Raw genomic sequence first — 288,358 nt, forward strand, 5'->3', positions numbered from 1 at the left:
GTATTATATAATTTTTTGGAATTGCTCGATTGTTCCATGTATAAATATAGACATTAATTGCAGTTCAAACGCAGACAGTAGATGAACATTATAAATTACTCCTAGAGGATAACAGTGTAATCGATCAGGAAGCAATGGATGTAACATCAAAATGATTTTCCAGATTGGTACAATGAAAAATTATATAAAGAGTACGAATCTATATTATTTAAAATATTAAACTTTTCTAACATATTAGTAATAATAATCATTAAATTAATTCATGAAATAAATAAGAAAAAAGCTTCTACATATATTAAACATTAAGAGACACATTAAATTCAAAAAAGATTAAAAATTATTTACGAAAATATGAAGTTGAAAGACATATTTAATTTTAGTGATAACTTTTATAACATATTTATATTTAGGAATATTTAGTATTAAATTATATGAATAAATATTGATGACATAAAAATTTTTAAAATTTGAGAATATTTGTGATGTATTATTCAAGTGTTTATAGAAACTATGTAAATCAAATTTTTATTTCAAATTATAGAATAATTTTTTATCTATTTTATATTTTTAAAAACTAATGGTTGATTTTAGAGCTCAAAACTATTATATACGAAACATGGCATCAATAATAACAGCATCTTTAATAGGATTGATTACAGGAATTTCAGTGACACAATAAGGAAGGTATTAAAATTTGGATATATATTTGAATTTAAGAATATATGTATAAATATGTTAAAAATAATCACAAATAATTATTTTTGTATAATAATAAATTATTTATTTTTACTTTTTGTTTTGATTAAATCATAATTTTTGCATAAAAATGAGATTATATTGTATAAAATAGGGTTAGTTAACAAAATAACGTTATATTATGTAAAATAAAATTAAGTTAACAAAATAAGATTATATTACAAAAAATGCTGCAATTTTAGAATTAATGATTTAATAAAATTTATCATTATAAATAACAAAATATTATTTACCATAGAATTTTTGGTTCTTTAATAGGTATTTTCGTGTACAAAACAAACTGATTCGACTTGTTCAGCTTTTAAAAGATATGGCAAAACTTTATTACACATGCACAACATATACACATGTGATCCAAAGGATACAAATTCCAAGTAAGTTAATTTCTTCAAAAATTTGTTTTTTTATTCATATTTCTATTTATATTGTTTGTGATAAGTATTAAAATATGTTAGGCGTATCAAAGAGAAATGTAGTTGCAGGATCCTGAAGAAGGATGCTATAAAATACATGTTATAATTATTTGCATAAAAATAACTGCGTTTCACTATCACAAAGCTTAATTTTCTAATATTTTACTGAGTAAAGGAAAAGTTTATCTAAACAAACTATGACAAGTTTGTTGTGACTTATTCTTCTGTACGTAATGTAATCATATTTTTATTTATGATATAAATTATGGGCATCCAGATATATAAAAACGTGTCTATAACATATTCTAGCAAAAACTGTTTTAAACAATTTTACCAAAAGCACGAAGTGCTGTGGTCTGTTCAAAATTTTGGACAAAATCGAATAAATTCATATTTTTTGTCAGAATTTACCAGAAATTATCCGATTTTAACACACACTTTTCTAGTAAAACGATTGTCCACGTTTTTCCAAATTCGGATAAATTTCGAGAAAATTTGAGAAATCTTTTATCCGGATTTTATTCGATAAATGCATACAAACTGTTCCAAATATCAAAATAATTTCGATAAATTTTTGAACAAATTTTGGCAAATTTTTTTATCAGAATTATTGTTGATATGTTGTTATCAATAATAACACCTGTTATCAAAATTGTATTAGCAACTGTCCACATTTGTTGGCAAATCGATGCCTTTACGATATGATAACTTATCAGCAATTTGCCGACAACTTTAAAATCATCAAGAAAATTTATGTTGTTGCCATTATGTTGCCATTATAATTTATAGGCACACTAATGCTGTCATAATGCACACGAAATAATTTTGATGCGTGTCATTAACTTATTAAAGCATGTGACTGAACCATCAAAGATGACTAGAAAATACAAATTTAAAATAGAAACGGAGCGTGAAAAACCATTATTAACATAAAAAGGTTGCAGAAAAAAATTGCAAAAATTAATTTGTTTTATAATTTATTTATAACAATTAGTTACATAATTGATTTTTGGAACGCACTTTTTATATCAATAATGATTTTTTACGCTTCCGTCCTATTCTCTATTGTTATTTTTTTACTACTTTTTGGGATTTAATATATAATAATAAATGACTAAAACATTGAGCTATAATTGCCAACTTTGATTTGCATCCAAAATATCACCAAAATGCAAAATATAATAAAAAATACCTTAAGTAGTTCTCATTTGGCAACTCTTTCTTATATACATTATTGTATGCGTATTTAAAATTGATATATTCAAAATCATTGAAGACAAATGTAGTAAGTTCCTAGCATTATGAGCAATCACAGATTTTCGTGAATTTGCTCACACACGTTTAGTTAGCTTGATCAGTAATCAGCAAACAATGTTTTTCAAAATATTTTGCAAAAAACTTAAGACACGTTTTTAAAAACATTTATAAAAGTAATAAGTTAAGTTACTTTTATCACTAAAAAAGTTTCCTTTGTTATTAGAATTTATATTTTAATATTAAGAAAAACATTTTTTAATGTTAAAAAACGTTTATTTCTATGTTAAAAAATTTTTTAATGTTTGAGGAACATTTTAAAAGCAATTTTAAACACATTAAAAATAATTGGTTAAGTACAGCTTTTCATAAAAAGAAAAAATATTTAAACTTAATCTAAAATGCTTTGTTTTTTGCCTCTTTGCACAATGGTTTATCGAAATTGATCAGATAAAAGTTAAGCAAACTTTAAAAGAAACAAAAAACATGTAACAAGAAATAGATTATTGATAAAATAGCACAATGAGACAAGAAGTTAATACACAAAAAGCAAAAAAAAATAACAGAAAATAAATTTTTCAACAAAAAAAAATTTTCAATTCTATAAAGTAAATTTGAAAAAAAGTTTGATTCTGTAATATCCGTAATTTTATCACTTTAGGATCCTTTTAAGAGTTTATAAAATTATTATATTATGAAAATTTCACAAAGATTACATAAATTTAAATGCAGAATTATGTATTTACAAAAAACTTTTTACCGCGCACTAAAAATTTTTTTGCAAATTTGGTTTCTAAATTACAATTTTTACATATTAGAATTTCTTATGCAAGAAGATGTACATTTGCACAAATTTTTAAAATTTATCAGGTGGTACAAATCAATGAACACAATTCGTTGGTACCACAAAGTAATATCCAAAAAATCAAAGAATGTTAGTATTGGAGAAATTTCTCAAAGAGATATGGTTAGGGGAAAGTAGGGTTATTGTACGCACTGGGTAATTGTACGCTTCGTGGTTTGGCACCTTCCCGATGAATAGAAATTATATCACGCCGATATTTGTAGGCTGAAGGCATTTTTTAAATATATAACCATACGTTATATCATTTAAAAACGTAGTTAATTGAAAAAATAAGAAAAAGTAAAATCATGATTTTTCTTGCGATTTTGGCGTTCAGAAAATAAGGCAATAAGTCCGTATTTTTACTTTAGTCATTTAATTTTGTTATACCTAACAAAAGTACGTTTTTTCCTGCGTTCTTTGAGCTATTGTTTATTAAATTTAATTAGTCATCAAGTAATTGTTTTTTTATCAAATCAAGTTCGCCGTCGACAATTTTACGCATCCATCTTGAAAGGCGTGAGACCACGTGAGATCAACTATAGTGCCACTAGTACAGTGTAGTGCAGTGTAGTGTAGTTAAAAGAATGGGCTATAACCTCATTTTTCCTCCGCGTCCATTTATCCAACCGCACGTACAATTACCCAAAGCCCGAGAAATTTTTTCGTTTAACCACTTGCTTCTTTTTGCTGAATATAGCATTACCAAATAAAAAATTGTTCAATATGACAATACATAATGATAAAAAAATGTTTAAAGTTTCTATTTCTGTACTCGTATCGATTTCAACTTTAAAAATCACTTCACTGCGATAAATTTCCCTTAGGTGCGTGCAATTTACCTACTTTCCCCTATTATTCAATATGGTCTTGTGGCATTCATCTACATAACGCCTAAATCTTTGGACTGTGAAATACACTGGAAGAAGAAGAGGCATTTAATCATTTCTGGCGTGTAAATGGATACATGCTAGGAATCTTTGACAGGTAATATATAAAATAATATTTGAAAATAATTTTTATTAAGCTGGTTCAGCGTCAAAGTCTAATACATTCTATTATACAATTTCTATTAATCCTTTATTGCTTTCAAATGATCTAAACGCTCTCAATAAATATCAAATTACAGTTATATGTGATTTAAAATAATCCCAAGTAAAGACGTGTTTCTCACTTAATTTTAAGATTATTTTTCTTTTACGAAAACTTTATTCAAAACTTTTTGAATTATAAAACAAAGGGTACAAAGTTCTTTAAACAATCACCTGTCACTAATAATAATCTGTCACTAAATGTAGTTTGCGATTAGCCAGTTTTAAACTGTTATATCTCAAAAACTACTCTTTGAAATAAAAATTTACAAATAACAATTTTACTTAATTTTTCGCGAACTTTGCCACATTATTTAAATTTGCAAGTTTCGGAACATTCTGTACTCATATAAAATTACATGTTTAATTTTATTATTTATTTCTTCTTACCTACAGATTTAATTTATGTCGCAAAAACGCGAAAGAAACCACTAAATTATGTCAAAAAATTAAAAATCTACTTGGGACTTATTTGAGTAAAGCGTCACATCGGGGTATCGCCATAAAATGTCAATTGCATTTGACGCATCTTGGTATATTAATATGGCCATGGATAAAGACGCTATTATGGCATTCTGCTATGAATTACATGATCTCCCATGTAGGTATTCAATTTTGTTTTCATTATAATGTTAGGTATACAAATTAATTCAATTTTATTACATTTTGTTGTTTCATAATTGCATTTTAAAATCAATTATTTTTCCTACCTTTTACGGTTTAAAACTGTAAAATTCTACCTTTTTAAAACACTATTATACATCTTAATGCAAACAAAATAATTTGACATGCTACAAACACTGTAGACATCCGAAAAGCATTTAAGACACTAAATTTTTCTCGTATTTCTTTAAAAAAAATTTTATTAAAAGCATAAAAATAATTTATTCTGTTCTGAATAAAGATGTTGATGACATAAAATTGTAAAAAATGATATCAAAAATTTCAAAGTGAATAATTTATTTTACGACACAGCATTTGATCACATTTTTCAAAGTAAAGGTGAAAAGGTACGGCTTTTGCTTATATATATAATAAGTATAATTAATAAGTTGAACGAACTTACCTAAGTGAAGTTCGACTGTAATTATGCTGTCTCGTCCGGATGGATAACTCATGTAGTGCGCTCCCCTGCGCAAGCATTAACAGGCGATTTTAAAAGACTGAGAAAGCGCGCGCGTGTCGCGCCACCGCCGCGCGCTCGGGTCCCCGCCGCGCGTGTGCTTCATATTTTTAAAGCTACAAATCTGAAAGAGGGGTTGGGAGGGGAGGGAGTTATCCATCCGGACGAGACAGCATAATTACAGTCGAACTTCACTTAGGTAAGTTCGTTCAACTTATTAATTATGCAACGTCTCGTCCGGATGGATAACTCATGTAGATATTTAAAGCCTCAGATTTGTCTAGTTAAGGTTTAATGATATAGAAAGAGTGTGTTATAATTTGAACTTCTTTAGGCTTACAATATTTTTAATAAAATTTCTTATGTAGGATTAAGAATAGATGCTTGAAAAGCCGGTTCGCTAATTATCGGACGCTTATAGAAGCGCGCAAAGACTTCGGAGGAACTGCTCCAGCCAGCAGTCCTACGGATTTCCTGTAAGCTAATGCCTTTGCTGGCCGCTCGAGAGGTCGAAGCATGGCGAGTTGAGTAGGCCGAGAAAATGGAAGTATCTATGCCCGCAGCTGCTAGTTCGGTCTTAATCCACCGACCCAGGGACTGAGAAGTGACTGGTTTATGCGGTGGGCGAGTAGAGATAAAAAGAGAATCTACTTCTCCCCGTCTGAGACTCTGCGTGCGGTCCAGATAAGATTTAACTATGGAAAAAAGGCATAGCTCCGGTTTGTCCAGAAAGGGTTTAAAAACAAGCAAGGGTTGATATTTTCCGACTCCGGAAGTTTTTATCCTTGCTGGGTCTTAATAACCAAAGAATCCGCAAAGGAGATATTCGAAATTTGTATTGCTGCCAATGTCTGCAACCTTTGAGCAGTTGTGAGTGCGAGCAAGGTTGCAAGCTTTCTTGAGAGTAATTCCAGTGAGAGATTGTCGTGGGGATATAGAGAGGCCAAGCGGGTAACTACCGGGGCCGTATCCCAGATAAAGTCGTAGCGTGGACGTTGCGGCTTTAGTGCCGCAATCCCCTTGAAGAATTTCCTTACAAGCGGGTGAGAACCTATCTCGTTCATCGAAATTAAGGAAACGGCCGAACGAACCGTATTTAGGCTGGAGTAGGATCGACTACTGGCAGCTGATATTGATAAGAATTCTAGGACTGCCGAAGGCGATGGACAGAAGCAGTCAATTTGATTTTGCTTGCAATAAAGCCACCAAAGTTTAATCGGCTTGGAGTATTGAGTCTTCGTGGCTTGCGTGATGGACGCAAGTGTTACCTCCATTGCCGATGTCGGTGTACCTTTGGCTATGAAGGCCTGGCGGATAATCTCGCAGCTGCCAGGGTAATCCTGTCCCAAGCCGGATGAATCTCTCTGAAAGGAGATGTTAACATATTAATGTTCGGCTCGAGATAGACTGGTTGATCGATAATAAGACGGATAAACAGTGGGAACCAAGGTTGAGCGGGCCACCAGGGAACCACTATGACTCCTTCCGCTCTGTCCGAAATGATCTTTCGAAGAACTCGCAGAATTAAAGCGAAAGGGGGAAATGCAAAGAAGCGAAACTCACTCCAATTTAGTGAGAATGCATCCACTGTAAAGGCTAGCGGGTCTGGAAACCAGGACACAAATCGTGGGCATTTCGCATTTATTGATGAAGCGAATAAATCGATGTCGAAAGGACCTAGAGAGGACTCGATCTTATCGAAAGAATCTCGGCTCAAGGACCATTCCGTCTCTTCTGAGACAACGCGTGATTCCGCATCTGCTTCAAAATTCTGGGCCGATGGAATATACGAGGCATAAATATATAGATTGCGCTCTGCGCACCATTCCCAAATTTTGCGAGCAAGCTCTGATAGATGGGGAAACTTAATTGACCCCATTCGATTTATGTATGAAAGAGCGGTGGAGTTATCTAGTCTTATTAGAAGATTACAATTTCTTAGGTGAGATGCGAAACATCTCAAAGCGTGAAAGACGGCAAGGAGTTCTAAGAAATTGATGTGATTTTGTCTGTCCTCTGCAGACCAAAACCCATGGGTGCGAGATTCACCCGAAACGGCTCCCCAGCCCGTTAGGGAGGCGTCTGTAAAAATTTCTAAGCTGAAGTGACCTGAGCGAATGAAGTTACACTGGGAAGGGTCTTCGAAAATTGCTTGCCACCACCATAGATCTTCTTTAATTGATTCCGGCAGGATCATACGGGCCTCAAAATTTTCCTCTGCAGCTGCAAGGGCTAAAAATTTTGCTCTCTCCAATCTCTTGGTATGTAGAATTCCATATTGCACCGCTGGACAGACTGAAATCAGAGATCCAATGTAGCTAGCAAAACGACGAATCCTGCAAGAGTTAATATTTAAAAAATAAAGAGTTAATTGTAAAAGATTGTTTCTTTTGTCCAACGGTATAGAAATGGAGAGCTGCTCTGAATTGAATATGAGGCCTAAAAACCGACAGGATTTCGATGGAGAAAGAACACTTTTCTGTTTGTTAATTAAAAATCCCAAAGAAGCTAGAAGATCTATGGTTGCAGAAATATTTTGTATACATGCCGCGTGAGACGGTGCAAGAAGAAGAAAGTCGTCCAGATAGACGACTGACAGGAAGCCCTTCTCTCTCAAGGATGATATTACAGGCTTTAAAATTTTTGTAAAAATATAAGGAGCCGAAGCGAGGCCAAAAGGCAGAACCCTGAATTGGAAAAGTTGACCCTGAAATTTAAATCGGAGAAATTTCCTATGCTCCGGACAGACCGGTACAAGATGGTAGGCATCCTGCAGATCGACCGAGGCGAGGAAGTCACCTGGAGAAAGAAGACGAATGACTGTCTTCCAATTCTCCATTTTGAAATGTGGAGCAATAATAAATTTATTCAAGCCCTTTAAATTAAGGATAAACCTCCACCCTCCGGAAGGTTTCCTGACTACAAAAAAGGATGACAGAAATTGGCCTTTACAGCCTGATACTGGCTCTATCGCACCTTTGCTACAGAGCCTAGCGATTTCCTGACGGCATATTGAGACTTCTGTCTCTGAAAGGTGGATTGACAGCTCGGATGCCTGGAGAGGGGGATGGTGCCTAAAAGGCAGCTTGTAACCGCAGATTCCTTGCAAGATTACTGGATCGGTCGTAATTTCCATCCATTTTGAAATGAAAGAGCTTAGTCTGCCAGCAATGTTTACCTGGCTGTCAACTAACGCCTCCTCGACCTCGATCTCTGATAGACCGACGATCGGCGACTGCTGCTCGACGCCCCTGTTCTCCTTGTCGCCGACGGTTTCGTTTTCGAAGCAGGGGCTCGGGAGTTTCCCGACGTGGATGGAGCCGTCTGTGCCGGTAATTTAATTGGTTGCTGCACCCTCTTGGAGATCGTCAAGGATGTGCTAACAATATCCCTGGCCGATTTCTCCATTGATGTTGCCTTTTTTATTTCTTCACCAAAGGAAGAGCCAAACAGAAAGTTGTCCGCAGGAATGGCGTCTGCAGTGGACTTGGCCAAGGTATTAAAGGCCGGTTTTATCAGGGCTCTTCGTGACAAAGAGAGGCGATAGAAAAGATCCGCCAAGAGCTGAGCGCCGTCAGCGATTTTACTAATTGCCATTCGAACGTCCGGGTTGAGAAATTGCTGTATTTCTGGTCTGAGGAGGTCAGATATTGCTTCTCCTAAGGCGAACAGGGCGGTACCTACCTGATTTTGATTTAAACAGCTGTACTCGTCCCTTTTAACTATGACATTGTTTTTTAATGCCGATTTACACTCAAGGTTGAGTTTGGGAGCCCTGAGGAAAGCGAAATCTTCGGGGGGAGAATACTTTTTGAGTAAGACCTCCCGCTGACTCGTAGGCAAACCCTTACGGGTAAGGTCAGTCCATTTCTGGCTAACCATATTGTTCCAAGGTCGAAGGTCCGTTGCCTCTGAATCGGGTCCGAACAGATCCTTGGAAAGATCCACCGAAACCTCGTCAGGCCCCGTGGAAGCCGGGGCCGCAGCGTTTGCCGGAGGAGGCGAAGAAGGTGATTCTTCCGTTGACGGGTTAATCACCGTTGCTGCAAAACCGAGGGGGTATTCCGATTAGTCGGAAAAGGTTGTGTCAACTCCTCTGTCCGGTATACGGAACTGGGATGTCATACACACCTGAGACGTGTGGATCTTTCAACCTCTCTCGAACTATCGAGATGGATTCCGGATCATTATCGCTTTCATCCTTCAAGCTGACCCTTGAAGTTTCCTCGTCGCTTACCTCCCGAACCTCCTGGGACGTCTGTTCCGACTGCGAAAATGACAAAGAGGAAGAGCCGCGGGGGACCCTAACCTCACTCCTGGATAAAATCTCGATAAGATGCGATAACTTATCTTCCAATCCTGCAAAACGGTCTCTAGACTCGGACCTCTTTCTCTTCCTTGATTTACGATCGGATTTACCCATCTGGCTAGAGTAAATTATTCTTAACAAGGATCAAAAACTAAACGCACTGTTAACGCTGTGCACAACAGGAAAACAATGAAGCACACGCGCGGCGGGGACCCGAGCGCGCGGCGGTGGCGCGACACGCGCGCGCTTTCTCAGTCTTTTAAAATCGCCTGTTAATGCTTGCGCAGGGGAGCGCACTACATGAGTTATCCATCCGGACGAGACGTTGCATAATTAGCTTTATGAATAGGTGCTACAAACAAATTTTCTTTCTAAATTTCAAAACACAATTTAGATATAAATACTGTATCTGTCATTTAGATTGGTTAAGTACCAAACATATACGACATTACAATATTTGCTAATTATTTATCTACATTAATTGACTTTTGCAATCAAAAATTGTGGCTGTACTTGCTTAATATGATTATACCATGAAATTACAGGATTTTATAAATTAAATCAAATTTTAATGCAATATGACACGCTAAGATGCTGACAATTCTTGTGTGCTATTTTTAAATAAAAAGATATTTTGATGACAACACTATAAATCACGTTAACAAATTTGTAAAATTGTCCAAAAGTTATGCTTTTTTTGGTAGTTAATAAACAACCGTCAAGAAAAAAAAATAGTTTCCAAACAAATTAGTTAAAATAATTTACAATGTTATTTTATCAAAATAGCTTTTTATTTAAAAATAGCACGCAAGAGAAGTCTCAGCGTTTCAGCGTATCATTTCTCGCTACTAATGTCAGGATTCCTAAACTTCAATTCTACTTATAATATTTCAAGATATGCATATCTGACCATGGTTAAATGTAAAGTATTTTTGGTCGCATTTGTTTAATATAATTATACCTAAACAGATCTGACAATATCTATGATTGATTTTTAGCGATACTGCAGTCATCTGGACTGTTTCGCTAAAATCCAATGAGAGATATTGTCAGATCTGAACAGATAGATCTGGGTTATTCCCGAAAATATAGAATCACAAATATTGTCAGATATGAACAGATATGTCAGATCTGGGATATTCCAAAGAAATTGAATTGCAGATATTGTCAGATCTGAAAAAATATGATCCGATTGAAGCCGTCAAAGAGTATGATATATGCCATATATAATTATATATCAACAGATATGATAAGCCACATCTCAGTATATCTAATCAGATATAATTTGATCCGGTCAGATCTAATTCTTTTTTATCGGATTTGTATCTCGAATCGGCGTTTCTCGACAAGTGATCGGCTATCTCGTTGCTTTTACCTGGTATGTGCACGATTTGCAGATCGAACTCTTGCAGAAATTCGAACTAACGCGTTATGCGCGTGTTGCTTCTGACGCACGTGCTCAAGAATTGTAGAGCTTTGTGGTCGGTGAGCACTTTCACTTGCAATCCGAGCAGTAACGTGTGTCACTTTCTCAGCGCTCATACCAGAGCTAATGCTTCCAGCTCTGTGATGGTGTAGTTTATCTCGGCTCCTTTCAAAGATCTGCTCGTCTATGCAATCGTGTATTTCTTGTCGCTGCTCTCTTTGTATTGAAAGAGTCTCGCGCCCAATCCTGATCTGGCTGCGTCTGTTTGTACGCCAAATTTGTAATCTTTTTTTTATTAGAAATAACGCTGGTGATTCATTAAACGCTGTCTTTATGTTCGTGAACGCCTTTTGATGTTCGGTCGTCCACGTGAATTTTACATTTTTCTTTAACAGCTGTTCCAGCGGTTTGGTCAGTCTCGATAGGTTTTTAACAAAACGTCTGTCCCAGTTTACTAAGGCCTAAAAACGCTTGAATATCGCGCTTGTTTCGCGATAATCATTCTTAATGATTTTCTAATCATTCCCGGATAGTGGGGAAATCCAGGTTCAAATCCTGGTGAAGATAATATTTTTCGCAATAATTTCTTTACAGTTTTTTTAGGATTAGGAAGAATACTAGAAATGCGTACAAGCATCAAATAAATAATTAAATTGATTAGCAATTAAATTTTATTATTAACATTCAAATTTTGCTTTAAAGCTACGTTTTAAATCTGGCAAAATTTTGACACGCAGTTTAGGAGAATGTCTTATAATTGTTTATAAATTCACTTGGGAAAAAAAATTATTGAACTTTAAGAATTGGTTTTGACTGGTAATGTCATATATTCATTATTCTAATTTGTTATTACAATTCCAGGCCTTATTAGGATTTGTATCGTATTGTTTTTTTGTATTATTATTGTTTATTTGTAAATATGTGAAATAAATATTTTTACAATATATATGGATCTCTCTCGTATTTGTTTAGCAAACTTTAATTACGAGATTCTTAACCGCATAAAAAACTGCATGAAACGAATATTCCGTATAAATAAGACAGTATATATGTAAGTCTAATAAATGCTTGCAAAATGTACATTCTAGGATAATAATGCATAATTAGTGGTTAAATATTTATTGTTTAATAATGTAAAAAAGATAGATAAGTTGGTAAATATGTAAAATATATGCAAGCTATCTGAAACTATAATCGTACATCTCATTTAAAAACGAAAGAAGTAGTAATTTGGAATAAAATTTTACACAAAAATTGTTAGAAATCAAGTAATGCATTACGCAATTGACCTTGGATAACGTTGAAGTCATGTCAAAATTTGGCTAATTTTTTAAATAGAAAATCTCACTTTTTATTAGATATTTTTACTGCCGTCTAGTTAACGTCAAGACATTTAAAATAATGATTACAAACCTATTTTAGTTGAGATCTTTCAGAATTATAAAACTTTAATATTTAAGTATCGCCGACGTTGGTATTATTTGAGATGTATGTACCATGTGAAGAATAGTCAAATATTTTCTTTTGTATTATGTATGTAAATCTGATCGTTTTCCCTATGGTATAATGCATCATAAGTACGCACAAAACCAAAATCTTACCAATGAGTACTATCTAGAGATCATCTGTTGCTTTCGTGATGCTGTGAGACGCAAACTAACGGACCTACAGACAACGAGAAATTGACAGCTTCATCACGAGAACACACATCAGTCAATTCTTTTGATTCAGATTTTCTTGACCAAACATAACTTTTCTCTGTCAGGTTCGCGAGATTTTTATAATGCGGAATGTATCTCTCGCATTATAGAGGTTCCTACTGTACCTATATTATTTATTCTTATACGAAAATGTATATATTAATACATTTCCAATTCAAGTCACTTATTGCAAAAACAAATAATACATTCTCAAGCAGTAAGGCGTAAGAAGTAAGAAAATCAATAGTTTAGATTTGTTTCCACCTATATTGTGCCTTAAGTTTTAAATGATTGACTGATTCGCCTACTAAGAATAAGTTATACTGTTTAAAGTTTTTTATGTGCTATACTTTATAAGAAGATCTTGTAGTAGAAATACAAGCTACTACCACTTCGAAAACATAAAACATTCTCATAAACAACTTTTAATACAACAAATGTATGCGTTATCGGCTTATCACACTTCATATCACTATGTATATAAAAACTTTTTAGAATTATTGTAAATAAAATATTAAGGATTAAAATGGTTTTAAAATCTTTCTGAAAAATTTCTGCAAGAATTGATGTGGTATAGAAGATTATCGGGAATACCAATTTAATGTTTATCGTTTACAGGAAGTATGGAAATATAATGAGAACCGTATTTTAATAAATCTTGGTTTATTTAATATTGTTCAAAAAGTTATCATTAACAATTAGTATTAAAGAAAAGTTTAAATTCAATATAATTTTACTCTGCTAAAAATGTATTAATTTATACATTTTATAATATATTCTTTCATCCCCAAAAAAAATTAAAAATATTTACATTAAATATCTGCTGTAACACAATGTTTCTGTGCGTCGTTGATTTCCCTCCATTTAATATTACTTCGTGCAACTACAATAAAAAACAAACTTTTTATATCTGCATATTATACTAAAAAGTACAGCATACACAGCCGTAAAGTAAAAATGTTAAATTATACAATTCCTTACCTGATGTTTCATGCTTTAAGTATATATGATAAAGAATAAAATACGTTAATGCAGAAAACGCTGCAAATGCTGCAAATATTCTAAAAGTCATTATTCCGCCAAATTTTCTGTACATGATGCCACTAAACAAACTGCCAACTGAGAACCCTAGAAATGTTATAACATTTTATACAACAAAAATTAATGAATAATTTTAAATGTAACGTGTGTAAATATATGTGAAATATATTATTTTTTTGCTAAAAAATGCACATTTATATTTTCAACTTTATTTGTTAATAATTTCTTTATGAACAATAAGCGCCGACTAAAATTTATTGAATGTCACAGAGTCATGATCTTAACTATCTTAACAACATATATCAAGATTAAGGTCATCAGAATTGACTCCTCTAAAGTGAATAATTACTAAATTTTTTTTTAAGACAATTTTTTAGATCAAGAGAAAATGCGATTTCAAAAATTCTACTTTTTCTTTTAAATAGAAATTTTAACCAAAATAACAACAAAATTTGAACTTGTGTTTATGGATACCCTTTATCACAAATTTTTTGTAAAGGTTAAATCTAAAACTTAGATTTAAAGCAAAGAAAAAAAATATTAATGAAAATTCACATTTTTCGCAATATCTCGAAATTGTGTGGGTCTCTTTAGAAGAAACTTGAAATTTTCTTTTATCTAGGTAAATATTTTGTCCTTAAAATTGGTGTATCATTGGTCAGATCAGAAACATTGGTCAGCTCAAACATCTCACATAGTTTTTCTTAAATTATTTGTACTTGTTTTCTTAATAAAATAGTGATGAATATAATTGCATTAGAAACTTTACCGACACCGTCATTCATGCTTTGAACCAGTCCTTGAACAGTAGTTAATGTACCGCTTGGTGCTACTACGCTCGCGTACGATACTATTGCTGCTACACATAACGCATATGATGGTCCGTGCATGAAAAATTCTATTGGAAGTACCCACCACGGCGTTGGCGCTAAACTTATTAATACCATCCGGAATGCGTAGCATATAAAGCAAAATGTGAAGGTAAAACTGTATCCAAACTTTTTCAATATTTTGCCTGGATAAGAAAGAATTCTAATATTATATTTGTTATAGGAAGATCTTATAGATATCACGAGATATGTCTAAAAAAAACTAACAATAAGTTTGATGCAAAATAAATTGAGGAAGAATAATTAAAGAGAAATTAGGTATACAAGAGGATATAAAAGGAAAGATGTGTGTAAAAAGGTATAGATGTAGAAAAGAGTAATAAATTAGATTTTGAGATCTAAAAAGTAGAGACGATAGAAATTACAATAGCAAAAAAAATGAGATGAAAAACCAGATAAAATAAAGATAATTATGAGAAGTACAGGCAGCGGAAATAAGGTAGATAATTATGGCAAAGTATAAAACGGATAAGAACTGATGGAAATGCACCTTAAAGTAGAGACTTTAAAATAAAGAAAACTTTTAAATACAATAATTTTTAACGAAGTTATGATTATTAAAAGTTGTGCAAAATTTTGGTATAAATGAGTGTTACGATTGTTACAATAATTTTGTTGCCTAGTGTATATATAAGTGAATAATAAAATGTTCTAAGTTTCGTATAAAAAATCTAGGAAATTTTCTAAAAAAATTTAATATACAGAAAAATTTTGAAAAATTTTGAAATGTACAAATAAAGGTCAAAAATTAAGAAAAATTTTATAAATCCTGATGTAAATTTTTCTTTTTTTTATGTATCTTTTAAAATAGAAATAGAAAAAAAAGATGACAAAATGATTAAGAGCAATAGAAAAAAAAAGGAAAAACAATAGGATTCAAATCAACTAGAAAGACAAAAGAAAGGAGTACTTAAAAGAAGAAGAACGGAAATAGTATTGCAAAAAGTAAATAAAAAACAGAAAAGCTTATATAACAGAATTTTTATAAAAAATTTTCTTAAGACGTATAGATGTCGTTTGAATGTCCCACGGATATTTCTAAAACGTCTATGCAGTTAGGTTAAATGAAAAGACGAAGAAAAAGAAAGAGAAGGAAACGGAAAAAAATGTGTAAAGAAATAAAAGTACAGGAAGATGCAAACCCAGTGGAAAATACAATAAAAAGTCAAAACGATATCGAAACAATATCGTAAGATCATCAAAAAGAAATTGAAATCTAATAACGATTTAAGATTCAAATGGGTTAATTTCAAAAAAATTTTAACGTCGGAAACAGTTAGATTTTAAACATTTTGTTATATCAAAAACAGCTAAATTTTGGACAACTTTTGATATTGAAACCAGTATAAACGTCAAAATCTGTACAAGATAAGTGACAGACAGAAAAAGAGAGAGAGAGAGAGAGAGAGAGAGAGAGAGAGAGATGTGTGTGTGTGTGTGTGTGTGTGTGTGTGTGTGTGTGTGTGTGTGTGTGTGTGTGTGTGCGCGCGCGCGCGCGCGTGTGCGCGCGCGTGTGCGTGAGTGCGTGTGCGCGCGCCAGAAAGAAAGATAGCTTGGTACCGCACCGCTTTCTCATGCTACCATACCGCACCAAGACTCGCGGTCCAAGGCAAGCGACCGCTTGTCTCTCCACGCGCTCTTATTCGTCTGACTTTAATATTTTATTACTCAAAAATTATTGCAAATATTGCAAAATAGTATTAAACTTTTTAATTTATCTCAATCCCTTGTACCTTATCGTGATAATCTGTATACATTGGTCTGGGACACTCTGTATACATATATACTTTTATATAATATCTTTTTATAATGTATAATATATGTATTTTACTAAATATTATATACATATATAATTATGTATAATTATATATAATTGTACTAGTATATAAAAATTTTTCTTGGGTTCGAATTAAGAAACAATTACCAGATAAGAAGAAGAACGTTACTTCGCCACCAAGATTTTGCGCTGCTATAATTAAACCTTCTATCGATTTAATTTTATTTATATAACTTGTCTCAAGAGCGAGATCTTCCAGATACCTATAAAATTAATTTTTTTTATATAAAAGAAAACAGAATATATTTCGAACAGAGATAAGAGTTTACCAAAACAAAAAGTTGCGCATGACACTATTCAGGAAGCCGGTGAATGTTGAGATACATAGAAATATAATGATAGATTTTAATTTTAAAAGTGCAAACACATCTTTCAGTATGGTTTTTGATCCTGGTTCATATGACAGCTGTAACGAAAACTTATAATGAGATATAAGAAGATATAATTTATTTTATCCTTTATTTTATAATGCATAAAGCACATTTACCTCTAGTTTCATACAACAGATGAAATCAGTACAAGCAAATATGAGCACAATAATTATCGACGGTGTATAAGTTTTGTATAATCCTCCGTGTGACCACAAGTCCATCATGTATCCAGCTAAAAATGCACTAACGCCGTAACCAATTGCACCCCATAATCGTTGTCTACCATATTTCGTCTGATTACCTAGTCCTGAAAAAATAAATGTTGTTAAATCAAAATTTTTACGTAATATTATAGAAAAATATAAAGAATTATTTATTACAAAAATTTCTAGTTTATACGGTTAAATTTTGTTGTTTTAAAAACTAATTTCAAAATTTATACTTATTAAAACTACAAACCTAGCATGGCAAAACAAACTGCATCACTTATGCTCGAGAAAGTGAAACATGAAACGGTGCCAAGCGACATAAAGAGGACAAAAATCCAAAAAATGATAGATGTATATAAACATTTATCCTCTTTGAAATTATCACAAATAACGTTACAATTATAATTATTTGTTATATTTCTTTGACACGATAATGTATCATTGATATTTAATAGGCATGTAGTATCTGGTGAGATAATTGCTTTTTTTTGATCTGCATGAAAAGATAATTGCATGGAAAAATTCGTGTCTTTGCATACCCAATGACAAGTAACATCTTTTGTACCATTACACGATTTAATTGCCAAAGAATGCTAAAGAAAGAATAAAATAATAATAAAATTAAAGACAGTTTTTATTATAAATTTAATAATTTTATATTAAAAACATAATTTGTTTTATATACTTTTTGAAAGGAAAATTTTGAAGTTATCTGTATATGTATAAATTATATATATATATATATATATATATATATATATATAATGTATATAACCCCTAACACAGAATATTTTATGAATATTTTATGTAACATCAAATATTCCTTTCAGAATATTTTCAAAAAATCATAAATACATATAATTTATTTAAAGAATATTCTATAAATATAACCAATTAAAACATGTTAAAGTTAATAAGATTATGTTGTTTACATATTCCATAAATGTTTATAGTATATTCAAATGTGCTGATGATGTAGATGACATTTGGAAAGTGCAATAAGAAATCATGCACTTGTTACTTAATTTTTTTACCGTGACTTTTTTATTAATAGCACAGGCTTTAATGGTCAGCGAGATACGTTGAAATACAAATAATTAAATTTGTTGTTTAACAGTCGATAAACAAGAAAAATAAAATAATATCTCTGATATTTCTGAACACAGGTCTAATTGTCATTCAGATTGCCTCCTGGTTACCTCCAAATTAAGTAAGCGTAACGTATAAATTCTTATTTGGAGATAGTTAAAAAGTTCCTGGCCCTTCTAAAATCATTCGACAATCCTCTCGATATAGTGGAAGAACTATGAAGAATTTAAACTTATCTATAATTGATAGTCCAGTTCATACTCACAGAGCACGAGAAACTTATCAAATTTTTTTGAATCTTTATTTGAACTTAAAAGAACTCACACTGACAATGAGCTCCCATAGAGCTCCTACGTCCGCTTTTGAAAGTTCTCTGGGGGAGTTAGATTAAAGCTGCCTATAAACTTAAATGAAAATTCCAGGGAGCGGATGTAGGAGCTCTCTGGACGCTTTATTTATAAATTTCAGGAAGCTTAAAAACCAATTTTTTTAGCATCCTGCTTCAAAGTAATTCCGGAAAACTACCATATAATCTTCCCAGAAGCTCCTACGTCCGCTTTTAAGAGCTCCCAGGAAAACTTTATTTAAGTTCTCAGAGAGCTTAATTTAAACTCGTAGAAGTAGCTCTTTTCTCAAAAATTTCCAAAAAATGCGGCCATTCATTCAAGTCGTAACCGGACCAAACGTTACTTGACTTCTGCGACTTCTGCAAACTAATCCCTAATGATAATCTGTGGACATTTTGTATTAATACACATAGATCACTGATAGATCAAGTCAATATATGATATCAAAAAGATAAAACATAAATAATTAAAACATTTTATTTATATAAACCTATACAAAATTAGTTTTTTTTTACCGATTTGTACAAGTGTGGAATAGTATTTGGAATAACTTTTTAATTATTTGTTTAAATAATGTATTTCAAACGTTTGCCGTGTGAAGACAAAATAGGAGGTTTTGACCAGGATCTCGTAAAAAAATTTGAAATCTCTTTCTTTGACTAATATGGTTGATCAATTTTATTAGTCAACTAGAATTCAAACGGCACGGCAGGTAAGTTTTGTTGAGATCTGTAGGATCATCACTGTGTGTGAATGCAACTTTTTTATCAATAATCTTATATCAAAAAAATCGGACATATCACATTTGAACAGTTTCGTCCGCGTATGATACTTGCATATATTCTGTCTAAAGTTAGAATACTATATTATAGTGCTGTGGAAAAGGTATCACTAATATAAAGTAGGGGAGAGTAGGGTAAATTGGACCTAGTTGCAGTTTTTGTTCTCTATAAGACGCAAATTAAGTCCGATTATAAAAGTGAAGGTGTCATCGAAAAGATAATTTAATTTCCTTCATTTTTGCTTCAAATTATTTTGACGTATCTCTCATCTGTGTCGAACTATAACGGGAAAATATAAAAACGCTTTTTTCTGTTAAATTTGGAACTATCAGTAGTTTCAAATCGGACCACTCCCTGGTCCAAATCGGACACTCTCATTTTTATCAACTAGTAAATAGAATTTGAAAAGATTATAATGTATTTTTGTTTAGTATTGAATAAAAACGAGCAATTTGACAGTAAAAAATAAAAATTTTATTAAAATAATTAAATTAGTAACAGTTTGTATAGTTAAACGTTTTCCGGTCATGTTATGACAATGTTATTATACAATTAGAGTTAAAATCAATAAAATTCAATTATTCCGAGTCTGATGATTCATAATATTTTACTAATTTAACATTTTTAGGACAAGATTTGATCGGCCAAGTACTATGATCAGGTTGCAATTTCGATTTAAAAGTTCGATTTAAACACTAGTCCTTTCAAACTTTGGAACAATTTTTACAATAAACCGCAAAAGAGATTACAAAATGATTGATATTTTTGAATTCTACACTCTTTAATTATTTTAAATCAATTATCTTTTAAATTTTTAACACCTTTTAAATAATGATTTACAAGAATTTTCTTTTTTTTTTAATTTTCGCACGATGGCTAAAAATACATATTTGCGTCTATTCTATAAATGTTATGACAAAGAACTGTCAAACTGCTGTTTGCCGGTTAAGCAGATTACGGTTAAGCAGATTTGCATGCCATTTATAATGTAAAGTTCTCATAAGACACATGTTTGGTGTCTTATGAGAACTTTACATTATAAATAGCATGCAAATTTGCTTAACCGTATTCATTTAAATTAAAAAGATCCGATTTAGAATACGTTCCGATTTATCCCACTCTTCTGTACTACTCTTCAACTTTCATTAAAAACATTTTTTATATCCCTTATATTAGTTTTGACAATATTCGCTTCGAAAGATAAAAGTCGATTTTACTGAATGGAGTGTTTCATCCCTAAAAAGTATAAGAAAGCACGTAAAATAATACGTGTATCTCTTATTCGACTCTAGCTAAACTAAAACGTATTAAAAGCTCTTCAAAATCAAATAAAGACGCTTCATTTGGTTTCATTGTCAATTTAGTACGTTCTACCTCTATGCAAGAATTGTAGCAATAATTATCATATACTTGGTATATTTGCATAAATATTTCTACAATAAGAATTTAATTTAATTCTAGAAAATTCTATAAATAAATATTCTTTTTTAATTGTATTAAAACTGCGTTCAAAGAGTGCGCTATCAACATTATTACATCATTCTTTATCAATCATTAGACACAAAATAAAGATAAAACGCAATAATACTTATAACACACTCCGTGATATACAGACATAGTATTTTTATTATTCTTGGAATATGACAAAGAATATCCTTTAATTATTTTTGAAATATTTTAATTGATCTTATTTTCATATATTCTATTGTATATTCATAAAATATTTTTTTAAAGTATTGTACAATATGCTAATTTTGTCTTTAGACAAATATTTTTAGAATGTTCATAGAATGGAATTTGTATTATCTCAGATGTATTTTAAATTATGTTCAATCGTGGTGTAAAATAAAAAGTGAATCATTGCGTATTATACCAGAGGTTTCCGTGGAATCGTAGGATCTCGATCAATAAGAAATTGATCTCTTTTTCCACGCAAACTATTGCAAAACACAAGACATAATTAATACTCTATTGGTCATATTGAATTTCTCAAAATGGGGTTAAAACTTGATTGGCTGACAGATACCCTACCCAAGTAGCATATAAAACTATAAAGTCTGCGATAACGTTATCGCAGCTTATATCGCAGCATTTTCGCTACGTCAACATTCAGACATCTCTACTTTATATGCTATTTAGATACTTTCAATCTAATACGCAATCAAAATGGTTCAACTTTCTTCTTAAACCATGCATAAAAAATAATACATTTATTTTAAATCTTGTGTAATTTACTTTAGAAATTTTTAACTCTTAGAAATTCTTAAATTGCATGCTCAAATTTATATAAATTTTAATCAATTTTTTTTAACAAATAAAAAAATTTTTTTAATGTATTAAAAAATTAGACAATTATAAATTATGCAAAAATAAAAACTTACATATTCCATATCGCAATATGGTAAAGTTACGCAAGATACATTATGAAAGTGATATTCTGACACTGAACCCAACAACGGCAACAAAAGGAATACCATAGTGAGGGAGCTTATTCCTACGAATAATAATGACATAAAAATTAATTTTCTCCATGCTTGAAAATAATCTATAATGAATCCTAATACTGGTTTCGATATTAAATACAATATAGGCAGAATCGCGGTAATACTGCCAATAATTACTGATGAAATACCACGTTGTTTTACGTAAACATGTAAATATGGGAAAAAAGGGCCGACACCTAAAATAAGAAAAAATTATTGTAATTTAATAATGCATTAGTCGATATCCTAAATTGTTAAAAATTTATTTTCAATATTTTTTTAAATTACTGTATTATGTATTTCTTAATTTAAATATATATGTATGATATAGATTTTTCCATCGTGACGCCCACGCAAGTGGATACGCGCCTGACGACGCGCCCGTCCGGCCGCCTCCACACGCACTCGAGTGTGTCAGGCAAGTGCCACGGAGTTTATTTAACAGTTTCATGGATTAATTATTTAAAGAAAATTTGAATTTTTATAACTATATTTATATTAAAATTATGCTAACATTTCCTTGAAATTGTGCTAAAATCTTGTTTACTTACTCCCATAGAGAAGGAAATAATGCGTCTTTATAAGTAAGTGCGAATAATTTATTTTCATGATTTATATTGAAATAAAGACAAATAATGATTCCAAACAATTGAACAAATTCTGTCTTATCACTTAACAGTTTCTCGTTTATACAGTAACGTATTAAAACATTATTCTGCAACAAATTAAAAGTAGAAATAAAATGTAAATATAAAGTTTAAAGCAATTTGCATAAAGAGTACAGCATAATGAAGAGAGAATGATTTTGGGCCCTACGCGTAATCAATCATTATACAGGACAAAATATCCACCCAGATAAAAAAACATTTTTTTAAGTAAATAAATCTTTCAAAACTCTACAACATTTTATCTGATTTTTTTCTAAAATGTTCAGTTTTTGAGATATTTTGCCGTTCCGGTACTTTTTCTCCACTCTGTATAACGAAATATTCACACATTAACAGAGAAATAGTAGCTAGACATATATGTTGTATACATATATGTACATACATGTTGTATGTACAATAGTTATACTAAAAGTCATATAATAATAGGTCTTTGTGAACAATCGTGAACATTAATTCTCCTCAGACTAACAGAAATTGTTTAAAACCCGGAAAATTTTCACATTTTGCCAATTCTGTCTCAAATTTAGAAATGCACAAAAAAATTTTTCTAAAAAAACATTTTGAATTAAATAATTGTACAAATCATATTTCTAAATGTCAAAAGATATCAGAATTTTTTTCAGACTTTTTAGAGGTAAAACACACTTTGAAAATATTTACCAGTTACCCAATTGATCTGCCGAGAATGAATAATTCATAAATCCTTTAAGGTTTATAAAATGATTTCATTGTTGTGTTGTTTAGATACTGATTCTGTATGTCAAAACTATGTACGTTGTATCGATGTAATTATTTGCCGCGGCTATTGCTACTGTATGAAAAATTCAGAATAAGGTTTTAAAAACTTCCAAAAATACATTACAATTATAAATACTAAACATTGTATAATAAGTATGTGTTAATTTTATGTTACTTATATGTTAATTATTGTAATCATACATAATACATTGCGCTTTGTAATTTATATATATAGATAATAATGATAATAATAACTTTATTAAGCGCAATGGTTTACAAATTACTAGGAATACGTATATAGTTGTACAATTATACAAATAATAGAGAATCCCAATTGCACACAATAGAAGCGGCCGGGGCATCAGCTAAGCTGCTAATTAAAGCCTCATCTAAATATTTATAGCAAAATTTATTATTACGAAGAAGACATAGATGAAGAACTAGATAGAAGAAATAACGTGCATACAATAATAATATATAAAACATATAAGTGAATAAAGCAAATATTCAATGTGAGGAAATGATCTCAGCATAAATTAAAAACTAAATATAATTTAGAGTAAAGCAAAGCATACAATAGTCTCATTTCTTCTTTTGTATGGTACTTTTTGTGATTCAGTTTTAAGCAATCTTTTTATGCAGCATCAAAAAATATTATACTTTTCTACGATATTTATTGAAATTATATCAATGATCTAAAAGTTCTCTTTTTTGTTGTATTTATTACATTGATTGACTGGGCAGATATGGACCTCAAGAGATCCATCACTAATTTTCTACAATTGCGTTCCAAGATATTCACTAATGTTTACGTAATTATAATTGATAAATTTAATAATTTTTTTATATACATTTTATAAATTATTTTATCATTTCATTGTTTTATTTATAAATATTATTTGTAAATTTTTTATAAGGCATATATCCGATCTATGAATAACGTGAAATTCTTATAGCGTAGAATCTATCCCTCGCGTTATAAAGGTTCCTGCTTATCATTTATTCTAATATGTGTGTACATTAATATTTGTAATATATATATTAATACATTTCCAGTCACTGTGCTACTATCTATGTAATACCTTGAGATTTTGACTATTATACCTTAAGTTCTGATTGATTATCTGATCCACTAACAAAACAAGAACATCCTGAGAATATTTCAAGAATAACAGTAGATTACTGATATTCATAGAATATTTGATATACGTACTATGATATGAAAATCAAAATTCTCACAAACAACTTTTAATATGACAAATGTATTTGGAGTTATTGGCTTATCACATTTTACACCACCGTATATATATATATATATATATATATATATATATATATATATATATATATATATATATATATATGTATATATACATATATACATATATATATACATATATATATACTATATGTATATGTATATATACATATATACATATATACATATATACATATATGTATATATATATATAAACTTTTTTAGAATTATTACAAATAAAATATTAAGAATTGAAATAGTTTTAAAATTTTTCTGAAAAATTTCTATCAGAATAGATGTTGTATGGAAAATTATTGACAATATTAATTTAACATTTATTGTTTACAGAAGTATCAAAGTATAATAAAACTTTAAGTATTTTAATAAAACTTAGTTTATATAAAATTGTTTAAAAAGTTACTGTTAAAAATTATTAATAATGAAAGCTCTAAATGCAATATACTTTTACTGTACTAAAAGTGTATTAATTTAATAATGTTATAATATTTTTTTCTTATTCCAAGAAAGATTAAAAAATATATACATTAAGTATTTGCTATAATACAATGTTTCTGTGCTTCGTGAGGCTCTCTCCATTTAATATTACTTCTCACATCTACAATAAAAACCAAACCTTTTATGCTTATACAATAAACTGGAAAGTACAACATACACAGACGTAATAATACACAGACGGAATAATTTGATTCGATATCGAAATCAAATCAAATTATTAATTCTGAGTCAATGACTTATCAAAAAGTATGACATAAGTTAATCGAAATCGATGAGTATTTTAATTAATTTTCAATACATTTTTTCGATATTGATTTGATATCGATTTGATGAATTTATCGTTGAATTGGTCAATGACTATATTTAACTTAGATAATACAGTCATTAAACTTATTACTCCCATAACATTTTCTGCAATTGCAAATATTAGCAACAGCTTATATTAATTAAAAAATTGCAAATAAGAAGCATACTTTATTTTTGACAATTTCATTAGCATACTTTTATCAACAACTTCAGTCGTCCAAATATGTGACAAAGTGACGAATAATAATAGAATCGAACCTTAGAACATATAATACTAGAAGGTGCATTGTACTGTTTTACATGTACTGAAAATGAGTCCAACATCTGTGCGAGAGAGAAAGCTATAGAGTCCCATTTGTTCATATTGCACAAGCGTCAGTATCATCCGTGATTATAGTTTGAAGTTTGAAGAAAATGTCATACTTATGTTTAGCTGAAGTATAGAGAATTAGAAGAACTCGTTATTATATGTATTTTTAGTAACGACAATATCAAAGCATGCACATTACAGATAAATGGGATTCTATAGCTTTCTGTCTCGTACAGATGTTGAACTCATGTTTCGTGTCTGTATTCTCTTTCTATGTACTTATGTATATTCTAAGAATCGAACATAATAATATATTGATGGCAGATTGATAACAAATGCCAAGCAGTTTTGCCATTGCAAATAGACAGCAAACATCTCGTAAAAATGCAACAATATTTGATGATCAAAATACGTGGAAGATTGGCAATCTACAACAAGCACATCTATCAAATGTAATAATAACAAATTGACGACTTAAAAGATCTGTCTTTATTAATGTCGTTTACTCACGAACAGTGCCGGTAGATAGGCACGGCGGAGTTTAATTTTCGTAAGTAAAAAAATTGCACACAATGAAATAGAATGTGCAACAACATAAGACTTTTACTTACATATTCTAATGAATAACTTTAATGGCAAATATTCAAAGACAAAAATAAATAAGACGCATTTTTGATAGTTTTAATTCTATGAAAGTTAACAAGAACTTGATACTGATCTTTTTAACTTCTGTACACAGACCAAATGGTTTGCATTTGACATAATTCTGATCGACGTATCTGATAGATCTAATCTGCATTTGATACGAAGCTGTAGACGCTTTGCAATAAATAGATCTGCTCAGAATCTATTGCAAGACTGTTGTCACATTGCTATCTACTCTGGTTTTCGTCAATTTGACTGCATAATATCTTCAGATTTTGGTTCACATTAGAGACCATATAAAGAACACGATAGAGACTGGTGTGAGCATTATTGTTCCATTAACATTTGTTTCCCATTTGACAATATTTTATAATCGAAATGTTTGCTAATAAATCTATTATCGCGCCACCTTCTTATTCGATTCTCAATAACACATTTATAATTTCAGATAAAAAAACGTCTTTAACAATACATCTCTTTTTTAAGTTTAGAATGCAAATTTTTGATTAACAAAGTAATATTTATTATCTTTTAAAAGTTTATGTCACTGACTAATTAAGAATAACATAAGATATACTTTTATATTTTTCTAATTTATATAACCTACATCACTTTAACAAATTAGGATTAAGTATATGGCTAATGAGAGTACCGCGCGGTTATTATTGCGCAAAATAGGTTTATCAGTCTACTTTACACAATAATAACCGCGCGGTACTTTCATTAGCCGTATACTTAATTCTAATTTGTTAAATCTCGAGAGTCTTTTACTTAATTGTTTATGTATTACTTTATTTTAAAATATAAAATAAAAATTGAGATATTAATTTTTACAGTTAAATAACAGTTAAATAACAAAAATTAAATAACAAAAAAACACTCGAATGTACATTATACATTCGCGCGATAATGTGCTCAAGTTTAAAAACAATGAGAAAATATGTGTAATTAAATGCTAAAATGTATCTTGAAAAAATTTTGTTGTGCTCAAAAGTAAAAATGCCTTGTTAGCTATTGTGCTTTGGCGCCAAACAATGATGAGCTATTAAACAAATAATTCTATAAGCAATTGTTAAAATTCATCATCTATAAATAACGAAGATAATAGCAGTAGGCGTATATAAAGTTCATTATAGTCATAATATCGCATTCTCCTCTAATTTTATTACATTGGACGAGTATTTATGAATTTTAGATTTTTCCTACGAATTAATAAAGCGCATCTATGCGTAGATATAAATTGAAATTGATGATGATAATAAAATTTTATCTCGCTACAGAGCTAATTGTGACACATGAGACACATCTGAATAACTATTCCAATTTCATCGCTTTTATCAGATTTATAATCAATTCTCGTTACACGCAGTAACATCTATCCATCTGTCGATCTATAAACAAACCGTTATTTTAGCATTACTAATGAATAATATGACTCATTTGCACGTGCACATGAACCACACATTCTGATAAAACATTGAAGTAAATTATCGAGTTGAAAAGATACACTAGAAAAGATAAAGCGAATAAATTATAGTTCTGTTAGCCATTAACGAATTGATTACAAAGCACGAAGAGATACTTCTTCTGTTTCTATATAAAAAATTCTTCTCTATAATATACAATCTTTCTTTTACGAGTGAGATAATCAATATTAGCAAGTATTTGAAATTAATCATGTATAATGGTAAATCAATTTACCATCTCGTACTCATAAATTTAGTTGTCATGTGCACTTTGACAACGCGAGAGAAACGTGCTGCATGCATTGTTCTAATCGCTAACAATAAGTGAAAAATCTTCTTAAAGAAATGTGTAGAACTCATACATATTATATGTCTAAAGAATAGACATTACATTAAAAACTAAAAGTTCTAAGGAAGAATCTAGTCCCAAAAACCAAAGGACAAATATTTACGTAATAAAAAAAAAAAAATGCGATTTTAACACGATTTGGAAAACTCTTCAGTAACATTTTTTATTTTATAAAAGAGTTCTTCAGAACATTTCTCCTGCTAAAACCGCAAGCATTCTATCTTGCGGTTTCTCTCTCTCTTTCTTCCTCTCTTCTTCTCTCTCTCTTCTCAACATGATCCAGCGCTTTCGTAATGCTCCACGCATCGCGCCCGCGTATTACGCAGAAGTCTCTCGTTGTCTTCATCTTTTTCTCTCTCTCTCTCCCTGCTTCTCTCGCTCGCTCGTCTGTCCCTCTTTCTCTCTCTCTCTCTCTTTCTCTCCCACCAGATTTAATGATTCCAACTCCCAGCATACTTGGACTTTCCGTCGAATCGGCACCGGGTATCATCATTCTCGCGTAATACTGCTGGACAGTCGGAAGCTTCGATCGACCGTCATCCGAGTCGTTTGCAGATTCGCGGGCTTTCATGTTCTATACTCACGATCGCGTGTCAGACGGTATATTTTCAACCGCAAGTTCTCGCGGTCTTCTCACGGGCGTATTCTTAGCAGAACACACGTCTCTCGCGTTTGCCTGCCTACGGATCGCCGCGAATAAACAAGAAGACGAGCGGAGAAGCCACGACGAAGCATGGCGAGAATCTCAGTATAAAGTCACACGATGGGAGAGCTGAGAGGATCCAACGCGAGTCTTCAATTCGGAGTAATAGACGAATCCGAGGCATTTAAATCTGAGAATTTTCGGAGCAGTTCAAGCGATCGACGATATTTGAGAATTCATCGAGGAATATATTTCGAAGTTTAGATCGACGTGAGTGTTCAAAGACGGTAAATATTATAGCTTCATGTTAAAGCGAAGCTAAATCCAGTTTTTCATTGTAATCGGTCGCGGCGGATCATATGTGTGTGGATTCGGTGATACACGAGTGGTTCCACAAGCAGGCATTCCTTGCGTCGGCAAAAAGTCTCAAGGACGAAAAGCGAAAGTGTGAGATCCACCGATTATATTTCGGCACCGGCGGAACGCGCGCTCTAAACACGAGCGACCGCATTGACGATCCTACTCGATCTACCCTGCGAAAATTATATAAAATACGTACGTCGTTGGAAAATCGATTCCTTCTCGGGTAAAAGTAATCTCGACAATCAATTAAACTTCTATATAACAAAGAAAAGTACATTCTTTGCACCGTACGTTGTTTATTTATTTTACGAAAACGTGTCTCGATCGTATTTGCTGTCCTTAAGAATAATTACGTTTGAAAATGGTTTTGAAACGTATTTGTCCCGGTCAGATAGCGCGTAGGGATGTGTATTTAGATATGAACGTTATTATTATTCTGGACGTCCTTTCTAGATACACTTCAGTGACGTATTAGAAGATTTTTCAACTTTGAAAATAAAGTTACGACTTCCGACCACGTAAAGCCACGTTAAATTAAGCGGATAATAATTGGTAATTATATGTGACGTTTGGAAAACAGGCTCCGATCGAGCGTGTTGATCCAACAAATTATAACTCGGTGATAACTGTATCACAACACGATTACTGTGCGGTTGTACATACATAACTTCGTACAATAACAGTGACTGTATTAAATAAATCATGCAAGTGCAACGACGTTAACTCGGAAAATCTCTTTTCCGCAAATTCTGTTAAACGGAAGATTCTATTCAAGAGGATGACAACGAGTCGAAGATCGATCATGGATCTTCGTATCTCCCGTTGGCTTATTCTTTTCATCGTCACTGCTTTCGTAAACAGCTATGAATACATTAGTGCTGATAGCAAGTGTAAGTAAGACGAAAATCATGACAATCTTGCAAAATTATTTATTCTATTGTCACAACAAGCTCTGGAAATATATTGAGCAAAATATTATTTTCATAATATATTATTTTTATGGAATATTGCTTTGAAATAAAATAATCTTTCACGATAACCCAATATAAATAAATATTAATAATAAGAAAATTTACATCAAGTTTACGGAGGAAAAGATAGTTCACCATTTCTCGGTTAAATTAATAAAATGTATAATTTTATTAATTGTAACACGCGAGTTTTGTCGCAAAAGGAAATTGAAAGATACGTGCATGCGTGCGCGTGTGTGTGTGTTTTACAATTAACCATTATAGTTTTACTAATCTTGCGTGCTTCTTGCCAATCAACACTTTAAAATATTTTTCTCAAATTCACAGACAGCCTTTCTAGTCATACAGCAAAATTACTTTTTAGCCAATATTATTATAATTAAAAATAATAATCAAGCAATAATACATTTTTTAGAATGTTAATGTTTAATTTTAAACGTGTGAAAATAATACGTAATTAATTAATATAATTAATTAATATAAAATGCGTATGTTTGAAAATATCCAAGTACTTCTATATCTATTTCAGAAGAGCTAAAACTGAAATTGTGATGTTTTAGGGACATTGTGCTTAGTCGACAGTGTACATACTACGCAAAGAATCCTTTCACTTTGCCCGAAATTAGCTAAGAGTCCAATAGAATGTGTAATAGAAACTGATAGGCAAGTATTATACATAATGGAATTTTTAAATAATAGCCGTTTAATCTTTCCAAGAAATTTTAACGCTTAGAAGCTTCCATTTTTTCTCGAAAAAGCCACATCTCCGTTCTTCCTTTCTACCAACAGATCTATTTTGTAACTTTTGAGTTTCATTATCATTAATAACATCGTAGCACAAATATAATATATGATACAAAAAGTGCGCAATGATAAAGAATGTTGTTAAAAGTTACAGAATAGGCTTGCATGAGTTTATTACGCTCGTTGCCAAGTATGCTTGTTTCCAAGCAAATTATAAGGTTTAATAATAATAATTTACGTGTTATATAATGTAAATTCTTCAAAAAGCAGTTCTCCATTCCCAAAAGATCCGGTAAAGATATGGTTTTTTTAGGAAGACCAATTTGATCGCGAATCGATCAATTTTTCTAAATGGTGATTGCATTAAAAAATACATTTCTTAAAAAGAAGTAAATCTGATTTATAGATTTGGCTGTTTGCGTCGAGTAGCCAATGGTGATGTTGATATCACCGTACTGGAACCAGAAGAACTCGTAGCGATAAGAAACTACAAACTATACAGTGTACTAGTCACGAACGAATTAAGACTCTTCCAAGACGGTAATCAAGATAAAAGTTGCGCAAGAGGAACATATAAAGTGTCTCAACCTTGTCGGATTAAATTTTAACGACTGATTTTAGACAAATTTAAATCATAATTAATTAAAGAATCTCTCTATTTATTTAAAAATTAATTATTATTCAATTACCAAAATTATTCTCATTTTTTTTTTCATTTAATCAGAACTAATTTGATATCAAAAAATTTCCACGTTAAAATTATAGTTATCTCCAATGGGATTTTTTTCAGATGATCATCGTTTTGAAGTAGTAGCCATAGCGTATAAGAATGTACGACGGATATGGGACGTTAAAGGCAAGCGATTGTGTCATCCCGGGCTAGACACTATCGACGATTGGACTAAAATTTTCTCGACGGTTGGTGAGCTTTTTCTTTGTACCAATCAAACTCATTAAAATCGTGCTTACCCGTTGATCTCTTGTATTACAGTACTTCGAAAACCTGATAATTAAAAAAGAGTGCGACGCAAACATGACGCTGTTCGAGAACAGAATGCATGCTCTGTCAAACTACTTTGAAACAGCTTGCATCGCTGGTCCCTGGTCGGCAGACACAGTATTTGATCATCAATTAAGTATGTATTAAATACATACTTAAGTATGTACTAAATACAAAGGATATATGCATTTTATATGCGTACATATACTTTCTAAATCTTGTAGAGTAAAAAATTACTCTCGAAAATAGCACAAACTCAAATTCATTCTATAGAAGTGAATTTTTATTATCAAAATTACTTGAAAAATGTTTACTCTTCTAAAGTAACTTTACGAAATTTAGAGAGTATCCAGTTGACACAATTACAGCTATTGAGGAAAGACGACGTGGGATATATCTAGGGTAGAATGATATCTTGTATAATTTGCATTAAATTCTAAGAACCACGGTTAAAATTATTTTGTTACAGTCTATTTAGACATTGTAGGACGGTTATTGGTCATTAATGTTCATTGTGTTTTATAAAAGCTGAATTTCAGTTTTGCAGGTAGTAGAAATTTTTACAGATGTATATTCTACACAATTTTTTGAGAAATATATTACATATTAATTTTCTAATTTTAACCTACTTAAATGCCTTCAATATGAATTCAAATAATATTATTGAATTTAATATATGTCATAATGTCTGTATGAATTCGGCAAATAAGTCATGTTATATGTGGACTGTGATTGTGGAGTAGTGTCGTCCGCCATATGCATCTCTCTTGCGACTTTACAATCTCATTGTAAATGTCGTATAATGTTTACTAGAAACAGAGAAATTATTTTAAAAAGTTTCAAGTTTTATTTAAAAATTGTTTAAAGTAAAAAGACACTTATAAAAAAATTTTTTTAATAAATTTTATTTTATGAAATATAAAATCTTGTTTTGTGGTACTTATTTGTACAATGAAAAAATCTACAAAGAATCATTAATTTATGTTTTTTTAATAAATAAAAGTACCTTTTATGACATTCTTATCTTATAAGTCAAAGTGGTAAAAGTTAAAATTAAATTAATAAATCTGTTAATTATTGTCATTTATTCTTGTCGAGATCTAATAGAGGACTTGAGTAGTGTGTTAAACGCTGTATCGCTGAACAGTAATGTATTACATATGTCAAGGCTAATATATGAAAATATTATGATTTTTGTTTTATAGTATAAGTATATGAAAATAAGAATCATCAAGCAGCTCTGTGTTTGTATTTGAATTTACGCTGTTTTTGATCTTTTACATCTATCATCTCTGAGATAATTCTTTTATAGTAATTGGATTCTGAATTTAGAATCTTAACGTTTTCCTAATCAAAATCATGTCCAAATTTTGACATATGTTCCGTAATGACCGAATGTTTACTGAGATCTAATTTTATATTGTTCTTGTGCTCCTTGATTCTCTTGATTTTAATTGTCTCTTAGTTTTTAATTGTTGTTAATATTACACGATCTCCCTATTTATATATTTCATAAACGCAACCGTTTTTCCCTCTTCAGTAAATTGTAAATTACATTCGTTCTGCATATCCAATCAACTTTTATCTACAGGGTGATTGGTAGAACTTTGTAGCTAATAAAATGACGTTTGTTAAAATTATGACGCGTTAATATTGAGTTATTGTCAAAAAACAAGATAGCATTCCACAACCCCCTTCTTTCCTCTATATCTATTTAAAAATAAAACTTTAAATAACAAATATTTTGTGATATTTATTTGTATCTATTGCTTTCTTTTACATAATATAAATATGCAAATGCTACGTACTAACAAGTACGCTTCAATATACAGTTAGAATTTTAACTATTGGAACTATATAAACGTTATACAAAGAAGTATTTAGTTATATAAATATACCATTATCGTAACTTTTTAGAAAGGGCAAAATTATAATATATAATTACAACAATGCTACAACTTTCACGTTACATATATAAAATGTAATACCGAAACTTATAGTTATCATATAATAAACAAGTGACTGTGTCGACTGGTTATGATTTATATTGCATAAAAATTTATATTTCTTTGTGTAGCACAAACAGGTGTCATCGTGCTAGAAATCGAAAATTTTTATTGTTGTTTGCAGAATCAAAATATAGAAATCTTTGTACATCTTGCGAAAAACCGGCAAGCTGTTACAATACTGATAAATACTATGGACGAGAAGGCGCCCTAATGTGTCTTACTGATGGCATGGGTGACGTTGCCTGGGTCAGATTAAGAGATGCTCGTGTACATTTTAAGGTAATATTCAAGTTAGCTTTTAAGGTAATTGTCAAGTTAGCTTATGATCAATTCAATCGCGATGTCCTTGAAACAACGAACAAACGCAAGAAAAATCGATCTCGTTTTAAGTCGATCGCAAAGATTATAATTGAAACGGAGCGATTTCAAAGCGATTTATATGCTAATTCGTTTACCCTCCAGTCAGAAATAATTCTCCGTAAAATGTTTCGTTGTCAAAAATTTTCGAAATTTCTGTTGATTTAATACAATCTCGATTAATTTTCGTTGGAAATAAATTCTTAAATCAATCTTTCAAAACAGTGTTGAAAAAATATTGATAAAATTATATACCGCATATACCTAAATGTTTGCTGTACATATTTGCTGATATTCAAAGAGAACACATTATAAATGCAACAATGTGACTGTTTATATATGTAATCAGTTGATAAAATTTCAAGAACAAATGGTAAGTAATACATAAATCATATTCTCAGAAACGAATAATTCGTCATTCTACCTTGATACATGATGAAACCATAACAATGAAACCAAAACATATAATGATTTTTATTCGTTATTGCACTAAAAAAATTACAAAAGGTATAAGTAAATGTGTTATTCAAATAACTTATTTTTACATCGCATAAGTAAATATTATTTATTCGTAGTAAATATTACTTCTTGAAAGCAATCCAGCAAATAAAAATAAATCGAAATGGATAGAAATAAATTTATTTCGATATTTCCAAATTTGCGTTTCAAATTTCTTGAATCTATTTGAATCCAAAGATAATATAATAGAAACATTCAAATTCAGAATGATGAATAGCGCATTTCGTATTTAATCTATTTGAATCTAGAAACTTTAAAACGCGAAAGAGAGAGAGAGAGAGAGAGAGAGAGAGAGAGAGAGAGAACTCGAATAAATTAAAATAAATTGCAATTTTCAATTTATTTCAATTTATTTCCGTTGGCTGGAAAATATTACTGGTCTAATATAAAATAGTTATTTGAATAATATTTACAAATTTACTTGATCACGAAATTTCTTCCCTCAGTGTTCTATATTCTTCAAGATAAAACGTTTTTTAATTGTGTTATATTTTGTTAATAACAAAGTATTCCCAATATAAATTGCCACCTAAGAGTACGTGGCACTACCGACACATGAATGCGATGAATCTGTATTTCTCTTAAATAAAAATTATGCAAAATAAATTAAAAAGCTTAGCATCATGAGATTCACAAACGTTTTTCGTTTTTCACAAACTTTTATCTCGACAAGAGTTTGTTTTGAAACAAGAAGATTTCATTTTATGAAAGAAAATTTCTTGAAATCGAGTCTCCAAAATTAGGTTCTAAAATGAAAATAAATGAAATAATGTTTTAACAATACAATTTCGTTCACAGTATGTGTGGCATATATTATTTGACACATGTATGTGCCGTCATGTTGTTATTAACACGTTAACAAAACTGTTAGTAAAGGTGTGTTAATTGCGGATGATATACCGATGATGACAAGTTGTCTTCCAAATTGCCGCTAATGTGCCGTTAATCGCGGATGACAAATTGACAACACGAATTGTCGTCAGGTTGCTCGTTAGGTCTTAAATCATTTTTTTGCGAGTAGCAAATTAATTGATGCTGTCAATTTATCGTTATTGATAAAATTAGAATTCACTTGAATGCAACACAACAAACAACTGTCTCATCTCTCGATTCCGAGTTTGTGGATTAGTTGCTGCAATGATTGTTGTCAAAATGACAACACTCATAACAGTTTACTATCTGGTATACACCATCCAGATAGTACAACACATATATAGCTTATCCAAGGGACGTCTTGGGCATATCCTTAGGATATCCGACGTCCTTTGGATAGTCTCATATGGACATCTTTAGGACATCCCTGTGCTGTATTGGTAGAAATATTGAAAATTATATCAAACTCTCATTATACTCTCTATGTATGCAACAATTGTTACTCGAAAATGTTAAATGTTTCGACGCAAGTTTCGAATCAACAACTTTTGATTGTAACGACATCGAAACAACATCGTTCCGAGGAATTATTTCTGACTGGACTATGATTTGATCCAGGCCCAAATGATTGACACACAGGATTACAAGTTTCTATGCCCGGATGGCACCACAGAACCACTCAACTTCAAAGAACCCTGTATCTGGATATCGAAACCGTGGCCAGTTATCGTAGCTAGACCGTAAGCGCTTTACGTCACTCTTCCACGAAATTGAATCGTAATATTGGATTGTATAGAATTAAAAGATTGAAAAAGTCTTCTTTCTTGCAGATCGAATGCCGAGAATATCGCTCGTATGATGAACTCAATGATGAACAGGACATATAATTGGGAATCGAACGCTTTGCAGCTAATGGAGAACTATTACATCACCTCAACTGATGTGAAAGAGCTGCAAACGCCCGACGATTACTTACGTCGATGTAATGTATATACAACACATATATTTATCTTTCATTTCTTACGACGAGGCACTGTAATAAGTAATCTGCTATTAAAGTTATGTATTTTACGCTAAATACTGAACAACTATAATAGTTGACAGTTTTCGCAAACTTTTCTCACATTGAATACGCCCAGCAAACACCGAGTTACATGTAATAAAAATATTAGTAATTTCCCACTCAACAAAGTAACTGTTATATAATGAAAATATATTTCTACTAACATTACTACTAACTAAAATTACTACTAACATTTGTATTATGTGTAACTTGATGTTTGCTGGGCGTTGTTATAACAACAATGTAATATGTTGCAAAGGTAACTTCTCAAGTTACATGAATACTTTAATACATATACAGAATGTTTATTAATGGTTGTCCCCACGTTTTACCATAAGAGCACGCATTTGATATTTTTAATATAATAATATGTTAGAAATACATATCCGTCAGTAAATCATGCTCCTATGGTAAAAAGTGAATACAACCATTAATGAACATCCTGTATGCAATTTATCAATATTTATTATTAGTAAAATTTTGGTAACAATTTTATTATTAATTTAACGGTTGTTAACTAAAATTTAGTGAAATTTGATGGAATAAAACTAGAAGTTAGAAAATATAGAGAAAAGTTTTTTTTACAAAGAAAGTATCTAGAAATATTTAAGAAAATGATATGATATTCTTTAAATCTCGTAAATAAGATGTTACTCTAAAAGAATGAAAATTGAACTTGTGCAATTTGTCGAGTGATTTGCCACGTTAATAAGAGTCAAAATTCATTTCTACAGAATAAAAATTTACTTCTACAAAGTGAAAATTAAATTTGTTCAATTTTTGAGTAATTTAATTCCATGAGATTTAGACAACAGATAATAGATAATAAATCTCATATTCTAACAACAATTAAATATTACGGTTAAAGATCCAAATTTTCTAAGCGCCAATGTTCGAACGGGTTGTCAGCCATCAAGAGATGTACGTTGGTGTTTGGTATCCAATATCGAGAAGCGTAAATGCGGCTGGCTAAGAGACGCTTCCATCGTCTATGGCGTGGAACCGTTGATCTCCTGCCTCCAAGAAGATAGCAGAGAAGCATGCGTGAAGTCTGTACAGAACGAAAACGTAGATATCTTCTTGGCGCGGCCCGAAGAGATTCTCAAGGACAGAATGTAAGTGAGCCAGAGCATAGACGGCGCAAATAAAAATTGAGTCTAGCTTCTCAATATTTCCGAAATCATTTCTTTCGCAGGAGAGGTTTGAAGCCTATTATTCACGCGATGGCAAACAACCAGGAATTAAACAGGATTGCTGCGATCGTCAGGAGAAATTCCAAATTCCGAGTGATAAAGGATCTCAAAGGTGCCAAGGCGGCCTTCACGGGCTACAGAAGCGTCGGTGCGATTATATAATTGGGATATAATTTCGTATTTCGCAGTTTCAGTTGCCACGAATTGCTTTTAATCCAATTCGCCGTTGGTCTCTTGGTCCCAGGTTGGAACGCTTTTATAACGTTAATGAGGAACGAGTCGGACGAAAATTGGGACTGCTCGGACGCGCAAGCTGTATCAAAATTCTTCAAAGATAGCTGTGTACTCGGTTGGAACAACAAGGATAATGACAGCGAGCTCCCGGCCAATTTATATTCGTTATGCAAGGAAGGTAAGACATGAAGGACACATGTACAATCGCGATTAAGTGTGCGGGAGTTCTGTTTACAATAAGCTATAATTATAAAGATATGGATATGTGATGCATGATACACAAGCACGTGGAAGACTGTTTAAATTCTCGCAACGAGCTAAAAACAATGTGTGCAGGAGAGATATACAACATGATAATAATCGCGAGAAAAATACGAGTGAATAATCAAAACTTTGATCTCGTTGCAGGTGCGGAGCATGAGAGCGACGATTTCAGCGCTTTCAAGTACTTGGCCTCCGGAGTCGTCGATGTTGCCTTCGTCAATTTAAAAGTCATAGAAAATAAAACAGAACCCGGTGAGTTGTACAGATTGTTCCAACCGTATTCTCTGTATTACATCTCTGTGTATCTAATACCTTCTGTCACAGGTGATTTTTATTACGAAAAGATTGATACTAAAAATATAAATCGGTTGCCGAAGTACAGAGTATTAGGCCCAACTTTGGCGGAAGCTATCAAAAGAATTCCATACTTGCTCGCTTGGACGCCCCTCGGCTCGGTATATAATTCTTTCCACTTTGCGTGATTTAACTAATGCGTATTGCAAATACGTATTGTAAATATGCATTTTTTATTTTGACAGATAATGGCACACGAAAATATCACGGATCTGAGACGCCAGGAAATTTATACGATGTTGCTCGAAATGGACAAGATATTTGGAAGAAAGTTCAACGGACAAGCGCCCACATTCTTGTTATATGGACCCTATGAGGAAAATCACGGTGTTATCTTTCCTGTAAGTTGAACGCAGAGCAGTTTTATTGCAAAAAGATTTGTGTAACTCTTCGTACAGCATGTAATATTGCAATATAACAACAATATAACAATATTGCTGTAATATTACAATATTGCTGTAATATTACTGCAATATTGTAATATTGTCGCAATATTGTTGCAATATTACGCTGTGCGGGTCAGTCTAAAAAATTTAGCCAGACAAAGTCAAATTGAAGACATGATTGTAAAAAAATGTTTCAAATTAATTTGATAAAATTCATTCTGTGTACATATTATAGAAAGAAAAAGAGAGTCAGATTATTGCTTTAAATATATCAAAAATATAAATAAATTGCGGTACTGAAGGTATTTTGGCCAGAACTGTCGTCGATTGAGTTCGCTGCAGTTCTGATCTTGACTCGGTAGTAGTTCTTTAATTGGCGAGTCGTTTTGTCTAATTTGAATTTTCGCACACACAGTCCGACGGTCGTTCGAGGATATCGATTTTCTCCGAGAACTTCTCATTCCTCGCGCATCCATAGTACACGTAGCCCTTGTCGCAATAAGCCCAAGGAAAGTGCGGGCATTTGAAGGCTACCGACGGTATTCCTTTATCGGTCAACGCGATCGCGCCCACGTCGGACTCCGGCGGAAATGTTACTCCAGGAGTTTTTTTTTCAAAATCCTTCAACACCGCGGCGATCGCTTCGTCGATCAAAGTCTTTCGCCGCAGTCGCCGTAAGATCTGCAGAGCTGGCGCGTGCTTGTAGATAGTCTTATCGAAACCCGAGACAGACACGGAACCGCATTGATCAGCATAAATACCGCAACCGATCACCGTGCCAGTTGCGCTCACGATTCCATGCAGCTTTCCTGATTCACCAGCCGTTGAAGTTCCGCTAGCAAGACGTTTCTTCCGGTCGTACGCCACTGCACCGACCGCGCCGATCTAATGCAATTTTCTTTAATAATCTTATAAATATTCATGCGGCAATCATAATATAAAAACTTTAATTACGTGAAACATTCAGAGCAAGAATATATTAAGTCCATAAGTAAAGTAAAACATCAAACAGAACAGAAAATCTCCATGATATCAAAATGATGTCAAAATAGTCCCAAAATAATGATTAAAAATTACTTTTCGATAAATCATGGTTCATTTCTTTTTGACGTTATTATAGCTTGTTGTTCTATTTGGAATAAGAGAATAAAGCTAAAAGTTCAAACTTTTTACATTTAAAAGACACTTCTATGGCAAAAATTTTTTGCTAATGTCTCATAATATATATTTTAAACAATTTTTTGTTTTTTAAGTTTATAAAGGTTTCTATAAAAAGATATATTAAATTTTGATATACATACTAATTTCTCATTCTATAATTTTTAAAAAAAATTTACAAAATCTGAAAAATATGAATATTGAACAAAAAAAAGTCTACATATATGTATATTTGTTCTAGAAATTTTTATGTATATGAATCCTTCGATATATTCTGAATTTCTCATTCTATAAATTCTGAAGAATAAAATCTTATAAAATGTGAAAAATACAAAAAAATATAAAAAAATCTATATCTTTTTTAGAAAAGATTTTACATACATTTATGTAAATTTTGATATATTCTAAGATTGTTCATATTATAATTTCTGAAGAAAACTTTAAAATTCTGAAAAATATTCCAATTTGTATAGAAAATTTGAGAAATTTTCTAAAAAAGTTATAAAACTTATATATAAAATCTGAAAAAACTTTTTTTATATAAAAAATTCTAAAAAAAAAGGGTTTATCAGGTGTATTCTTTCTCTATACCTCTTCATTTCTTTTCCAAATTATAAATTTAGATCAAATAAAAATATAGATTAAATTTGTAACATGTAAGATTTTACATTAAATACGGATTTACATTTAAAATCTGAATTTAAGAAATCTTGAAAACAAAAGAGCCTCCAAAATTTGGAATTTATTATATTTTTGCTTGAATATTTCACATATATATTAATTTATTATCACGACGAATTCATCAACCTGTATAAAATCAGGTTCGATTTCCAAAGACTCGTCTAATCCGGCAACCTCATCGACAGCGCCTTCTTCCTTAAATCCGTGTCTTTCAATCACACATTCAGGTATGCATTCCTTTTTACCAGATGGTTTGTCCCCATCTTGTAGAAGCTCTTGCGTCTTTCTCGAATCTTGCGCTTCTTACGTTTATCAGTATCGCGATTAGTATCTTTTTAAAATAACTCGTTATACCCATTTATCCTTTACCATTATTTTCTTCTTCATGCAACGATGTCTTCGAGTCGGATGTAACGATTAGCTGGCCGGGTGACAAAGTAGGAATGCCCGATTCCAAGGCGAATTTTTGCGCCCCAGCTTCGACTATCATCAACACGTGTTCCGTTTGTTGTAGGACCATTTTGGCTGTAAGAGTGTCAAGCATTCTTGAGCTTTGAGTAGGTCGTTAGATAAATATCTGATTTTTGTGGTACTACTTAAAAAAACAGACCTAATGTAATAGGATGTGCTATATTACGAACGGCACCCACACAACCCGCGCGAAGATCGTTCGTCATTATTGCAGCGTCCATCACGACTTCCCCGTTGGCGTCCAAGGATCCTCCGTACGCACAATTGAAATACTTCTTGCTTTCCATGTGACAAATCGCACGCTCGACCGCGTCCAGCGAACAACATCCTTTAATTAGGTCACGATACGCCATTATTGCGGCATTCTTCACCTGCACCGTTCGTTAAGCATCAACATTCTCATTGTTAAACAATATTTTCATCATTCTGACGATAAATCACTTTTCTTCTCATTTTTTCTGGACGATGTATTCTTAAAAGGGCTTTATTGTTTTGAGGAAGAGAAGGCTATTTTTAGATGATTCTTTTTTTTTAAACTATGCTGACAATTTATTTTAAATTTTGTAAACATATCAAGTTTTTATTTATAATTAAAAATGTCTGCATATAAAAATAATGAAAATTATAATAGTTATAAAATTTCGTGCTCGAGAGTGTATTGCTTTACGCCTTTTACAGCTTCCATAAAATCTAGACAATCTGCCAATGAAATCTAGGCACAAAAAATAAATAAGATTAAACTGCAAGTATTTGATTATTGCAACTTACTTTTATTAAAACTTTTTTATTTTATTTCTACTGTAAAACTGTTTAATTTTTGTAGCGTCTTTGTAAATGCAATTTTTACACGCCTAAAAATTATTGAAAACATTTTTTATAATCCTATATATTTTCAACCAAACGTCTAGATTGATAATTATTCATTTTTTTTGTCTCTGATTACTACGTGTCTACATTTTTTATAGGAGCTTTAAGATAATGCACGCTCGGACACATATTTTTATAATTATTAAAATATTTTTTTTATTTACAAAAATTTCTAATTATAGATCAAATATGTATGATTAAACTAAATATTGTTAGATTTATAAAACTCGTTTAAGTTCTCCACTTTAAATTAAAAAATTTTGATTACAGATTGATAATTAAGCATTAGCTTTTAAGTAAAACGTGAATTAGATGTTAATTAAAAAAAAAAGAGCACAAAAGGATTACAGAATCTAAAAAGCGCCAATGATACTAGAGTAATAGACAACTACATTTCTTGCGCTCTGCAAAATTATTTTTTTCTTTATCACATTATTTAATGTAACGAATAATTTAACCTCGTTGAGCATAAATTTCCGTGCATATAGGGGAATTCTTCCGGCACCTCCATGAACAACAACAACCGGCTCTACCCGCTTTTTCTTCTTCTTTCTAGTCCGCGTCTCGGCACTAACTCTGACCAAAATCTCCCTGATCCAGGAGCAATAATCACACATCATAGTAGAAACGCATATTTCAGCATTTTCCGATTTTTTGTTGCTTTTAAACATTTTCCTTTACAAAAATCTCTTGAAGAATCTATTAAACCAGTACCGTCAGCCAAGTACCGACAAATTTTGCTCCAATTGGAACTACGCAAAAGTATATTTTTTAACGCATACTTATGTCATTTGTGTACAAAAAATTGTTACGATGCTATTTTATTTTCGACAATGAAATATGCAACGTAAACATATAATAAGCATTATAAAACTTGTATGTAAACACAATTGCTTCTTTGAGTACGATAATAAATAGAAGTTTCGTTGTCGCGCAGGATGGTACGCGCTATTTAGAGTTACACGGCCATCAAACATTGAAAGGACGCAATTATGACCAAATCGTGGAAGAGTTTATGAAGCAAGAAGTTTGCAGCAGTGCCGCTAGTGCATGGATTACTCAATTACCAGAGACCCTTTTCGTATACATGCTTGTAATCGTCGTTCTGAATCAATTATTGAATTGTTAAGAGAAGAACAGACTATATGCTCTCTATAAAAATAAAATACCATGTAACATAGAGTTCATTATTGATAATGCAATAATTTTGCATGAAAACAAATTCTTTTTTTTTTTCTTAGGTAGAGTTTCACTTTCACAAAAATCAAATTTGGAAAATACAAAATTAATAATAATTAAGTTTACATAATTTTCAGTGCTGTGATGTCATATATCAAAAGATAGTTCAACAGCAATTATCATGATATATGAATATAAAAATTCTAGTAACGAATATTTTCAATTTGACAACTTATATATTTTGAGCATTTGTCTAAGTTATCATGAATAATAACTTACACAAATATTTTAAAATATTGGTATAAAATATATTCACATATATTATATATTTTTATATATATTTTTGTATACATATATGTGTGTATATATATGCACGGTATTATACATATATATATGCGTACATAATATATATTTTATATAAATATATGTGTATATATGTACATATAATATACATATCCATATGTCCACATTATTTATATATGTATATATACATACTTATTATTTACCTCTCATACGTATGTATCTTGTTCAACACTTCAATAATTTTTCTCTATTTCTTTAAATAAACGTTTATTTCTTTTAATTGTTACATTGTAAATGATTATGTAGAAAGATAATTAAAAATTATCCAAAATCGATGACAGAAACAATTGTTTAATAATAGATCTCAAAAACGAAATTATTATTGAAGTTGTTAAACAATTATCAAACAGTGAAACGTATTGATGTTAAATGATTACTAAAGTTATTAAACAAAAAAGTTTTCTATGAAAAATTTTCTACATTTATTTTTAAGATAAAATCATATATTATCTCAGTTGTATCATCACTAATGAACTGCCTACATCTAAAGCGCGATATCAAATCAGCTAGGCTATGTATAAAACTTTATGTATAATATATAATGTTTGAGTGTGTTTGTATATAATCTTTTCATTTATCCTTATTTATATGATATGTTTTATACGATACTATATAAATGTATGTATAAATATGTTATGAATACACACTATTTTTATCTACATCTTTGGTACTTATTATCCTTGGACGGAATATCGTGATATATTAAGATATAGAAAGATACGAATAAGTGCACAAAAATCTCATTCATTGTATATATGACGCGTAAAATATATAAAATTATAACAATTACAATGTACTCTATTGTACACTGGAAAAATTCAATATTATTCAAAGTTATCAAAGATAATTATCGCTACATGTTATTTTGCAAAAATCTTATAAATTTTGGGATAACATAAAATCATATATCCCTTATCAATTATTACTTTCTATGACTATTATTATATCTCGATATCTATTGCAATGTAATTGCAAGTGCATGTATACACTGGAAGTATAAAATCTGTGACTCTTTCTATATCCAATTCTTTAAAATAACAATCCTAGAAAAACTATTAGTGCCTATACAATTTTCTTTTAACAACATCTATTTTCATTTAGGATACCAAAACGTATCGCGAAAATATGTCCAGCTCTTGCAAAAATTCCTCTTTCTTCGAATAGTAAAAATCTTTTTTCAGTTTATGTACTTCCACATAACCAGATTCCGTGCCAACAGCCTAAAAATATACAAATAAATTTTTTTTAATTTATAACATATAAAAATCTCTTTCAAGCCTTAAGACCATATTTAACTTTTTGAACTCACCAGGTATTGATTCGTCATATCTTGATCCGTTATGCAAGGTGATAGCTGTATGCTACTTATCTTTCCCCACTTTCTCATAGATAATGTATACGTAGGAATGATATCACTTTTACTTAAATCCCACACGTGAATTCTATTAAATTTATAATTTTTATAATTATTGAACAATTACATTAAACGCATTATCTTATTTCTTCACTTAATTTTATTTATTTCATAAAATGTTCTTACCGGGATTTGTTATCCAGAGTATATACAGTTAACGGTTTTGTTTTCGACCATTGCAAAGCTTTAATCTCGTCCGTATATTGTTCATTTTTCAGTTGCACAATTGGTCTCTCCATATTTAAATAGTGAAGTCGAATCGTTCCGTCATCGCAGCCGACCTGATAGATAAAAATCAAATTAATAAGAATAATATAAAATCTTGAAGCTAAACCGCAAAAGAAATCTTACCCAAAAAAAGGATTGACCGAAAGGACAAACATCGATGCAAGTTGATGTACCGCATTCACCTACAATATTTAATTGAAATAAATCTGTTATCATGATGCACATTCAATGCATACATCAAAGTAGACTATTTCCACTCACTTAAATTAGCTGGTTTGTATGTTAGTGGATTAGTTCTGTTACCGATATAAGTAGTATGCAAGACATCAGTACTGTTAGTCGCGATATAAATATTATTAGTATTTGCACTATCCACATGCATATCAACAAACGTATTCATTCTAAAAAAAAATCATAAAATTAGAGAAGGGAGGGGACGAATCTTCAGACATATGTACCGAGTTTCAAACATAAAAAAATAAATTTTAAATCTATTGTATTTACATTTCAGTGTCTTTTTTCCTTAAAAACGTTTTCTGATTCTTTACAAGTCTTATGTCACCCCAATGAGAGAGCCCCAAGTCGTCGATATTTATACCCATGTTATGTACAATACTCCATATTATGAAGCAACCATCCTCATCTAAACTACATATCTGTCAAATACATTAAAAAATTAAAGCATGTGGATAAAATTACATTTTAACAGGTCAACATCAGTATCGTGATAATAACAACCTGGATAGGGACAAACTTATTACTCCTCTCTTTAGCGGAAGTAGTTTCGATCTTAGACAGCACGCGTATTGCGACAACTTGCGACGTATGTGCGTCTAGCTCCACCGTTGTCGTGTAAGTAGGCGTTCTAATCACCCAATCTAATTCGTTAGCTTTATCCGTAATTCTCTGATGCCACATCTCGTCCTCCTTTAGATCCCAGAGACTTAACGATCTAGTTCAATATTTCATTTTTAGATCAATGCGAAACTTAAGAAAGTTTTAAAGAAGACTCAAGTTGCATACCCATCCTCAAGTCCGGCGAATACCATGTTGCAATTCGTTAAGTGAAAGCAACAAGCAGTAATAGGACATTGTGAGTAAAATAATTTCTTCGGCATCGAGGGTTCACAAATATTCCAAACGCATCCGATGCAACAGTCAGTAATATAATCTTGTTTACTTATGGTTTCTATTTCCTGTTTAATATCACAAATTATGATGTTTTCATTCGACTTACATTAATGGGGTACTCAAATTTTGTAAAAGAATTCTCTATAAATTCTCAGATTTTTCAGAAATTTTAATCAAAATTCCAAATAAAATTGGAGACTTTTTTAACAGAACTTCATATTAATATAAAAAATTAGACAAATTATTAGATAAATTTAATACAAGAAAAAAAGCTTGCTATAGTTTGGAGTTTCAATATTTTTAAATAATATAACTTTAAAATCTAATATATTATTTTATCATTAGAAAAAAGTAACAAAAATAAAAAAAATTGTTACTTTCTAATTGTAACGATAACAGGTTACTTCTTAAAATCAATAATGAGTAACGAGAATAAGTTACTTTTTTTAAAGTGACATGACCAACTCTGATAAGAAATATGATTATTATTATGAATTTTATATATACATACACAAACACACATAATTTAGATAAATTTTATGTATAAATTAAATATATAATGTATATTATGGAAATATTAAGAAGTTAACATCAAATTATTAGTTATAATATGCATGGCTGTGTACGACATATTTATTACCAATCGATTGTTATTTTGTCAAATAAAAATCAATTTTGCTTATCAAAAAACAATTTTGCCAGAAAAAGAATTTAAAAATAAAATTCCAAAATGTTCTTTGAATATAGTAAAATTGAATATAAAAATTCATAATTTTCAAGACAACAAAATCTTCTAAAAATTCCAGGTTTTCCTAGTTATAAACATCCTGATTAAAAATAGTATAGCAGCCACATACCTCTTCCACAGGAGCATGTATAGTAAGTAGAACTTTGTTCAAAACGTTCGAATAATGTATAATCTTAACCGCTCTGCTAGCTAAGAACGTTACTGTATGTACAGAAAGCTCCACAAAACCGTCGCTGAACGATATTTCATCTACATCATTTTGAAAAACGGTGCCACCGTGTTCCCTCTCTTCTAACAATGACAATACAACCGTGCCCGCGCGATTAAGAAAGTCGTTTAACCGCAATATATCGTACGACGGCCGTGACGAAAAATTTATATCGTCTATTTCATCCAAATCACTTCCGACGCCAATTTGTTCCTGCAAATTTTTAAAAAATTCAGAATCATATCAATGTTTCCTATCGACGTTTCCAAGACTGAAATGTAGCTTCATAAAAATAGCTCGTTACCATTATTTAGAAAAAAGATAATAATTTATTACTTTTTTGTAATGTTAAAAAGATATTGTATTTTAAAATTACATTATTTAATAATCTCTATAAAAGTCTCTATAAAACAAACTTTACATAAAACTTATCTAATAATTCAATTCTTTATCTTTATTCTTAATTAATATCTTTATTTTTAGTATACTTATCTTTATAAGAATTTAAATTGTAATTTACAAACGCAAATTTTATCAACAGTTTTTATTGCTTTTAAACATTAATATCATTATTAATAATATATTTCAATAATCAATGCCAATACAGAAAATCTACAGTTTACGTTATATGTAGACTTTCAATACTGGCAATGTTTAAAATATATTATAAAATGTAAAAATGAATAAAATATATAATTGCATTTAATGCCCAAAACTTTCGATCTGTCATGCAAATTACTGTATATATTTTCATACTGAAAAGATGTACGAGTCAATTGAATTAATATAAAAATAATGAAGAATTAAATTATAAAAATAATGGTAACAGCATTACAAGTAACGTGTTACTTTGCAAACTGAATATTCTATAATCGACAGTATAAACTATTACCATTTTAAATAAGTTTATATCTTGTTTATCACGCAATTCTTTTCTGCAAGTTATAGGAAATTGCGTCCACTTGTTCCTATAGGACACCTCGTCCGTTTGTATTTCGATGTCTATATTATCATCACCGGTTTGGGTAAATACCTGTGGAACACGATATATGTATAGTAAACAATCGATCACGTTATAATTTACTACATTACGTACTTGTTGTGTATTTAATTTTCCGTAATTTCTTATAAATTCATCGTAGGGTATAGGATTGCATTCTAATAATGACCATTCCATAAAGTCCAACTTTATCATTTCCAACAATTCTTCGCCTCTGCTTCGAGGTTTTCGTAAGTTCTGCAAAGGCAATGTATTAATTTAGATATATAATAATATATTTAACATTATGATACATTCTTAGACAAGTATAAATTACCTCTTCACGTTGATTTTCTTTTGGTTTACGAAAATTAATTAACGGTACTTGTGACAGTGGTGGAGATCTAGTAAAGTCTCCCGAGCGGCTATCTTCGAAGCCCTCATCGGTAGACGACGGCAGAGATTTATTTTCTGCCGGTCTATCGTCGCTGCTTCAAATAAATGTAAACACGTTAAATTATCTATATATTTTATTTTATTCTTTTTAAAACAAAACAACTTTAAAAAGCAAAGCATGAAAAATAGAGAAGCGTAACAATCACATATGACAAGAAACATGCAAGTAACAATAAGTGTGCACAAGTAAAGAAGTAAATCCATTTATTCGTCTTGATATTTGATCTTAGTTATCACAAACCTAAACGTTTTGCCAACCGGCTCTCTTAATTCGGGTAACGGCGGTGTGTTGGTTTGCGTTAAAAGCATAGATTCTATTCGTGCCGCCCGTTTTCTCGCTTCTGCGAGATCGTAATGTCCCGAATCAAGCATACGTTCCTCTTCAACCTTCACCTGTTCCGTGTTTCTCTGCGGTTCAAGAAAACCGTTATTGTAAAATGATATGTCTTAATGTATGAATAAGCATTAAATGAGTAATAATACCTTCTCCCGAGCGTGTAATTCAATAGGTTCTAAATGGGAACTGCTTCCACTGCTATCTGATTTTTCACTAATTGGAGTATCGCTATCAGTGCATTCTTGAAAGTCCGATTCGTAATCCTGAAAAATAACACAAAGTATATAATTGTACACATACCTTTATTTAAAGATTGGTAAAATGGATCGATTTTGGTTTTCAGAGTGGCAAATTAAAATGGTATGTTTTTTTCGTAGTTTTTGAGTTGCAAAATCTAATTCTGATCTTCAAAAAATGTTAATTTGTCAGAAAAGTATCTAAATTAGCATATAAAGCTATTAAACATGTAGTATTGTACATTATTATTGTTGAACTATATAACTGTATTAATTCCTGTTTTGCTGCTAGTAAATAATAATGCTTTCATCTCTAATTCATGTTGTGCTTGATAAAAAAAATTAAAAAAAACGATTAACATCTTAAAAAAAAAAAACGTGGACATTATTGATGGCAACTATTTCAAATCCTGACTGCGGCACTTGAAAGCATTATTGTTCATTATGTCTTCCAAGAACTTGCTTCTAGAGTATTTTGTATTTTAATATACTATAACATTTCACTGCTGAAAACTGGAAGATTCGTGCAAAAATGTTTTTAAGTAAGATCCGTTTTAATCAAATAAGGTCTTCTTTATTTATATCGTATATCGGTCAATATTCATTTAATATTGTTGATACTTATCAGTATAAATTGATTATCAATTTAATAATGTAATATTATTTTGATTCGATGTAAAAGTGTTTCAAGATCGCGAAAGTAATGGTACATAGTTCGAAAAACTAAAAATATGTATAAGATCACATACAAAATAGTTGAGCACCAGAGTTAGGCATTATTCGTTATTTTTAAAATAATTTTTTATTTAAATGATTTAAATAAAATTTTATTCGTTATTTGCACATTATTTTCCTAATAAAAACAAAACCGATAGAAAACGACAGAAAGTGCCAGAAACCTGATTCAAAACGATAGAATTCTAGAATTGTTTTTAATCAGGTTTTTAGCACTATCGTTTTCTATCAATTTTTTTTTATCGGGATTATTATTCGCATTATTCATTATTCATATTATTGACTATTATTTAATATTCGCGTTATTCATTATTCGAACATATATTATTTATTATTCGCAGCATTATTCATTATTCATATTATTGTCTATTATTTATTATTTACGTTATTCGTTATTCGCATTATTCTTTATTCGCATTATTTTTATTTATATTATTTTTTATTCGTATTATTCTTTTTTTTTATCATTATCTACATAATAAATTTCTTTTCTCATTGTTATTATTATATTCACTTATAAAATAGCCTCTTATTTTATATTTTATAACTTAATTGCTGATTTTCACACTTTCCTAACAAATTGAACTTTTTTAAAGAATCAAATCAGCAACTCGGAAACTACAAAAAAAAAAACATACTTGCCACTCCAAGGGTCAAAATCGGACCGTCCGATTTATCCATCGTCCTTTCCCTTCTTTTTATTTCTTACTTCAAAATCGTCTTCATAATCATAATTTGTCTCATCCAAGTCCGCTTGTGTATCAGTACGACTGTTCGTTACTATGTTCTTCTTTTGTTCTGTTTTCTCCGCAATGTCTGGTTTCTTTACGGCGCTGTGCAACATCCTTATCTCGCTTGGACTCAGCGTCCTGGATTTCCTACGTTCGCTAGATGATATACGTGGTTTATTTCGATCAGGTGCGGGATAATCTTGTAATTTCTCTTTATCCTTCGATGATCGATGCGCAATCTTCTCATTAGATTTAGTATTACGCTTACTCGTAGTCGATTGTGGTACATATATTGTACTCTGACCTCTCTTCTCTGAATATCCCACTTGTTCTCTAGATTTCCTCTTCTTGACTGTACTGTCGTCGCTTGATTTAATAGCATTTTCAAGTCTTTTGGAGATTGTACTCTTCGTTAACGAATGACTAGACGAAGCATTAAGACTAGATTTTGACGTTGAAGATACTTGCTTAACAGTCTTAACTTGAGAAGATCCGACAGATGGCTTAATAATATTTCTAGTTGAATGTGTTCTCGTTGAAATATTCTGTAATGATTTGGATCCTCTGTCACTGTCTCCTTTGTGTTCAACAGGTTGAGACTTCCTTGGAAAATTAGAATCTGATTTTTTTGAATCTGCTGTTTCTACTTTGCCTTCACTGCTGGATTTTTTTGGTTTTGACCGCACTCGTGTATTGATTTCATCTTTTGAGCCAGTTTTTTTAGTTGCTCCCTAAAAAGAAATAAATTGTTATTGCTACAATAAAATTTACATACACTTGATAGTATTAAATTAAAATAAATAATGTTTTCTTTAACTGAGAAAATATAGTTTTAGAAAATATCATAGTGTTGTAAATAACATCATATATTTAACATAATAATTTAATTGTATTGTGCTAATAATAGATACACAAAATTTAACCAAAATATTATATAGCAATAACTAAATAGTTAATAAATTAACAAAAATTAAATAAAAATTAAATAAAATTGTTTGACACTGTTTAAAAAACTTTTTTTATTTCAAACATTGTTATATAGGCTATATTGCTTCCACATTCCTACAGCGTGAAACAAATTATTGTACAAGCAATGAGTTTCTAAAGCCAATTTTTACGTCATCGAAGTTCAAAAATAAAAACAACACAAAACTGTGTCACACTTTCCATAAGTAACAAAGAATGCGTATAAAATCATTTTATATTAATGACAATGAGTTATAGGAAATCAATACTCTCTCTCCTTCTCTCTCGTGCATTATTATCATAACATTCTTTACGTAGATGTAGAATGTAAAAAGATGTCAATAGTTTCGAGGTTGACACAAGTCATAAGTGAAGTAGAGCCTTGACCGTGTCAAATGTCAAATTCACGCGGTCAATTAATATACGAATCGAAAAGGAATGAAATTTGCAGGCTTATATCTTTGCGATAAAGAATGCAATACGCGATACGTTAATCTGACTAATATGTTAATAAAAATTATCGAGACACTTACTTTATTGGACATTATGTCGCTAATTGATCAGCGTTGACAGCTACAGACGATCCTAAGGCAACCATGATGTAAACTAAAGCGACTGCAATGCTTACAGAGGATCGGATTTTTCTTGCAACGACGAGCGGAAGTGCGCTTCGTTTTGCCGACATACGGTAATAATAGTTTGTACCGGCCGTAACTAATACATTTTATTGCTGTGCGTAAAAATTCTCGTTTAACCGACTGATAAAATATAAACTGAGAAAAGCAGGATTGTGTCGTACATTTCAAAATTACATTTATATGGATTATTTTTACGTATTATGTACATAATTCAATTCATTAATCGCTGATTTTTATTAAATCTTATATTTGCCCATACAGCACACTAATATTGTATTAACATCTCAGCAATATTCTCAATAATGATCTATTCACTCGTGTTCAGCAAGAGCTGGCACATCTTCAAGAATAAGCAGAAGAATAAGGCATTCATCTAAGAGTTGAGCCTCAGAAATCCCTAATGGAAGGACTCGATTGATTTTTGCGTTACTAGAACTAGTTTCAGGTTTTTCAACTTATAAGGTTGAAGAAATCCAAAATATTTAGCTGTCTCAAACTTTAAAGTAGATTTTAATAATAGATGTTCAAGCTGCTTTGTAATGCTGTTGAATATTATCGAGATTTCAAATAAATAGTAAAAAAAAAGAGAAAAAGTAATCAAATTTTAAAAAAGGACCACATGCAAAAAAAGGGACAAAAAGTGAAGAAAGAACTCGCTAACATCGCTGTGATTAATATAGTTTATTTAAATTTTAATAATTTGCAATTTTTTGAACTCTGATAAATTACTTCAACCAACTCCGATTTAATTGAAGTTGATTCAAGGCCCTAATGTTCTTAATTTCAAATTATTATTATAATCATTGATTTTCGATAGTTTTACAAAAATATTTCTTTATAAACATCTAAAGTTCTTTGTTAAACTTCTTTTAGAATTTTAAAAGTAATGACCCTAAAAATTAGTTGGATATTTGAGAATGTTATTACTTGCAGCCACTTGACTACGTGGGAATTCCAGACGAAAGAACCAACTCTGGCTATGTGTTCGTTTATTGCGCGCATTCTCTTCATTAGATTGCAATCCCACAATTCTCTATTGCTTATTATAGTACCTACTACTAAATGCGGGTATTCCTGAATCCATATGACGGAGCACATGTACGTGTTGCTTCCAATCGTTCGCTTTCAATTAGAATAACTATTCTATAGTACCAGTATTCCCATTCCACAAATAAACGTTAGCGCTTAATGCCACGACCAAAAGATATTACTGTTCGACGAATCTACTAAATTTAGATTTATAAAAAACCATATTTTTATTGCCATCTTCTTCTGTCTCTTTCTGCAGATAACAAATGCAAAAACAGAGGCCGCTTACAACAATCGTCAATGATCTCAGGCGCATTCAGTATTTTATCAAAAGTTTGCAATATGTATCGTGTGGAAATTCTGACGCTAGCCAGTGTTTTGGCTTAACTGTTAAGGACCTTCAGGGCCGAATTAGCTCTCAAGCCTAATTTAGGCTATTGTCTAGAGGCGGCAAATTTAGAAAGACGGCATTTTGTAAAACAGTTTTTTTTTTAAACTTATCTTATAGTGGCTGACGCAATCAACTAAAATTTTTTACATAAAATAATATAAGAAGAAAGCAGAATTTACACAATATAAAATTTGATTAATTTAAGTTACACTTGAGGCTTGAATAAGAACAGCAAAGATTTAATAGAGATGTCTAGGGGCGACATGAGTCTTAATCCGCCCTTGAGAATCTTCGGAGGATTCTGAAATCCCTCCAGTGGCACTGATATATAATCTGACAAGACAAAACTCGCGTATTGTTTATATCGCTATTATGAAGATTTTCTCCTACGATACGTTGCATCTCTCGCTTCGATCATAAAACTTGCTTTATCAACTTCGTCCCTATCTTGTTCCGCATTCTGTTGATAAATAATCTAATGTAAAACAAAAATAATGTAAAATATATACCTAAAATGAGAAAAGCTCTGAAGAGATAAATCAAATAATAAATAAATGCCGTAAAAGCCAACACAGAATGTTCGTGTAATAATTAGTTCATGTAATTGACAACAATTATTACAAACGTTTCAATCCTCTGGTTAAATAATGTATATACATACTAAGAATTTATAATCTGGTAATATTTTTAAAAGTCACCAATACTTGCTTACCTTGAAGTAGCTCAATTCAAAGTGAGTTGTTGCTCTAAATGGAATAAATCTATTGCCACCACACTGAGTGGCTTGACCTGTCATACAGGGTAATTGAAATTTTGTTTCTTTCAACATATAAATATCACCAACATAATAAATATTAGATATCTTACTTGGAGACTTCTTGGGCAGCTTTCGTTTCTTTTTGTTGGGATTTTTCCAGTAAAACTGCTACTGCTTGTAAGGGAAGTAATTTTCTTTGATAAATTCAAACTGAGATTAGAGGTGAAACATGAGATACACGTGAGACGATACTTATTATAAACAAAGCCGATGTTTGCATCTGATAAATTTACTCGATACGTGTAATTGATTTATCGATAAATTGACGGAGCAACAATAAATTGATGAACGCATTTAAAAAAACGGGTATTCTTGACGGAAATTTCTTTTACCATCGTAGGACCGCTCATTTGATTGCGTCGTCCATGCGGATTAGATCGTCGAGCTCCTTCATAAATTTTAGATTTGACATGACAGGTGAGTGAATAGTGCGTGCCCTCGAATGCACAACTAACTTCTAAAAATTTTTAAATGAGTCGAGACCGACTCGAACCGAACAATTAACGCGGCCGGGGGCTCTATTCTTGAAAACATGCAAAAAACTTTTGTATACGAAAGTTATTCGCATGTTTTCAAGAATGGGGCTTCGAATCGTCATGACGAAACCAGCGCCAAGAACAGCATTGCGTTGGTCCAGCTTTCGCAAATGCTCGATGATACGCGTTGATCAACGTGGATTCTCTCGTGACTGCTCGTAACTCGTGACATAACACTGTTGGCGCAATCAGTTTTCCTCTACAGTCAGTTTTTAATAATTTGATTATAACATTAGTAGCAAAATTAATTTTTGCAATGTATTTTTTACGTCAATAATATTTTTTTTTGCGTTCCGGTTTTATTTACAATTGTTATTTTTAGGCCATGGGTAGAAACAAGTTTTAATTATTTATATAGTTTATTATCTTTTTGCATAAAATATAAATGATTTAAAAAAGAGTCACATATGTTTTTTTAGTAATTTTTTTTTTTTTTTTTTTTGTAGAATTGATTGGTTCCTTCAGTTTCCCTCTACAATCAATTTTTAATAATTTGTTTGTAACAATTAGTTTCAAAATTAATTTTTGAAAAATGCTTTTTATATCAGTAATGTTTTTTTATGTCTGGCCCTATTTCCAATTATTATTTTTTAGCTATGATTTTTGCTGATCTAGCCATGGGCTTTAATCCGAATTAAATATATACATATCTTTACGTCGATTTGTATACGACAATTTTAATGTACATATATGCATACACCAGTGCTCACTGCGTTCAACCAAATTTGTTATAAGTTGACCAATCACTGAATGAATAAATGCTTTGTTCGGAATTATCAGTATCTAAGTTATATTTAAACAATTGTTATAATTTTATAAATTTTTTTCACTTAAATATTTATTTCTATTATAAATTCAATAATAATAAATACAATAATAAATACTTATTAATAATAAATAAATAATTTCAATGTTTCAAATTTCATTATTATTTATCTTTTAAAAAACAGTAATAGCTCTCTTTTCCTTTTCTTTCCTTTTTGTTGAAAAGAAAGAAAAGTTATGTGTCTCACCTCCACCTTTTAATCTGGAGAACCTCCTTAAGACAGTTTTAAACATAATAAGAATCGACTATGAATACCGGCCTAAGATAAAACAAAATACTATTTCACAATTAAACCATTAACCTAAATTTTGGTCTTTCTTCTACAGTTTTTACGAATCGACTAATTCCTTAATTTTATAACGAGCACACGTATCCTGTCGCTTAATTGTCATGACCGCAGATCGGAGACTGTATCGTCCAAGAAGCGTGCGCCGACATCGCGCTGCGTTCGATCATGCATACAGGTCAAGCTGCACACGCCAATCTTCTTAACATGAAAATATTAGATTGATCAAAAAGTTTATTCGTTTCTTTCCTACGAGACTTAATTGCACTAAACAACCGATCATGTCGACAATTATGCTACGGCATTAAGCAACTATGAAACAAAATGACGCATAGAGTTACAAGGCAAAAAATAGCTTCGTTATAATTTATATTATTCCCAATTAGGTCAGCTGTCCCGGCGCGACACAGCAAAGAGCATTTTCCCCAGCGAGACGTTGAAAAATCGACTGTGTTCGATTTGGTGTACAAATATCTGGGCAAATGCGCCGAGAAGGAGATGAAGTGGAAGCAGCGAAACTGCGCGTGCAACAAATTCAATAAACGACACGCGAGAAAGAAAGACATTCACGGACGTGACGTAGCTACAATTCGTACAAATCTCGACGAAAGAATCTTTGGTGATAATAAGGAGAGACCTCGATTACGCGCGGATAAAAATATACTTTCTAATAGAGTGTCTAGAAGTTCGTCGAGAGAATGTATCGCCGATTACGCGAGAGCCGTCCGCGATGGTACATATAACAAATTCGTTTAAATGTTCAGAGATCGAATATAGCTCGATCAAAGAGCCATAAATTCGTAGAATCAAATCTTTGAAAGTTTTCAGAACAAAAAAAAAGAAAAGATAAATATAGAAACAAAATGACGAATGAAAACACGAATTGATTGTATCAGTAGCGCGTTTAATTTACCTATAGGCTTTTAGAGCTCTAGGGCTCTAGAGAGAGGGGCTTTTTATAAAATAATATTTTGTTTTTTTAATTATTTGTCCTTGTCCTTAATAAATTGTAGAAATTAAGTGTAAAATATTTTATTAGTGTTTATTTATTGGAGAGAAAGCTAGATTGGGATAAAAATGACAAGCTTTAGCTTTATAGCAAACTTTATAAACGAGGTATTCTGATTGTTATAAAGTTTATTGATTCCTTCTGTTCAGGACGAAAACGTGCGAAATTTTGTGTGCAAGAACTGCAAAAAGCGCTTATATACGGTTTGCAATCCGGATTGTTGATCCCGATCGACCGACGGAAGAATGTGCTACGCGTTTCGCAAAAGTTGGGAACGTTTCTGTCAAGAAAAAACGATGAAAATTCGTTGAATACCACGTCTAACGATTCTGAATATTCTACGTAAGATCGACAGACTTGATCATAACAAATTCAATCGTCGAAAAAATAATGTGACACAGTTTGTGATTTTTGCAATGTTATTTTTTTTAATTTTATACTTAAATATTTAAATAAAAATAATTACATATTATAATCAAAATATACGTGATAAAATCGGTAAAAAAAATTATATTTTTATTTCTGTCGATTTTAATTTAAAATTTAACACAAGCGTATTTTACTTATGAGGGGCAACAAATTATTATTAAAATAACAACGCAAAATTCTTATAAATTGGACAAAAAAATTTACATAAAACTTTTCATTTTTAATTCTAACATCTTTAAGAAACTAGGAAAGTCGAATCTTAGAGTTGCGAATTAATTTTATTTCCATGTCGTAACTTATGACAGTTGTCATGCTAAGAGAGTAATAAGATTTATTTTCTCAAGCTCTTAAAATTGTATTTATACAACGCTCTTGAATTCTGATGCGCATTATTGCCTTCTTCGTCCGCGTCGTTCGCATTCTTGACGACATCGCCGGATCCACCTTCTTAGCTCTCGTTCACGTGCCGCAGGTCTTCTATGGGGAACTCGGGCCCTCAATTCTTCGTACACACTATCTTCCTCATCGCCTTCGTCCTCTTCTTGTACCCTTTCCCCTTCGTCTTCTACATCCTGTTCTTCCATCTGTTCCCCTTCGTCTTCTTCAACCTCTTCAACGACGTCGCGACGACGACCATTCCGTTGATTCCTGATGACGCGAGGACGATCACCAGGACAAATCCTCGCATGTTCATCACGGGTAACAGCTTCGATGTCACAAGTGCAGTCTACATCCTCTTCCGTCGTGGTCTCATCGTCTTTCTCATCCGCGAGTTGTACTCCTCGATCTTCCACTCGAGCTTTCTTCGCATTTCTATCTGGAGCTAATGAAGGAGTCCTCAAGAATTCTCTGGAAGGCCCGGGAATCGGTTCCTCGTGATCGTTACGTTGTTTCATCCCGATGTCGCGACGGTCCGCGTTGTCTCTTTCGTCGGCTGATATACCAGTTGAATGAAAAACGGGTTCCAAATCCTCAGGGAGATCGACAGTAGAAGTTCTCAGAAGCTCGGCACGCGACTCTCTTGAATCTTGACGAGGATATCTCCTAGAAAATCGCGCGCCATTTCTTCGATCATCGAAGCTTTTCCGTCTTCTCGACGCGTCGTCTGTCATGCGACCAGTGCAATCCAAGGAACAACCATTCCGTTTCGTCGATTTGACAACGGGGCCGACCAAGTGGTATTCGTTGCTCAATAATTCCATGACAAATCTATTTAAAACGCCGTGCATGTTATTAATTGATAATAAACAACAAAAAGTCTTTAAAAAAAAAATTAAGTAGAAAAAAAAAAACTCTTCAGATAACAATGAACAACGAAAGAAAGAATTATAAATATTTTTTTTTTTATTTTTAATTTTATTAGTCGATACTGGAATATTAAACCAGAATGTCACGAGTGCACACCATAAAGTAACAGTAAACAATTCCTTCGTTATGGAGTTTTAATAGATATCCAATTTTTATTGTTCACTTACAGGTAAAGTTGCCCATTAGGAGATACCTTTTTTTAAAGGCTTACAATTTATATTAAATTTATACCATTAACTCCTATTTTTATATTCAAATTATTGTAAGTATATTTAAGTTTTATCGCCAAAAGTTAGCAACCGATAATAGTTACAGTGATAGTTGTTGTATATGACATTTTTTACTAAAATCGCCGATTTCACTAATTCAAAAAAAGAGTTTCTAATATGAAACACAAAGATTTTTTTATATAAGATGGGTGTTATAGACTTGGACCTTGCTAGGTTCAAATTAGGCTTCAGACTCACAATTTAGTTGACCAATAGCTTTTTTAATAGTCAAAAACTTTTAATAACATTTTTCTCCAAAATCTATTCTCTTCGAGATATTTTAAATTTTAAAGTCTCAGTGTTAATGCTGATAGTCACACTTTCAAGTCTCATAATTCAAAAGTCCTCAATGAAAAACTTTATTATAGCATTTTGGAAAGCTCTCAAAGTCAGAACAAACGGCAATAATAAACGGGGATTTTTGAGTGTCTCATATTATGAATTCCACGTTTTGCGGTTTTACAATCACCAGTCTAATATTTATAATTAAGCAAATCTTCACATACTATATTTTTTTATTAATTCGACTTTACTCTATCACTGCATGCAGATTTTATTATTAAATATTTGTTTCTTTTATTATAAACAAAGTTTAAAGACTCATCTCAATAAATTTTGATAACATCCAATTTCAAAAAAAATTTTTTAACGACTGCACGGATGATGTAATAATGAATTTTCTTTTAAGTTGATTTCATTCCAGAAGAGTAATAAGTTTATGATGGTATCAACCACAGACATTTATTAATGTAACGGAAACCTCGGTACCTCATACTAGGAATATCCCATAATAGGCTTTACCCTGCTGAGGATAGTTCAGAAAACTACCAAAACTTCTAAAATAAAGTCTGCATATTAAACAAAAATAATTTGCACACTTATTACTGCGTTTTACTCTCATCAGCCCGATGACTAATTTAATCATTATATTTATATTAAACTCTCTAGAATAACAATCTTACAAATACTTCCATATATCGTTCCGGAGTGTGTTAAAATGTAACGATATGTATTGTGTCGTTAAAAAAAAACATTAAAAATAACAAAATTGGAAAAAATAAAAATTAATACATGAGAATTATACGAGTACACACAAGTGATTTTGCTTGTAAGAGACGCGTTTCATCCGATCTGTCTGACCTTCGGCGAAGCGACGTCGGGAACTAACCCTTGAGAACAGACCTGTCTCAGCGCGGTCCGCACCTGAGCATAAAGGTCGCCGTCGTAGCGATAATGCAAACGAATATAATCGGCGATCTCCTCAGCGGTGGATGTGGACGATTGGTCTACGTCGCGCTGCAACGAGCGCATCGCCTCCATCACACGCAGCGAGAACCTCGATGAATTCTCCACGCCGCATCTGCATTGCCGAGGTGTCTATAGTAAAAAAAGATAAAAAATTTTTTATCTCTTGAGTTTTGAGTCTTCTTCATTATATTACCGAACACAATAGATTGTCACGATGCGATTCAATTTATCATGGCAAAACATTGTGCTATTTAAATTATTAAGCTATTTCATGAATAATATTTTTAAATAATGAATCATTATATATGACAGTGTGATGTCACTTACTCCCCCATAGGACAACTTTTTATAATTTACAATTATGTGGGTACATTTATAAAAATATGTAGAAATATTGAATATTTATAAAATATTTTGATAACTGTTTGCGCAACTAATTTCAAAATAGTATTTCTGTACGGTGAAACTATAACGATATGACAAATCATCTTAATAGTATATTTACAAAATTATATTTAGAAAGAAACTGTTTAATAATTGAAAAAATATTTTAACTGTATTATGTATGAAATATTTAAAAATATAATTAATTATTTTTCAAAAATGCATTATAATTCTTAAACTATAATGTGGAAATATTGCAGCATAAAATATTACATAAATATTACACAGGATGGTATGTATTAAATAAAGAATCAAACTGTTTTAAAAATAATTATAAAATATTTATACCTCATAAGTTTGCAAACTTGGATTTATGTAATTTTTGACAAATATTATTTAGAAATTTTATTTCGATAAAACAGCTGTATTGAGACATATCAACTTAACGCAGTTATTGCAAAATTTTTGTCAATTATTGTTATTATTACAACATTTGCACAATGTATTACCTATTTATCGAGGTAATAATATTAAAAAATAGAAATTTAGCAAACTTTATTATATAAATTTATTAAAGTCTTAAAATTGAATTCATTAACGCTTTAAAAAGAATTAGTTAAAATAATTAAGTGAATAAAATAATACTCTTTACACGTGGCTTACTTCTTTAGAAGAATTATTTAATTCATCGCAATCTCCTGGACAAATTTCAGATGCCGCACCGAAATCATTTTCCTGGTCTTCATCAAGAATCTCTTCGACTATGGCATTAATCTTTTCTTCCGTATGTTTAGTCATTTCCTGATTAATTTAATTTATTTGAAAGGTTAGTAAAAAATGTCATTAAAAATTGAAACATGCGTATAAGTCTGAAAATTGTTCTGAGCAATCTAAACAAACGTTCTGAACTTTTTATAGATGCATTTCGTTTCATGCATGATGCGCATAATAGCATAATGCATCGTATATCTTTTTGTTTAATATTAGTTGAACAACAAGAATAAATAATGCATTGCACGCATTATGAAAAGTTTCAGAAAAAAATATATTTTTTTTAGATCCTTAGCGAATAAATATTCGCGCAAATATCTTAAAATACTCTCTAAATTGGAATCAATATATTATTCAGTGGAAGACAGTGATTATTGTATATAGTCTGATTTTACTGCTATTATAACTATTGCGTCTATTGCAATCAGTGATATGTGTACTGTCTTTCAATGAATACACTGATTTTGTCAGTGAGTATACCTAGTCCCTTCTGACTTGTAATCTCTAAAAGACAGTAAATACTTCAATAGTCATTGATGATAGTTGTACAGCACTGCAAATAAATAAGATTTTACTGACTTTAATTTAGAAAATGATATTCTTACAATTGGTTTAAAACAATTGTAATTACTTTTTAGGTATTTTTTTATAATTTGAACCGTTTATGTCCATTTCCATCAATGCAGAATAACTTTGATCTCGTTTTAACTAACTTTTTATCATTTTCTAAGAGTTAGAAAAAGATAAAAAGTAGGTTAAACAAAGATCAAAGATTAATCTACATTAGAATAGGTATTAATAATTTGAACCAAGGGAGAGAGAGAGAGAGAGAGAGAGAGAGAGAGAGAGAGAGAGAAAGAGTAGATTAGAGGTAAGAAACTTCTAAAAATTTTTATTCACGTATAAACAGTTTGCAAAATTTTTAACGATTTTTTCTCAAAGCATTTTTCAAAATTGTTGACATAATAACTTATTTATAGTTTTTAATTTAATTCATTCAATTCATTCAAAATTTTTAGGAAATACTAATAAAATATTTTTTTGCCTAACTATGATTCAGTAAAAATTCCAATTTTTTGACTATTCTGGTAAGAAAATCTCCAAAAAAGATTAAAAAATTCAAATTTTTTCGAAATTTTTGCCATTTTTACAAAAATCAATTTTTTAACTTGCTTCTAGTTTAAACAAGAACTACGTTTGTACAAGTATTTTTTTTAATTTTTAACAATTTCTACATTTTTAATTATGATAACAGTGATGTAATTTTTTTTTTTTTATACGCCCAAATAGATTTAATTGCAAATAATTACCAATTAAAAGTATCTTTTATGATATTGAAAAAAATTGTAAAAAATAATTAGATATCAAAGAATAAATTAATATACAACGTATTAAAAGAGTTTACAACTTTCATATTTCTTCCAAAAAGAATTTGTAAAAATGGATACAAAAGCAAGAATATTTTTTTTAAGAACGCTTTTATTCTCGATATACGATTATACGAACACAGTTATATAATAGATTAAAACCTACTATACATAATACAATATAATATATGTATAATGTATGATACACTTTATGTATTTAATAATGTTACAACGTATAAATCGCGCGTGCTGAAATTAAAGATTTCGATCGAAGCCGACGCGATGACTCCGTGCGCGATGTGCGTCGTGCATTAATTTTGAAACGGATTTCAAAGCAGCGAGTTGTTCCTTGTTTGTTGAGAACTCGCGATCCCGGTACCGATTTGCAATAGAAATAACGCCACGCGAAGGTGCTATGGTCAAGGGGCGTAAATAAGTGTGTACAGAGAAAAAAGTAGGAGTGGCGTCCCGGCATGTGTGGCCGGAACAAGTGCATACGTAAAATATTAATAGAGCGGATAGTCGACGAACGTGACTCCGCTGCACGCGGAAGTATTACTTTTGCACATCTTGTCGGTGTATGTACGCGATATTACCTCTCTGTTTCCTCAACTACTAGATATTCACTAGTGGCGTAACTTCAAGATTTGAACCAGGGGGCATGACCTTTTAAAGACCCTTTCATTAAAAAGAGTAATTGTAATACATTTTCCTTAGTAATTAAATTAGGTTTAAGCGCTTTAAATATTATAAAATAAAAATCTAATTATGTACCTATATCTAAATAAAAATCCAATTATGTACCTATATCTTTTTTAAATAAGAGACAATACAGAAAGTAGTATTAGTACTTTTAAGTCTAGTGGGTTTTAACCCAATTCCAGTCGGGTTTTAATGACGCCATATGCTGATGTCAAGGCAAATGGGTATTGGACAATGTAATTAAAAATAAAATTAAGTTTCAAAGACCCCCAAGTACCCTTGAGCCCGGGGCCGTTACCCCCTCCGCCCTTTTGGTAGTTACGCCCCTGGTATTCACATTGTGTACAAATCACCGATATGAAATCGCCGTTCCGCAAACAGTATAGACGCAACAGACGCTGGCCAACACGATAGATCCGATAATAATAAAATTATACGTGCCATCACTGTTTGTTCATAACGTCGCAATTTCCCTTTCTTCTTGGTAAAAAGATTTATAAAAGCTTCCATTCGTTCCTCGTTGATCCGCATATGTCGACGCACTATTGTCTAGACTCAACGGAAGGGTCCCAGATGCGCACAGACCCAATTGGATACCACCAATTATAGCGGCCGATGCCTAGAGTATTTCCGTTGGTTGGGTTAGATTAGATTACGTGATTGGTGGTGTCCGATTGGGTCCGTGCGCATCTGGGACCCTCCCGACTCAACCTTAGGGAAAACCAGAAGATAAAAATCAAGAGTAAAAAAAATTCCTTACAATAATAACGTTTCATTACAAGGAGATAACTATTAAAATGTTGTCCCACAGATTACATGATTTCATCTGATTACACAATAATTTTTTGTGATTGGATATGTAATTATCAGATTTCTTGTGATTAAAAATTACTTTATTTGACTAGAAACACCATTACTGATTGCAAATTTCTTTCAAATAAAATTAAATTGAGAGGTAACCACATTCAAAAAACAGATATGCACCTGACTGCTGACTTTAAGGTTTTATTGGAATTCATTATGGTCGGTAACAAATTTTTTTAAAACAAACGTCATAAAAATTTTTAATAACATTCTTCTAAAGACAGCATGGTATGGTCTCTAATAACTGTTTTTAACCAAAAATTGATTTATAAGACCTAAAAGCTTGCACTGATTTCATAATAAATTTCATGATTAATGATTACACAGAAATCCAAAATAATTTCTGCTGATTACATATGATTTCATTATGATTTCTGGTGATTTCATCCGACTGTATGAATGATTACACTGATTTACTAATTGCAAAATAATTATATGTGGATTTTGTAAAAATTTCATAATAATTTTAAGGGCACTGTCCCACGATTACATTAAATAGTTATCCCATTATTTTATTATCATGAATTGACGCTATTACAGATAATAATATCTTTTATAATTTCTTAATTTCGTAGATTTCACGTCTGTTAAATTCAATTAAATTAATAAATATAAAAAACATGCTTATAAGAGAACATGGCACTAAATATTTGTATGCAATTGTTATAGAACTTTGATTTAATCAACTAGTTGAGAAGGCCGTTTTCTTAAAAATGCTAGAACGCATGATACAAATAAGCGAAAATATTTCGACTCACATTTCAAATCTTCTTCAGTGCAAAACTTCTATAAAATTGTATTAAATTGCAATAAAATATCGTCAAAAACTGCCATGTTTAATTATGCACATGGAAAGATACAGATCAGAAAATAAATTATGTTGAACCATTAGAAAATTTATATGCGACGTTTAAACTGTTGCTAAAATGTCAAAACTTTTTGCAGCACTATCATCATCCTTGAACGTTTTACATAATTATTTTGATAGTGCAACATTACTTTTCTGATCTATATCTAGCTAAATTTTTAAATACTACAAAATTGTTCTTTCCGTGCAGTAAATTTTTGTAATCGATTAATAAGTAAACATAATCAAATGTGTCCGTCATTACAAGATCTATTACCTATAATTTTTTGAGCGACAGATCGTTTTAAACGAGATTGGGATAATTAATATTCTTTTTGAACTAAACTAAGTTAAACATAATGGTTTTTAAAATTAACTTAATGTTAACTACAAGTTACTTTAAGATTAAATTTTAACTTAAATTAAAATTTAATTTTAAAAATCATTGTTTACACTAAATTAAAAAAACCTAATTTTTTAGAGTTTTTGGAGTTACTCAAAATAATCATAATACGAATTATTTCAAATAAATTCAATATTTTATTTATAAATCAAGTATATGTGAAGTAACAAAAAAATATTGTTTTATATGTAAAAATATATCTTTTTTACACAGTTTTTTCTTTTATATATATTTTAGCTAACAAAGAAAAATACGAAAGTGTCGTCTTTGATCTTAACAAGCTTTTAATATATTGTAGTATTGCTTAAAATAAGGGACACGTATGTTTTTATACGTGCTCTTATTCACTTTTAGTTGAATGGCTTTTAAAGAGTATTTTATAACAGTAACGAAAAAACTTTTCTTTTTGTAATTTTGTTTTAAATTTTCAAAAAAGAATTTATTTTCTTTAAAGAGGTATTTTATTCCCTAAATATAAAAACGAGCAAGTATAAAAAAATACGTGTTCTTATTTTGATCCATATTACAACATATTAAAGGCTCGTCAAAATCGGAGGATGATACTTCTGTACCTTTTTTTATAAATAAAAAAATTAATAAGTTAAAATATTTTAAAATTAACTAGTTAAAGTAATAATTATAGTCATAATTATTAAGTCTTAGATAACACAATAAATAGAATAAAGAACAAAAAATAAGAGGGGATAATCACTCAGAAAATAAATGTACACTAAACTATAGACTTCAATAGATTTCATCGAGACTTTTGTTGGAATTCAATAGAATTCATTGCGATTGTTCAGAAATGTCCCTAAAAAAAGGTCATCAAAAAGCCCTCTTTAATAACTGATTAACTGATTTCAAGCAAAAATTCGTTATAAAAGCCAAAATTTTATATAGTATAATATATGGAATTCATCAAATTATACTGGATTTCATCGGACTACGCCGGACTTCATCGATCTTCGAGAAATTCAGCGGACTTCATGGAATTCAACGGACTTCCAGCGGGTTGTACACCGGAATTCAAGAGTGGTTACCCTCTCCGAAACAATTTAATATGTTGAATAAAGAAACTTTTTCTATTCGTTCCTTATTTAACATATTGAACTGTTCCTTATTCTTTCTCTGGGACTTTATGGTAGAAAAAATAATACAAAAGGAAATAATTTTCTGTTTCCGACCTATCTAGAGAAAATAAACTCGTGTTAATTCCTACGATTGTGGTTCAGTTGTAATACAATTTTTATTATAAAATTCATCATACATTTAATAATACTTTTGTAGGGCAAAAAAATTTACAAATTACATCTTTCGATTTCTCTATAACAGCTGCAATAACAGTTGCAATAACAGCTATCAATGCCTCGGGAAACAGCTCACGGTAAAAATAAGATTACGTGGGCGGAGCGCAAGAGAAGTTAGGAGAAGAGGTATAAGACTCGCGGCGAATCGGGCTCGAGCAGGCACCACGCTCCACTTTTTTTCCTCGTTCGGCCGACGCGACGGAGAGACGCGGCGGTGGTGTGAGCAATTCCGCTTGTTGTTTCGCGCCATTTCCGATAAGAACGACGTAGCCCGGGCCCGGGGCTTGCCAAGAATTACTTGGACGAACGCGCGGGAGGATAAGAATACCGGTGCCGGCGCGGTAAGCCGCAATTTACCGACGGCCTGGGAACCGAAGGGCTGCAGATGGTCTGGCGTGCTCCAACGGGGGCAAATAGTCTAAATGATTAAATCCCTCGGCATCACTCTTGTAGGCGTAGCCGTTGCTTGAAGCGCGTGGTCCGCTCGAGTAATCAAATGATCTCTCTACCGTTCATCAGCCACCCCTTTTCCGTCGCGATCTATCGATTCGCACTTGATTACATCGCGGACGTTCTCGTCTGGAAAATTATTCTTTTCTCAACACGGCACAGGATCCAGCTTTTGTCTAAATTACGGACTCGATGACTCGTTTCTTTCTTCTGGATAATAAAAGGTACCATACCTGCCATGCTGAATCCAGGCATTGAAGTCTTGCGCGAATCCTCGTTAATTCAACAATTGTTAAATATTGGCTTGAGCCAATATTTTGATTAAAATTGCGGCCGATAATTTATTTCGTTGAAAAAAGAAAAACAAAAGAGACTTTAGAGTATTTTTTATTCATCGTAATTAATCCTTTAATACTGAGGTAAAAATCATGACACCTTCATTGAGATTAGTCCCTTCATTGAGAGGGATATTAATTAAAAAAGAAACTGGAATAAAAATAATACAGAAGTTTTATAAATCTAGGTTGGTCCCACGGACCAATTTCGGTACTTGAGAGTTCATTTTCTGTGTACTCTTAATTATTTATTTGGCCATAGTTATGCGAGAAACGTCCCACCCACATAAACTCCGTTTCGAGAAAAATACGAATAATATTTGTGATTGAAAAATGTTTTTTTTTTTATTAATTTTTAGGTACACACACATATTAGGCTTGGATCTTTTTGTTTAATGTAAAAAAATGTAAGGACTGCCCACTGATTACTATAATTCAGAAATTATAATTTTGTGTGGGTTGAACATTTCTTGCATACTTATAACCATTTCATAATCTTCTATAAAACTAAATATTTAAAGTAATTACAAGAGTAATTACAGACTTATAAAACTAAATACTTGTGAGATAAACAGGCGATCTTTTCACTAAAACCAAACTTTAATCGGTCCAATAACATTTGAAGAATTAAACATCGAATAATAAGAGAGTTAATCGCCATACCGCACTGTGGATACTTTGATGAATTTTCCCGCGGAAACCCCTGCTAATTAGTTAAGTCCTGATAACGATTCTGCGGTTCTGAGTGGGCGCGGAGCGAGCGCGAGATTATAAATACCCGCCCCGGAGCCGCAAAAGTAAGAAAAGTTTAATCAGGACTTGGAAGAAGAGGAGGTGGCGGCTAAAGAGGGAAAGAAGGAGGGAAGGGGAGCGCGTCCTCGTGACGACTTGATGAGATAACTTTGCCCAAGTTGTGAAACAACGGGCGTCACGATACACGTGACTTCGTGCGAGGGTGAAAGGAGAATCCGTGCTCCCCGCAGGTGCAGAGAGAGGGTCTACGGCGGAACGAGACTAAGGGGCTAGACACGCGACCACCTTGGATACCCTGTCCTGTTTCTGAGGTGTACATACGACAACGATTGTATATGGCGTTCACGCTACGTGAGAAGCGGCTTCTTCCCGTTTCGTGCGAGAAAACGGAGCGCATTTTTGCGTGCGAAAATGCCTGTAAACCCTTCAGCGCTGGTACGGGGTGCTAACAACAGTCAACGTGATATTTCGCGTAAAGTTTCGGCAATATTATCGCGAAAGTATTTGACACAAAATATCAATAGAAGCATTAAAATAAGTAGGACGACCCATTTTTATTTATAAGCATATACACAGAAAGAACGATTTACACTAAAGAATGCTGAAGCATCTAAAAATTTAGCTTAATACAGATTTGACAATAATTTTGTTGGATCATCAAAATAATTATAAAGAGCATTCAAAAATTATAAAGAACATGCTGCAAAAAATTTGACATTCTGGCAATCAGAATAAATGAGTAGTAGCTAGTCAAAGAATTAATATTTAAATGACAGTGTTAAAAAGTTAACAATTTTTAATTTAATTAGCTTTTAATTTTTTTGGAGTCATTTTTAAAAAATACAAAATGTACCTATGTAAAAGTAAACAATTGTAAATGAAAAACAAAACCTTCTCACATATATGTATAATAAAATTGTATAATAAAACAATAATTCTTTGTTTCATATAAATTTACAAAGAAAATATAAAATTTATTTGATAATCTAAATTGTAATTATTTTGTTATTTATGATAATATTTTTTAAAAATTACGATATTTTAACATAAATAATGTTTCTCAAAATTAACTTTACTAACAAGAAGTTACTTTTGATAAAATGTGCAGTGATGTTAGAGAATCATATAAAACATCTATAAAATTATTTTTTTAATTGAACTTAAAAGCCAATTAAACAGATTCCCATGTGCGTATCAATACACAAATATATATTATTTACTCTAGTTCTTAGCTCTTATCAAAGCGTGGTGACTACTTCAACGCATTTTTGTTGTGTGCGCTTTTCACAATTTACACAGATACGAGACCTACAGTTTAAATACCGATTCCGAACAGCCTAATTTAGAAGGATTTTCATGGCAAGATGCTCTCGATATGCCATTGCCTATATATCGAGAAGTAGTAAACGAATAACATCAAATGTTTCTAATTCTAATCAGTGGGATTTGACCTCGGAACTTTGGAACAGAGAACGTACGCACGCCTCTCTGCGTCACGATCACTGTAAGATAAGAATTATTTTCATATCTGTATCTAGCTAAATTTTTTGATACTTTAACAAAATCATTCTTTCCGTGTATAGCCTTTCAATTTGAAAAATTACACGGAATATTAGAGAAGAAAAAGAGGTCTTGAGATATTTGCGAGATGATGAGATATCTCCCATGATATCTCGTAGAGTTTACATTGAATTCTAGGAGAACTGTTAAAAATATTACATTACAGTCTATTAATTTAGACATTGCAGGATAGTTACTGGTCATTAGTATTCACTGTTTTTATAAAAACCAGTTTTCAATTTTAATTTGTACAGATGTATATTCTTTACTGTTATAACATACTTCTCAAGATTATTAGCTATTAATTGAAGGGCAGGGGATATAGTTATAAAATGTTGGTGAGAAAGAACAATACGGTTGGGAAAACGAATACGGCAAGGAAACAGAGAGGTATTATAATAGGAATGGGTGGGGAATAGAAGCTAGGGAGGTAAAAGATATTAGAGAAGAAGACGATTTAGAAGCAGAATTAATAAAAAGAAAGAGGGAGGTGCAGAGACAATGGGAGGGTGAAAAGATAGCTAAAGCAAGATATATAATAAGAGGTACAGGGAAATAGATGTAAAAGGTAGGATTTCTAAGTATTTAGAGGTAAGGAATATTGCAAATATAAGTAGGGAAAGTAGGAGCAATGATAAAATTAAGGTGCGGAAACTTAGAGCAAGCGAACAAATATTGAATAGACGAGAGACAATGGGCGTAAATATTCTGTGATAAAACTATAGAGGAAATATACAATGAAGAGAGAGAGATTCAAGAAAATTTAGGTAAAGAAAAAGTAATTCAGAAACAAATCAGAAATTATGGAAAGAAAGGAAAACAAAATTTTAAAAAAAGACGTGAAGGAGAGGAAGTAATAGAGAGGGGGGGAGGGAGGGGGGAGAGAAAGATAGATGTGGACAGTAGGGGTAAATAAAAAAAAACGTAGAGTTGGTATGGAAATAGGCTAGAAAAAATAAATTGAATAGGAAATAAAAAAAAGTAAATAAAAAATGATAGAGAATGAGATTATAATGTAGTATTATGTATTATATGGTAGTATGTATGGTAATTAATGTATTATATTATAAAAACAAAGGCTATGAAAAGCTGTGAGAAGTAAAACAGATTTTATAGACATAAGTAAGTAAGTAGAATGTAAATGTAAAGGTAAAAGTAAAATAAAAATGTAAATATGAGAAATAGTAGAAAGGTTAAAGGTGAATGTAGAGATAAATGTAAAAAAGAAAGGAAACGAAAGAAAATGTAAACGTAAGGGAGGGTATAGGTAAGGCAGGCGTAGAGCATAAGAGTAGACTAGGATGTGGATGAATGAGTGATTAAGGAAATTATTATAAACCAAGTCCTCTTCTCGGCTTCAAGCAATGTAAGCTTGAAGAGAAATAAATTTTATATATATATATATATATAAATTTTATATATATATATATATATATAAGTTATTAATTTTTTTAACTTTGTAGCTTAAAGGCCTTGAATGTGACTTTAAAATAATATAAGTGAATTCAGTTTGTGAAGTGCATTACGTGCATTTGAATTACAATCGTTTAAAGTCGTTTGTACAACTTTACGATCACATTGTAGACATTGCATAATACAAAGCACAACAAATAAATTATTTTTAGAGCCAAAAAAATTGTTTTTGAAAAATAAATGTTGTGCAAGTAAAAATATATATTATAAAATCTGTTTTACGACACTTGTTAACACGTAAAATCTACAAAAGACCATTAATTTGTTTTTTTGAAATAAAAGTGCCTCTTATGACATTAATTTTATGACATTAGTCGTAAACACAATCTTTTTTCTCTCTTTAGTAAATTATAATTAAATTACGCTCGTTCTATATACCCGACGAACTTTTACCTAAACGATGATTGGTAGAACTCTATAACTAACAAATTTGTGTCCATAAAAATTATGTCTCGTTAATGTTTACTTTTAAGTTATTTTAAGAAAATGATATTCCAGCACATCTCTCTTCTCTACATCTTGAAAGTCTATCAAACTGTAATATTAATGTCCCTTTAAAGAAGAGTGTGCATACTTGAGTGCGGCAAACGACCTACGCGAAATGAAAAATCGCGCGAATCCTCAATACATGTACAAAGGATACGTCTACACCTACACGTATGTCGTGAGCCCCCCCGGGGAACGTCGATTAGACCGATTACCGCCGGGGTCGTAGAGGGGGTGGGTTCGGGGGTACGTCCGCCAGTTCGCCGGCTCGTGACGTGATGTCACGTTACCTGATGGTCGTCGACAGGTGTTCAGATTCGCACGATCAGGTCCGATCGCGAGCAAGAACTATATAGACGCGGAAGCGCGGCCCGTTATCGGTATAAATCCAGCCACATAATGGTAACGAGCACATCCGAACAGACGGGCGACAAGAAACTCACTCATAACGTTAATGCTTCCGATCGATCTGTCTCCATAAGGGTTGGTTTTTATAAAAAGAGCTTTATCAAAAAAGAAAAAAAAAAGAATTACGCCTTTCGGTCTGTCCTCGAAGAGATCAGACTTCTCTAAAGAGAGAAAGCTGGAAAGATCTCGGAGTGTCTCCCGAAAAATAAATACAGAGAAGAGAAACCTAAATTCTTCAAATTGTGGTAAAACGGATAAATCATATCTCGCGCGAGGCACGAAAGATTTTAGAGGACGTACGAACGGAAGCGACGCGCAGCGTAACTCGTACATACGTGCGTTTAATTTCTCTCATAGCGCATACGCTGAACTCGCATGGACAGAGGGACACACGATTGTTTCGAAAGCACCTGTAATTGCGACGCCGTGGGATCACAACCACGTGGCCCCGATCCCTCGCCCTTCCCTCCCTCCGTGTCCAACCGAGGCCCATCCGCGCTCCCTCCCGCAGTAAATTAGATATTACGATACTAAATGACGTTATTTAACCCGGCCGTGCGTGCCCTGTCGGGAGTTGAATTTATGCAGGGTCTATGACATTGTTGCGCGCAGGTGTACGATGAAGTCGCTCATCGCGAGCCTCACTGTTGCGATTAGCACGGTTCCCGTTTGATGGAGTATAACCAGTTCACAGAGTACGGATAGAAAAAATGCGATTTGCCGATATACGCGAGAGCCTAAAACACGTCTACGAGAAAGCTAGAAAAAGAAGAAAAGGGGAAGAGAAGCTACCTTGATTTTCCGCTATCTTGAGACGTCTCTTTTAGGATTTTATCAACGTTATCTAGATAAATGCAATAGAGCTGGTATATAACACACATGCAAACGATCGCGAAGGTCAAAGGACGCGGAATACGATCGCGAGGAAGTAAAATAATCGATCTCTTGACCGTTAATCGCGGACTAGAGGATAATTACAGGACAGGCGAGTTGCAACATTAATGAGAACGATAATATGAGAAGAGGGTGGGGAGAGGGGGGAGGGACAAGGGATCTAGTACAGCACGCGCCGCCAACTAATTTACTTCATAATAATTACCGGCGGCGCATTAAACATTCGTACGTAGGTAACGTGAAAGTGTCAGGTGCTGACTGTCCCAGAGGCAACATTAGAAGGCAAACGTAGCTACGTACGTATAGGTTAGCTATGTGGTGGGTCTATTGCGAGGCGCGCGTGTATAACGTATAATGCACGCCTTTCCGCCTCTCACATGTGTAAGACTCGCACCTGCACCGCCGCCCGAGGTCTCCCAGAAGGACGAGGGAAGAAGATCGTAATTTCTCTGAAAATAGAGCGGCCGAAGAATCGCGTTAACTCGCCCTCCTGCCCACCCCCTCTACCCCTTGTGAGAAAGTTTCCGTACCAATTCGATCAAACTTACCGCGAGATCAAACTTACTTTCGACCTCGCGCGATCTCTCGTGATTTTTCCTCATATTTTCGGGAATCCGGAGTTACGATCCGAAATGATTCAGAAGACTTTTTTCCACCACTCACGACATCGTTTTTCCATTAATACAAAGTGCAGTTTTAATTCTTAGAATTCTAAGCTCATCGTCGATTAACGCGTGCAGTATTTTATTTTAGTATTTTTTTTCCTTTTCTCTTTTTCTATTTCTACTTTTACTTTGCCGCTATCGTACGCTTTTTTCTCTCTCGTCTTAAAAAATTTATTACTAAAGATAATTTTTTTCTTCTCCTTCTCTTTTCATATTAAATGCGATTAAGTATGCGTGCGATGAAAAATAAATGACGAATGACTTTAAAAATTATGCATGTCATAAGAATTACAGATCGAGGCCGTGTAAGATGTGTACGTGCGATAAGGCGCCGGCGATCAGTCATCACGAGACCGCGACGTGTACCGTCGAGCGATGAACCACACGAATCGCAGATAATAGAAGCATAATGATTGGGAGATCAAAATCTCTCCGGTTACCTGAAATTGCGGTACTGGTCGTTATTCTTTCGCGACAATAAATATTTTATGTCGCGCTACAGCGTACCTTCATTGCCGGCTAAATTTGTAGTGTTTAGAATCAATTTTGAACACGGTTCTACATTTGAAATCAAGCACAGTACAGTTCCTCGATACACAAACCAAACGATTTCTTTAGAAACTTAATAAATTTTATTGTATCCAAACAAATGTATTTGAAATGGTTCAAACAAACCAATGTTCGAATCAATAAGTACGACTAATAATAATATTATTTTCGTCAAATGTTAAATGTTGTTTGAATAAAATAATATTTTCATTCAAACAAATGTTTTGTATAAACATGTGTTGTTTCAATGAAACTTTTAGTCAAATAATTAAGAATACTAAAATTCAATGAACTCTTTTTCTCTATAATATGTAGTTTCTCTGAATTCGATTAGTCTGAAAAAAATTAAACATTTTTTTTCGCTCACATGACTTTATAACATAATTATGAAATAGGGGAGAGTGGGCTAAATCGAACCGTGTTCTAAATAGGACCCTTTTAATTTGAACGAATACGGTTAAGCAGATTTGCGTGCCATTTATAATGTAAATGTCCTTTTAAGACACCAAACATGTGACAGCAGTTTGACAGTTCTTTGTCATATTAATATTCATGAAAAGATGAGAATATGTATTTTCAACCATTATGCAAAAATTAAAAAAAAAATAAATTATTATTTAAAAGGTATAGAGATTCTGAAAGATAATTGATTTAAGATAATTAAAGAGTGTAGAATTCAAAAATATCAAGTGTTTTGAAATCACCTTTGCGGTTTATTGTAAACTTTGTTTCAAAGTTCGAAAGGACTCATATCGAAATGAACCAAATCGAACTTTTACATTGGAATTGCAACTTGATCATAACACTAATGATCGACCGACAAAATCGGCTTCTAGAAATATTAAATTAGTAAAATATTATGAGTCATTAGACTCGAACTAATTGAATTTTGATTTATTAATTTTAACTTTAATTATATAATAACGATATTATAATCGAGGAAACATCTAATTATATAAACTATCACAAATTTTTTGCTTTTTAATAAAATTTTTATTTTTGACTCCCAAATTGCTCGTTTTTACTCAATATTAAAAAAATAACTTTAAAATCTTCTAAAATTCTATTTAAAAGTTGATAAAAATAAAAGTGTCCGATTTGGAACCACTGGAAAAATTATTTTTACATTTTCCATTATAATTTTCAACACAAGTGAGAAATACGTCAAAGTAATCTGAAACAAAAATAAAGGGAATTAAATTATCTTTCCAACGGCACCTTCGATCTTTCGATCGGACTTTATTTTTGCCTTATAAAGAACAAAAGCTACAAATACTCCGATTTACCTCACTCTCCCCCATATATTAATTATAAATAATTAATAATATTATAAATAAATATAAAATATATATTATAAGCTTCTCTGAAGTTTAAATTTCAAATTTGAGTAGATTCTGCTTAAAATGAGACTTTACTTATTACAGACTCGAACAATTCTCAATACAATGTTTTCCAGAGATCGATAACGACGCGACACCGAAATAAATAGTAACGCATTAATATCCATTAGTATTGAAGAACACGAGAACATTATATAGAGCTCTTGTCGCGGGTTATCTGCGCGCGTCCTTTCGCACATCGTACTCTCACCTGACCTATTATGTGCTGCGGATTACAGATTAGCCTCGCGATACAGTGATAAAGCGGCGAAGGGAAAGGGAAAATGGTGGCACACTGCAATTCGTCAGAAAGATCCGCGCCCGCGTTTCGCCTTGACCAATGACCGACGATCACATCGACGGCGGCAACGAATCAACCGACGGCAAAACAATGCGCATGCACTCGGAGGCGGGGCGTTCGATCGTCTTCGACGAATCGAGTGGTCTCCATACGTGCTTCGTGACCGCGATGCTGCAACACGTGACGTGACACGACGCGTTATTGCACCTGATGAGGCGAGTGTCCAATGGACAAGACAAACTGTTAGTTCGAACGTCGCAGGGAGCTCGTTACGGAAGATCGAGACACTCTCGCGAGAAAGCCCAATTCTTTGCGGAAGTGTAACGACTTTGATTAATTCGTTCTTAATATTGTTTCAATCAAGACGCAATGAGTGATTCATGAATGTCGCTGCGCGGAAGATATAAGCAAAATATCCAGTTTCAGATCGCATTGGTGAGATTCTTCAATCTTCAATTATGTATACGAAATACATATGAATAGTGAAAAAAGTTTGATCGTCGTACAAATCGTGCAAGCCCGAGAAAGTTTGTATCAAAGTGAAATTTGTCAATGATGTATAAAATGTCAAATTTAAATTCTTCTATTTCAACATTGTTTAACATCTTTATATGTCTTAATAATTTCGCAAGTAAAATACACGTATAAGTAGTGAAATATATTATAAAATAGAAAGACAAGTAGATGTTGCCGAGAAGAGAATCCTTCGCCGTGATCGAGCATGCTTCACTGATCGGAATCTTTCGATTTCACGAAAGATGTAACTGTTGTCGGCAACTGCGGCACAAATTATGCCTGAAGCTATTAAGGTGACTGATTTTAAAATACTGTTCACTTATGCATCTGCAATTTAGATCGTAACGCTTTGTACTTCTCTTGACAATTAAGAGCACACCGTTCAAGAATCGGAGAGATGTGTGAAATCCATCTTGACTTCGTACGCTGAAAGAGATACTTTTCGAGAAATGAGTTCGCATTCTCATGCGAGGACGTTGTGCACTGGAAACGCAGTCTCTGGTGCATTCTCGGCATTGCATCTTCTGCGGAGTTACAGCCTTTTCGCTCCGAACTCAGGTGCGTAAATTGTACGTGAAATTGTTTTACGAAAGAAAACGAGAAAAGAAAAATGACCCGAAAATTGTCATACATTTTTCATCGTAAGTTTTTCAATTTTGTTGTTCTGGAATACTTTGAAATTAAACGTTTTGTATTTTTCTTCTTGTTGTATCACTATAAAAAAAGTATTTAACATACTGAGTGCGATATTTTCTTTGTTTACATCGCGATAGTAATACTTATAAATTGGAAAATCCTCAATATTATTTTCTTCTGTTCTATTTCTGCAACATCCTACATAATGCTTCGCAACACTTGCGAGCGTCATTTCTTCTTATTTAATATTTGATAAACAACAAGGATGAAATGATTCTAAGAGCGTTAAGTGGAATGCACTCATAGATAAACTTTTATCTCTAATCGCGTATAAATGTCTTTTACATCAACTTGCTTTACAAAAATAATAGAAATAAATAGAATTTAACAATTTCTTATATAACTATTATACGTATTAAATTTTAGATTTTCATATGTAACATACTTTTTTTAATATAAGAAAGTTGTAATTTGGTTAATTTCAAATAAGATTATTTTAACTGCAAAAAGTTATTTTTAAAATATGTTCCAGGGAGAAATAATAATAAAATCGACGTCGCTTCGATATACAAAAAAATACATTCTTATATAAAAAATAATAATTTTTTGATATTTCATAAACTTAATTTATAAATAAAACTATGACAAATTTAAGGCTCTAAAAATATTAAAAGCAAGCCGATAAGAACCAACACTCGTTATTAATATGTTATAATTCTTTAATAACTTTTAACAAATATTAAACGTTTCGACCCATGGGTCATTTTCAGTAATTAACAGAATTCGAAATTAAATAGAGAAAGAAATTAAGCGCAGGATAATTGCAGTCAAAAAGTTGCTTTGCCAAGGTGTTAAAAAATTTTTTTTGTCAAGATGTTAAAACAAATAAAATATTAAATTTATCTGATAATTTATATTATAATAATTTTATTTACAATTTAAAAAGCCAGCAAATTATATATAATTATGTAAATATATAGATGCTAAATAATACCAAAATAGCTCATTTTTTCATTATACAACCGCCTGTATTAACATAAATTTTAAAGATTCAATTTAGGTAGAATATAAAAGTCGAATACTTCGTACGAAGGTCGAAACGTTCGATTTAAATAATGTTTTGTTATTGTATGCAGAAGATTATATATTGATACTAATTATGATTAGAAAGGTAAATAAAAAATAATTTTTATCAATTATGTCTATATAGCTAGGCTTGTATCTTTATCTTATATTGTTTTTATATTTAAAAACCTGAGTACGTAATATTAATAACTTTAGAAAAATATAATTTAGTGTAATATAATTTTCAAACATTACAATTTTAATTTACATAAATAACTTTAAAAATAACTTTTGTTTTAAGTTAATTTAATCTTAACGCAACTTTTAATTAAATTGGTTTTTTGTTCTTGCAACATTTAATGTAACTAAAATTATAATTTTTATAAGCTATTAACTTTAACTTAATTTAGTTTTAAAAAATATAAACTGACCCAATCCTACTTTTATATTTACGCTTCATATTTTATATTCAATATTTTATATTAAATACTTTAAATATATTATATCTTTTGTTGTTCACTGACTATGTTATGCATAAGTGAGCAAGTTGACCGATATCCCGATTGATGTTCAACATTTTGCAAGCCACTCACAATTCCTCCAGTAGCCGTGATCGTCTAGTGGTTAGGACCCTACGTTGTGGCCGTAGTAACCCAGGTTCGAATCCTGGTCACGGCAATGTGGAAAACATTGTCACGGTGGAGGTTATTTTTTAAATAAATTTTATTTTTTTATTGATATCTATAATTATTAAAATAATATATGTTAATAAAAAACTTGTTTTTTATATTAAACTTTAGCGATTTGTCGAAATAATACACCCAGAAAAAAAGTTATGTTTAATTTGATGAAATAGTTTCTGTAACTTTGTTTTTTTTTTAAGTTGAAATAAACATATCTTTAAAGAAAATAAAAATTTATTTTATTTTAAGAAATTATTAGCCTTTCTTAAAGTAAATAAATTATTTGTTTAAATTATTTAAACAAATAATTTTTTAATTCAAAGAAAGTATGGAAAGAAATATAAGAAATAATTTAGTTGTTCTGGTTTTAAAAATATAGCTTTTTCATTTTAAGAAAAAAAAGATTTGCGTTGCATAATCAAATTTTCTTTAATTCTATTTCTTTAATTCTAATAAAAAAAAATAAAAAAAAAATTTCATCATCAAATCAAAGAAACTTTTCTTTAACTGTACAGCAATGCACAAATTTCTTTGTTTCAAATAAATATTTTTTGACCCAAAAAAACTTTTCTTTGAGTGTAAATTCAGGTTCGAGAAAAGTTTATTCATGAAATGTATGTAAAATGTGAAATATAATTAAATAATGATTATTTTTATAATTTAAAATATCCATTATAAAACCCATACTATTCGTACTATATTATAGGCAGTAACATTATTTATTATTTGACTTATTTGCATACTCGTTAAGAAAGATGTCGAAAAACGAATCGTTTACCTCGTTAAGTTCATTTGATTTTTGCAATCGCGCATTCTCATTACGGACGACCGTCTTATTCGTAGTATTCCCATTATGTCGACGTTTTCTTCCCTAAAATTGTAACTACTGCTCGAATAGAGTTAACATCCGAACGAGTTTTACGACTCGACTTAACAGCCGCGGCAATTCGCGCGGAAAACGCTAACTTTTGCACAGTTTCGCACGAACCACGACGAGTCGTTGCATTATCATCACGACATTTCGGACCCCGATATTTCATCGTCGGTAGCATGCACGTAGCCGCGCGATTAGCCGGACGAGGTAAAAGTTTCAGTTCCGCTTCGGCGGAGAAGTATTCAAGTGTCAAATAAATCTTGCATCGATCAAGTGAGCGAACAAACTGCGTTTCACATGCAGCTAATTAATCTTGGAGAAAGAGGGTGGAAAGGAGCGTGTGTTTGTTACAGTTTATCACCTATATAAGAACCAATTTGTATAAAAAGTTATAAATATTAAACAAGCGGTTAATGAGTCATTACATTTATACAAAAAAAGGTATAATATTATTACGAGAAAAAATATAACAGTATATGTTATTGCAATAATAAAATAAATTTTACATAATAAAAATCTTTTATTGACAAAATGTCATTTCTGTCTTGATTTTGTCTACATATATTTTACATTAACAATATGTACTATACATTACTTGTATACGTATGGGAAAAAAAAATAATTGTACCCCTGGTGGGACTCGAACCCACAATCCCCGGTTTAGGAGACCGATGCCTTATCCATTAGGCCACAGGGGCAGTCGATGGAACCGTCTCTAAACCATATAAACCCGTCCGCACATCGATTTAATTCTTTTTTTTTTATTTTACGATACTACACGAAATAAGATGCAAATGATCGAATGCACGATTCATTTGAGATAAATTGATAAAAAATTACCGTTTTTATTAGCAGATCTATGCAGGTACGAGGCATACCCGTCTAGAGACTACAACTTCGTCGAGCCAGATATTTTATCGAGTTCCGTACCGGCGGATTCCCCATCCTCGCCGTTAACACCCTCGTCGGTATCGGCGACGTTCTCGCTCCCGGGAACTCTGCTTCAGCCGCCCTTTCTAGCAGCGATGCCACCCCTGATGCAATCCCTGAGTATGCCGCAATCCTTCTCTACTTCCTCCACAGGTAAGCTTATAATTTAATCTTCGTTTCGGCGTTCACTCCTCGCTTTATACAATCTTCCAACTTCCGATACGTTCATTCAGAGTTGGATATGTTGATAATCTTTTCTTAATTAAATTAATTTAAAGTTAATGGCTTATAAAATTAATTTAGTTATGTTAAAAGTTGCATGATCAAAAGACTAACTCAAAAGTTGTGTTAAAACAAAATTAAATTAAATTTAAAATTAATTTTATTTATATTAGAATGTAACTTTTTTTAAGTTTTAAGAGTACTCCAGATAACAAAAATTTACAATATGGGTTGCATCAAATAAAAATATTTTGTCTATAAATTATAAGTTTATATGCATGAAATATAATGCATGAAATAATTTATATATTGAAATAACAAAGAAGTATTTTGTAAGAATGTATTTTTTTTATAATTTCTTTTTTCTTCTAGACTCTAGACAAATAAATTTTTAACTCGAGAAAAAAATTAATAAGTTGAAGTTCATGTGTTTGAAAAAAAAAATTAGTTGAAAATTATTTCATTTAAAATCAACAAAATAAAAAGTTATTAATTTTGTAACTTTATTATTTAACTTTTGACTTGTTAACTGATTACTATCCAACTCTACATTTATTTTCACGAAAGTATAATTCATACATAAGGAATTGATTAAGAACGTGAAGCAAGTGCCTCGGTAGCGCAGTAGGCAGCGCGTAAGTCTCATAATCTTAAGGTCGTGAGTTCGATCCTCACCCGGGGCAAATTTTTTTTTTCTTCATAAATCATGTCAAATATTAAATTATGTCTCGTGATAATACACAATAATATATTGTATCACCGATGATCGAAACAGGTGCTATGAACCGTCACTTCGTCACTACAAATGGCATAACCGCTCTCCACAGAAGACCCAGAAGCGAGAAGAAACCGATTCCGGACGAACAGAAGGACGAGAAATATTACGAGAGACGTAAACGGAACAACCAGGCGGCAAAGAAATCGCGAGATGCCCGCAAAATCAGGGAGGACCACGTAAGGACGCGATTATAACCAAATTATGATTAAAGGAATATTCTTCTTTTTTATAACATTTTTATAATTTTCTCATTTCAGGTTTTTTTGAAAAAAAAATATAAAAGCTTATAAATTTGTAACTTGGAACATTTAGTCTTTGATATTAAAATGTTTTTTAACAATTTTTTCAATTATTAAAAAAAATATTTGTGTTAATTATTTGCAAATCTGAGCATATAAACAAAAAATATTGTCTTACTATTACTATAATTTAAAACACAAAAAATTCTTAATCTATGTAAATGTAGTTCTCGTCCAAATTACAACCAAGACAAAAAATTAATTTTTGCAAAAATAGCAGTCTTGAAGAAAATTTAATTTTGTCACTTTTTCGATTTTTTTCTTACTGGAAAAATCAAAAAGTTGGAATTTTTATTTCATTCTATAATTCAGACGAAACAAAAACATGTGAATACCTCCTAAAAATTTTGAATCAAACTGATTAAAACTATATAGATAAGTTATCACCAAACAACTTTGAAGAATGTTAAATTATTTAAAGAAAAACGTGTTAAGAATTTTGCAAACAATTTATACGTTAATAAAACTTCTGCAAATTTTGAATCTACTTTTTCTCTCAAGGCTCAAATTATTAGAAAAATACCTAAAAAATATAATCGATTTTCAGAAATATTATCTAAAAGCAAGATTATTCCTTATAACCTAATCGACGATTCATTCAATCCATGCAACTCTAGGATTTTAAAAACACAAATATAATTAACTGTTAATTCATTAACAAAATACTGACAAATTAATCGTCGATTACCTTATTTTCAAGTTTAATTCGATACAGCGAAAGACAGATTGAATTCAATACTGGCGAATTAATTTCATATTTTTATTTCGCGTATCTATTTACAGATCGCGTTAAGGGCAACAATGCTGGAGCATGAGAACGCGATCTTAAAGGCACAGATAGTGACCCTTCGGGAGGAGGCACAATCGTTGCGTCATATGTTGATCAAGCAACACACCCCAGCGATACAATCGATTGAACGATCGCTCTCGTCGATAACACCCGTGACGCTCTCTCCTCCGCACACCACCGCGAATCTAGATTGAATTAATTCCTGGAGGTTCCTCCGTAAAAAGCGTGTATGAGTTAAGCGTTCAAAAACGAGAAACTTTAATCCACGCAATTTTATACAGATACGTTTACATATAATAAAAATACAATTTCGTAAAGTACGACAATTCGGAAAATACCTCGAATTGTCCAGTACTTATAGAGATGTGCGAATCAAATATTTGTGAGATCACACCGAATCGAATTGAATCTTTGATAACATATATTCGAAATTGAATTGAATCAAATCTGAACATTTTTCACGACTTATCGAATCAAATGAATAAAATTTTTCCGAAATTACATTATATGTTTATTTATAACATAATAAAATATCGTTCAGTTCTTTTTTGTTAGACAATAAAATTGCAAAAATTTTTAAAAATAATTATTAAAAAATGTTAAGTAAAAATTTATAATATACTTATACGTACAGATAATAAATGTGAAGGTATTATACTGATAAATGAGCATTCAATATATATCATACAAATTATAATATTATTATCAAAGTGATAGTATCTTTAGTGCACTTCATTACGGAAATATAATAGAACAATATTTTTTAATTTGTTCTAAATTCTACAAAATCATGATATACATGAAATGTTGAGACAATTTTACGAACACAATTGTCTATCGTGTACATACAATTTTTTAACAGTTTACAAGATTTAAAAACGGTAGAAAAGTTTTGGAGACAATCAATCATGAAAATAATCATGATACCTAAGATCTCGCGGAAAATATAAATAAAATAATTAAAATAAACAATCGGTTTGAATTCGAACCATAAATAATTCGAAATTTTTGAACTATTCGAATTTGAACTTTTCAAAGTCGAAAACAAATCAAATCCGTGATTCGATTCAAATTCGAACTATTAGCACATCTCTAACAAGTATTTTTCCAAATAGTAACGTATATCTAAAAAATCGTCTAAAGATCATCTTAAATGCGTTTTTTAGACATGCGTGTTGTCTGGATCTCTCTGCGTTACGCAAATGAAATACCGATTTTCGTCAATCAATAGCGGAGGAGATTAGGATAAAATCCGAAAAGACTTTTGAAGATTTTATTATTAATTAAGTAGTGCAGCGTAGCAAACTACTTTATAATTTTATAAATATTCATCTAACTGTTCGCTTGTTTTGTTCGTCCGTCCGTTTAAAAAATTGTACAAAAGTAACATTTTTCAAACTTTATTTTCACTAATAGACATTCAAGGACTGTGACTCAATCGAGACAAAAAATAAGTCAAATCAATTGACTAAAAAAGAATTAAAGTTCGTCAATAAAATTTATGTTAACAAAATTTATCAATTACAGTAGCTTATTGCTGCACTACTTACATCCGTTGCAAATGGTTTATTTATTGTTGGCATTATATTATCAATCATTTTAAGTGTAATTATATATAATTGTTGTTTGAACGCTAATAAAAAAAAGATGATTCAAAATATATAAGCAGCAAGTTGTATATTTTTATATGAAATCACACCGAAAGTCATCAATAGATCTATTCTATTATTCTTTCTAACTGACGAACTTCTTACATAGTTCATTTTTTTCTCTTTTTCTCTCCAATAGAAAAAGGTAAACGGTGCAAGCTTTGACTAGTTATATGTATAGTCAAAGGGTGCAAGAAGTTCAGTTAAAAATAGCAAGTCAAATATCGAGTGGGACTTGATTGTCTACGTCACCAATTAACTAATTTAATATAAAATTTTTTGATTGGTTGTTCCAATGAAAAAACATCATCTAAACATCAATCACTGTAAATGGTTGTGATCAATCGCAACATGTTCAAACGGGACTATATCTCGCGAACGGCAATTGACAATAAAATCAATGTCACGTTTCGTAATTTAAAAAAAATTAATTTACGAGACATCTAGCGGCATAATATAACATTAAATTTATACTAACCAACAATCGATATGTATTTAAAAAGTAAAAAAACTTCAATATCATTTTATATATTTATATTTGAAACAAAATATATATGTATTTAAGAATAGATATAGACAGATGAAAAATCTAGATAAAATAATTTAAACAAAAAATATGTGTGATACGCGTACATTTTTGTACACGCTGTTAGTGAAAAGTTTTCAAAGTGTCTAATTTAATTACAATATTCTATAATTAATTCTAATTCTTTGTAATAAAATAATTTTTTGTTTCTGTAGAGAAATTACTAACTCAATGAATAAATAATAACGTAGCGCGGCAGTGATATATACTTATATACATATAATATATAGAGTATCCCGAAATTTACGAATCAAATTATAGCACAAAAATTATCAAAAAATTAAATTATTTGCAATTTTTTATCTCAAATAATAGTTTTTAAAATATAAAGTTCAAATAATCATGTCCGAGAATTGCATGAACGGTATATATTAGTGACACGACAGACAATTGTCTAAATAGAGTTCGTGATTGGTCAGCTTTAAGTCCTCATATCTCGAAAAATTACTGCTTAAAATAAAAATTCACAAATAACTATTTTACTTAAACAATTCAAATCGAGATCCACAATCGGTTATAGAAAGATCTTAGTGCTGAAATAATGTTTCTTGTATGACCTTTAAAAATTTTTTCTAATTCTCCAAATAGTGTACCGTTACTTTCAGTTTTAAACACAGCTCCTAAATTAAAACAGAAAAGTATCTAATGTCACTGAATTAAATCAATTTAATAATACTGATGCTAACTAACATCTATAAGATCACTCCCTCTCCCTCTTTGGAATTAAAGAAATTGTTATTTTAATTTTTCGAAAACTTTATTTTGCTATAATATTTTGATTCGCAAATTTCGGAGCACCTTGTATATATACTCATTCTCTATTCTCTTTTTGCCATGTGTGTGTGTGTGTGTGTGTATGTGTGTGTATAGGGATAAAATTTATATACAATTAAAAAGAATAGACTGTCGTCTCACACGCCTAGTTTGATTTACAGTATAAAAAGTACTTTAATTACAATAAGAAACATTGCGACGTACATTTGTTGAATTATATATATGTATATATATATATATATATAAACCTTCTCGGTGTGTCCTATACTAATATAGACTACTTATACGAATACATGCTACTCCTACAAGGAGAATGTAGATACAGAGACACATAAAGGTGATACACAGACGCTCTAAGTGGATAAAAACGCGCAACTATGTTTATTAAAGAAAAAAAAGAAAAGAAGAGAACAATATGTACGTCCATCTGTCTATCGTCACGCACAGTTACGTGCATTTGCGTCAAGTTCTCTGATCCCTCGCCGGTGCGAGAAGATGCAAAGCTGCAAATGCAGCATATATCCTCTCGTATCAATTATTTTAACGAAATTATCGTTTAACTTTACAACCGTATTTATCCTTAAAGTACCGACGAGATCAAATATCGTTCAATTTTACAAATATTGTTCACCTCGTCCAAGACGACGTTTCAAAACGACGTCTCGCGAGAGAAACTTCATCGTTTCGTCACAAAAGAAACTTATATCCCTAATTACATTTAGCGATATACATATACAATAATCGTTATACGATCAATTCTATCGTCTTTCAGAGTTTTTTTTCACTCTAATACATTAACATTTAAATATTTATCTACGAAGGCATTACATACTTGTCTTTCTGTAAAAACCCGGAATCGATGACGACGACAATATTAGCAAAAACGCGAATCATTTGTAATGTGATCGCGTTCTAAACCGCATGTCGAATCATCGAAAATGGCAGTAATCACGTGCCAGGGCACGCGGATGGTATATAATGCAGAATTATTCAAATTATTATACAAATCAATTGGCCGCCATTACAGCGGTCGCTGTCGCCGCTGACGATGACGACGTTGACGAAGATGACGACGAGGACGATGATGATTTTTTCTTCAACACGATGTCCTTGATATTTAGGTTGACCTTCTCCTTATGCAACGGCGGCACCGATTGTAGGCAGAATCGCTTGAAGGCCTCCAGTTCGCGTTCATCATCGTCCATCTCCTCGTCATTTACGAGGTCTATATCTTTGGGCGTGAATACCTCTGTAAAAGACACGCTCTGAATACTGGATACACTGATAGCCTGCCTGCGAACGCGGCAATGATTGGCAAAATCTGCTGTGCATTACTTCTTTTTCTTTTGTCTACTGTGTGGGTATGGGTAGAAGTATAAAAAAACGAAAAAGAGCAGGACGACTACGCTAACGTATGTTTAACGACTCAGATATGATCTGGACAATCGTCGAAGCACCCGCCATCACTGTAAATCCAATGGATGGAAAAAACCATGGTAAATTCTGTTTTTACTGTCCCGGATTTAATAAACTGACAAAAATTATAGAAATAAACTATGTAACACTCACTATATATACACTTTATACAAAAAAATATTTTTTACTTTAATTCGCCTAAATCATACTGATCACTATGGTTTAAAAAAAATTAAGCCAATCAATAATAATAATAATAATAATAATAATAATGAAACCTTAAAATAATAAAATGTTTTGTATTCTAATTAATTTGTAAAATACTTTTTTAACAAAAACTTTGGAGATATAATTGTTACTAAATTTTATGTTAATTTTAATGAGAAAAATATAATAATAGAATTAAAAATATATCTATATAGATGTATTTCGCATTTACTATTCAACATTTTATAATAAAGAAAACGTATTTATTTGCTACGTCAATTCTTAATCTCTTACAGATTTTATTTTGGATAAAACATAATTTAGAAAAGTCTATCGATTTACAGCATTTTTCTATTATGTGCTATTTATTATTTTTAATTTTAAAAAAGATCAATTTTTACCGAAAAATATCGATTTTCATCACTGATGGATTCTATAAAAAAAAAATTAAAATTTTCCAACTTTGCCTGCCATGCATTTGCAGAGGGACAATCCACACAAACAACTGTGCTCTGTTACAGATCGTTAATTTTTCATTACAAGTACAATTATTAATGTTCTTTCTTTCCTAACTTTTCTCGCCGTTAAAATTACAAAAATCACTGTTCAATTTTTTTTTTCCCTTCAAAAAAATTGGTTTAGCAATTTGTCTTTAGTTTCCCTAAATTTATTGCGAGGCAGTGAAATAATATGTCGAAAGGTAAACAAAAAGAAGACGAAATTAAGATAACGAATATAACTACCCATACTCATGCAGCATTTCGGGAAATGTCTACTCCAACAAAGGGGAAAAGAGAGTATAACATTGAAAAAAAGTAACTTGCTCTTTTATTTAATGTTATCAGTAGATTTAAAAACATCGTATACTATAGTATCACATTCCTGTTTCATTCATCACAATGAACCGATATTGTCATATTGTCCCCTGTATTGTCATGGTCAATATAAATCTAGTCGAGCAATTTCTTCATTCATTTTCATCAGTCACGTTTAAAACAGAAAAAGATGTAACGAAAATGTCCGTTGTATACATACACATGACTATGTTATATATCACATACACACTATACAACATATACATATAATATTTTTTTATATATTTTATATCTAATATATAAATAAATATTATACATAAATATATAAATAAAAATTTTATAACATATATGCATAAATATATATAAAATATATTATAAATTTATATAATTTAAAATTATATTTATTATATTTATGTACAATATATTATATATATGTATATATATATATATATATATATATATATATATATATATATATGTATGTATATATATATATGTTTGAAATTTATATATGGGTCATTCCACGTTATATCGACCACTCCTTAACTAAAATAATGTTTAACTAAATAAAAGTAGAATATTAAAATTTAAATTAAAGTTTCCAGTTTTTTATGCTGTTTAAAAAATATCAAGTAAAGATCTTGATTTCATTGGTCAAATAAAAAAAGTTGATTTCTTTTTCATTATTTCGTTATTCAAATCTGCATCATTTTTTGCAAAAGAAGTTCAATAGTCATTTTCAATATAATTTTGATTGATCAAAATTATTTTTGACCATAATTGTATTCTTTCTGCAAATAGACGTTTAGTTTTTATTCATTTCTGAAAGATAAAAATAGTGTTTTTATTGCAAATACATTATCAATACAAATTAAAATAAAAATTACAAAAAGAAAAAAATAATACAAACTTTCAGAAATAATTCATAGTTTTAACTCTATATAAACGCAGAAAAAGCTTTTTCATAACAAATTAATATTAAAAATTGATATTAACAAATAATTGTACGATAATTGGTTAATTTTATAACGCAGAAATACCATATTAAAAAAAAGTTTCCTTAAAAAATAATAAAATTATGTTTATCTTTCAGAATTGGACATCAATAAAAACTAAACATCTAGTTGCAAAAATAATACTATTATGATTAAAAGCCGTAATTTTGATCATTTTGACTGTTTCGTGTAATCCAAATATTGTCGATTAATTTTTAATTCAAATTTAAATTTAGCATACAAAATTACATTAAAAATGGCTATGTACTTTATTTGCAAGAAATAGCACAGATTTGAATAAAAAAATAACAAAGAAAAAAATAAATTTTTCTTATTTGACCGACGAAATCAAAATTATTACTTGATATTTTTTAAAATCGTCAAACGACATAGAAAACTATAAACTTTAATTTAAATTTTGAAACCCTATAGATTACATTTAATTAAATAAAATTTTAGTCAAATGAGTAATTGATCTAATAGAATGATATACATTTTGTTCTATCATATTTATATAGTAAAAACTAATCGGTACGATGTATATATGTACTAGTTCGCGAATAACTTTTTGGCATAATACCGATATAATATAATTCAATGGTGTCAAGTCCATTAGGATGTAATATAAAGTATCTACATTTTTAAAAAAAGTAAATAACAATAACTTGAATAAATTCAGAACTTTAATTATTTACAGTCTAAAGCCCATTTTACACAATTTATAATTTGTCACAAATTTTAAAACAGAATTCTATTTATAATTTCATAACAAAAATCATGTTTCTTTGATAGTTGAGTTATTAAGTAAAACATGTAAATATAAATATAACATAGAAAATTCTTTAATAATATCAATTTCAATAATATCCACAAGTATAGCAATATCTGCTCGTAGACATAAACTTCGTAAATATAAAAGAAATATCATTTCGTTATAAACTTCCGACCATTTCACATCTGTATATGATAATTTACCGTCACAAAAATTTGCAATAGTGTAAATTTGTTCGATATTTGATTGTTGGATATTGATTCGCATCACAAAACTTCTTTAGTCTGAAGTTGATGTAATTGACGACTGCATCATTCATTTTGATAAAAAAAATAGAGAAAAAGATTCTCTGAGATGAGAAACTATTAAGACGTTTAACTGTCAAGCACAGATTCTATGGATATTATTAATATGTATGTTAATCGAATCTGTTTATGTTTATTACTTTATGATTTTTGCATTTAATTTTTTATTATCCGTCAATAATTTAATTTTATTATATGTTTACAACTATAGAAGACTTAACTATAAGTTGAAACTTGTTTCGCTTGATTGTGCTATATTTGTGATATTTCTAGATATTTCTGATTAAATATTTTTAATTAACATCCACTAATTTGTTGCTCATTCTTGGCCTGCCTTGATCGATTAGTTTCTATATAAAAGAAATATTTGGTGTACAAATTTTGATGTAAGTTATGATATGTCAAAAGACAACAAAGTATACTTCATATGCTACATAACGAACTTTTAATCGAAAATCTAACAGCGCAAATCAAAACTTTATAAGATTAAATGAAAGACAATTTGAAGATGTATTTAGCATTTTAGTTGAAAAAAAATCTTTTTTATTGATAGATTTTATTGTACATAAGTAAGAATATTCATGTTTAGTTAATAAACAACAGTTACTTTCAAAATCAAGATTGTCACGTCAAATATGACAGTAGACTAAATTATAGTTTGTGTTACAATTCACGGATATGTCATTCATCTTATTTGTTTTCTGTATAAAATTATAAATAAAATTCTATCGCAAATTATAGATTGTGTAAAATAGGCTTAATTGAATAATCCGACACAATTACAAATTTCTAATTGCAGTTTTATCAAAGATGTACGCGGTATACAGTCGTTGATGAAACTATTTTCGACATTCTGTCCCTGATTTAAGATAATCTTGTATTGTGTAGATCTTCCCCCTCTCATTCCATCATCATGCGCTCCTTTGTCCTTCTATATTTGTGCAATGTCTTATCGAGATGGCACTGCCTTGCGTTCAGCATTCAAAAATAAAGAAATGCATTGAAAAATAAAACAAAGACCGACACAAATCCGTGCCTATATATAAATCCAGAGATAATCGACTACTCTTTACAAAAAAGAACAAAGCAATTCAGATTATTTATATATATATATATATATATATATATATATATATATATATATATATATATATAAAAGAGTCTCGCGTCTCGTGTGGAGCTGGAAAAAAAATAAAGGAAAGATGAAGATCACTGATCGTTTGCATCTCTTCCTTTTAAAAGAAAGATCTCTCTCAAAAAATTCAAAAGTCAACTCTCAAAAGCATTTTTCTCTCTTTACCATTCTCTCTTTCGTTCTTTCATTCATGAATACTCGATATCTCAAAAATCTTTTGACCTAGCAGACAATGCAGCTTTCCAACGCGATGCAGTGCCCTCTCCTGACAGCACGGAGCGAAAGAAAAAAAATCGTCTTTAGTGCGAGAAACCTAAGTGTCCGAGAAAGATACGTATGGATAGTTTCCTTCATAAAAGAAAGAAACGAGATCCGCTGCGAGCGTGAGAAACAACCCGAAGAGGATGCGTGCCTGTGTAATGTATTTTATAACGTGTGTTAAAGAAAACAAACGAAATGAAAGAAGCAGATTTACATGTTAAAGTCTGATTATTGTTGTTTCTCACCAACGAGGTCCAAGTCATCTCCGCACTGCCCCGTGCCGCTTCCGCGTTTTTTCTTTTTCTTGCTCTTCCCGCTACCGCCACCACCACCACCACCGCTGCCGCCACCGTTGGCCGCTGTTATCGAAGTGGTGTTTATCGCCTCCTTCACTGAGGCACACTTGGCTGATGCTTGTCGCCCATCATCCATGCTCGTTGCCTCGGGTCTCACCTTCGTCAGGGTGACGCTGGTACCCTTGAGATTGATGCCGTTCTCCGGTATCGGTTGGCCGTTCGTCATCTGGCTGATCTGGATATTGGCAAGCTCGGACAAGGACGACGCGCAATCAGGCTGCGCGCTCAATCGGCTGCGCAATTCCGCCAGGCTCGACGATATGACACCGTTCGCGTGTTTCACGCTCAGCTGACCGCAATCAGTCGTCGTCACTCTGCCCGTCGATGACGACGACAGATCGCCCTTGACTATGTAATCCGGCTTAGGTGGTGACGTCAAGCCCGCATTGATCGCCTGCTGCAAAGCTGGACTTCGGATCGTCACCATGCCGTTCTCCGACACTTTAATGATCGCAGCTTGCTGCGTCGGCGGCACTTTCATCGGTCCGAACGATGGGTTCCTTATAGTCACCATATTCGTCCCAGGATTGTGCAGTATTCTCGCCGGCTCGTCCATCATATGATCGTTCACAAATGCGTCGCTGTTCTGCACTGGCGGCATTGCCGCTGTATTGCCCGAATTGGCTGAATTCTTATTTTTCTTTTTCTTCTTTTTACCGGTAGCGGTACTTTGAGGCTGAGAATCCTTCGATGAATCTGTTAAAGAACAAATTAAAAATTATTCACATAAACTTTCACTAATAAAAATAACAAACATTATCCAAACAATGGCTAAAAGGCAAATATGTTATGTTGGAAAAAACATATAAAAATTTATTTATGAAAACAACTACAAATTTAGTTTATAAAGTTGAAAATGACTGTTTATGAAGTTTAAACATTTCATCAACTTTTCATTGAATAGAAAAACATATTATTTTTTTTAAGACTTTAATATATGTAGATGTCATAAGATCAAATAAAAAAATACTACATTTTTTACACAATAGAATATTACGGAGTGTTTACTCAAATTTTATAAAAGAATTCCCGAATTTTCCAAGAATTTTAATCAAAATTCCCGAAATAAGATTATAGAATTTTTTAATGCTTTTTTTAAGCTTTGTGAAATAAGTTTATTTTATAATACGGTGGACCGAGACAAATATCGAATCATCAAGTTTTGAGACAGTTATCATTAGTTTTTTTATTTCATCGTGCTAGTTGCTTTCGCGCTTTCCCTCTGGAATGCGTTCAGATTCCCTTCCAAATGTCTTTCAAGTATCATTTTATCCTTATCTAACATTTAATAAACAATAAAGATAAAATGATACTTGGGGAACACTCGGGGCGGGAGAATGGTCTCGCCCCTCTGCAACGGAAATAATAGACAACAATTCTGTATTACGTGTGATTCAATGTCAGTCAATGATACAAGCGCAGTAATCGTAAGTTCACGAAGAAATTTTGTCTCTCATAAAATCACGATCTCAATTTTGTGAGTTTATAATGAAAAGATTTAATAAACTTTTTCAAAGAATTTATACATTTATTTTTATTTCTTTTAGATTTTATGGAGTTTAAACTGATGATCCGTATCGCCCCCAATGTTACAATCTTTACATTTTTGGCTGAAGTTTTATTAATAATAATACATACATATGGTATTTCTTATTGCAAAAAAATCGAGAAAAGAAAATTATCCAATGTATTATTTTATTAAATATATAATTAATATATAATTAAATAAAACTCAAGCCAAACATGTAAAAATTAAGAATTTATAGTAAAACTTATAAAAATATTAAATTTAGTATTCTTATTACTTTTTTATGTATGAAGAAAAATTGATCCAATTCTATTCCCTAGCCTATGCTCTTTTTAATGTTACACAATCATGCACAAAGAAAAATTACTGAAGTTTTGAATATTAAATTTGAGAAAATACTACAAAAAATAATATAAATTAAATAGCATATAACAATTTGTTTGCAATACATCTAGCTCATCCAGAATTATATAAATATATTAGAAAATATAAGAAGTATATAATTCAAAAATTTTATATTTATTAAACCCATAACATCAATTTAAAATTATGTATTATCTTTTATTGTCATTAATTTTTTTATAAACTCACGAGTCACACGAGAATGGATATAAATGTGTATGCCATATTTATTGCTAATCAACGTTTTAATAATAAAAAAAAATAATTTGTAAAATAATATGTAAAATTTAAAAATAAAAGTAAAATTTCTAAAATTTTTCTGAGTATCAACAAAACCTTATGAAAATTCATGATTTTCAAAGGTAAAAAAGAGAAAGAAAAATCCCCTGAAAATTCCAAGGTTTTCTAGTAATAAACACCTTGAATATTAGTTACATAAGCCAATCCTTCCCATACTTTAGTTTATCTATACTAATTACAGCCTACCTTTTTCATTAGCTTTTGGTAGCAGATCTTGCTTGAGCTTGCCCGTATCCACCACTATAACATTTCCACCTGCTTGCGGACTCGCGTAGCTGGACTGAACGCCGCTCATCGGCGCGGCGATAATGGTAGTTTGCTTGGGCGGATTTACTGGTTTCGGCAAAGGAGCCGTTTTGATTGGAAGCGGTTTTGGCGGCGCGTCGACCTTTGTGATCGTGATGCCCGGTGGTAACTTGAGATTTTCGATGTTAATCTTAGAGTTCGGTCCGATGTCTTTAAACTGACTACTTAGCGATGGCGAACTAACTCGTTCGGAACACGTATTTTGGACTTCCGCAGGCGCACGTTGCTTACTTATGGTAGTTTGATTCGTTTTATTTACATTATTACTTTTTTGAGAATCGCTCTTATTCGATACGTTCTTATTATTCGCATTATTATTATTTTTATTGCTTTTACTGGTGTTCGATTGCAAATTTTTATCATGTTGCTGTTGTTGCTTCTTTGCCTTCTTGCTAATTGCAGATTCACTTATAATATGATTTTGCTGCTGCTGCTGTTTTTGCGACACCGGTGTCTGGGGAGGAGTACTCGCTTTATTTTGCTTTTTGTTGGTCGCATTTTGTTGATTTTTATTCTTGTTCACTACATTTTGTTGCTGCAACACGTTCTCTTTATTCTCCGTATTTCTCTTGTCTTTCTTCGATTTAGAATTTTTGCCTTCGTTGACATTCTGTTGTTGAATTTTTTTCTCTTCTGTCTGTTTACCACTTTTCGACTTTTCGTTATTTGCTTGTTGCTTCAAGTTCTTACCGTCGTTGACTTTAGTCTGAGTCTGCTGCTTTGAATTATTCGATTGCTGTAATTTATTTCCTTGTTGCAAGGAATTATTATTGTTAATCGCTTTAACTTTTTTCTTTTTTCCGTTGTTACTTTGGTTTTGTTCTTGCTCTGACTTATGGGAAGGTTCCTTGGTCTGTCCATTCACTAACGTAAATAGAACCTTATCCTCAGCCGGAGTTTGGCCTTTCAAAGTAATTGTAACCGTAGGTTCAGCACTGTTCGAATTTATCTCCCTTCTAATAGTAACTATTTGCGGTTGAGATTCTGTATGTACTGTATTTTCAGTTTCTTTTGCCTTTGCTTCTTCCAGTTTCTTCATTTCCTTCTTCAATTTTTTTCGCTCCTTTTTCGTCAACTTCTTATCAAGTAAATCGACATCAGATAACTTATTCGCATTATTATTCGTACTGTTTTTCGTAGACATAATATTATTAATACTTGCTGATGGCTTGCTGCCTTTATTGCTCTCAACTTTATCGTTTTTCGCGTTACTCTTATTATTCCCTTGGCTAGAATTCGTATTTCGTACTTCACACTTTTCCGTGCTATTAATACTCTTATTTTTTGCGTTTGAATTCGTCGTCTTCGTCTTGTTACTCAAGTTAGTAATACTATTATTACCGCAGTTATTACTACTATTGCTAGAAACTTCTTGCTTATCCTTTTTTCTATTATTTAACTGTTTTACTGTAGATAAAGATACTGATGGCGACGTTGGCAAAATGGAAACTTCCGGTAAATTACATTGAGGCAATAATCTTTGAGGTATGGGCTTTTGAGGATCGACAACAGTGATCGTTACCTCCGGAGTCTTTTTTTGTAATTCTATCAACTTTTGTCTTTCCGCTTCTTGTCTGTCCTTCTTTAATTTTTCTTCGAGCTGCCAAAAACATAAAAATTAACATAAAATATATATAATTAAATACAAAATTTGGTACAAGCATAATTTATATTTAAACAAACCTTTCGTTGCTTCTGCCTCGCTTTCTTTTCGGCCTTTTTATTATCTTTTTTCCCAGTGTGATTACCTTCAATAAATTCCAACAATTCCTCTAAATCCCGCTGATCTCGTTGATCATACTGCACCGTGGATGCCGTCGAAAGTGGAGTATTTGATCTGAGAATTGAATTTGCCACAGCTTTGGATTCGGAATTGGTGTTAGAAATTGACGATTCTGATGGACTTTTCTGCGGACTACAGCCAGGTACGACGGTTTTGCATTTCTTCGCTTTTTTCTTCGTCAAAAGTTGCCGTAACCGTTCCCGCATTTCCTTATAGTTCCGACTCACTGGCGCGACTGACGGCTAAAAATAAAGCATTCATTAATCCTCGCTGCTTCTTCAAATCAAATAAATGTCTTCAAACAATTTCTTTAAAGATCCAACTTACCATCCCATGGCCAAAGACCTCACAGTAGCAACAGTCACAGTGTCTCATGTTGGCATCTCTTTGTGCAGAACTACTGGTGGAGCACGAGTCCCCCTGACTACTCCCTGAATCTGAACAGTCTCCATCTCCTGAACTCACTAAATAAATTAAGTTAAAAAATATATAACGTAATATACACATAATATAATAGATACAACTTGGACGGATATATATGTATATATATTATATATATATATATATATATATATATATATATATATATATATATATATATATATATATGTTTACTAACAATCGTTACACGACATTCTCTTGATATGTTCGACGTTGGCTTGCTTGTGGCACGCATGCGGTGTATGATTAAGTGGACGAAGTCTGGGGTGAGAACACGAACCTGTGTTTTTCGTCAGATCTGGTAGCGGTCCGTGAGCGTGCGAATGAGTGTTACCTATGGTCGCGTGAAAAAAAGATGTATGTGTGTGTGAACATGCGTACGTAATAAATGTGACGAAGACGCAGAAAGAGATTAATCGATGTGATGACGACACAACCTAAGAACGACTCACTACTTACACCTACCCTGATGCATGCTGTGATTGTGAGTTTGCGTTGTAGAATGCCTCGTTTGAGTTTGGGCGGATTGCGTGGAACCAATCTTTACGGCGGGTTTCTGGCTCGGTTCTGAATTAACCTTTACAGAAGTAGGTGATGTCGCTTTTGGACGACCAATCGCTACGACCGTTTCAGGTATGGCTGTTTTTAAAGACACATTATATTTAAAAAACAAAAAAGTTTTAATTGATTAACTAAACTAAATAATAAGTAATAATCTAATAAAAACGTTTTACATCGCTTACATTTAGGGAGGCAAGGACATATATCCCATTTGCGTCTCGAATTCAGCAGACAAGGACAAGGTGGACTTTCTAGAATTTCTTTCTTTCTTTCTGCTATTTCTTGCGCGTGTTGATAAACACATAGACAAGGATCCGATTCGGATGTCTTTGAACCGGTATATTTGTGCGAAGCGTCACGCATGCCCAATTCTTTTTTCTTTTTGTTCTCATCGTCTGAATGATCTAGTTTCTTTTTAACTTGCGTTGTTGTACAACTTGTAGATATTTCTGAAAACATTTATCTATTTTTTATTTCTCTGAAACTTCTTTCATTATTTTTTTTTTTTTTGTTTTGCTCTTACCTGGAAAGCCATTACTGAAGGATGAAAATAAATTTGCCTCATCCTTCTCGATATTTTCATCCTTATATTGCGTATCCTACAGAAAAAGTATATTGTTTATCAGTGTAAATTAGGAAAGTCTTATACAAAATATAATAAAAAATACATAATCATTATTTATTTTGTCTAAAAGTTTATAATCTCGAACTGGCATTAAAAACACACATTAAATAAAGTATTTTTAAAATCAAGAGAGAATTAGTATACATAACAAAATCTTAGCGCTGAAATAATATTTCTTGAGTGGTTTTATGTACAATTCTAATTCTTTCGAAATATGAACCATTACTTTTAGTTCCAAACACAGCTCTTAAATCAGAAAAGTATTGTTAATTTAATTCTGTAATATTACGCAATATTTTCTGATTTAAGAGCTATATTTGAAATTGAAAATAATGGCACAATTTAAAAAAATTAGAAATTGTATGTAAAATCACACAAGAAATATTATTTCAGCACTAAGATCCTGCTATAACTTTATATTGGCCCTTTTTATTTTCATTATATATCATAGTCTTAGTTCTAATATTAATTTATTTTTACTTTGTTTTATTTTAATATATTTGGAAAAGAAATATTAAAGAATTAAAAAAAACAAAAAATGAAACAACAATCGTTAATGAACTGTCAAGATTTGAAATCTATTTACCATATGGCCTACCCCAGTTTCATTACATGTAGAACATTCGCATTCTTTTCCATTCTCAAGTCCATTCTCTGTGTCACCAGAGTCATCATTGTGAGTCCTAAAATAAATCAGAATCATTAACATACCAAAAAATAAATAAATAAAAATAAAAATATACAATTTTCTTCAGGTCTACATACCTCACTGATCTGATAGCGTATTGCGCCAACTGACATGTGGCACGTGTGTAATCGTAGCAGTTAGAATCACCTTGTCCAGCGGTATCTACTTCAGTGGCAGTCAATGCACCGGCTATGTCAGCTAATTTTTGATGCTGTGCTTTATTCCAATCATCTAACAATATTTGAACTATCTCTATGCTTGATGGCATAGCTATAGAATCTGAACTAAAATCCAATGATGGACTTAAAGGGGGACTATCGCTTCCAGATGTATGCGCAATGAGCGATGAAAACTGTCCGTGAATCTCTTGCATTTCACTGAAATATTGTTTGTGCAATAGAAAAAATTACGGAAAAAGAATTTATCAAAATTTTATATACAGAATGTATATAAAATATACATTCCGGCATATAGAGTATATTAAACACGATTTTTTATGCTTAAAAAAACTTTTTTTTTAGCAAAATAACATCCAATAAGTAATTAGAGAAAAACAGATTAAAATTAATAAATAAACGCTCTTGTTTATGTGACGCACGTCCCACTCGCTTGTCTCTTAGGCCTTGATCTTTTACCGTATTATTCAAAATAGAAAAGTTAAATCAAATAAGCAAAAAGAGATATAAAAATAGTATTAAAAGTGAGAATATCTCCTTTAATGATACAATTTAACTATCATATGCAATTGTGAAACGTTCAGAATAACACTCACAATGTATATTATTATTACATTTGTCTTTATCTTCAGATAGTGCTGCAGAGAGAATCAGAAAATTCTTTTATTAATTCAAGTAAAGAATAAAAGCAATATTTATTTTGTAAACTTTTCATCAATAACGAATGAAATTAAGACCGATAAACGACACAAATCAGCAAAGAAAAATGCTAATGAGCTAGATCTTGATACTTAATATTTTTGTGTAAATTTTACGATTTCTCATGCAATTTCCACATCGATTATTTGTCAATTTTGAAACACAGTTCTAAATTAGAGCTGGAATACGTAATAGAAAAATAGAATGTAAAAGCTCACAAAATGTAGAGAGATTCAGATTCCTGCCCTGAGATGACATTTTTATAATTCTTTAGTGTTTTAAGATAATTGTTAGCATCATAAAATTATTAAATTGCCTGTCAATTTAATTCATATGTATTCTTACTTCAGTTTAGAATTGCGTTTCAAAACTAACAAGCAATCAGCGCGCAGAATGCATAAAATGGAAATTGTAAAAATTCACCTAAAAATATTGTTAAGATTAATTGTTAAGATCTGTCTCAATTAAAAAATGGTATTCTTCGATTTTGTGTTAAAATTTTATATTTTGAGCAATTCAATGTAGAAAAAGATCAAAGAATCAAGTACAAGCAAGATGCGCGTGCCGATCCAAAGCGCCACACAGACGAGAACGCTTATTCGATAATCTGTTCTCTTACAAAAATTATTTAGATGCGCAATTTTACTGAAGAAAAAAATTGTTTCTTTTAGCATAAAGGATCATGTCTACTAATCCATATATAAGAATTTTGAGACATTTTGTACATGTCTTACCTTCCAATATCAGATGTTTTGTTCAACATATTGCGCTCCATAAATTTACGTGTTGCTGTGAACAATTTCCAAGCTTCTCTAATTTGTCTAAGTCTCGTCATGCGAACAGCTTGTTCTGCACTAAAATTATACGTCGTTTATACAATCCTATTTTTCTGTTTTTACAATTCCGTCGAGTTATTAAAAACAACTTGAACAGCATATCCTTCAACTTACTTATATTTATCCATCCATGGCTCAGTTTCGGGCCATAAATTACCGATCCTCGTCATTTCATCATCAAAAGATAAATATCTATGAACAAGAGCTTGGTATTTGGAGTCCTTCAACGGTAGAAGTTTCCTCAGCTACAAATGTGCAAGCATGCACGTTTAGATTTACCAAATCGCCAACGTTGTTGAATATTTCTTCAGTGAAATATAAATTTGATTTTACCTGACCAATAAATGTAGGTAAATTGTTCTGCACTAAAGCGTCATTATATACATAAATCTGATATAACTTCTTAATAAAGCAGTCCCACGTCAAATTGAAGTTGAGGCACTTTTTTAACGGTTTTACTAATTCAGAAATTAGTATCGCCGTCGATACAAGAGCATCATAGTCATTCAAGAGACCTATATTGTAAAAAACTCAGATAAATTTTATATCTATCATACAAAGTGTACTGAAAATTTTGATTCAAAATATCACAAGTTCTCAAAAAAATTAAGTAAAATAGTTATTTGTAGATTTTTATTTTAAGCAATAATTTTTTAGATATAATGACTTAAAACTGGCTAATTACAAACTATGTTTAGATAACCAAATGTTTGTGAATAGCACAAGCAATAGTATTAATGACCAGATGGCAGACAACCTGTGAGTAACCATCTTTAAGCTATTATCTCAAAAATTACTACTTGAAATAAAAATCAATACAAATCACTATTTTACTAATTTTTCAAGAATTTTCTTGTTATAGTATTTTAAGTCATAAATTTCAGAACACCCTGTATAATAAAAACATTTCAAATTTTCTAAAAAAATTTATGAAAAGTACTGACCAGTGAGAAAAATTTCAGCTAAATTCACACTATGATCATGTAGAAGAGCAAACAAACGGATTTTTACTTCTATCACAAACTCTTGCGCTTGGCTCACTAATCTCATGAAAAGTTGATGGGAATCTCTTTTACATAATCTATAACAAAAAACATTATTGCAACAGTTTAACAATGCCACCAAAAATTTCAATATATATAAACTTCTTACTGAGTAACAGTATTGTGCATATCAGTAGTAAATTTGCCACGATGAGATTGCGAAGAATCAAATATATGAGTAGCTTCTAGAGCAACGTTAAAGTCAGTACGTATGTACTGCCGTAATTCCATCCATAGATTTTGGAAATTCATAGCCTTTTGCAGTTCCTCTCTGAACATGTCTCTGCACATACACAAGAAACTTCCAATTAATATCACATATTCTTGCTCCTTTCTACTTCTTGAAATTCTAATTGTTTAGCTTTATTGTTTAACTTTACCGTTTAGCTTTGTGATCAGCTGTGTTATCACAAGAACACGATTCCTTTCCAAGACGTGACTGACCATCCAGAGCTGCTGCAGAAGAGTACAATTTGGCAAGCACATCGGTGCTTACTAGAGACAACTTGCGACGATCTTCATCAGCCGCCCTTGCGCCTCTGATAAACGCGTCTATCACACTCTGATCAGTCGTCCCACACTATAAATAAAGTATTTTACATAATATTTATTTTTACAACAAAATTTGTATCTACAGCAGAATTTGTAAGTGAAGTAGTGCAAGAGCTAACCATAGACGAATCTTTTATTTATCAATTTTATCAATCACATTATGTACAAATTGCAGTTTTTACAAAGTTGCAATTAAAAAATTTACCTCATTTAATTTTTAAAATTAATTGAAATTCTTATTAATAAGTTAAATATTGAAAAAATCCTATTAGAAATTCTTAAACAAAAAATGATTAGATTTGGCCTATACATGCCTGTTCATGTCACTGCAGAAATATACATCAAGAATATATCGTCATTCGTAGCTCATTATGTTTGAAAAGCATACTATCGGTGCTATTGCATCCTTCTATCCTTATTGTTTATTAAACGTAAAATAAAAATATATTGTTTTGACAATACAACAATAATATACTTCTGTTATGTAAACAAGACAGATTTCTATATTATCCCAAGTTTTATTTTGTCTGTTTCTGGAGTCATTTAAATTTTTTTAAAACAGTATATAACTGATACACGATTCGCCCTGCTACAACTCCAATTCCAAAATAAGTGACACAAGAAAAACTGCTATGGCATAACAAACATCTATGCATTGGTACAGTATTAAATTATAATATATGGAATTATAATAATATTAATACCATTCTTGAAAAGAAAAAAATATCGCAATCGACTGAGTCTACGATGAAGCTTCAATAAGGTTAACGATGGAACCACTTTTTGCAGATTTCGAACTGTGGCAAAAATGAATCTTCAAACTATACAAGGATCTCATTAAAATTGAAATTATTTGGCCACATCGAAGATAGTCGAGCGAAACAGGCAGAGACGACGTACCCCGGTAGGATCAGAATCCGCGAATGCGGGGAATACATTCTCGTAGTCGCTCGGTGCATCCGTGTCCCGGTGTGTCCACGTTGCGGACTCGTTGTGATTGGCGACGGCGACGACGTCGTTGCAGTGTCGTTTCATCGCCGTCGCCGGACCGCAGTCGTCGCCCATCGCTTCGGCTACGCCACTTTCCCCAGTGATGATGGTGGCGACGGTGGTGGTGGCGGTGGTGGCGGCGACGGCGGTGCTCTTCTCGCATCGACCGTCCTCGCCGTCGCTGCCGCTCATGACAGCGTCGCTACACGCCCGTCTCGGTGGCACACGCGTCACGATGCACCGTACTCTAGACAACTGCCACGGAATCGACGCGCAAACTGTATCACGGCCTTTATCCGGAACCGCGTAAACACCGCAGCTCGCACATTCGGCTCAACACTCGCAACCCCTTTCTCAATATGGCGTCTCGCGTGCGACCGTCCTGTCCGCGCAATCGCGGCATCGACCACGGTTTAATATAGTGGCGCGACACCGCGGCGAGGTTTAAAGCCGCGAGTTTTGTTATCCTTCTTGCTATTATTGCCCGTCGGTAAGACAAGTCGCCCGTTGTTCTGCAATTTTCTGCGTCTCATATGTATATGATGTAAATGAAAAAATCTGAGGAAAAATTCAGAATGCCGTCACATGGAGCGGAATAGCGGAACGCGGAACGAAAGCGGAACCAATCACATGCGTTCCGCGTTAAGGGCCTCGCACATGAAATGCATAACAGAGCATAAGCATAGCATAAAGGGCCTCGCACATGAAATGCATAACAGAGCATAAGCGTAGCATAAGGCCTCTGGACCAATGGGAATCTTATGTAAATCAATATGGCGACTTTATGTTGGATGCTTATTGGTGCATTGGTCTTATGTTGTGCTTATGTTATGTTATGCATTTCATGTGCGAGGCCCTTAAGGGTGCCGTCACATGGAGCGTAACTTGCGTAGCGTAATTTGCGTATTCTAGTAACTTACTAAAATATGTTACGCCATTTAAAAGTCTTCTTTCACATGAAGCGTATTTGGCGGATTTTTAAGAAATGCGTATCTAATGCAACCAATTGCTGATTAGGGTTTCTCTTGTACTCTCTAACAGAAATGCTAAACAAATTTACAATTGGTTTTTGTAATTTACGCGTCTCGGAAAATACGTCTCAGGGTGCCGTCACATGGGGCGTAACTTGCGTAAACGTAACTTGCGCCGACCAATGATATCGTTTTAGGGTGCCGTCACATGGGACGTAATTTGCGTAAGCGTAACTTGCGCCGACCAATGATATCGTTTTACTGGAACATCAGCTTCCGCCTAGTTACTTTACGCTTTTTACGTTATTATCGTTACGTCGAATCCAATTTTCTGCGTAAGAAACGCTGTGTACATGTAATAATACATGCATTGGTAACACATGTATTACTTAAATAAACAGAACAAAATTGAAAGATGGATAATAAAATCAGGGTAAATTAAGAAACAGTTTTATATCAAATTTATTATTTATAATAGCTATTCTGTAATAACATTCTGTCATATCGGTCATATCCAACCTTCTTGCGATATGTTGAAACAAAATTTTAAGGTTATAAGTTGTACATTAATAGATATGTCCGTGTTGCTTGAATTTCTTGCATGTAAAATGTTTTCTTTTTCTTAAATGCCTAACATATATTTATTTTGTTTTAAATAGATAAATTTTTGAAAATTACAAGTAACAGGAATGTATGCCCGCACAGGTTAGATTCGTACATAGATGATTCACACATACTAGTGTGCAGAGTATCAATTCCACATGAAGCGTACTTTCCGAGACGCGTAAATTACAAAAACCAATCGTAAATTTGTTTAGCATTTCTGTTAGAGAGAAACCCTAATCAGCAATTGATTGCATTAGATACGCATTTCTTGAAATTCCGCGAAATACGCTTCATGTGAAAGAAGGCTTTAGAAGTTACTAGAATCGCAAATTACGCTATGCAAGTTACGCTCCATGTGACGGCACCCTAAGACCTCTGGACCAATGGGAACCAATGTAAATCAATATCGCGACTTTATGCTGGATGCTCATTGGTCCATCGGTCTTATGTTGTACTTGGGAGGGTTCCGATAGCGCACATCCCGATAGCCCACCAACCAATCATCTTGACTTATCTAATCCAACCTACGGAAAATCTCTAGGCATCTGCCATTGCGAGTGATTTGTGTGCTATCGGGATGTGCGCTATCAGGGGGTCGATTGTGGCTGTGTTCCGATATAACTGCCAGTACTGGCAGTGGTGAAAAATCCGTTCCGTTATTGGTACGCAGCGCACTGCGACAGCATCTAGTAACATCAATGACGTCATGAATGGTAGCCATATTGCCACTGTGACTACTGCAGCTTCCAAGGTGAGGTAGCTACAGTGCAATATGGCTACTATGCTGTTCCGAAATATGATGCTATAGCAGTGCTGGCAGTAATGCAGTAATATTGGAACAGTTGTGACAGTGTACTGTCATGACGTCACATTTACTGCACTGCCAGTAAAAACGGAACACAGCCTGTGTATCATGTAACTAGAGTGAAAATGACAAAAGTAAACAAATTTACTAGAGTATTTATAATTTTATTGGTCAATACCTAGTGAATTTGCTCACTTTTGTAATTTTCACTCTAGTTACATGATACACAATCGACCCCCAGGACTCGTCGGTTGTATACCCAAGGACCTTGATTCTGTCCATGGGGAAATTTTCCAAACTGAGAAGTTACCACTTTCTACATACTTGCAGTTCATGATTAATGAACCAACTAGAGCTTATTGGTTGTTACGTTAATCATGAACTGTAAGTATGTAGAAAGATAGCGACTTCTCAGTTTAAAAAATTTCCCCATGGACAGAATCAAAGTCCTTGGATGTACTTATGTTATGCATTTCATGTGCTTGGCCATTAAAGGCGTGCGCGCGGGGGGGTGAGATGGGTGGGGGTGGGAAAGGGGTAGACCTCCCTTCGTGTGAAAAGTTGCAAACTCATGTGGAGAAAGCAATACATCTGTAGACCTCGTTTCAAGATTTCTATTTGTAAGTAAAATGTGTTTATTAATTAAATTAATTAATTTTATAAAATAAATTGTTTTCATGCCTTATTAAAAAAATCTACATTGCACAAAAACTAATAACTTTTTTTAATCTAACATAATGTTCTAGCAAATACAAGCAAGTGTAGTAAATGTGGTATGATTATAATTATTAATTATTATCGTGATATAATTATTAATAAGCATTTCAAATTTTGTGCATATTTCTATCACAGCGCATGCTCAGTTCGTTACATTACGCTGAGATGACTGATATTCTAACCTGTACAATCGCTAACTTTAACGATTGATGTCTCGGTTTGTGTGTCCGAGCAACACTTTTTTCTGCCAAATTCGTTAGTTTCATGTGAAAACGCGTCAAATGGGCCTAATTTCATCAAAATCGGTGAAGAAGACCGTCTCCTTCAGTATTACCGAATAAAATAATAAAAAATTTTTATTAAACGATTCTGTTTGAATTAATTACTGCAATTAAATGAATTAAAATTAAAGTTGCCCTCTGAGTTACGACAGAAAAACGTAGCACAAATTAAGGATTGGTTTATAAGAGCCGTTATTGTAAGAAATTCTCCAATCATAGCCGATTATTCTTCTGTAAATCAATTATGATTGGCCAATTTCTTACAGTTACGGCTAGTAAAAACCAACTTTAAGCAAATTAACTAATCACAATGGAGAATATCAAGCTGATATTCCATGTTTTCTGCTGATATTCCACACTTTTAACTACAATTGGTCAATTCGATTACCATTTAAGTTATGCCGCAGTACCGCTCACTTTTTTCATACGTCGCAAGTCGTTCTCTGAACTTCGAATTTCCCTCACTTTTGTGAAAAAATTCGATTAGTGAGGACGCATGTCACGCGTCAGTTTCTCTCTGTAACAAATAGCAACTAAATTCACATCTGTTCGACCGACTCGCACGGCGGCCATGTTTTAGGACGCGTTTACCAACTGTCGCGTTTCACGAGTCAAGTTTAATATTTTCCGATAATTTATTCGAGTTTACATTTGTACACAAATGTGCAAAACGGGCGTCGCGACGTCGTAGGATTATCGCACCTGTAAACAGAATTTCACCGTATTGCGTAATTGATGCCGCGCACGCCATCATCGTACAGTCGATAATACGCGTTTTTCGCCGCGATGGACGTGCGCCCAGGGCATCTACAGCCAACTTCAGAGGCGTGTCATGTTTGTGCTCGGCGCGTTGCTTCGTGATCGGGATCATCGTGTCTCATTATTGGGAATCTATGAAAAATGCTGTCGCTAGGCCCAAAAAAGGACGGCGGACCCAACGCCAAGTTCTTCGAGGCACCAGAAATTCTCACTCAGCTTGATGGCGTCAAGCAGTGGCTGCTCAAGAACTGCAAGAAGGTACGCTCGTTCGTACGAACATGGATACCACCCGGCGTCGTAAACTATCGTCGCGGTATCTGCGGCTTCACTTCCCCTCTCACAGCATGCATTATCGACGATCACATTTTCCATCCCGACGATCTTGTGGTGTCTTTTGGAGTTGTATCTTGAGAGAATAATTTTATAAAGATTCTCGCAATGCCCTAATATTTTTTATAGCACTGACGCGGACGCGAGAATCCCGATGACTGTACATAATCATGAAATGTTTTAACTACTTATGATTTTAACTATTTATTATACTTATATTTATATGTATATATATATATATATATATATATATATATATATATATATATATATAATATACATGTATATATATAATATACATGTATATATTAAAAACATGAAATTTAATTATCAGCAAATATAACAATTATTAAATTTTACACTTTTATATGTGTTTATATGTGTGTATGTATGTGTGTATATGTACACACACACACACACACACACACACACACACACACACACACACATATATAGATAAAATAAGTAAGAAATTGACAAAATATTTGCAAGAAAATACAATCGTGGTTATAAAACAAGACTAGTATTTAGATTCCTATAATTAATTTGTTATATTGATTTTGATTACATTTACATAAATATATTTATGCCATAATTTTATTTGTGATTCTTTGTAGTATGTACAAACAGATCCGCCCACTAACAAGAGCTTAGCTACGTTGTTGGTACAACTTCTACAGTTTCAGGAAGACAATCTTGGGAAAAATGTATCAAAGCCACCTATGACTAGGCTTCCAGTATGTAATAAATATTCATTATGTAACAAAAATAATATTGTTTTATCTGAATCAATTATTTACGAGTTTAATTTTTACAGATGAAATGCTTCCTGGATTTTAAGCCGGGTGGTGGTGTGTGTCACATATTGGCTACTGCTTATCGTTTTAAGCAGGAGCAAGGATGGCGGCGCTTTGATTTTCCTGGTGGAAAAGTAATTGTTTAATGTTTATTTCATATGAATCTTTTGCAGAGATATTTTTTTACATGATATTGATACTTCTGCAGTTTATATAAAAATTGCGCGAACGCGAAATCTCACTAATTAGTGAATAATGTTAAATCTCTCACTGATTATTGTTATTGCAGTCTGGATCTCGTATGGATCGTACAGTTGACATGCTGGTGGCAGCAGAACGTGCTTTAATACAGAATAGATGTATGACTGTACCAAGTATTTATGTAAGACCAGACGTCGACAAGAACACGGCTGCAAAAGTAAAAGATGTAGTTAGAAAGCACCAGGGGACTGTTGTAGAAAACGAGGCGGATGCTACGCATATTATCTATCCTCCAGTAGATCCATTAGAAGAGGAATATGCACGACCCTGCATGAGACGTGAGCGATCGGTTCTAATTCATTGGTACTACTTTCCAGACAGTTATGATTCCTGGTTGACAGTGGATCTTCCATGGGACTATCCCGAAGGAACTTACACAAACACAAATTCAAGGTACTTAGATATTTGATAATTTATGGGTGTGCAAATAGTTCTAATCCGAATTCACTGTGATTTGATTTCAATCATTTTCGAATTTGAATAGTTTGGTAATTTTAAATTGCCTATTTTGATTGTTTCATTTATATCTCGCGCAACTAATCTTATGTCAGCACGTTCCAATTCTCGCACTTGATTGTCAATCTCAGAAACTTTTCTATCATTTCTCAATCTTATAAACTATTCAAAAAATGTATGCACATACAATAAACAATTATTTTTATAAATTATTTCAATATCTCGTAGATTTGTATTATAATTCTCTAAAATTTAAAACACAAAATTTGATAAAAATGACTTTATTATATATTTTTTAATTAAATGCATTAAAATACTATCAAGTCGATAGTAACATTGTAATTTGTACAATATATATTCAATGCTTATTTATCAATATAATATCCTTATTTATTGTCCAATATCTATTACAAATATTTATTTAGCACAATTTTTTGTAATTATTTTCTCAAATTTTTGTGATTAATTTTCTTATTTGTTAAAAAACATCTTTTATTGAAAATATTTTATCACATTTAATAAAGTATTTATTAAGTAATAAATTAGCATGTAATATAAAACTAGAAAAATTTGATTCAAATTTCTTTCATATTTATATCAAAGAAGTTCTATTCATGAAAATTTCAGAATTGATTTTTAACATGCTATCAAAATTCAGTTCTATTTGATCCTTCTTCACAAATGCTTGATTTATACATTTCTACTTTTAATATAAAATTATAAAATAGAAGTTAGTTAACACAATTGATCAATACAATAAGTTGAAAGCTAGTAAAATACTTATTTTGACTTATATATTTAAGTCATATGTAAGTATCTACTAAATTAATATTAAATTCTGTAATCATTTTCTAGATCAATGTATAAAGTATCGGCTACATGGGCGTTAGACTTGGATCAATATAATGAGTGGATGAATGAGGAAGATTATGAGATAGATGATAATGGACAGAAGAGAGTACACAAATATAGGCTGTCAGTGGAAGATTTGATGGCACAGCCGTCTCATCCACCACCTTCGAAGAAACCTAAGAGGAAACGATCGCCCAGCCCACCTCCAAAACTCGGCAAACGCAAAAGGTACGTGTTTAGTAGCAAAATTTCAAACGAAACTTCGCTCACTTTTGCTTTCATATGTTGTTGTCTTGTAGTACCAGAGCACCATCAGGTATCCAAAGCGCTTCTTCCGCGTCATCAGCAACGGCACCGAAGAAATCACGTGGCGGTGAGGAAGAAGAAGATCTGACTCAGGGAATGGATGATCCACCTGCTGAACCCCGTATCGTCGAGGTGGTCGCTACGCCCACGAATCCACCGATTACAGGTCAGGGTAATGCAACAACGGGTAACTCCACGTTGGCGTCTACTGGTAGTAAAAAACAAGACAGCGAGCTCCAACCTCTCAAATCTGGCAACTTGACCGATCTTGATGAACAAATGGAAGGTATATAATGAAATATAGATTAAGTTTCTACTGATTCAATTACCAAGTTTATATGGCAACTTGATTCAAAGCAAAAAAAAGAATTACATCAACATTATATCAAATTATACATGTACATTCAATGTATGTGTGAAAACTGACACATCAAGGACTAAATCATTTTTGCAAAGTTATTTTTTACTTTATGCAATATTTTTATATTTACAATAGTTATAGTGCTAAAATATGCCGAAGATATCTCATTTTATTACAATTTTATATTTGAAATGCGCCTAATTAGGGAAAAACAAGTTGAAATATTTACTTTATTATATGAATAATAAATATTCCCATGCCGCAGCTGTTAGATTCTTTGTTTATAATTCAATTCGACATATATGTAGATTATTTATCAATCACCTAACAAATCGAAAATTTTCAGTATATTATATAAGTCTGCTCTGTCGATTATAAATGGTATTTTGTATTGAAAAGGATTCTTATTTTAATGTCAGAATTTTTATGGGTTTTATCACTTTATTAGTTTTCTGACTTTATCAATCCTAGATGGCTACAATGAGTGAACAGGAGCCTTAAACTTAGGCTTCATATAAATGTACTGCATTATATTAACCATTTTAGTTCAATTGTTAAGAAACATTTTCAAGCTATCTGATAATTTAATAAACTCTGAACTAAAAACTGTTGATATTGCACAGGAGACAAAGGAAGTTCTCAAGGGGGCCAAGATAGAGAAGAGAGAGATACTAGTAAAGAAAGGGGTGAAGGTGGCAAAGGAGATGAACCGGAAGATAATGTGACGGAACAAACGCATCACATCGTTGTTCCTAGCTACTCCGCCTGGTTTGATTACAACTCGATTCACACCATAGAGAAACGAGCTTTATCGGAATTCTTCAATGGTAAAAATAAGTCCAAGACTCCAGAAATTTATCTTGCGTATCGGAATTTTATGATTGACACCTATCGATTAAATCCAACGGAATACATTACATCGACTGCCTGCAGGTAATATACGTACTACGTGCTTTAATTTATGCATGTAAAATTATGCTTTTATTGTCGAATGTAAGAATAAAAAGAATTTCTTTTTACTAATGAAAATATTTTTATAGGCGGAATTTAGCCGGAGATGTATGCGCGATTATGCGCGTGCACGCGTTTTTAGAACAATGGGGACTCATTAATTATCAGGTAGATGCAGAATCCAGACCAACACCAATGGGACCTCCACCAACATCACATTTCCATGTTTTGTCGGATACACCATCCGGTTTGGCGCCGGTCAATCCAAATCCGCCAAAAACACCGCAGCCATCTGCTGCGAAGATGTTACTCGATTTGGAGAAAAAACCAGTGAGCGTGACAGGCACTCTGGGAACAGAGGAGAAAGCTTCGGCGGGCGCAATGGCAAACTTCGGTCTAAAAATTGACCAGTATTCGAGGAAACCGGCAGTCCTAAAAAACAAACAAGCAGCAGGTGCTACGCGCGATTGGACAGAACAGGAGACACTTTTACTATTAGAAGGATTGGAATTACATAAGGACGACTGGAACAAAGTATGCGAACATGTGGGGTCGAGAACGCAAGACGAGTGTATCTTGCACTTCTTACGTTTACCTATAGAAGATCCATATTTGGAAGAAGGCGGACCCGAAGGGTTGGGTCCATTGGCTTACCAACCGGTACCATTTTCGAAAGCTGGTAATCCTGTTATGAGTACGGTCGCCTTTCTTGCATCAGTCGTGGATCCTAGAGTAGCCGCGAGCGCGGCAAAGGCAGCTATGGAAGAATTTGCTGCGATAAAGGATCAAGTACCAGCTGCCTTAATGGATCAGCATTTAAGAAACGTTCAAGCTAGCGCTAATTCAGACGGTAATTCTTTTAATTACAGTATAAATTAGAAACTAATGGTTTGTCTTTTAAGGCAAATGTGTATAACGGTTGTAATATAGAAAACAAATATTAATTTTTTTTTTTTCCTATATAGGTAAATTTGATCCAGCGGCAGGATTGGCACAATCAGGTATCGCTGGCACAGGACCGCCCGAACCACCTGATGATACAACGGCTTCTACCGCGCCAACGACTCCGTCTGTACCGGCGGGTGCGGCTAGCTCTCCTCATTCTGCAGCGCCCACTCCCGAAGCGAAAAAAGAAGAGCAAGATAAACCTAAAGATGCTATGGAAGTTGAACCATCTCAAGTAGAAGTCACGAAAAAGGAGGACGAATCGAAAGAAAGCGAAGAAGACACAAAATCCATCACTGATCCAGAGGCTGCTGAAGCAAAAGAAAAGAAAGACAAAGTAAATATTACAGGGAATCGTGATGACGTAAATCATGATTTACATATATAAAAAGAGTATCAAAATTTCTAAATAATTCATACAATACCACGAATTTAAGTTAAATTTTTCTTTCATAGGTTGTAAGGGATGCTCAGCTTCAATCTGCGGCGGCTGCAGCGTTAGCGGCTGCAGCTGTTAAAGCTAAACATTTAGCAGCTGTAGAGGAACGTAAAATCAAGTCATTGGTTGCGTTACTAGTTGAGACACAGATGAAAAAACTGGAGATCAAGCTGCGCCACTTTGAAGAATTGGAAACAACGATGGAGCGCGAACGCGAGGGTCTTGAATATCAGCGACAACAGCTCATTACTGAGCGGCAACAGTTCCATCTTGAGCAGTTGAAAGCGGCTGAATTCAGGGCAAGACAGCAGGCCCACCAGCGACTAGCTCAAGAACAACAGCAACAGCAGCAGCAGCAGCAGCAGACTCAGCAACATCCACCCTGGCAACCACCCGGTGCACAACAACAACAGCAGCAACCGCCAAGTCCGCAGGCTCAACAACAGCAACAACAACCGCCACCGCACACACCGCCACAACAAACATAACTTTTTCGTGAGTTTGAATCTTTAAGTAGTTAAATAGTAAATCAAATTTTTTTATAGATTACATGACACATTATTAATGTTACTATTTAAGTCCTCTGTTTTTATTCGATAACACTTGTCATCAAGTTACAGATTGCTTCCACGATATAGAATACATATTACATATATAAAATAATTTCGTATCGTTCTAAAACATTTTTATGCCTCAAAAAAAGGAATAAAATACAATTTGCAAAAGTTTTTCTATGTGTTTTTAATTTCAATTATGTGGATATACATATTAGACCATTTTCTCAAATTTAATGTTCAAAACTCAAGTTTATTGTTATTATATGTGTTAAGAAACATTAAAGGTATAAAATAAATTTATTTTAGAACTATACTAAAAATTTTCTAATCTTATCTGAAATTTTCAATAAAATGGAAAATCTGGAAATTCTTTTCCAAAATTTGAGTAAAACAAAAAAGGAAGATTTTTCTTGCGGAACAAATTTTGTCGCTCTTTTTCAATGATACATTATAAGAGTAAAAGATGTATATACTTGATTTCTATTATTTATATTATTACATACATCGTTGAATAATATGATATCTGATCTACAAAGCTTCGTTGTCTATCAATTCCAATACTAAGTCAGTCATGAGTCGGGCACATTCGGCACCTCCGGGTGGCGGTGCTACTGTAGTATTATGTTTCTCCTCACTGGTTTCCGTGCTACTCGTTTCGTACAGATTCGGTGCTTCGTCACTGGCGCACGTGCTAATCGGTAAAATGTCCAATGCTAATCCCAATCCGAATCGTCCGCATCTCCGCATCTCTTCTTTTAATCTGTAATCGTTGAATAGATAATAATATTAAAAAGGTAGTTAAATCGTCCTAAGTCTATATCTTTAAACTTAAAATAGCGAATATCACAAAATCATAGGTAATATATCTGTTTAAAAAAAAATTGGACGATTGGAGTAAATAAGCTCTTTGATTAAACGATAAATTACTTATGAAGTGTAAGTAATGAATGTATTGTAGTTTTGTTGCATCCATGACTAAATCTTGGCATTTTACTTACAATTCCCACATAATAGATGGATCTTTCGGCGGCTGTTCCGGGTTGAGGACGCGCAAGGAGGACATCAGATGGGAATGATAGTGTTGGAGAAGCTGTGTCATGTAAGCCCGCCTAACAACACCACTCGTGCAACAATACAGCAAGTTCGCAAGATCAAGAGCGAGTGAACCGACCCGCGTCAGTTGAAAATCGACTAGATAAACGGCCTGCAGAAGCACAGTATTAAAAATCAAGTCTCAGAAGTTTCGCAAGTGAGACGCATCTCACATTCGTGCCAGCCAGCATTGTCGATCTCGAATGTGATTTATAGATCATAATGCGGGGTAAATATTCTTGCATCGTATATCTGGCGGTATTTTTTATAAAATAATTATCTCTAGTTTAACTGAAATTTTGTCCAGCATAGGAAACCAAACGGTTGAGAGAGAATTAAGTACGAGTGTGTAAAATATTTATAATTTTTTCAGATTTTTTTCTATTTTCGAACATATTTATAATGTAATTTTACGTTACGTTTTCTCTGAAAGTTGACGGTATCTGAGTTTATTTTAATTAGATGTAATTATACATAATGCAAGAATCTTTGCGATCTGCTATACAGGTCTAGGTGTGATCTTTCGCTAAACCGGAGTCTTTTTATTAAGATCGCAAATGGAAAAAACATTTGAAGCATAAGAATCTTATAAATTTATATAATAAAAGTGTATGGAACAACAAAAAAAGTGGTTTCTCGTTTCGTTATCTCGCTAAGAGATCAGAAAAAAACGAAAAAAGATTATTATCTTTATCCAATGATAATCATCTTTTTCATTGAACACGTGCAATTTTTTATTGTAGATATTACCAGACATGCAATGTGCTTTGCTAATTTACTTTTCTTACAAAAATATAAGATTCACCTCTATATCTGAGCTTGGTACATCCTGAAAGAGGAAATTGTTGGTCCAACAATCACCATGACAAAATACAGAGAGAAGTCCTTGCGTGGAAACAAGTTCGCTCATAGTGCGGAAAAATACGTCCTCGTTTAGGAAAGCTTGCAGCTTCGTCATTACTTCCTGTCTCCTGTAGTCCATGTTCGAAGGAAGCGTTTCGGACACCATCATGATGGCATTATTCACGGCCACGCGATAATACTGACGGTACCAATCTTTATTATCCCGTCGAAATAACGTTTCTTGTATACCTTGATCATGTTCCGGATTCGTTAAATTCGCGAACTCTTCTGGCCTTTAAAGAGTAACACCTTTTTGCGTTAAAATCAGGAGACAAGATAGCGAAACAAAATAACTTGCGTGTATAAAAAAAAGGACGATGAGGCTATTTTTTAGCAAATAAAAACGATGTTTTTTTTTTACAATTTTTAAGTTGCTAAATCTGATCCTGACCTTCAAAAAGTTTTAATTTATCAGGGACGTATTAAAATCAGCATATGAAACTATTAAGGCTAATCTACAATGTTCTCTTTGTTTCTTGTTGTTTGTTTATTATCTGTTGCTTTTTTGCTTTGCGTACTGTTTTATTGAAATTGACGAGATAAAAATTAATGAACTCTGAAAATGATAAGAAATATTATTGTTGATAAAATATTGTGCAAAGATATAAAAAAGTAATAAACAAAAGAACAGGAAACAAAGAGCACATTATAGTTTAGCCTTCAAATATCTAATTATTATTGTTGAACTTTACGAATGTGTAAATTCGTATTTTCTTGATAGTAAAACATGATAATGCTGTTATCTCCAATAGTTCATGTTCTACTTGATTAAAAAAAAAATTATTAATTAATTAAAAACAAAGGCATTATCGATGGAAACTATTTTAAATCTTGACTACAGCATTTAAAAGCATTATTGTTTATTATATTTTTTAAGGATTTTCTTCCAGAGTATTTTGTATTTTATTGTAGTATTTCGTTACTAGAAATTATAAAATTCGCAAGTCAAGATTCGTTTTGACCGAATGAGGCCGTCTTTATTTGTTAATTAACTTATTAATTTATGTTAACATATCGATCGATTTTTACTTAATATTATTTTATTATAGTTTTACACTTTTATATTGTTGTTATCGTAATAACTTCATATGATTTTATATACTGAACACTTTCTCGCTAAATTAAAACTTTATAAAGATCAGAATCAGATTTAACAATTCGAAGATTTAAAAAAAACATAGTTTTTACTTACCACTCAAGAGCCAAAATTGATCCTTTTTGTCTATTGCTCTTTTAACATTTATTATTAATATTTTCAATTGCAACGATTCTCAATCATCTAGTTTGCGTCTAGTAAAACCTAGTTAATTGTGTCGAGTTATCCAGAGTAATACTTATTCATTTCTCTAATTATAATTAAAAACTAAACATACTTACCTGGATTCTTTTAACGTCAAGCTAAGAGCGTGAAAGCCCGCTAGAGCCTTCAACACATGCTCTAAATTTTCCACTGTTAATCCTTTCCGTCTGTCTGCCATCTTAAAGCCTCTCTGTCTTAGATCTTCCATGGCAATAAGATCGGCTCTAGCGGCGTATATCTTGGGTACCCCGCTGAACACTCTTCTGCCGTTTAACTGCAGCCTGTTCAGTGCGGGCCACACATGCTTATAAAACACAACTTCATTCCTGAATAATAACTCGCTCTTAAACGCCTCACGACGTTTCTTGGATTCCGGCAGTATTTTGTAAATGATGGCACATTCGTAATTAATATATTCCTCGTTTTTTAACAGTTTGCGCCCCTTTGCTTGGACTCGATACAGCATCGAAGTATAGTTATCACCTCTTCCCGATCCTAGTTCTTCTTCTAGACTATCAATCTCCACGTTGGGCTCATCCTCAATAATTAATTCACGGATATCGTCGAGCGTGAGTTTATTGCTACCATCACCGCTACTATCCATTCTTGCGAGAATCTTGTCTGAAATCCAATCTCTATGACGAAGATATCTTGTCAATTTTTTCGGGTAGAGTCAACTTTAACATCCTACACTTCACTGTAGACCGGAGAGTCGACTGATGCAGGAAATGGGTATTTGAGCGACTGGAGGGTTGCTGCCTCCCACCGTAACAAATTTAATTCATTAATGATTTACGCCTCCCCTCTAAGAGACAAGGACATTGATACATGTCAATCATAAGTCTCATCGCTTCTATTCCCCGCTTTGATTCTTTGAAACGCGAGTTCGTCACGCGACATATAGAATAATGATTATGAAGTCTTCTTTCAAATTTGAATATGTTACAATTTTATTAAAAGCGAAATATTACTTAATACTTTAAATGTTTTTACAAAGATTGCTATATTTTCTATATTTTATAGTACATATTTCACATTTCAAACAACTAATTTTCATCAGAAATCTGTAACTGGAGAACATCATTACCCACTAAACTAATTAATATATTTTCCTGGGCAGAGGTAAGGGATACAGTTTTCTGTAACTTTCTAGCCATATCCGCGGCTCCTTCTAGATTATGGAAAGTGATATATTCCAGGAGTGTCTAAAAGCAAATAACGTTATAATAAATCAATTAATATTAATATATAACGTAAAAAGAATGTAAACTTACAAAAATCATTGGTACGTGTCCTTGCGCTAAACACAGTTCAAATATTTCATTTATATGTTCCACTGTAATGGTCTGGCTATTCTTAACTAAGTGCGGCGAACGAACTAATGACGAAACAATTTCTATAGCTTTGTCGAAATTATTTCCACGTAGCAATAATACTATGACATTGCCAATTATCGTATTGGATACCACGAAGTGCTGTATTCTTTTGGTATTCTGGGTCTGTTAAAAAATAGACAATCGTTATTGTTTCAATATATCTCATCATAAAAATAAAGTCCCATAACTAGCAACTTTAATTTTAACGATAGATTCTATTTAATTTAAAATCGACTTGATTTTTCTTCTTCAACTATAGCTTGGAAAATTATTACAGAATTCATTACAGGATGTTTATTACAGGAAAAAATCGCGAAAATTTGAAATTTTCAAGGAATTAATTTTTTATCCTTAAAAAGTTTGAATTTTTATTAAATTTTGTTAATACTCAAATTTTTGGGAAATTTTTGGGAAACTCTACTTTTAAATTTAAATCTCTGAGAAAATTGGTTCTTTAACCGTTTTTTTCTTGATAATGCAAAAGCAATCAATAATAAGTATGGCATATACATCCATATATATTATCTCGTGACTCGCGAGCTTTTATTTAAAAAATTAATAACAATAGAAGATTCATCGTCCTAAATTGACATGTATTTAACACATTTTGTATTTCAAATTTTGTACTTCCAATAAGTTATCCCTGTATTACGGACAGATCGGATAGATCGGATAGACATATTTAATTTGTTTCTTTTTAATATTTTCCCAAATTTAATATTCAAAACTTGAGTGGCTTTTCTTTGTGATTGTACAATTAAGAAACATTAAAAAATATAAATTTATTTCGTAGCTACATTGAAAAAAATTCTTTAAATTTTATCTAGAATAATGTAAATAAAATTCTTAGAAAATCAGAATTCTCGTAAAATTTTTTTTTACAAAATTTGACTTAACACCTTATATTAAGGTATCGACACTTGTTAAGCAAAGATTTATCCCAAATTCGTCGGAAAATCATTATTAAATGCAAGTTATGGGACGTCCTGTATAATTAACAAAAGTAATTTGAATTACTTGTATATGATCCCAGATAGTGAGCGCCGTCTGCGCGAATTGCGCATTCAACGGAGAATCGGGCGCGGATTTACAATGTACGCTCAATAAATGCAATATATTCTCCAATAACTCTTCCCTGTCCAGATGACCGAACATAACCATGTGCGACCAGAGTTTTGGTATATATTGCGTAGCAGTCTGCGCGGGATGTAATTTAAGAGCTTCCAATATAGCACTCATCACGGCAGGTTCCGGTATAGTCACATGAGGTACAAGCTTGTTATAAAGCTTGAAGAACGTGTCGAATTCTTCCGTTGCCAAAATTAACTCCAAATACATTCGGTAATATACATGTTCCTGAAACAAAATATTAACTGCATTAAATGCGTAATATAAAATATATAATCAAGTAGTTATAAATTATATAATTTCAAAAATAATTGCAGAACGCATGACACAATATAATAAATATCTACGTTTTGAATTATATAAGAAAATCACTTCAAATATTTTAACCCTCCGTGGTCCAACATTTTTTTCACTGCTTTCCTACTAGTTTATTGGTACTTGATAGTGTTTTTGGCAAGAGATTACTCACTCACGAATAGAATGTATGACTAATTTCCAATTTATTGTAATTTCATGCGATTTCACAGTGATTTCAATTGTTTATGAATTTAAAATGATTTGTAACGATTTCGAACGATTTTGTATAATTTCGTATGATTTCAAGTGATTTCATGTTTACATGATTTTAATTTGATTTCTTAAAGATTTGATGTTGAAATGATTTCAATTGAGTTTTGATTTAACTTTATCTCAAATTGATTTCAATGATAACTGCTGATTTCATAACAGAGTAACCTCTCGATTTTTGAACTCTAAAAATCTAAAAAAATTCTGGTACACTTTCAACATTCTAAATTACAATGTCACAATTGTTTAATCAAAACGTTTTTCACTTTTTTTTTGTATATGTCCGAATTTAAAATTTAAAATTTGCTTGAATTTTCAAATCCCCGGTTGGACAGAGGGTCAACATTTGATAAATTCTATCCAAATGCTATTAAAAAAATCAATTTAAATTAAAAGATTTTCAAGAGAATGCTGTTAAATTTAACTCTATGTATTTTTTGTTATCTTTCATTATGAATTACACAAAAAAACAAACATTTCACAGCATGTGAAATGTTTTTCGGACAGAATTCTGTGTTAGAAGTTTAAAAAAAACTTACTCTAAAGTTGTCGCCGATGAACTTGTAGTTTTCACTGGAGAGAAGAAGTTCGTTCACCATTTCACCTGCTTGGCGATTACAGAACTGCTGAGACGCCATTTCCATCGCGGTAACGAAGAAATTAAAATCTTTCTCATCTTGGAAGGTAATAGTCTCCCCCTTCAAAGATTCCAAGATTTTCGTAAAGCTGTTATATGACGCATCACCTGTTTCAGCGAGTAAACTCGTGAATATTCGCAACCGGCACACGAAATCTTTACAAGATAAGAAAATATATAATTACCAAATCTACTTAAGATTCGCAGCATATAATAATACGTAGTTAATGATGGCTTTAGCTTGAATTTCGTAATATCGGCAAGTATATTACGAGTAAAATCTAAAACTGTTCGGTTGGTTTTCATAACAGTCGCTACATTAAGAGCGGCATTAAAAGTACATATATTTGGAGTGATCCCATTTGCAGCTATTGCTCTGTATATATCCATTACCAACGATTTTGATTTGTCATCTCCTTGCTTCAGCATTGGTATCAGCGACATTAAAGCATTATATCCATCAATAGATAACGCTATATTTTTTCCTTGACTCTCATCATACAAATGCCAAGCTTTGTCCAGCTAAAATAATAAAATTATATCAAATTTTTATTAAAATTGATAATAATAAAGCTTAATAAAATGACAAAAAAGAAAATTAATCAGTAAGGGGTAATGTATAGTTGACAAAATACAAATAGTATAGATTTAACTGATTTAATCGATTGGATAACTTTGTTATAAACAAATATAAGTTTTAACGTCAAATTATAATTCTAATTTTGTTCATTTTTAGTTTTTAATATTGTTTTTCGCTAAAAAGTTCCAATCTTAAATTTGGAAAACGTACATTGTCGTACATTTTATAAAAGTTGTTAAATCATTAAATAAACTTTAATTTTTTTTTCTTTATTTTGTCATAGTTTTTCTGTTTCAGCTATAAATCCATCTAAATAAAGTTGCATTTGTGACTAATTTAAGACAAATTATCTTACACTGAAATGTTTAGCCAAACCGCATATCATTGCGGTATATGCAGCGGCTGCTGTAGATTCTTGTTCCTTCAAAAAATTAAACAGGATATCGATCTGTGGATAATTTCTGCAAATTATGATTCAAAATATTATTTAAAGCAAGGAAGGCAAATCCGTCCACAATAGAAAAATCAATTTTTATTGACTCACATCCAGACATTCTTGTTATGTTTCTGGTTAAATCTGTACCAACGAGACTCGAGTAGTTCGTCGCTGGTTTGTTTGGTGTTATTGTAAAAGCACAATAATTCCAAGAGTGCCTGTTTTGTTGGTACTGTTATCTCGCCTTTTAATAAATCGTATATTGTGATAGAGTTGGAAACGTGACCATTCGATATCTCATATAATAACGTTTCCTCCGTCACTTTGCTTTCTTCTGTGTAAATGGGAGGTGGTACAAAAGCCTACAAAAATATAATATCATATAATTCATCACAATAATATATCACAAATATAATATCATATGATACATGCTAACTGAACTTGCATATTCGTGTATGATTGGCTATATGCCAACTAATTAAGATTAAACATATATGTATATATATATATATATATATATATATATACACCTTTTTTAAAATCTTTTTAATTGGCTTATTTTATTGATCGTATTGTTCTATTATTTGCTTGTGCATTCGAGCTTGATTTTTTAATTTGTTGCATATTTGTAATCAAAAGTGAGATATATGAATTGACACATATAAAATTGGAAATTTATTATTTGTAACAAAGTTTAGATAGTAATTTAACTATATATATTTTTTTTTTTTTCTAACTGTAACTTAATTGCATTTTATTGGTAACTTGTAATTTAATAGTCATTATGTATGTGTGTATTTATACACAAGATGTATCATTTTACATTTCCCTTTAAAGGAATGTCAACGATTTTTATTCCAACATACTTGAGAAAATTTTCAATAACAATTTTTAATATAACAGATCATCTTTCATTATTTTTATAAACACACATAATAATTTGATCTGCATAATGCTTCACATTCTATCTATTGTTCAGTCTAATACAAATAAAAGTGACATTGACAATTACTCTGTTTTCATAAATTATCTGACAACTATCTTCCATCTCACAATTTCTGAGAGACTATGTAGACCATTTAATACAGATCTATTAGTTTAATCAATTGCGAATTACATCAGTCTTACATTATTTTGACATTTTATTCTTTGACTCTGTATTCATTATTTCATCAATGCACATATTATCGCTTTAACTTTTGAGACATACTTTTGTATTAGTACTTTTGGTTTATTGACAAATTTTAAACAAATGCACTAATTTAATCATTTAACTAATGTATGTGACTAAAGAAATCTGTTATCAAGTTGAAACTAGTATAGCAATTTATTATACATCATAATTTATAATATATAGATATTCAATGATCATAATATCCATAATTTTACGTTTTGACCTTTCACATTTCTAAATTATTTTATTATTACAATAACAACTTTAAATATTGTACATATTAAATTATTAATTCAGTTAATATATCAAATGTATTTTGGTTTTCAATTCTTAAAATATCTGTAATATTATGCAAAATAATGCAGCATACAATAGAGTGCCTAATATAATAATTTTTCTAAAGTTTAGTAAAATAATTTAAATAATTTAGTAAAATAATTTTATATTAAATTTTTCTATTTAAAATGGAACAATGCATAAACTTGAAAAAAATTGAAAAGCAACTAAAAAATAATAACTCGTTTTGAACTATAATTCTAATGTGTTATTTCACAAAATCTATAATTTGTAACAATAATTAGTTACTTTTTTAGAAGAAAAACTGTAACTAATTAGCTACTTCTACAAAGTAACTTCCCAATCTTAATGTTATGCTTGATTAATGTCTAGGCATTTTGCAGCAAGAGACACAATTGACACAATATAACATAGTGAATCATTTCATTCTTGTGGTTTATCAATCAACATTTATTAAACAAGAAAGAAAAATTCAGTGTTGCACTATCTCTCGTTTTGTATCTCTCATTGGAGAAAACGCACAATTATATTATTTCAAATATAAATTACCTTTATTTCAGGATCTGCTACTTTATGCTGAAATAAATCACGATGCTCCTGACAAACCCACATTGCAGTTTTCTTTCCAGACTCTTTTGCCAAAGCATATGAGCGATGCTGTATTTGTGACAACGGCATCAAGTAGGGGTCGTCATGAAATTTATAATGTGGTGCTGTATAATCCCTGGATATTGTACTTTCCAAAGCCTACAACACAAATCATACAAAATATTTATAGAAGCATCATTCAGTGTAATTTGCTTTTTAATTTTGAAGAGTGATGTGAAATGTAATAATTTTATTCACCTTGAGAATATCTGTTGGACTACGTTCTATCCTGTTTGGAACATGGATATCTGAGGATGAAGCTGACGTTGCAGTTGTTGACTGCAGTCGTACCATCAGCTCCTGATACAATTTCCTGTAAAAGTTCAAAATACGAATAAAATTACAAGTTAATACTCATGTTTAATATCTTTTTAGAATTGTGTTCATTTCAGAAATTAAGGTGTATTTTTAACCCACAAGCACTTTCGTGAGAATCCAACTAATCCAGACACAAGCTAAAAATGTACTAATTAAATGTATTATAAAATATTTTTTTTAAATATAGTTTTCTTTTAATTTCCTATATTAAAAATTATTTTCTATTTAAAACATGTCTCATATGTTCATAATTTATAAAGAAAAACAAAAAAAAAGTATCGCAAGTTAAATAGATAGTTAAATATCCGACTAAATCCGAGTGATAAGCACAATTTACATTATGGACATTAAATCAATCGTGCAAAATGACTGCAATTATTAAATTTATTTTCGAACATTTCAAAATTGTTACGAGTGCATTGATGTCATCGGCATGTGTGTAACTAAGTCCGGCAATTTCATTTGACATAGAAAATGATTTTTTACTTATATAAGCCATGTGAATCGTAGCTCGTTACGTACCTACGTGAGAGTCTCGCTAAAGAATTCATGATGCCAGTTATAAAAACGAAGGAAATTAATCTTTTCTATTTTTCCTTTCTCAATCTTTACAGCCACGAGTTTGGAGGTTAGATCTAGCTAGATCATGGAGGGCCTAAGGTTAGGTTAGGTCTTGCCACACACCGCAATTACCGCATGGTTAATAGCAGCGAAGAAAGAATTCTGACTCTGTCAAATAATACAATAAATACGATACGGTAAGTATTTTTCTTTAATGACCAAAGTGATGTCACAATTAGGTATCTATAAAATATATTAATCAATAACGTATACATCAAATTAAGTAAATTTATAAAATAAAATTTCTCGAATTGCTCTGGCAGAAAAAATACTATAACAAAATTCTAAAAAAAAAATATATATATATATACACTACAAAAAATAACAATCAGAATTTTAAAAATTTTACACAAATTTCAAAAATCTAGCTATAAAAGTGTTAAAATTAGAACACTTGTAAATTTTTGTACATTTTTTAGTATGTTGCTTCTACAATTAATTTGTCAGTGAAATTATGTCAAACTACAAAGTAATGCCCCACTAATAATTTTTTATGTATAAATAGTTTCATATTGCAAAATTATATACCACATCAAATAAATATTTGTAATATATATATATATAAATTTAAGATTGGGTAGTAGTCAAAATTTTAAATGATTTAATTTTTAATTTTAACTATAGTTTTGGCACACATAAACTTTTGTTGAAAAAAATTCACATAAAAAATAGTCTTTTTCTTAATCCTCGAAAGGATAATGCCTTCTTAATTCTCAAGGAGAGGGAGCTTTTCAAAAAGAGAAATCTCAGAAGAGGAAACGCATATTCCGATGTATTTATTGCGGTATGTTCGCTGTATTATAATAGAAAAAAACATGAGATCGATATGTCGCTCTGTCAGCTTCGCTCTTGTTAGCGCTTCTCCACGCTTCTCTGTGCACCAACTGCACTGCGTGATGTTGGTTCCACCTGGCCTGTAATGCATTTACAAGTATCGACGCGGATCAACCCCGGTTGGCTTACGTCAATCTCTCGTAGAGCAATGGGACATCTGGTCGGTTGCCTATCCGCAGGCTTCGCCTCTCGCGTAACGGAAATGTGTATCGCGTAATATATGTACAGGGTGACCCTGAACTTTTCTGTTGCATAATGGTTTTGATTGTAGGAAAAACACTACTTTGATTAAACTCCAATTAACTTAATCAATGATAGTTAAGCAATAATTTCGAAAAATTAAGTAATTATGAAAGGTAAATCATATATATAAGTAAGTTTGCTCGGAGCAACTGATTGAAATCAACATCGTCAATTAAGCTTATAATCGGAGTTTGATTGAAATCATCTTTACCGCCGGAATTCTGCGGTGCGTGGTCCAAGTGCATTAAAACCAATGCAGCTTTTAATATATTAAAATTCACTTTAAGTAATTTCAAATTTGTGTCAAAATTTAAGATACAATTTTTTTTATAATTTTTTTTGTACAAAAAATATTTCAAGAGAAACGTAAACAGTGAATGTAAAACGTATTTATAGAGAGAATATATATTTTTTTAATAAACATTATTTAGTAATTATTAAGGAAGGAAATCACTGGTCGATAAAAGGTTATTTTCGTGAACGTTTTCGCGAAAAATAATGAATTATATGAATTTCATTCAAAGTGCATAAGTTATTCTTACTCGACAAAACAATTTTTTATCTCAAATAAATATATTTTGAATTACAATGTATTAATTCAAAGAAATAATTATTTGTAACAATAATCTTTTCTTGATCAAGCTAATATCTCATTGGAACGAAAACATTATTGTTACAAGTAATTATTTCTTTTAATTAATAAATTATAATTTATTTACTTGAGACAAGAAACTTTTACCATGGGTATATAGTAATAATATTAATTTTGTCTTGAGTGTGCGATAAAGTATATCTCTATAAGAAAATCATGATGCGTATGGACGTTCATGCTGCGTCTGAATGGGATTTCTGAAATCAAAAATGTTCATGTTATTTCAAATTATATGAACGTGGTTGTAGTTAAGCATAAGGATCTTTTCAAAGAATAATTTTTAACACAATAGTCGTTTTAAAAAGCATTCGCTATTTAGCAAAAAAATGATTACTTTTTAAATTGTTTTTAAAATCTAATTAACCAATTTATAAAATCCTACGCTTAATTAAATACAATTTTGTTATGAACATTTTGTTCAAATTTCATCATTCAGATAAAAATTGACCGAGATAATACGAACATCCAGTTACGAAAATGTTTTGTACGCAATTTTAAAATAAAAGAAAAACACGTTTAAAGTTTTATAACCGATTAGTTTACGTAAAATGATAAAATTTGGTAACTAAGTGCATTTAATTCGGGTGCCTTCTAATTCAACAACAGCTTCTCCGATTTCGTTTCTCATTAGTTAATTTGGTGCTCGTCCTCGGTGACAATACTGTGCTGTCGGTTCAATTTTAACTCTCAGTAGTACTATTATTTTTAATACATTTTTCATCTTCATTAGATATCCCTATCAATAAACAATATTTTTTTAATGTTTTTTAAATATTTAGAAACGTTATAATGAAGAATAATTCAAAAAACATTGTCTGCTGATAGGGATACGGCATGTATGAAACTAAATATGCGATGATTTCGATTATCACAGCCCCACCCGATGTAGTTTTTGGAGTGAATCTCCAAACCGAGCCATTGAAGCTCTCGTTATTTTTCTTGGTTACTTTTCTCTTTCTATATCGGCCAAGCATTTTTTAAGCAGCCTTTTGTCACTTAAATCTTCATCAATTGAAGTGATTACATTAAGTCAGCGATGTTTTATGTGTATAATTGTTCGATTGTTTTACAGTTTTTACCTGCTTCCAAGTACACCAAGATGTTGGTCCTCCTGGACAATAATCGTATTTCAAAGTTTTATCACTTGAACTCTTATGATAGAGATACATTTTACCCACAGAATTCTAATGTCGGTGGATGGCTAGTTCCGACACATTATAATTTTTCAACGAAAAAACAAATATGAGTTTTTTTTTAAAGATATTCAAAACTCGACTGTCTTGAAAGATTAACTGAAACGGTCATTTGAAAAGAATTCATAATATATAATCGGTAGATATTCAGCAACTACATAAGAGGTACACGGGCTATAACTCAGCAAAAATGACTTATCGATGTCGAATCATCAAAACATGTATCGCAAACTATTCAAAATACTCATCGATTTTGATTGATTTATATCACAACTTCGATGAATTATTAACTCACAAGAAAGATTCGATTTTAAATTGGTATTGATAACTTTTACCTGACTGCAGGCAAACTATATTGAATTAGACTACTGTACAGCATCGAAATTTTTCAAAGATGTCTCAGAAATATTTTAACTGTAAGAATAAAACATTTTATAAATGATTCCAAAATATGTTTGCAACATTTTTGAAGTGTCTCTGGGATAGCAAAATGGCCGCAATTTTTGCACACCTTGTAAAAAATTTGCTGAAGGGTTACTAAAAAATCTTAAATCTTTCTCAAATCCTAGTCATATTATTGGTCGTTGAAGCACTTTAGATTTAAAGTACTTCAGCAATAACATTTACATTTAAATTCATTATGTTCAGATTACAAATATTAAAAAACTAAAAATTATATATAAAATATAATTAATGTTTTTATTCTGTTTTTATTATTTACAATTTAATTAATACAATAAATGTAAATATAATTTTTGAAATATTAAAAGAATATATAGTATACAATATATATGACAATAACATTTTATTTGCGTAAATTCTTGTACTCCTGTTACATAAATTTATCAGACGCCGTGAGCAAAACTTAGAAAATTTTATTCAATCGACGAAAACAATAAAGTTAATTTATGCTAACATATCCAAGCAAAAAATTTGCCAAATTTGAAAATTTACAAATTTACTGCATATGATAGAAATATTTCTATTGCAACGTTTCATATCACAAGATTTTAAAAATATTTCTGTTACAAAATTTTACATGACATTTTGCAGAATTTTTGCAAAAGTGTTGCACATGAAATGTAAAAAGTTAAAATTTATCTAAAAACTTTTTGCAACAATCGATGCTGTATAGACAGATAGCACAGAGAATGTGAAAAGAATTCTTTCTCTATTTCCCGAATTAAGACTTTCTAATCTGTTCCATTTCTAAAGTATTCTTAAGAATCCCAAAAGATTTCATGTTAAAGAAGAATTAAAATCTCTTCAACACTCTATCGTCCACTCTATCCGAAGTTTCACTAAGTTTTGTCACTCTTTCCTTATATTCAACTTTTGTTCCGATTTTTATTTTTACCAAACTATTTTTCTCTAATACAAAATTTTTCTTTAATACGGAATAACGCTTGCAATTTCAAAGTTATTGAATATTTCAATTATAAATCAATTAACAACATGTCAACAATTACAAACTCATGAAATTATATCATTAGTCATATTTTATATTTTCTTGTAAAACAATATTACTTTTCCAGGCTTTTGAGATTAAATTTTGATATTTTGATATTTTATTGGAAGAATCAACACTGTATTTACATTGCAAATTAACATTGCAATGTAATTATATTTTCAAATCGTAAAATTTTTACGTTATCTATATCTATCAATATAATTTTTTATTTATATTGCATTTTATATATTATAATAGCAAAAAAGTGATTATATATAAAAAGCGAATCAATTATAACTTCGAATCGATATCGAATTAATCAAATATTAATGATCTAATAAAAAATATTTAATTTATTCGTTTAAAAATCTGACAATAAATACATGCTACAAGTAATCTCTTCTTTTTAAAAATGTCATCTTAGAGCACAGACTTCGAAACATTTTGATTGATGATTTCGATATCGACTTGACGTCGATTCGATGAGTTATTTCTCGCTGGAAAAGGACCTTGCACTATCTGCAGGTGTATCTGGTCTTGCCGATTGACTTATTCGTTATTAAAATAATTTGATAATTAACACATTTAAATAACGAGAAGGCTCTACCGGTCGAAAGCAGATCTTCGTGCTCAATAATTTTCTAAGTAAATTTACAAGCATTTATAAGATTTCCCAAACTCGCATACTTGCCGAACGTAAAACATAGCTTTTTAAGAAGAACCAAATCTTAGCCAGTTCAACCACCGAGATTGGGGAATCCCGCCCGAAGAGTTGCAGGGAGTTTCAGGTTCAAACCCTGGTCGTAGTAATATTTTTTTGCAATAAATTCTTTACAGTTTTTCAAGATAAAGGGGGCTAGAGATACTTGTAAGCATCAGAATTATTAAATTGATTAGCAATTTTCGATTTAATTTTCATGATATTACATTTCTCGATTCTTCTTAAAAAGTTGTGTTTTAGGTCCGTCAAATATGCGATGCGCAGTTCGGGCAATTTTTGTAAAACATTTCAATTCATTTAGAAAATGATTAAACACGAAGATCTGCTTTCGACCAATATAGCCTTCTTATTATTTAAATGTGTTGACATTGTTTCCCGATCATGTCAAGATATCGTTTATATTGATAATAATTAATGTTTACTTTCTAGAAATAGAGAATAAAACAATACTGCGTGCGAATACTTTTTATACTGTATACATATACTTGCATCAAAGTTCATACGCATTCGTCAGCCTACATAATACATAAAACGACAAATAAGAATCCATTCTAAAATCTGACGCAAACAGATGAAATGACTTCAAGACATTTGCAAAATGTTTATGGTGCACTTGCGAGGGATTAACACGTATTACACAGTAGCACAAAATTTAATCCTGATAGAAAAAAAAAATTAAATTCCCACTGCATATATTACAATATTAGAATGCCCGATGACCCACTTACGAACGCGTTTGTTCGGAATAGTGCGTCATCGGTAAACGCATTGTTCCTTCGTTTCAGCAGCAGCTGGTCTCACCACCATCATCACCATCACCACTACCACCACCACCATCACCACCACCACCACCACCACCACCACCGCCACCACCGTCACTACCACTATCATCGTCGTCAGGCAGAGGGTACATCTTGCACCCTTCTTCATTAAATAGCTCAAGGTATCATCCTCTCCTTGGTTTTTAACGACGACGTAGGTACGAGTCGCGCTCTCGGGCAGCTGCTCTCCTCTCTCGAGGAAAAGGAACGTACAGAGAACGAGAGAGAGAGCGAGGAAGAGTGGCAGATAGAGATTCGTTTCTTTCAACGAATTTATTTGTTTAGCATATGAATGGTGCGCGCGAGAGCGCGCGTTCACGGTTGCGCACGGTGAACCCTTTGGCATATTACAAAGAATTCAATAAAGTTCGTAAGGAAGCCCAGGAGGGAACCAGTCTCAGGCCAGAGGCCAGAGAGAACGGGAGAAGAGAGATGGAGAAAAGGCGAGCGAGAGAAAATGTGTAAAAGAGAGCGAGAGAATGAGAGAGAACTCCCTCTTCTCCGTGAGAACGCGTACCTTATTCTGGATCCTGTGCACATCAACGGGGAGCAAAGAGAAATCTTTTTTTTTTTAGAGAGCAGATATGAGTTTGCCCGGTAAACTTTGACACAGTATTTTATATTATACAATATTTCAGGATATTTTATACTTTGATATATACAGGTGATTTCGATATTAAGTATGCCAGTTTAAAAGTTGCTCTACGCAAATTTCTCTTCAATGTCATGCAGATTACTCTTCTTGATGAAAATATCGATCGATAATATTATGAAGCACGAGAGAGAGAGAGAGAAATTTTTTTTACATTGTAAAAGCATTTTCTATTTATAAAATAAATTAAAATATTTAAAATAAAATTTTTATTTCACTCACATTTTAATTTAAATAAGATATGCGAATGAAATTATACTCATTTGATTTAAATCGCATTGCTTTTACAATCTCTTACAAATTTTGTTTCAACTTGTATGTTATTATATCATAAAAATTGTCTTGATCTGGCAGTAACATGTGGTTCGAAAATTTGTAATTTTTTAAAAGGAAAAAAAATTCTGATTTGAAATGAGAATTAAACCGAGTGAAGGGTTGATACTTTTATGTTGTACTTTGATATCTCTTTAATCAGTAGGTCAAATTGTAACATCAAAAATTACATTTAAAAATAATATTACCATAAAGAAGATAGGCCAAAAACGAACTGTTAAAAAATGAAAAAAAAAATATATTTAATTAGAAATACTTATTGTTAGAACAATATGTAAGTACGTTTCGATTTAACTTAGTCAATTAGAAATATAATAATCGAAAAACACAAAAGTTAAACTCGTGTCAGTATATAATGGTACGTTGGTTTTTAAAATATTGTCGTTGTTTGTCGTTGTTTCATAAATCCATTTAATATTGATCAAATAAACAATTTTCTATTTTTTGTTTTTTATTTATTGTTTTTGTTTTTTATTTATTTCATGATTATGGTCCACTATCATAATATAAAACAATGAAAAATACAAAATTTTATGATTAGTCAAATTCAATGTTAGAACGAGCAATATTGGAATTAAAAAAAAAAGTTTTTTGTAAAACTTACTGAGTTGAATGGATTTTTTGTAAAACTTACTCAGTTGAATGGATTATAAAAGAGAGCTTTACAGATTTATGACAATGCTTTCGTATTAATTCATGTTTTTGATATTAAAAAATTTTAATGATTCAAAATGGATAATTTTTTTAGTTATGTTATTGTAACAAAATAAGCAAAAAACAAAAAAAAACACAAATATTAGTATCAAATTAATATATTCTCTTCAGCAATCATAGCTTCACATAGAAGCAAGAAATTATATGCTTACTTATACATGAAATAATAATAATTTCTAATTAATAATATATAAATGCAATATTCTTTAAAAAAATTTGATAATCTCAAAAATTTCAGTAAAATATGTTTTTATTTTAATATTAGAATAATCCTTTAAAAAGCATAAAATATGATTATTTTGATAATAACGATATACATTAACAACTTCTCATTCTTTAAAGATATCATTATATTTTCTATCCGAAACTTTTTCCTCTCAATTTATGAAAATTATTATTGAATAATGAGAATATATTTTTCTTAATGAAACTATACAAAATTTCTTCTTATATACAAATGTCTGTTTAACGCTGCGTAATCTCTTTCCTAATATTTAACAAAGCTTATATAAAATCAAATGAAACAATAATCGTTGGAGAGAATATATTAATTTTAATTTGATAATATTTGATTGTTTTTTGGCTTATTTTATTACAATGACATAATTTAAAAAAAAAGAACAAAATTTTCCAGTTTGAATTATTAAAATTTTATAATATCAAAAACATAATAATACGAAAGTATCGTCATAAATCTGTACGTTATAGCTTTCTTTTTTAAGGCGATTCTCAAAACAAGAATGTTCTTTTTTTCTTGTGTATGTACGTAAAGCAAACACGTGAATGTTCCGCGGTTAGACCCACTTGTTGAAACACCACTCCACGAAATTAATTCAGATTTAATTTTATCGATCTGACAGTCGGGCGAAGTTTTTAAATTCATCGAGCACGCTCGACGTCGCGAGCGGTCACGAATGCGGTAGAGCGAAAATGTTATTTTCTTTTTCATTCGAGGCAAAGCTATAGGCTCCGGGCCGGGCGGCGCGGTTGGCGCGCGGCAGTGCGTCTGAAAACGGGCAAGACGCGTGCACCCGTGTATGTACGTGCACGCGTGCACGCGTACGCATACAGGCATGAACGGGCGGGCGGACGGGCGGTGGAACGATGGCGGGGCGGGCGGGCGAGAAGCCAGGTGTTTTATTTCAAACCGTGGGACTCTCCTTAAAGAGAGGGATGCTTTTGCGCGTCGCGCGGAGTGTGCGTACACGCGCGCTTTCGTCCCGTACACCGTCCCGCTCGCTCGCGGGAGCGAGACGGAGAAGGCGTCAGGACGAATGAAAAACAGGATTCGCGTCCCTCCACGCTTCCACGGGCAGCCCTCACTACTTTTATTGTGTTTCCTTGTTCGATCGAACGTAACGTAACCCTCCCGCCCTTCTCCGCGGCCGCCCCTCGCGTCCTTTGATAGCGGGTTTTTCCTCTTTCTTTTTTTCCCCCCCGTCTTTTTCTTTGTGCTTCTCCGCGCCATCCAGAGGGAATTGTGAAACACGCTTCGCGTCCACGGGGGTACGTTTTACACGTGGCACCTTCACGCGTGGACTGGAAGAAGCCAGGCATAGAGAGATGTAGAGAGAGAGAGAGAGAGAGAGGAAGAATTATACTGTGTATCCATAGAGCACATATCTCTTCTTCTCTCAAGAGCAGGAAACCCGAATCCCAAATCCCCGCGAGCTTGCGAATTCGGCTGGTAAGGCCCGCGGTAAGCAGGCGGTCCTGCTTGGGAGAAGTCCGTTTCCCTTGTCCCCTCTCTCTCTCTCTCTCTCTCTCCGCCCTTCCTTTTCTCCTACCTCCACCGTCCTTCCTCTGTGCCGTGCGACCGTTTCGGATGGTAAAACGGTTACGTGAGCGCCGCGCCGCGCCGCACCGCACAAAAGGATGCGCGGCTTCCTCACTCTCTCCTCTTTCTTTCCACCCTTTTTCTTCCTTCCGAATTCGTGCGCTGCCGCGGTCGTTAATAACCGCGCCTTCGCAAGGTGGCGGAAACGCTGTCGTCTCCCGAATCGGCCGGAAATGCGCGGGAACGCCGAGCGACATCGTGGAGAACAAAATGCTTTCTTTCCTTTTTTCTCTCTCGAAGAGTCGCACGCAACGCGACACGACGCGCGTATATATCATTCGCTTGAATGACTTTGTATTACGAGTCTATTAGTCTTTATCGACAAACGTCATTTTTTTTATTTTGCCAACATTTAAACAGGTGACTCGAATGATTTCTCAAAAGATCTCTTTAATCTCTTCTTTACTTGATTTGAACAATTAATCCGGGACTCAAATATACATTTACATATCTCTTTAAAGAGTGCACGAGGGGAGATCAGGGGGAGATTGCAAGAAGATAAACAGCAATTTCACATTCGAGGTGATTGCACGTGCTGACTTTATTGTTTCTAAATTTCTGCACAATATTATTTTTACAATAGATGTATTGTTCCTTCATTATTTTTACATTTCTGCTTTGTGCTCATGAAGCACAATTTGAAAGATTAGGCAGTTAGTACATATAACAATGATAATGCGTGGGGTTGCTACGATTAAAAAGTTAAAAATTTGTATTGCATAATACTAGAAGTATCATGATAAAACGTTGATTTATGATACAAAACTATTCGTTTTTTAATACATTCGCGCATTTAGTCGGTTTATAATTGAATCGATGGGTACAAAAATTACGAGCAAATTACAATGTTATTACGCGCATCCTCAATATGCAAATTATACGTTCAACGTTAATATTAAGCTTTCACCAACGAGCATATATTACGCTACAGAGTTCTTTCAAACCAAGGACAGAAACTGAAGTATAATTTCAGCGAGTTTCAATTTTTAACGCTGCAGGAATTCTTTAAATAAAACGAGATTACAGTTAACCAACAAATTTTCAGATAAAACAATAGAACTGTACATAAGAGTTATATCGCAGTAAATTTTCAATTCGCTCGCATATTAAGACACAAAAATTTGCAGTTAACACAACCACAGTTTAAAAGACTCAGAGACAAAACTATTCAAAATAAAGTATTTTATAGTTCTGTGGGCGTCTGTAAGTCTCGTAAAATTAAAGGCGAAATCGTGGGATATTAATTTCGATAATCTCTCGCTTTAAAGTTGTAAAATTACATGTTACATAATTACTAGTGGTACAAAAATTTCTTCAAATCTGCGAAAGTAAAGTTTGATCTAACTTACAAGCGGGGTACTCGGACTTTCCGGTGTTGCGAATTAACGTAAAAACCAGCGAGATCTGGTTTCACCGGATATGCGTTTCTATCGAGATTATTATCGGAAATCGGGCATCATCGTCGACACGTCGAGCAGATCCAGCAGGCCGGGACAAGTGCAATTTGATTTCGACTATTCACAAATATTGCCTCCATCCCCGCCTGCCTGATCCTCGAACATCTCCACCGAACGGCGAACGGCTATTCTCGAGGAGGCAAATTCCTCCCAAATAGCATTCCCTCCCACTCTTCCTCTCGCTCTCCTTTTCTCACCGGTCCGCCGCCGCCGCCGCCGCCGCCGCCGTCGTCGTCGGTCTCCCTTTGTTTCGCTCCTCTCGACGAGATACAATGCATCCCGATAGGCCGGGACTAGTGCAATATTGAAATGATTTCGACTGAATATTGACACATATCTCGACCTATCTTTTATGCAACATGTAGCACCGCTCCGTTTTCCGGAACGCCGACGGACGAGTCGGCCGGACCGACGACGGCGATATATACTTTTCGACTCGACGGTAGTCATTCCGCTCCAATTTGCGATGCAGGATCGTGCGAGTCGAGGCCCAGGGCCGGACCCGTCGAAGGGTTCCGCGGGCCCAGCGCGGCGATCCACGTGGCTCGTCCTTCCGCAAGCTGTAAGAATAAAATGCGTGTGATTTCTAGGTGAGCTCTTTAAGCGAGTGTCCAGCTTTTCAGGCAAAATTGCGGAAAGCTGCGCGACGAGATGCGAGATACGATCGACGTGTTCGTAAAGTCGGTTCGGAATTTAAAACAATCGACGAGTTTAAAGAGGATCGCGTGAACGCAAGAATTATTCATGAATTAAGAAAACATTTTTTTTACAACAAAATTAAAGTGACGCGTAGAAATTGAAAAGTACAATACACAATTAAGTTATTTGAATTTTAAAATTATTTTAATATAATTATGGTATCACATTCCCGTCGGCTTCTTCTTTCGGAGGAACTCGCGAGTGAAAATAAATTTACGGATCGAAAAGATTCAGAATCGACGATTCCGCGCGAGAGAGAATTACGGTCCACAAAAATCACAATTTCCAAAAATTCTCATTCGTCGCGCGCCTAATACGGCGTATTTTCCGCTTCAACGATCTCCACCGGAAATCGCGCGCGCCAAGTCCGTCCGTTTCGCGATACGTGCAATTCGCTGGATCGCACGAGATTACGCGCACCGCGTAACACGCGTTCGCCCATTGATGGGGGCGAGAAATGCGTGAGCGCCGCGTGCGTGCGTGCTTGCTTCCCTTTGCTCCCCACCTTGCTCCCTCCTCTTTCTCTTCTTTCTTTCTCTGTCTCTCTCTCTCTCTCTCTCTCGTTCGCTCGCTTGCTTGCCTGCATGCACGGGAGGCTCTCCGACGTGGCCTTGGCGGTCAGTCTCCAAATCGGAGAGCCTCTAACATCTAGCGACTACTTCGAATCACAAATCATAGCCCGAGGTCGCCTCTCGTGGACCATAGGTCGTCCACGGATGTTCCGCGCGTTGCCGGTCCCCGAAATAGGGCCTCCTCTCACCGAGAAATAGGGATCTGCGCGTCGCCGGAATTTCTGTGAAACGAGAAACCCGGGGCTCTCCGGGCACGCTAATTCGTGTGTACGTATACGCACGCGCGTGTGTCGCACACACGCACACACAAACAGAGAGAGAGAGACAGACACCATGCGCACATGCACGCGTGAGAGAATCGCTCGCTCCTAAAGTACACGAAAACTTTTGAAAGCCGGCGCGGCGGCGTTTCGAGATGTTAGCGCGCTATCTTTGTTTTTTTTCTCTCTTTATTTTGTTTTGCGGCCCCTCTTCTCTCGTAATAATGACGCAACATCCTCGGAAACTCGACTTCCGACGTCGCCGCGCGCAGATATATTCGCGCGTAAATACACGCTCCGTTGTTTACTCGCCCGCAACGCCCGTCGTTTCTCCGTAACCCGTAACCCGAGCCCCAATATCGCGCGGCTCGGTGCGTGCGTAATGCAACGTCTCGTATCCCGCGCCGTATATCGAGCACCGTCTTTATAGCGGACAACGGCGCCGCGCCGCGCCGCGCCGGAAATCTCCCGCGAAAAGGGATCGGCCCCCACAAGGACGAGCGAGCGAGAGAGAAAGAGACTCGCGCGCAATTTTTCGTTTACGTTTTTTTTTCTCCCCTCGACACGACACCGATCATCCATCCACGATTCATGCAAGATCGAGAGCGGACACGAGAATTCGAGTTAAACAAAAAATGAAGCGACGCGGCGCCGCGAAATGAAAACAATCGCAACGTGATGTTCGCCCGCGACCGGTGTCTCTCGCGACCGTTAGGAGCAGTCTACAATATATGGAATAAACTTAAAGGTTGAAGTTGAAGAAAGATAAAAACGAATTTATTCGCTAATGCCCTTACTCCGACTTCTTACATCGCGGGGAAATACGTATCTTTACATCTACTCTTACTTCTTAGATGCCCCCTTAGCTCGCGGACTTTGGTTCCGAATCGTCGTCGAAAGGATCCGTCGACCTTTCGTTTTGTCCTCTATAGCTTTTCCCGCCAGTGATCCTTTTTTTCTCTTTGTTTTTAATTAATGAGATCAGATGAACCTTACCGTCGCAAATCTTACCCAGAGCAGCGAGGAAGCGAGGAAGCGAGTTCTCGATTCTCGATCGGCTCGGCGCAACAACCCACCGCTTCCTCCTCCCCGAGGAGACGGATTCGGCGCGCTGGTCACTCGCGCGGGGCGATCGGCGGCAGCCGCTCGAGACGCCGCCGATGTCGATCATCGCCGTGTCAATCCGCCGTGACGCGGCTCTCGATCCTCGCACAATGCCCCTTTTTCTTCCTCTTCGATCTTCTCTCTCTCTCTCTCTCAATCTTCTTCGGCACGTGACGCGAGCCGGGCGGCGCGCTCGATCGAGGTGCGTCACACGCAGGAAATAAATCGAACGCGTCGTTAGATCGTCGTCCATCACTCGCGATAGATCACTCTTTCTCTCTCGTTCTCTATCGATCCGTGTCTGTCTTTTCTCTCCTTTTTGTTTTCGTTCTTCGGCCCTTTTCGCCGATCCTCTTCCGAGGGATGCTCGCATTGCTCGCCGAAGTCTTCCTCGTCCACTGCACAACACTATAACGGGAGGCTGGGAATGCGCGCGCTAAAAAGTCGAACGAGAGGGCCCGGTGTGAGGAGCGAAACGAAAAGGGAGACTTCTTTGGGAGAGACGAAAAGTTGACCGATGCCGGTGGGATCCTCGAACAAACTGCGGCCGCTGCCAGGTGTCCCGCCTCCTTTATTCGTTTTGGGCCCCAGGTGGTGGGGAGCCATGGGCTTATTCTTATTTAACAGCAATGCGAGAACAGCGGCGACGGTGGCGGCGGCGGCGGCGGCGGTGGTGGCGGTGGTGGCGATGATGGTGGTGGTGGTGGTGGTGATGGTGGTGATGGTGGTGGTGGTGGTGGTGGTGGTGACGGTGACGACGACGACGATGACGACGACGACGATGACGATGACGACGACGATGACGATGACGATGACAATGACGATGACGACGACGACGACAACAACGATAATGGCAATGCACAAAACGCGACTCAACGGCAGGACCCCGAACGCTGAGGAGAACCTCCCTTTTTGTTTCCTTTTCGTCCCTTTTCTCAAGGCCCTCTACTCTTTCTCTTTCCTTCGCTTCCCTTTCCCCGCGACTTCCTTCTCCTTCTCCTTCTCCTCTTTCTCTCCTCGCTCTCTTGTCCTCGGCGTCCCTTGTGTGTCTCTGTTTCCTTGTCGTTCTCTCTTCTTCTCCCCTCCTCGCTCTCCCTCCGTTTTTCCCTTTTTTTTAGTTTCTCCGAGCATTATTCCGATCGCACGTCCGGAGCCCGCCAAAATTGTATCAGCTGTCCTGGATTTCGCCTTCGGCTCCTTTCAGCGGCAGCCGCGACCGCCCCTTGTCCTTCTTCCGTCTCCAGGTCCACCGTCCAGGTTGCTCTTCCGTCCAGGTAGGTAGGTAGTGATAGGCAGCCGGCGACCAATCGGAGATCGGGGAGACGCGGCTTGGTCGCGCATCAGGACCCGAGGGATCGAGAGATCCCTCTATTGGGCATCGGAGGAGGGGAGAAGAAACGATTAAAATTAACGCTTGACGATTATACACGCGCGCGATGACGGTTTGCGCCTCGCTCGCCGTGTGTGATTTACGACGAATGTGTGACAGATATCCGCCGCACGGTAGGATGAGTCCTCTCCCGGCTTTGGTCCTGCCCGGCCTGCTTGCCCGCCTCTCTGCCTGCCTGCCGTTCTTCCTTCCTTGCTTCCTTCCTTCCTTTCGTCCTTCCAATTCAGTCCCATCGATGGAAATCTCGCGTGTTTTCTGGAGAAGCACCGGATTAAATCGTGATTTATTGGAGCGAAAACCGGGGAAACAACTCTATGATCGATGTACGTTGGTGCGAGCTCGAACGCGTACAAAAATGTAAATAAATGTGTAAAGCCTATCTTAGACTGATTTGCAATCGTCTCAGATCTTAAGATGGAATTGTATTTATAATCAATAATAATTTGTACCAAATCCTTTAAGCGTAATCACACAATTATTTACAGTCTTCAAGTTTCAAAATACCAGTTTCTCTACAATACCCTAGCTAAAAGATGTCGAAAAAAACTCCAGGTTTCTTCTCAGGTTTATTCTTTTTTTTTTGCTATTCAACAAAAAATTTTTGAATGAATACCTGAATTTTATCTTTGAAACCAGCTGCAAAGAAAAAAACGACGAAAACGTTTAATTGCTTATACAGCGAAAATGATTCTGTTTTATTGTAGTTTTAGGTAAATAATTTTTAAATAAATATAAAGATCCAAATGAACTTTTGTGCATGTATATATAGCATTAGTATATATAGTTAAAAAATTCGATTTAATTTGTAATGTTACTTGATCAAACTTGCAAATAATTACTGTAAAACATGATTTTATATCAGAATCAAGAGTAAACAGAAAATTAAATAACTTCAAAAACAATAAGAAAATTTTATATTTAAATTTACAGATGCTCAAATGTAATAATAGAATAATTTATAAAATTTTTTTAATTTTAGTAATACTTTGAAATGTGACATATATCCTTAAAATTCTAGTAGTATCATTATTAAATTGACGATCAATTTAATTTATAACGTTATTTTTAGCTTCATTTTATGATCCAAAACCAACGGTGTTCGGTACGCAGTTCATAAAAATGTATTCAAGATTTACATATAAAATCATATTAGACACCAAGATCCAGCTTCGACTGTAATCGATCCTTCTTTACTTATTTATTTATTTACAATATTACATGTTGTATACATTTTATGACATGTACTTGTTCCTCAAATTTTTTATAGCAGGGATAAAATAATAAATAGAATTGTAATTTTAAATTTTAACACGAATTATAAATCGTCTGCAATGAGCTTTAAATATTCGATTTAATGAATTAATCCGGTGATCGATCCGTTATCTTTTTATAAGCTTAAAACGTGTATGTACGTGTGTGTATACACGGAAAAACATGATATTCGAATTTCATATATATATAATAATAAGAAAAGAAATTCTTATAAGATGTTGATTTTGCTTAACAGTAACGGTATTAGCGAGCATGTAGAGAAGATGATAAAACAACGAATGTTATGGCTCTCTTATGTTTATAAGCGTTTCTTGAACCATTGTTGACATTAGACACATCGTCGGTTACGTTGTATTATATTCAACGTGTGTTTTCCGTTAAATTTTCGTTTCATCGGGTAACGCCGATCAATTCATCATGCTATGTAACGAAAAACGTCTTTCTTTCTTCGTTAGTGTTTTATAAATAATGCTTTGTAATCCGCGGGTCAGCGATTACCTCGTCATCTCGCTAAGGTGTTTAGCCCTTTTTACTCAGTAATTTTACGCATCGCAGAACGTACACATGCTCGTTTTGTTCGCCATGCTAAACGTTTGATTATACACCTATGTGTATATATACTCGTATATATGTAAATAAGATAGCTTGTCCAAAAATTACAAATACTGTCTTTAAGGATATATATGTCATATCGAAGCATTACCACGATATAAAAATTTCATACATTGTTTTCATTATTACGTTATATACGCGTTGTGTAAAATTTCAACACAATTCTCTTAATAGTTTAAAAATGATTTAATTTTTGTTTACTCTCTTGATTCTTATGTAAAATTGCGTTTTCTACTTATTTGAAAATTTGATGACAAAATACTATTGCGAATCAAATTAAATTTTTCACACGTGCTAATAATAATAATTTAATAAATATTCGTTTATTTCAACATACTCATTTAAAAATTATTTACTCAAAAGTGCAGCAAAATATAGTGATTTTTGAGGAATTACAAGCCATTATAAGTCAAAGTTGTTTTGTTCTGTGCAGCTGATTTCAGATTCAAAATTCGAATATTCATGATCAAAGTTTCGTTGATCAAGAAAAAAAAAGAATAAACTTGAGAAAAGTTTGCAAATCTTAAATTTCGATAACTTTTAGCTTTCTGTATAGCCAAAATATTCTTAAGATCGTCGTGATACACTTATGAATTGATCTGTTACGATTCTAAAATAATTAATTACAAAATAAAGTAAGCAATTAGAAATATATATTCTTCTATTAATTTCAGCTTTATTATTCAATTCAATTTGATGTATTAATTGTATTAAGCTTACTCGTGATTTGATGTTTAACTTCATACTGATGTTCGTAGTATTTTATCAAAAAGACGAAAAGATTCACATGACATTCTCGTGAAAAAAATCAATCTGGAACACCTTGTATAAAAGCGTAATTACATATAAGAATTTTAGACCGATCAACAAAAAGGAAATGATCGATCGTCAGATTGTAAATCGACAAAGTAATAAGTAAGATTTGGAGGAATGACGTTTCAATCGGGCGCTGCATTGCGAGGCAACGCGATGTACGCGATTTCAAGCAGCTCGATCGCTTTGTCGGTCCGTACGTAACACACGTCCCGGTATCACCTGGAACAGCTGAAACTTACGTTCACCACGTGTTCACGTCATTAAGAACGTGGGCTACACTTTGTAACAGGTTGGAACGCTTCTCTTAATATTATTAGCAGCACGCTTCTCGACGCTGGCATATTATCTTTGCGTTGTCCTCATGACGAATTTCATAAATAATATTTTATTCGTATTTAATTGTTAAACCGATCAAACATGCAAATCCCAATATGAATTTATCTAATCTACTAAAATCTGATTGTTACATTGAAATCCACGCTCCATAAATTTTCTATTGTTCTTATTTATTATTTTTCTTATATTTATAATATATTATTTATAATTTTTTTTATTTTATTACTTCAATACAATGCAATATATAATTTCTCTTTTATTTTTATTCTATGGCTCTTTTATTAATTTAATTTTTAATAACAATTGAATTAATACAAGTTTTTACGGGCCGCTTTTATTTTATTTTATTATATCCACAGCTTCTATCTGTGCCAGCATTCTAATTGCACTTTTATCAGAGACGATTTGTAATACGTTATTCGTTTGCGATTTATGACAAAATAATAAAAAAACGGTCCTTATTGCATTAAAAGATAATAATGAAATAAATGTAAGAGAGACATCATATATTAAAATAATAAAATATCCGGATTCAGTCCGTACAGCGCAGAACATTTTTAGCAACATTTTTTTAGCGACATTACAGAAATGTTTTTTCAAAGTTGCTGCATTATTGCAAAAACGGTCTGCGCTGTACGTGAACGAGAGGAGCAAAAGTTGATCGAATTCGCCGAGAAAGTCTGATTATCACGAAATCGTAACACGCATGTCTTTTCTGTCGTATTTCTATTAAAATCCTCTACTGATCTCGGTTTGTTCTATCACGTGACGCAGCAGCCGGCTTCAAAACAAAATTCCTCGGAAATCCCTCTCGCCGAAGGCGGAAGGAGCGGTGATCGTTAACAAAAATACGTAACCCGCGGGCATTATTCTTCGGGCCAGGCATATATCCCGATCGCACGTATCTATATGTTTCTCCCTCGCGAGACGACACGGCATTATATTTCTCGCCTTATTCTCTTTTTTTCTAACGTCGCATCGCGCCGCGGCGCGCTAGCTTTCTCATCCCTCGTGCGGTCGAGGGCCGCGGGGCGAGACGGGGAGATACGGGGAAAGAGAAAGAAATCCCTCAGATCAACTGCGACGCGAATGTTTATCGACACGAAGTGTAATCGTCGCACAGCGATTTCCTTTGTGTCGCGAACTCCCGCGCCTGCCCGACCAAGGGCAGGGTGGGGAAAGGGAGAAAGAAAAATCGAGGAAAGGGATGATTGAGAACCACTTGTAGGAGGACAGCTGCGCTCTGCGAGCGCATCTGCTGTCGGTTGTGCGGGCACGCGCTCACATATACTTGCGTTTGTGCCCAGTGCCCACGCCGGTGCGTGCGCGCGAGCGCATACGAGCGACCATCTTTTCCTCCTCCTCCTCCTCCTCCTTGTCCTCCTCCTTCTCTCCTTCTTTTCGCCGCTCTTTTTCTCACCGTATTTCCATGCCCCTTTTCTGCTTTCCTTTCTCCTTCGATCGCCCGCGCGAGATCTCTTTTCTTTTCTCTCCGTTGCCTTTCTCTCTCGGAGGATGTCGTATTCTTCTCGAGCACAATCGCGCTAATGCGAGTTGCGATCCGTCGAGCTCCGTTGTAATCAACGTACCTCGTTTCCGTCGAGATTATCGAGTTTGTCTCATTAAGGTGTCTCTTAAAATTTATCAGTAATAATTAATTACCGTCAATTAGTAATTAGCTTTTAGTGTCCTCGATATGACGGAGAAATCTAATCTTAGGGAACGATCTATACTTTTACGTCCGCACGCGCGGACGAGGTGCATCGCCCTCTCCCCCGAATTTTCTCCATCGGCTGAATCGTCTCTGACTCTTTTTTTCCGTGGAGTATTTTAAAATTATATAACTATATCGAGCCGCATTATGTGCTTGTATGAACCATATTCTATTTTATTCTATCGACCTTACATGGAAGTGAAGTGGCTTACGCCCTAAAACGTCACATAAACTATTCCCTATTCTATTCCGTGCCATTCTGCTCTTAAACAGCGTTCCAAATCGTCGTCGCTTCTTCCTCCGCACGCTTTCTATCCCCACCCCTGTTTCTACCTCTCCTCCTAAGCCCGAGATTGACCGCTCCAGCGCGATTTCCGCGTGTACCTCTTGTTGTATTTCACGTGTGCCACTCCACCACGTGTACCACTCTCTGATGCATTTGGAGGGTTGATGTGGAGCCCGTTCTTTTGGGGTATCCCTCTTACCGGAGTAACTGGTACCTCGTCCATCTAGAAAGAAGAAAGACCCCGGGATCGTTCATGGTGTACATAAACCGTTGCTGCACCATCTTTCTCCCCTCTCCCTTATTCGTACAGCACCCCTCGATATACAGGGAGACTCGTAACTAGCTTACCAAGTTCAAGGGCACACTGCTCATCCGATTCTCTTTATGAAAGAATATCGAAGCGCCCCGACGACGGTTTTAGACCTGCGAACGATGCACGCGAAGATTTAACGAAATTCGATATTTTAAAGTTCGTCCGTTTCTGTAGAATTTTAAATCTATTTTTATCCATCGGTTGTTTGACGCGATCAAAAAGATAACTATAAAATATTGTTTTGAAACAAAATTATTATTCGAGTTTCGAAATCCAAGTTTCTTCCATAACGATTTTTTACTTACAATTTAGTTTAACTGAAACTAAGCCTAAATAATAGTCTTGGATATTGTTTGTCAGAGTATAAATATGTCGTCCTTTGATACTGGACTCCATGCAGCGGGTGTGACCGATTCGTTGCATGTCGTCTTTCTCTTTAACTTTCTGATACATGCAGGAATTTCTTAAAGCCCTAGAAACTTTAAATAAGTATTTGTTTGAACGTCTATGCATTTGTTTGAAATAATACAATATATATCGTAAAAATTTCACCGAACTTTCCAAATGCCTGAGTGCTACTTGAAACAAATATGAGATGTTTTAGAATAATAACTAAAGATTAAGTTCCGAAATGTCCGTAATTCCGAAATCTGACAACTAAAATAATTTGCCGAAAAAAATATTATAATACCGGAAAAACATGACCGTTAAGGCACTTGGTTTATATTGCATTTCATTTTTTTATTATATATATATTTTTTATTTATATTTTTTATTATATTTTTAAATACATACACGCACAAAGTATTATTACAGAAAAAGGAAAAAAATAGTATATTGTTATTAAATAGTATATTGTTATTTGTAAATTCTATAATATTGGGAATATCATTACATTTGTATATTAAAAAGATATTAATTTTATATATACACGATATTTAAGAATTTACTAATACGAGCTAATACATGAAATACATGTACCATATTTCATCTGTGTACTTCAATTCATATTTTTTTATATTTCTTCTGCATACATGCAAAATGTTTTTTAATAGAATAATCTAATACTTTATTAGATATCGTTTTTTCCTCTTTTGATAGTAAGATTTCATATATGTATCTAAATGAAGGGGCAATTTATTTATGCGCAATTTGAAAAATATTGAAAAAAAAATAATATTTTGTAATATTGTTTTGATATGTTAAGTTTTGAAATTATAATTTTTCGAAACATTATCGTAGTTTTTAGATTTTCGTACTAAGATATCGTCTCAATTTTTAATTCGGCATTATGACATTTTGGTATTGATAAATTTTATTTTATTTTATTTAAATTTTTGTATTAAGAAAATAAATATCCTATGAACAAAATAGTAAAAATTAAATAATTAGATTATATATTGCTAGTTTATAATTTTAGGTATTAGTATTAATACTAATCGTTCCATCTCGATGATTAAATATTCTGCGAGGTAATTAAACTGGAATATTTAAGTGAACGAACATCATAATTTTAAGAATTTTGTGAACGTTGATTAATGATCTCAAAATTTTGAGTGAAAATATTTTGAGAGCATAACATTTAGAACTTTAAATAATCGAATCCGCTTGTTAACCATATCCGGAAATTTTCTAACCAGAGGTTTTTAAATTTCAACCGTCGAACGTCCGAGCGGTAACAACGATGCCTGGGACGTGAGGCTTAATACCAATGAAAATAGAATTTTTCTCTGAAAAAAACTGTTTCCGTTGCATTTCTCCGAAAGGTCGTTCCGTCGATTGCGAATCACCCTGTATACCTGGCCCCGCAAGGCAGCTTATGCAGGACTTTGTGCATCGCGTCTGCCGACAGTGCGGTGCGGTGTGACGACGTAGCTGCAGCTTGCCAGCCAGCCGGTACATAACACCGGTTGAAAATTTCCTGCGGATCCGTCTGCCGAAAATTCCCTTTGTCCCTATTGTCCGACGGCTTTTCATGTGACGCGTACAGCTCTTTCGAGGAAATTTCCAATTTCAGCTCTGTCGCTCCTTTGTACCTCTCCTCGCTTCTTCTTTCCTAAATCCGTCTTCTCTACTTCGATCGCATTTTTCGCTCGCAGGAATTCGAACCGCTTGCAAACCAACCCAAACCCGTTATCTTTCCGAAAATTTACATCAAGATTTTTTTTTTTTTTTTTTTTTTTTTTTTACAAAAATAACGCAGTTATTTGAAATTATTAAACAAATAAAATAAAGAAATGATCGATCAACGAACAGTACTTGAGGATAAATAATAATTTAATTAGATTTTCATGACAGTATGATAGTTTCTGATAATTCGCTAAATGAATAAGGGGCCTGTAACTTCAGATATAGATATTAAAACATTCAATTCGAATTTCAATGTTTTATTCTTATTTACATTATTGTGAACTTATCAATCATTCATAATTTGCGGCGCCGAATTTCATATACTTTGATCAAGAAATTTTCTGGATGACTATCTACATTTTTCTATTTAATTCTGACGAGAAACTGACTTTGAAACTGATTTCACGGACGTATTTTCGCTTTTCAATGAAAAATGGATTTCCTATACGAAAAAAAAGATTAGTTGCAGTTAATTGCAGCAGCAAAAATCTGTCTGTAATATTTAAGAATGTATTAATAATTTAAGCAGTTTGGGGGTGTCGATTTGAGAGATGCGAGCGTGTGACAAAATCTTATGTCACTTGAAGCAGATTCTTCTTACTCTTCATTAGAGTCTTATATTCGAAAATATTCGTGTCAGTTTGTATGTGTATTAAATATATGTGTTCAACACATGCCACTTCGTGCCGTCATCCATGATCCATGGATTTCGGAAGCCGTTTTTTACTTTGTGTAAAGAGAAACGCACAATTATAATTTTTGATATTACTCATGGGTACATAATAAGTCGCACAAGTCATCTAAAATTGTCAAATCATGGAAATGGTGTTAAACATAAAATACATTTGTTAAATATTGATTCATTTACGCTTCTAGAAGTCCTACTAAAGTCATAATTTATTTAATAGAGTATATAATCCATTTATTAAAAATTTGTAATGTTTTTCTGTACGCAACATGCTTCTTGGCGCTTCTTTATGTACATTAAAAGTAATTAACAATGTAATCGTCATGTGAGAAAAATAGAAAAATTATGTCTCTGAATAGAAATCCGAGAATAAAGTCCAGGAAGCCGTCTTTTTTTCGGGCACTGACTGGGCTATTATCATTGAAAGACAAATCTAAAATACATTGGAATTTTCTAAACCTTTTTCGTCGCAAAAAGGATCACCATGGTCAGAGCATGACACTCTAGTTTTGCACTGTGTTACAAACGTTTTCGATACCGCTTGGAAAAGATCGTGTCTTTCTTTTTGTCTGTTAATTATACATTCGTTTGCCTGATCGTTTTAACTTTACGTTACATATCAGAAGTCAGAAATATCTTACACGTGTTCGTATACATATTGAAATATACTTGAAGCGCGTATCTAAATATTTACATTCCATAACTGTCGACTATTCGATAAAAATGTAATAATATATATATAATTTCCAGGATTGGGTAAGTTAATATTCTTTCTTACATTAAAGTTGCTTTAAGATTGAATTAAAACAATTTTGAAAAGCATTATTTAACCCTTACGATACAATAAGAGAAAGAGTACATTATTGGCTCAATCATAAGTATTTCGCTTTCGATCACTTTTTCATTTATATATTTTAAGTGGTTTAAAAAATCTCCAAAATTTTATGAACATATTTTTTAAGTTTCTAAAACAAATATCTCAGTGAGAAATGATAATCGAACCGATGTAGAATTGACGTCGAAATCATCAAATCGACATTATTTCAATGTCGATTTGCTTATCATTCCTCTCTGAGTTCTTTTTGAAAAATATAAAAATAAAACGTAAATTTAATTACCTTTGAAATTTCCATAGAAATTGGTCGAAAAACTCATGATTGTGTTTGTATATTTAAAAATAACTAGTTGAAGTGAAAATTATTTTGTTCAAAATAGACTAAATTAAATTAAACGTTATTAACTTTTTAACTTTATTATTTCATTTTTAACAAGTTATTATCCAATCCTGATAATTTCTTACATACTTCTTATGTGATTTTATATATTTTTTCTTCGAACTGAGAGCCGTTACTTTCAATCTTGAAACAATTGAAACGTATAGCTTTCAAATTGAACCAAAATAATTAATATTAAATCGATAATACAATAATACACATGTTGACAAATAAGATTTTCTCCCCTTCCTAAAAAAACTAAAGAATTTGTTGAGAAAAATATTATCACACCAAGATTATTTTATTTTTTAAAATAAGTATTTTAATTGTTTTGCATACAAAATATTGGAGTTATTAAGAAACCAATAGATAGTTTACAAGATATATTTTATAATTGATTTTAACATAAAATACAAAATATCTCGTAAACTGTTAATTTTTTGATAATTCTACTTTAACACTTTTATATGCATAATAAGAATAATTAAAGAAACTATATTATTAAAGATAATTATATAAATTTTATCAAACAAATAAAGGATAATTTAAAAATCTTCAAAATAAGATCTTAAAATTACTTCACGTAAAAAAAGTGTTACCACGTCAGATAAGACAACCGTTTCTATTTCATATAATTTCTAGTCCATAAATTTTTCCTTTACATACTCTCATAGTTTCGAGAATATTCGAGATGTGTAGTAATTATCTCACCCTGTATAATGAATTGAAATTTTTTTTTATAAAAAGTATTTTATAACTGGCACTTTCGGACATAAAATCTTTTGACTTAAAGATTTATATTCTTTTTCCTGTTCTTTCTGTAGATATTTGTTTTGCTTGAAATTCAGCTTTCTTCTTTTTTTTGTACTATAGTCTTGAACCTTTTGGGAATAATAATATCCGTTCAATGCTTTACTACCGCTCTGCTGGTGACAAAACGTTATTGATGGAAGGTCAACATGCCTTGAGAACGACTCCGATTGTCGGTTTCGATTGTCATCCTTTTAGAAATACTGCCGATTATTTTTAAAAAACTATGTACAGAAAATAGATTCTAATATATTCTAATTTGTGATTTATTAAAGAGCCGCACAACATCGAGAGATATTGAAAGAAAATATTAGAAAACCTGAGAAACCATTAAAACATAATATACTGCAGATCTTGAGATCGGAATTAAAGAATCAAAGGTAAAAGTATAATATGTAAAGGTATCGTAAACGATCACCATATGTACGTTGGAAAACCAATGTTTGATCGATTTCGGAGTAATCGAAATACGCACAATAAGGCAACATCGAGAGATACGGAGAGAAAACAAGGGAAAATGTCAAGGGAGAGAAAGGGGCTTGAAGTTTGGTCAATGTCAACACCTGCCGAACGCTTCCGGCGCGTGCCTGTTTCTGTTTGCGCACTCGATTACCGTAATTATGACATCGGAATATTTTTTAACTCGAGCGAAATTAGGTATCTCGAGTACGGTTTAACAATCAGTATAATATGTAGGAGATATTCGTGACACTCCGTGTGAAATTCTCATTAAAATTTGCGAAATTCAGATTACATCACATAAAAAAAAAAACATAATTATTACAAAAGACATCGTTATAGGACATCTTGAAATTGTTCGAAAAAGAGAAAGACAAAAGAAAAACGAGGCAATTATTTATAAAAAGACAAGTAAAATAAATTTTTTTACACTTAGGTTTGATAAACATTTTTCTTAGAATTTTTGTATAAATTGAAACTTTTTTAGAAATACTGACAATGAGATCTTTTTTTAAAATTTTTTATATACATGAATTCTGAAATATTTTAAGATTCTTCATTCCATAATTTCTAAAACATACTTTAAATTTTTTCACGTTTTATAAGATTTGATTGACAGAAATTATAGAATGAGAAATCTTAAAAATCTTGGGATATTTCTTAGAAGGATTCTCTCATAAAGATGTAGACTTTCTCAACATTTTTAAAGAGTTTCGATTTATATAAAAATATTTGAGAAATTTTCTAAAGGATGTTAAATTAGCACATATTCCAAAAAATTTTGAAATTTAGATAAAAATTCTGAAAAATTATATGAAAGATTCTGAGAAAAGTTTTCACTAGGATTTTGAATTAATTTCTCTGTATATGAAAGATATTATATTATTCAAGTTTGGATAAATTAGTATATTCTTTAACTAAAGAAAGTTAAAATTAATGGCTTACAAAATTAATTTATTTACGTTGAAAATTACGTGAACACAAAACTAACAGTTAAAAGTTGCGTTAAAAATAAATTAAATTAAGAAACCTTTTTCTGACCACAAGTCTATCATGTATATATGTACCTAGCTAAATATGCTGCAATACCGTAACGAATTGTACCCTATAGTTTGTGTTTGCTTTGTCCCGAAGATAAATGTGATAGAAATAATATTTTACTTTTATATAAATATAATTTGCAGAATTGGATAACTTAATATGTTTTTTAACTAAACTAAATTAAAATTAATTACATATAAAATTAATTTAATTGTGTTAAAAATTGCATAAATGAAAAATTAACTCAGTTAAAAGTTGCGTTAAGATTAATTAATTTAAATTAATTTGGAGAGAATTATTCACATATTAAATATCGTAATCTTTTAAAGTTATATTATTCTAAATAATAAAAGGATTACAATATATATCATCAAATAAATTTAGTATTTTATTTGTAAATTAAGTTTATAAACAATAAACAATAAGACACAGACAATAAGAAGAACAAACCATAAAACGAGCGAAGTAAACTATGACCAAATACATATTTATTATAATGAAACTAGCATAACCCGTTTTTAATTTAATGAAAAGAAATTTAATAAGACAATTTTTTAACTTATACAACTTATACAAGTTAAAAATTTATCTATATAAAACAAAAAAAATTATAAAAAAATACATTCTCACATAAAACGCAATATTTCTTTGTTATTTCATATAAACTTAATTTACAAATAAAATATTAAATTTGATGATCTATTTATATATATTATGGATTATATAATTGTTTTGAGTAAAATATAACTTTTTACAAACTCGCGAATTTCTAATTTAATATGAATAATGCTCTTCAAAAATTAACTTTTAATTGAATTAAATTTAATCTTAATGTAATTTTTGACTAGTTGATTTTTTGTTTATGTAACTTTTAAAATAATATTAAATTAATTTTATAAGCCGTGAACTTGAACTTAATTTAGTTAAAAAAATTTATTTACTTACCTTAATTATTACTCAACTCTGACATCATCTAATAAATATAATGACGAATCGTTAATGAGCGATAACCAGCTATAACTCATTCGAATAATCGCGTTAGAAAACATCACGACGCGCGGCGCCGCGATTACGTCGCAAAACCTGCAATTTCGCAGCTTTATCGTTTTATAAGCGCAGTCGGAAATCTCGAGGGGCACGTGAGACCCCGGGTGCCGGTACCAGCGGTAACGCGTCAGCAGACCGTATGGACCTCTGCGCGGTGGGTAGAGGGGCCCAGATGGCAAGCGCCCGGTATCCTTGCCGAAATTTTTGACCGCGCGCACCGAGACGACGCCGCTGCGCTGCCGTTCCCTGCCACCTGCTGCAACACGTAAATCAGCCTCGCTCGTTAAACGCCACAATTTTCGACGGATACGAGTGCAATTCCGATGACAGATTCCGATGGCAATCTCTTCTCGATCACATTTAATCACACGATTAAATTATTCATTTCACATGCGCGAAATTCTAGTCTCAAAATTCGAAAACTTTACTAAAACCGTTTGTTTGTGTTCTTGCTTATTCTCTGCCCATTTTATTCCAATTCCATTTAGATCTAGAATTATGCGTGAATTCTAGAATTCGTAAATTTTCGAATTATATTTAAATAATTATGAAATAATAATATTATTGTATACATATGATAATATATCTCTATAAGCACTTCATATTTAAATATTAAATAATAATCCTGAAACATTTAATATTAATAAAAAATAATTACATGTCCACTCCTTATAATATTTATACTAGAAATAAATAATATTATTTAATATTTCAAATTATCAGGAATATTACAGCCTTTAAATGTAATAATTATAAAGTATATGAATATTTTATGGATAATTTACATTAATTTTTAAACAAAAATAATAGTCGTAGAACATTTTCATAATATTCCACAGATATTAAAATAATATACTATGAATATTATATAAATCGGACATATAACATTTTAATACAATATTCCCATAATATTACAAAATATTATATTCTCGGAACGTTGTGTGCTTACAGAATTATATTACATATATATATTTTTTATTATATATTTTATTAATAATTACGAAATTATAATATAGAAAATAATGTTGTATTATTATTACATATATTATAAATTAAAAATTATTAATAATTAAATATATTAAATATCAATATAATAATTCAATATTATAATTCTGAAATTGAACTTGAAATGAACAGTTGGAAACTGCTCGACTGTGTACCTGTAAACAATATTGACATTGACGTAGATAACACATGCCTCTATCTAACACAATGGTAAATATATACAATGTAACACAGGGATTATAGGTCAGAGATGATTATCGTCCTCGGACGGGATTTATTCGCCCTCTCGAAGGCATCCCTACTTCACCATGAAATCCCTTTTCTTTTCTACAGAGCGTTCTCTATATACTCGCGTCCGATCGATCGCGCGCGGATCGTTTCTCACGCTTTGATTTTTTCCCTTCCGTCGTGTCGCGTAACTCGTATTTCCACGTGCACACGCATGGGGGGAAAGAGGGATGAAAAGAGAGACAGAGAGAGAGAGAGAGAGAAACAATCTCGCGCGCATTTACGGTTGAAAAGAGGGAGAGAGAGAGAGAGAGAGAAAATAGCATCGGGAGAGTATTGAGTTGCAGCGGAGAGAGCATTTAGAAATCGCTCGCGCGCGCGGGCTATGCGATGTTACAGTTCGGTATATGAGTTTGAAAAGATCTTTGTTCAAGCGTCGGAGCGCGAGGAAGTGGGTCCGCGCGAGCGCGCCCGCCCGCCTGCGTGTGCGTGCGGGAGAGCGCGAACGCGCTGCCGGAAGTCGGAACGTGCATCATAATGCCCCTGGGTGCGCCGCGCTCGCCCGCTTGTTCGCTCGCTCACCGGCTATTTCTCGCTTCACTGGCAAATAAAAACAATATATATAGATCAGCGATCTCTCAGACTCGCGATTTGGGAATTCGCCGAATGAAAAATGGAAAATCGCTTACCGCTTCTTCTATCTCGAACTCGGCGCGATAATCATTTTTGCGGACGTGCTTCCGCATTTTCCATGGATCGTCGAAAATCTGAGAGAAACGCCGTTCTCACGATAGAAATCTGCTTGCATCTACCATGATCGTTCTTTCGCGATTTGATACGAAACGAATGCGTTTGCGGATGTAATCTCTACTTCACTAACGGAAGATATGGCGCTCTACTTTTACCGGCGACATACAATGGTGGCGCCACTGGTCGAACACAGACTATCAACAATACAAGATTTCGATTTTACCAACCGCAGACCCATTCAAGTGATGGATCCCTTCAATTCGATGGCCTATAGTGAAAGTTTACTGTTAGCCGTGTTACGTACTTACGGCTATAACAGGATGTCGAGTGGTAGATTAGAACTTTTCACTTTTGGGTTTGGGTGACACGAACCTCTTAACGATCTCGTGTTGCGATAATGAGATCAATAAGCCTTTTCCTGTGCCTTACAATTCCGGAGCGAAACTGAGGAATGTATTTGTACAAATGGAATTGTTTACATAATGTGATTTGACAGAAGGTATCAATCAAATTCCCAAGGATACTCGTTGCTTTAAAATTACAGCGAGTAATCTGTTTCTGGGAGATTTACGATTTGCGTAACAGTTGATTTTTAACTGAGTGTGAAGATACAGTCAGTCTGTAGAGGAAGAAAAGAAAAGAAATCTTACAAAATTTATGCAAATTTAAAGACAATACAGTACAATACATTGAAAAGAAAACATGAATGAAATTAAGGATAACACAGTACGAGTGGTGTTTATATCCTTGCTGCTGGATCTCCTAGCATTTACGATGATACTGCCACTACTGCCAGCTCTATTGGACCATTATAAAGACATGGAAAAGGGACATGGATTGTACTCCAGTATTTTTAACTACATGAAGAGCATACAAATATTCTTTGATGCACCAGACAAAGTTAGCACTGTTCTTTACGGAGGTTGGTATTTGTATTTGAAAAAATAAAACTCATATTTTTAAAAGTATGATTTTTTAGAATGTTTAAAATAATTTCTAAAATGTTTTATAGGTTTCCTAGGTTCTATGTATTCCTTTTTACAATTCTTAGGATCACCAATCATAGGAGCATTATCAGATATTTATGGACGAAAACCTATGATGTTACTTTGTTTGATGGGCATTTCACTCTCTTACCTCTTATGGGCTTTGTCTACAAATTTTGGTATATTTGTATTAGCTAGATTTGTAGGTGGTATCAATAAAGGAAACATCAGTCTGTCAATGGCTATTATAAGTGATGTTACATCTCCGAAAACCAGAGGAAAAGCAATGGTAAAAAAACAAATAAGCAAATATTTAATGTCTATAGATATTAAAAGGCCTTAGGTCTCAATAGAATGATTAACTTGTAATTTTAAAACCAATATATATTGATAAAATCATGTATAAAATATTATTTCAGATGAGCAGTAAGATCTGCTATGATCATTGTTGGCCTTTTTTCAATTTTAATTATGTTATGCACTTTAAAGTCACACACACACATATATATATATATATATATATAAATTATCTATTATTACATCATGTCACTTTTGAAATGTATATAAAAGTTAGTAATACTTTTGTTACTATACTGCAATTTATCTTTAATCACAAACAAAATGGCTCCTTAATTTAAAACTTGAAATACAAGGCAATTATTATGTTAATAAAGATAAGACAGAGCATAAAATATTCTCTTAAGATTACAAGTTAGCTATTCTGCTAAAACTAAAAAGTCTAAAACTGTGCTCACTTTGGCACTTGTAAGTATTTATTCTTGTTTAATAAATGTTTGTTAAATATTTATAATTAAATATTTATAATATAACGTTTGACAAGGACGAAATGATGTTTACAGCGCTATGAGCGCCAAAGTGAATAAAGCCTAAATCACACAGTGTTTGCTACCAGGAAAAATCGGAAAAACCCGAAATTAGGGAATATCTTTTTTTACTCTTGAAAATCATGATTTTTATGGAATTTTATTGATATTCAGGGAAATTTTTAAAATTTTATTTTAAAGTTTAATTTTATTTTTAAATGTACATGCACTTTTATGTACGTTCTCATATGACAAATTTTTATGTAAAAATTAATAACAATAGAAGATAATAAGTATATGTTTCTAAATTAGCGCGTTGTATATTATATAATCATTTTTCTCTTTTAGAGTACTTGCTTAAATTTAATAATCAAAACTTGAAGTTTTTTCATAAGTGTATGATTAAATAACAATAAAAGGTAATCAACTAAAATAAATTTATTAATAAAAATAGTACAAATGACTCTCATAATTAAAAATAACAATTACAAAGAACTAAGAAAATTAATAAGAACGTAGTGCCATTAGTAAAATACAAATAAATTGTAACAATTTTTCTTTATTATTCAAGTACATATATATAATTAATGAATGTTTTGACTCGTTTTGGCCTCACGATCACCGTTATAGTTAGACAGTTTGTAGCATTCTTGTTCTAGATGAGATCATTAGCAGGTTGCCAAAATTATGATTAAACCTCAGAAAACTATAATATCAAATAATAGTATCAAGACAATCATTTCCGAGAGTTTATACTTGCCACTATAAGGCAATAATTAATGACAATTAAATTAAAAATTCGAAACGTGATTCACCAGTAATGGAACGCGGATGTCACATATTATATCAAATAAGAATTCTTTAAATCAAAAACGACGTTTACGAATAAAATATAATCTTTGTTAAGTTACCATGTTTACTGATTGAAATGTCATGTCAGTGCTATAAAATTAAAAGCATTTATCAAATAGTAAAATAGAGGATAAAACAAAATGTTTACATATAAGAACATTTTTAAAAAATAAAATCAAGTAAATAGACAAACACAGAAATAAATAAATCTTATAATTTATTTAGTGTCGATAGGTAAGCATGATTTAAATACTCTCTGATTGCAAATTGAGATAATTTGTTTGCATATTAATCTGTAACATTTCCGAGATTAACCTTTTTTGCAAGAAATGTTCATTATCAAGAATCTTAACAGTCTCAAAATTGAATTCATGGTTATAATTGATCCTGTACTCTACATTACTGAATCATTGGCAGTCTTCCAGTTTATATGATTTCCATGCTCCGAAAGCTGTCTAGCTGTAGCGCCGATGATGACTCCAAAGTGAATCGATAACGTTCGTTAATTATACACTTGAGTAATAAAGAAAAATTGTCGCAGCTTATTTGCGCTCTACTAACTGCGCTGCACTCTTATTAACCTTTTTTGGTTCTTCGTAATTATTAAAATAAATTCAATTAAAATAAATTTCAAAAATTTATTAAAAATCTTTGATCTTATTTGGAATTTTGAATAATTCCTGAAAATTTTGGAAAATTTCAAAAATTTTTAAATAATATTTGAGTAAATATACCTTAAAATCAATTCTGTGTAGGATTTCTAATTTTGAGTTTGAAATTAAAATGTATCAATGTTCAATGCATACTGCCGTTCTTAATAATTTTTTTTTTCTTAATGCATGACGTATCTTCAGAGACTATTCTGAGATTGTTGAAACTTTTTAACGTGCACTGTTTATCTAAAAATATATTGTTATTAATATTATTAAAATTCTATTCTTAATACATATAACTATAAATAAAAAGTTGTAGTAATACGTATAAAAATGTAATTGTTTTGAAGTATATTTCTAGTATACGTTTATAATTGTAATTATGTATGAATTTATTATAATTTACAATATAACAAAACAGATAATACACACTGTTATTATTTAATCTACCAATATAGTTTTCCACATTATCTGAACGACTATGATAAAAATATCTCATAAATTTTTAACAATCTCAGACTAGTCTTATCTTTAAGATTAAGCGTCATTCGCTACGAGAAAACAACTGTGAAATAAAAAGAACAGCATAAACATTTGCATTTTAAATTCAAGCTTAAAACTGCAAATCCTGCTAGTCTATTTTGTAACTCTTAATGATAATTTCGTTATCGTTATAACGTCAATGCGCAGATATATGGTAAAAAAATATGCAACGGCGTTATACCGATAACGAAACTGTCATTAAGAGTTACAAAATAGGTTTCCTAGACAGCATTGGTATAAATAAACTACACTTATGTGAAATAAATGATTAATTCTAAATCGCATTTTTTCCTCGTTTTTGCAGGCACTTGTGGGGATAGCATTCTCCATCGGTTTTGTTGTGGGACCAATGATAGGAGCGTTTTTTGCGTGGCTTTATAGTGGTAATAAGGAAGGCACGTGGTACGCGATACCAGCTCTATTTGCGCTGTTCCTTGCCTTAAGTGATTTATTTTTTGTCACTTGTTATCTGAAAGAGAGTCTACCATTAAAATACAGAGCGGTCACTTTAGCGAAAGGATTATCCGGGGCAATTTCCTACATCAATCCTATTGATCTCTTCCAATTTAATGGAGTATTGAACTTGAGTCGGCAAGGTATTATTCTAGCTTAGAGAATGGCGAAAGCAACCGTTTTTTGTAATATATTTCACGAGTAATACTGTCGTTATTGTTATCAATTATTTTATAATTAATAAATTTTTATTTGAATTGTAATATTGTTAAATTATAAGCAACATAAAAATGGAAATCTTGTAAACTTTAAGACGACATTGCTTCAAAAGCTAGGGAAAATGCTATTTTGACATGAATTTCTATATAAATTTATATTTATTTTTATGATTTTTTTTCGAAAAATATACAGACTATTTAATTTAAACTTTGTAAATATAATAATACAAATTTTATCTTTAGAAATGTTTGCAATGTTTGCGGGAAAAACATAATGAAAATTGTAATTATAAAAATATCTGCATTGTCTGGCTCCCATAAAATGTAGATACTTAATGGTTAGAAGCAGGAAAATGAATAAGATTATTAATTTACAAATGTTCGGTTATTGTTAAAACTAGGATTATAAAAGACAAATTATTTTTTCAATAATTTTAATGTATGCAAAAATTGCATTTACAAATTTACCACAAGAATTGATCAGTTTTACGTTATAAATAAACTAAAAAAATCAATATAAATTTTAATTTTGCTAGCCCCAACGATAAGTGAATAATAGATTAATAATCCATAAATTATCAATCTGATTCACTTCGTTTCTCTCTCAAATCACTGAGTGTCTAGATTTTATGGGAGCTATAAGACAATTTTTATATTTACTATAATTTTTTTCATTATTTTTACTTGCAAAAATTTCTAATTATATATAAAATATGTATTATTATGTATCTATTAATCTTCGGTGTTTTAAGTAAGGTGTAACACAACCCAGTAAGATTTAAATTCCTATAATTTTTTAATTTCTTTTTATTGTTTTGTTTTAAAAGATTAAAGAGTTTATTCCCTTTTATTATTTTGTTTTATTTTTAACCTTAAGGAACAAGAATTCGTTATAACAGTGAAATTACTATCGTGTTAAATTAGAATATAACGAAGTATAGCATAAGTAGCATGGAGTATAAAATACCCTATGTGATTCGCCATGATTTTTTTCACCTAGTTTGCAAAAGATTAAAATTGAATCCTTCGTAATTTAAAAACAAAACTTCGTTTAAAAATAGCCTTTTTCCTAGCACTCAAAACAATAATGTCTCCTTAACGGTAGATTTTATTTTCAGATCAACAAGATTTGAAGATATTGGGTCGAGCATATTTTATATACCTTTTTATATATAGCGGTTTGGAGTTTACTCTGACGTTTTTGACGCATCATACATTTGGCTTTACCAGTATGCAGCAGGGTTGGATGTTTCTTGGGATCGGACTGATCATGGCAGTTTTACAGGGCGGTTGGGTGCGTCATATACCCCCAAATAAAACAAAAACTATCAGCGAGCTGGTAATCTTTACTTACATTAATTTTGCTACGTATTTCTTCATTATTAGACTTCATTATTAAATATCCCAATTCTTCATTTGATATATTATTATTTTTTGTTATATTATTCTAGGGTTTGTGGTTAATAATTCCTGCATTTATATGTATCGGTGTTGCTACCAGTGTACAGATGTTGTGCATCGGGATTTTTCTTTTTGCAGTTTGTGAGCATTATGTTTATTTATCATTGACATATAAATTAATAAATTCAAATTGATTGAACACAGTACACGTAATAATACATTGCAATAACAATTATTCCATATTATTTGTTACAGCCACCGCGATGGTTGTCACTTGTGTGATGACTCTGGTAACGCGCATTGGGCCCGAGCATCAAAAGGGTGTAATTACTGGAATATTTCGTTCTCTAGGTGCATTGGCTCGCGCTTGCGGACCTATTATCGCCTCTTCAGGTAAATACAAGTGAATAAAACTCGCGAAAATGTTTCTGCTTCACAAATTTCGTTTTTTTTTTTTTTTTTTTTGAGCGTATTTCTATTTTCAGCATTTTGGTGCATTGGAAGTGCTACAACGTATCTAATTGGGGCTCTGCTACTCACGCTACCGCCTCTGATTTTGCACAGCATGCGTACTTTGTAATACTTGGCAGTGCCAGAAACGTTATGCCGTCCTCTGCCTTTCTTAATTTTAAAAATTATACCGTGAACAGTAACTTATATTTTTTTTATATACATATACTGTTTTATAGCAATTTTTAAGAGAAATGATTAAATACTCTATACATTATGTTGGATATCTTGGATATATTTGATATATATATAATATTATGTTTTATATAAATTATATATATATTTATAATTTGTGATATACATATAACAAAACATGTTACAGAACAATATATACATTTATATGTTATACATATGCATATGTATAATCTTATCTACAATTGTAAAACTTTGAAATTACTCTAATGTTTTAATAGATTAAACATTTTGATATTACATATTTTTTAAATCAAAGATATATATACAGTTCTTGCAAAGAAAATTGAAAATGTATTAACAAATATACTTTAAATAAATTATATATACATATTAATAAACTATTAACATGAAAGTAATGTGAATAATATATTTAACCATTTATGTAGGAGAAATCTGGATCTTTCTTGACACAATTAAGCACAGCTTTATTTTTAAATTTTATTACACTAATTTCAGTTTTTATTAAATAATGATTTTAACATTTGAGTTAACAAATATTTAATAATGTAGGTAAAATGTTGATAATGTGAAAAAAATTTTGAATCTTTCTGGGTTCTTGAAAACCAACAATGAAAAAATTTGGATAAAAAAGATTCAGATTGCCTATGAAGTAAGTAAAAATATGATTGTCTATGGTTTTATAATATGTAATATAGTTATTTATTAAGGTTTATTATTAAAGATTATTTTCAAAAATAATGATAAAAATATTTTATTAAAGTGAAATAAAGTTTTAAAAAATAAAATTTAAATGTAGCATTTGTTAGTAATAATTTTATATTATATTTCAAAAAATGTTAATTCCTATAAATCTTAAAATTATGTGAATATTTTTATAGTTTTCCATGAATATTAAAATAATATTACACCAAGAATATTATATAAAGTGGACATGTATAACATTAATATTTCCATGATATTAAAAATATTAAATAATATTCTCAGAATATTCATATTATATAGTAATTAATATTATTTTAATTTTTAATTTCTATAATATTCTGGGAATATTATATGCTCAGAAAATATTTCATTACATTGCATAAACGTAATGTAGATTATTTATATTTTTCGCATAAACGCCTAATCCTGTTTTCTTCACTAGTTTGAAAAAAAATATATGTGATACATCATTATACGAATTATGTACATATTATTATGTTGAAAGTTACATACAATGTATAACTTACCTAACCTAACTCTCAAAAATCCGCCTGTGTTCTTTTTTTTATTAGTTATACTTTCTACACTTTCTTTCTCCGAAGTCTAAAGGCCAAACTGGACAGGATTTGCATAATAACATAAACATATCTTATGGAGAAATCGAATGGGTAAATCGTGACTTGTTGATAGACGGTACTTCGTCAGATCTCTCAATTTAAATAGTTTATACACAATTATTATTTACAATTTACATTACAATGTGTGCGCGCGCGCGCACGCTGCCATCTCGTTTATTTCAGCGCGCCCACGGACGAGCGTGCGAAGAAAAACGGCGAGCGTGAAGGAAAAACAGACCCGTCGGTGCGGTTTATCGATAAATCACGGCGCGCGCGATTACCGCACGCAACGCGCAGCGCGCTGGCGCGCAGGCCCGGCGGCGGTCACGTGACCAGTCCCACTCCCACGTTCGCCCCCACCGTCGGCCGCCGGCGCCGTTTACGGACACGAATTCCGAGAATTTCCACCCGTGTCGGTTCATTCCGTCGTCATCCGCGTCGACCGACGGTGCCCGACGGCCTGTGATGTACGCGGCCGAGAGGACAGCCGAGGGAGCGGATTGGAGCGGAAGCGACGGTAGGAGGACGTCTTCGGGGTGTAACTTTCGGGAGAAGGGACAGGCAGGCAGGTCCCGAACGGGCGTTATTGATGGTAGCGTGGGTGTGAGTCCTATTACACGCAGTAATTACCTCTTTCCGCGATTATTGCGCGGCCAGTGCGGATTATAGCTGTCGCGTCGCGCGCGTCAGCGATACGTTCAAGGTCGCCGGCGCGAAACAACAACGAAAAAGCGAGTGGAGCTGCTGTAGCGGCGGCGGCGGCGGCGACGACGACGACGACGGCGGCAGCGGCGACGGCGACGGCGACGGCGACGAATACGGCCTACGCCGTGTGTACTGCGTCGTAAAACGTCCGTTTCCAAAAAACGAGGGAGTAGTAGGGGCAAGCATCAGGTGAGTAGTAGTTGGTCTCCTCGAATTCCGGAGCGGTCTTCACTCGCTCCTTTGCCCGCTCTGCCCTATCCGCTCCGCTCCGCTCCGTCCCCTTCCTTCCTCTCTTCATCTCCTCCCCGCCCCACTTTCCCCTCCCTCGTTCTTATCTATTTGCGCGTTACGTCGCGCGATACGCGCTTTTTCCCCTTCCCGATGCGCGCGATAGATGAGCTTTTCGTCGCGAGGCTTTTCCACGAATTTTCAACTTTCCTCCCTCTTGCCCGCTCTTGCATGGGGGCGGAAACTCGCGTTTCCGCGCGATTCTCGCCCTGCGCGCGCGGCGTTCTCCGTCTTTCGAAGTTTCAACGCGCGACGACGTGTTCTTTCCGCGGCGAACTCGCTCGCGCGGTCGCGACCGCTCGTGATAAATTGTTGCCGACGATAAAAATAGATTGGCGGGTCGCGCCTTTTTTTTTTACGTGACTTATTGGATGCAATTTTATCACAATCCGCCGAACTCGGAGAGCTCGGAGCTTGGAGAACGATTACGTTTCTCGGGATATTTTTCGAAGCCTACAAACCATACGATTGCATGCTTGTTATATAGCTTGGTATCTCTGAGATATCTTCGAGCGAACTTTAGCAGCGAGTCATAGTCCCTCCAATGATCTGAGTAATCGGATTACATAATGTTTGCGTATCACACGGTTTATTTGAACGCCGGGAAACTGTCCATGCGGCCGCAACGCGAAAAGATGATTTTGCAACACCTATTTCTAATGTTATTCTTTTGGCGGTGCAATTCGCCAAAGTTGTAAGGGCCGTTCTTTTGAGCCTCTTGCACAGTTCATCGTCTTTTCTTTTTTTCCATCCAACATAAAAAGGAAAAGAGAGAAGATGACCTGCTCCAGCAGCTCAGCTGAAAATGACAGGCTTGATGGATTTATTTCCCATTACTGTCCCAGCAGGCTTTGAAATCCCTAGTTTTTTTAAAAGCACAATGTTTTTTTTTTTTTTTTTTTTTTTGTTGAAAGGGGCGGTTAATTTTTGCAATCCGCTAATGATTAACAAAAATCCGCTATTTTATAATTCCATGAATTAATTTCAATTTAATTAATTTAATTAAATTTATTAATAGACGAACATAAATCTATAATATAAGGGGCATTCCAAATTGACTAGCGTTTGGATGAAACTATAACTTGGAATAGAAAAAGCCACGAAGCTTATAAAAGTTTACCATTGTTGCGATCTAATAAAGATATATATATATATTGCGATCTAATAAAGATATATATATATATTAATCGACACTAAAATACAAAATACAATAATTTTAATTCAATTCCATTGTCCTCTTTTTAGTATTCTTTTTTTTTACCAATCTTGTCGTGTACTTCTTTATTTATAAAATTTATAATATAAATATATATAATTTTCTGTTTTATTAAAAATATATTAAATTCTACTTATTTATATTAATTGATATTAAATATTTAATTATATCATTATTAAATTTTTATTGAATTTTTGGCTGAATTTTTGTAAATGGGGTTATTAAATACATTTATTTAACTCAGAGGGTTTTATTGGATTGAGCCCACCTCATCGAACCTTATGCTCCTGTGAATACTTCTTAGAATTTTCATATAATTTTTTCAGAATTTCTTTAAATTATAATTTTACAACTTTTTTAGATTTTTGATACAAGTTAAGTTATACATTTCAGAAATGTTGAGAAAGCCTAAAAGTTCTTCCAAAATTCCCAAGATTCTTAAAATTTATTATTCTGTTTCTGATAAAAAATTTCTGCTAAAAAGTCTTATAAAATTTTAAAAACTTTAAAAATATTTTTTAAAAATTATGGAGTGTGACAAGTCTTGGAAATCAAAATATATTTCAGAATTCACATATAAGAAAAATTTTCAAGAAAGATTAGATCAAGTAGATTCTCAGTATTTCTGAAAAATGTTCTAACTCGTATAGATTCTGAAAATAATATTCAGCAGGGACAACTCGCCGAGATGTAGAGTTTGTTTTTTTATTGCTACACTGGACTGGATTGATCACCGTGATTACGTAACTTTTTGCCTAGGGCAGAAACGTGTAAAGTAAAAATTTTCATCATTGGAATTAACGAAGAAATTGTTCTTCACTTTTGTATTTTCGCTCTAAAAAAATGTTATAAGTTTTATATAATACATGATAAATACGCTAAACTGCACTAGAATTCCCATTCTCGTTTTCGCTATGTACACTAGATCAACTATTAAAAAAAAAAAAAAAAAACAATTGAACGTTTGCAGAATTTTCTATTTTATATGTTAGAGTGACTTCGATCCAACTCTGATTAATTTAACTAGCAGAATTGCCTACGCCAAATTTCACCTGTTATCATTCCTGATTAAAATATCTTTTGTATCAACAAAAAGTTAATCAGAGATAAGTTGAGTATTAAACCGATATGTGAATAACACAAGAAATAAGAAGATATGCTATTTTTCAATCAAAACGAGTCTTTGTGCTTAATAATATTTTTATATCAATTTTTAAATATATTTTTTAAGTCTATAAACTGCGTGTCGAAATGATCATCCGAAACGCCATCATAAATTGAAGTTAGAAATAATATCTTAAATTAATTTTGATGAGATTTTGAAAAAAATTTAAATTTGATTAAAAGAATTAGTCGATGATTGATAGAAATAGACATTACTCATCAAGAATTTTATTAACAATGAATTAAAAATTTTTCCTGACACATGAGAAGACAGATTAGATTAGCGACGATGAATCGTATAATTGGAATTTCTGCTGTAAGCGATTCTGCCACGTTGAAGTAAAATGTTCAATTAAATTAATCCAAGTTTATTCGAAGCCACCCTTAAGACTGATCGACCTTCCTGGATAGAATATCTGATTATTGTAATGTAATGTATATTTTCTTCTTTGCATCAGGGAGATTATAATTATCTCACAAAATGGCGCTGTGGCTGAAAGCACAGCAGCTGTCGCAGGATTCGTTGCAAAAGGTGCGCAACATATATGGAGAACACTTCCCGATTGAAGTTAGACACTTCATGTCATCATGGTTGGAAGAAAAACTGTGGTAAAAGCATAATATATGAACTCTATGAGGAAACACTTTCTCATAGTCATTTCATTTTATTATTATTTTTTATGATTAAAGCTGCGTTCTCTTTGATAATTTTTTACAGAACTTTAAGCATTATTTTATCTTGGTTGTTTATCAAATATTTAACGAAGACAAATAATGAACAAGCATTGTAAACGCCAAAGCAAATGCAGCCTAATTTCTTGTTTATACGTGCATGTATACTCACTACCGTCAGAAAGTTTACCACTAAAGATCTATATGTTACTATTTTTTTAGAGGAGAGATAATTAATATTCTTTAAAACAATCTAGTTTTGATTCAATATCTATACTTATGATTGCACTCTTTGACCCACGCTGACTCTCATTAGCCTATTTTCCATTCATTAATTGCATTTAAATCTAGTTTTGTTCATTAGATTTTGTGTTGATTGTTGATAATAATATTTAATATCATATTAATGCCCTACTATAATAGCAGATCACTAATGATTTCGTAGTAATTACTAAAATTCATCATCTAATAACAGAGATAATATGAATAGTCATAATGCCTATACAGCTTATAATATCATCTTCTACGGATAAATAAGAAATTTTTGATCGCCAAAAATTGACTATGAAAACTGTTCTAAACTATTTATAAATCTCAAACTCAACCGTGATCTTAATTTTTTTCTCTCTTGAAATTCTCTGTTTTAAATTTATTTTTTTAATAAATTAAAATTATGTAATTTGAGGATATTATTATTTTATTATTAATATTTTAGGAACAACGTTGATATGGAAAACCCACAGTTTGAACACTATGTAAACAACTTTGTTGGATCCCTGATACTCGAGTTAGAATCAAAAGCAAACACTCTTACCACGGAAGACATGTTTGTAACAAAGATGAAATTGATAGAGGCTGCTACTATGTTCAGAGTAAGTTATATTTGTGTTTTATCGTCTTATACATATTTATTTTATAATTTAACTGAATTAGAAAAATGTCTACTCATGTGATATAACACCTGACTTCTTGTTGGCCTTAAGTATACTTATATTGCTTTGCATAATATTGAATTTATTAACTCTTACTTACTTTAAATGTTACTGATAATTTTTATTCTTCTGTTATTATAGCAAAGATACAGTGAAAATCCAATGATATTGTACAAAATAATTAGACATTGTTTGACTACGGAAATGAAATTGGTAGCAGAAGCTGAACATTTGGGAGGTTTAATAACCAATGACAGGGTCACTAGTTTGATGATAGGCGACACGGTCACGGAAATAGCTCATCAGGTCGATATATTGCGGCGAAAGACATATGAAACTGGGGAGGATTTACGAAAGATAGAACAGGAACAAGAGTCTTTTGCTCTTAGCTATCACGAGTGTACAAAACTAAATGCCCATTTGCAACATATTGCTATGCAAGTACAGAATCAGCAAAATATGGAGTTAGAAAAGAAAATTAGAAGGTAAAAATGATCATTTGCAATGTATAAGATGTAATATATATTACAATTTCTGTTAATTTATAAAATATAAGATAAATGATTTTTTTTATTTAGACAAAAAGAACAACAGGATCTGCAACTGAGTCAAAAAGTGAATGGTGTGGTTCGTTTGCGCTTGATGCTCATGGAGAAATTGGATGACATTATCAAAAAGTTGAATATTTTACAATCAAGAATTCTCGATGACGAACTCATAAGGTAAAAAATGTCGATATATATTTAAAAACATAGATTTTTTTTTATCAAATCATTAATAATTTTAATATCTTGTTTAGGTGGAAGAGAGATCAGCAATTGGCTGGCAATGGTGCAAATTTCGCATCCAATAATTTAGACTCTATTCAGGAGTGGTGCGAGAGTCTTGCTGAGCTAATCTGGCAAACTCGGCAACAGATTAAGGAAGCGGAACGTTTAAAACAAAAATTCCAATGTGAACCACCGGGCATCCGAGATACTCTTCCGAGTTTGAACACTCAAATTACACAGTTTCTCAGTTCACTTGTTACAAGTACCTTTATCATTGAGAAACAGCCGCCGCAAGTTATGAAGACCAACACTCGTTTTACAAGCACGGTGCGCCTTCTCGTAGGGGGTAAATTGAATGTTCACATGACGCCGCCTCAAGTAAAAGTGAGCATAATTAGCGAAACACAGGCAAACGCTTTATTGAAAAGTGAGAAAATGGCAAAATGCGGCGATGTTAGCGGCGAGATTTTGAATAATACAGGAACAATGGAGTATCATCAGGTGCGCGAGATTTTTGGGATTTATTTTATAAATGTTTTGAGAAATCTTAGATTAAGCTCTTAATCTCAATTCAAAATACCAACATAATTGCTTACGTAATACAATTTTACAGGCGACAAGGCAACTCTCAGTGAGTTTTCGTAATATGCAGCTGAAAAAAATTAAACGCACAGAGAAGAAGGGTACAGAGTCCGTGATGGATGAGAAATTTTCGTTACTATTTCAATCGCAGTTTTGCGTCGGCGGAGGCGAATTAGTATTTCAAGTTTGGACTTTGAGTCTGCCCGTGGTCGTGATAGTACACGGTAACCAAGAGCCACATGCATGGGCCACCGTCACTTGGGATAACGCGTTTGCTGAACCAGGTAGACAACCGTTCCAAGTACCGGAGAAGGTGCCATGGGCGCAAGTAGCTGAGGCATTGAACATGAAATTCCGTTCGGCGACCGGTCACGCTCTAACCGAAGACAATCTTCGATTTCTTGCGGAGAAGGCATTTCGAAGCAATGGCAATTCAGTCGGTCAGGATTACTCGAATATGTTATTGAGTTGGGCGCAGTTTTGTAAAGAACCACTACCTGAAAGAAACTTTACCTTTTGGGAATGGTTTTATGCCGTTATGAAATTGACCAGGGAACATCTGAGGGGTCCGTGGATCGACCGATACATTCTCGGATTCCTCCGAAAAAAACAAGCGGAAGAGATGTTGGCGAATTGCGCGGTTGGCACGTTTTTGATGCGTTATTCTGATTCAGAACTCGGTGGTATTACTATCGCTTGGGTTGGAGGTAAAGTTTCAAAACAAAAACACTATTTGATACATTGAGATAAATTTTACGTAAGAGAATAGAAGTTATAATTGGTATCTTAATGTTTAGATCAAGCGACATCAGATCATGTGTTTATGCTGCAACCGTTTACTAGCAAAGACTTTGCTATTCGAAGCTTGGCTGATCGTCTTGCCGATATGCAACATCTGCAGTATCTCTATCCAGATATTAGCAAAGATACTGCCTTCGGCAAATATTACACTCCATTCACTGGTAAACGTACTTTGTAGTGAATTGATTTTATTGTTTATGACGAATTAATAAATAATTAATTTCCACAGATAACCAAACTCAAACGTCAAATGGATATGTCAAGCCATATTTAGTAACGCATGTGCCAGGATGGGGTGCTCTGCCCAGTATCGGTGGTCAAACGCCGTCGCATTCGTCCGTAACAGGTGTAAACAACAACGGTCAAAGTGGCCCGGGTGGAAGTTACCCTGCTACACCACAGACTGTATTTCCACCACATAGTCCGCCAGATCCATCCACGCGGGATACGCCATCCGTAGCATCAAGGTCAGTCTCTTGGATGTAATATCGGATGAATAATTTTTACCTCTGATATTTCTTCTAAATCAATTATCAAGTATCGAGATGCCTTTACATTTGGTACTTTGTTATCCTTGAAACAAAAAGAAACGAATCTCAGGTGCACGATGTCCAATGAATTAAGTAAAAAATATGTAATATATTTTTTCGATTAATAACACAATTAAAAAAATAATTTTTCTTTGTCTACTTTAAAATTTAATTCTTTTTTACATTCCTTTTTTATTGTTTTACGAGATATTATTTTCGTAATCGGTTGTAGCACAATTTACCGGACATCTGTATATCAATGTCGAACATATCACCTGCATTTTATGAACACAATAATTTTAAGATAAACATTTTAAATTTTTCGATTACTACCACAGGAATATAATATTATATAAAATTAGTTATCCTATCGTTAACAGAGAAATCTGAATCTGTTTTTGTTGATGGGACAGATTTTATTTCTCTTTATTTTATATCCTAGTATGAATTTTTGTGAATGCAAATGAAACTTTGTAACACAATACCAAAGTACCATATTACATCCCTCCGGCTTAAAAAAAAATGAAAATCGAAGACAATAATTTATGTGAGCTTATTGCAAATGAGAACAAGTATTACACATTCCTTGCACTTAACTCACATTTAACATACATCTAGATTTTCTATTTTTTTTTGCAAAGACGGTCAGTATTTTTTCTGTTTTTTTTTTTATAAGCCTCTTTTGACAGTTCTATAGAAAAATGTAATGATAACTGCGCGATTGTACTTTTTGTAAACGTTTTTACGAAATATTGTACGCGTTTAATGTTATAAGATAGATGAGTGAAGAGAAGAAAAGTGAAGGCCGTAATGTATGATAAGGCACGCGATGTTCAACGAATTTTGTAATGACTGATACTATGTGTTGGACGATATTGGGTTATTCGGTTATATTGTTGTCTGGAACAAAGGAATTGTGACGTGAATGCAGATAAATAATCGTTATCTGTTAAAACGTTCAAAAAATATATTTATAAATCTATTATTAGTGACGCCATAAAGTAACAATCATGTTAAATCATCATTTAATATTAACGTTTTTTTAAAATGTTTTTTGATTACTTTTATATTCTCCTACGTATATTTATTATGTGTATCCCAGTATTTCTGTCCAATGATAAGGCTTTATTCATACTATAAATACAGTAAAAGGGCCAGTTGTTTATATTAGATTATGTTTAAATCTTGGTATAATTCATTTTCACAATAATGAAAAAATTATATTTTGTTACAAATATACTATTTCTCAATCTTGTCGATAATGTAAATACCTATACGGTTTTTCAAAATATTCAAGGCAGTAATTATATTTGGTAATTATATTTAAATTATTCAAAGTATTTATATTAAAAACTAATATCATTGTTACAACAAACATGTTTTTCAATTTTAATATACAGGGTGTTTATTAATAAAAAAATACCAATTCTGCTTCTAAAAAAAGCAATTACTCTTTCTTTTTTCTTTCTGTAACACGTATATTTTTAACAAAGAGTGTTTTCTTGATAATTACCTCAAAATATATTTATCACAAATTTTAGAAATATTCATTATTATACTCATTTGAAGAATATTATAAAATTGTATTTAAAAGAAAATTAGAATAATAAACAAACTAAATTTTTATTTTAACTTATTATTCTTGATTGAAGTATTAAATTACTAGGATTCAGAATATGGATATTTTGAATAAATTTGATGTTTATGAAGAACTTATTATAAATTGTGGATATATAAACTATTTGAAATAAGCAATATTTATTTATAATTCATATATATTTATGTATATACGATTACGTATATTTGTTTCCATTTGTACATAGAAGTTTGTTTTAAGTAAATATTGAGTATATTTTAAGATTATTATGTTAAGAAAATATGTAATGTAACTGTTATTTAAAAAAAAAAATTGAAAATTGAGTAATTGCTTTTTTAGCATGAGAATGAAATTTTTGTGCGTATCGGAAAAACCAGTAAAAGCTCGAATTTTCAAAAAATTCCTTTTTTTATCCTTGAAAATCATGGAATTTTATTGATACTAAAGGAAATTTTTGTAATTTTACTTTTACATTTAAGTTCTATCTTTTCTATAAGGAAATTGTTGTTTTTTTTATTATTTATTAATAATGCAAAACCAATTAGCGATAAATATGGCACATACATTTTCGTGTCATTAATTTAAAAAACATGTGCATAAAAGCGTTCAGTATTTAATCGTCTTTCAAATTCTGTATTTTCGGTGAGCTAGGTCCGCGTATTAAAGCTATTAAAGCATTGTATGCTGTATTTAAGTCATGTCATTTTTTTTTTAATACGTTCTCAATATTTAAAACTTAAGTGACTTTTATTATGATTTTATGATTAATAAAACATTGAAAGATATAATAAAACAAATTTATTTTAATATGTGTGTGCTCTTGCATAAAGAAATTCTTTAATCTTATTTAAAATATTGAATAAAATTTCTGAAAAATTCGGAAATTCTCGAGAAAATTTTTCTTTGCAAAATTTGAGTAAATATCTTGTATAAACTTTCTTTAAAACAGATTGAGATTTTAAAATTGCAACAAATAATATTTAAAATTAAAATATAACTTATTTATATGTATATTTACTATATATATATTTTTTTCTGTTAATTAATAAATAATGTAGTAATATATACAATTTATGTATGTATGTGTGTGTATATATATATATATATATATATATATATATATATATATATACAGCGTGCGAGAAAAGTTCCGGGACGGCGAAATATCTCGAAAACTAAGCATTTTAGGAAAAAGTGTTTCAGACAAAAGTTGTAGGGTTTAAAAAGATCTATTTACTGATCTTATCAGTTTGACCTTGGATGGCGTCGCCAAGGTCAGATCGAAATTACATTAACTTTTTTAAATGGAACACCTAACTTTTTATTGCATATTCTTGTAGCTTATCTCGAGACCTTTCCAAAACATTACAAGAAAGTTTATTTTCGTTGAGTACTTTCCGAGTTGTGAGGCTTGAAAGCTACAGTGTACTGTAGTGTGGGTCCAGCCAGTTAAGGCAAGAGTGGCGTGTGGGTCCGGCCAGTTAAGGCAAGTGTGGCGTGTGTCCGGCCAGTTAAGGCAAGTGTGGCGTGTGTCCGGCCAGTTAAGGCAAGAGTGGCTGGACCCACACTACAGTACACTGTAGCTTTCAAGCCTCACAACTCGGAAAGTACTCAACGAAAATAAACTTTCTTGTAATGTTTTGGAAAGGTCTCGAGATAAGCTACAAGAATATGCAATAAAAAGTTAGGTGTTCCATTTAAAAAAGTTAATGTAATTTCGATCTGACCTTGGCGACGCCATCCAAGGTCAAACTGATAAGATCAGTAAATAGATCTTTTTAAACCCTACAACTTTTGTCTGAAACACTTTTTCCTAAAATGCTTAGTTTTCGAGATATTTCGCCGTCCCGGAACTTTTCTCGCACCCTGTATATATATATATTGTATATATTACTACATTATTTATTAATTAACAGAAATTTCCAAGTAATGTCACTTGTGGAGATGAAATGAAGGCAATTTTATGGCAACAAAGCAACTCATGACCTGTAGTGTGAATAAAGCCTAATTAGCTATCCATAAACTTAGTATTAAAGGGCATTGCTACTGTGCATTAACTTATCAATAATGCAATATTAGTATTTTGAGGAAAATTTCTAAGTAAATTACTATAATCTTATGAAGTGCCTTTTCGCACATTAAATTCAATTTTATATATTATTAAATTTATATATTATTTAGTTTATGCATTAAGTTGTATAATTCGAATTATAAAAATGCGATCTCTGTTTTTCTATTCTAATTTTTAGTATTGTTTATTTTTGATACACACACACACATACACGCACACACATATACAACATACATTTATAATCATAAATTTTTATAACAAAAAAAACGAATTTAAAATTTATCAATAAATTTAATGAAGATAAATAGATACTTTTTCAGCAGATTTAATTTGTTTTTATTATGAAATAATTCTATTTCGACTATTTGTACAATCATATTTCAATTGTGGACCATTAAGAAATATCAATTAGAAATTAGGATAAAATTACTTTTTCAACTGCCAAATATTTTTCTATGATTCATTTTTCTAATGCAACGGCTTATCCATGGCTTTAATATGTAGCTTTTATATTATTATATAGTTTTTGCATATTATACTGTAGCTTGTAATGTTGCGTACGTAGCGTAAACATTCGCGTGTTAAAAAGACAGCATGTTTAGCTGAACAGGTGCGCAGATATGCTACTCATATAAGATAGCTGTGTCTGTAAAAGTAAAAAAAGGCAAAGGCCTGGAGCAAGCCGGTACAACCACAACCGAATGTTCGATACTATCCTGCAAAATGCAGCTCCAATCACTCGCAGCTGGCAATTGTGTAACATTATTGCTCGCGGATTCATTAAAACAGTATTGTTGTTTTGTTGCTCTCGTGCGCCGCAAGCCGCATTTAATTGAGAGGCAAATAACGGGATAAAAATCATTCACAATTCCTATTTTGCTTTTCTCGGAGGAGACAAGTGACCGATACGTAAAGCTTGATTCTGGGGGTGGGATTTTTGTGGTTGTCACTCGTACTCTTTTCGCCGTGTTGTACCGGCTATCCCGGCTGTAATCGGTCATTTTCGAAAAAGTAGCGATACGTATTACCCAGACTAAAAAAAAAAAAAAAAAAAACTAGAGAGAAAGAGAAGATACGGAGAGAAGAGACAGGGACAGATTTAAACCTACGATAATTTGATTATCGAGGATTGCCAGTGATTGGGGTTGTGTTTTGATCTGTGGTAGCTACGCTCCGGGTCTCGGCCAGTCAGGCGTTGGACAGCCAGGTTCGGACATGGACTACATGGAGATGATGGCTAACAACGAATTACCGTCAATCGACGAAAATCTGAACTTTGATCAACTGAACAACTTCGGCTTCGACTTCATGCAGTACAACCAATCTAACAAGCTGCAATAGGAGGTATGCCTACGAGATGCACCGTCGTCCTCGAGACACGACGGCACATCCGTGATAACTACCGTTGCAGGTCTAATGCCCGATTTTTCTTCGATCTCTACTTATCAGTCACGCCGAAGCGCACCGTAGCCAACAGAAATGTATCGCGAATTGTTAACAGGGGAGGGATACTAATGTATCCTATAATGATACAATTATTTTTCTTTTTCTCTCTCCTCTTATGACAATCGTACATAGCCAGTGTTGTGTAATGTATTACAAATTGGCTTTCTTATACCTTAGAAGATTATAGAAAGATAAAGTTGTTATCACTTTTACCTAATATGGTATATATGTAATATATCTCTGTTGATCTTTTCCTCTTATACTCTAGTTGCACTGACTGAGCAATACGTTCGAGAGCTCTTGCATGAATCATGTTAATATTGCATTTTGCAACTGGTTATTAAATAAATGTGAAGATATCCGTATCTATTTAATGAATTGACTTGTCATTACGACAAAAATTGTGATGTTTTTTTTGTTACTTTTTGAAATAAAAAGGAAAATTCTTTAGATTCAGTAATTCCATAAATTTCAAATTTATATTTATCAATTCTTCTAGTGAGCAACCAAAAACTTTTTTTTTTTCATATTTGTTTCCGTTAACAATTTCATTAATTTTATCGAGTCTTTTCGTTAAAACTTTTCGTATATATCTTTTTTTTTGTAACATTCACATCAATATAATTTAAGTTCTTACACGATGTAAAAGAGACTTAGTACAAAGATTTATATATTATTGTCTATAACATATGAAGTGCTAAGAGAGGATATGTAATTATAGAACATGTCGCTTGTGAATAGCAGTGTTAAGCTACTATATATCTATAATATCTATATTACATATATAGATTGTATTACATATAGAGATTGATATAAGAATTATTTTTGTTAAACATTTAGATCGTTTTATAGAGAACATTTTAATGAAATACTATAAATCATGTTATTTTTTTGTTCTCTTTTTTTTATAATAATAATTTGTGTATAGAGTTACGCATGATTATGAATTGGTTTTAAATCCTTATTATAAAGATTATGAAAAGAAAAGCAAAAATCCTTATATATCGCTTGTCTAATTAAAATATGTAGGATTATTAGATAGAGCTTCATTAAAAATTTTTAGAGCGTATATTCATACGAACAATGCATAGACCATCATTTTCACGATCACCTAGTCAAATTGCCATTATATGTATTTTGGATTTTGGAAAGAGTAGCCATGAAAAGCAAAAAATCGTTAAAATTTTTGGTTTCGTTGCATTTTGTTCAATTACGCAGAAAGTGACGTTGAAAGGAATTAATATAGCATGTGTTATGTAGATTTAAAAATGCATTGTGTGATGTAACCTAAAGTAAGTGCCTTGCGCATTTTTAAACTTTACGTTTTGCAATATCTCGACAAATTCTGTAAAGATCTCGTCGATTTAAATTGTTTTAACTGTTTTTTTTATCAAGTTTTTTATTTCAGTGATAAGTTCATAAGTTTCTTGGATCTACGTATAATATCTTATTAAGAGCTAAGTTAAAGGCCTTGGAAAATAATTTAGTATGTCCTTGCAAAGATTTTGTAGATTGAAATCTTAACATCGACTTTTAGATTTATTTTTAGAGTTAAGGAATATTTTTAGAGGTATAAGACAGAGAGAAGGGAGAAAGTAAGGAGATTAATTTTCATAGAGTTTACATAAAATCTCCTTACTTTTTTTAACTTTAACTATAATAACTTTAAGTTATTATAGACAATTACTACGGTGCCCTATTCCCTCCCCTGTATATTTTACGATATAACGTGACACATATGTTTAGATAAACGCGGAATAAAGTACATTGTAGAACCATATAATAGTTGTTTTCTTCTTTATACTTCAACGGATATTTATTCCAATATCGAGACAAACTACTGTGGCTTTGCACTGAAAAAAAAATGGTTTAATTAATCCGAAATACGGATAACAATCTGATATAATTTGGTTTAATATGAACGAGTCAAAATTTTCATTAAAATGAGATTTAGATACCAGACACATTTGATTATTCGTAATCTGATCAAGGATTAAAATAACCGGTTTGATTGCATATGTATTTTAATTACACTATTAATTGGAAAATTGATAGGTATAACCGGCATGTTTGTTCGAAACAAATCAAATTAAAATTCTTGTAGGAATTATCAGATTCGTAAATTATTTTTTGTACAGAACTGAAAATTGTATTGTAAAGATATATACTAGGCATCATTTTTGCCTTCCCACTTAAGTTATAATAATTACTTTCGATATTCGTTACAGGATATGTTACATACACTATAGAAAACCCAGAACGCAACAATTTCAAAAAAGAATTGTATACATCTGTTATTTTTACTTTCGTCTTCGAGCCTAATTTCGAAGATTCATAAAAGAAATTATTTTATTAGAATATCAGTGAAAAAATTAATTTTTAAACATAATTTTATTCTGTATTGTCTGTGGTTTTCTTACGAGAAGTAGAATGCTGTCGCATCCATCTGATAGCGATGCGTACCACAAGTTTTATAGATCTAACCAGAAAGTGTTAACCAAATCTTTTTATCTAAATCTAAATGATTTGGTTGCATATGAAAATATTTGATTGTAATAACCAGAAATTCTATTTATTTTTATCAAAATTTGTCTAATACCTTGTAACCTAACTTAACCTTTCTAGGTTGTTTTACACTACTTTTTTGGACACAAGAGTGTTTTTAAGTTCTAAAAAAATCTGAAAAAATTCTGATACTTTTCCAACATTCCAGAATACGATTTCACAATTGTTTAATTTGAAATGCTTTTTTCGTACATATATGTCTGAATTTGAGGCAGAATCGGCAAAATTCGTTGTTTTTTGAATTAAAAAAATTTATAATTTTGTTTATGTGCATAAAAAGATTTTTTTAGCTTCAAATACTCGAAGGTAGTACTTACAAGAAAAAATAGTGTAATGATATCTGCTTCAAAAAAGTTATAATTATTTGATAACATAAAAATCAGGTTTATAAACCATAATTTTAGTTTATGTTAAATAGGAAAAAGGTAATATAAAATTACTTTTTGTAAAGAAAATCTTAAATACTTTATTATAAAATTGTTCATTGCACTAAAAAGTTTTTATTACATTTTAACACATTTCTATGAAAAAAGAATTTCTTCTGCATAGAATTCTATCATCTCAATGGCTTTGTATTGAACGCCTATATTTATTATAACGAAAATAATTTTTTATTTATACATCGAAATTAAGGCAAAAAATAGTAAAAATAATTCACTCACGAAAAATGCAACTTTACAAGATTTCAGGGGTCACCTCAACTCAACTTTCGCTATACGAAATACGATTGACAAAATACATATATGACGTTACTTGATCGATAAGTTTTCATTATCAACAACTTCTTTTGGGAAAGCGAACCGATCCTTTCTTAGTGAGTAATTAAAAATTAAAAACTTTCTGGATTCTTTAAATTTTTCTGGGTGTCCTTGAAGAATTAATTCAATCGTGATTATTTTTTTCTTTGTGTGATGACCAGGATTGAGTAAGTTAATATATATTTTTTTTAATTAAATTAACTTAAAGTTAATGACTTGTGCAATTAAGTTACGCTAAAAATTCCGTAAATAAAGAAATAACTAATTGTTAGTTAAAAGTTGAATTAAGATTAAATTAACTTAAATTTTAATTTAGAAAAGCATTATTTATGTTAAATTACAACGTAATTTTTTAAAACTACATTTGAAATAACAAAATAATTACATAAATTATTTTCAAAGTTAAGACAATAATAAAGTTTAATATTTTTACAGTTTTCTTTCTTTCAAGTGAGTTTTTCATGAGTGAAAATCGTGGTTTTTATTTGATGTATTCTTATGCATATTTCATAATGACTGTCTTGGCAAAGGTACTCTCGGTGATTTGTTATTGCCTTCCGAGAGATGATGGTGATTAATCAAAAATCCGATTTATCCTGGGTGGATTTAAATTTTGATATTTGACACAAAAAGCAGACTACAATTCTTAGATTATAATCACCACGTTCTTAAAGTTAAATTTAATACTTTATTTGTAAATTAAATTTATACAAATTTAAAATACAAAAATATTGGTTTTTTATATAGGAATGCATTTTTTCTTTTACATATATTGGGAAATTATTCTATAACATCACGAGTCGAGCATGGCCGCTTTGATAATGTAAACTATTATGTTTACAAATAATAAATAATATTTAGAAAATAAATTTAAACATTAAAGATATTTTTATGTAAATTCACAAAGTGTTCACCTTCGACATATAACTTTCTTGAAAGTAAGAATGTATTAAATTATGATTTACTAGAACAGATTGAAGATTTCTTTACTTGGGTTCTGCTTGCAAATCTCTAACAGAGACTTATCACATCAAATAAAGATTAGTTTATGTGTGAACAGGAAAATAAATCCAGTCGAACGTATACGCAAGATTGATTAAAGTGCCATGTTTATAAGTTCTTTCAACGTTAAAACATTTTTCTTGTTAGTACAACTGACTTGTAAAATTCAATGCCGAGGTAAGCAAATTTTTATACACATTTTTTATCAGTGCAAGATTATTTGATCTAATTTTCCTCTTCTAAAATAAAAAGAAATACTTTTTTTAAAAGCATAAATGTCAAATTATATTATAAAATGTAGCAATTTAAATATTAAAATTTATATAAAGATCAATTATTTACTTAAATTTTGCGAATTATACATGTACATTATATAATTATAATGCATATATATTATTTATCGATTACAAAACAAGAAATTTTTAACGCAAGAAAAAAGTTAACAAGTTAAAATGTTTTAAAAATAACTGATTGAAGTTAAAAATTAATTTATTTGAAATTAATTGTGAGTTATGTTAAAAGTTATTGAATACAAAGTTATTTAAGGTTGTTATTTTATTGCCCAACCTTGACAATGATTCGTTTCATTTAAATTTAAGACTTTTGGATGTTTCTATTACAGTAGAATAATATTTTCTCACTAAAATTTGTTATAACACAAATAGAATGGCAATGAAGAAAAATTGAATGTGAGTCTTTTACTTGATAGTCAGCTACCATAAAGCTATCCAGTAACCCAGCTGTTTATTGTTACAGCTATATTTAGAATAGCGATTTCACACGATTTGCTCGACGTATCCGAAATCTCGTGAAGTAAGATGTAAATTCAACATTCTTGATTTTATCTACGTTATTAATTTATCAGATGCCATAAATGTAATTAGCGCAATCCCATGTTTTTGTTTAGTATATATAATTATTAGCTTCATTGAAAAAAAAACTTTAATGTACTCAAAATAAATATTGTAAGATTTAAAAGATGTGTGATTGTTTCTTTAAAAAAATTTTATTCATAAAGACGTTTCTGTTCCAAAAATAGAACGTTGATCACTCTGCGAGTTAAAAATAATATGAAAGTAGATTGGAATTTATTTTCGGCATGCAGACGTTATTCGATCCAAATTAAAGCGCATTTAAGACGCTGCTGTTAAAACAGACGAAACATTATCCTGTTTGTGTTCGACCGGGCAAGGACACTCCCTGCACGAATCGTCTTCGACATAATGACCTGGTACGGGATAACTCATGTGATAGACCGTGTCGCTGGCCATCGAATATTCCGGAGCTCGATATTTGCTCCTTCGAGCCCACGGAAGTTCCTCTTTAGGTTGCGGCGTCCACGTTTGGTACGATAATTTATTTATCGTCTCGCTGTCGATCTTAATTTCCGGCCTGGACAGAGTGCACATCGGATCGATTACGATACCTTATAACTTATATAAAACACAGCTGAACAGCGGCAACAGCTGGCGGGCGTAAATTAGACGTCACGCGACAAATGCATAACTATATAAATTTTATAGCAAAGTAAAAACAATAAAGAAATTAATGACAAAGGTAAGTAAAGCTTTTGATGCAGGTGAGGAAACGAGTTTTAGCTGCATAATAAATGTCCTTTGAACCTTCATATAAACGTTTCTCGTTTCTTCTCTCACCTGTAATATTGCGTAACGGGCTTGTAGCTGCGGACAGGTTTTATCACATCAGGTTTTACGTAAGATAATCCAGTCGTCGTGTCTCCCTCCAACGGTACGTCGACAGTGCGGATATTGTCGGAGGGGACGATAAGGTCCGGACGCATCGACGTTTTTGCTACGTATTCGCAACGGGTCGTCGTTTCCGATTGCATTTTAGCTGTTGCCAACTTGGTCTTAATGCTCGGTACAAATGGTTTTCGTTTCTCGGTCCAGACTGGTTGATAACTCAACTGCAATTAAGCAACTCGCATAATGAGAATTATGCGAGTTATAAATCGTCATAGAAACTAACGGTTTTTTTTTTATTACGTGACTTAGGAATAATTACGAAGTCGCACCTTGCTAGTCGTATCGGCGGTCATCTTTACGTCGGGGATAGAGATATTGCCGGATGGAACAATCGGCACGACGCGCTCCGCGTCACCCGGTAGATAGCTCTCTTTGTAGATAGTTTTATCTGCAAATTGCGCGCCATAAGGAAGTACGTATGTTACGACAGGAAGAAAAGGCTTCTCCACGGAAACCGCATCGTTCTCCATATAGCTTTCAGAATAAGTAGTTTTGCCGCACATGGCGATGTCCGGTGACCTTCAAACATTCGGATTAATACCATCTTTGTTACAAAAAATGAGCGAAGCGATTTCTATTGTTGTTACACCGCGTCACGTGGGAAGAGAAATTTTATTATTTCATATTAAAATTTGCTTAATTATAATAAATAGCCAATATTAACAAACGTAATTGGGTAGTTAAAAAAGTAATGAAAAGTTAATAACTTTTTACTTAACTTAGTTAATTTTTTATTTCAACTACTTCTTTTTAAAACTTTATTAACCAAAACAAAAACACCAAAGACTCCTATAAATTTAAACTAAACGAAACAGGACAATGGACTTTTAAGAGTCTTGCCGCGGTTATCAGTGCGCTAATATAAACATTTAAACTTATATATTTTACAAAAAGTGAAATATTAAGTAAAATATTACATTACATATGTACTACTAATAACCGCACAAGACTCCCAAAAGTTTGTTTTGTTTCGAATTATTTTTAATTAATTTTTTAAGTCATCTAAAAAATTATGTAAAAAAAATTGTAAAGATTCTCCTTATAAAAAACAATATTTCTTGCTATTTTATATAAACTTAATTTAAATAAAATAATTAAAATTTAATTCCAATTGTAATTATTTGGTTTAATTTTAAAAAATTACGATTAATTTAATATAAATACTTTCTTAAAAATTGATTTTTAATTAAACTTATTTTTAACGTAACTTTTAATTAATAGTTTTTTATTCATGTAACTTTTTACTCTAATTAAATTAATTTTATAAGTCATGAATTTCAACTTGAGTTAGTTAAAAATATTACCCTATCCTATCCTTTAATAAGGTAATTCTATTCATAATAATTCGGATTAAATATGTATATATTTTTTTGCATTACAGAAAACAATTATAAAATATTATTGTGTTATCATTTGGATTTATTATGTCTTTTATTATTAACAGATTTTCTTATTGTGAGAATGCAACGCTCAAATTCACGTACTTGTACATCGGTTTCTGTGCCCAAGGATGCAACTCTTTCTTGACGACTATAAAAGGCTGGTAGCTCAGTTTTTGCGTCGTCTCTTTGGGAAGCGGCTGGCTCGATGGACGGTACTTTAATATCGGTTTGAAACTGATTACAGGTTCAATAGGACCTGGAGAAACGTAAGACAATCTTGCCATCGTTCTGTCGTCCAACGGAGCCGAACTTGTGCGAATATTTCCACAGGGTATAATCATCTCTGGCCTTTCCACGTGTTTCGCCATGTAATCGTGACGAACTGTCGTCATAGTTTCTATCATGCCTGTACTCAGCGGTCTATATAGCAAAATTATTATATTAACTTGTTCCAAATTTTATCAGCGTGTCTTAGTAAAAGATGGCATCGATTTTCCACAAATCAATGTCATTTTCTGTAATAAAAGAAATACACAAGGAAATCTCTTCTCTCAAGGCTCAAATTTGCTGATCTGTTAAACTGAAAAGAAGCACGAAAAGAAACATATTGCCTATTTGCCATAGGCAAATATGCCAAAAATAACGTAACTAAAAAAAATTGTAAGAAGAGAATTCTGATGAGATTTCACACACAGAGTGAAAACCTTATATGTATACTTTTATTCTTTTATAATCAGTAAATCAAAGCATTATACCAAAATCTCATTTAAAAATGATATTGTAGAGTTTTAACGATTAAAAATAATCAAACTGGAAAACTGATTTTTAAATTATATTATTATTGTAGTACATGTAAGCAATGTGTGTGAAATTTTTTCATCCAAGATTTTATGTTTCTAAATCATGACTTGTCATTTGCTTCGTAGCACAAGGATTCGCTATATAATTACGGATAAAATCGTGGAAATTATTTTTAACTATACAGTAGATACAGCAAAATTTTAATATCTTTGTTCAATGTAAAGACCCTAAATAATTTCCACGTTTTCAAAATTTTCCAAACATTATCAATGATGGTACACAGATTTCATCTTACCTACATTTCGGTACGATAGGTTCTGCTTTTACGGTTTGCCATATGGGTTGATATGATAATTTGTTTGTCGTTTCATCAAAAAATTTGCCTGTACTTTTTTGAAAAGTGTGGGTGGGACGAATTGGTTGTAGTCGTGCACAACGCGCCGCTGCACGATCCACATTTTGATAAGACAAGTGATACGTCGTCCTATCTTCAAATTGCGTCGACGGTACTTTGTATAATCGCTCCGGTGCGAAGGATTTTGTACGTGGAGGCTGCACGTATCTTTTGTACTGTGATTAGTAACATAAATGTTCAAGTTATATAAATATTAATAATTTGCTAATAACTGATATTGTACCAGAATATAATATACAATCGTGATAATTACAATCGGATATTAACAATTATAAATTATGATACATTAATTTGCAATCTTATCAATCAAATCATTATAACGAAAAGTTCACGTTGCGTATCATTCACAATAGCGGATTTTTCATGTGTATGTCAAGAGCATCAAAGATAATTGAAAATTTGTAAGATATCGAGATGAAAATTACTTTTGCCTTGCATGGACATGCCATCGTTTTAGTGTACGACGAGGCTTTTCTTTTTGAACAAGCTTCAACTACCTCCATATTGCAGCTTCAGATCTTTCTTACCGTATATATCGTACATATATATACAATGTACAATTGCATAAATATTATTCCGCGTGTAAACGATGTTGTAAATATCAAAACATATAAAATAATATCTTGGAGTCAAAGTTTCATAATATTTTAAAAATCTGATAAGATACGTCTGACATATGGTTCGGAACTAACTTCGTGTTATTCTCATCGCAAGATATGTCGTTGTGATATCAGTTTTGAACTCACTAGGGTCTCACATAATTCTATTTCTTTCACAATGCGACGTGTATATTATAAAAGAGAATAATAGGCAAAAATACAATTTCAATTTAAAAATTGCGCTAGAAACTCTATTTCGTATATGTATTCCAGTAGCAATTTCATTTGTACTTAATATTATGTATATAACTACATGGAATTCCTGTTGTCAGTACATATGCGACGTGACGTGACATGCGCGTACCACAAGGATCACAGTTTAATTTCCAAAAAATTTATACAGCATTTTAAGTATCTAGTGATCAACACCTCGTAGAACTGGAGTAACTAATGCCATCTTCTCGGCGTATGAGAATAGAAAAAAATATCTTATATTCAAAATACAAGATACTTTTACCATCCCATCTTCTAAGTTGTAGCATGACATTAGTTCTACAGGTATTAACTTATGCACTTCTTTCACGGTACCGATTGGCACAAACTACAATATGTGTGTGTGTGTGTGTGTGTGTGTGTGTGTGTGTGTGTGTATGTTTGTGTGTATTTATACGTGTGGAAAACACGAGAGAGACATTTCGTACAACTTGCCCTGTATCTTCTTTTTTTTGTGTTTATGTATTATATATCTAAATTTCATACGCCCTTTTTTTAAATCTTGTTTGCATTAAAAGAAAATGTCTTTTAACATTATATATATTATATTTACTGTATACAATATAATTGTACGAATATCTTATATCCCAATTAAACTGAGAGAAAGAGAGATTATAAATACAAGACAGCCTAAAAAGAATAACCGCGTCCTCCTGATCAATTTGCAACCGCGCGATGGAAATAAAGTTTAAAAGAGGTAGGAATAAACTTAGAAAAATAATAACATTTTTCGCGCTGAAGAGGAGAAAGTGACTGACACTGATACCACTGACACTTGTTAAATTACGAATTCTCGTTTTCAACACCAGGAGAAGAACGGACTCTTGTTCTGGAAGCGCTGGGTAAACGTGTCAGAAAATGAAAATAACCTGGGAGTGCCGTTTCCTTTGGCCCTAGAAGAAAACAATTCGTGAAACTCTGTAACATGCATTGCTATATATTTAAAAATGGAAGTAATAAATAAAAAAATATGTATACTTTTCCACGATTACAGCCGGCATTTGTACCAATTGCACGGGACTTTTGGCGTCTTTCAGCGCTTGTTGTAGATTCAAAATTTGGCCACGCATCACGCTCATTTGCCTGTCGAAATGATGTTTGTCGAAGCCCTTATCTTGCTGCAGAAATAGATGAGCAAATTATGCTTACGTAAGATTATGGTACGAATGAGCAAAACATTATACGCTCGTTAAGCAATACGTGTAATATACTTTAAATAACTGATATAGATCGTCGCAGAGATCCTGTACGAAATTCTGGTCCGAGAGCTGTGGCAGGACTAGCTCTCTCGTGATTTCACTGAATGGTTGTTTCGCTTGAGTTAACCATGCCCAGTGATAAGGGTATGCCCTCCAAGAATCTGGATGCTTAAAAGGAAATGCCAGGCCATTGTCGATCGCCGCAATCTTCACTTCACCCTGTTCGGATCCGTTTTTGCTAACGCTAGTGTCGTATTTGATCAGCCAATTGTCATTACCTACAAACGAAATATTAATCATGAGAAAAAAAATTACATAATTACACTGTGTTTATTTATATAAATTCCATAAAAAAAATTTCCTGAAAATTCTCGGATTTTCCAGGAATTTTATTAAAAATTCGAGATAAAATTAGGAAATGTTTTCAATATAGTTTTGAAATAATTTTATTTTATTATATTTCTTAATGTTCCTTAATCATACAAAGAAAAGACGTCCAAGTTTTCAATATTAAAAATGTGTGTAAAATTTTGAAGAAATTTAATTTTGGACAAATATTAAAGAATAATAATATGAATCGTACATAAATAGCGTATCCAACTCTCAATACACGTATTCAGCTCACCGGAAGTAAAAAATTCGATAAGTATTAAACCTACATCAATTTAGAACAATGTATTGTCTTTTATTGTCAATAATTTTTTTTTATAAAAATTTGCGAGTCGCATGAGAATGTATGTAGATATATATGTCATATTTATTGCTAATCAATTTTGCATTATCAAGAAAAAAGGATCAAAAAACAATTTTTGTCAGAAAAAAATGGAATTTAAATTTAAACGTAAAATTCTAAAAAATTTCCTTCTTAATATCAATAAAATTCCATAAAAATTCACGATTGAGAAACAGTTTTATTATTCACCTCTGTCTGTATTTCTGATGATATAATCTAGGATGACCAAACGTTCGAACTGAAGCTGAAACTCTCTACTCAAGCGCGCCGGCATGGACTCGTTCTCCCATCGCCTCAGCCAGTAATCGGCATCCTTGTAACCATCCACGAAGACTTGGAAGGAACCGACCTTTGGCGGTAGACCAATGCGATTAAAATGCGATCCCACCGTAGGAAACTGGTCCATGATGGCCTGCTTCATGCGCGCCTTCTGACGATCCAAGCGAGGATAATTGAACACTTCACTGACGAGTTTCACCACTCTCGTGTTCGGCACGATGCCGAGGCCCAGCTTACGATCGACCAAGCTAGCACCCGCCTCGCTCAGGTATCCCTGATTCGGAATCAGGCAGCTCCTGCCAAAGCAACACGGACAGCAGAGCTTGTGCATCCACTTTGTCCATTTTGGATTCAACCTGCCATAAGGCTCTTCGTCTTTTGGCTTGAACACACCTATAATTTTCTAACAAAACAGTACAGAACCATTATCACTTGCACATGAACTTGCTGAATCAGAAGTGATAAAAAGCACTTTAATTTTTTACTTTTGGATAAATTATAATCTATTTTTTAAGAAGTTATATCTTACCCCCGCTGGATTTTTGACAAAGTAGCTTCCGCTGGAACCCTGGTATATCCTCTCTGGGAAAACTCCATTATCTATCGCGCACTCAGCCTGCCACACCAGTTCCGAGAACTGTGGATCGTCTACAAATACATACATACGTCAGGTGTAATTCAATATGTGCGTGATAACAAATATGAAAAATGATGATTCTTAGAAGGTCACAAGATGTCGGGTGCTTTCCAGCAATGGAACACAGTCATACACTGTGTGATACACAATGTCGACTTGTAGCTGAAACACTGCTTAGCTTTTTTATTTCATTTTTTTATTTTAACATTACATTTCACCTCAAAAAATGTTATCCGTTGACCCAGATAGAACACAAAAATTATAATATCATATGACTATGTCTACATGAATTATTTATGTATTCTTTGCATATATATTTTTCATATAGACAATACAAGCAATGTAAATTATGATAAATTGGATAACACAATACAGAAAAAAATATAAGATTGATAAGTTATAAGATTATAAATATATTTTATTTTAATATTTATAAAATAAATGTATAATTTAAAAATAAAAAAATGAAATATAATTTATCACTCGGTAACATCATAATCAAGATTGCATCAAATTTCAAAATTATGTTTACATAGACTATCTATGTATTATTTGCATGAATCTTTTTCATGTAGACTATACATGCAATGTAAATTATTACATATTAGATAATATAATACAGAAAAAAAGTAATAAAGTTAGAAGATTATCAACATATCTGACTTTAATATGGATAAAATGAAAATGTATATTAAAATATATCAAAAATTAAAAAAAAAAACAATATATTTTTCATTATTTCTAAGAAAATCTGAATATTCTATAATTCTCATGGATTATTTACAGAGATGACATGTAAAACATAGTTCACATTGTATGTATGTACATAGATAATTTATATTTGATAAGTTCTTAATCCTAATCATAATAACATCATATATCTTACATATTACAAGTATGTATAAGATATATGATGTTATGCTTAGGATTGAGTATACTACCAGTGAGTGTACTATACAAAGTTATGGCGTCCTTATGATGTTATGACTGTGTTGAATATAGAGAGTGACACAAAACGACGGATGCAATTAAATATAGCATGTTAGATGCGTGCAATTGTATCGACTTGACATAGTTGGAAAGTACCCGGGACGTATACTGTGTTACACAATGTCGGCTATGTTGTCATTGCTGGAAAGTATCCACTACGAATCATCAACGGATGTATACAGCTGCAGTGAACAAGAAGATTCCTGTTGCATCGCAGACCGGACGAACCTGGAAATCTGTTGAACGTGACGTCGAGCTCCAAGCGACCGAGGAGAGGCTGGCTCTCCCGGTCGATCCCGGAGGAATCTATGGCTAGGGTTTGGTCGTTGCTCAAACCAGGAATGAACTCGACGTCGGGAAGCAGATCAGCCGGCGACGGCGGCTGATCGTTCTGCGACGACAGACGCCGATGGTGACTGCTGCTGCTGCTACTGCTGACGGGCGCGATGGACAGGTCCACCAGCGCATCGGTCTCCACCAGAGCGGCAGCGGCGGTAGCGGCTGCGGCGGTGGTGGCGGGGCTGGTATTGTTCTGACTATGATACTCTCGATAAGGCACGTGCAGCTGTCGCTGTTCGGAGTCGCTCATCACAGATCGCTCGCTCTCGTGACGGCGATCCCGCGCCGCGAGGATCAAAGCGAGGACCTCGCTCACCGGCGATTCACCTGAACTGACTCCAGGGCACTCCAGGGATCCAGGGTCCCTCTCTAACCAAACCGACGGACGATTGTCACCCTTACGACATTCCCGCGTGCTATCTATCGCCTGTCAGCGACGCACGCTCGTTCTCGGTTGCCTCCGATTGCTGCCGCGATACGTGTACGTGCCAGCGTGCGAGGAATGCGTTAACATCGTCGTCGATGCGTCATCCGGATCGCACGTATTGTCACAGATGTAACGTAGCGTGGATAGGCCAGCACGCGTAGCCTGACGTAGGTGGACGTAGGCAGCAGCGTTCCGTCGGCCGCGCGGCAAGGACGATGACAGGGCAGCGGTACAGGGGAGAAGGGATGATAGCTATTGCGATCTAACCCGATTAACCAAAATGCGGCCCGTCATGCCAGCGGCGACCGCTATCAGCTGATAGGATTACCGCCATGTTGGCACGACGCGTATGCATTTTCTCTCTCTCTCTCTCTCTCTCTCTCTTTCCTTCTGGTTTTCTCATTTCTCTCATATGATTCGGCGACTTCGCCGCGGATGCCGCATTCGCCGTGCCGCCATATGCCGCGACATTGCGATTGATCCCGATCGTCACACCAGCTCTCTTTGGATCGATCGGATTTAAATAATTGCGACGGGTGCAAGTGTACTCGCCATTGACGTATGAATATCTGGACGGAGCGTAAGGTCGGATTTCAGGCGAGGGGATCGACATTAGCGGGACGGGGGATCGGCCATATTGTCTGGCGACATTTTGGCGCTCTGTTTGAAATTCAACATGAATTGATTGAAAGAATTGTATTATTGAATTAAAGAAAAGAAAGTGAGACTGGTTTTAATCGTTCAAAATAATATGTTTTTGTAAAATAAAATAATTTTTATTACAATATTTATTGAAATTGATACAATAATTACAGAAAAAATTGATACAATATTTATTTAAATTGATACAATCATTCGAGAATAACATTGATACAATATCATTAAAACACAAGATAATGTAATTTGAAATACTATTGTCCTTGGAACAATGTTAATTTATTGCGAAAGTGTCTTTCACTTTCTTTATTATCTTTGTTTTTTTTTTTATTACTTGATATTTTACTCTTTGCTGTTAAACGCTTCAACAAGTTTATTATATTACTCTTACCTATTGTTTTTAATATATCGGCATGTTCGTCTGCCAATAAACTTTTTTGTTTGAGTTCCTTTAGAACTGTATTCAATTGCGCGATCTGTTTCTCATACCGCTTATTTTTTTGTTTTAATGTTTGCACTTGCCTTTCATAATATTTCTTTTGGTGCATTAAAGTTTTGCGCAATAATTTTTTCCGTGGTGTATCCTCCAGTCGCTCGGTATACACACCAAATGAAGTAGACTCTTCTTCTCTTTTTCTTTTTAATGTAATTCTGCTTATTTCCGGCTCGCACTGTAATTGTACATAACATTTAAAATTTTATTCATTGCACTTAGTTGAATATAATGAATCTTATGCTCGAGAAAAGTACTCACAATCGAATCATCCTCGTGCACCGACTCTGTTGATGTAGCTGACAATGTATTACTTTGCAAAGAGACTTCTTCTGCACCCGCAACTTTTGAAATATTTGACTGTAAATATAAAATTTCTTTTAATATATACATTTATCCATAGATTTTATATTATAAATGCTATATAATAATAATCTAATGATTTTTTGATAATTTGAATATATCAATTATGTGATCTCGAATAAACTTTTCAAACAGAATTATATTCACATAAATAAAATAATATAATTCAAATAAAACGATATTTACAATTGGAATGGCATTTTCTCTCAATCTTATTCGTGTCAGGGAACTGCGATCGAAGTCGTCGTCCGAAAAATGCAACGAGCATAAATGTGAAGACTTGGGTAAACATTCCATCTGAAGGCCCATAACTTTAGCCCAAGTTAATTTTTTTGATTCATCTTGTGGAAATCTAATGAAACACACATATCAACTAAATTGTATATAAAATAAATAGTAGCATGCAAGGTACGTTTCAATCCACCGAAGTCCGTGCGTAAAAACAACGTTCACGCGGTTCACGCGAGGAGCTTCCGTCAATAAGCCTATAACAACTTGAAAGACGGATAATGTATAATGGATACAAAGGATCTACATTATTAATATGAATCAACGAGAATGTTCGACGCTCAGACACAAGCAGCAAAAACATTTTCATTAAATCTTATTTTATTTAAATATATAAAATAGAAGCAAATTTTATTTTGTAGGTTATAAATATACAGTACTTACCGGTGAAATGTAATTGCAATATTTTTTTCAATATTAATTTGCTCTTTGCTTTTTCGGTAGCTTTTATTGCAACAACCGATTGCAATACAAAGCGGCATTTTTTACAAATTATTTTTTAAGGTAACTTTTTTGTACACAACACACGTCACACAGAAACTGGAGCACTGGACGAAAACAGACGAAAACACAGTTGTTTCCTTAGTCTACTCACAGATGGCAGTACTAATGTCGCCAGACAATATGGCGGCCCCCTCCTCCCCTAAAATGTTCACTCCCCGCGCCTTTAGGCTCCGTCCAGATATTCATACGTCAATGGTACTCGCTTTATTTCATCATTAGAAATGAATCTGCGACTGCACAGTGCCTCACTGTAGACGAAAAATGTGATAATCGCTTGGCGCCAGATTAATTCGGGCTATAGGAATTAATTACGCTGTACAAGAGACTTTTCTGATCAGTGTAGCAATAATAACTATAAAGTATAGAAGATAGAATATAGAATATACGCAAAAAACGAAGAATGATCAAGAAAAAACGAAAAAAAATCGAAAACAGACGAAATTATTAAGTTCAAGACAAATATATATTTCTGTAGGATACCCAGAGCTAGGACACAGAGAAATTAAAAAGAATTTATACAGGGTATTCATTAATGATTGTCCCCACGTTTTACCATAGAAGCACGCATTTGTTATTTCTAATATAATAATATGTTAGAAATACATATCCGTCGGTAAATCAGGCTTCTATGGTAAAAAGTGAGTACAATCATTAATGAACACCCTGTAGGTTTATTGAATATTATTCTACATTAATATTTATGACCTATTTTAGTTTGAGTTAATTTATACAAAAATGTAAATCATGTAGAAGCATAATAAATTAAAAAAATATATTTAAATGTATATTTTAGATACTGAAAATGCTAAAATATTTACTTAACATATATATGTATATGTACAAAACTGTCATAAATATTAAACTGTTTCTTTAAAATTAATATTAGATCTATTGACTAATTTGCATCTATATAAATTCTTGCTAAAAATAAATAAAAAATTATTTCTCAACGATGAATGAAATTGTGTAGCAGTATTATGGCAACTGTAATGTATGTGCAAGTTTGTATAATCATATTATATTGCGCAACAATTGTTCAAAGTTAATTGGGATTATTTTGGGCCATATAATCGTTATAATATTTTTTACTGAGGTAAGACAATTTGTCACTCACCGACACACGATGCGCAGCAGCGGAATTTTTAACGTCAACCTGTAAAACATAAATAAATTATAGCGGCGTTAACTTGAATACGTAAATACTTAAAGTAAAGAAATTTAACCAAGTTGACCATTTTTTTCTATGTTCTACGGCTAATGTATGAATAACTCACCCACAGGATTGTTCCGCCGTTGCCCGATGCTCCTCCCGAGCCTCTGTCTCCTCTCAAATCCAGTCAATGCACAACCAACACAATAATAACACTCGCGAACGGGATATCAATTGCGATCGCGCGGTAATTATTAAAACAAGGCGCGACATCGTCACGTTGCGACAGGAACACACGGCCGCGAGAGGATATCCGTCGAAACTTTTTCATCACATTGAGTCAAACAATATGGTTGTATAATAAATTCAAAATGAACAGCAGAATTAACGTAGATCAAACAACGAAAAGCTTATCGATCGTTGGAAATGTGTGAAATTTTTTCCTTGGGCAAATTCTTCCTGGAAAGTATACATACGTTACCGATCGTCGATTCGTAACGTTTCGGAGCCATTCGGAGCTAGTTCGGCGTTCCGCTAGTAGTGGTCAGTAGTAGAGTGGCGGCCGGCGGTGTAATGGAAGTACGACGAATCCGTTCCGTGTCGACAATCGTCGCGACGCGTTTCATCGCTGTAAGTACAGTCGCAGGAAGTTCAAATTCGACACGCGTGTGACAATCGTGCGACGAGGAGTCACCGCGATAAGCGTATTTCGCGAGAGACAGTTAAATTCGCGGAAATCTGTCGCACGCAAGTGCGCAGCAATTTCTCCTCCGTCGCCGGGCAGCTACGCATTTCGAGTGCCGCCGCCGGCCGGCACGAACCGCGCAGCGCGAGTTCCGATCACGCCGTGTCTACCTGTGTGTACCTCGGCACATATAGTTCGAGTGTTTATACACAGTATGGAATGAAACGAGTGACGATCGTTCTGAGATGTATGCGTGTTGACCCTTCGCCTGTATGCGTACTGGGCGACGCGATCGCGCAATGTTTCGCGCCATTTGTACGACGTACCTCCTCGCGTGACGTCATCGATGTCGGCGATGTCAATGTTTAATTGTCTACACATACGAGTTTTTGTGAGAGTAGACCTACGCGTTCGTACAAAACAGCGAGTTCGCTCGGAGACACGCGCGTTATTGTTGTTGTTGCGGGACGGCATAAACGGTCAAGGTTAATCAACCCGCGTGTTTCGTCCTAGCAAGGCGTCGCGCAGTAGCTCGCGTGCTACCACCCATGTCGGACGTGTCTTCGTGCGCGACGATGAAATGTTACGACGGAATATCGAATTAGCACGTGATCGTAATAGCGCGTTCATATCTCGTTCGCGAGTGTGTTGTATGGTGCATGGGCGATTCTGAGAGGATGCGGAGACTCGGGAGAAGTATCAGGCAACGGCGGAACAACCCTGTGGGTGAGTACATTTTATCTGTACTTGGAAAAAAAAATAGTTAAGCAAATTTCTCAACTGATTGAATTTCTTTGTTTCAAGTATTTATGTATTTAAGTTAACGCTGCTACAATTTATATTCATTTGTGTTTTACAGATCGACGTTGAAAACTCCGCTGCTGCGCATCGTGTGTCGGTGAGTGATAAATTATATTTCAATCCAGTAATGAGAATCTCTGTTTATTATATCGATAGAAAGATTCATTGATAGAGATCTATTTAATGTTTCTGATACCTCATTATCAGAAACACCCCACGCGAGTTTTATACATGTGAAAGAAAATCGTGCGAGTATAGGAAGGTTGATATCCGCTTTGGATGCTCGCTGCCGGTAATAATTATCAATGAGTACGCGGCACGTTCGTCCCGTTACCGTTCGCCACCGACCAAGGGCGCCACCGCACTGGGCGACGCGACGCGGCGCGACGCACGGCACTGACGCCACAGAGAGGAGAGAGCGAGAGAGCGGGAGCGCGCGCGCGCGCGCGCGTATCGATCGCGCGGCCGGCCAGTGGCAGCGGCATAATCAGGCGAGGCGCGACGTCGCGAGGATGCCGCCGCCACAGCCGCCGCCTCCGTCGCTTCCGCACAGCTTTTGCAGTTGGTGCGCGACTGGCTGGCCTACCGGCTCGTCTCCATTCTCTCACGCGTCGCCACTCTCATCCCCGCGCTGTCGCCAGACTATTATGTCGCCACCGTTCTCCTCCGTAGTGATCGTTTAGCTGTCGTCGCGGGTCGAGCCGACTCGCGCACGCTTGCCTCGAGGAAAACAGGATTCCGCACCGCCGCCTCCTCATCCTCCCTCATCCCTCCATCTCCCTCGAGAGAGACGAATGTCCACAGGTAAGGCGATCATCCCCAATGCTGTATAAACTGTACGCTCTCGCTTTTCCGCCGTTTCGAGTTCCGGCTATGTCGCGCGCGCGCGCGAGAGGGAAAGAGACCAAGCGTGCCGTGTGGTCGAGGGGCTGTAATTGAAACGAGCAGGTTCGATCGCTGCGCGCGACGTTTATAACCTGTCGCGAGCACATTGGCAGTCAATCGCCATCGACTTGCCAATTATATGCGACGCGACGCGATGCGACGACGAGCCTATGCTCCCACGATAAAATCTCGAAATTTGCTAATTTAACTCGGTTTATTGACCGTTTGACTGTCGGACAACGTCGTGGGGAGCCAAAAATACTGAAAAACATCGCTCGTTTTTATTTTTTATCACATTTACCTTCCATCCGCCCCTTTTTTCGCGTATTTTTTATAATAGCCAAGACCTATATATTTTTTGTATGAGTGTACGCTCGTGCATTGACATTTGCTTTCTATCTCGTGTACTCTTTTTGTCACGTTTTTAAATATTTTCCTGTAAAGGGCGCGTATCCCCATATTTAATAAAACGAAGACTATTATTAGCGCATCGCCGGACTCTCCAACGCAAATTAATAACAAAATTAATTTTTCCACCTCCGCGTTTTTCAGTTCAGAAATCCACAAAGAGATAAAACGAAAAAAAAGAACCAATTAATTTCGGACTGACGTAATTCCCTAACAACAAATTCAATCATAATGAATTATGTATAGCTAATATATAAACTATTCTATACCTAATTCAATTAATAAATAATTCAACGAGCGATCATTGTTTCTCGATCAAAACGAAACGCCGGTCGTGAACGGATTTGTTACATGCAAAAGGCCACAGTGTGACGTTAGTGACGTTACACGCGCGCACACATCCGCCACCGCGAAAGGACGATTTGTTTATACGCGATCTCATCTCACCGTTTCGAGTTTCGGTGTCCTCCCCCCCTCCGTTGAGACGTAGCGTACGATACCGATACCGATACCGACACTGATACCGATACCGATACCGACACTGATACCGATACCGATACGACACGGCATTACGCGCGTAAATCGCACGACGCCGCGGCGTCGGTCGATGCGGCCCAATTCTGAGCGTGCCATAAATTTCGATCGCCGATACTATCCGAAATGCCTGACGTGGCACGACCGACGGCTCTTCGTTTCGGATCCGGGTATGCCGGGACCGCGACGCGCGATCCACAAAATTTCGACGATCTTTAAGTCTGGCGCGAGGCGAGAAGTTTTCGATGGAGCTGCTTAAGGATGTATGGGTTATATCTTAAAACATTACTAAAAATATGCAAATTTCATAGAATATTCTAGCATTACGTTTACGTATCTGTGCAATATTGAGCATAATTCATTTATTGGTTTAGAAGTTATTTAATTTTTTGTTTATTCTTGATTCTTATTTAAAATTGTGTTTGTAGTTACACTCTTTTTATATTCTAATATATTAAAAATATAATTGCATATTTTTATATAATTATATAATAATTTATATATTTACATACTATTGTTATACTTATTTGCAAATTTAATCAGAAAAGTAGCATTACCAATTAAATCAAAATTTTTACATATTCTAACAAAACTTTAATAAATATTTGTCCAAAAATTTATTTAGATCCACTTACTTGTATAAAAGTTATTTATTTAAAACTGCAGCAAAATATAGAAATTTTTGCTGCAAAAACTATTATAAATCACATTTTTCATTTTTTGCAACTCGTTTCAGGGCATTTGCCCCACAATTCGAGCATTCGCGACGATCAAAATTTTTTATTTTATGTTTGATTAGGAAGAAAAATAAACCTAGAGGAGCCTTCAGTTTTTAAAGTTTGATAACTTTTAGCTCATATTGCCAAAACATCCTTAAGTCGCACGATTTTGTTTCGATCGTGAACGCTCCGACTCCGGTGTTTTTTCGGAAAAATCATTAACTTTAGTTTGCTAAAATAGCGGGAAAAATATCGAAGACCGGCATATCTTAAAATATACGCAGAAACCAGATCCTTTTATATTTCATGAGACAATCTGCCTTTGTGAAATTTTTATAGATGTGGGAAAGACTTTTTTTTCTCTTTAGAGAGTTAAAAAAGTATTGAACAATAAATTTGTTCTTGGAAATAATAATGTACTATTTTTTTTTATTTATTCATAATTATTTTACGTACTAATTAAGCTGTCTATGTGAGTAGCATTATTTAGGATTCTGAACTTTCCATGTATTTAATACTTTGATTTGATCGTTTATAATACACACAACTTCTAATTTCTATATTTTCTTATTTTCTATTCCATTTCATGCTTAATAAGCACAAGGTTTAATGATACATTTGTGACTATGAATCTTTACGGGCAGATAATACCGATTTATATTCGACAGAGAGTTCGAGGCAAAAAAAAGAAAGCGGAGTAAGTTCATAATTTATGATGCCCACTTTGAATATGAAGACATATCTAAAGGAAATTTTACAAATTATGGACTTATTCTACTCTTGCTCCGACTCCTTTCATTCTTCTTCTTATATCCTTCCGCTGGAAGTAACTTCTACTGAAAAGTCTCGAGCAGTCATTTACAACCCCTCTTGGCTATTATAATCAATTCACTTCACGGACTAACGTTAGATATATTTCAAACAATTTCTAAGGAAAGCTCAAAGCGAAACTTTATTCCGCGGAGTAATTCTTGTTCGCATCGTTCGGTTTATCAGACTTTTCGGTTTTATCGACTTAGCGCTCTCGTATTATCTTTATTACACCTGAGTGTTTCCCGTGCAAATCGATGCGGAGCAGAAGAAACGATTTGGCAAGCAAAAGCACATCCCTCTTGCTCTGCTATTTCTGCTCCCGCTTATCCGGCGTTGGCGAACAATGGCGGGTTTTAATATAACGCATCCGCGGACGCTAACGTATCTTCACGACGACGAGTTTTTCATTTAGTGCTACTTGTCGAAGCGAGATCTCCGGGGACAATCGCGAGCAATGTCGGGAGAGGGTTAAGAGAAGGAGAGACGCAAGACGAGAGGAGAATCGAAGAAAAGCTGGGCGCAGGACGCCTCCTGTCTGCGCGCTTTGCAATTTTAATGTCGACATTGCGAGCGACGATTTTTTGCTCCCCTTCTGTTCCTGATGTGTTCGAATCGAGTTCGAACACTGGATTTACGTGTCCCGCTATTATGGAAATCCGCGAATGTCGATATCGCTTATTAAAGATTCTGAGAGGCGCTGCAAGGAGCGTGTCCTTAATCCTCGTTTTCCCTAAAGACGCGGTAAACACTTCTTTATTCCATCCGCAATCGAAGCTTCGTAGCGCCAAACGATTTTGATTCAGTGACTAAAATACGGAGAGAGATGTTACAATTTTTGCATTATACATGGCGTACTGCACAAATTAAAGGAGTGTATTTCTCATATAAACTGTACAAATGGTAGCATATATAAATAAATGTTTTATACATATAGATCCAATATGAATTATTTATTTACAAATGTTTGAGGTTTATAAATAAAAGCACAATGTTTTAGAATTTGATTTAAAATAAAAAACGGGAAACAAAAATTTCATAAATTGTTCAACTAGGTATTCCTGGTTTATTAATACACGAAAAAAAAAAATTTTGCTGAAGCATCTGGAAATATAGCTGGATACAGATCTGAAAACAATCACGTTAAACCATCAAAATAATTTATGGAGCAATGCTGCAAAAAGTTTTGATATTCTGGCAATTAGCTTTCTACATAATTATTCTGATGGTCTAACAAAATTATTTTTATGTTTGTATCCAAATTTTTAAACATGTCATCAGCAAAATATTGTACTTCTTTTCAAGTAGATTGTATGGTGCGGTTTAAAATGAATTGTTGAATAATAAAGAAGATCGTGCTCGTTTTTTCTTCACGTAATGGTAATTTCTCCAGGTTATTTTTTCGTATCATTAATATGCTGTATTAATTTAGCTCGACAAATCTTTCTATGCTAAATTTTTCATAGTCTTGCAAATAAAAATGTAAAAGTGTGAGATTTGGTGATCTCGGTTGACAAGCAAAATGAATAATTGTTTGTAAATGAATAATCGTTCTGAATGGACCATGTTTATAAAAAAATTTTCTATTTTAATTATTTACGTTAAATATATGTTTCTTCAGTTTGTACGGTATAATATGCAATAACGTCTAGTCAGAAAAAAAATAACTGATGTGAAATATCAAAACTGGATTTGCGCTGCATTTTATGGCTTTAATACAGTATAAATGTTAAATTGTCATGTTTACCGTTGCTCGAATATAGCGAACGACGTGCGCATTACCGCGGTATGCGTTTATGATGCTGAAAAAAAAATCGTGTCTGTCTAATATTGTACGTACATCGCTCGTGTAAAATTACAGCGTGCTTGCCTCCCTTTTCCGCTGTCTTCCTTCGTCGCTCTTTTCGTTCTTTCTTTTTATTTTCAGACTACCATCTGGCCCTTTATGTGGTCTTTATGCGCGCGTTACGCGAGACGAAATTACAGGCGGGCTAATTACATACTGGTCATGCGATTCGCGTACTCGGGGAATGCGTCGACGACGATTAAAAGGCTAAAGGAGCGTGTCGCCGGGTCGTCGTTTTGATGACCGACCTACCCTGCGCGAATGCCGGACCGACGCTCATATCTGCAGGTCTTTGCGAAATTTTCTCACACCGTCGTATCGTAGTTTAAATCGGACGGTTCAAAGAGGAAACGAGAGTACATTTTTATGAAGTTGAAGTAAAAAAATAAAAAAATTTTCTTGTCAAAGTAAACAATGTACATTAGAGAGAGATAGTCTCAGCCACGCTGAGAGATTTTACATCACGGCTAAAAAACAAAATTTCTATGCGACTTAGAAGTTCCCATTCTCTTCCGCTGCATTATGAATCTACGTAAAGAGGAAAGTATACAGCAACAACAACAGCTGCAACTTTTCTTTCTTAGAAAGTTTTCCTCGAATGATCTATACCTTTCCTGAAACAATCGATTCAATCAGACGTACGTAGGTAAATAGTATTTTTAAGCCAACTGACGTTTTTGCAGTCACGCTGTGGTATTGTATTCGGGAAACGCATCGACAACGATTAAAAGGCTAAAAGAGCGTGTTGCCGGGTTGTATTGATGACCGACCAGTGCCTTGTACGTATACCGGATCAATATTTGCAAGCCTGCGAAATTTCCTCACACTGTTTTATCACTTAAATCGGTTAGTTAAAAAAATACGAGAGCTCTTAACGAAGTTTAAAGTAAAAAGTTGTTTTAGGGCAATTAAAAAAAAATATATATATATATTAATACAGCTTTATGTATATAAAAAAATTTTTAATTACGGCTAGAAAAATTTCTACTCTGCTTAAAAGTTTGCATTTTTCCATTAAGTTGTAAAAAGGAGAAAATGATATAGCGACAAATAATAGCTTTTTCTTATAAAGTTCACGCCTTGAAATAATCGATTCACAATCAGATATGTAGACAAATATTATCTTAAAGCCAACTGACACTTCCGCGGCAATCTGTCGCGGAGGCAGTTCTCTCCGATTGCTCACTTCGTGAGTTTCGCGATCGCGAAACTACGTGCTCTTCGTTTTTTGTTCGTAACTCGTGAAAGTTTTTTCGATCGACTACAAGGGGACCGTCTTTGCGTCCATCGCATCCGTTCTCAAACTCCTCCTATCTCTGGTTCTTATCATCCGAATGTCGCAAAAAGCGCAGTCACGGAAAATGATCTGCCGTTTCCACCATTCTCGGCCGCAACGGCAAAAAGAGCCGCACGCGAAACAAGCAATTTATTGCACGGCGGGATCGCGACGTTTACTTTCAGTCATTAGTTATCACTCATGTTTCGCTTTATCTCCAAATCTACGAAACGTCAGCTCATGAATTCGTCAGAGTCGATAAGAGAGAACGATAAGGCACGGCTGTTGTCGTGAATGAGGTGTTCGAAGCATCGATCGCGAAATCGAAAACGTTTCACGCAGGATCAGCCAATATTTTCACGGTTCTTTTACGGTCCTCTCTGTAAAGAAACCTGAAAAAAATTAATCGAATTAAATATAACGAGGCAATATTTGTGTATGGGGAGATTTTTTGAAATTTTTATTTCAAATTCAAAATTTCACGTTTGACACGCTCGCGCAGATACACTCTGTACGACAATGTTATGTACGCGCGGAACATCTCTTTGTCTCTCTTCGATGAGAGATGGCGTCCGGCCGAGCGATCAAAGCCTTCCAGAGGCCTAACGAGCCTCGGATGACGTCGATCGCTTCTGTTTTCCGTCGTCGTCGCAAGCTTCGATGAGCAGCTTTTTCCATCCCGCTGTGGGCAGATCGCGCAAAAGCTCCCGTTTTCCCTTTTCACGGTACTGGAAAGAGAGAGAAAGAGTCTTCCCTCTTCGGGTTCGGTCCACCGTGACACGGATAAAATTAGATCGACGACACTGCCGATCCGATCTATCCATCTCTCTCTCTCTCTCTTTCTCTCTTGTCATTTTTCTAGCCCTATCTTCCTTCTTTTTTTTTACGCTACCAGGCAATTCGGCGAAGCACGCGCGACGACTAAAGCTTTCGTGACATTTTTTTAATCAAACTTACGAAACTGAATTATAGTATCCTTCGTGTCGAAGGAAATTGAATATGTTCGAACCACCAGTCGATGTTTCTTTCTTCATCTTCACACATCGTCGATTTATCACGTCAAGATTTATCACAAGTGATGAAAAAAGAATTGCCCTCTGTATCATTTTTTCATCATACATCAATTCCGTAACACTTCCCTCGTGAGCGAATCATGCGCTTTTATTAACTTTTGCAATTAAAACTACACAGAAGAAAAAGTTTGTATGAAATCAACAATTTATTGTTTCAATATATAAGTGAGAATATTAAATCTTGAAAGAATTTATAATCTTAAATAACCTAATAATTTACTGACAGGAAGAAATTTTGTTTGTTGATGATTTGATAGTAATTCTTTTCCGTGTATTTATATTAACACAAGACATTTATAAGAAAAAAAAAAAAAAAAACGCTACGGTGCGTGTTCATTATGAACTGTTGTTATATTTAGGAATGGTGGATACCTGAAAAGTCACGTAGTTTTGCTGTTTATTTGACCGTTACGCAATCTAATCTAAAACGAGATGAGAATCCGTACAACATTTGCTATTCTTAGAGACACCAACTTAATTCAAAGTGACGTACTACATTTCTTAAGGACGCTTTACTTGTAGCTAACTAACAAGTTGTAGATATATACACGTGCGTCTCTAGCCGTTCGATGTGTGCCAAGTAATTCGTTTGGATTTTCCCGTTTGGACGCTATATCTATCTTGGGTCCGCACGCGCGTCATTGTCGCGTCGTGGTGTCAGTGACGTTGTTGGAAACATAACTCCGTCCAAGAATACAATAAGCGGCCAGCATTGTGGAATGTAATTAAGCTAGCGTTGCTGATGGAAGACAGCTAATGTCAAATTACAAGGAGCGTTAATGGCCACCATTCTCTCCTTTCTCACTCACTCACTCACTCTTGCCCTCCCTCGTCGTTTGTCGCTCTTGTCAAACGATTTACCTGCCACCGTTCAATCTTGTTGCGACCTAGGCTTCAACAGACTTATTACCTTATTGATGAATATATGACTGTCATGTATTAAAGGAAGAGAAATCGAAACAGCAGATGATTAAGTGCGTCAATTTGTTAGCCGCGATGAAAATTCACGTTGCGCCATTTTACTGGCGATTATCCCGCGAGTTCTGTTATTGAATTACTGAGTGTGCAGCGCGTGCTGTCAGAAGAGCGCAATCGATTTTTCGCCACATACTGATGGCGGCGGCAAGTCCGCGCGCGTGCCGGTAAACTGCCCCGCGGTTCTAAATTATAGTAGTTTCGGGTCGAAAGTTCGGCCCGAGCGCCGAGCCCAAATGTTCGCGGACACAATGCTCGCATATGAAGGTGCGCGGGGAATCCACGGCCGGCGAATTTCGCCGTACGCGCGCCGGCTATTGCCAAAGTTTTGAGATATAGGAATACTTGTTTTTACAAAAGCGCGAGGCGCAATCGCGTTAAAAGTGCGAGCAAATCCGGCGTCGTTTAAGCACGTCGCTCGTGAATTATCTCAGATGACGCGGAGAATGTTTGAAAACGTGAATGCCATACACGTCCCATTTTATCCTCCGTACTGAAAATACAAATTTCCAATCTTCATCATACGTCGATGAATATATCTTAATTTGTTATACATTTTGAAATGCTAAAATTGTATTTAAACGTTATACATTTCAAAATTGACGATGAATATGCAGCGTAACATATCTGAAAATAATGCGTTAAAAATTGTAGGCAACAGTTTTAATCGATTGTAATCGAGATTAGATCGCTATGTATGTAGCAACACAAATAACGTCTCATTATAATTTCATTTGAGATTAGCTTAATAAATTAGTATCTAATGAATTATTTAAATAAGTATGTCACGTGGCCCATATAAAGAACCGATTACAGTCTTATTATTTCTCAATTTTAGAAATCTAATAAATTACAATCCCTGAGCTATTAATGCCACTTTTACTGATAAGACAAAATTCAGATATCGCGGCGCATAATGTTATGAGCGCACAGATATGGACGTACTATATATATATATACATATATATATATATACATATATATTGCGGTTTCACTCTGTTATTTCGCACGCTGCTGCATCATACGGCATCAGTGCATTATCTCGTTTCCGCACGAAGTATGGTGTAGTCGCGTAGAGGCGATTAGTTGGCTACTTTATCGTTTAGAGAACCGCGTACAATGATGCGACGGGGCGAAAGGTCGTCGATACTAAAGCTGAAACCCTTTAGTAACTCGAGCTGTCGTTAAAACCATCTGCCATGATGCTACTTGCGCACCTTGTCTCCTTGGCGACAACGCCAGGCCTGCCGCCCATAAACCTAGCAAGACGACCGAATATCTAATGTTACATATCGTCCTCTTCGCGTTTCGGTACCTCGCTGGCAAATCTTTATCGGTATTTAATTAACAAAAAACGTAGATTAAATTTTAAAACGTTTTACCTCGTTGTTCAATTTCAACTCGTTAGCCCGTTAACACTTATTTTATATATTTTTTTTTTAAACAAAATAACATTTAATGGAATATTTGATGTTGGATCGTTATTTTTAAGTGAATTGGATTAATTTGCGCTTAAAATATTAAAAAGCATCTAAATTTATCATCTATCAAAGTTGAATAATCAACGTTTTTCCACTTGATCAGAAATATTATTTTTCTGTCGCGTCGCGTCGATCGACAGACTCACTTCTGATAGGACGGATTTTTCTTTTAATAGCAAATTAACCGCAAAGTAGCTCTTACAATTATTTTACGAAAGCTTTTTGCCAGATTGCAGCGGGATAAGAAAGAAGATTCAATTGGCGAGAAACAATTTGCAGGATTCGATCGTGACATATTCGCCGTCCGATCATCCCCTAAAGGATCTCTTGGGTTTGACCCTCGTAATTGAGTCGAGTTTCCTTCCCTATCACGCACGCACGATGGTGTGCGAGATTAATTCCGCCGCTCATTGTACTCTTTATGGGACAGACACCTACAGGCATTCTTAATCAGTCACCAGGTCCCGTTTTTGTCTCAAATTCCAAAAGAACTCTAGCAAATTGCTTCTGTTTCGATTCGTCGTTGATCATTACATTCACTTTGTTAAAGCTCCTACTTAAATATAAGATCGTTATTAAATCTTGCGATTAATGATGCAAATCGTATTTAACTTGAGAATAGTTACCTAGTTTTGCGTATCACGTGAGAAAATTTTTACATACTAATTAAAAATCATTAAATGTATATTATTGATTGTTTTATAATTTATTATTAATTGAGATTATTACACGTATATAGATTTATTCAATATTTTTTTTTAAAAAAGTAAGAAGAAGTAAAAAATAAGTACATATTCTCTATCAATAAAGAAACTTATTGCTACTGAGTTCTAATTTTTTGCTGCTGTGGTTTAAAGCTCTCCTTAAGTGACTCTATATTCCTGGGTTACAAGAAAGAGAAGGGGAAGACCTGATAAAAAATAAGAAAAATATAACATTTAACGAAGACGCGTTATAAGAAGAAAAAAGTTTAATTGGAAAATGTTCTGGTATCAATTACTATAACAACGTTCAATAACAGTATATACAGCCATAACAGAACTCTATACGCATTTTATCGATGTAACCCGATATAACATGTTACTCGTTGTCTATCAAGGTAAACACGACGCCGGGAGGTATATTTTTACACAATGATACAACGCGATACATTTTTTCCTGTTCGTATCGTAGAATTACATTTTTCTTGATTCTTCATCTTGATTGTACCATATTCCGCCTGAGGAATATCGGGCGACCTGTTAAGGTGAAAGACTTGGCAGCATCCGGAAACGTATCGAACGAAATCGAACAAAAAGAAGTATCGAATAGAAAGAAAGAAATAGGAGAAGAGAGAAAGAACAATAAAGAGAGAGAGAGAGAGAGAGAGAGAGAGAGAGAGAGAGAAACGTCGAAATAACGTATGAGGCTAGCGGTGTCGTTGAAATCCTTCGACACTGCGTGCCTCGACTGTCCCACATATAGTTTACACATATATTTCCTCGCCTTCGATCCTCCAAGGTATTACGAAGGGATCTTACCGGCTCCGATTCGCGAATCCTCGCGGAATCGTAAGTTACGGTGGCGCCGGCATCACCCAGGACGCCTCTCCGCGCCGTTATTCCGTCGTCGACGTATCTTTTCCGCGGCGCTGATGGATACCGCGGATGCGCGCGTTTCGAGAAGAAATAGCATCGCGAGGCTCAGTCGTCTGTAAACTGCGCTTCGCAGTCACGTAACGTCAGTATAAAACGTAACGGTGCGGCAAAAGAAAGGGTCCGAGATGGTAGAAACGGGAGGCGGGTATGCTAAGACGCGAAACGAGATCCCTGACGAGATCGAGGAAAGAGCGTAGAGCGTAGAGCGTAAAGACGAAGAATGTCCGTTGTAAGTTGTAAGTCTCGTGGAGCTCGGCAAAGTACCGCGAAGGTTTACTCTCTCTCTCTCTCTCTCTCTCTCTCTCTCTCTCTCTCTCTCTCTCTCTCAGCGGCGCTTTAGGAAGCCAAAACCAGGACGAACTTGTTTGACGTTAAGACCCGGGAGGCGGGATACAACGTGTCAAGTAGTTGGTGCATACTTCTTGAACGGGTAACGCTTACTTTGACTCAGCGACGAGAGGAGAACATTCTGTGTATATATATATAAGGAATCGCCTCGATAAAATGCACGCGCAGAATTGCATCGTCACGACGCGACGGATTCGGTATAACCGGGGTATCCTTCTTTTTCATTTCCGGCGTTGCTCACGGCGAATAACTCGTAACGTGAAATCTCGCCGATAAATTCCACACGATTTTCCAAGTTTACGTTATCCGCCTTCCGCCTGCCGTCTCGTCTCGAACGTTCTTCGTATATTCACTAACGTGGATATTATGCATCTCGATTGTTCTCGGGCAAAAGTTCGGGGAAAGTTTTCACCGTTTACCCAGGGTACCCAGGTGTCTTTGGCCGCTACTCTCTCGCGGAGAGCTCCATAAGCTTTGGAAAATTGAGAATCGCCAAGTTTCCGCCCATCGCCCCCTCCTTCCCTTCCACCGATCTATTCTTTTTTTTTCTTTTCTTTAATTTATCCATCCCTTTCGTCGATGCGATGAAAAATCTCGAAGCGACCATGCATTAACGAATCGCTATCGGGGAAACGTGGGACGGGGGATGGAAGTAATTGTACTCCCGCGACAATGCGTGCGACATGCGATTTCATGCAAGGCAGATTAGCGAGCGAGATTAGCATAATCGACGCGTAGTCAACCTCGCGGACTCAATTCGCATATGAACTTACAACGGCAGCAGGCACTCATTGACAATCATCGATGTCGATATTTTTCGTATGTTATTGCGATAGTCTTATCAATGCTAAATTAATTAAGGATTTTACCATTTTGCTTGATATCGTGGTGAGGCTGGAAAATGTGATAAGGCTGGAAAAGGCAATAGAAAGGAAAATCGTTGATCACGCGAAACATTCAATTGCCACTTTTTGGACAAAGAACTGGCCTGCGCGGATCGATACACCTCATAATTAATGTAACAATTTATCGCGCGGTCGTGTATAAAGGATCTGCGACTTACTTTCATAAAAATTCCAGAGCCGTTGGGAAAATATGTAAAAAGTGGAGGAGCGGTTGGAAGCGAGCGGCGGGTATACCGACCCCATATTCATGGAAAAATGTTATTAAAAGTACTGTGTAGCCATACGCGATTATAACGGTCCGCGGGGCGACTTCGATTTTCGAAAAATGTTCCAGCAGCTTCGCCGGGATAAGTTTCGCCGTTTGAATTTACTTTTAATAAATCGATACGCTTCCATACTCTCTTCGACATTACACACATCTACGTTTCGCTATGATTTAATAAGTGTTATTAGTCTGAATTTCCATTGCGAGCTACTTATCAATTTACTACTATTGAACAAATTTCTATTCGTGCACAATAGCGTAATGAGCGCGATAGAATTTATTACGTTAAGTCCCTTTGTTCTGCAGCGCTCTGAATACCTGTAATTATCGATAACTTTATCGGTTAGCCGTTCGATAAATCGATATCTAAAAATTTATATTTTTTACAGCGGCAAGAAAAAATAGGAAAACCATCGGAATTATATATTACGATCATAATTGCGCATGTGAAATTTCGCGCTTCCCTCCCTCTATTCGATCGTTAGCGATGAACATAAGCGGTAAAGTCGCTGTTAAAGCTTGCGCGATTCGGTAGGGAGTTTGCAGGCCAGCAGAGGTAGAGCAGAGTAAATTCGTTGAACGCGAACGTTTTTATAGCGTGTCGTAAATATCCCGCGATGCGTGTTAGTCACGCACTATCGCACAATGCCGGAAAAATTTCAGATAAATTGCTACAAAGAGAATACGATCTCGATAACCAGCGACAGTCGACACTGTCTCCGATTTATGGTAATTGTGCTGATAACACCGCAACGAGATTGATATCGATGATCTCGTTATCTAACGAGCGTGATGAATAATTAATTTCGCTTGATGAATCTGTCACTCTCTCGATCGTTTCGACGAGCAAAATTGCGGTATGTAATGTAGACGTTACGACGGGGGAGGGGAGGACATCAATTTTCGGGCGTAGCGCGTTTATTGGCGCCGCTACTTCGAGATATATCACGAAAGATCGTGCGTACGATCTGTTTGCGAAGTTTATCGCCGCCTCTTTCGCGTTCGACGTCCACTCGACGACAGCAAAAGCAACAGAAGGAGAATTTATATGAAGCACGCGCGCGCGCGCGCGCGCGTTCGCGAACCCTTTGCCTCTCTTCACCTCTCGTCCATTTCCATCGAGTACTCTTTACTGTTCTCGTCACTCGATTTATCTTGACGAAAGTGTCCTCTGAATTCTGTTATATTCTGACTCAATGTTGATCGAAGAGTGTACCTTTTTTGAAAAGGTCATACCTTCCAAATATAATTTTACAGAAAATATTACTGGTACGAACGAACGGGAAAACAAAAAAATGATTAACAAGTCTAAAAAAAAGTCGCTATTGTTTCGTATAAAAATTCTCTCAGGTTAATACGAGATTTTTATGATTTTTATAAGGGGGAATTTAGAAATATGGCTTTTTCAACTTGATGTAAATTTTGTCACAAAAATCAATTTGAATAATCTCAACTGCCATCACGTAAATAAAACACATTTGATTTTGTAATTAATATTAAATGTGATAATTAATACAAATAAATATAACTTTGCGATTTGTCGCAAAGTATTAATAATCGTTATTTTACGCACTTCTTTCTAGCATGTAAGTTTCTTTTTTACTTACATTAGCAAATTCAACAGAGTTTGCGTAATAAACAAAGAAGTTGTAATTTCAATCGCGGCGCGCTTTCGGCAAACGTTTTACCCTTCCCTCCCCCCCCCCTCCCTTTTCTTTCTGCTCTCCGCAGGTGGTTCTCTACTCACTTTATTCTGAAGTTTGGTAAATCCATCATACAATAGGCTTCGCCGTTTAATCCGGCTCGCGACTAATCCAGTTGGGAAACTTGTCTCGACGCAACTTCGTCTTCCTGCTTCCTGCGGGAATGGCTAACCAGTTATGTCGCGAGTGGAAAAATATCCCGCGTATAAATGAAAAGCTACCTTTACGTCGACTTTTCTGCGAAAAACTGATGTACTTGACATATGAAGAGCGAAATTTCGCTTTCTTTAGCCTTATCCTCTTCATATTTAGGTAGATTGATCCTCGTGAGATCAATAGAAATAAGATTGAACGAACTTGCGAATGAAAAGTTGTGAAACGGCTTCGAATTCTTTTCTGAACAAAATTCTCAAAATCGCGGGATGAGTCAAGCTGACTCACATCGTCTGTTACTCACCGCGTTGAAGGACTCTTCAGTTTCAGGAAAGTAATGCCGTAGCAGTAAAAACGCTGAGCTATGGGTTGCGTAAGTACCACATGCATTAGGGGAGATGCAAAGTGCTTAAATCCTGAAGGGTTTCACGCGTTTCTTTCCCATTGATTTCCCTTAAATACTATCGTCGGTCGTATCGTACGTTATAAATTTTAATCGATCTCGCTGCATCTATAACGTATGTAAAAAAAAAAACAACGCCATCAACGCCACCGTTGATTATCTCCGTTCGATAGATTTGATCATTGTGTGTTAAGGGAAAAAATATTTTCAGGTAAAAAGCTCGATCGAAAACTATTATAATTCCGTGATAAAAATACTCGCAATATCACTGTAAAATTAAATAACTGAAATTGTTCGAAGCGTAAAACGTTTAGTTGTATTTTAGAGCTAATGGGGCCACCTGATATCGTCAGTTTTTCGTACCGGAAGACCGCAAATTATCTCTTCCTTCGAAGACGAGGGGAACGCGGATCGCCGTAATAAACGACTAAATAAATGCCGTTGATTATCTCTATAATCTCGATCAGCCGGCGTATTACGCCGTAAATCGAAATATGATGCAGCCTGTCCGCACCCCGAAAGGGAGGGTGCGAAAACGAAGAAAAGACGCGTATCTTTCCGCGTGAGCAGACGCGGGAAAATGCGAATCTCCGTTCAAGCTTCCGTCTGCGCCCCTGCATACCGGCGCGTAGGTATACGCCCGTCGCGCCGTTAGACTACTTAGTCTAACGAGAATATAATCGATGATATACTACCTCGCGGCTTAATCACGCGAGGAGATAAAACCCCTTTCTGCCTTCCCCTCCCACCCGTCTCGTCCCCCGTTGGTCCTTTATCTCCCGGAGCGAGGAGCGAACGCGCGGGGCTAAATCTAATTCCCGGCCGTGTCATCCCCGTCTCTCGTCCTTTCTTACCCCGTAGCCGGAACGCCGCTCATTATACTCGAGGAGACAGGAAGATTTTATTACGTCATCCACAAAGACTCTTTACACGGTACTTTTTTCCTTTCGGCCGGCCGGGCCCTCGACCGGAGCGTCGTATTTCACCGCGACGTGTTGAAGGAAAAAGAAAAAAAAAAATGGAAAAAAGAAAAGAGGAGAGGAGAAGAAGAACGTCGCATGGCGCAATTTCGCGGAAATTGCCACGTTAGAATCGCAGAGCCAAATTAGCGCACGGCATCTCGTGAGAGACAGTTGGATCGAGTATACGGCCCCATCTCGATGCTTCGCTCTCTGCGATTATTTTTTAAATCTCTGCAGGTGTAATAACCAATTCCATCATTTTGTGTCTATTAATATCCGAGTACTTGAACAATCATCACGCTGATACGATTTCGCTAATATTTTTGTCGAAAAGCAATTTTCCAAGTTTAGTTGGGCCATATTCAAAATAACATCGTGTTTACTAGGCAGGTTAACGACCGCTTTCCGCAAAACTGAATTTTCAATCAAAGTATTTTGTGAGAAATCTCATTTTCCAGTTTCCGCACGTATCTGAAATCTAATGTGTCGCGCGTGCAAGCCGTAAAATTTTACGCTCGTAAAAGAATGTCGCAAGAGTACGTAAATTCCGACGGTGCACAACAAAACAGTCAATTTTTACGAGCAATTTCACGAAGCTTTTCGGCGGTCCGGTTCCTTCTTCTTTTCCCCTTTCTCCTTTTCTCTGCTTCATCTTCTCACGTGCTTCCTCTTGCTTTTAGTACTCTTTACCGTTCGTAAAGAATAGTTAGGTTCCGACACAACCGATCTCTGTTTGCACTTCGTGAGCTTTCACGGGGAAGTGGTCTCGGTTTTAACATTCTCGTCGCAGATTAGGCACGGTTTCGTTTCTCCTCCCTTTTCCTCTCTCCTTTCCTCCCCCCTCTCTCACTCTCTCTCTCTCTCCAGCATTTTTGAATTCACTTCAACGAGTATGGAATTTTCGGTGGCTTTTACTCGTCGCGTCGAATAAACGACCTCACTCATGCGCAAGACTCTTTATTAGATTAACAAACGAAGTGCCGTAGAATTATTCATCGCGGTTTCTTTTTCCGTCGAATACTCGAAATAGCGTTTTATACTGAAAAGTATCGTGTTTTTTAGTTTTTACTACGCAGTAACGCACGTTTTTTGTAGACTGATATAATTGACGCAATTTATTTTAGAAGAAACTTTATCCTAAAAATATATAAAAAATGTTTCGCTCTAACAGTTCTCTTTTTTTATATAGTACGGCTTTTTATATAAATTTACGTTTGTACATGAAAGAGATTCTATTACAGCTATTGATATAGAGAAACAATAATGAAATGGAATGATAGCCAGAATGGAATGCTTTTATGCAGTTGAATTAACGTTATTGAATATATTTATAGTATTTCCTGAAAAATATACATCTTTCGAAACAATGCTTTCGAAACAACGCTTTTTGAAAAATAATTAATTTAATTATTTAAAAGAGAGAGAGAGAGAGAGATTGATTGATTGATTGATTGCTAACGTATTTCTCGTTTCGTTAATCGAAAATTGTCCACCGGTTTATTTGCGGCGCAACATTAATTGATTCTTATTCCATAATGAAGTATCATTTCGATTGTTGGGGTCATCGTAAAAGCCATTCACGCGGGTGATATGTGCACGCGTTGTCGTACATTTCGCAGGGCACGCCATTTGCATACTACTGCAGCTTTGTGAGAGCGTACCGTTAGTGCGAGAGGGCGAAGCTTGTGGAGCTTGCAGGGCTCGCTGGGCTCGTAGGGCCGCAGGCGGCTAAAAGAGGCAAATACAATGTTCTCGAATACCGAAAATCACTCGCGTTACAAAGCTATCGCGCGGACGCAGGTTATTTGTTCCTGGCAAAGTTCCAATCCGAATACCGGCCAGATCGGACTTACAGTCCTTCACCCGAAAAACAAAATAAAAAAAGGAGAGAAAGAAATAGGATACGACTCTAATGTGTTATAAATCTCGTTGCGGTGGACACCGGAACGTCTAGCTGACGCAACGTGCAATGCGCGACGCACGTTTCGCAATTTTATTGGTAATTCTATCATGAAATTTCACGATGACTCCCATCCCGCAAAGAAGAATTTAATAATGAAGTCTATAACCAAGTGAAAACATTTACATTTGCAATAAACACGTATAACGACCTGTTTTACAAAGCTTTGTTCGAAGCGGAACGATGTTAAGTGTAAGTCGATTATAACCGAATCGAAAAATATTTGTTGGCTCGCGAGCGTGAGCGAGCGTCAAGCGTATCGAAAATCGAAGTCTCCGCGCTACGTGCAACCATCTAGCTACCTTGATGCAACCATCGCGACCGACCGGCCGATTCGATCCAGCCGATAAATTCGGCCTTCTGGCAACAATGAGCCGCGGTCGGGAAAGGCGACGATAATTTTTGTGTCGTCCATTAAATCGTTCTGGTCATCCGGCTCAATCAGCCGTGCGAGAAAGCCGTCAGCTTCAGACGTTCCTTTTTCCTACTTTTTTTCTTTTCTCTCTTTTTTCTTCTGTCAGCGTCGTTCCACCCGTCCACGGATATTGGACATAGGGTCAAAGGTAGTCGTTACGACGCAGCGGCATGAAATATTGTGAGGAAAGCGAGACAAACGAAAAGGAGGCCGATATTTCTCTTTTTCTTTCTCTCTCTCTCTCTCTCTCTCTCTCTCTCTCTCTCTTTCTTGGCTAATGGAAAAACGCGAAAATCCGTTGGCCAATTTGCGGTTGACTTCACGAATACAGGCCAGCAGAATGTTTCGAACAAAAATAATGTCTTTACCGTATTCCTGGAGCCGACGATTCGAGACATTACCTCGAGAAATCTTACGACAGTAGCGGATTAAGGTTTTATGGCTTGTTTAGCGATCAGTATGGATTTTAGTGCTTTCAACGCGCTGAATTTTTTACGAATACAACATGCGGTCGTGTGAAACGAGAGTCTCTTTCATTTTGTATGCTCGATTCTTTGAAAAATGCAACAAAAGTTTTCTCTTATCTACAAGAGAATGCAATCCACCTGAGAGGGGCTGTTCGGATAAATTACGGATATTCAGACAAATTGGATCGTTACGAAATGATACTTTCTTTCGTGAATGTAGCGTTTTACTCGGGATATCAAACGAATTTTAACGGGTACAATCGAGACGAGAATGGAATTTGTTTCGTGTCGTTACGGAGACCGCTACGGGAAATCGTAATTTCGGGCAAAAATAGAAATTGTAGAAACTACACGCTTCTTTTGAATATGTTATTTTAGAAATTAGATACAATATTAATTACGATCCTGTACATTGGAAATTAAGTTTATGCTTATAATATGAATGAAAAAAAGATTCTTAATTCGGAAATTCAAAAAATTATAAAATTTTAACGCTGCAAAGAGTGTAAAAAAACATGTTAAAAAAAATTTTTTTTTTTTGTTTAAATTTATCTTAAAGGGGAATCAATCGTTGAAAATTGGTTTAATTTTTTTTTGTTTTATTATTGATCCACAACAAAATAAGATAAAATAAAATTTTAATAAGATTTATTGATATAAAAGTTTATCAAAATGTAATTGTTTAATAATAAAACAAAAACGAAAAATGATCAATTTTCAGAGATTGGTTTTATCCTCTTCAGAATAAATTCAGGCAAAACAAAAATAGTTTATTATAAATATATATCGGGACATCCTCTATGCATTGCCAAGATTTTGTATTTAGTCATTTTTTTAGTTTTTGAATTATGGACCTTCTCTTGCGAAAATTAAATAATTATACATTATTAGCTGTATTATCTTCCGCGAAACTTGTAAATTTGCGACAGTAATACTGTGAAACAAGAAAATTGAAATTACATAAATTATTCTACATAAAACATGGACGAATAAATAAATGCTTCAATTTTTGTCTCAACATGAAAACCATGTACAAATAGATATTTCTATTCTCCATACATTTTCAGTACAACCTTCGCTGCTTATTACCGCGGAATTAAGTATATCGTGGGGCATTAAACGGTGGCATATATACGCCCGGATATGCACATCCAGATCCAATTCCATCCCGACGGAATTTCACGTAGCCGCAGGTGCTCGTTTTTCCGTGGCGCGAGGCCGCAACTTATATTAACCTCAGCGGAACCAGGCCCTTTGCCACAGGGGGGGGAGGGGCTTCAGCTTTTCGCTAGATTAATTTCGGTAGTCGGCCGATATAAATCTCCCGATATCTACTGGGGAAACAGAGTGTTATGCGAAGACCAGTCACTGAATCCGACCAAAGGCACCAGGCACCGTCGCTCTGGCCAGCTGCCAAACACGTCATCTGGATGTCTATCGATTAAAAATTCCGCAAACATCGTTACGCGAACAAAAAACACGCGGAAAGCTTTCGTGACGCAATCGTTCGCATTAAACACCCTTCTGCGAACGACCTCGCTTTACGTAACCAACGAGGAAAAAGCACAAAAGATTAAAGCCGATTAAAGACAGTCCGCATTGTACATGCAAATATAAAATTGTTAAACTAATGGTCGAGCTACTTTCGAGAGTCAAAAGTAATATTGAGACTCGTACGCCGGTTATTCCGCCTGAGATAGACGGCTTTATCCGGCCGAGACCGATTTTCCTGTCGTCCTAATAATGTTCGTGAAATCGAGCGAGAATTCCCGTTGTTCTCCTCTCTTCTTTCGCCAGTTTCGCTGGAACTCACCGCCGCGACGTTTTTTCCGGCGCGATGATTTTTCGTGGTAGGTGAATTACACGCCTGTCGGACGCAGCGCGCTATGCTTCGCCACACGACGCCGATGGAGAGGTCTCGTTGAAACTTGCAACGGGGCGAGTCATAATAAACCGCAAAAAGAAGCAAGACGGCGGGTTTGTCGCTTAACGCGGAATTAACGAAATCGAGCGTGACTCATGTCGCGATAATTGCGTCACGATAAAATGTTTGTGTTACAAGTACGCGCAAAAACATATTTTATGCATGGGTTTATTCACGCGATTTTTTTTTTTTTTTTTTTTTTTTTTTTGTTAAAAAGTAGATTAGATAACTTTTTTCGAACAAATCGCGAACGGAACGCTTATTTGTTACAATGACATAAGTAAAAAAAGAAAAACGTTATTCTTTAGTTGTCTGCGAAAAAAAGAAATTTTATCCGACTTCAGTGCACTAAATAAAAAGTTAATGATACTTTTATTTCTGTACAATTAACAGACCATACTGTTGCACCAAAATCGTATTTAAAAATGACATTACAAATTTTAATGATTCAAGACATTCAAAGAAGAAAACTTTGTTCTTTGAATTAAGTCGTTGCAACAAATAAATATCTTTATCAGAATGAGCAAATAGGTATTTAAATTAAATTTTCTAAAAACCGAGGAATAAAACTTCTGTAGAAAAAATTCTAAATTATTAACACATCATGCCAAAACTTGTATCAAAATAAAAAGAAAACATAGAATACACATATTTTACTACGCAGATTCGAGATACTCGTATAGATTTCGGAAATGTGACACTAGAGTGTCGCTGGAGAAAAGCGAGAATACTGATGCTCTTAGATTCTCACGTTTACACTAGAAGGCGGAGTGGAAGCCGAGTACTTGCATCGCGAGATTAAAGACGTCGGCCTGGAAGAGACAATCTTTTAAAATAACCGCGCGTCCGCGTGTAATTTGCGAGAGGAGCTTGGACGTGCCCATCGCTGTCTGCCTTCTGCAAGTTGTTCACAATCGGATTGAAATGCTCGGCACGCAGCTCCGCTCCAACAAAGTCTGTCGCGTGGAAGGAACAGCCGGGAATGTCCCGCCCGGCTCTCGCGCGGCGACGCGACGCCACGCGAAAGCAATTTTTATATTAAAGCTGTCTCCATTATAGGCGAATATGTTGCATCACAAAAAAAAAAAAATCTTACCTATCAAGCTGATGATATCATCGTCTCTATCTCGTACGACTTTCGCGTTTCAGCTATATATTAATTGAGTTTTTTTTTCTTTCTCTTTGAAAAACGGAGATTTCTCTTACGGGCGGCGAATTAATATTTTTTAATTAATTTTTTTTATTAAAAAAATAAAAAGTTAAGAAAATAATCTTTCATATTTTTTAATTCGAGGAACGAGCGTTGGAGATGCGGACACGAGTTGAGGGATGACTTTTGAAAGGCGTAAAGACTCTCGGGTTGCTTCGCACGTTTCATTTTCTCTTTCCTTCGTTTCATAGCCGGGCCGCCCGGCGGTATACGCGCGAGACGGAGTGCAGTTTATGGCCCCGTGCCTCATGTAGATGCATGTTTATTACCGCATTAGTAGAGGGCGACGCGTAGAGGGGCGGGCATCGTATATACGCGCGTATATATATCCTCGGCGAAGGGTGCTGGGGTAGGATTCTGTTGGTTTACTGAGTAGGATTCTGTATTCTCTCTCCGCAAAATATCCTGCCACGAGGATCTAGTCGTCGTTTCCGTTTTCACATTACCGGAAACGACCGAAACCCGTAGGCGGAATTTCCTCTCTTCTCATTCTCTTTCCAAGTTCCGTTACTTTTTTTTTCCTCTCTTCTCTCTATGATACAACGCATTTTTCTCTTTGTGATGCAACATTCTCTCGATATCTGAAGAAACGACGATTATTCAAAGTCCTCGTTTTTGTGTAATTTTTAGAGACTGACGATGAACTATATCAGAAATTTCTGCTATGTGACGGTACATGATTATCAACTTAATTATCTGAAAAGACTGGTATCCATTCAAAATGAGAACAATAGAATTCTTCTGCTAAAACACATTGTCAAGATACGTTATTGTTTCATTCATAAAATATTTTAAACGGCAAGAAGTCTAGAATAATCGTTTTAGTATCGTGTTCTGAAGATATATAATTCAGTTGTACTCTAAAAATACTAGATGATAACATCGTTAATAAAGTTATTCACGTTTTTAAATATATTCATCTAATAAGTGTGATAACATGCATTATTTATTTCATGCATTTTTTAAAAAGAATATGACTATAACAAACAGAAATTCTTATACCACCTCAAAAATACATTCGTTAAATTTCATAAAGCTTTGTTTATTTATGCATTTTTTAAAAAGATGCGTGTATGAATATAATAAACTAAAAATTTTTATATCTTAAAAATACACACTTTAAATTTCACGAAGCGTCATACTGTGTTTTCGTAAGCCACGCAGGCCGGTCAGTCCAACCGTTTTCAATCAATTCGACCTCAATTCTACTTCCATTTTTTTCACGTAACTCATTGCACGAATCGAAGCCAACGACGAAATTTCTCGAACGAGAGACGAAATAATTTTCAGGCGGCATTCTCGCGGTCAGCGACGCGCAAAATGACGCACGAGCTCGCGTCGATTATACCTGACGCGACGACGATGAATATGGGGAAGAGCAAAAGGACCATCGCGCGCAAGTATATTATTCCGTAATGGTGAAACGATTAGTCAGATCACCCTCCGGACCCTACGCAGCGCTGACAGTTGCACGCGCAACCTGCACATGATTAATAATCACGCGCCGGCCGTCGTTATTGGCGCGCGACCGTTATCGCTATCTTCCGCTTATCTGCTCCCGTACTTTGATGCGCGCCATTGTCGGAAATTAATCCATTCGGTGGCAGAGAGAAAAGGATGCGCGCGAGCACGGTTCGGTACGCTTGAGAATCTATTCGAATCACGTACATCTTCGCCATTGAAAGTTAGACAGTCAAAAGTCCAGCGCACATTTAAGTTCGCACGAGGAATTAAGATTTTCTATCTGTTGGCATCTTAACACGTGAAATTGAACCAACCGCCACAATTCGCCGTTTCGCGTGAATTTGAATCAGCCACCGTGAGACAGTTTTGCCGAAGAGCGTGTAGAGCACGAATTGATTGGCACTAAAAGTCTTTTTGGCGACTGACCGATCGCTATTAACCGTTTCTATTTTTAAAATCATTATTATTTTTTTATGTTAACATTATATGTTACAATTTGTGCCAATCTAGCTCGTTATTGAATAACAAATTTGTGTATCGTAAACGAGACAAAGTACGAGCGTTGAAACGAATGTTGATCGATTATTCAATAAATATAATATAAACATTTATGAAATCAAAACATAATCAAAGTGAATTTACCTAAGCAATTTGTTTTAGTCTCGATTATGTTTTGATTTAATATATTTTTATATTTATTGAATAATCCATCGATACTTGTTTTAATGTTCGTATTTTGCCTTGTTTACTCTTAATTTTGTTAATATTATATGTTTTGTTCAATTAAATCAAATCTCCTATTTCTTGTATAAAAAAATAGGATTCTGAAATGTTCAGACTTTTCATTAATTATTCTTTTTGTTTTGAAATATTTGATTTTCCGTCACTTTATTTTTCATAGTAGTTCACATTCGCTTTTAGCGAATCAAAAATGTCGATACTTCCGTTAAGGAATAAAGAGGATCGTTCGGGTAACGAGAATAAAGAAATCGAGGTAGAAAGAACTTATCTCGATCGAATCAAATCGAATTAGAAAATGCTCCACGGGCATTCGCTCTTCTACTTTCTTTTATCGGTAAACCTCAAAGCCGTAAAGGTATCAGGCTATCCCACGTTTTTCCCGAGAGAGAAAACTTCCGTCTCCCGACAGTTGATTAAAAGTCCACGTAAAATGCCGCGAATCGCGGCGACTGATTGTGCTTTAATACGGTGACACGCGATGCACACGCCGTGATGGACATCACCGCGCCGCGATGGTGGTGGTGGTGGTGGTGGCGGCGGCGGCGGCATGTGCAGCACATTTTTCGAGACAAAGAGACGACAGAGGGGTAGAAAAGGCGGTGTGGGGGTTGGGCGGGGCAAGGGATGAATTATTCGTTGTCTCTTGCACTCTGCACCCTCGGACACTGACGCCACGTTAGCCTGTCTACCGTGCCCGACCCTCTGCCGCTGACAGTGTCATCCATAATGTCCGCAGCGAGCGCGAGTGACATTTGCACCCCGGCGCGCTTTCCGCGAAAGAATTTTACGTGTGCCTTTCCGGGGATACTTTTTACGGTACGAGCCGGGCAGTGCAAAAGTACACGTTAACCCTTTCGCGCGAAGATAACGAGAGTAAGTAGGGAGTTGGAAACAGAGAGATCGCAAAAAGACAGTCTGCGGATTAAATACGCCCGACTGACAACGACGAGTCTGAATCTCCACGGTCCTTGTCTCGATTGTTGTCTCACTACTCGAGAGACGCGCGCAAGAAGAGCAAAAGAAGAAAATTAAAGTTCATTCCGAGCGATGTTGTTACAAGTCGTCGGAGCGAACGACGAGAGCAGCGATTATGTACGTAGCTTTTTCCGATATCCCCTGCCTCTTTCACCCCCTTATTATGGAAACTTTCGCAGCTATACTGGCCGATATATCCCAAAGTCGATATTTTCCTACGTCGTATAAAATATCGCCGACGCAGATTTCGACGAAAATACAGCTTCGCCGTACGCGCATGGGTATGCGCGTTCACCGAATATCTCAGTACGGCGGCGGCGGCGGCGCTAATTAATTGGCTCGTAAATTAACGCGGTAACAATACGCGGACGCGGGGCTCCCTGTGCCGCAGCCACCGCCGAATCACGGAATTACCGGCACGCGTTGCGAACGTAAGAATATGCGTGATGTATGCGGTATGCCGGCCGCCCTCTCGGTCTCTATTGCCGCGAGTACAACGCGCCATCCCCCGGCCTCGGCGCGCGCCCTTTGCGTTTCGTTCCCTTCGCTGCGTATTCTCTCACGCATCTTTGCGTGGATTTTAACGCTGCCGACCGAGGGTGCGCTCGCTTTGTGCGATACGACAAGCTCGACGCCGAAGCTCGCGCTTTATCGATGACAGGCTGGCTCTTGAAGCAACGTAAAACGCATCTCGGAAGAAGGAAAGAGATAGAGAGAGGAAAAAAAAATCGTAAATCTGTGTATATGATTTCTTCGCGATTTTGTAAAAAATACGCGAGATTAGCTCGATATTTTTAACGTGGCGAGCGTCACACACAGAAGCTATATCGTATCGCATAAAAGCAGGTCGCGAAGGGTCACAAATTGAGTGCACCTGTTGCAACAACGCGGCAACTTATGTACATGCCTCGTAGGTACTTCACACGGCCGTCAAGCAGTGGAGGAGAGTATTCACTTTTATTGCGCCATCGCGCTCCAAGAATGGTCCAGAATTTTGCGATCTCTTATAAAAAATTACGTTGAGCGTCGATGATATATGTACTTGCTTCCGGCGCGCGCAACTACACACACGCGAGTGTGTTGCGCAGTCGAGATTGTGAGAAACATATTGATTGCTTCTACGCTCTAATAATATAGAAATAAAATGTTTTCCACTTCTCAAACTTTTCACGATAAAGTTGAAAATGTTCTCATACACACACACACACACACACACACACACACACACACACACAAGTTTATGAATTTCTTAAAGTTTTTTAAAATTTAATGAGTTGAAACTGATTTTACCAATTATTTTTGTAATTACAATATTTTTTGCAAACTGCTGGTAATTTGGTTGCTCAGTTATTTTACCTAATAAAATATTATTTTTATAAAATTTTTAACAACAGTTTTTCAATATTTAATTAGAGAAGTTTGTTCCTTTATTTATGGTTTATACACATTTACGGTTTATACGTGGAAATGGCATACCATTAAAGTACCAAAATAAAATTGCGATATCGACAAAAATTAAATTAAATTAAAGAGAAGGTGGATTTTGCTTTCACATTCCTCACTTTTGCGAGAGGTTCGAGGGTTTTGAAAATTTTTATTGAAACGCAATGATCAGCGTACCGGAAGTGGTGGAAGAGATCGATCATGCAACAATAATATTCAGTCGAGACAAGAAAGTATAGCGAAGTGGAGTAGCCCATGGAATATCCGGCGTATCGTATTTCCGCGCATCGATCCGTTCTCTCCCCATCGTTCATCGACACCGACATTGTTCCGACCTGTGGTTTTTTGTCGCGCTGATCGTTAAGTGCGTAACAGCCATCGCGCAACAGATAAGCCTTTTAACACTTCACGGGACTCGGTACTCTCTACTATAATGCCGCGTGCACGCGCGATTCGTCGTCGCCGCGTTGTGTGTTATTGAGTGGAAGACTGATAACGGCGGCAGAGAAGCCGCCCTCGACGTAACATCGCGACTGCAACGACGAAATGCAACCGCGATAACAGCGTAATCGAGAACATAGCGGACATAGCGCGGGAATGTTATTGACATGATCGACGTTGCGTGAGAGGCAACGCGGCCGAAGAGCGAAGGGAAGCGAGATGAATTTTCTCGACGATACATTTCTCGCTTGCAATTTTATCCCGACGTTTTGATCCCTACGACAATTCTGTACACAAGTTGCGGCATTGTCGCAAAAACCATCGAGCTCGTCTGTGGTTAAGATCTTCAGGCTTTTCGTTCGATCCCTTGTGCGATGAATGAAAACGATGAACACGAGTGCGAGTTGGAGAGACATGATTTCTTTTAAATTAAATCAGTGAAGATTTCATTGACAAATTGAGAATCGGTATCTCATTTGTTTTCAATGGAAATACAATCGCTGTAGCTTTAAAAGTTTTCTATATTTTAAATTGATATTTTTTACAGTATTATTTAAATTCAAAACTGCACGTGATATTCTCTTAAACTTTTCAACCTGTTTACATTTAGTATTTTATATCGATTGACATAATAATTTATTACTCTTTCCAATGAGATTGCACTGTAAAATTTCACTGTACATATTTGCAAAATATAACTTTTAAAAATTCTTTACAATTTGGATCAATATTTTGTTTATCTTTATACTATTGAATAAAACTGTTCAAATTTAATTTGTTTTTCATTCATATTTTTTACTCTTAAACTCTCTGTTTATTCCTAACAGTTATAGTATCAATGATTTGACGGTCTATTACTAATTCCTTTTGAACAGATTTCTGAATGCGGTGTTATACTAATACACTGTATTCTTTGTACTCTTTGCTTTGCTTTTCAACAGTAATACATTATTTTCGTTGAATCCGTTGTCTATCTATACGACTTTTGTTTTATCGTGTACTACACTGCCTATATAATAACAAGCATATAATAATAAAGCATTGTGTAACATAATTAAATAAGATTACCCACACGCGAAGAATAGTGTGTTAAATTGCGCGCTTTTTACTTTACGTTATCATTTACATCATTAAAAATTATATATTTTATTCATGGCGCTTTACTTCAAATCAGATTTTGATTTTTTTAAATCTTAGCCTACGCATTGGAGATTGAGGATTGCGAATTGCGAATTGCAGATTAGAATTTGATCAGTCTGATAATTTTAATTTTAATCCGTTTCATTCTGCTTGATTAAATTTCAGTCTCCGATTCGCAATCTTTACTCTTCAATGCGTAGTTTAATACAGATTTTAGACATTGCCCTCGGTCAAACTTTCATATTAGACGATATTTATTTTTTTACAAATAAGAAGAAAAATGTTGATAGCGCCGATCGCCGGTGATCACCAGGGTGTCATCGAAAATTCAGATGTTGATTACGGATGGCCACCGTGGCAATCAATATGTTAACAGAGCAATCGTCGCGTATAGATGCCATAATCCCCGAAGAAACGCAGTCGTTCGCGCACGTATATCGCGGCAATCGAGGCGTTGATGCGTCCCGCGTGTGCTCTTATTTACACGATGATCGCGCGGTCGTTTTTGCGTGCCAAGCCATCAGTCGGTCCTCGCATTAAGATCCACGTGTTGGCAAGGCTACACGTTCTCGCTTATCGCGTTTTTTTTTTCTGCTTTACGCAAGTCCGATTCGCATTCCTCTCATCGGTAACAAACGAGCCGATGTGGCGAAGCCGCGTACGCCGCAGCAAGTTGGCAGTTGAACGTAGGCAGCGCACAAATCGATGCTCGCGCATTGATTTATTAACGCGATACGCCGCGTCATACGGTAACGTCACACTCGCTCGGTATTGCGATACACTGGCTACACACCTGGTAATAAACGCAAAAGTTGAAACAACTTTTTCCCCCATTCACCTTTCTCTCGAGTCTATTTCTTGATCTCGACTGCCTCCCTTCCGAGTCTAATTTATCTACTCCCTTGGCAATCTTTATCTCGAATCTTGACACATTTATTTTTAATATTCTATTACGATCGATCGCGAGGATAATTAAGGAAGCACAGATATATAGTATCTGTGATTCGTCGCAAAGTTCATCGAACTAGTCGCTAATTCGATTGTTTCATCAATAGAATGACAATTAGCAATTCAAGGCTAACAATATAGCCAGGCTCAATGGTAATTTGAAAGGCAATTTGAAAAGCGGAAAACTGACAGTTATGCGCGTAATGGCATCGCGTGTAGAAAATTCGAGCGCGACGTTGCGAGACAGAGTGAATAAGAAACTCGAGTTCCCCGAGAGAACGTTGTTACCGAATAAAGGGTTAAGTAGTTGTGGCGTCTGGGGCGCGTCATCAACGCAGCAGCCACAGGGAGACTCGACTCGCGGCTGTATCGGCTTGCGGCCGGGCCCATTAGCGTGACGCGATGCATCGTCTACATAAATACCCACCGACGCTGCGGCCGGTACCACCGGTTGCCACTTTGCGGCAACGCGAGCGAGCGAGCGAGCGAGCGCGCGAGAGACGAGTGAACAGACGCAACGCGAGCGAGCACCGGGCGCAAGCGCTCTGACGTAACGTTATATCACTCTCGAGGCTTTATACATACTCTCTATCGAGAGGAGGTCTCCCTCCTACCCCAAGCGCGGCTCCATGTGGCGCCTGAGCAGCGCCGGTGGGGATAGAGCTCTCTCCTCTTCTGTGCGAGACACCCTCGGCGGCGACGATGTCAAACTCAGTCGCGAGCCGAGTATCGTGTCGCTCGTGCGTGTGTCGTATCGTATCGTGTCGCGCGTATTCCGTCGCGCGTCATCGCCGCTGCGCCGCGTCGCGCCGCGCCGCGCCGCGTCTCTCCGCGTCGTTGTTGCATCTCGCGCGCGCGATACGATAAAGACAAAGGGCCGCGTTATCTCGCGCGGCGCGCGGCGTCTCTCGCCCGCGAGAGAAAGGAAGATAGACAGACCGAGCGCACGTCAGACGAGGTTCGTCTCTTTACGATTCTTTACGGTTCTTACCCCCTTTCCCCCCCCCCTCTCTCTCTCTCTCTCTCTCTCTCTCTCTCTCTCTCTCTCTCTCTCTCTCTCTGCCATCTCTCGCGATCGAATGGGGCGGAAAAAGTAGTCGAGTGAATAAAATAGCGCGCCGCTTTGCCGTCAACTTGCGCCGATAACGTTCTCTTTCGCGGATCCTTGATACCGCGATTTTCTCATGCGCAATGTTCCACGGTGTTTCACCGCCGGCGGTGGTTCGCGAGTATTCCGGAGTTTCGCGAAATAGTCCGATATCGGAGCGATTCAAACCGCAAGCCGCGACGAAGGATTCTCACGAAACTCGATTCTCTCTGTCTCTCTCTCTCTCTCTCTCGGTCTCCTCTTCAACCGGGGAGTATCGGGAGGGCTATCGGAAGATTTGGTATACGTGCGTGAGCCAAAATCGATAATCCGTGGGGCAGACACACGAAACGTTCTGGCAGACGCGGCGTGGCGCGCTGCGACGCCACGCCACGAGTCGCGACACTGTGAGTTGTACGTATAATTATACGTTTAACCCTTACAATTTCTCTCCGATGAGAATTTTCATATCGAGGATGCCAAGAATGTAGGACGCCACCGGCGTATATTTATGTGTTTGTTTGCTTGTTTTTCAGACTTTAAATAAAGATTATATTACCTTGCTTTAAATCAGGATTATTACCTCTCGCTTTATATTTCGCGATTGTAATTAATACATCGAAATGCGAAATCAATTTCTGTTTCGCATTTAGATTGATCGACTATTAGATTCATATAATTAATCGACTGTTTAGACTAATTAGTTTGAAATAATGTAAATATCAATTATTTACTGCGTACGTAATTAATTTTATGTAAATTCTGTAATGTGCAAAGAACTCGTATGTACAAATTGAATTCAGAATTTAAGGGTTAAACGCGTGTGTCTTATTAGCGCGTTTGCCTTTCGGTTACTGCAAAATTGCGGAATATAATTTACAGCACTCGTTACTTGTGAAAAGATACGGAAATTAATTTCCCGTGTCAGACGTAGCATCCAACGCTATTCAAATTCTGATTTCGCTGCGATGTGCTAAGTCGTTCTCTCTTTTTTTTTTTTTTTGTTGGTTGCATCGTTGCAGACAGCCACGTGTCCTCGATCGATATAGGTTAACGAAGTTCGCACGTGCAACGATTATGTAGATCGTTAATCCGGTGACGACGAGCTAGAAAGTGACGCAAGCGGAAATATAAAACTGAGGGGCGGGGGAGGGAGGGTGGATGTGCGGAAGGGGGAGGGAGGACGCAACGTAAAGAAAGGGATGAAATGAGAGATAGAGATAAAAGGAAAGCGTGTGATTTCCCAGGAATGTATACAACGATCGCGGATACCGGTCCACATAACTGAGGGAGAAGCATGCGGCGTGTACAGCGCACACAGAGAGTTCGTAACCCCGGATGCAATCCCGATTGTGCTGATGCATCCCGGCGCTCCGAGAATCGCCACCGATCGCGTTGTCCTAACATCGTGTCTCTCATGTAGGTACATAATATAAGTACACAATACACACTCTGTACTATGCGCGCGCATATGGATTTTCGAGAAGAGAGATTTAAGTTTGCATCTTTGTTCAAACGTGCCGCCTCGCATGTACATGATAACGAGGCATTTTGCGAATAAAGCAAACGCGCATACTCGTGTAAAGAGCAATAGAATTTTATTCGAAAGCTGAAACGCGTATTTGTGCGACGAGCAAGCTGGAGAGAGAGAGAGAGAGAGAAATTCAAATATTTTTGAGCTACCGAGCGCATCGAAGGCGGAGAAGGCGGATGCGTTATTCCGTTTTTGATTAAGAGGATTGTGTCGTCTTATTGAGTCAAGACACGTCTCACTGAATCGGTACACAGAGCGGCGAAATCGCGAGGTACACGAAGACGGGATGATAGTTATTTCGAATCCGATCGGTGGTGCTTTGCCCGCCGAAGCGGCGAAACAGACTGGACCAGATGTTGTCTAAATCCGTACCATCACGCCGACATGAGCCTTTCTCCTCGCCTCCCTGTTCTCCTTTACGTCTCGGTACGACTGTGCAGAGCCATTTTCCATCCTTACTACCACTAGCTGTCACCGTCGAGACTAAGATCCGAAGATTCCTTATCTTTCTGTCCAAACTAAGGTGTAGAACTCGGCGGATGGTTGAAAACTTTCCACTTTTCACATTCCAAGATCCGAGCGAGTATGGGAAAAGAAAGAGACAAGAGGAAACAATTGTTATGGACGAGTTTCGCGATTACCTGCCGTAACATTTTTGCATTTAATTATTTAGTACATGGGAAGTAATATGGAAGTTTCAGGCGCGATCGATTGGGCACGGCGCATGTCGACGGTGAAGGGACAACAGCCATCGCGAATTCGGATGGATTTATCGCGCTCCATCCCGTTGCTCGCTCGCTGCATTCGCGCGCGTGCGGCGACGACGGACGGCGCGTGTATTTCTGGCGGAACGTCAAGTGGGATAAGAAGAGAATTTCTCTAAGCATTTGAGAGGTACATGGGCGGCCGGCTCGCAAAGGTCGAGTTTCGACGTTTCGAGGGACTTGAAACGCGAAACGCACACGTCGTTTACACGTTCTAAATTCCTATAACGTTTTTCCTAGGGAAAAGAAAAGAAAACGCGTACACGGAATCGCGATTACGGCTGTCGACGCCGACTGACATGTATATGCGAACGTCGTTATTCTTGTCTAAGGGATTAATGCGATCTAAACACGTCGAACCCTTTCCGTTCCTCGCGTTTCAGCGTCGTCGGTCGGCCGAACCGAGAGGATCATTCAGTTTGATGGACTGGAAAGCTTTCCTTTCAAGAGTTGTGCAATTTTATTTATTTACTTATTTAATGACGCGAAAGTCCGAGATATGATGTTTACTCGCTGTCAACCGTGCGTAAATTTGCTTTCTTACGTGCAAACTTTCGTTCGCTGTTCCATTTACTCAAAATCGTTTCGTTTAAAATCTCTCGATCTTCTCTCGTTATCTTTCGTTAAAAGACATATCTTGTAAAAGGTGACACAAAGGGAAACGAAAGACTCCGCGATTTCGTTTCTTAAAGATATTTACATGTGAATGCGCCGAAAGCAATCTCGCGACGTCAACCCCTTTGCTGACGCAAATGCCGATTTCGGTTGCGTTGCTGGTTTCACAGTTGCCGTTTCGGTATTACCGCGGCGCGCACGCTATAAAAGCGTACGAATCGAATGTCCAAGTTTACGGTTCGTTATACGGAACGACAAATCACTTCAGGCATCGTTGTTGATAGGCGAAACGATTACGTTGAAATCCTGTAATAAATCGCTGGCCCGACGCGACAGCGAAACCGCATTTATTTCTCATATCGCTGCGTGCGATTAAATGTGTTTGTCTTCGCAGTTGTCATACACGGAAATACGAGTTATGGAAATTTCTATGTATCTTCTTAGTCTACTTTACAAGATATTTATGGGCGTTTGCCATATTTCATTGATTATTAATTTAATTATTATATTTTTTCTTTGGCATAAAATTGCGTTTCAGTACACTGAGAAAAAGTTGTCAACTTGACTAAATTTTTCAACTTGTTAAAATTTTTTTAGTTTAAGCATTTATATATTTAATTTAAATGTATAAGGACTTAAAAATTTAATCGAGTTGAAAAATTTAATCAAATTGACAATTCTTTCTGTGTGCTTGATTAAAAAATTTAAAAACAAAATGTTAAAAATTATTATTAGAATATTTCGCCTGATCATCGAAGGTGTCAATGTTTGTTTATTCTGTATAATCTTTGTTGCTATGTTGCATATTCCTAATTTTTGGCACAATCTACACGCTCTGAAAATGCTTTGGACTGGAATTTCACTCTAAAAAAGAAAATTTCCTCTTTCAAGACTAAGAAAGTGAAAAATCCTTTTTTAAGACTGGCTGAATTTTCACTTTTTTTAGATTCCACTCCAAAGAATTTAGAGAGCACGAATTTGTCAATAGCCGACGAAGAACATTCCCGATCATTGCATCGTGCTAAAATAAAACATCTCCCACGTCATAATTATACGTTTTTACGTCTTTCGCTAAACGCTTACCGTAGTAACACCCGGTGGTTGGTTTCTTGCAGTTTTCAATGACGCGCGCGATGGAAGTAGTTGTCGGTTCGAGGACAAAAGCGATGCAAGAGACAGAGAGAGAGAAAGAGAGAGAGCCGGTGTCTCTCGCGGCTGCAGGTGGATTCTCGAGTGAAAAAGTAGAAACATGGTGGGGAGAAAAAAAAGAGCGAGCGGGAGTGAAACAGTCTTCGACTGCGTAGCTTTCTCATTATCACGATTATTCCGCAATGAGTACCGACAATGGCCGACATAATGATTTTTTTCGTCGCGGCTTGAAAGAAGAAGAGTTCCTTCCACCTCCCTCCGCGCATTCTTTCTTCCTCCTCCCGCCTTGACCCCTCCGCCTCATTCGGCTCGTCCGGTCACATCTCTCTGTCGTAATTGAACGTAACTGAAACGAGGTTACGGAGTGTCAATATTACATCATTGTTTCCTACCTTGGGACGGAGTTTCGTTGCCATCTCGTCTTGACATCGAGCACAAAGGTCCGCGAATCGATGAAGTTGTAACGAGGTTTTAAATAACCGGTCGCGCAAGTTCGTATTTTTTGTTATTTTTATTTTTGCAGATAAACTAATATGGAAAGTATCGTTGGCGGAGCAACTTTTTTTTTTTTTTTAAATCTGTCGAAATTAGGCACGCGGGTGCACCGGTCGAGAGGCCTGGCGCACATTCAAGAGTTTCCAGTTGGACCTGGCATTGAGTATCCAGACTTGTGCCAATTTTTTTCTCCAGCGACTCGTCGTTCCTTGCGGTCGCAGATTTACGATACTTCACGACGATAAATCCGTTCCAATTTCTTTATGCCGCTGAAACGAGAGCTCGAGAAACATATTCATAAATGGAGAACTTGATCCGAGCATGAATCGCGAGAATATATCGAGAGACCATTATCCGGAAGGCATTCCGATAGAAGCGAGACGCGAATACGATCGATAGCCCGTGTCGTTCGCGATCATGTGCAAAATGTCGTTCGTTTAATAATTATTAGCTGCGCTTGGGCTAAGAGCTGCTATTCGATGCATGATGTAGGTTGTCGAGACCGGAAAATTTATGGCGACGTTGTCAGCCTTGCCAATTTCTTATTTATCTCTATTTACGCTTCTACCCCCGTGTAAGCGAGCTATAACATTTCATAAGTTCAGTCTTTATTACCGCGGGCAATTACTTTGCGAGCTCCGCTTCGTGTTTCATGCTACGCCTTTCCTTCGAAAGTAACGTCTAACGTTTGTCAAATTTATCGTTCTGTCGAATTCGTTACGAGGCCGATTAATTTCGCGAGCTCTACAAGAGAATCGGCTGTCTGTGAAAAAAGTCTATCGATGCTTGGAATCTATAGAGTTCACGGGAGAGTATCCGGGTCTTACCAACGCATATATATACATCGCGTTACTCGCGCGTTAATTACTAACGAGACAATTAGAGGAGGCGATCCTCTGTTGGCAGTTGCTCTTCGAAGCTCTTTTCTTCGTCATTTATTTAAGCGTTCGTTAAAGCGTTTTAATCGCTCACCTTTAACAGACTTCGGTCTAGCTAAGGGACCGCGCCGGATTAAAGACCTCGCAGACTGCCGCTACTTCATCGTCCGGTCTCTTTCACGTCGAGCCACGTCCGTTTCGTTACAGTGGCGAACGATGTCGCGAAGACGACAGGTGGGACTCGGCAGAACGTGGCCGGCCAAGGAGACTAACCCAATTTGCGGAGATAAAATGGTAGGCGAAAGTGCGCACACCCGGGAAATCCATTAAAGTTCCTGCGGCTTTTCACATTTTCTAAAATTAAGTATTACACGTGATTCCCGCGGTCCTTTGGTTAGCCTCGAAATTCGCGCTCTTACTCGTCTACGTCCCTTATCTCAAAATTTATTCGCAAATAATTATCAAATTCTCTGCGAATGCATATATGTATATTTAGATGCAGTTTTATCTCTTCTGGTCTCTCAAATTGGAATATTACAAAAGATTTTTTAGATCTATCACAAAAAGCGAAAAAAAGAAGTCATTTTAGTCAAATTAGTATTGTTTAATTGAAATAATTAATTTGAGACATTCTATTTCTAAAGCAGCCTCTCTGGACGCTCAATATTATTATATATAATATTCGTCTAGAAAATGTAAAGCAAACTCGATATAGCCTCCAGACGATCAATATTATTGTGCAGTATTTAATAAAAGATATTTATATTTATTTTGAAATTGGTTCCGATTAAAATTTTTGTGTACAATTTTTTACATAATCGAGTATTAATTTAACATGAGGTGAGTGTGTTATTTTAATATTTTCTGTTAAAAAAATGTTAATATTTAATATTTCTTAATATAAAAATTACATAATGTAACATATTTTTATAAATGAATAAATAACGTGAAAATAATGCAGTTTTAAAACTGCACAAATTCTAAAATAAATATACATGTTCAACATATTATAAATGTTAATTTTACCGATGAAATTTTACCGATGTTTCCAGTATTTATTTCCAAATTTTGTAGGAGTGTTATATTTTTGTATTAATTTCTTTTACATAAAATGTGTGTTACTTTCTAATATGTACACCTCGTATTAAATTAGCACAAGAATTGAGTGAACCATTTGCGACATGCGATGTGTGTTGAATTTTCCAATCGTGTGTGCAATAATATTGAGCATCGAGGTGCTGCTCGAATAACGTTAATTCACAAAAATTAACTATATGTGTGTTTATTATTCGAGTTACCGTTAAAGTTGGAAAATTTGAATCTAAATCACAAGAGATAAATATATTAGAGAAACGATGGGAGAAGGGAAGAGAACGGGGGGGAAGCATGGGCGAGAGAGTGTGTCTCTCCAACCACGAGCGACGTTTAATCGGGCCGAGCGGTACGTGGACCATGACCAACGAGAAACCGTGCCCATTCTGGTTCGCCCACGTGACGATGACGACGACGACGACGACGACGACGACGACGACGACCACGACGATTTCTGGCACGATATCCGATCGTACCGAACGTTTGTCGTTGACTTTCGCGACGCCGATGATGGATCGCGCCGCCGCGGGACTACAGCCGCAGTCGCACTCCATTCGTTCAAACAACACAGAGATTAAATCCAAATATACTCGCCACGCCAATTTGGAGCAATGAGCGATCTATCCAAGTTCTCCGCAAGGTCCGCGAACGTCGATCCCCGTCGATGGATGACGATGGAAATGCCACATGATGGAAGTGACCACCGGGAACTTTGGTGACGCGTGCGAGCGCATCTGAGCGTCTTCATGATGCATCGATGAATATTTCATAAAAATCATACGATAGAGATCTCGCAGTTATGCGAAATAAAATTTATTTCATTGTCCGTTCGATAACACATATCGCGAGTGTGTTTTGCGTTTCAGAGAAAAGAAAAACCGTTGCGATGTAATCGTAAAATGGATTCTAACGACGGTCGTTATTTATAGTTATTGAGAACGTGCGCGGGATTTTTTGAAAGATATTTACGATTGAACGTATAACTTTACACGCAGCTATAAAAGCGCGTATATACGCACGAGCGTAACTTCATTCGTCTTCTACATTTCCATCGTTTTAATATTTTAGTTACAAGTTTTTTTTTTACTACGAGCTACAAATTATTACGAGGCGAAATAATAAATCCAACGATAAATGAGCCGTAAATTTTATTTGTGGTTTATAAATCTTGGAAGCCGACCCGAGACCGAAGCGAGACCGTGCCATGCTGTTTCTTATCGTTTCGCTGTGTTTTCTCGGACCGTCCGTATACTATTGAACTTCGGTTCGAAAAGTTGCCGAAACGCGCGAGACACGCGATACGAGATTACGAGAGAAAGAAACGGGCGCGTCGTCTGTATCCTGGCACGGATTCGATCGCGTTCGTTCGCTCGCACGCTTTATTGCCGCGGCACACTGCATAAAATGCCTTCGCCGCGCCGTGCCGCGCCACGCCGCGCGGCGTGCAAATGGCAAAAGAGGATTTACGACTTCCTAGTTCAGACCAGATAGAGAAAGTAGACGCGATTCGCGCCGTGCCGGCCGGCGAGCCGCGTACCGTCTTCCGTTTATAGTCGAGAGAACGATCTACTGTGTAATGACTATTCCATCTTGACGACTGTATACGTCTGCGGCGCATCGTGTCTTCTCGCCGCATCGATCACAACTGCGAGCAGCTAGAAAATCACGCTATTTTCGAAACCATCATTTTTATTCCTGTGTTGATCGCCGCCGCCGCCGCGTTTAATTAGCGCAGAAATATTTACGCCGCGAGCGAAAAAATCGGTGCTGATTTATCGACGCGATTAAACGTAGCAGGATGCCAGGTTTGAAAGCGACGCGATTAAATTTGACGGATCTTCGATTTTTCGAGATGAACAGACCGTGGGTGGGCATTTTCATTATTCACGGCGCACCGGCTGCATTAATTATAACACTTGGATTTTGTCGATGTTGATTAGCCCGTCCGGGACTATATGTTTCGCGCATGTATACGTTCGCTATTCAATTTCGCCAGTTAACAAAGTTTGCGTCGCAGAACTTTGACGGGTTTGCGCGAGTAGCGCGAGTAGCGCCCCCCTCCCTCTCCATTCTCTTCCGCAAGTTGATAAACAAGGGATAATTATGCGGATAGAGAAATAATATTGGTGGGAAGCGCTAGATTTCCGTGCGAAAAAGCGACAGGTGCCTTTCGAACGATTTCACCTCGCTGCCGTCTTTGTCCCCGCAATTTGCGGACAAGAAATTTCGAGTAGCTGCTTTCGAGAGAAGCGCGCGACGGATGTACGGACTTGTTTCCTTCGTTCTCGTTGCCAATTATCTTTGAAACGCCGCCGTTGAAAATATTTCAACGGACTTTGGCGCGGTACTGCGAGCCGCTCTTTCCCGTCAGGCATTTTGCAGAGATAATAGCGTTTGTCTCTCGCTCGCTGTCATTCGCGAGCCGGCGAAATCGTGCCCCTTATCACCGCCGTACGAGCGAACAAACAATGGCGGCGGACAATGGCAGCGCTCGATCGACGACAATGGATTTTGTCGTGTTCTCTAATCCGCGCCAGGACACGCATCGTCCGCTTCGACAATGCGTTTTCTCCACGCTCGACTAATTAGCGATAATTTACTTTCTCGTTCTTTGACATGGCGCACGATGATGCGTGCCAGGAGTTTACCAATCTTTTTTTTTTGTCGGTCCAAGCCAAAGAAAATTTAGCCTTTGAGTTTCTTCGAGCCGAACCGCTTGAAAATTATTCAAGTGCTCTTAAATTATAAATGCAACTGATAATTTCATCTTTGTATACATTTATTCGAATCTTTCGTTGCAATTTGACGTTTCCGCGTCTCGCCCCACGCGATGTACGCGTACACGAGAAACGATGTGTACGATAGTCTCTGCTAATCCTCCTAATCGAGAGTTAACCCTTGCTCCAGGAAATCAGCCCGGAAAGCCTCGACGAGATTTCCGTGCGCTAGGGATGATCCCCTCGTTATTATACGGAAAGGGTGGAATAGAGGGTCGAATAATTCCGCTATTACCGGCATCGAGATCTACGGTGTGTCAAGAATCGTTCGACCGCGCTTGTCTTACGATTGTTGCGAGTCGGAAATACGTCAAACAATGAGACGTATATACGTCCCGTATACCGTAGTTCGTCGGGATTTACACGTGTAACGAGCGAGCCACCCCGTGCTCTTCCGTGGATGGTTAAAAACCAGCGCGCCAAAGAGAGGGCAGAGAGAAGGATGGAAGAACGGGAGGGAAAAGACAGTAAAGTGAGAGTAAAGGAGTCCGGGAGAATGGGAATCCATTAACGAGTGCCGTTTTCATACCTCTTCTCGTACAGTCGCCCCCTCGCCCCCCGACTCTCTCGCCACTCGCCCTCAGCCGGGGCTGTATATCCTTCTCACTCCCTTTCTCCATCTTGTGTTGCTTGAAAGAGCATTCACCAGCACAATAGATCGTTCATTACCGATACCAAGACCCGAAAAGCGGGGAGATAGTAATGCGAGAAAAGGGGTGGTCGGCCGCGGTGAAAGTATCTAAGTGTGCGCGTGCGGGACTTAATCCGTGTGTATATAGATGTATATTTCGCGTAAACACAGCCGTACGGCATTAGGCACGTATAGGGGAACGTGTGGGTGCAAAAAGAGGCGGTTGATACTTTTAAGGAAGATGGCCGGATCTCCATATTTTCTGAGAACAGTTTTGCGGATCACAATCACGATGAAATCGCGTCCAATAGTGAAGTCCAAGTCTCTCTTCGCTTTTAACCGTTTCACTCAGTCATTTATAATCAGCGCACATACATATATTTATTTGATATATGTATACTATGTGTATTAGTTTCTTTACATTTTATGTTCATAAGAGATTAAGTGTTATCTAAAAATTAATAGTTATATGAGCTTCATATATTTTATTTCAATACACTTGAACATAAAATATGTCAAAAAATATTCATATTATGATACTCTAATGCTATTATAGTTAATATCGAGAGAAATCAGTCAACGTAGGAAAATGTACACGGTTATGTTTAAAAAAATATATAATAATATAATCGTTACAAATTGAAGAAAAAAATTTTTTCTATTGGATTTTATTTAAAAATATAATGGAAAAATCTTGTTATGTACTTTCTTTTTATATCTTTTATTATTGGCGATTATTTCAAACGTCACTTATTTAAAGACATTATATGTCATATAATGTCTGCTCATTTGCTGCAACAACATAACTCCAAAAGCAAAGTTTTCCAATTTGTATGTTTCAAGTCGATAAAATTTTTTTAATATTATTTTTAAATTGAAGACTTTTCAGTCATACCAATATTGTTCTCAGGTCATTATTTTAATGCAATTTTTATACATTTCAGTGACGCGTTAGGACTGTGAAGAGGATTAAGAAGTGACGGAACCAGCGGACATTAGTCGCGACCATCGATGGCGGCCGCGAGTTTTCCTCCAAACTTCTCGAACGTCGGTGTACTAGAGAATTGGTAAGTGTATTTTTGATTATTAAAAATTTGCCTCTCTACGAAAAGTGAAAAGCTGAGGTCTTATTTCACATCGTTACAAATTAAGTCAAGTTCCAAATTAGCTATTTTATTATATATCTTTGTAAAACTAATTTTTTAACAATATTCAGAGCTTCATGCTTGTCCATACCTGTGCTAAGACTTATTAATAACATAGTAATCAATTGTGGCGAATGGTAATAAATAATTAGCGAAAATCCGAGAACAAATTATTGTATTGGTGATTTTCGGATCAATTTTCTATTTAAATTCTCTTGGACTATTTAGCGTTTAATAGAACAAGCGCTTACTGCGATTGATAAATTTATATCAGACTAATGAACTTGTCTATTATCTCAGGCTTGTAAATTATTGCTCACTCGGCGATATTAACTTTAGAAGTATATCTATTTATATTCGCGATGAATATAATGCAGCCTTATCAAGGATACAATAACTGATCTTAATGCATGAGAACTCAGCTTTAATCGCAACTAGATTAGGCTTATGCTATGTCTGCATGTCGGTAATGCGTAATGATGTCTTCCTGTCTCCAGCTATTTTACGGTTATTGTATATCGATATCATTGTATAATATATTATGCACGATACACGTTATAAAAATATACATTCTCATCTATGATGAAATTTCGATAATATCGACATTTGTTCAACCAGCTTAAGGAAATTATTTGCACTTTCCGTCATTGAATATTCTTTCATCATTGAATACAGTTAATAAATCATTGCAAAATTCAGCAAAGTTTATATTTTTAATATATAATATTTATCGAAAATAAGAACTCTCTAAAATATTGTCCAAAATGGGATATCATTAATTACCGTATGCTGCATTATTCAATGTCTTATATTGTAAATGTTTTGACTGCTTAATTACGAATTAAAATTCGGCTAAAACGAACTCTACTCGATCGCGGAATCAAATTCTGTCACCTATTATACGGTCTTCGAGCGAGTTAAATCCCAAAAATTCTCTCTCGTTTTTCATTAATTTTGTCTTAATCTTAATCAAGGTGTCCGTTTCGCGCACGTTAGTTGCAAATCATTCCGCATACCCGAGCGAGTCGAGATCCGGCGCGATATTCGGACGTCGCTGGGCACAATAAAGTGGTTTAGACAATGCAGCATTGTTGTATACACGTTTCGAGATATCTTGCGCGGAAGGTCGTCCGTATTATCGTCCAGCCGTCATGAACGGAATGGGACGGTTGCAGCCAGCGACGAAAAGACGGCGCGATGAAAAGTAGGTTTCTTCTATTTTCCAGTTTTGATTAAAGTTCCTTTAGAAGGAACGAGCATAACGATTCTTCATGCGCGCGCGTATTCATATACGAGTTTGTACACACGGAACATACGTAGCAGATGAAAACTCATGCGCCACGCACGCTTTTCGTATCCCTTTTTCCTTGACATTTCCGTCATGTGCCCGCGGTTCTCTAGCTAAAAGGGGAACAGCGAGCTCCGTATATTTGCGATTAGGTCTTTCTCCTGGCGCACCCTTTGTTCCTGACCTGCGAACCTTACTCGCCGAAGATCGAACAAGGAGAATAGTAATCAAAAAGACCTTTGTAGCACAGAATAGTAACAACACGAATGTTTTCTTACGAACACATTGGCACGACCCGTGTCAATGTGTTGATTCCGCTCGCGAGATAAATTACTATGTCACTGCTTATTGTCTACCACACAAAGAGAACTGTTTTTGCTAAAAATTTAACTAATTAGAAATTTGAAGATAATTTTATTGGACTTTTGGCGATCGAATAATACTCATTCTTTCTGATCAAATTTGAACCCGGACTTTCCCGCACAGAGAGCATACATGTAATCTCTTTGCGCCCACGATCGCCTGCTTCTCGTTTAATCAGACAATTTACAAAACTTTTACAAAACCGTTCTTTCCACGCGAGACCGTAAACGCGAAGCGCTAATATAACACGTCACGTTACACTTCGTACAAATGCAATTCCCGAAATAGTTGAGAAGTCGCGCGTGGTTTAATCGTACGTGAATTTGTAATATCCGGTTATGCGAGCATAAATGTATATACAGAATGTTCCTCTGACTTGAGCATATCTAGAATATCTTTTATTTTTAATGACACGGAAAAAATTTTTAAAGGAAAAAATTCTTTCAAAGAGACAAATATTATAAGTAAAAATATTATGATGAGCAAAAGTTATATAATTCTATTTTAAAAATAACGACGAGACTCTGAAATCTCAAGAAATATGATCTCCGAGAGAAATTTTTCGCTTATATTTGGAACAATCTCTTTCTTTAACATTTTTTCGTGTCATTAAAAACAACAGAGATATTCCAGAAATGTTTCACTTCTAGTGAAAACACTCTGTATAAAACGCGAGACACTTAAACGATATTTGTAACCGTATGTGTGCGACGAACCGCTTCGTAACGCTTTTCATTATAGCGATTAAATGCCGCATCGATCCCTCGAATGTCGATTAGCAGCATTAGCGCGGAGAAGGATTATATCGTTCATCGCGACTGATTCGCGTCGAATTCAGCCAGACCGGCAATCTCTCTCGTTAAAAGAATTTAATAATCGATAGACTCTCTACAACGTAATGAGTAACATGTAATATTTATCATTCAAAGTTGAGTAATGCAACGCGAATGTGCTGTTTTAATTATTCGTGAGATTCTTTCTCAGATATCTGGAAGACTGAAGGATGTATAATATGGGTCATATCTCAAAATATTACGAAAAATATAAAAATTTTATAGAACATTCTTGTATTTCGTTTGACTATCCGTGTAAAATTTGAGCATAATTCACTTATTTAGAAGTTATTTAATTTTTTGTTTACTCCTGATTCTTGTGTAAAATCACGTTTTGAAAATTTGATGAGGAAGTAGTATTACCAATTAAATCAAAATTTTTACATATACTAATAAAACTCTGATAAATATTCATGCAATAATTCATTTAGATTCACTCACTCGTTTAAAAGTTATATATTTAAAACTGCAGCAAAATATAGTAATTTTTGCTGCAAAAATCATTACATAAATTAAATTTTTCATTGTTCTCTTCTTTGCAGTTAATTTCGTGGCAAAAACTCGGGCGTTTGATTGGGGAAAAAAAAATAAACCTAGAGAAGCCTTCAGTTAAAATTTTGATAACTTTGACTTTTAACTCGTATTGTACGGCCAATACATCGTTAAAAAATACTTTCCATTTTTTAAACGTTCCCGAAACGTTATTTTTTTCCTTAAAAATTTGGATCTGTTGCACGACATTTTCCACACAGCTCTGCAATGCAATTTGGAGTCACGTTGACTCGCCGTGTTTTAAAACACGACGTCTCGTTCGTGAACATTCCTCAAGCTTCAGGCATTAGTCTATTTGCGGATGGTGTTTTTGCAACAGCGAGTGCATCCGCGCGTTGGCATATTTGGCATTTCGGCGCTTTCTCGTTACGCGCGTACGTAGGTAACGAGAGGATGTTAAATGACGAACGACGCGGCGCGATTCATTCTCATTGTACTTTGTTGCAAGAGGGAGAACGCCGCGCGCCGCTCGTATTTTCGGACGGTCCATTGAGAAAGGAGGCAGTCGCTGCTCTCGCGCTGTGTTGACAGCCGCGTGTTGACGCGCGGGGGGTTCCTTTGCACGGTTGACGCGACTTAGAGGCGCGTGTGTGAGGCCGACGCGAAGCGAAACGACGGGCAGGTGCTAAGTCGCCCACGCGGCGTATATTGGTCGACGAGATAGAGTGGGTGGCGTCCACAATTAGCTGACGTTAGCGTGCGCGTACGTCATAAATTGATATTACGCCAGTGGCGGACGTGTCGCGCGGTACTCGCGTCGTCGGCGACAAACCGTTTGGATTTTTGCTGGCGGCGCGTGGAATTAATTTGCGCGACGGCGCGGCGGCGGAAATAGAGATTGAAACGGACCCGCCGGCGCGGCCGAGATTTTCCAGCAGGAGACGGCGACGTCAGCCGACCCTGCACTCGTTCGCTCGTCGTTGCTCGTCGAGAACAGCCGAGAACGCCCGCGCCGTGTCGGCAGAAACTTCTAAATGAGTTTGAATATTTGATAAATTCGGAAAACATCGCGTCGCGCTATTTTGCACGTCCGCTTTTATTCAGATCTATTACCAGCGAGCCGAGGTATCGGCGAAAAACGAACGGATATTTCTCGCAGTTATTTTCTACCTTTTTCCTCATTCGGTATGTTATTTCTTTCGCGCGCTTCTGCTTTTGTTTAATTTTATCTAGGGACGATTGACGCAAGCGTGTCATTTGTAAAGCAGCCATTCAGACTTACACTTCCGCTTTCCGTGCCACGAGAGACTTGCACAGCCATGAATATTTACGTAAAAATTTCGAATTCCCGAAGCAGATATTCCGAAATGTATTCTTTTTTTAACGCGCGCGCGCGCAGCGAAGCCTCAATCGTATCCAATGGACTTAATATCAGATAAAACCTTCCATCTTCCGATCGATTTCCATTCCATTGGAGCTTAAGATTTTCGTCAGGAATTCTATTAGCGGTATTAACTCTCACGCGGATATGATTTGCACATTGCGCTACCGTTATCCTGAATTTTACACAAGCTAATGCGCTCGCTGGTAATACCTCAAAGGCAAATCCGGGACAAGAAATCTCGATAGCCAAATGGAGTACGATCAAAGTACTTTCCGCATCGACTTTAAAAAGAATTATCGTTGTAAAAGTAAAAATCACGTCATGATTAATTAATCGGGTGGCTCGAGAAAAAGGCAGTTGCGCAATGCCAACATCGCACGCGTATCTAACGATGCGATGCGTTTATAGAACAAAACTGCAAAATTAAAACTTATTACATGGATGAACGTATTTTAACTCGTCACATTAAATAAAAAAATTATTTTCTACACGCACAGAAAAATGCTGTAAATTACTTGATTTAAGGAAATATTACTTTCAAATATTTCCTACGTTCATATATCTGCAAATATCTAGCACAAATTCATCTTAGCAGAGATTGATTCGAATTATATTCTGAGAATCCTAATAATTTAATTACAATACTTCAATTAAGAATATATAACTTAATATTAAGTTAAAACAAAAAACAATTTAATTTATTTTATATTATTCTGACTTCGTGATAAAATTTTTAATAATATTTCCTGGAAAAAGATAAATTTTTGAACGATAGTGAATTTTTAATATTTGTGATGAATATCTTTTAAGAATGTTATTCAAGCAAATATTCTCTATTAAAGATAACCGCTTAAAGGAAGTACTTAAAAAATGTAAAATAAATAGACTTTTTTTAGCAGTACAATTGATATTTTTCTATTTGTGTCACGTGAAAAATAGAATAATGTTAAGTATTGCAAAAAGAGAGACCGAGTTCTCTGTGCAACAGTTATCGCGGCTGCGTCTGCGTCTGCGTCTGCGACTGCGGACAAATTGCGCGAAATCACTTTTTTATTGCGTAATCCGTGCGCGAGGGACAATCCTCGAAACCATCTTAGTGGCTCGGTAGAGGGTGTATCACCTCTCGTATCGCGCGCTCTCATTCTACCGGCGGGAAAACCGCAGCGATGGCCCTACATACCGCACAGCAGGGTAGTATAAACGAGTTTTCGGTGGAAGTGGCTCGACCCACGAGTTTCCGGTGTCGCAGAATTGCCTTGGCCGGTAACACGCCTTTGCCACGGTACACCGCACGGCCGCAATCTGTTCTACATTATCCTCATGTCTAAAATCGCTACCGATAAACGCTGCCGCGCAATCTCGACATTTTATTTCAAACTGTCCCGCTAGGATATAATCGTACCATTGACATTCTATCGAATTTGTAACTGTCTAGTTAAGAGATGTAACGCATTATCGACATTATGTTGGTTCGACTAGAAATGTGGCATTTCACAGTTACTCACAGCTCGACGAGACTTGATATTATAATAGATTTATCTTTAGATTACTCGTTCATATTTATAATATTTCGTTAAAGCTTTCGATATATGCAAGAATTGTTTATTAATTAATTCTTCATGACCGTTGCTAAGGAAATTAAAAATATATTAGACAGTCTTAAAGACAGTAATAGTCCCGATTTTAGACATGACTGCTATCTGGCATCTCTAATATAATGTTTTTACGTGAAAAGACATCGCGAAATATTATCCAATTTAATAAAAATATCAAACTTCTCTTTCGTACCTTGCGTCGTAAGAATACCACGAAAATACCAGAATATCCACTCCGATTCCTTTTGACCTCCCAGATCGATATGATATCAGGCTTGACAAGCGAAACAGAAAGTCCGTGTTACGGCAAGCTTTTGGTAACGATTTCAGCGGGTGATATCGCTGCCAGGATATCAAAAACCGATGCGGCCGCGATACACGCGACTATATATACTAATAATCCTTTGCGGATTGCACATTTTCCTTTAGGTTATTTCTTTGACGCGCTATATTATTAAGAATTGTATAATAAGGAAACTAAGTATAAAGATCTTGAAGTAAAACATTTTAACTGACAAGACTGTCATCTCAAACTATTTTTAGCAAAGTTCTTTTAAAACAGAAAATAATTTTAGTTAATAAAATTACTGTCATTTTTATTTGTTTTTTTTTCTCACTTAAACTATTTGTCCATTAAACTGTTGTTTGAAGAACGTAGTACAATAAACTAGATCATATATAATCATCAATAATAAATTCATTGGCCCAGAAATTCCTGTTTTTTAAATTTAGATCATGTCTTACATTATTTCTGAGAGTGACTAATTATTCCAAATATATCTTTAGAATCCTCCTTTTATTCAGTTTTCTGCGACATCAATATCAATTATTAATTATTAATAAATACTCTCGAAATACACTCTTGGGAAACGGCATATTATAAAATGCATTCCGTTTATTAAATACGTGAATCGTATGGCACAATAATTGTTTCTTTTACATATAATACAGTTTTCTGCGATATCGATATTAATTATTAATTCTTTACAAATACTCCTGAGATATATTCTTGGAACAGGATATATTATAAAATGTATTTCATTTATACATGAATCATTGGCACAATAATTATTTGTTTCTTTTACACATGTTTGTTACCACATGTTTGTTTGTTTTACACAAGCAAAGTACGATAGATAGTTGTCTCTAAGGGGAAACTCGTCACGGCGCGGCGTGTACCAGCTGGCACGCCAGGCACAAGGCGGGTTGTACTACTTGCGAGAGAATCTCCTCTGTTACACATCCGCTCACACGATGCTCCTTTTTTCTTCTCTCTCGTTATTGAAAATCCATTATTATGCGCTTCACTTCCTCATCTAACTCTCTGAGGTGAGGAAGTATGAAAAATGTATCAATCTCTCTGTAAATCTGTACATCCCACGATGCCCTATATGAAAATTTTTAAGTAAAATTTAATACCGACATTTCCCCTTTATGTATCACCTATCGAGGCTACATGATTTTAATTGATTTAACGATGTATGCGTCTAACCGATGTCGAGTAATTTAGTCTGATTACATCGCGAGAAGTTATAGATCATTATCGTGCCGTTTAAATCTGTGCACGGAAAGAACACATTTGTTAAAATATCTACAAATTTATTGGATGAGTCTGAAAATAATTTTGTTGAACTCTCAGAATAATTACGTATGTAGAACATTTAAAATGGTTATTAGAGTATTAAAACTTTTTACAGCATTCATCATCTTGAGCAATGTACGTTATAATTTTGATGGTCCAAAATAAAAAATTATTTTTGAAGCTTTTCAGACATTTCAACAAAATCGTTTTTATGTGAAAAAATTTTATAAAAGCTAAAATCAACTCTAATTTAAATCAAAATGATATAACGCTAGCTTTTAGAAATCGCCCCGTTTGTGTAATTTTATTAACAATGACTGCTTTAAAAAAACAAAAGAATAAAGAGAAAAAATATCGTACAAAATAATTTCACGAATGTAGGTCGCCGAGTTATCGTTATTTGTCTACGAGTTGTTACTTGTAGACACTCGTTAAATTATGACAATAACGGATGTTGAATTTTGGAAAATAATCACTTTGCGAAGAATGCGCGAAACATTTCGCATTATTGTCGAGAAGTAAAAGTACGCGCGTTTTCTCCCGTACATTTTCTTCAATACAGCGGTGGTGCACTTAGCCACCTCCTTCTCTCGCTCTTTAGTAAAAGCTCTTTTGTTATGGCCAGTTTATATCCTCGTTTAACGTCTTCCTACTATTTTTCAATTATCTTGCTATCGTTCACGTTTTAAACTACGAACTAATACGAATTTTCACTATCTGCATTCTTCCTATGAATAATTTATCGTTTAAGAAATCTTTCAGATCATATCTTTCAGTTTAAAAGATATTATATCTATATTTGTTTAAATAATACAGATTTTCACGTTTATACATGTATATAATGTTTTACACTAAAACATACGATCCAAAAAATTTCTATAAATAAATAAAGAAATAAATACATACACATATCTATTAATTTGAGTTTGAAAACGTTAGCGTTTACAAAGTCGCGCTTTTTGGGAAACTTGTCGAGTATTTACGACGCAGATGTTACGACGCTTTTGCGACTTAAGGGAAATATAAAAAGTAATAAACATCTCGTATATTATGTACATATTTGCTGGGCGTCGGCCGTGTAATCGTTACTTTGCGATACTTATGGGGTTCTTATTCGGTCTCCTTGTGGTACACGCGGGCGCGTGTGTACCAGCTTCGTATTTCTCGCCCCGGTATCTCGGCATCTTGCGACCTGTTCTCGAAGGTAGGAAACGTAGCGTAGACGGAAGATGAAAGAGAGGGCCGTCGTTTACGGGTGGTAAGTCGGCCAATTTATGGCACTCAGAAATTTATAGGTTCAATTTCCGCGATATTTAAACGACTCGACGGCGAAATCCTCGCCACCTAGCTCACCCGCGCGTACGCATAAAGTTTTCGCCAGTTTTTATTACTCCAATGTAGAATAATAAAATAATTATTATTGTTGGCGTTCAGCATAATTTTCAATTGTTACGCGAGCCACTTTGGACCATTCGAATAAAGTTAACGATTGCAATAATTTCTTGTTTTATGTTATCGAATAGTGATTTCAATTGTCAATGCATTTTTAAAGATTTTTATTTAAATTGTACATATGCAAATTTCATTGAATAAAAATTAGAATATTTAGAATATAACGACGATAACAATTAAGTTCACATTTGTTATTACGTTGCTTAATTTGGTCTCAATTTACCGCTCATCCGTTTGGTTGTATATTATTAATAATTGTTGCTTTTCGTCGCGCGAGTCGCACAATATTTATCAAAACATTGTACCCTCTGGTATGCGTGCGTTCTAGAAACGACCTCGATGGAGTTTTCGTGAAGCGAGCTATACATACACAACACAATCCTTGCCCAAATATACAGACGCGTTACTCGTGCTCGGAGAGCTATGCGAGTGTACGAGCGCGCTGGAATATTAATTTAAGCCAACGTTATTTCGCATACGCGACATTAGTACGGGGTTATGATTAAGATGAGCGTACAATTCAAAGTATTTTGATTTCGGAACGCGAGCAAAGAAAAGTGACACGTGCTAGCCGTGTCAGGCTTATCGGGAAAAGACAGGTAATCGTTTCGAATATGTTTGTGACTGTCACGCTGGGGCGGCCAGTGACCCGATGCCTCCTCCCTAATGATACTTTCTCTCTCTCTCTCTCTCTCCTACCTCGTTTGGGTACAATCTCTCTCTCTCTCTCTCTCTCTCTCTCTCCCTCCTACCTCGTTTGGGTAAAATCAATTTAAATATAGTTCGTTAGCCCGACGCGTTGTTATCTCCCAGAGGAAAGAAACGCGGTTATATATATATATATATATATATATATATATATACAATATAGCAACGACGAGCATCGGGAAGCACCGAGGAGAGCTGCCGCCGAGTAACGCCGTGCCGCGCGCCGCGCCGCGCCGCGCCGCGCCGCGCCGGTCGCAGTATGCAAATTGAATTTACGTAATAAAATTGCGCGATTCTCCGTCGTCCCGGTCGGAGCTCAGAGCTCTGAACTCGCAGTGTCTTCACGGAAGCGGCTCTGCCCCACTGTTACAACCCTCACCCGCCAATGGAAGCGCTACGAGTGCAGGGGTAAACCCCAGGTGTCTGCCTCATCTCGAGCGGAATCGTGTTACAGGGCTGCCCGAGGACTGCCGGTGAGAGCAGCATTTCCTGCTCTTTGTCTTGGACGATTCGCGCGGAAATCGTCTGCTCGCAAGCCGGCGCGAGTGTTCGCGAGTCTGTTAGCCGCGTGATACCATCCGCGAAACTCGTGTTCGCAGACAACCGCGAACTCTAGGCGCTTCCGTCTAGGCGTCTATGGAAAATCTTTCTCGAGGGCGAGGGCGCGGGCGCGGGCGCGCGCACGCAGCCGTGGATGTAACGTTACAGGGGAAATCAGAAGTCTCTTGGCTGAAAAGCACATTCGCATATTTTTGCGTACGTCAATCCGCAGTACGTGGCGCGTACGTTCCACGGAAATGTCTGCTCGCAAAGTCGATTTTCGTTTTTCTCCTTGAACTGCTTCCACTGCATTGTGACGTCTTTCGTAAGTTTATTACGTTAGGATATTACAAAGTAAATTTCCTTACGACATGTTGCGAGACATACCAATCCAATATCTGTCGCAACGCAAACGTTGGCAAGACGTTATTTTGCAAGAAGCGATAATTTGACGACCGGCTCATTATTGCCGATAATTATATAATCGGCGGTCGAATCGTTCGAATATTCTTAGCAAATCAAACTCGATAACGAAACTTGTTGATATACTATTTAAATTCGTAATGTCAAATTCTACCCACTTTCAGTTATTTTTAATAATTTACCATTCTTATAGGTCACATTGCTCCTACTTAATAGGTCGTCAGTTGGAACTAAAAGAGAAGCTAAACAAGTTAACTTATAAAAATGTTAAAGATACAAATTTAATGTATTATTTACTAGGTGCATACGCACTGAGAGAAAAGATTTTGTTAATTCAACAAATGTCAATACCTGTAACAAATATTTGTAGATATAGTGACAACAAATCACATTTGTTATCTACATGTATAAATATTTGTTACAGGTACTGACAATTGTTGAGTTAACAAAATCTTTTCTCTCATTGCGTAAACACGGACACTTTTTAATTTGAGATTAAGCAATTTAACCACGGAAATGATCGATTAGGTGAGGTTATTTTTTTAACTACATATTTTGTGTTAAAATAATGAATTTTGACACACGAAAGTTAAAAGTAACAAAATGTTAACTCAAGGAATTGGTTTGCTTCTTTAATATTTAACAGTGTAGTATATTACTGTGTTTTCCTAAATGAAATAATTACTACGTAAAAGCCTTGTTCGATAATCGCCGTCTTTTCCTCAAATTGCACGTATGTAGCGGTGAATCCGAAGCGGAAGCTGCGAGAGAAAAGGCTCATCTCGACCACTCTGGCCGGCGATTATACACATTAGTTCGACAACAAGGATGGCTCGTTTTACTTGCAGCTTCCACTAGACGCGCGCGCGCACGTAGGTCGCGTCCGGGATCTGACCGGTGCAACGAATTTGGAGACGAGCCAGAGCACGCTGAATTCTGGACCTGCCCTCCTTCTCCGTACAACATTTACGTTGCATTTGTGCGATTTCCTTGCCACGCGATTCCGCCGCGTCGACGAGCCGTAAGCGAGACGACGAGATGGCGAGAACGAGGGCGACGCGAGCGTGAAGACCGGAGTTACGAGAGTACTGCGGAAAAACGGATGAACTCGAGCCGATACTTCCGCGCTGCAGAGCGTTGTGACGTGTATCTCCGGGAGCATCCACAGCATCCCGCGCACGTTCGTACCGCACGCTATCGCCCGCCGGCTTACGTCTTTTCCGCCCTCAATTATGCAAAATCGCGGAGTGGCGAACGCGGAGGATGCACTTTCGTGAAACACACCGGGGATACGCGATTAAGTTGCCGCCTTTGCCTCCCGAAACCGGACAAGAGAAGGTTCGCGGCTGCTTAAAATCGCTCGCTCGAGTCAAGGAAGCAAAGATCAAGTCATTACTTAACCGAGGATTAGGCAGGCGTTCAGCGCGAACAGGGTTTCAAGATAACCCGACCGTTTATTCCGGAAAGTAACCATTAAGTGTCGTAAATAACGCTTCTGCCTTGTCTTCGCTATTTTGATTAACACCTTCGAGCGAGAGTGATTTTTTTAATCATCCGTGACGAGTAAAAAGCCGCGTTGAGAGGCGTCGAGGAGCACGCGTTAATTCGATACTCTTTCGCGCGCTTCGGTTTGACGGCGCGGATAATCGAACGTTTCATTCAAATTACATTTCCCATGTTTGCTTACACATATTGTGCGGAATGTGTAATCGCGGTTATTGCATAACCAATGGCGTCGGTCTGCAATATCCTTTCGCTTCATGGTCTACCATACTGGTTCTGGTTCTTCTGGCCGGGCCCACACGTTCCTTTGTGTCCGCACGCACACGACCGGATTTACAACAATACAGAGGCGGCAATTTTCTCGAGTCGTACCTCGCGAGGACTACATCGGCCGCGAATGTGGATCCAAAGGGAATAACTTTGGCGAGTCAGTTTGTAAATTTTACTATATATCTAACGTTTCCTTTTAACCTTTTGCGACCCAATTTTCTTTTTCTTTTTCCTTTGGTAACTATTTTAGACCATTTTTACTTATTGACGACCCGTAAGTATGGCATACCTATGCGCTATCTTGAACAACTCGATGGGACGTATACATATATCCCGTTGGAATCCAAAGGATTAAATCGCGCGAGCGGACCTGCAATTTCGTTAACGATCGGAAAATGCAATGTTCCGCGATAACTCCGGGACACCCTGTACATCCGCTTCGGCCTAATTAAACGTTCGATATTGTAAAATTGATTATGCTCTAGGTGCGGCATTGCAGATTTTATCTACTATTAATTTTCTACTACGTAACCGGGTAGAAAGAGGGGACAGGGGGAAGGAGAGGGAGAGGGAGAGGGGACAGGTGCGGTCGCTCCGGTTAATTGAAGTCTGCTATTAATTAGCAAATATTATGAAATACATCTTCATACATGTACGCAGGAATGCTGCAACATTTTCCGCTTTTATAAAAACGCGGGCTGCAAGAGATAAAAAGTGCGATGTTCCGCGAATGATACGCTGGATGGTTAATAATTCAGTACATCATTCGATACATCGGACGGTTTGAATAATATTGAAAAAAGAAACTAACTGTTTTTAGATTATTATTCTAGATTATTCCGTAAAAGTCCAGCAGATTTTCAAAGATTGACGAGGTAATTCCATCTAATCGTACTCTCGTCCGACCGTATATCGTCTTCCAGTTGTTTTTCTCTTCTGATGTTCTTTCCTAAGGAGACTCCCCCATCGACGCAATTCGTAACTGCTATATAATTTGGGAATAATACTTTATATAGCAAATATTTCGTGCTATTTATATCATTATTATTTGTCTCTATTGCTTTTTTTATATTCACTAGTATAAATGTGCAAATGCTGTATACATTATTTATTTAACAAAATGCTTTAATATATTTAAACGTTTGAACTATATGGACGTTATACAAAACAGTAATTAATTATAATAAGATGATACAAATATGTCATCATCTTTACTTTTGAAAATGAACGAAATGATAACTATAACTATAAATGTCGATCCCGAAACTTGTGCAGTGAACACGTAACTGTGGGCAGAGCAGGTCCTCGCTCCTCGTTCCTCGCCTCGAAATAGCGACAGCGGTCGAAAATTGGCGGCTGAGCGCCACTGCAAGGACTCCTCCTTGAGCGCCCGCGCGCGTACGGCCACGTACGGCACGCCATGCGCCGCGCCAGTCTTTTGCCGGAGCGAACTAGCGAAGGGCAGAGCAGCGAAACTGCGAACTGCGAACCGGCGGTATATCGGTACACATTCTACCATTCCGCCTGCACGAGGCTCGCGTGCACACACGAACGCGTGGTCACGCGTGTGTACACGGACACCGGCGCAACAGACGTGACGCACACGTGCACGCGACGCGCGACGGCCGCACGCACACACGCACGTAAAGTAGTGCGCGCGGCTGCCGCGCCGCGCAAGGGTGCGCTGGCATTCCCCCTCGCGTCCCAACCTAACCTACCCCTACCCCGTCTGGGATCCCTTCAGCCGGCCGCTGCCGCCGCCGCCGCCGCCGATCCCCCATCCCCACCATTCCCCTCGGCTGGCGCGGACCCCCACCATCGCCCGTAGACGGCTGGCTGGAGAGCGCGTACACAGCTGCCACACATATCGCCGCGCTTCGGAGTGCGCGAGGCCCGTCGCGAGAGACACGAGACCGCGCATCGACGCCGTCGTCGTTCCCGTGTCTAGAGCCGGTCGGTCAGCCGCGGTCGACCGCTAACCTAAAAGTCGCCGTGAGAGCCCGAAAGACGCCGCGGGGGAAGTCCCCGCGGTATACGAACGACACGCCAGTTGCTCTTTGTGCGTCGCGCCGTTGTCGCTGCAGTTGCCGTTGCCGCCACCATCACCACCACCGCGCGCGTCGGTCCTTCGGCCGTCCGTACGTGCGGCGCGCGGTCCTTTGTCTCGGACGCCGCTCCGCGAGAGATCGGTGTGCTTGTGTGCTCTTTCCCCGCGTACGTTCCTTCGCGCGCGCGTTCAACGCTGAGGACGCGAACGTTCGTACCTGCCTTAACCTACCGCGACCTTGAACTTGTGTGCCTGTGCCTGTTCTCCGCGGCCGATCGCCCTCTCACGAGACGGCAGCAGCGTGAGGGTGGGAGGAACGAGGGAGAAAAAGTGGGTGAGAAAAGAAGGAAAGGAAGAAAGAGCGACGTCGGGATCCTGGAAGTTCCACGAGGATGTTCTCTTACGCGACCTTCCCGGCAATGGGGTAAGGACATGTACAACTTCCCTAAGCTTTTTCTCTTTTTTACCCTTTTTCTCCGCCCCTCCTTCCCCGAGGCGATTCGCGACCTCGTTCGTCGTGAAAACCCGGCCGTCGTCGGCTGCCGGTTTTTCTGACGAGCGACACGCGAGTTGCGCGCCCCTCTGCCTTCTCCCCCTCTCCCCATGTATATGAGCATTTTTCGGGCGAGTGTTTTCGGAGCTGTGAAAACATCATGCCCGTGCCTGCACGCGTTTTTCGTTGGCTCGTCGTTGAACCCATCTATGATTAAACCAGGTCGCATCGCAATCTTGATTCCGAGGAGGAAGCTCCAACGTTCTCCTCGCGGAAAATTTTCCGGGGGCGGATTTTTGTTTCACACGGCTGCGGAAACATTCGCAAGCCAGCGACGCCGTTTCTGTCTTGTTCCGTCGTCGAAACAATGGACCGCTCCCCGCGGACCCACACCGCGAGCACGCGATTGTGACTCACGGGTGAGGGAGAACGATGGCATTTCGTGAGGAACCGTCGAGAACGAGTCGTGTATAGCTGTATTGTAAATCTCCAAAGGCTTCGTGTATAGAGCTGCCTGCCCCTACGCTCGAATTCCACCTCGACCTTCTCCCCGCATTGTTTTTGTCACGTTCCCGTCTCTGGCTCCGATCTCCTTCGCTTTGTGTACGTATGTACACGTAGTGTCTATCTACTCGGCGTATTTCGCTAAACCGTATTTCCTTCGAGAGAAATACATTAAATGTCGTAAATACGTGTCCCGTTAGCAAGCAGAAACCTTCTCTCTCTCTCTCTCGGGGGACTCTGCCGTTCGAGCAGTTAAATGAGAATTTAGTTCGCAAGATTTTTACGATAAACGCAACGTTGTAGACACTCGCGATCGGTGGCTAACGTTTATCCAGTTTAGCAGAGATCAAAAATCGCCGATAGCCCGTCTGCTGCCGTCGGACGCTCGTGTCGCAGCCAGTTGTCACGCGCGTGTTTCTTCACTTCCTGCGGAGATATTAATCAGTGGAAATATAGTTTTAATGCGTGTGTGTGTGTGTGTGTTCCCTCTATCGAGAGAAGACGGCTGATTTACTAAGACGGGAAACGTATTTGCGACACACCTGAAGCACAGCCCACGCTCGCTTCGTTGTTCGTTTCCTTTATCTCCTAAGTCGCCGACCGCTCCTTCTTCCCTCGTCCTTCCTCTCGCGCACGATTTCCGCCGCGCCGCGTTGCGTCTCGCGCGATCAACCGGCTGTTTTTCCTGGCGACGCCCCGCCACGGAATCGTGCCCCGTAGACGACAAATCGCGTTTAAATCGATTCGACGGGGCACAGGGATCAAACCGTCAGTCGTCACGCCGATCTCTACGTGCGACGGCGATGGGCAGAAAAGAGGGAAGGGAAAAGAAACGGCGGACTGCGGCGTATGCTCTCTCTCTCTCGCTTTCTCTCGCCTCCGCTCGCTTCTTTTCGTTGAAAAGCTTCCTACGTTGTCCTGGCAACGGGATGTCGCGCCATGGCGGGGGGCAGAGAACACGAGACGACGAGCTGTCACGATCACGTTAGGTTAGATTAGGTTAGCTTAGGTCGGCAACTCCTTCGTTTCTCTCCTCTCTCTCTCTTTTCCTCTTTCCTGTTCGCCGCGAGATCTGGTCGTCATGGCGACGATGTCAAAAGAAGACGCGGAGTATCACAGATGCACGGAGAATCTTGACAGCCTTACGTCGATCGTTGATCGATTTCGTACGTCGATGAGAAACGCTGAATCTACCCAACGCTAAATTATCTTTTCTACCATGAATTTTCTTCATCGGTTCCACTCGTTAGATTCAGGTAGACAGATTCTCCCTCGTCTTCTTTTTTCCTCTTCTACGTCGCATCGTCAAAACGAGTCTTCGTGAAATTTCTAAGTATCGCGCGAAAGCATATTTTATAAACGATACGCGGAAATAATTTATTTACATGCTGAGAAAAAACAAATTATTGAAAAACTAACATTTAATCCGATCGATCAAACATTGGATTGATTCAACAAATTGTTTAGTTACACGAGAAAGGTATAGTTCATTCGTGTCGACCATTCCAATTTTTTAAATCAAGAATTAACTAAACCAACTCAGTATTTAATTGAACGCACCGGACTAAATATTTTAGCTTTTTTGACAAATTTTTTTTCAGTGTGTACGCGGTTTTCAATAAGGCGAACGCGACAGTCTTGATAATTATAATAGCACATTTTTTAATCGCAAACGCAATAGAATACATCTTTATATGTTGTGCGTATTGCTTTATATATTGTCTCTTTTTTTACACGAAAAGAACAATTTTACTGTACTACCTAAAAATTTAGCTAGATACAGATCAGAAAATTAATTTTATATCGAACTATCAAATTATATAAGAATTCAAGCTTGATGATTCTTCTGCAAAAAGTTTTGACATTCTAGCTACTAATTGAATCGTCTAATATACATTTTTTTTTAATGGTTGAGCATTATTTATTTTCAGCATTTTGAGCATTATTTATTTATTAATTATTTTCAGATCTGTATTTCAGCAAAATTGTTCTTTTTGTGTACGCGTGAACAGTTCGGAGTGAACACGATACACAGCGACATCGAAAACATAGTTTCACGAAGTGGATCCGCTTCGCGTTTCATCGTCACGCTCGGGTTTCGTTTACGTGATTTATTATATCGCGCGTATTCGCGAAATTGAATGCGAAAACGAGCGCCTCGCGTTCTTGTCTGTTTCGTCACCGCACAAAGAGAAAAAGAGAGACAGAGAGAGAGAGAGAGAGAGAGAAAGAGATTCCGCCGCAGCCCTGCTGTCTCTCGATAAACTTTTGCTCGGCGTCTCGTCGAGAAGCCCTACGAAATGACGCGATATCTGCGCTGGCTCTCGATACGGAATTCACCACGCAAAAAAAAAAGTGGAAAGCCGGAAAAACAGACAAGAGAATCGATCTCGTCGGTTTTCCAATGACATAGACCTTGGTCGACTCGTAACACACCCGTCGGGCTTCCCTCGCTCTCCCCCATTCCTCTCCCTCTCGCATCCACCTCATCTTGCGGAGTTTCGCTTCTACCTTTGCACCTTCTCGTTTTCCCCGCTGATTGCTTTTCTCTCTCTCTCTCTCTCTCTCTCTCTCTCTCTCTCTCTCTCTATTATTCCTCTTTTCTTTTGCAATCCGCAAGATTCCAGCGCAGATTGAAAACAGTGCTATTTGTTTTTTTTTTTCTTAATGATGTAACTCGGATAAATTGGATATAAGTAGATATGTCAAAGTGCATGAAGTGCATCAATTTTGTTACGCTTGTTTGCGCGTATACGATATCGAAACGTGAAATTGGAATTGTCGCTGACCAAACGCTAATTTTAAATGCAACAGAGAATTTGTATTACGCGATGCGTCGCACGCAAAATTATACAGTGGAGTATAAAGGTGCTAAACTATAACGTATATGAGATTTTGTCATTTAACCGGCTATTGCAGTTTGATGGTACATATAACGTTACAATCGCGCGGTTAATCTCTGATTGCATTTTAGTCATAGGACACCTGCCTAATTGAAGTTGTAACGAGCGGTCGGTAAAACGTTGGAAGCGAATCGCCGGGCCGCTGAAACTATTTTGTCGTTCATTAACGACGCGTGGGATTCCAGCGAGCGCAAATGCGGTTACGCAGAATTTCACGCAATATCTTGATAACGTATTCCACATGGATCTTTACACGAAATGTTAACTGGCCTATTACCATTATTTAAATCGATACGTGAGCGAAATATTGGAAACAGGTATTACTGGAGTAGAGCGAGAGTGTGCGTCTTACGAGGTACGCTTCCGGCATTAAAATGTAAAATAATCTCGGATCTCGCAAGGTTAACTCGCATGGCATGGAAATAATTATATACGATACGTAGAAATAATAGTATGTCGCGCGAACCGTTTATTTAGCTTACCTTGCGTCGATGCACGCGCACAATCGGATTTTTTTTTTTTTTATAATTTCCATTGAGCTACACGCACGACTGTCGAGACGAATGTTGCCTCTCGACTGTGACTCACGGTGATCGATTAACGACTATTCGAGAGATTTATCGTTATTCAGTGGAGCTCGTAGTCTCTCCCCTCCCCCCTCTTTCTTTCTCTTCTCGTCTCTTTCTCTCTTTCCTGGCACTTCCACTTGAGTGGCGTTAATAATTCTTTCTAAAAGAAAGACTCTGACGGGGAAAATTATTCGACTGGACCAATTGAAATTTGACTGACGGACAGTCCAGGTCTCTATAGCGAAATACGTCGCGCGGGACGGCATAGCCGGAATTCTTGTTCGAATCGAATCCGTTTTATCGATCATAAAGCTGTCATGACGACGACATTGCCTCTTGCGTAATGCCACTTGGAAACGTGACTCGATAGGGGTACCTTTGCCGAGCATCGAATTACACGGCGGCTTGCTCGGCAACTTGCACACACTACGTTCCACAATCTTGTACTTGGAGCAGCTTCGCGATCGATATTATGCAATCACGTGACGAGCACTGTTTCGTACTGCAAAATTCCCTCGCGTTTCTCGCATTCTTGTTTGCTCAGGAAATAGTCAGATACGCCTTTTTTCCTTTCTTTCACTCCCTCGTTCGCTCTTCCACGTTTAGAAACACGCGATTGAATTTTAATAACGTACTAATAATGATAGGGTAGCGATTCGAATTAAACGTGTCTCATTAAAGATGAATGGATGATGATTAATTTAGCTTTGACAATATTAATAATTAACGGAATTAATGGCAACAATAGCGACATTGGTAATCCCAGATTGTTATCGCATAGATTATGAGGTGCACTACGGATCGCAATTGCTATTTTAATTATCGTTGTAAATCGCTTGGCAAACGCACGTTTTTCCACTGAATAACGTTGAATAATGTGTGCGCGATTGCCTCCATTTCTTTCTCATTTCTTCCTGAATTGCACTCTTCGAGTCGCTAACGACAATGACGCCTTCGCGCCGGCTGGAGCTCCGTTTTTTTCCCCATTCGTGGCGGCAAATGTGCATAACGGCGCGAAGGGGCGAAGGCTGGAATTGCGCTTGCTCGCTCGTTCTTTGAGAAAAGCCAGGCAGGCCACGCCGCTGAAAGCCAGTTTTTGGCCACGGCACACACCTTTCGCTCCTTTTTCCTTCCTCTCGAGGTTCGACGCGATGCATTTGTTCTGTCTGCAAAACGTCCCGTTTTACGACCGAACGAGCGAACTGCGGGAGCAAAGGGGTGATAAAGGGGGAGCGCGCGCAGCGCGATCTCGCTCGATATCGTTTCGCGTACGCCGAATGATTTATGAGGCGACGCGTTTTTCCCCGGGTCCACTTGCGTGAGAGATTAGTTCGCCGAGCGATGCGTAACACGGGCGGTTAAGAGGGACGCGCGCGCACGCACATAAATACGCGTCGCGTTACGTGCTGTGTATTTCGTCACGTTCATCTCGCTCGCCACTCGCCACTCGCCACGATCGTTTCCCACACGCGCGCGATACTTTGCAAAATTTATTAATTTGCGTAATCTTTCTCGCCGCACTCGTACACTGGGGCAAACTTCCGCCCTTTTGACATCGGGAAATCCGGATTCGCGCGGAAATTACATTGGTCTCGGCAGCATCGGCACTCGCGATCACGAGACTCGCATAATGCCGAAAAACAACTGACCGTGCTCGCGCAAACATGTTGGCCCGTCCCATTGGAATCAACCTAGTTGTATTAATCGGTTTTAATTAACTCGCCACGTGTGTAACGTGCGGCGTAAAAAAAAATGGTTGCTTTATGAGTAATAAAATGTAAATGAATGACATCACGAATGTAATCAAATTCGTAATAACTTTTGAGCATCAAATTAGCCGAATTTACAAGCTTACTTTTCATGATTACCTTGCGACGTTGTAAAAAAAAATATATATTCTACATATATTTGTGTAAATATGAAATATCTAAGATTAATTTCAAAATTGATTTTAAATAGCAAAATTAAGCGTTAATCCAGATTAATTATCTGAAATGTTTTTTACACCATAGCAACGAGAAAATGCAGTTCCGTATACAGTATTTTTCGAGAATTTTTATTAATCGAGAATCTTATTTTTTCATTTCTTTATTTTTCTTTTAGAAAACATTTATATACACAAAAAACATTTTTTTATGTTCAAGTAAATTTATTGATTTTAATATCGTTTCCTTGATTTAAAAATATTTCCTGAATTTAAAAATGAATTATTTTGTACTGGTTAATATTTAAATCGAGAAACGATGCTAAATATATTTAATAGAACATAAATTTTTTTAGTGTACATAGTGAATTACAGAACAAATCTCCCAATGAATTACAGAACAGATCGTTTACACGAAAAAACTAGATGACTGTTCTCGGGTTAACGATCGCAAGATACGCGTAAGGCATAGTGCGCCAATAAGATTCGCTGCAGCGAACGCTGTTTTCATTCTTTCGATTTCATCTGGTCTCTGATTGAGAAGGTGCCATAGTCCTCGCGAACGAGACGCCAAGGTCGAGCATTCCTTCACCTCGCTCGATTTTTGCCTCTTTATTTGCTTCTCCGCGCGGCGTACCGGCCTCTCCCGTCTCTTTCCTCCTCTCTTTCTCTCTTTTTCTTCTTTTCCTCTCTTTCCTCATCTCTGTTCGATTCTACATGCGACGGTCTCCGGCTTCTCGCTGATTTCTCTTTTATTCAGCGTCTCTTGATACGTCCTTTTTTTCTTTCTTTTTTTCGAAAACTGATACCTTACAATAATGAGATTTTACTTTGTTTCTTCAATACGAACTACGGAACATCTCCATGAAAGAAAGAGTACTGTAATCCGAGTCTACATTTTACAAAATATGTGAAATGTATGCAAAATTATGAAAAATTTATACGATTTGTAATGGAAATGTGTACATTTTTATTAAAATAAGTGCGATATATTAATCAAACATTCTAATTTTTACATGTGCACGTATTTTTCTTACAGTGACCATCAGTACATACAGTAATTTTGTATTCCAGGATTATTACATGAGAAATGAATATTACATGAAATGATAATATCTTAGTCAATCGAATTTGGATATTTCACCGATTTGATCCATATCTGATTAATTTATTATTGGCCTCATAAATTTTAATTAGCAAGTTTATTTCCTTTATCTATATGGGTAGCAGTTATTTTTAACTGTTCACTACTTTGGTAAGCAGTCTTCAAGAATATAAGCAGGAAGTCTTCGTGATATCATTCCTAAGGAATATTCGCGAGTCCGATCGCGGTCTGACTTTATTCATAATTAACGTTAATTCGATTTCTCATTGATACCTAACTGCCAATTGCGGTGAATTATTCACTTCGATAAGGATTACGTTTGCGCGAATAGACTGAAATTACGGATACGGATTTGCGTTTATGAAGTCTTCTCAATTACCGCAGTAATGCGTATTATTTATGCTCTGTTTAATAATTCGCGAATCCCTTCTCGTTCCTCTTACATCACGGTTCGTGGTACAAACTATTGATCTTTGCGCCGAGTTGAAGTCCACATGCGAAATAATTTCTCTACAAGTCAATACGATATGGAACTTTATTTCAATCACAGAAATTAGCGTTATTCGTAGTCTTAAGTAACTTTCTTCAAGAACTCAACAAACGAAATACTAAAAAGACGTCGTAAATTCTAATGGCGATTGTGTTGGCAGAGTTGCCGCAAACGCAGGAGCAGTGCTGCTTCTTAGAAAGAAAAAGAAACAGCTAAAGTATCTAAAATTTAGATGGATCCCAGATTTACAATTTCGTTAACTTATTAAAATTATTAATTATGTAAGACGCTCAAGCTCTGCTAGCTGGTCAAAACTTTTCGCTGTATTGCTTGAACGTCATTCATAATTATTTTCATGGTACGAAAAAAACCATTTATTTTTATATCTGTGTTGAGCTTTTAATTTTGAAATACTTATATTACAGCAAAACTTTTCTTTTCGTATATTTCGAGCAATGATGCGATATGGATACGTGGAATAAATATTACGTATATACGATATCGCAATCCGTTGTTGAAGGCTCAGTGCACATATAGAAACCGCGATGGGTTCTGGAAGAATTCCGAATAGCCGCCGACCCGTGGTCCCAGGGGCTCCAAAATCTTTGCCAGGTGTGCGGGAACAGCTGCTCTCTCACCACGTTGGGGATACGTGCAAAACTTCTTTCTATACGCGCTGGCACGAGATGCATTTTATTTAAAGATGACGAATGCGAAATAGATTTATCGCTCTGCCGAGGCGCATTTTGCCAGCCGTTCTCCGCCGTTTTTCTTTCCGATCGTAATGAAGCAGTTGCACCATGATGCAATGCGAATTGATTTTTGTGCATTCTTATAAATCACGAAATATAAAACTAACATTACTGATTATTAAATTCAGTTTAATAATCCTTTTATAAAACACTATAATTTTGTGTGATTAATAATATATATCTTGTTCTATTAAATATATTATTTTATTAAAAAATTTTTATAACGCCGTTAAATAATTAATTAACGTTAATGGAATTTTTTGTGATTAGCTTGTAATATGAGAGAAAAAAAATTGTACGCGGTAAAAGAAGGGTTTCGTTGAAATATCTAAAAATTTTACTAAATGTAAATCTGACATTTTTTGGTGAATTAAAATAATAATGTAGAACGCGCTTGAGCATGATGCTAAATACTGCAAGAAATTTTAACATTCTACAGCAGCCAATTCAAGAGCGTCCCATATAATTATTTTGAGAGTTCAACAAAATTATTTTAAGATTTGTACCTGATTAAATTATTAGATGCTTCAACAAAAGCATTCTCCACGTTTAGCAGTCCGTGTTGTGATATTTTGAGCAAAAGAAGATTTTAAAATTTTAATAAAATTTCTTATAATACAAACGACAAAAGTTTGCCGAACTCCAAAGTCAAACACGAAAACCGTCGTGTAACCCGCTTCGTTTACCAGCTGGCACGGCCTCTTCCGGTACAGGAAACGTACAGTTGCTACGGAAAGTGCCTAATCGTGTCTGCGAGACGAAATCGCGACGATTCCAAGAGAGATCGAATCGAGTGTACCGTTGATGGAAAACAGGAATGCATTTTCATATCCTGTACACGACTACGTCGAACGAAACGACGTCGCCGATTAACGATAGTTGACCAGATAATTAAGCTGAGCCGAGATCCTGCCGATTTCACGCGCGAAATCATGCGACAGGGTGTTACGCGATACGTTACGAGACGCAACTTTTCCGACTGTGTTTGCCGCGTTGTTTTCTGCACGGAACGTATAACTTGCGCAACACAACCGCAACCGCGACTCTATCCGGCACTGTGTTGCTGGAAAGCCAACACCGACCACATCTAACATACCCAAGTCTGCACAGCCAAATCGGCTACTTTCTCACTCGTAGGCGCACCTTTTTCTTTCGAGTCTCTCCCGTTCCTGTTCCGCTCTCGCTTTCTACTATGTATTTGTGAGCAAATACGTTGCACCGCGGTAAATTACCTTCGAAAAGTTCTGTTCAGTTAGAATCGAGGACTTTGCGTGACTAATCGTTTAGTCCTTTCATTCCCTTTCTCTCGTGTACGTGTCAATTTACAATCGTTATTTTACTTTAGTTTACACGAAGCTAGATTCGAAGAACGCATCTCAATTACATCGCGCTTCTATCTTATTCGATAATTTCGAGGAAATCTCGGACGTAAATTGCTGGAGAATTAAAAGCAACCGACATCGTTATCGAATCCGTCAATTATATTGTTACGTCGCGTCTGAAGCAAGCGAGAGAGCTAGCTGCCCTTCGCCCGCTCTGTAACTTGAACTCGCGAGAGAAAAAGCGACGCAACGAGTTCCGCGAAAATGCATTCCGTGTCGAGTGCATCGCACCGCCGCCGCCGCATCTGCCGAACGTAGCGTCGTACGACAGTAGGCAGACAGGCCAGGCGAACAGGCGGCCTGTCGACCCACAGTCCCCAGAGCAGGATCGTTGTACGTCGTTGAATGGGCTCTTTGTGCCGGCCCGACGATGATGATGCGAACCGCGCGCTATGGCGCCGACACCGCTCTCCTCTGCTCGAGGCCTCATCGCGTATCGGCGACGATCGAGAACGCGATGGGAAGGGTTGAGCCGTTAGTCGAACCGGTGCCGAATTGACCCCGCCCGCGCGCGTACTAGATGGTCGACGATGGTCGATGTAGCAGTCTCCGCGAGGCCGATCCCTTCTAGCTTGCTCTTCTAACGCGCGGGTCTCGCTACGGTCTCGCGCTTTATTACGGGACGACGATTAACAGCTGTCGCGTGGGGTGCAAGAGAGAGAGAGAGAGAGAGAGAGAGAGAGAGGAGGGGGCAAAAAGGGTCTCTACGAGACTGGCTCTACCACGAGAGCTACCACCTGGCCCGGCGCGGTGCAGACCACCACCAGGCTTCTGTTACCACGTGGCGGTTACCGTAGCGAAGATCCGATTCGAACCCGATCCCGTGCTTCGCACCTTCTCCCTTGGCTCTCGGCTCTCGGCTCCGCGCGCCGAGTCGCCGTATATCATGCACAGGACCATTAGGGAGCGGACGTGTATATCAACCGTTCTTCTCTAATGCACGTATACCAGGAACCACGAGCAACGTCATCGTTGAGAGATAACGGATAACAAATTATGCGGCTTTTTCGCGGATGATAAATTCTCAATTTCCACTTTTGGCTTCGGAACAAAGTGAGTACAGATTCACCGAGGAATCTTCATTAAAATATAATGCGCTGGAAACGGAACATTATGGATATAATCCGCGCGCAGGCGTGTGAGGTCGGATATGGAACAAAAACTGCGTTATGCATGTAAATATGTCAGTTTAAGTACTAGCATAAATGTCATGCATCCTCATTTGCGGGGAGTGCTATTATTCGCGCAGTTATCCGCCAAACACGCTTTATCCGATTAAACTTAAACGACCGCTAAAATCCGTAGTGGTTCCCCCTGAAAATGGTATGCAGTATTTTTGCATCGTATCTTCCGCGTAGGAGAGAGAGAACGGAGCGGCGCGGCAGAGGGTAGGGATGGATCGATTCGTAAACAAACCCAACGGTAGCCAAAGAGACGACTCACGTGGTACCGCGTTCGATTGACGTCTTCCGCAAGTAATATTCGGTATGCGCGCAACACGAACGACACCTTAACGATTTCAATGTCATTTTATTCACTCAAGAATCATCATTAAATGCCATTGTTGTTACAATGTCCTACAATAATTGCAAGTAAATTCGGAACGATTCAATTCGCGATTTCTTCCATTTCTTCTCGCGCCTAATGATCGCTTCCAATCTCATGGGTCTTGTTACCGTCAGCATCTAGCATCGGTTCGTGTCTCATCAGTCTATAGCGATTGTCCAGATGAATAGCCGGTTCCCATTTGGTGAACTCTATCAACTAAAACAGATACGAGAAAATGATATTTAAGGACGTAAAACATTTACTTTTATACACTCTTAAAGCCGTAATAATTATCAATATGTGAGCAAGATGAATATGCGAGTTTAATTATTTTATACATGCAGTGTATGGACGCGCGTGTTATTTTCCAGTAACAATTATACGATGTTTAATAATTCAAAGCCCTGTGCGGAATAACATAACAATGGCGGATCAACAAGAAATTGAATAATTTTACTGACTGATTGAATTAATCAACTAATGGGAAATTTTGTCAAGTCATCATTATCTAACGATTCTTTCAGTATTGATCGATGTCTATACCCGTCGATTTTATTGACATTCTCTTTGAAATACGTTGAAATTTTGCGAGCGCGTCTTACTTCTCGTCTCGACGCGACATGGAGTTTTTAATGAAAGAGTAGAGCAAAGGACGATGGTGTATTATCGTTCAAAAGTCGACACGACAGCCGTGCAGTGTCGTTACCGAAAATCCCGGCGACGTCGCTCGCAATAAGCCGCTTACCTAATGTACTCCTATCCTCTCTTACAAACCGTCTACCCTCCGGGCTACCAAGTTTCTCGTTGCCACGGTTGTCAATATTAAACCGAACCCCATGTCTCGAGTGCTAACGGCTACAATAGGTGGAATAGTCATTACGATCGTGGCATCACATCGTGTTCAGTCCTTTGATCATAGCCAACGAAAAAAATTGCGAGTTGTCTTTGATAAGTTGTCTGCCTGTCTCTCTTCCTCCCCCCCCCTCCCCCTCTCCCTTTAGTTCTAATTCTCCAGATTTAAATTCTTTGATATAATTTGATATAATTTTCTTATTTTCTTTATTTTGTGTACTCATTCCATCTTTTTCTTTGTTTACTTCTTCATTTGTTATTCTCTTGTTCTTTGTTTTTTTAAATTTTAGTTTTGTTATTTATTTCGCGCCATAATTTCTATTTATATATTTTTATTTCTCGTTATATTCTTAGAGGGTCATGCCGTAGAATATCAATAAATGCTAAATCAATCAATCGGTCAATCTCTCTTCGCGCGCCAAACAATAACAATGCATGGTGATCAAAGATTATCCATGAAACATATTTTTTCTCACTGCAAAACATATTTTTTCTTTCTCTTTTGTATTATATGTTTGCGTCGAACAAAGGTGTGTTATTATTGAAGGGTGGACTTGTTTATCTCGTGATCAAGTCAACGCGAGTTTCGGCCCTCCGGACGTCGGCGGCGACGTCGTCATCGATAAGAGATTTTTCGGATTCGAAAGCGACGAGGACGTGCCTACGTGGCGTTTTTCGTATTTACCCGAGCTCTTTTGTGCGCGCGATGAAAGGCCCGGGGCCGAACAAAAAGCACAAAAGCTATCTCGGAGTCGGAGCAATGGCCGCCGACTTCGCACCCTTGTCCCTCTCTCTCCCTCTCTCTCTCTCTCTCTCTCTCTCTCTCTTTCCTCCCCCCTAAAAAACGAGATTCGTTGTAGCCTCTCGTCGAGTCCCCCCAACGAGAAAACTCGTCTTTATTGTTGAAATAATGACAGTCGAAGCGTGTCAGACGCGTCGAAGAGACGAGAGACCTCGGCACTTCCCGCGTATTGGCTTGCGCTAATTAATTCCGCCAAGTTCACTCCGCGCCGACGACTGTCGCAAATCAAGAGGAACGGAACGATCGAACGAAATATGCACGTCCTACTTTTGCCGCGAGCTCTGAATTTTCGCCGTGGGCGAAAGCGTGACGACAATCGTTTACGAAATCTATCGGAAGCGCAATCGGTAGATCGGCGGCGATAACGAGATTGGTAGCAAGGAGAAGTAGATTTGCCTGGATGTGTCCGTTCGGTGAAAGGCCGCGTCTTTGCAGAAAAGGTGTTTTCTGCGAGAATGTTTGAAAGAGAAAGAGAGAGATAGCCGGAGTAGCGCGAAAGGCGTGCGCGCGCGTTCGTGCGCAACATCGCCGAATATGGATTTAATGCGGCACAGCGGAAATCGAATTATGTCATTAGAAGCCACAAAGGAGACATTCGCGTGGAAACCCTTGCAAAACCTTCCTGGTAAGCCAAATGCCTGACCCGAATACACACGGGTCTTCATCGAACAGAGCTCGTTCGATCACTGCCTTTTTTTTATGGTTTCCGCCGCGGATCGGGTAACACAATTGCTTCTAAAAATATCGCTTTTTTTCGACAATTCGATTTGTTGTAATAAAAATACACGACGAAAAAAGATTCGACGTAATTTTTTTATTAAATTAACGACAACAACCGCAAAGAAATGGCATTTCCTACGTAGCGATTGCGGTTAATCGATCGTTGGCTGCGTAACTTTTCCGTCGGACTTAATCTGTTTTCGTAATTAAAGTCTTAAAGGCTCGCCGCGAATAACGCTCGAAAATCGTACGACCTCGTTTATTCGACGTGGCCGGCGGTTCCCATAAATTTTCGTTAAAGTTAATTGAGATTTAATCAATCCTCTGTCTCGTCCCAGTTCTATTTTCAGGCAGAAACGGCATCAAATTCACGATTAAATGTGGTTAGCTTTAATTAATATTTACCGGAACGGTCTAAAACAGTATTTTTTTATTCGATAATAATATCGAATTATTTCTATAAAGAAATAATAATAGAATCTTCTTTCACACTCGTGACATTAGAGAGTGTTATACGGAACTGGGTTGTAATCGTATACATGCACGCACACGTACCGGTATACACCGGAGCGTATGCGGGTAACGTTGGTTCGCTGTTTGCTCGTCGTATAAGCTCCGACACTTTGGAAAATGTTCGTTATACGTGTGCCCTGGGAGAATCGGCTGATCAGATTCCGATAGACTTTGTACTAAATATCTAATATCCGGCGATGCCGAGGCACGAGAGATTTACGATATATTCTCGTGTCCCAACTCCATACTGCCCGTCGTTATATAGTACCCTACTACTCGTCGATAAGTCGCGTCGCTCCATAATACACGTGCGACGTTACTAAAACTTGACGCCACGATGTGCGCCGAAGGCAGACTCCGTCGCAACTGCTTGCGACTTTTTAATCTCGACAGAGAAACAATAAAGTATCGAGCTCAAGAAGCACGAGCGTTTACGACGCGGCAATAATTCATGAGTGGTGTTCCACGTGAAGAGTTGGCGATGCGATCGGAAGGGTTTTGTTCGAGAGAGAGAGAGAGAGGGGGGGGGGCTGTTTAATTTAATAAATAACGAAAAGAGAGGCGAGCGATATACCAGCGGAGTGTAGCGCATCTCCGATCGCATGGAAAGATTAAGCGCGCTGCCGGATTCCCGGAGCCGCCGCGCTACACGTTGCATTTCGCAGACCCGCTGTCTACTCCTACGGCGTATTGATCTCAGGGGGATGATTTTTAAGACGAGTTTCGCGCCAAGTGCCACAGATGGCATCACCTTGCAGCCGACGAGTTCATAGAAACTCTCTCGAATTTATTGTGCGCCGACCAACTCGGAATACTGTAAAATAAATAAATCGCGAATAAATATTCCTGGGATGACGAGATCGTTTACGAATTAACGGACGACAAATTTACCCGATCTAATCGAATAGATTTTCGATTAGTGTTAGTATTTGCATACTATATATTTTTAGTATTGACGCTCAGCTGACTTGCGTCCACAATTTAAGATAAGAGGACTAATCCAAACGATAAGCGAGAGAAAGAGAGAGAAAAAGTGGAAAGTAGTGATTTCAAAATATTTTATCGGATTTGTGAAGGGGTTGTCACGACAGCGTTGCAACGAAATAAAAATTAAAAAGTATTTATCTTGTATAAAGCTTCCCTCCCCAGCACTTTGCCACGAGTTAGCTCGCAGCAAGTTCGTATTAACTTCGTACTTACATTCCATAATAATTAATAAGAGACAGACATAAATAAGGGAACTTTCTAAACGTACAACGCAAACTTCTGAAAGCTCACTTTGCGGGGAAGGCGTTTTTATTATCTCCTCGCGTAGCGCGATATTACGAAGTTTGGAGAAAAGGTCCTTACTGCACGTCGCGCGATAAAAATATGAAAATGCAGCGACGGCGGGGGGCGACTGAAACCACGTCGAGGTCAGATTTCCGAACGGAAAAGAATGACTCTCGCGTTTATTCAACTGACAATTTTATTAAGTAAGACACAGATTTGTGCCGTGACTTATATGAGAAGTGAGATGTGTCTGTCGAGTTCGCTGGGGTCATAACGCTTTCACGATTTCCAGAGAGGATGAACTGTTAATAAAATATTACGCAGCTTTCTCCCGTGCAACGCGATGTGTGCGAACGTCGTATTTCCAGGGACTGAAGGGTCTAACGCCACGTGGCGAAGAAAGAGAGAGCAGGAGGAGGAGGAGAAGGAAGGGGAGGGGGGGATTCCCAAACAATGCACTTATTCCGATCGCGAACGTTTGACAATTATGTCGCGTACACGCCGCCGAGGTTATTGACCAGGAAGTCGGCTTCGTCAGGGGGATTGGGGTGGAAAGGCGGTGTCGACGACGGCGACGGCGGCGGTTCGAACGAGGGGAGCGGAGAGGTAGCAACCGAGTTCGCCCGCTGTTCTCTCAGAAGGGGTAGGAGTATTACAGATCTGCAATACAGTCGCTGTTCCCTTTTGCATGGCTGTTCGCTCGCGGCTGTGAATTGTACGTGTGCGTGTGTCCGCGCGCGCGCAGGTGTATGTGTGCGTTCACGTGTATTTGCCTCCTCCTTGGAAGGAGGCATGCCACCAACGGGGAATGGAAACGTTTTGTTACCGTGGGAGGACGAGAGGAGATGGTGAGGAGGAGGAGAAGGGGCGGGGGGGGAAAGCGGTTACGAGGGGGTGCCGTCGGTGGTCGGGCCGCAGGGTGGTACGGAATCAGACAGATCCGCAGGTGGTTCTCAATCCGCTACCGACCTCATGTACGTCGCGTTTGAATCGCGAGAATCCCCCGTGAGGCCTGCTAAGCTGTTAGCTCTTTTTTTGCGACTAAATTTGCGTTTTTATTCCACCGCGTCGACTATTCTCGGAAGCCAAAAAGGAGTACGAAGTGAATGACAGTCATGCAAGCGCAATGCAATCCGCGATGTTAACGTCATTGCGATTGAAAATGCCAATGGTATCTAATTTGTCATGCCACTGATGGTCATGTCACTGATGCCTCGTTACGATGCATTTCTCTGTGAGTATCCGCACGTATCGTGAATTTTGAATTACTCCCGTGCCATTTAATTATATTCGTTCATTTTGTTAAATTGAATATTTTATCGAATGGTTCGCAAATTAGCGGTAACGAGCTTTTGAATTAATGGTATATGTATAAACGAAATAAATTTCAATTGTCCGATCGAGATACATGTTACATCGCGCAAGAAATTTTCCAAAATTTTTCAGTAGCAGTATTATATATGGCTTTTATCAACGCGCGTTAGCATGTTGGAGTAGTTATTAAACGCTAGTGAAAAGATGCTTCTCGTAATCTGCGACGGACTCTAATATCGAGCTTAAAATCTTATTATGCTCGAGTCATCTTCGATTTCAATATTGAAGATAATGAAATTTTTTTCTTTATATAAAACAATATCAGCTGGGCTATACGCTTATGTCGTTTACAAGTTTACGACATCAGTTAAGCACACAACTATTGCAAGGAAATAACCAACGTCACTCGGTGTGCATGGGATTTTATCACTTGGAAATTTGCCGATATAAAGCGATTTAACGTTCAATAAAAGGTTTAGTGCAGGCATTCGTTCGAAAACTCATCCCGTTGTGTGCTTTCATTCAGTTTTACAACGACTTAACTGAACGTTCCATTATCGTGAGTTTTCTTATCCTTTTCTTTCTTTGTAAACAAGATGTCTTATTTACTTTCCTAAAGTTTGATATTAATTGACAAATCGGGAGGTGTTTAAATAATGAATATTCAATCATTATGATAATAATAATGATAATAGCCGGAGTGATCGGTCAATCTCGCCAAGATCGGTGCAGTTCCTGTTTCCTACAGGAGGGCATTCGCGAGATCTGACGTCTCGGCGTTAGTTAATTCCGGGGGCCTCTTAGCGTTTGACGGACACTGCCGGAGGTGTTCCTTCGAAGCAGGATTAGCCGAGTCACGGGCTGGAATTTCCTCGATCCTGGAGGAGTATCGACCCGACGGAGGTCGCCCGGCGATGGTGCGGTCGAACCCCTTCCGCACCTCCTTCACCACCGGGAATAACTGGCCGCGTAGGCAGCGCGCGTGGGTTCGCCGCTCCACGTGCATTATTCGCCTCCTCCAACCTTGCACCGACGGCGAGTCCGGGAAAATCCCCCGGATGACCTCGATTTTCCACCTCCGGGAAACGCCGCGAGGTCGCGTTATCCCTGGCCCGGACGTTGGATCGCGATTTTCGGCGCGATTTCCTCGATTGCAGCTCGCTTCACGCTACGTAACTCTGTTACGGTTATCGATTTCATTGTGCTTGCATTACGTTACACACATGTCCGAGCAGCGCTTTGCGCGTCTAAGGGATTTGGCACATAATTTGACCTTTAGTATACAAATTTCTACAACATTCACCTCTTCGCCTCCCTTTCCTCAATTTATTGAGGATTTTGACATAGATCGTTTTAGGTTGCCTTCCCTTATCTTTATCATAGATTTTCATTAAGAACAGAGTAGCTTAGACTAGATGAAATTTTCTGCAGTGTAATTTTTAGCGCGCGCGCGCTTACACGTATATACATGCATACACACACACACACAAATCGATATGTTGAGTTGAACGATTGCCAAAAGAAGACGAGGAGGCGGATTCTCGAAATAGGGTCATTAGTACATAGTAATTTTGTCGAATATTCCTTTTTGTAGAACACTGATTAGTTTTGCAATGCGTGCTGCGGTCGTAAGTGTTTAGTTAACGATTTGTTAGCTTTGTCCGACGAGAGACTAACGAAACGTAGCAAGAGAACGTTTGTGTGACTGTAAACGATAGGGATCGAGAGGTCCGCCATGTGGTCGGTCGCTGTTGTAGTGATATCGCTTGTAGCTGAGAAACTGTTTTACTTTGATCTGCGAGTCTTTCTTGGTAATTTAGTATTGGCGATACGCACACACTATGTGTCTGGTAGTGCAAGTGAAATGGTATAGAGAACAATATATCATTTGCATTGGTACCTATATTGTTTTCGCGTTTACTGTTAAATATAGGAGCAGTATATTGAGTAGTTGATTAGCGATCGATGTGTTTATTACTCATTCATTAGTCAAGCGTCGCCACTTATTAGCTTCTCGCTTCTCTTTCTCTCTTTCTCTTTCTATATATATATATATATGTATGTACGTATATATAGAGCCATGCTCTTTTCGACAGTCATTACACTGTAATATTTCTGCGGCGCGTCGATCGTCGGTGCACTTTTTTCTGCGAATCACGGTTATCGCGATAATTTTGCATAAAAATCGATCTACATTGTTCAAAGTTCTCTCGAGACGCGGCGCGACTCCGTCCGTCGATCGATTTTTTTCCCGCGAGAGCTATCCACGGCGCTTTTCTCAGCGAAAAGAGGAAAGGCGACGGCGGCGGCGGCGGCGGCGACGCGACTTAGAAGACCGAGGCACCACCAAAGTGGTTTCACCTGAGAACCCCTGTTGTCTCTTTTTTTTCAAGGATGCAGGTACGATTCCCGGTCGCCGGGCCTGCTGGTAAAATCATGCTGGTGGACCACCAGATGCGGCCACGAGCGACGGATCATCGGTGACCATCGGGACGCGGTGCATTAACTCTCGTGAGTTCCCTCCTAATTGCCAAGAGACCCCTGACTCGAGATTCAGGTAAAGAGAGAAAGGCAACGGGTCGTCGCGCGAGGCTGCTGCGGCGACACGCCGTGGAGCCGGGTGTTGTCTTGCCTCCCCCTCCCCTCTTCCCGCAGCTCGGCTTGTGGAACCAATTAGATGCAAACGAATTCGCCCGTAGCTTAAATTACCTGCTGATTATCATATACGCGTAACCTCTCTTGACCGCCGCGTATTTAAATTTCTCGTTCACAATATTGCAACGTGCGCTTATTGTTCCACGTTGCGTATTCTTCGCGGCTTACGATTTGCTTTTCTACATTCGCATATTCTTGTATATTATATAGACAGGTATGTCGAACGATATTGCCATTAATGATAACTGTTGGAAAGCTAAATCTCTAATTTTACGAGTAGTATTCTCTACTTAAATGTGAATAGTTAAAATAATGAAATAAAAGAATTTTAATTAATGAAAACTTTTATTTGCACGAATTGTTAAATAAGTTTTAATGATCGAAAACCGATCGCGCAGCCTTTCTACGTTATAGAACGTTCTAAAATGTGCATTCTAAAGTACACGAAACGTTGCGTTATCATGTCGATAGTAAGAGTAAAAGGAAAGATTGTCTAACAATCGTTCGCGATTGTATCATGATTATAACTTGCCATCAAAGTTGAAAGTTTCAAAGTTCCCTCGGTATTGGAAATTTCTCGTTTGTCATGTTTATATTAAATACGAAACATTAATTATAAAGTAGGGTATCGCTTGGTTATATCTGTAGGATTTCACGTTGACTCGTGCCATTTTTCCTCGACAGCTAACAGGATTCGTTACTCTTATCGCTCTTATCGATCGCTTTCACACATATCTCTTTCCTCTCTTTATCTTCCTTCTATGCCTTTCTCTCTTCATCTGTTTTCTTGCTCATCACAATTATATCTTTGGCTCGTTACACAAATACGCGTACATGTATACGTGCACTATTTTTCTTTGCTCTCCCTTCCTTCTACTTTTTCCTTCCTCCCCTTTCTTTTACCTTTTTACCAGGATCCTGGAAGTAGGGTAATGCTTTTGTTAAACTTGAAAAAGAGTCACGAATATGTATATATAGGGTGTTCCAGATCTGACGAGCCAATTCTTATCTGCGGCTCTCTCGACAGTAGTTAATGAACATCCGTAAGGATTAAGGCTCAATCGCTTAAAAAAAAGGGAAATACCGTTCTTTTGTTTTCGGATTAATTAAGGAATCCGTAAATGGAAGGTTGCTTAATAGATCCAGGACACCGTGTACACATAAAACGGCGATGAGAATCATCTTGGAGTGACCTAGATTATGGACCGTTAGATCTGGTCGAATGGCGCGTATGCATAGTGCATTGTGCACTGTGTGTGCACGTTCTATCACAAACATTTATGCACACACAGACACGAGCCGGTACACGCGCGCGTATGTTTAATTGGCTCCCCGATAACGAGTTTGTCTACAATGTCCACGAGCGGGAACTATATACGAAACCGTACGAGCGAGTTTCCGGCGTGACACGTCCGACTTTTGCAAACGTTATTTCTGAGTTAATGCACGGAGGACCTTAACTCTCTAACTACTTTCAAAGCGGATTATTGCCGTCCGTTCCTTACCGACAGCACGGAATATAATAGCGTGCGCGCGCCTCTCTCTTTCTCTCTCGCTCTCTCGCTTTGCTAACCTAACGATATTATTAACCGGCGTCTTTGAATTATCGTTTATCGTTGGTCGATTTTTATTGGATTCCGTCGAGGAGAAGTGTTGGAAAGCTCGAGAAGAAGTAAGAATATAACTTTGTATTCGTCGGAGGAAGCACGTGGGTTTTCTCTCCCTCGCCCTTCTCTCTCTCTCTCTCCTCTCTTTACTCTCCCATCTAGCTATCTCAAACTCCCCTTTGAGAATCGATTCTTCCGTACCAAGCAATTAGATCGTAACGATCGACCCTGTTGCTCGCTTCAAAGGCCACGGCTGCTGCCGTCGATTGTCGTGTCGGCGCGGGTGAGAACGCGAGAGATCAAGGAAAATACGCCCGCGGAAATTGCTGAGATCGTATAATAGAAAGTCGCACTCCAAGCGATTTTTGCGATCCGTGCTCGACACACCACCGAGCGTGGCGATTTAAACGGCAAGCGATCGATTCTGCGTATTTCCAACAACGGGTATTGAAATTGTCGTAACGTATTTTTCTTCTAATTTTAATAAGTTTGCATTTCGTTGCGGAAAATGCGTCAAGTGCTCTTTACGCTTATTCGTGTGGAAATTTGCGACGATTGGTATAGAATTCTACGGAGCATTTTATTTCTATCGTGATATTATTAAATAGCCGATTCATTAATTCATTTGAAACATTACATCATTTAATGTAATCGTTTAGATAATCAATATTGTGCGTCTTTATAATTTTATAATTGATTCTGTTTTCAGACAAAGAAAAATTGTTCTCGAAAACTTCGTTATATGATTCGCCTTACAGCTATAATTACTTCTCTAAGCACTTGTAACTTTTTTCCGAGCAGCTTTTTATAAACTTTGATATTTATAAACAACGGCGATACGCAGGTGTTCACATTTAAATGCTTCACCGTATCTACGATAGGATCAAAGCATCGTTATTATCGAAATAATCCTTGTATGTATATGAGAGCGTTTAACTATATCTCCCCCACAGAAATATCGAATTGTTCCCTCGAAACGAGCCCACATGGCACGAGTACGGAACAATTAGCAGCTCTCGACTTTGAGCACCGGGTATAAAGTGATTTTCTATTTGGACCTAATACAGGGCGTCGGGAGAGCGAACAAAGTCCATTGTAAGAAAGAGAGGGAGAGCGAGACTTTCGAAGGTGTTCGTGCGCGACTCGTTCGTTTCCTTCCACGCCCTGCTAAAGGGTTGGCGCGAAGCACCTCCTTCCCCTTCCTTTTCGGTTTATGTGTTTTTCTTTTGCTTCTTCTATCTCTTCCCCCCCCCCCTCACCCCTTTTTCTTGACTTCCACACCTCGCTTCATCGGACAACAAAAGAAAAAGGGGAAAGAAAAGGCAAAGTTCGAATCTCCTTGAGACGCACGAAGCAGGTCTGAGAGGAGGAGGTACTCGTGCGGGGGATATTAAAGAAGGAGAGGGGACGCCGTAGATCGACGTGATAAAGCGCGAACACGATCGACAAGATCCACGATTAAGCAGATGCGGAGACGCAACCCCTGCTGCGTTCTCATTATAAGAGAATGAGAGCAATTTTCGCGCGCTCCGTCGCGTCGAAGATTACGCTGCGCGCGACAGAAAGATCGCGAGCCATCACGCCCCGCCACGACGAATTACGGCGAGAAGAGGACGATGCCGGTACACGAATACACGTATTACCCGCCGCCGATCGGCGGCTGAGAGGATAGGTCAGTAAAAGCATCAGCAAGCAAAAGCGAGTGAGTGGTTAGCAATTGTAGCGTTTGTTGTCGTATTTCTTTTTTATTTTTCTCTTTTTTTCTCACCGTTTCATTGAACTCTGGATTCCGTTTAACAGTATAGTCTATTGATTATCACAAATTAATATGATACAGTAGTATATATGTATTATGTTATCTTTCCTCTTTAACACCTGTCTCGCATCGTTTGATTTTGCTGTAAGTGGTCAACGTCCTTGTCCTCTTTTCCTCCTTTTTTTTCCCTCTATTTTTCTCGTTTTTTTAAAATCATCTTCCTGTTTCTCTCTCTCTCTCTCTCTCTCTCTCTCTCTCTCTCTTTGTTCCGGTTCGTCCAATAGCGTACTTTAAATTAATAGGTTGAATTTTCATACACGGTAAAGAGATCTTGCAGAGACGTACACTTATTAATTATCGTTCCATTTGTCAGTCACCCCTCTATGTAACTCTCAATAGTGAACAGTTGCGGGATTCAATCTCGTGAAATTAATCGACTCTTTTAGACATTTAATTGGGTTAACGAACAAAAACAGACTATTTAGAAATTAAAACGTTAAACGCAAAGGTAATCGCCGAGTATATTAAGAATGAGTAGCTTGTTTGGAGTCGTCACTCTCTCCGTTTTATTATTTATAAGTAATGTGACTAGACGCTTTTGAGATTCCGACTGATCTGCTGTCCAAATGATAATTTTAGTACGAGAAAGTTGTTTACTAAGAAGATACTCAACCAACTGTAGAAGATGCTGCTAATAATAACAAGCAGAACGAAGGGGTCAGGATACGCTAGAATCCCTTTATATACGCTCCTCTGATTATAAACGCGCGCTAGTGCGACGCAGCGATCGATGAAATATTAATCCTGATCAGACCGCGTTAATTAATATGAGTTTTATTGTTTCTGTTGGAAAAGTGAATTACGTATTCGTTAATCCGCGTGGCATGGCGGATGCTCTATTTTGACGTGACTTTGCTAACGTGACTCTGCAATTGCGATATCCTAGAGAAAATATTTACATCTAATTAAAGCATCTGAGAGAATTTTTCTACATAACGTTTATATTTATTTTCTGAGTCTACTGAAAGGATTATTGATGACACTTGTATATACTACTATAATTCCTATTGCGACAGTTAGAATTTAAAAGACGATTTAAAGATGACTTAGATTTATTTATTTATTTATTTTTTTTTTTATAGATTTTTCTTAAGGTTGATTACATTTAGATCCTAAAAAGAATAGTGCTAACGAGTATTTTAGTGTTTAATGAATACAACCGTGCCGTAGAATCAATTTGGGAAATCTTTTCATTCATGATCTAAAGTGGAATATTGGAAATCGCTAAATCACCAGACGTACTTAATCTGGACTTTTGAACCAACCCGACCTTAATCAAATCGCATTCTCGCAATTCTCTCGCTGATAACGGCCGAAGAATGCCCGAATCGATATAACCGAAATAGTGGAATGATTATTCGGTAGCTTACAGTAGTTTACTGTTTCCCACAACGGTATCTGCTATTAATTTCCTTTGATGGAAACTATTTCGAATAACTTGTATTAATCTTCTGTTACTGCGTTCATTCTCTATATCGGATGCATTTATTAATAGTTTCCGTTCCAGTTTTCTTTTAATATGACTTTAGTCTACATGTATATATTGATTATATATAAAATAGTCATATATATAATCTATAAAATTATCAATATATTAACCATGTTTATAATTAATTGGAATATTAAGTTCAAATGTAACGCAAGAATTAATTCATAATTTTATGTAATATTGCGAAATTGCGATTACATACGTCCCGTACACATACAGACATACACACACACACACATTGTTAATATATATAGTATACATTATATATATATATATATATATATGTATGTATGTATGTATGTATGTATGTATGTATGTATGTATGTACATATGTATATGTATATATATATATATGTATATATATATATATATATATATATATATATATATAACATAATGCTGTTATTGTCATGTGTGCGTGTATGAATAGCATCAACTTTCGGTAGTTATCGACATGACTCCGTTGGTATGTCAGTATGAAAACGCGGATGTCGGCAAGATAGGAAAAGCTCTTACTCTGTATTACCGACCGTAGCTTATCTACTATTGGTAAATTCATTATCAGTTTCTTGTGTTGCGTATTTCTTTCGCATATCCCAAAAGTACCTTATATTAATGAATATATAAACCCGTCCTCTTTTACCATAAACTGCTCGTTGCAATTATAATATAAATTTGATGATTTAATAAATTTAGATGCAATTATGTCTAAGATACAGAACGTTAATCTGACAGTAAGATGCAACAAGATTTGTATTAATATTCAATTTTAGAAATTGTGATAATTATCACTTTTGATATATACATTAAAATACTTTTCAATAATGAGATCAAATTAAAGAAAAATTATAAAATCATTAAAGATTCAACTATTTATTTAGTTGATATTATAAAATCTGAAAAATGTAATCACTTTTATCAATGGAAACGTATATCACGGCATCGCAATTAAATTCCGTGATAATTCCGTGATTGTCAAATGTTAATTGAAAAGTTACTGCTTGGAAATTACTGTTTAACTACGTTAAAGCAAGTAAAAAATTAAATTTAGCCATGTGAGAATACGTCGGTAAATATCCGCTGCAGCGAGCCGATGTTATAATGCCGTATAATAAATGATTTCGAGACAGCCGGCGGATCGATAGAATCGCACGGTGGTATTGTGCCGCGCCAAGATGATTAATTAAATGCAAACACCGCCACGCCCACGTGCGGCGGGGCGAAATGGATAATATAACCGTGCGGTCGTATTAACTGCGTGGCGACATGTGATATGACTGATCCTCCAAGGGATACGCGTGATATTGCGAGAAATATAGGTCGGTGTTGTGTCATTTAAAAGGAGTGACTTTCCCTTTTTGCGGCTATCAATCTTAAAATACATGCCATCGTAATGAAGACTTGCGGGCGTCAAGATAAAAAGCGATCTCGCGAGGAAAGGTAGTTTGCGATTAGTGTAGAAATTATCTGGAAAATGTCTTGTGGCCGTACAAGAAACGCGAGGAAGAAAATAAACGCGCTGCTTTCTACAGCAAATATCTGGAATATGCAGCTTTCGTTGAAAGGACATCGAAGACGACGCTATTAGGCTTAATGCCGATGGTGAATTCGGTTAGAAGAAAGAATAGAGGAAAAAGGAATGTTAGGGGTTTGGCCTAGATAAAAGGGGGCTGCGGAAAGGACAATGAATTCGCGCGACCGCAAATGAAAATCTCTGATCGATCGGCTTAATGATGCCATTAGCAGGGTTCCCAATCTCGGTCGAAAAAGAACAAAAACGTTTTCACGATTTGCATTCGCAGCAGTCGCCCGTAATGGTTGTAAAAAAACCTGTGCTCACACGTAGCTCTACAAATTTTATAGCACGTACCTAGTATTTGTTTCAAATTTTAATCTCGTAAAAAACGCAAAACACTACGATCGCAAATAGATCGAATCATCAATCTGGCGCGATTAATCTTTGAATGTTTACATTATGACCCTTTTAATTCTATCTTTTTAAATGGCGTTGTACGAATTATGTAATGTATTTCTTTATCATTTTTATTTGATTGTCTGAAATGTGCAATACTTGATAGAAATGCTTTTATAAAAAATAGTCTAAATCAGAGAGAATAAAGAAATAGAAGAAACATCGAACAATAAACATTAATTTAACATTGATCTGGTATCGCAATATTTCATTTTACTTATCAAAGTTCTCTTACGTTGCATTCTCGATTGATTAGTTTATTGTTTAAAAAAAAAACAAATATATAAAATAATAATACATATCGTGCACCAAGTTATCGTGCGTAGTAATTTTTACATTGAAATTTTTAACGTGAGGACATTTTTGGGACACGTATGTTGTGCACGGGATAATGCGTAAGACGATCGTGTGGTTTTGGGAGGGTCGGTATGGCAGGCTATAGTGTTTTCTGTTGGCCATCTGTCGAGGGGAATACCCCCCGTGGATTAATTGGAACCCCGCGTATTGATCCAATAACGTGAGTGCTGGATACAAGAACCAGAGAGGGAAAACTTCGGGAAGAGGGATGCCCGGGAGAAAGACGGAAAGAGATACGGAAACTCCGGAATGAGTTTGATATTATTGTTAAATTACGCTAGAAAAGTGCAAAAAGAAAAATATGCTAATATCTGAATGAAATACAAATAGTTTATTAACTATTTGTATCACGAAAAGTTGGTAGACGCGAATTTATGAAATAAATTTTTCACAAAGAAAGTAATGGAATGAAAATTAGTTACTCTTTATCAAGAATAAAATATTCATTTTTTTTTTTTAATATCTGTATGTTCTAAATTAAATATTTATATCTCTTTACTTGTGCCCAATATATACATATATCTATATATATAAGATATTTTTTTTAATGACTTTCTTATGTCGGATTTTCCTCGCGTAATATAATACTTTACGATATTGTTCCAATTCCAATTCACTGAAGACACTCGATATGTTTTTCGTTATAACAAATTATTCCTTTTATTCTCGGTAATAACTTGGGCGCATATTTCTTTTTGAGAAATTTTAATAATCTGGTATCGAATAAACGCGTGCTTGTGTAGAATTTTATAAAAATGTCACAACGTTTCTCTCTGCGAATACGCGTCGCAATGCACGATCAGTATTTACACCCCACCTGAAATCCACTCGGACATCTCTCAAAGCTTTTAAAGCCAGGTTATCTTTGTCACGCTTATAGCGCGGCGTCGTGCTACGAGCCGACGACGTGTTCCGCGTTAATTGTGCGCCTTAATTAAAACTAATATCACTCAAATTAAAATAGATTAAAACGCGGTGGCAACCCTTCGCATCACGTTTCGCCGCGCTGTCGTTGTCTCTAATGACCGTCTTTAAAAACGGGTTGTAAAGAAAAAGTACGCCCCGCTTGCTCGTATGTGTGAGTTGTATATATGTATGTATGTGTTAGCTCGTAGTCATCCTTGCATTTTTTCACGCTTCAAAAATCATACCTTGAATTTTTTTTGTTTTTACTCTTTCGTTTGCTGAAACTGCGCTTTTACATTTTCTAGCAATATTTCGTTTGCGGAACAAGAACCGAAAATTCTTTTTTTTATCCTGAGCGATAATTTTTCCTTCCGTCGGATAGACGGGCGTGGAATGTACACAGATAAGAAAAGACGAGGGAGATGGCAAAGAGGTGCGTTGCTTTAGAATCTGGTGTTCAACACATTTACGGAATGTGTGCATAATCTAATTGCTCTGGTCGCAACGTGCAAAGCATGCAATTTGCTCGGGAAAATATTTCTCTAAGGATACGTTTACTTGGTTTATATATCCGTTCTTCGTGTTAGTTTGTTGACTAAATATTTTATTTCTCCCAATTATTTTCGACCCATTCGTATTAATATCAATAAATTGTCGTAGTATCAAAAAAATATATACATGGACACTTGTTTTCAGAATTTTCATACAGTTTTGAAGTTACCCATGTTGTGTCAGAAAAAATTCTAGTTGCATTTTGAAGCGAATAAATCTCTCTAGCGACGGATCAAGTTCACTTAATTGGCAAATCAAGTTAAGATAACGAAAATTCAATAAAATCCAATTGAAAGCGGAATTGGAGCGACTAGTTGAAGCGCCGAGTAAGCGACAGAAATTCCGATATCGGTATAATTTATTCAAGATTGTACAGACTCTGTCTTACAGCGCAAATATCTAATAACAATAATAATAACAATAATACACTAAGAAACTACACAACACATCTCTGCGAGTGCCAGATAGTGTATACTCTATACTCTACACACTTATAGGATTCTCTATCTAAAGACTCTCACAGGGATTTAAACATGGCGAGTCCTTTCCCCTTCTCTCCCTTTCTTTTTCCATGGACCACGTTCCTCCGCGATGATAAGGCACACCGAGCTTTCTCTCTGCATCTCGAACCCCTTTTTCTTCTCCCGATGTTAAGTTCTTCGCCAAGGAACATCCGTGGATCACCCTGTGCGAATAACCCTATGCCAGCAATTCGCTTCCTGGCACCGCTGCGAGGAGCGTTCCTCCTCGGACAGAGGCGGTGCTGCCGCCTGACGGCGGTGCCCTGAGCCACCTGCGCGGGGATCGGGAGGGTTGCACGACAAACCCACCCCAACGTCCACCGGTCTTCCGTCCGTATTCCCCACACTTGTATCCTCCACGACGAACACACGACCACCACCGCATCACCACTAGCAACCATGCGAAATCCAACCTCAGTAGTTTTATCAACGTGGCCTGACGCGGAGCAGTCATGTTGATAGGGCTTGTTGCTCTTTCGACACGCCTCGCCCGGTTAATACGACAACTAATCAAATCTCTAAAGGAAATAGCGTCCGGCCACTATTCGTTCGGTCATTCGAGGGCGAGAACGCGTCTTTGTCTTCTGAAATAAATTCGTCTCTCTCTTTTCCGACTCGACGTTTCATTATACCGAATATGCACTGGCTTTGGAATTCTTCATTCTGAGGCAAACATCCGGGGAGTCACGGGATAAAATTGAAGACAAGATCCCCGACTTTATCTCACGACTCCTCGATCTTTGCTCGTGCACCGTCGATTGTAGCCGTCGAGACACACGATGCACTTCGAAGGTACTGAATAAAAGATGAGAGTGCTGCAGATGCACATCCGGCAATACAGTTTCTGAATTATCGTAATCTAAGAATATTGTACAAAGAATACGGCGATACTACGGATTATACGAAGCAAGATCAATGGCCGTGGAAGAAAATTTCTTCTTCGTTGAACTTTCATGAAAGAAGCTGAAGCAATTTGCGTGAATGTTCAAGTTTGCATGCAAAACTTCTCTTCTTATCTCGGATGGAAATCTCATCGGATAGATTACAAAATATTCTTTCTCTGAAATCTCGTTCAATCGAATATATAGAGGAACGATATTTTTGTAGGATCTATAATTGAAGAATAAAACTTGGTCGAATCTAAATATAAGTTAGTGAAAAATATAAATCGATATCCAATATTGCCTAACACCTACGGTCGAAAAAAAACTGGATCAAAGATAATGCGGATCAAATTAGCAATGATGTTTTTGGCTCGGCAACAGAACTATTTTTTGATTTTTCCAAAATAACAAAAAAATTACCACACTAAAACGTATTATCCCAAGTATGGACAAATAGTCCGTTTTATCGTTTCGGTTTCACCAGAAACCTGTACCAAGGCTCATTGTTTACAGTGTCTGATGAGATCCTCGGATTTGTTCTCCTTTTTTTTTGTAATACTACGATCAAAGCGATCACTTTCTGAGAATGGGTAGACTGTGAATTTTTGATGAAACGATAACCGAGTCGAGATCTGCATTTAGCAAAGGCCACTTCTTCCACGTCGAAGTTGGAATTGCAAAAGGGTAGGAGATAATAAACAGAGAAAGAGGGAAAAGAGAGTAGTGACAGAAGGCTTACGATCGACCTCAACCTAGCGTTAACCTTTTCATCGACCCCGTTGTTCGCCACCCCTTTGTAGCGTCGCTCCAATTTCGTGTGCTAAGTCGTAAACGGAAACAGGGCCGATTCATTACTCAGTAAATGGCCGTGGCGCGGTTATTGTAGGTGCGGGGGATTAATAGAAGAGGATAAATAAACTATGGCCGCGCCGCAGCCTTTTAATCTTTGATTACTTGACAGCGCGAAGGATCGAAGCACACGTCACGAAGAGTATCAAATGACGATCGTAAAAATAAATCTCTCGATGAATCTTCGAATTTCATCGCATTTCTTGGATTGACTCGGTCAATTGACCGTTTCAGTCAATTTTTTCGCGGTTTCACGCGAAATCAGCCGGCCGGAGCGAAACTTGCCCTTCGCGAATCTTCTGCCTATTCGAGTATCGATCTTGCACGAGTGACGAGTAGACACATCCGACCTCCACCGAAACTATGTTACAACCTACGACCTTCTTTCGGTTCCGAGTTTCGATCGGGTAACCCATCACGCGATCGATGATGAACGAGAGAATTTCCGGAGCGTATCCGGGCGGCGACCGGTCGCAAACCGGATTCGCATTTTCCGGATTAATACGAACGACACGCGATGTTATTCCTCGACGAGAGGTCACTGCGCGACGATAACGCGCAGGAATATCCACGGACGCGCTCCGGCCATTTTGCGGGCTATAGGCACAACGTAGATGCGTCCCGATAACGGAACGCCTTTATCATTCGCCGTGATTTCGTGATCCTTGGCGATTCGAATGGTCTTCCTGTAGGACAAACTAATTGTGCGAAAACGATTGTCATCACCTTCTAAAATAATTCCGTGTTTGCTACATTAAAAAAAAAAGAGAGACGAAAAAAGAACTGTTGACTGCGAGAAAGACAACGAGAACGAGTCCTTGAATCGACCAGGGTAGCGAGCAGCCGCGCCTCTCGGAAGCTGCCTTATCGACTGGAAACACCATCGCTGTACCATGGTGTGTCCACGCTGACGAGTATCGAGAACGATGTAATAATTAACGAGAGTTAAAAACCCTATGGTCTTGTCCAGGCCTATCTGGGATGTCGGTGTCGACGTGGCACAATAGTCTAGTCGCGTTCGGGCGTTTCCTTCTCGTTTCCGTTCGCAAAGATTCACCGCAAACATAAAAAATCCCCACTAGTTTTTTCACCCTCCGTCGTCCCCTTCTCGATCGCGAGAAACGTCTAGCGAAAGCGCGCGACACCAATTCGACTTATAACCGATAATACACTTTCCACATTCTGTATGTTTCGACGAGTCTCGATGGTGACGACGACGACGACGATGACGACGACGACGACACGGTTGGAAGTGGATCACCAGGACGAGGACAATGTCCCATCACACCAGTAACTCTTTAAAGGCGTACTGCTGTGACAGGACAATATCCCCGGCCGGTGGGCTGATTTCTCTCCGATGTCTTCCTTCTCTTTCTCAGGGTTAGTACTGCTCTTCTTGCTGCTCCCTCTCTCTCTCTCTCTCTCTCTCTCTCTCTCTCTATTTATCTTTGTCTCTCTTTCTCTTCCTGGCTGCTTCTCGGTGCGGTAGTCAAGCGGATTGCCGAGCGAGATATGGCGGCCGGCGAAAAATACCCCTTTGCGAAGGCCGTATCATTCGGTCGAGCGTCCCGACGGCACTGCGTCGCTCGGTGGCGGCGGCGCCTCCGCACCCTCTCCCCAACCAACCAACCAACCACCCACCCAGCCGCCTGCCTGCCTGCCCGCCCCCCCTCCCTCCTCCCACTAGGACTGGGGCTCTTCTACCTTCGAGCCTCTCCCACCGCGAGGGAAACTCACCCTCTTCGTCTTCGATATGATCCTCCGCTCTCGTGTGTGTGCGCACGCATGCGCGAGAGGGTGAGAAAGCGCTCGCGCGTGTCCGTCTGTGTGCGTACACGCGATAGGGAGGGATACAGGGGACTCAGGGCGCGGAAGAGTAGCACCGGCGCGAGAGGGGGACCGAGTACGACCCCTCGACGTTGCTGGGGGCGGACGCGGAGACTGCTGCTTGGTACTAGGGATGTCTAGCGATACTGAAAATACTAAAACTACACACGATCTCGCTACACCACCCCTCTGCCATTCGATTCTCCCTCTCCCTCGCTCTTTCTCTCTTTCTCCCCTTTTCTTTACGTCATTACTTATCTTCCTCTTCCTTTCGCTACCCTTCTCCCTTTTGTCTTTCTTTTCCCTTGTTTTTTTCTTTTTATCTCTCACTCACTTCTTCATTTGTCCTCGCCGTCGTAACGTAAGACGATCGAGGTCATCGGGAAAGGAGAATGCTTGACTCGTTGCGTTATGAGCATTCGTGAATTTGATAATGCACGTTTGATCACTCCATCAAACGAGTATGAATCGCCATTCATATTGTCGCGGAAACCATGTGTGTATCTACCCATGAGTACCTTTTTTCGATGACGATGCGATTCGATTAAACAGCCGACAAGTCGTATCACGCTGACCGATTGTTCAATCGTCCACTCGAACCACATCAAACGGTTTTTTTTTTTTTTTTTAAATCTCAGTTTACGCGGTGATATTTCGATTTCGCGGCGACGGCTCGATAACCGCAAAGCGCACGACGCACCAACGAGAAAATTAAATCTGCAGCGCGGAATTATTTCGCACACAATTTTAGATTCGCGTGAACGAACAATGAAGTGACGTGTGAAAATAAATACGCAAACAGATAGACACTGCTCAGAAAAAACTTGAAAATTGGGAAAATTTAAAGAATCAGCATATAACTCGTCTGTTGATGAAAACAATACGCGTATCCCGGCGTGAATCTAATTACGACTCGCGAGTTTTTTTTTCTCCAGAGCTTTATTCTATTTATCTCGCCGAGGATAACCGTGATTCGATGCGTGCGTGTGGACGAACGAATGCGCAGCGAATGTTCCATTGATCGATTTTCCCTTTGGAGCAAACGGGAGACAATCCGAAGATATCGCCTCCGTGTCGGAGAAAAATTCTAGTTTGAAGAAACGACATTTCGAATATTGAGGGACGGACCATGCTTGTTGACGCGATAAATCGCGAGGAAGACGCAAACGATATATCGCGTCTCGGTCTTTCTTCGATCTGTATCTTTCTCGCGAATTTTTTACTCATGATAAAAAATTGTCTAGGAAGATTTTCCGAATAAACACCTTGGAAATGAGAGGTAAGCCCGGAGCAAGAGCGAAAGAGAAAAGGAAAAAATAATAAAACAAAGAAAAGAAAAAGTTTAATAATCACGATGTTCCATTGAAGAAAGCGTACGGCGAAGGAGAGGAAACAGAGAATGCAAAGAGAAGCTCGCGGCGGCGTCGTAAGACGTTTTCCGCAACGAGGCCGATCGCGGCTTCCTCGCAGCGGAGAAGGGAGATCGCGAAAGGCCAAAGCCGACATGACCGAGCGAGCGAGCGAGCGGCGCGGTGCGGCGCCAAGAGCCGCGCGCGCGGTGGTGATGCGAGCCGCACACGACGAGAGAAGAAGGCCGCGCGGAGGGGTGTATTGATCCACCGGCTGCGCGTTCTCGCCGGCGTCGTGCCCCACGACGGGCAACTACCCGCTGCCCCTCGCGTCGCTTCGTCCCACCGCTTCGTGCCGCCGCCACTCCCAACCCCAAACGACTCGCTCGTTTCGCTTCGACCCTCCTGACTCTTTCTCCTCTCTTCTCTCGCTCGTCCGGACTTTCCGTTCCACCCTCGCCGCGCTCCATCCTGCTTCAATCCGCCCCGCTGCCCCTGCCCCCCCCCTCCTCCCTCCGTCCCGCTCGCTACCCCGCGACATCCTTCGTCGCGCGCATGTCGACCATGCCGCTCGCGGCGATATATCCGAACCGGGCTAACGCGCGACCCCCGTGGCTTTCCTCCGACCGTCCGTCCCTCTGCTACACGGCGCACCCCGCTATCCCGTCCACTCGCCAGCCTCTCCTCCTCCTCCTCCTCCTCCTCCTCTCCCGCACGTATCCGCCGCGCCGTACGGCCGCAACGCCGCCGGTGCTAGCGGTGAATGTACGACGCGTTACGACGCTGGATCCTGAGGGAAAAGGCATCGCGACGGCACGGTATATCTCTGGGTTAGAGATATACACGACGAAACGACCATATATAGTTTCTCTTAGTTTCGTACGTATCTCTCGAGTCACATGCGCGAGACGCGGGATGGCCGAGACCACTACCTCCACTCGTAGGTGGGATATTGGTTTGTTATCCGCGATATATGAGATACCTCTCTCTCTTTCCTTGGACTACGAGGAAAGAAGGGATGTATCTGACGTGCGTAAAATACGCGCGAAACTCGTCCCCATAGCTCCCGTCTTTGCGCTAGCGAATCCGCGACACCACGCACGTCATATCCACATGATGACGAAAGACAAAATTGTTCTATCAAAGGGACGACGCGATGAGACGCGAGAGACCGCCAACGGCGTCGTTTACTTCGGCGTTTGATCGAGAATCAAATTATACGGTGAGAGGCCGTGGAGAATGATCTTATAATTTATTAGTTGTTAAGGAGACGAAGGGGCTCGGAATAAGACAATGTAACAGAGTTGCAAACGCGATAAACACAGTAGGCGCGTTCGTGAAACGCAGCCGTACTATAAATTATTTAGCGACGCCAAATATAAACGAACGTGGGTGAGACAGCGATAACACGATACGGCGAAAAATCGATATAATTGTAAAAATAATTAATCGGAGTTAAGAGAATGATAATGGTGTTGCTGTTCAAATTGATCTCGTTTGAAAATACAGGTTACGTGTCATTTATGCTGCTTTTAATTAATTACTTTAAATAAATTAAATACTTTACATCAGGCGCAATAATTAATTAAATATTAGCGTTTATCCGTGTCTCTAGATATTAAATGTGAGCGCGTTCGATAACAACAACGATCGGTCAGAGGTATATGAATATTGTGAGAGACAGGATGGGCAGATATATTGTTTTTCTTTTCTCACGAGGTTATCGATTATTCTAAAGCTTGGACGAAGAAATGAGAGCATATTGTAAAAATTTATTTTGCGAAAGATAAATTTTATAAAAATATCAAAATAACTACTAGAAAATAACTTTCTTTACAATGTCAAAAATAAAAGTGCATCGGGTAGCTTACCTTCAAAGTACGAGGGTTTCGCAGGTCGTAAAATTTCGGTACGGATGGAATTTCGAATCTCTGATAATCGGTCAGCCTGAAAAACAGTATTATTGGAGAAGTATATTTTTCGCGTGCAGCTTTGACAATTTATCTAGATTCTAGTGAATGTAAAAAACCAAAAAAAAAAAAAAATGCAAATGACAGAACGGTGAGCAAGAAAAGTCCCGTTTTTACTTGATCTCGCGATAAAAATGTTCGCAATTGTTTGTTTTTCATAGACGAATGATTGCTTGACATTACGCGGCTTAGGTAAAAGTTCCTCGTAAGTGGACGTGAAACGTGGCAGTGCCAAGGTCGTTAGCTCTCGGCAGACACAGTGACCTTAACACATCGGCGTTATACATAGAATGTAGATTGCTTACAGGAATAGACGGGCCGCGCTATTTTCCGTCCAAGTTTCCAGGGTTGCTGACGCGAACGTTTTGCGAAATGATATATTATTTTTACATTGCACGCGTGACAGGGTATTTGTTGCGCTTTACCGTCAGCTCGGAAGAGTATATAGAACTCGCCACTTACTGAACGTCAATCGTGGTAACGAACATTCTATGGTAGGCCATGAAGGGCATGCCGAAGAACGCGCAAGTTTGCAGCAAGATAAGCGGTATCAACTGAAACGAGAAAAACAATATACGATCACGAACTCTTAATAAAACTGTCGATATTTGTGAGATATTTATCGCCATCTGCACGAACGCTTTTTCCCACGGAATGGCTGCAAAATGTAATAAATAGAAATCTGTCACCGTTATTAACACGCTGTATAATTTAATTCGCACACGAATGTTAGCTCGACATCAAATTACTAACACAAATATTCTTAATTAGTAATTAAGGACGTAAATATATGTTTATCATATAAATGAAAATGTCTACATTTGTATGTACACGCGCACGCACGCACGCACGCACGCGCGCGCGCGCGCGCACACACACACACACACACACACAAAATGATACATTACAGTATTAGCCAACAGCAGTCTATTTGAAAATAATCTTGTAAATTTAATAACAGTATTAATGGAACGAATGTGCTCTTGTTTTAATAAAATATTATTTGTTTTATTAATACTGTAAATAAATAAAATTATTTCTACTTCGACTACCATTGGAGCTTATGCTGTTAATATAGACTTTTAATATATTTTTTCATGTATAATAACGTGTATAAATAATTATTGTACATAAAATGTATTTATATCATTTAATATATAAATTAATTTACAAGCTTTATTGTAAAAAAGGAATAACAATATGTATGTGTTTTAGAATAACACACTTTGCGAAATTTTGACATTTACTGACTCCAACGCAAGTCGGAATAGTACCTGGACTTGATCGCAAATAGACTAACGATCGATTTATCTTTTGATTGTTCGCAGCGTCGGCATGGAGGCGACAAACGGCGCGATCGAGCACGACTTCCACAACACATTGGTGCCGATAAACGGTAGCCATTCAGGCAGCTCCGGCAGGAGTACGCCGAACGGCGGCGACCCGGCGCCGGGCAAACTTTTCGTGGGTGGCCTCTCCTGGCAGACGAGCAGCGAAAAACTGCGGGAATATTTTAGCATGTTCGGCACTGTCACCGACGTCCTCATCATGAAGGATCCGATGACGCAGGTCGGTCTACTTATCTGAGCATAACTCTCGGCTTGCTCGCCTGATCAATTACGGT

At 35.6% G+C, this 288,358-nt stretch overlaps 19 protein-coding genes, 3 non-coding genes and 1 pseudogene across 46 annotated transcripts in view; 9 read left to right on the top strand and 14 right to left on the bottom strand.

The window, feature by feature from the left end:
* Nucleotides 1–6,714: 6,714 nt before the first annotated feature.
* Nucleotides 6,715–10,273, bottom strand: LOC120359756. The gene is made up of 3 exons (XM_039458669.1): nucleotides 9,613–10,273; nucleotides 8,660–9,524; nucleotides 6,715–6,845 (listed from the first exon to the last, which is right to left on the bottom strand). Exons 1-2 carry the CDS (start codon nucleotides 9,902–9,904, stop codon nucleotides 8,671–8,673), a joined length of 1,146 nt encoding a protein of 381 aa, XP_039314603.1. The 5' UTR covers nucleotides 9,905–10,273; the 3' UTR covers nucleotides 6,715–6,845; nucleotides 8,660–8,670.
* A 3,289-nt stretch (nucleotides 10,274–13,562) lies between these two features.
* Nucleotides 13,563–23,468, bottom strand: LOC105193870 (major facilitator superfamily domain-containing protein 6-A). Its single transcript, XM_026135182.2, has 10 exons — nucleotides 23,294–23,468; nucleotides 22,517–22,680; nucleotides 21,864–22,162; nucleotides 17,515–17,857; nucleotides 17,172–17,362; nucleotides 16,954–17,090; nucleotides 16,772–16,887; nucleotides 14,727–14,972; nucleotides 13,898–14,044; nucleotides 13,563–13,799 (listed from the first exon to the last, which is right to left on the bottom strand). Exons 2-10 carry the CDS (start codon nucleotides 22,572–22,574, stop codon nucleotides 13,729–13,731), a joined length of 1,608 nt encoding a protein of 535 aa, XP_025990967.2. The 5' UTR covers nucleotides 22,575–22,680; nucleotides 23,294–23,468; the 3' UTR covers nucleotides 13,563–13,728.
* A 4,901-nt stretch (nucleotides 23,469–28,369) lies between these two features.
* LOC105193807 (transferrin) lies at nucleotides 28,370–43,565 on the top strand. Of its 3 annotated transcripts, none has more exons than XM_039458402.1 (16): nucleotides 28,370–29,151; nucleotides 29,681–30,117; nucleotides 30,759–30,861; nucleotides 31,349–31,482; nucleotides 31,733–31,860; nucleotides 31,934–32,078; nucleotides 34,073–34,230; nucleotides 36,319–36,440; nucleotides 36,531–36,682; nucleotides 37,632–37,878; nucleotides 37,959–38,104; nucleotides 38,201–38,368; nucleotides 38,599–38,706; nucleotides 38,779–38,909; nucleotides 38,994–39,149; nucleotides 43,309–43,500. In XM_039458402.1, the coding sequence occupies exons 2-16, from the start codon at nucleotides 30,006–30,008 to the stop codon at nucleotides 43,498–43,500; spliced, it is 2,202 nt and encodes a 733-aa protein (XP_039314336.1). In that variant the 5' UTR covers nucleotides 28,370–29,151; nucleotides 29,681–30,005. The 3 variants fall into 3 exon arrangements, with proteins under 3 accessions (XP_039314336.1, XP_039314337.1, XP_011156703.1); XM_039458403.1 differs by having other exon boundaries at nucleotides 28,370–29,134; XM_011158401.3 differs by lacking the exon at nucleotides 28,370–29,151 and having other exon boundaries at nucleotides 30,006–30,117; nucleotides 43,309–43,565.
* LOC105193806 (isoaspartyl peptidase/L-asparaginase-like) lies at nucleotides 41,110–43,309 on the bottom strand. The gene is made up of 3 exons (XM_039458404.1): nucleotides 42,830–43,309; nucleotides 41,644–41,875; nucleotides 41,110–41,558 (listed from the first exon to the last, which is right to left on the bottom strand). Exons 1-3 carry the CDS (start codon nucleotides 43,040–43,042, stop codon nucleotides 41,392–41,394), a joined length of 612 nt encoding a protein of 203 aa, XP_039314338.1. The 5' UTR covers nucleotides 43,043–43,309; the 3' UTR covers nucleotides 41,110–41,391.
* A 746-nt stretch (nucleotides 43,566–44,311) lies between the features above and the next one.
* On the bottom strand, nucleotides 44,312–52,721 carry LOC105193808 (cytoplasmic dynein 2 intermediate chain 1). 2 transcript variants are annotated; one of them, XM_011158405.3, is made up of 16 exons: nucleotides 52,616–52,721; nucleotides 51,095–51,847; nucleotides 49,561–49,677; nucleotides 49,319–49,485; nucleotides 48,959–49,112; nucleotides 48,739–48,879; nucleotides 48,535–48,675; nucleotides 47,544–47,855; nucleotides 46,579–46,751; nucleotides 46,294–46,507; nucleotides 46,060–46,211; nucleotides 45,817–45,956; nucleotides 45,679–45,737; nucleotides 45,454–45,608; nucleotides 45,223–45,355; nucleotides 44,312–45,133 (listed from the first exon to the last, which is right to left on the bottom strand). In XM_011158405.3, exons 1-16 carry the CDS (start codon nucleotides 52,625–52,627, stop codon nucleotides 45,011–45,013), a joined length of 2,946 nt encoding a protein of 981 aa, XP_011156707.1. In that variant the 5' UTR covers nucleotides 52,628–52,721; the 3' UTR covers nucleotides 44,312–45,010. The 2 variants fall into 2 exon arrangements, with proteins under 2 accessions (XP_011156707.1, XP_011156708.1); XM_011158406.3 differs by having other exon boundaries at nucleotides 44,923–45,133; nucleotides 48,959–49,109.
* A 1,683-nt stretch (nucleotides 52,722–54,404) lies between these two features.
* LOC113003868 lies at nucleotides 54,405–55,369 on the bottom strand (annotated as a pseudogene).
* Nucleotides 55,370–56,580: 1,211 nt separating this feature from the next.
* On the top strand, nucleotides 56,581–57,549 carry LOC105193809. The gene is made up of 2 exons (XM_011158407.2): nucleotides 56,581–56,783; nucleotides 56,992–57,549. The coding sequence occupies exons 1-2, from the start codon at nucleotides 56,710–56,712 to the stop codon at nucleotides 57,359–57,361; spliced, it is 444 nt and encodes a 147-aa protein (XP_011156709.2). The 5' UTR covers nucleotides 56,581–56,709; the 3' UTR covers nucleotides 57,362–57,549.
* Nucleotides 57,550–57,774: 225 nt separating this feature from the next.
* LOC105193810 (nucleolin-like) lies at nucleotides 57,775–59,247 on the bottom strand. Its single transcript, XM_039458827.1, has one exon. The coding sequence runs from the start codon at nucleotides 59,243–59,245 to the stop codon at nucleotides 58,433–58,435; it is 813 nt and encodes a 270-aa protein (XP_039314761.1). The 5' UTR covers nucleotides 59,246–59,247; the 3' UTR covers nucleotides 57,775–58,432.
* Nucleotides 59,248–76,711: 17,464 nt separating this feature from the next.
* LOC105193811 (cell death specification protein 2) lies at nucleotides 76,712–84,110 on the top strand. Its single transcript, XM_039458174.1, has 5 exons — nucleotides 76,712–77,575; nucleotides 77,655–77,840; nucleotides 81,396–81,623; nucleotides 82,468–82,646; nucleotides 83,553–84,110. The coding sequence occupies exons 2-5, from the start codon at nucleotides 77,732–77,734 to the stop codon at nucleotides 83,751–83,753; spliced, it is 717 nt and encodes a 238-aa protein (XP_039314108.1). The 5' UTR covers nucleotides 76,712–77,575; nucleotides 77,655–77,731; the 3' UTR covers nucleotides 83,754–84,110.
* Nucleotides 79,590–79,661, top strand: Trnah-gug. The gene has a single exon. It is a non-coding gene; the product is annotated as a tRNA-His (tRNA).
* Trnar-ccu lies at nucleotides 81,166–81,238 on the bottom strand. Its single transcript has one exon. It is a non-coding gene; the product is annotated as a tRNA-Arg (tRNA).
* Trnam-cau lies at nucleotides 82,303–82,375 on the top strand. Its single transcript has one exon. It is a non-coding gene; the product is annotated as a tRNA-Met (tRNA).
* A 2,607-nt stretch (nucleotides 84,111–86,717) lies between the features above and the next one.
* On the bottom strand, nucleotides 86,718–104,141 carry LOC105193812. Of its 7 annotated transcripts, none has more exons than XM_039458172.1 (18): nucleotides 103,671–104,141; nucleotides 102,599–102,798; nucleotides 102,328–102,501; nucleotides 102,120–102,256; nucleotides 101,509–101,690; nucleotides 101,290–101,420; nucleotides 101,074–101,193; nucleotides 99,542–99,841; nucleotides 99,363–99,459; nucleotides 98,675–98,750; nucleotides 98,334–98,600; nucleotides 98,056–98,229; nucleotides 97,769–97,924; nucleotides 97,477–97,613; nucleotides 97,050–97,391; nucleotides 95,247–96,966; nucleotides 92,720–93,526; nucleotides 86,718–87,817 (listed from the first exon to the last, which is right to left on the bottom strand). In XM_039458172.1, exons 1-18 carry the CDS (start codon nucleotides 103,950–103,952, stop codon nucleotides 87,576–87,578), a joined length of 5,544 nt encoding a protein of 1,847 aa, XP_039314106.1. In that variant the 5' UTR covers nucleotides 103,953–104,141; the 3' UTR covers nucleotides 86,718–87,575. The 7 variants fall into 7 exon arrangements, with proteins under 7 accessions (XP_039314106.1, XP_025990924.1, XP_039314105.1 ...); XM_026135139.2 differs by having other exon boundaries at nucleotides 97,871–97,924; nucleotides 98,050–98,229; XM_039458171.1 differs by having other exon boundaries at nucleotides 98,050–98,229.
* A 3,556-nt stretch (nucleotides 104,142–107,697) lies between these two features.
* On the top strand, nucleotides 107,698–115,874 carry LOC105193871 (SWI/SNF complex subunit SMARCC2). Its single transcript, XM_026135138.2, has 11 exons — nucleotides 107,698–108,157; nucleotides 108,847–108,966; nucleotides 109,047–109,160; nucleotides 109,316–109,680; nucleotides 110,599–110,823; nucleotides 110,895–111,187; nucleotides 111,886–112,195; nucleotides 112,303–113,063; nucleotides 113,179–113,495; nucleotides 113,615–114,092; nucleotides 115,169–115,874. The coding sequence occupies exons 1-10, from the start codon at nucleotides 108,041–108,043 to the stop codon at nucleotides 114,083–114,085; spliced, it is 3,093 nt and encodes a 1,030-aa protein (XP_025990923.1). The 5' UTR covers nucleotides 107,698–108,040; the 3' UTR covers nucleotides 114,086–114,092; nucleotides 115,169–115,874.
* LOC105193814 lies at nucleotides 114,619–118,204 on the bottom strand. Its single transcript, XM_011158418.3, has 4 exons — nucleotides 117,527–118,204; nucleotides 116,052–116,382; nucleotides 115,153–115,358; nucleotides 114,619–114,914 (listed from the first exon to the last, which is right to left on the bottom strand). Exons 1-4 carry the CDS (start codon nucleotides 118,051–118,053, stop codon nucleotides 114,683–114,685), a joined length of 1,296 nt encoding a protein of 431 aa, XP_011156720.1. The 5' UTR covers nucleotides 118,054–118,204; the 3' UTR covers nucleotides 114,619–114,682.
* Nucleotides 118,205–118,381: 177 nt separating this feature from the next.
* Nucleotides 118,382–125,290, bottom strand: LOC105193815 (protein PTCD3 homolog, mitochondrial). The gene is made up of 10 exons (XM_011158419.3): nucleotides 125,133–125,290; nucleotides 124,491–124,605; nucleotides 124,194–124,391; nucleotides 122,282–122,535; nucleotides 122,093–122,198; nucleotides 121,343–121,679; nucleotides 121,060–121,265; nucleotides 119,843–120,181; nucleotides 118,724–118,948; nucleotides 118,382–118,654 (listed from the first exon to the last, which is right to left on the bottom strand). The coding sequence occupies exons 1-10, from the start codon at nucleotides 125,159–125,161 to the stop codon at nucleotides 118,496–118,498; spliced, it is 1,968 nt and encodes a 655-aa protein (XP_011156721.1). The 5' UTR covers nucleotides 125,162–125,290; the 3' UTR covers nucleotides 118,382–118,495.
* A 29,878-nt stretch (nucleotides 125,291–155,168) lies between these two features.
* Nucleotides 155,169–161,769, top strand: LOC105193816 (major facilitator superfamily domain-containing protein 10). 2 transcript variants are annotated; one of them, XM_026135209.2, is made up of 7 exons: nucleotides 155,169–155,806; nucleotides 155,936–156,159; nucleotides 159,047–159,338; nucleotides 160,532–160,752; nucleotides 160,865–160,955; nucleotides 161,070–161,207; nucleotides 161,300–161,769. In XM_026135209.2, exons 1-7 carry the CDS (start codon nucleotides 155,587–155,589, stop codon nucleotides 161,392–161,394), a joined length of 1,281 nt encoding a protein of 426 aa, XP_025990994.1. In that variant the 5' UTR covers nucleotides 155,169–155,586; the 3' UTR covers nucleotides 161,395–161,769. The 2 variants fall into 2 exon arrangements, with proteins under 2 accessions (XP_025990994.1, XP_011156722.1); XM_011158420.3 differs by having other exon boundaries at nucleotides 155,172–155,806; nucleotides 155,897–156,159.
* A 1,427-nt stretch (nucleotides 161,770–163,196) lies between these two features.
* Nucleotides 163,197–177,358, top strand: LOC105193817 (signal transducer and activator of transcription 5B). Its single transcript, XM_011158421.3, has 10 exons — nucleotides 163,197–163,693; nucleotides 166,631–166,781; nucleotides 167,560–167,716; nucleotides 167,918–168,261; nucleotides 168,355–168,498; nucleotides 168,576–169,047; nucleotides 169,160–169,835; nucleotides 169,926–170,090; nucleotides 170,159–170,396; nucleotides 175,294–177,358. Exons 2-10 carry the CDS (start codon nucleotides 166,654–166,656, stop codon nucleotides 175,466–175,468), a joined length of 2,499 nt encoding a protein of 832 aa, XP_011156723.1. The 5' UTR covers nucleotides 163,197–163,693; nucleotides 166,631–166,653; the 3' UTR covers nucleotides 175,469–177,358.
* A 2,206-nt stretch (nucleotides 177,359–179,564) lies between these two features.
* Nucleotides 179,565–184,416, bottom strand: LOC105193818. The gene is made up of 5 exons (XM_011158422.3): nucleotides 184,143–184,416; nucleotides 183,149–183,466; nucleotides 181,934–182,183; nucleotides 181,554–181,825; nucleotides 179,565–181,290 (listed from the first exon to the last, which is right to left on the bottom strand). Exons 2-5 carry the CDS (start codon nucleotides 183,448–183,450, stop codon nucleotides 181,032–181,034), a joined length of 1,083 nt encoding a protein of 360 aa, XP_011156724.2. The 5' UTR covers nucleotides 183,451–183,466; nucleotides 184,143–184,416; the 3' UTR covers nucleotides 179,565–181,031.
* A 668-nt stretch (nucleotides 184,417–185,084) lies between these two features.
* LOC105193819 (phosphatidylinositol 4-kinase type 2-alpha) lies at nucleotides 185,085–190,270 on the bottom strand. The gene is made up of 6 exons (XM_011158423.3): nucleotides 189,201–190,270; nucleotides 187,875–187,993; nucleotides 187,256–187,748; nucleotides 186,346–186,611; nucleotides 186,113–186,252; nucleotides 185,085–186,027 (listed from the first exon to the last, which is right to left on the bottom strand). Exons 1-6 carry the CDS (start codon nucleotides 189,559–189,561, stop codon nucleotides 185,934–185,936), a joined length of 1,473 nt encoding a protein of 490 aa, XP_011156725.1. The 5' UTR covers nucleotides 189,562–190,270; the 3' UTR covers nucleotides 185,085–185,933.
* Nucleotides 190,271–190,490: 220 nt separating this feature from the next.
* LOC120359844 (THAP domain-containing protein 6-like) lies at nucleotides 190,491–192,161 on the bottom strand. 2 transcript variants are annotated; one of them, XM_039459229.1, is made up of 4 exons: nucleotides 191,924–192,161; nucleotides 191,438–191,603; nucleotides 191,150–191,248; nucleotides 190,491–191,066 (listed from the first exon to the last, which is right to left on the bottom strand). In XM_039459229.1, the coding sequence occupies exons 1-4, from the start codon at nucleotides 192,019–192,021 to the stop codon at nucleotides 190,650–190,652; spliced, it is 780 nt and encodes a 259-aa protein (XP_039315163.1). In that variant the 5' UTR covers nucleotides 192,022–192,161; the 3' UTR covers nucleotides 190,491–190,649. The 2 variants fall into 2 exon arrangements, with proteins under 2 accessions (XP_039315163.1, XP_039315164.1); XM_039459230.1 differs by having other exon boundaries at nucleotides 191,438–191,745; nucleotides 191,924–192,102.
* Nucleotides 192,162–194,225: 2,064 nt separating this feature from the next.
* LOC105193823 (RNA-binding protein Musashi homolog 2) overlaps nucleotides 194,226–288,358 on the top strand; it is a 115,126-nt gene continuing 20,993 nt past the window's right edge. The window contains exons 1-5 of one of the 12 annotated variants that reach the window (XM_039458902.1): nucleotides 194,226–194,604; nucleotides 194,738–194,776; nucleotides 236,157–236,279; nucleotides 270,374–270,491; nucleotides 288,063–288,303. In XM_039458902.1, the coding sequence (XP_039314836.1) occupies nucleotides 288,070–288,303 (234 nt within the window). In that variant the 5' untranslated portion in view covers nucleotides 194,226–194,604; nucleotides 194,738–194,776; nucleotides 236,157–236,279; nucleotides 270,374–270,491; nucleotides 288,063–288,069. The other 11 variants (XM_039458897.1, XM_039458894.1, XM_039458893.1 and 8 more) reach the window with 11 other exon arrangements.
* Nucleotides 262,470–288,358, bottom strand: part of LOC105193822 — a 66,290-nt gene continuing 40,401 nt past the window's right edge. For 2 of the 3 annotated variants that reach the window (XM_039458906.1, XM_039458905.1), the window contains 3 exons: nucleotides 287,197–287,288; nucleotides 286,636–286,711; nucleotides 262,470–262,723 (listed from right to left, as the gene is read on the bottom strand). In XM_039458906.1, the coding sequence (XP_039314840.1) occupies nucleotides 262,601–262,723; nucleotides 286,636–286,711; nucleotides 287,197–287,288 (291 nt within the window). In that variant the 3' untranslated portion in view covers nucleotides 262,470–262,600. Of the gene's footprint in view, nucleotides 262,724–279,855; nucleotides 283,187–286,635; nucleotides 286,712–287,196; nucleotides 287,289–288,358 lie in introns of those variants that run through there. The other variant, XR_005576571.1, reaches the window with a different exon arrangement.

This window comes from Solenopsis invicta, chromosome 16 (genome assembly GCF_016802725.1).
Source record: "Solenopsis invicta isolate M01_SB chromosome 16, UNIL_Sinv_3.0, whole genome shotgun sequence".
Taxonomy (NCBI): Eukaryota; Metazoa; Arthropoda; class Insecta; order Hymenoptera; family Formicidae; genus Solenopsis; species Solenopsis invicta.

Coding starts and splice junctions, on each gene's coding strand:
- LOC120359756 (XM_039458669.1), bottom strand. CDS start 9,904: ATGGGTAAATCCGATCGTAAATCAAGGAAGAGAAAGAGGTCCGAGTCT. Junction 9,525..9,612: donor GAAAGATCCACACGTCTCAG/GTGTGTATGACA, acceptor TCGGTTTTGCAG/CAACGGTGATTAACCCGTCA.
- LOC105193870 (XM_026135182.2), bottom strand. CDS start 22,574: ATGAAAATAAATTATTCGCACTTACTTATAAAGACGCATTATTTCCTT. Junction 22,163..22,516: donor TTATTTCCTTCTCTATGGGA/GTAAGTAAACAA, acceptor TTCTTATTTTAG/GTGTCGGCCCTTTTTTCCCA. Junction 17,363..17,514: donor AGTTTGTTTTGCCATGCTAG/GTTTGTAGTTTT, acceptor TTATTTTTTCAG/GACTAGGTAATCAGACGAAA.
- LOC105193807 (XM_039458402.1), top strand. CDS start 30,006: ATGACAACGAGTCGAAGATCGATCATGGATCTTCGTATCTCCCGTTGG. Junction 30,862..31,348: donor TGTGTAATAGAAACTGATAG/GCAAGTATTATA, acceptor TCTGATTTATAG/ATTTGGCTGTTTGCGTCGAG. Junction 38,910..38,993: donor CTTGGACGCCCCTCGGCTCG/GTATATAATTCT, acceptor TTATTTTGACAG/ATAATGGCACACGAAAATAT.
- LOC105193806 (XM_039458404.1), bottom strand. CDS start 43,042: ATGTTTAAAAGCAACAAAAAATCGGAAAATGCTGAAATATGCGTTTCT. Junction 41,876..42,829: donor GGAAATTTATGCTCAACGAG/GTTAAATTATTC, acceptor CGAACGGTGCAG/GTGAAGAATGCCGCAATAAT. Junction 41,559..41,643: donor AGCACATCCTATTACATTAG/GTCTGTTTTTTT, acceptor ACACTCTTACAG/CCAAAATGGTCCTACAACAA.
- LOC105193808 (XM_011158405.3), bottom strand. Junction 49,113..49,318: donor CCGGTTGGCAAAACGTTTAG/GTTTGTGATAAC, acceptor ATTTATTTGAAG/CAGCGACGATAGACCGGCAG. Junction 48,880..48,958: donor AAGAAAATCAACGTGAAGAG/GTAATTTATACT, acceptor TTGCCTTTGCAG/AACTTACGAAAACCTCGAAG.
- LOC105193809 (XM_011158407.2), top strand. CDS start 56,710: ATGACCGCAGATCGGAGACTGTATCGTCCAAGAAGCGTGCGCCGACAT. Junction 56,784..56,991: donor GCGTTCGATCATGCATACAG/GTCAAGCTGCAC, acceptor ATTCCCAATTAG/GTCAGCTGTCCCGGCGCGAC.
- LOC105193810 (XM_039458827.1), bottom strand. CDS start 59,245: ATGGAATTATTGAGCAACGAATACCACTTGGTCGGCCCCGTTGTCAAA.
- LOC105193811 (XM_039458174.1), top strand. CDS start 77,732: ATGAGTTCGCATTCTCATGCGAGGACGTTGTGCACTGGAAACGCAGTC. Junction 77,841..81,395: donor CCTTTTCGCTCCGAACTCAG/GTGCGTAAATTG, acceptor TTTTATTAGCAG/ATCTATGCAGGTACGAGGCA. Junction 81,624..82,467: donor CTTCTCTACTTCCTCCACAG/GTAAGCTTATAA, acceptor TGATCGAAACAG/GTGCTATGAACCGTCACTTC.
- LOC105193812 (XM_039458171.1), bottom strand. CDS start 103,952: ATGAGCGGCAGCGACGGCGAGGACGGTCGATGCGAGAAGAGCACCGCC. Junction 101,691..102,119: donor AGCTGAAATTTTTCTCACTG/GTCAGTACTTTT, acceptor TTTACAATATAG/GTCTCTTGAATGACTATGAT. Junction 93,527..95,246: donor ACCAAAAGCTAATGAAAAAG/GTAGGCTGTAAT, acceptor GTTCTTTAACAG/ATTCATCGAAGGATTCTCAG.
- LOC105193871 (XM_026135138.2), top strand. CDS start 108,041: ATGCTGTCGCTAGGCCCAAAAAAGGACGGCGGACCCAACGCCAAGTTC. Junction 111,188..111,885: donor TCTTGATGAACAAATGGAAG/GTATATAATGAA, acceptor GATATTGCACAG/GAGACAAAGGAAGTTCTCAA. Junction 113,064..113,178: donor AGCTAGCGCTAATTCAGACG/GTAATTCTTTTA, acceptor TTTCCTATATAG/GTAAATTTGATCCAGCGGCA.
- LOC105193814 (XM_011158418.3), bottom strand. CDS start 118,053: ATGGATAGTAGCGGTGATGGTAGCAATAAACTCACGCTCGACGATATC. Junction 115,359..116,051: donor TACCAAGCTCAGATATAGAG/GTGAATCTTATA, acceptor GTGCTTCTGCAG/GCCGTTTATCTAGTCGATTT. Junction 114,915..115,152: donor CCATCTATTATGTGGGAATT/GTAAGTAAAATG, acceptor CAACGATTACAG/ATTAAAAGAAGAGATGCGGA.
- LOC105193815 (XM_011158419.3), bottom strand. CDS start 125,161: ATGAATTCTTTAGCGAGACTCTCACGTAG. Junction 124,392..124,490: donor GTCCAACAGATATTCTCAAG/GTGAATAAAATT, acceptor TTTGTGTTGTAG/GCTTTGGAAAGTACAATATC. Junction 122,199..122,281: donor CATAACAAGAATGTCTGGAT/GTGAGTCAATAA, acceptor CATAATTTGCAG/AAATTATCCACAGATCGATA.
- LOC105193816 (XM_011158420.3), top strand. CDS start 155,587: ATGAATGAAATTAAGGATAACACAGTACGAGTGGTGTTTATATCCTTG. Junction 155,807..155,896: donor TAGCACTGTTCTTTACGGAG/GTTGGTATTTGT, acceptor AATGTTTTATAG/GTTTCCTAGGTTCTATGTAT. Junction 161,208..161,299: donor ACCTATTATCGCCTCTTCAG/GTAAATACAAGT, acceptor TTCTATTTTCAG/CATTTTGGTGCATTGGAAGT.
- LOC105193817 (XM_011158421.3), top strand. CDS start 166,654: ATGGCGCTGTGGCTGAAAGCACAGCAGCTGTCGCAGGATTCGTTGCAA. Junction 166,782..167,559: donor TGGTTGGAAGAAAAACTGTG/GTAAAAGCATAA, acceptor TTAATATTTTAG/GAACAACGTTGATATGGAAA. Junction 168,499..168,575: donor CTCGATGACGAACTCATAAG/GTAAAAAATGTC, acceptor TATCTTGTTTAG/GTGGAAGAGAGATCAGCAAT.
- LOC105193818 (XM_011158422.3), bottom strand. CDS start 183,450: ATGATAGAAACTATGACGACAGTTCGTCACGATTACATGGCGAAACAC. Junction 181,826..181,933: donor CCGCCGATACGACTAGCAAG/GTGCGACTTCGT, acceptor GCTTAATTGCAG/TTGAGTTATCAACCAGTCTG. Junction 181,291..181,553: donor CCCGTTACGCAATATTACAG/GTGAGAGAAGAA, acceptor CACTCTGTCCAG/GCCGGAAATTAAGATCGACA.
- LOC105193819 (XM_011158423.3), bottom strand. CDS start 189,561: ATGAGCGACTCCGAACAGCGACAGCTGCACGTGCCTTATCGAGAGTAT. Junction 186,612..187,255: donor CATCAGAAATACAGACAGAG/GTGAATAATAAA, acceptor TTTCGTTTGTAG/GTAATGACAATTGGCTGATC. Junction 186,253..186,345: donor ATCTATATCAGTTATTTAAA/GTATATTACACG, acceptor CTATTTCTGCAG/CAAGATAAGGGCTTCGACAA.
- LOC120359844 (XM_039459229.1), bottom strand. CDS start 192,021: ATGCCGCTTTGTATTGCAATCGGTTGTTGCAATAAAAGCTACCGAAAA. Junction 191,604..191,923: donor ATTGCAATTACATTTCACCG/GTAAGTACTGTA, acceptor GTGTTTCATTAG/ATTTCCACAAGATGAATCAA. Junction 191,249..191,437: donor GAGAAAATGCCATTCCAATT/GTAAATATCGTT, acceptor TTATATTTACAG/TCAAATATTTCAAAAGTTGC.